Here is a 227,394-nt window from a genome sequence, read left to right as displayed (position 1 = left end):
AACTGTTTTGGACTTTGCAGAAGCAAAATCTTCAATATTGCTTTCCCTAAATGATTGAAAGGTCACAGCAATTTACATTAAACCACCTACTCACTAGTGTTATTGTGTTTTGTTGTGTAATTATTATAAATACTGTAATTACTACAAATGCAGGGGTGGTGGCCAAGTGGTTAATGCGCTTGGTTTCAGTTCAGAAGGTTCCGGGTTCAAATCCCACCCCTGCCACATTTCTCCATGTAATGTGGAGTTGCGTCAGGAAGGGCATCCGGCGTAAAACTTGTGCCAATTCAACAAGCAAATCCACCTTGGATTTGTGGCAACCCCAAGTGCAAACAAGGGAGCAGCCAAAGGGACTTACTTACTGTAATTACTACAAATACTGTAATTATTTATATACAGTATAATTAATATTAAATACCGGATACCCAATATTAAATAATTATTAAATGTATTTAACACCTAATATTAAATATTAAATAATATTAATAAATACCAGTATTTATTAATATTATTAATAAATTGGCCAAAAAATTGTTTTATATATTGACCATTATAGCAACGTGGCATATTTACCATGCACTAGTTCTGTATTCAGACTTTAAAAGGTACGCAAGAATGTGTCGTCAATATGGGTATAATTCGACCTACGACCAGTAGAGGTTTTTCCTAAGCATATTTACAGCTTATAATGTCAGGCACTGTGGGATGAGATCAGCCAGAACAATTAGCTCCATAATGTTAGTTATGAGTTTTTAAAATGCAATTAATTGTACAGTGAACCGTGTAGTAAGTCCCTTTGGCTGCTCCCTCGTTTTCACTCGGGGTCACCACAGCAGATCCAAGGTAGATCTGTATCTGTAAATGGGAAAACTGTGCAAAGAAACCATGTGCGCTAACCACTTGGACATCCCTCCTGCTGAACATTCCTAGGTATACTTTGCGATAAACCCTTAATAAACTGATAATAAATAACGCTGCCCCAATCTATTCCAATGCACTATTATTGTAGGCCCTATAATGAATAATGCCTCTAATGATGATACGTAATTGTGGTGGACTTTGTGGCTTGGCTACCAAACTTCATGCTGATTGAGCTACCAGTTAATGTCTTCATTTTTGTTCATATTTTACAAGAATTGTTTCTATATACAGTACCAGTACCATTCATGGGAAAGTGTGTCCAAACCATTGACTGGTACTGTATATAGAAATCTAATTAAGTGGAAAGTCATATTTAATATCCTTAAGCTCCATTCTCTTGACAATTATTGTCACGCACATTACTTTAGAAAATGTAATATATTTTTTATCAATGTCGCTCTTTATGCTAACATGACCCACCAGCTTAGGGAAAAAATAAATAAATAAATAGAGAGCAAGGGTTAGTTAGCTTGCCGTACCAATTGTTTTTAATTATTGTATGCACCCCTGAGCATTTTAATGTCATTAAAAGGGTTTTTAAATTTAAATACATTTTTTAAACATGAAAAAAACAGTTTCACTATTTGTTGTTTTTATAGTTTAAAATTATGGTTCATAACTTTTTCTGAAACCATAAAAGCTTTAAATGTAATCCCTCTAAGCTTTCACTTAAAAGATTAAATTATTTCTTCCCACATTAAAAATACAATTCTTGCACTCGTGTAAGTAGTTGTGAGGGTACGTACCAGTTGTAGTTGTGGCAGTTTGGATAATACTCAGGACAACTGTGAGGATAGATGATTTCATGGTGCCAGATACGTCCCTGCCATCAAACAGAGATCAGCAGCTCATATTTAAGCCACTTCAGTTGACAATTTTAATTAAAATAAAATAGTGGAGCTTACCAGGTTTATATGAAAGATCGTCTTCCTCAGGCAGATCCCAAAACGCTATTTTTTTCCATTCCTACATCACAAGCTGACAACATTCAGATCTTATATGCATATTACATCCATGTGATAACTTATCAGCATGCTTGCGTTCACACATCTATTTTATCAGTGTTTATCTCTGTTGCTTCCAGACACTGATGGGAATGAATTGGATTCACGACTTACTGTCCTCTCGTTTGAATGTCAAAAGCCTTCATGAAATATTAACAAGGTCTAGATGGAAAAACAAAATCAGTTTGTCCTGTATTCTTAAATATCTGTGTCAATCTCGTGTCAACAAGACAGTCAACTCACTAATGCTGCTGGTCAAATCAACTCTGAAACAATGACGGCAAACAAATGCTTAAATCAAAGATGATTTTTTTGGAAAGAAGTTGGATAGTAATGCATCATTTTAAAGGTGAGGCAACGTTAGTCATGACCTGCAATTCCAAATGTTGTAAAGGTCTTAAATGAATCAGGTTTGGTGCTCCTAAAGGTGAACTAAATTGTATTCATTTACTAGCTGGATGTTTTGGATGAAATCATCACCATACGAGTCTTCACAGGCAGTTAATTTCCACTCAGACTGAATCTGAATTGTACTCATAAATTAAATAAGAATATATGAATATCAAAACAACTTTGAAACATTAACCAATATGGGTATTAAAAATGTATACTGAACAAAAATATAAACAATACTTTGCTTTTAAGGGTCACAGAAAGAAAAATGCAGACTATTTTTTGAACAGCCTAATATCCCATTGTCTTCTCTTTCTGTAAAGTAATAAATTTGATACATTTTCCTTCATGTGTTCCCACTACATTTGCACACATGGAAATAAAAGCTATTATAAGGATTTTGAGCTTTACTCACTTTTTAATTACAGGGTGGGCTAATAAAATGTTACCACTTTTTGATCATATACAAGTTTTTGAAATGAGAACTTATTCGAAAATTTTATTTACAGACTTGTAACAGAGGAATCAAATTAACATTTGATACCAAAGGTTTCCCACTTTGTCTCGTTTTTCCACACAGTTCAATAAATGATATGTTCAATCCACGCTCCTCTTTGGATAACAGCTGCAACACACACATTGACGTTTGTGATGACATTGCCACACATCTCAAGAGGGATTCTCCGAATTTCATTTTCAGGAATTGATATTCCTGAAAATGAAAAATCTTTGATATTTTGGAAATTGTACAAATTTAAAAAGTGGTAACATTTTACTGGCCCACCCTGTATACTGATACTGTTTTGAACACAACTGCATTTGTACTGTACTTTGTATGTATTTTGTTGCTGTATATTATTTTGTTATAAATTTTTTGTGCAAAGGGCAGGTTTCTATTTTTTTTTCGTTCCAGATCCAAAATCAATTCAAATTCAAAAGTATAAACACCACTACAAACAAAAATGATTCCTGAAGCCGCTCATTTTAGACTTCCTTGATGTAGGTTACAGAAGTCCATATTTGGACTTGTGACTTGAGCCAGACTGTAGTGATTATGACTACAAAAATAAGTCACCAACATTACATACTTAACATGTTTATTCTTCACATGTTCAGTTATCAAAGAAAAACAAAGCATCAAAACAACCACCACAAATCATAAGATAAATTCCACTCATTATTATTCTTTGAATTCAGTATAACACATTTCCAGGTTTACAACCTTTTCATGACACCACATACAATAAGTTGCTCATAAACTTTCATTACTTATGAAAATAAATATTTTCAACTTAACAGTTTTCTGTCAAATTGCATATTTCATGATTTAATTGTTGCAAGTGGTTAAGCTTTGTAAACCACTGCAAACAGTAAGTAAAGAAAATCCCAGAGCTTTCTCCCTAAGCCCTGACAAAACCCAATCTACAACATTTCTGTGTCACATTTTAAACTTCAATTATATCGCTACCTTTACAGAAACAAAAGCAGTGACTGACAGAGTAGCTGATTTCTCTGATTGTGACGCACCACTTGGAAGCAGAGGTTGTTACTTCAGACACCAAACATGTACTGACTCTGATTCCAGTGCAAAAACAAAGAGGTGGAAGGTAAGGCATGGTTTACTAGAATTTACAATTCTTTAAAGTAAAACAACCTGGTGACAATCAGTCTCTACTCTTCCTTACACACTTTGAAGAAACCACCTAAGATCTAACCCAAGAACATTTTTCATGTTGAACCATTAAAGCCTTTATCTTATTCATGCGATTCTGGTAATTTCACCCAGTTTTTACCACTAGAAGTAACTGCTCTTCTCATTATCGCTAAGCTGCTTTGAAGACCTGACATGATTAGGGGCTTAACACGAATAAGCTTGAAGGTGTTTTTTTTTTTTTTTTTTTCTTTTTCATACAGAAGTAGTACAAGATGACACAGGGCAGGATTAGCATCAAAACAATAAATGAGTCATTTCTATAATAATAAATCTTGAAAAATATAACTTAAGATTTTTATGAGCAATAAAATAAATTAATCTGATCCATGTGAAAGCTGAATCACTGTGTGAACATGCAGAATCTAAAATAAATATCTATCTACTTTTATGACTCAATACTGTACTTTTTGAAAATATAGTTTGGCCCAATGTGGAAAAATAGTTTTGGCAACACAAAATAATCTTTTTTAAATACAAGATATTATTTAGGTTTCTGAGAACATAGTTTTAATCACTGTGTTATGTGCAATAAATACAGAATAGCCCTCTTCTTTATCTGGATAGATAACACTGAACCCAGCTTACTGTGATTGGTCTAATTCTACAATGTGAGAGCAATGTGCTTAAAAAATAAAATAAAATAAATTGGCAGTCGACGTACATTCTTGTCATCAGAGAAAACTCAAATGAAAATGTGCAGTAAAAATAAGCTGCAATAATTTGAAACAGAAAGTTCACTGCAGATCCTATCTGACATTAATTAAAAATAATATTCTGTCATTCATTAAATTCCTATGTGATGCAAAACTGTGCAGTTGCTTGATATCTTAGTGACTAAAGATCCATTTTCTTTTTCACAAAAAAATGCTTTAACTCATCCTGCACAAATTCTGATTAAAACAGCCTTTTATATGTGAAATGCATTAACAGCTGAAACAATGAAGCCCAAGAAGAGTAACACTATTTCTCAACTTTACTTTTCTATAATTGTTACCATGTACTGAAAAGAAACAAAAAATTAGAAAAATAAAACAGTCACCATTCACTCTAACAAGCTTCATGTTGATTCTGTGAATAAAGCTGAAGAAATATCAAAAACAGGTGCAACGTAGTTTGTTTAATAAAAACAAACACTTAAACAAAATATCTGTATAAATAATGTCCCTGTAAAACGTTTTTTCCTCTACGTTGTAACTAAAATATTATTAAATAAAATCTTATGCAGAAAGGTGAACACTGAAAACAGAGGATGACCTGTCAACATTCTAAAATTATTGTTCATAATCAGATGTGGTGACCAACAACAAGCTGTGGATGGAAGTTTCAGTACACCACAAAAAAATAAAACATCCATTCCAACATTAACCTTTTAAGCAAACACAACATGCGGTTTGTGTATTCATTTATATCAGCACTCCTCAGCTGTAGCTACATTGTTCCACAAATGTTGGTTAAAAACAGAAAAAGACAGTGAGTTTTATATCTCACTAGTTCCAGTTCCCTAACTGTAGTAAAGTTGTTTATCTCAGCTCTTCACTCATGCACATCTAATTTCCGTGGACTATCTGTCATGATTATTTCAAGCTGGTCTCTTATACACATGATAAAACCTATTTCAGACGTGCAATGTTTCAAAACAACGTACATGTCTGTTACTTTTGCACCATTAGCCTGGTAACATTAAGCAAAGTGCCACAATGTTCGGAAGCCTTCACCATAAATCTTTTGCTGTGCTTCTATTACAACCACTGCTGCTTTGATATTAAACACTTTTATTGTGAAGCACATTCATGATGTTGCATTATCTGTAGTTAGCTTTATACATTTCACTTTTTGCTGGCTGCAGCAGATTTCTCCGCATCGGTTCTGTTTGCACCCATTCTCATAAGCTTGGGGTGCTTCTGTGCAACGGCTCAGTTGAAGTTTCAAACGCATGCTGGTTATGCAAAATGCCCAATGGATGGCAGATTTGAATAAAGCTCAAGGACAAACAGAAATTCCAACCTGATCCTCTGGACGTGTGTGGAATGACTGACTGGACAGTTAAGTTCAGGATGGGTTTTTTTTTCACCTGGTGACAAATGTAACACGTGTGTGTGTACAAACCGCCAGTTTTTGAGAGCCTCAGCAAAAACAAAACACTTTAGCTGACTGCCTCAACACTTCCAGTTTGTCACAGAACAAACAAACCTGGCTGAGGTGCAGCAGTGCAGATGGGCTCTTTGAAGGCTTCCCTTTCATCTCCTGTGTCCCTTTTGCTTCTTGTTCCTAGCAGGTGTCCGGATTGGTTGACTGGCAGTTCCGTTTTCTAGTGGTTTGGGAGCCGGTGCTGTGAATGGCGAAATAGGAGAGCAAAGCCTCGGCTCTCCCTCAATGCCGGACTTGAAAGGTCCAGCTGGGGAAAACGTAAGAGGACTGAGGGGATAAAAGCCATAAACAGAAGGGAAAGAAACAGAGGAGGGAAAAATAAAAGAGTGTCAGAAAGTGGCATAACAACAACGACAACAAAATGTGTAGGCAGTGTATCTGTAGTACAAGACAATATATTTAATAGGGGTGGGAATCTGAAGGCACCTCACAATTTGATTATTAATGTGTCTTTTTTTTTCCCTCTGTACAGAATTTCTTTTTTCCTCACTCTGTGTCGACTTGTGAGCTTTCAAAGCAAAGCATTTGAAATGATCCATAATGAATTTATTTCCAATACATTCTTTACCCTGCTCGCCCATATCTGCACCCCCGTGGCTCCTGTTCACTGATTCTAAATTCTATAACCCAGGGGGGCGTTTGCCCCTCAGCCACTTTACTAAAACCACGTGGTATCATGTAAATGACGGACTCAGGTGTTTGGATTATTACCACTCCAGAAAAGTAAAAGATCAGACTCGCACCTGCAGCTTCTTCCTGTATTCATGTGGACCTTATCACGATGCACGGGCATGCCGGCTGTGCTGCATTAACGCACTTTGTGTTGGTGTCAGAATAATTAAAACAGGAATGCACGTTGTGATAATGGTGAAACTTTGCTGCACTGCTGATTTGCTCACAGTCATTAGAACTGCAGAAAACATGGCACACACAACTATGATCTTGTACAAGCGTATTTTCCTTTTAAGTGCAACAAAGCAGTCAGCTGATCCTCCAACATGCTTACATGCATTTTTAAGTGGAGATTTTCTTTGGAGGTGCAACAAGCATTTTATATTTTGTTTGTTATTTTTAGATTTTGAAGTAAAAACTGCGTTTGCTTGGAGCCACAGAACTTGTCGCCAGGTAGTTCTGGTTTTGGATTTATCAAAGTCCAGCAACAAGAGGTTTTTCTGCTCATCTTGCAGTGAAACTTTTGGCAGCTGCAGCCATGCCGCCGCCACACACACTCTGTCTTTTCCAGATTTTTGAGCAGCCTGCTGTAAAGAAGCTGTATGGCAAATGTACTAAAAAGCACATTACTGACTAAAAAATGACAAGTAGAAACAGGTTTACCGAAAGAAGGTGAAAAGTGCTCGTTAACGGTGGCCAGCACCCGTGTTCCATTTCACCACATCCATGACACCACGGACCACCTTGGATCCTGGATGGCAACCACCCAGACAGATAACAGATCCATCCCCACAGCTTTAAAATAACCATCTACCTGGTGTAACACATCCTGTGTGTCTCTCTCGCTGGGAGTGCGCGAGTGTGTGTGTTTCCTTTCAATTCTGATGTGATGTGAATTTATTCTTGAGGCAGCTTTGTTGTGATTTGGCACTGTATAAATAAAATGCATTAAAATTGAAATGTGGAAGTTGTAATTGCACATGGATCAAAATGACAGGTACACAAAAAAAGCAGTTTTTACTCATGAAACATTTTATTTATTCTTACATTTGTTCCCAGAATGTTAATTTAAATACAGTTGTGTGGTTGTGTGTGCATGCTACCTGATGGGTGTGCGTGGGCTGCTGTTGTGTCGACGAACAGGCCGCGTTCGGGGTTCAAATGAGAAACCTTCTTTGAGGCTCTCCAAGACGGACGGCGCCACATAGGTGAAGCCCTGGCGGGAACTGAACATTAGTCATTCCAGTTGATTATTTGTGGGGGGGAAAAAAAAAAAAACTATCCTCCTCTTCACTGACCACAGTATTTTATTTAGATACTGGAGGAACAGTACAAGATGTACTGGATGACTACTTGCAAAAGCGCCACATTTTACTGAAAACAAATGTACAGTATAACTTTGACAACACGTCACAAACATAATCAAGATTTAAAGATCATCACAACATTGCTGGTGTGTGTACACACATATACATATATATATATATATACATACACACACACAAGATACTTTAACCAACTGTGGTTGTAGGGACTGATTATAATTTTAAAAAGACAAGAGCATCTCACAGCGAAGGCGAGCTCGGCACTGTGGCCAAGTGATGTATCGTCTGGACTGTCCACAGGTGTTTGTCTGGTGAATCTGGTGTCAAACTGGCTCACATCATCATCCGACTGCTGTGGAGGGACAAAAAGAGGAGAAATACGTATGAAGACAGAGGAGAATACAAGTCAAAAAGACTGACAGGTACACGTAGGACAACTATTTCAATGTAAAGCCTGACAGGAAATCACAGACTGAAGGGGGAGAAAATAACCAGTAGTGGGGATACGACGCATGAGAGCGACTGTTGATGATTTTGAAAGCGCAACACCTGTGATTTTAATTAACACATTATTCACCATCAGTGGCTTCCAACCTTTTTTATATTCCTATTCATATGTAAGTCATGTTGTGCACCTCCAGCCTGTGAAAATGCCTGCACGTGCACACATGCACTGCAAAAGAATGAATTATCGTACTGTTTACTTGTATGCATACATGTTATACTTGAACAACATGTATATATTTTCATTACAGTTTTACCCTCTTTCTCTTCAGTTCATCTAATAATAATAATAATCATCATCTTTCTTTTACTGTTGGTTATCCAGTAACTGAGTTCTTATGACTTTATGTAACATGTTGTGCACTTCTAATTTTGACAACTTTAGAGCAGACAAAATCTCATGACCCCTTGAAAAGGAGGTGTTTTCTCAGACCCCAGCTTGGGAATCGGGGTTGTCAGAGGTAACGGTGCTCCTACTCAGCCAAAAACCGTTTGTACTGCTGCTGGTCTGACATTAAAATCCTTTTATTCTGAAGCATATTCAGGAAAATATGAGTGACAGTATTGTATCAGCACTAGCTGATAGATGTCAGCAGCCCTGCCAAGCTTATAGGATTTGGACTGACACACAGAAGAACTTGTATGAAAGGAGAACATTATAATATGTCCTTTTTGCCTACTGTGTGGCAGTGGATAAAAAGTGAAAATGACCATGTCAAACTACATAATAACAAGAACTGTAGTGTCATTAGTGTAACAAGAGCTAAACAACAACCTGTAACTTACCAGCTGAGGTTTGTATGGAGGTTCGACTCTCTTGTTCAACAAGTCGTCCCAGTTGATATGCTTGAAGAAATGGTGTTTCTGCAAAAGGAACAAATGCGTTTTTAATTTACAGACAGCTGTGCACATAACTGGTGCTCATGGTGCTAAAAATAAATGATCCACAGCAGGAAACAAACAGAACAATTTTCCTGCAATCTTCTATCATTGAGCCCTCTGACTTTTCTGCTGCACATAATTTCTATTTAGTGAGCATGAGCAGTTACGTGGACGCCTGTTTATAGACTATCTAAAGCAAATCCTGTGGTGGCTCTTCTGGTTGAAATAGCATTCAGATAATATTCAGAGCTGTGTAATTTATTACTGCAGCAGGTCACAAGTTCATACTGTGGTGGAACATTTGAGGTCACAGCTTTTATGTGCATCGCTATATAATATATTTATACTTTGTATTGTCAATCTGATTGCTCTGCATGATCAGCTTTTCAAACGTTTCCTGGTATCCTCGCAAAATCTCATCCCACAATAATATATTCAAATCAGGGTGCTATGAAACCACCACATCAGCTGACAGGCCTCGATCTGTTCAATATGCTGAACACCGTATGAAAGTATGTGTGTGATTCACCTGAATATCAGCACAGTCTGATTTACCGGAGCCAATCCTCTGAACTGGATTTTTTTTCAACAGCTGTAATTAAAAAGATAAATACAAATTCTAAATCAAAATTACAGAGCATAAACCACTGGGCAACACTTAAAAGATGCAACTTTTCAGATGTACAATTAGGCAAATTTAATTCAGTAGTTAAGATAAACCGTGTCTTACTGCTGGTGTCTGCAGTAAATATGATTGGACTTCACCAAGGGCCATGTGATTTTTCATTTTTTTAAAAAGCACTTCCCAATAAAATGTGTTAATAATAATATCTTTAATGTGTTTGTTTCCACTGGATTAAAAATGTACAAAACTACATTACACTCCTAATTTTTTTTTTTTGACAGACAGGTCACTTTAGAACACAAGTCACAGGACCTTCTAAACTGTAAAAAAATAAATAAATAATAAAATAGAATTATAGTGTGGAAAATACGGCAAATGCAAATGGGTCATTCTCTTTCATAGGTTTGTATGCAGTAGATAAATATTGTTTTCATTTCATTTCCCACCTAAAATATTCCACTGGTGTTCCTCAGAAAGACAAAAAAAAAAAAAATTACAGCCCCAGATCTGATGCAAAATAAAATATTTAAAAATTTCTAAATAAATAAATTTGGCCTAAATTATACATTAAAACTGACACTCAACCACGGTAAAAGAAATTAATTTTTTTGTCATAAACACTGAACAAATAAACATGAAAAAATAAATAGTGTTGGACTTAATGTTGCTGTTAGTTTTTCTGGGGTATCTACCCATAAATTCAAATATCTGCAGTCAAAAATATTGGTTCTGTATGTAACTACTGGTGCTCTTATAGATGGAACTGAAGAATTTTTTATGGGTGGGTGGGTGGGGGGGGCATTAATTTCACAGCACCATCCTTAGAACGGCTATGACACAAGTATATCAGGAGACATTTAAATCAGAAATACTGATTTTGTAGTATTTTCGTGCCTCAAATTCACTTGGTTACGTAAGGAATTGAAGCTTAGACATGTTCCTATCAGTTTCCAGATGGGCACCAGATACAAATCTGGAAGCAAACAGCATCCAAAGCTGCAAAAAAGGCAGAGCTGAAACTCCCAGTGACCTTGCCACTGATGGCACCTATTCATGGGACGGTATATTTGCCACCTGCTTGCTGAACTTCCACAGTGAGCTTTAGGGTAACAGATCAGGTACAGAGCTGCATCAGTGTTTGGTACAATTCTAATACCCCCGTCACACATAGCCGGAATCATGCAGAGTGGCGTCAGAATTATGAATTGGCGCACTTCCTAAAAGTGTCGGATTTCAGTTCCAAAACGTTCTGACAGCCATCTGCGGAAGTTGACATAGTTGGTCAAAATCGGCCAGTGGCCCCGAGTGTGATGTACATGTTGTGCCATCGAGATGGAACACCTATCCAACAGCAACCCATGTGTAATCTGACGACATCTGACCACAGTTTACATATTCTGACGGCATCAAAACAGCATCTGAAACAATCAAATTGTGGCTGATTAAGCTCTGAGATTGATCAGTCACAGCAAAGCCTGCCGACACGCTATACCACATTTATCTGCCTCCACTGGATCCCGACCAGGGAGGTCGAAGTAAATAATGTTATGTAATAACATGTATGTGCCACTGTGCGCGAGGAAAGGCTCGGTGCAGCGCCCAGCAACGCAGCTGAACCGGGATGTCACCGCTGTAACGCAGGTATTACACATTCACCTCCTAAAGTCAGAAGCAGGTATGATGTGGAAATGTTTGCCCAGCACATGATGACATAAATAAACATGTAACTCACCTCCGGTACCTCACGTTCAAAGCGCAGTATAGACAGCTGGTCAAGTCCCATTCACCCAGCTGCGCTGGGTGCTGGCAACGTCGATGAGCTGACAAAAGCATAATCCACCTCTGGCATAAATAAATCCCATGTGAAGTGCTGTCCCACAACAATAATCCAACTACAGTTGTGTTAAGATGCGTATCAGCTAAAATGACAACAAAAAAGAGTTTAAAAAAAAGAGAAAAAGAGTCCACTGCCTGCATCTGAAAGTTGCGCACATGCGGGAAGTTGGCGCACTGCCAGCACAGTTCAACAGCAGTTATGGAGTCCAGCCAGACAAATAAAATCTAGCAATGCAAGTACATACTGATCAAACACCTAAAGGGATTTTTCACCGGACTAACAGCAGGCGATCACTGACAACTGTCAACCTATTTGTGCGCTCTCTGGGTGGACAGCTCCTGTGCTCATGTGGGGTGCACGTGTGCATGCGGAGTAGCTGGTACAGAGTTTACGAACACATAAACTGAGCAGCTGAGCGAACATTTCAGCCACATACTCACACACTGCTTTGATCACCTGTTCTACGCACGCAGGCACACACGCCTCGTTCAGCCACTGTGAACAGACTCGCACAGCTGAGTGGACACACACTCATCACTCGGATCACCTGTTCTACGCACGTACACGCGCGCACTCCATCATGTGAGACACACACTGATGAGAGGTCAGTTTAGCACTGGGAATGTGAAGAATTTGATTCTGTGGGTGAGTGACAACTCCAATGTCGGTGCCGTGTGACAGCAGTCTGTGTCATCTGACTGTTGTCTGAAATATGTTTGGGCTGCATGCTGCAGGTGTGCACGAGGCAGTCCGGATGCGTTCAGACCACGGCTGGCCACGCCTCTTTTCCTCCCAACTGCGTCGGATTATGGCAATATTTGCCGTGTCGGAATGGTTCCTCCACATTCTTGCTATGTGTGACGGGGGCTTAATGCCGTCAGCCTGCAGCAGGATTCCCGAGATGTTGCAGATGGCCGGTTAAACTGCCGCAAGCTTGCCGGTAACCCAGTTGAGTTACCGATGATTTCTAGCTACGTCAAAATTTTGAAAATCCAAAATTTTGTTCCCAATTATCCTGACACTACAGATGGTGGGTGACGCGCTCAGGATGACCATGTATGCTTGCAGTTGGATGGCGGCAGGGTTGGTGATTATCCCGTGAGTGTGCCATTTTGCTTTTTTTTTTTTTTTTAAATTGGGAAACCAACCTAATGAAATGCATGTGGACAGGGGGTTTTAGTTTCATTTTTGCACTGTCAATATTTTTATAATATATTATAACACAGAGATCAATGTGGTTTACAACTTTTCACTAGGTTACATAGCAAGACAAACACCCGCCATCTTGATTCATCGACTTGATTGTGGTTCTAGTAGTCTATGCAGTATCTGCTTTGGTACTCCCAGAACTATCGTGCTGGGTTGTTTTCAGCTATTTCTCACTTTGGCCCAATCCCGGTCCTCTGCCTTTTCCCTACCTCTTCTCACTTTGTCTTCATTTTGCACATGTGCAAATGTTGAAGGAATAGGATGGGGCTTGGACCTAAATGTGCCCACTTTGAGAGAATAACCCACTTTTATTATTATACGGGGTCTCTCAGCTGCTGACTTAAAAATAGGACATGATGCACAGACTTAAATTTGTAATATTGTCTAGAATAAACAATCAAGTGTTTAAAATTCACTATTCTTTCTTCACTCATCAATGTAAACAAACTGAAGCTTCTGGGGATATGACATTTTGTGCATTTTACATGGCGGACTGAAAACAATTTACAGATGAAAAATGCAGCAAAGATAACACAGATATCATGTCCTCGCAGCACTTCATGTTCTCAGCCCTTCTGTAATCTCTTGGACTTGTGTGTCTTTTTCTTTCTCCACAGACCATAGTGTACTGCTCCAAGATGTTACAAGATGATGCAGTGATTATGCAAGAAGCTTTATGATATTGTTTGAAATGATGTCATCTTTTTCCCTTGATGGGATATTGCCATATAATTGCTCTGTGAACATTCCATGACGCAAAAACAACAAAAATAGCACCTGGTTTAACCAAATGCTGAAACATTTGAAAAGCACATGTTGATTTTCGTACAAGACTTTGAGATAAAGCCACTGGAGAGATAGAAAGACAGATGATGCACAGCAACAACAACAACAACATTTCTAAGGCTCAATCATGCCAAAGGATACACAGCCGAGGAAGAACTAAAGTAATAATAACAACAGCAATCAGAGATTTCTGATGTCCGCCAATCTGGATCACCTCCATAATTTAATGGAGTCTTCCATGCCCTAATGTCTATCTGTGGTGCAAATTTGGTGAGAATCTGTGAAGCAGTTCTGAAGAAATCCCTCAAAGCCTATATAAAGTGAAATCTTGATCCAGAATCGATGCACAGCCGGATCACCTCCAAAATTCAGTGGAGGCTTCCATGCCCTAATATCTATCTGTGGTGCAAATTTGGTGAGAATCTGTGAAGTAGTTTTGACGTAATCCTTCAAAGCGTATATATAAAGGGAAATCTTGACCAAGAATCCAGATTCGGATCTGCATCATCTCCAAAATTTAATGGAGTCTTTCATGGCCTAATATGTATCTGTGGTGATAATTTGGTGGGAATCCATGAAGTAGTTTTGATGTAATCCTTCAAAGAATATGTAAAGTGAAACTTGATCCAGAATCTGGATCCAGATCACCTCCAAAATGTTATGGAGTCTTCCACAGCTTAATATGTATCTTTGTTAAAAATTTTGTCAAAATCTGTGAAGTAGTTTTGACATAATCCTGCTAACAGACAGACAGACAGACGTAGAGACAGACAGGCAAATAAACGCAGCTCATTTTATTAGATGCTTAGCGGACATAATAATAAAAAATAAACTAAGAAAAGAAAAAGATGGTGGGCTGCATCTAGCCCACTGTGAAACATTCTAGTATTTACTGTGAGCAGCTCCACTAAACCACCTTCAGTCAGCAAATCCTCAAATGCCAACATAACTCTGTACCTTCTTGACGAGGTCTTTGGCATCCATGGTCAGGTAAGGAGGCAGATTAAGTTTGCACTTCAAGATCTTGTCAATGGTCTTCTTTCGGTTCTCAGCTGTGAATGGAGGCTGTGGAGAAATAACATGAAAATTCAGTAAGGTATATCTTATATATTATATTCCAATTCTAAGGTAGAACTATGCTAGTATACTAAGGTATATCTAAATATCTAAAAAGGAAGAGTAAATTAGAAGAGTAGAAAAGAGTACAGTAGAGCCACTTAGGTGCCTGGTCTTGAGAACCAGGGATGATAGGTTGAAAACCTTTTTTATCCCATGGGAACTCTCCCTACCCACCCAAGCGGCTCAAGAAAAGAGTATATATAATAATAAATAATAAGACATAAGAAAGATAAGACATCATATATATAACTATATTTAAATATTAAGGGTAATAAACAACATATACAATAAATATGGTACTATATAATATACAGGAGTAAGTACTAAAACCTAAATATTAATACAGGAGAAGATTTGGTCATGGTATTTTATTATAGAAACAGAAGCTATGATGTGATGTGTATTGTTATCTATCTAAAGTAACTCTGCTAGCATACTATAGGAAAATAAAAAGCATAAGCTATATGCTATCAAATGGAAACCTAAGAACTAAGGTACTATATGTTGATATCTTTAAAAAGAACACAAACTGATGAATCATTAAAAATCTACACCATGTAAAATAAAACTGTAAATAACGAAAATAAGCTAGTTCTAGTTAGAAGAGCTAAATGAGCTGTTAACAAGCTAACCGTACCTAGCAAGCTAACAAGATAAACAAAAACAGTAATTAGTGTATAAAGTATAATAGCGTAGTAATGACGGTATTAACAAATACATATAAAAATAAATGTGGACAAAAGTATGAATTAATGTGGGTTATCAAACAGAAAAGATCCAATTATTTTGTAGCCTACAGCAGAAGGCACATTTATTCACATCGAAATTCAATTCAGACAACTGAAAGTCGATCCAAAGTGCTTCACATGGGTAAGGTCTAACCTTATAAACCCCCATTAGCAAGCACATGGGTGACAAAGGGAGTTTTTTTGGTGTTATTTTGAGGATGAAACCTCAAAATCAAAGCACTTCACAAATAAATAAAACACTGCATTATAAGCCATTAAAAACAAAGCAGAAAACTAAAAAGAGCAAGTGAATGTCAGAACCCAGTGATTCCCAAAGTGTGGGCCATGAAGGTACAACAGGTGGTCCATTAGAAGTCATTAAAATGAATCATCCATTCATGGAATTTATTTCAAACATGTTCAAACATTTACATTTCTGTCTCCTGACAAGTTGAAAATGCAGTAGCCAGAAGTATAAACTTATATATTCCTACCCAGTTACATAACTCAATTTAACAACCACTTTACCATTTTTTCAACTATTTACACACTATGTACAGTTTCAAAACAACAGTTTTCTTCTCAAAAACAAAAGAACAAAACAATATTTGTATTTACAGTGCCATTTCTGTCCTGGCTTAAACCACTGCACTTCATCTTTGTATTTATTTAAAATATGGATTTTGTATATTCTTTAAACTGATGTATGTTTTGACATTGCTTAAGTTCATCTGTTGCTTGTCCTTTGGCTGTTGTCTGCAGTAACCGCGAACGGACTAAAGCTGCCTGCACATGATACGGTGACACCGTAAGAACGCCTGTTTGGTCAGCATCCTCCAAAAAATGCACGCTGTATTGCAGTGTGTACACTGTAACACCATCCTGTGTGATGTAAGAAGAGGATGCATCGCATGAGTCTGAACATGCTTGTAACTTTGTTCTATGACGAGTAGAGCCCGACCGATATATCGGCCAGTCGATATTATCGGCCAATATAAGCCCTTTTCAAAGTACTCATTATCAGCCGAAATTTTGCTGATAGAACGCCGATCATTTCTCATAAACAAAACAGTTACTGAAATAATGTTTGTGTCAGCAATGTAAAATGTCCTTGCGCGGTTTGTCCAGTAGATGGAGCTCTGACTCCATTCAACTGAGCGCTGCTTACACCCCTGCTTAAATGTGTTCATCACCAGCCCCCGTAGTTCGCCATCACACTGCACTAATAGGCTGACAAAAGCATACAAGTAAGTTTATAAGGATCTATATCCTTATCCTGAACCTATATCTAAGTTGCAGCAACAAGAGGTACAAGATCAGATGTATTTCACAACTCTTTTTAAGGATATGTTTTTGCTAATTTCACAAAGGTTTAATTCTTGATTGCATTTTTTGAACTTGAAAATTCTTCTCTGTTATAAAGTTAATCAATATGAGAACAAAGCTTGAGCTTTTACCTCATACCTTTTTTGTTAAGGGTCCAAAAAAGAACATTTTATTCATTAAAAAAAAATAAATAATAATAACATCGGCTGATTTATCGGCTATCGGCAAATCAGCCGATTTATCCATTATCGGCATTTTTTTCATCCAAATATCATTATCGGCATCAGCCTCAAAAAATCCATATTGGTCGGGCTCTAATGACGAGTCATAAGACAAAGTGTCATGTATATACAGACATACACAGGGGTGCACCCAGATGTGCAACTACGCACTACAAATGTGAACTTTGTACCACAGACCTGCATGCACGGTATATTCACCCACAGCCAAGATACTACAGTTTATAAGGTCACCCTTTGCCAGAAACTTTTAAAAAAATAATAAAAATAAAACTTGTTACACCTCTAGAAGGTTCATTTGAAGCTCATACACAAATGAGAAACCTAACAAATTTCATATTTCATTTACTCTGTGGTCGAGGAAAACAAAAACACAGAACTAATACAGGGAAAAATCTAATTGTGTGACATTACAGAGCAGAATAAAGTAGGTTAAGATGTGTGTGTTGAGGATCACAAGGAAAATAAGACCACCAAACATTCGGAGATGTCTGGAGGGTTTCAAAGTAGTACCGTAGTACCATAAGCTGGTTTATTTCATTTGGAGTGAAAATGGATGCTGCCTTACAAAGGTTAGAAGCGTTGTATCCCATCATTACAACATGAATTTCAAACTTAGTTCTATCTTACCGAGCCGGTCATCATATCGTACATCAGTGCTCCCAGACTCCACCAGTCCACTGCTCTGTTGTGACCTGACCTGGTGAGGATCTCTGGAGCCCTAAGAAAATATATAAAAACAACATGTGTGTTTTTCTAATTTCTTGTGATAATGAAGTGTGTTCCACTCATTCTGACACAGAAACACAATAATTGTAGACAATGAAATCCAAAGACAGCCATGATATATGGAAACACACACAGTATTTGACTCACATGTATTCTACAGTGCCACAGAAGGTGTGGGTGACAGCTCCATCATGAATTGATTCTTTACAGAGGCCAAAGTCAGTAAGCTTGATGTGGCCTGTGAAGACAGAAATATTTAAGAGCAAAGCTAAACCCAACTGAACACTTTGGCATGCACGCGTCCTTCAGTCACATTTTTCTTTCAGCACTGTAACCTCCGAACACTTTATCAAACTCGTTCCAAAATTTATGTGCATAATACCATACTGTTTCATGTATGAACGTTTGGGCCATTTATCAGTCAGGATTTTTTTACAAAAGAACCACTTCAAATAGTGGACTCTGTTGGTGAACAATGTCTATAACCTCAGTGTTATTTATGTGCATAATCATGTGCTAGGTTTCAATTACAAGCTATTACCATACTGTCCGGAGTCACTGTTTTTTTTTTTTTTTTTTACTAGTTTGGGAAGTCTTGTGACTTATATAATTAAAAAAACGTGTTTGTTACAATCCCAATTCCAATGAAGCTGGGACGCTTACTGAGTGTTCAGTCTGTGACACCGGCAGCAGCAGACTCATTTCCACAGCAGTCCTCAGAAAAATAATTAAATAAAGCGAAAACTACAATAAATCCAGTTCATGCAACTCCTCTGTGGCCAAAGAGGATGTGTCCAGTGTGCGTGCACAGCCGGACTGTCCGTGCACAGCCTGTCCACGCATTAAAACTTAATTCCAGTAGATGGTGCAGCTCCTCCATTGCCAGACAGGATGTACGGGCACCACGAGCATAATACAGGACATCAGTTAAAGCTCACAAATGCAGGACTTAACATCACTCTTGAAGTCACTCGAGTCTTGAAATTTTTGAACGGCATGCCAAGTAGTCGTCGGAAAAAATGAAAAAAGTGCCCGGGGCAAGTTTTTTCACTGAGTCAGCAATGTTTTAGAGCAGTCAACGGATCTGTAAACCAGTAAATCTAATAATTATGGCCTAAGGGTTTTTCCTCTTCAAGAGGCATTTTTAAACAACTTATACTCCAAAAAATATGATACCTGTATTTGAAAAGCAGCTGATCACTTTTGGGAAATTTCAAATTTTCAGGACTTGGCACAAGATTTATGATGGCATTCAGAAGTATCACTCACATTTAAGAATTACAGTTGTACTTGTTGATAACACTTGTTGAACAGTTAATGTTTTTGCCAGTGTTTTTACCAATTCCCAATTTCAAGAGGGCATTTGAAAAAGTATTTGGAGGGTAGGTTTGAAACGTTTTGTTGTTGTTTTTTATAGTATATAATAGTGCAAAGGAAATAAAACACAAGTTTGATGCAAAAATCATACAGGTTATTATTACATACGTACTACAGTTATCACACATACATGCACCCGCTTGTAGCAAACATACTGTGTTACCTTGGTGATTGAGCATGACGTTTTCAGGTTTGAGGTCTCGGTAAATAATGCCATTTGAGTGAAGATGACCGAGGGCCAATGTGATCTCCCCAAGATAAAAACTACATAAGCAATTCAAATAAAAATGATTACCAATGAAACAATACATTACTGCCATTATAACAGACTATAAAACTAGAAATGCAATTCTGAAGAATAATAAATATTTTGTGGCCCTGCAAAACTGTGCAAAGGAGTTGCTTTCGTACCTTGCAGCATCTTCCAAAAAGATGCCTTCTTTCTCCAGCTGCATAAACAGCTCCCCTCCTGGTAACAAACAATAGGACATGATCTATGATTCCTTCTTCAACATAGTATACATTTTAGGTCCCTTCTTCTCTCGCCAAGATTCATGCTCACCTCACACTGACATTTTGTTTTAACAGTGACAACAGCACTGTAGATGAACACCAAAATTTAAAAGAAATCCGATTATACTACTTCAATATTTGTCATCTCACTTTACTGCTTCCTATACATGAGACCAGACCTCCAAAATTTTGCCGTCCACATCAAAATATTTCTTCACATCTCGTAATAAAATAACAGATCTGTAGTATTGTGCTTTGACGAAGTCTCACAGTCAGTCAACTATTGCATGCATGTATTTCACACTTTGTCTGTTCAGTTTGCAACTTACCACTCAAACACTCCAGTATCAGGTAGAGTTTGCCCCCCGTCTGAAAGGAGTAGAGCAGATCCACAATGAACGGATGTCTCACCGTCTCCAGGATCTCTCGCTCAGCTCGCGTGTGGGCTGTATCTTTAGCACTGCACACTATTTTAGCCTTTTGTCAGACACATAAGGGGAGAAAGCAGTGGGATGTGATGAGCATAGTGTGAAGAGAGAAAAAACAGAAGAAAGGAAAAAGAGAAACAAAATTCAAACCACAGTTTTTTTTTTTAAGGAAACAAAAATTTACAATTTCTGTTTTGTGGATAGCTGCAGGTATTTTTTTTTAAAAAGTACCTTTTTCAGGACTTTCATGGCGAATATTTTTCCTGTCTGGGCACCTTGAACCTTTCTCACCTGGAAAACCTAAATGAAGACAATTTCTTTGAAAGTGAACAAGGACATTCAGCAAATTTACACTATAATTATACTGGGTTAATAAAAAAAGAAGTTAGTAACAGGTCCTTTGTGTGAAAGGTTCAGCACAAGAGGCAAGACTGTAATAACTGACTGTCTGCTGTGAGGCTTGTCTTTGTCAGGTGGGACAAATGAGCTTTTCTGTTACATGTTGATACAGCCCCACACAATACCGGTGCACACTCCCAAAAACGGCTGAGCTGTATACCTCCCACATAATCAACATTGCCTTACCCAGAAATCAGTAGTAATATGAGCATAATCTCACTGCTTTATGGGATTATTTCACATGTTCTCAGACAGAACCATGTTCAAAACCTACAGGTTCAGCATGGGAGCTGAAACATGATGGCTTCATGAACTTGTAATTCAACTTCTTTACAATAGATGCAATACGATATTATTTGTGTGCACAAACAACAAAATGCCAATATTTGAAACAATAGGGTTTTCAGGCATTTTGGAGCAATGGTTATTGTTTCAAGTCTTTTAAAACTGTTTCAAGTGCAGTCTCTCTACAGTACTTTTAGGCTTTTGTATTAAAAACCAACACAAACAAAAAAAACAGAAACTAAAGAGTCAAAGGTCAAACAGGGAGTGTACATGTGCACAAAATGTGTGTACCTTGCCATAGGCTCCTTTTCCCAGAACCGTAAGGAGCTCAAAACAGTCAGGTCCAACTCTCTCACTGTCCCTGTTGACACTTTCACTGGTCAACTCCACCTCTTCCGTTTGAACACTGGGATAAGGATGACACCAAAATATGCAACAGTGGCACAGTTGAATTTTGAACAACAATCTGTTTTGTTTTTTTTACAGTTAATGTGACTTACTTCTCTGTCTGAGTCACAGTGAAGTCACAGACATCATCCTTCAGATAGGAAACAACACATCAAACAGGTTGAGCAAAATTTAATTTGTAGTTTTCACAAATATGCCAAAGACGTGTGCTACATTTTAAAGAAGTTCTTGTGAATGTGGATGTAAATGTACACCAGAGACGCAGACATAAGCTTTCATGTTTAGAAAGATATTCCTTATTCCAACTGGAGCTACAAATATGATGAACCTGAATTATCTGATCTTACAGACTGAAAATGAAACCTGCAATGATGCCAACAAATATTTTCTCATCTCGGAAGCTGAACAGTTGTGTTATAGGGCGTTATGAGACACACACCTCTGCATCGCTGATGTCATCAGTCTCCAAGTCTATGTCAAACACTCCTGCCATTCTGAAACAGAGATGATATAATCAGTCAGCAGTGAGTCATTTAACATTAGTCAGCAGTGAGTCATTTAAAGCCACATGAATATTTTCACAGCACCGGAGCAACAGATCATTTAGCGATACATAAATATTAGGACCCTGCCAAGGTTTGGGTATTTATCTGTCTGCAGCATAATAGTGGGTCTGAAAGCAAACAAACATGAGTGTGACATGGTGACTTCCAATTTATTTGCAGAGTGGTTGTGTCCAAAGTAGGTGACTGATGCAGCAATTACAGGTATGTCTTCTTTAAGGGGCCAAATATTAAGAATAAAATGTACAGCTGCAACAATTAAGAGCCAGTTTTTTAAGGATCAGGTGGGCTGTGATTCAAGGCAACTTGGATTTTAATGAAACATGGCTCAGAGATGGAACCTACCAAGAAACTAACTTTCCCAAAATTTTTCGACCGAAAACCAAACGGTGACCTTGCCAGGGGTCATCAAAGTTCAAGCCAAAAATACGCAAAACTGATATTTCATTAAATTCCCATCTCTCAAGTGGTGTAACATTCAGCGCCATCAAGTCCCCAAGCCAGTTTAACTATCAAATGACTTATGGAGGCAAACTCTTATACCTTACATACATATTAGGTTGGGGGATCAATGGCGTCTAATACAGGGGGGGAAATCAAAGTCTGGTCATTTTGCAAAATTGGCTGCATTTAAAGGCCCATAACACTCTGCGCCATCCAAACCCCAACCATATTTCAATGTTATCAACAAATATAGGCCCTACTCTATCAAATGCAAGTGAAAAAACACAGCTGACCACCCGGGGGCGCCAAAGTACTCGATTTGCCCAATTTTGAGGAAGTTGAGCACCACCTGGTAGCCCATGCCATCAGCCTTTTTTAACGAAATTTGCAGGAGTGGATAAACTAACATGTATATAAGATGAAAGAGTTTGCCTCCCTATGTCATTTGATAGTTGAACTAGCTTGGGGACTTGATGGCGCTGAATGTTACACCACTTGAACGATGGGAATTTAATGAAATATCAGTTTTTGCATATTTTTGCCTTGAACTTTGATGACCCCTGGCAAGGTCACCATTTGGTTTTTGGTTGAGAAATTTTGGGAAAGTTTGTTTCTTGGTAGGTTCCATCTCTGAGCCAAGTTTCGTTGAAATCCAAGTCAGCTTGAATCACACCCTAATCCCAAAACCTGCCTGAACTTTAAAAATATTGGCTCTTAATCGATTATTGAGTTAACCGCCAAATACTCTGGTTACTGATTAATCATTTTGAGAGTTTGCATATTCTCCCTGTATTTGCTCCAGCTTCTTCCCACTTCCAAACACATGCAGATTAGGTGAAATGGTGATTCTAAATAGGCCGTAGGTATGAATGGGAGCGTGACTGTGCTTGTCTGTCTATATGTGTCGGCGCTGGGACCGACTGGAAGCCTGGCCGTAGTGTAACATGCCTCTTGTTCAGTCACCCCATGACCCTTAATTAGAATAAGCAGGAACATAAAATGAATGAATAATTAATCATTTTGTCTTTTTTCAATGACCAAATTACTTAAAACTTAATATACATTTGAAGACGTCATCTTAGGTTTTGCGAAACACTGATCGATATTTTTCACCACTTTCTGATGCTTTATGTGCCAAAAAGATAATGGATTAATCCAAAAAATAACAGATTAACTGATAATCAAAATAACTTAGTTGCAGCTCGGTAAAGTATGTTTGGATTTTATTTCTGTCGTTTTTGCTTCAGGAAGCGGCAAGCCTGCCTGCAAGATTGTATTTCATTTTTGTTCCACAACTGCCTTTAACATTTTTGGCACTTTATCTATTGGGAGTTTTTTAAATTTTGTAAAATAACTACTGTCGTGACAAAATATTTAAATACATTGTTGAAAATAATTGGAAGAATTTATAATTATGATTTGGCCAAGTGGTTAATGTGCTTGGTTTCAGTTCAAAAGGCTCCGGGTTCAAATCCCACCCCCGCCACATTTCTCCATGTAATGTGGAGTTGCGTCAGGAAGGGCATCCGGCGTAAAACCTGTGCCAATTCAACATGCAGATCCACCTTGGATTTGCTGTGGCGACCCCGAGTGCAAACAAGGGAGCAGCCGAAGGGACTTACTTTTTATTTACATTAAATAAAAAAGAACCAAAATCGGAAAGTAACCAAGAGAGTAATACAAAAAAAAATGATTACAGTGATCGGGAAAAAACGACAAAAGAACCGATTACAAAATAATCTTTAGTTTTGAGAGCGAGAGAGAGTATGCGTGTGAGAGATAAGACTTTATAAAAATAAAAGCCAAAAATAGTTACTCAGCTGACGCGGCAGAAAAAAAAGCTTTAGTTTCACTCAACACGTCAAACAGACTTGAAATCCTGTTTGACATGATATGCAGCTATGATATGACTGAAATCATAGCTACATATTAATTTCCACATTAAATTAACCTTAGCCTTTAACTGTTAGCTTTCTCCAGCTGGTTTAACAGGTAAAACAGTTAGCAAACACGTTAATTATGCTAACCAGCATTTGACCTGTTAACACTTCTACATACAACGTCTCGTCATTATTCCAAACCGTAGTGTAATAATAAAAAATAAAACAATTTACGTTTGAATGAATTATATGATATTTGGTAAATACTCGTGAGACTTACTTATTTAGCGTCGCTTCATAATGTTCTTTTTCGTGTTTTATTGTAGATAGCAAATAACGTAATAGTGTGTTACCGCCCTCTGCCGACAAGGAGTGGTGTCTGCGATTAAACATAAATAGATCATTTTGCCGAAGATTTCTATTAATGCTCCCCTTTTGGAAGGCTGCAACATGTTCTTGCCTTTCTTTTTCTTTGGGTTTTGCATTTTTTACAGTACTATAACTTCCTGCTGTGGCTGATCATCTTAATGCTTCTGTAGTTACTGCAGCTCTGCACATCTAGTTCTTAAAAATAAGAACCAGCGCATTTTGTTTCCATTCCTTAGGCATCCTCCCACTTTGAAAGATTTTATTAAAGAATCTGGTTAGAAACTCCACTGCCATCTCTCCTTGAAATTTCCATGCCGCCATGGGAGTGTCATCTGGACCAACTGCCTTTCCACTCTTCATCCTTGCTCTCACTTCATCCACTAATCTCTTGCACTTGCTGATTTACTCTCTCCACATCATCCAGCCTTGTCACTTGAGCAGTTGAGCATCTTGCATGGCAACACACTGACAGTGTATAAGTGTATGTGTGAATGGGTGAAAGTGAGGCATCACTGTGAAGTGGTTTGAGCGTCTGCATCAGATGGAAAAGTGCTACAGAAATACAATCTGTTTTTTTTTCTGGCACGTCACAATAACTTTACAATCGAAATATTGACAGACAACATTTTATTTATATATTCTTGGTGCATTTTCACGTCTTTATAGCAGAGAAAAAAATTGCATGGGCCAAACCCAGCAAAATAGCAACAGTTTGGTAGCTGTTTTGTCAACTAGCTTTGAAATCTGTTGAAACAACACAACTATCTTGCATGTTTTTAATCGTTGTAATAAAAGTTGCATTGTGTAATGACATTAGAAAATACTTGCTTTGTCATGAAAGCATTAAGGCTCTGGTGAGATTTGAACTTACGACCCCTGGTTTACGAGACCAGTGCTCTATCCACTGAGCTAGAGCCTCTTAGATATTTATCTGTGGTATTTGTCATTTAAAGACAGGGAACTGTAGACTTCTTATCTAATGTGTACTTTCGAGGGCGTTGCAATAGGATATGCAAATTAAGCAATTGTCTAGGGCCTAGAAGAAGTTCTCTCCAGATCGGTTGATTACATTACATTTAATTAGAACGCAATTAATTTCTATGATTGGGTTTGTACAGCCTACTTTTGACATTATTATGGGAACTGGGGCGCCTGGGAATCGTGTGTGGTTCAACTAAGCGGCCACAAGGGGGCGCAAGAGACAGGATTTTAGTTTTTGGTTTTTTTTTTTTTATGAATTTTATTTACAATTTAATTTAGCATAGTTAGTCAAATGTAAAAATCCATCACATCTATTTTGCCTACTTCTTAATGTTTCAAAGTGCAAGAATTCCAAAGCAGTCACCAGTAATTAGAGACTTTCATTGTTTCATTTTGTGTTCACGTCTGAGTGCAGCAACATGCAGACTGAACATCAAGAGAAACTCCAATCAAAGTGAACAATGAGTCCTTATGGAAAATTCAACTATTTTAACTTTTTATCATGACATGGATTCAAATCTGCAAAATAAAAATACGCACAATGGTCCAGACTGAGGATTTTATAACACAGAAAACTCACAAAAGGGGCCCTGAACATTGTCCTTAATCCCTGTGTGCAGTTGAGCATCTTTCATGCCAACACCCTGACATCAGGGTGTGAGCGTATGTGTGAACGGGTGAATGTGAGACATCACTGTGAAATGCTTGGAGCAGAAATGCGCTCCATTTATTCTGGCATTTTACCACAACTTCACAATCTAAATATTGACAGACAAAATTAATATATATATATATATATATATATATATATATATATATATATATATATATATATATATATATATATATATATATGTATATATATATGTGTGTGTGTGTGTGTGTGTGCATTTTTCATGACTTCATAGCACATAGCAAAAATTGAACGGGTCAAAGCCGTATAAACTAGCCATAGCTTGGTGTAGTTATTTTATTAACTTCCTTTGAACTCTAATGTAAAACAGGCCTATTTTGCATGTCTTTTATGATTTTTAGAAAAGATGCATTAACGACTACACTACTGTCAACAGCAAACGCATTCAGAAAACATAACAAGGCCCTAGTGAGATTTGAACTCACAACCCCTAGTTTACAAACCCAGTGCTCTAACCACTGAGCTACAGAGCCTATTAAATATAAATCCTTGAAATGCATTATATAAACATTGCAACAGATTATGAACAGTTGATTCCATTACAGTAATTACTAGACCAGTTGTCTGCCTGGGTGGTTGCCATCCATGACCCACAGCAGTTTTGTGGTGCTGTGGATGTGGCAACATGTCGCAGCAGTGCATGCTCCCAGACTTTTCTTGCCTTAAATGACTATTTCATTAGAATGCAATTAAATTCTATGATCGGGTATGTACCACCTCTGGGACTCCAAACCCCCATTAGAGTAGCTTCCTGTCAAATCCTTTGCAATTTTAGAGCAGCAACTAACAAAGAACCATGAAGCAGACTTATCCTTCAGGCTGTCCAAAAAGAAAGTGCAAGATAGAGGAGGAAGGGGAATAGACCAAGACCAAGTGGGAAAATAGAACCTGCTTCATTGAATAATTCAGATATGCCAAAGGTTTATTTGTTCCAGCAGTAGAAAAATGGGCTCGTGGGCAACTCAAAGTTTGCAAAATCTTGGCATAAGCGCTGGCAAGAACAGGCATCGGACTTAGTGGTTTGACATCTGTAACAACTCCAAAAGTCCAACAACTTTCATTGAGTTTATATTTATTTTGTTCAAGTGTTGCAGTGTTTGTTCAAGCACTACAGGAAAGTAAGGGTGGTTTATATATATATATATATATATATATATATATATATATATATATATATATATATATATATATATATATATATATATATATATATATATATATCCAGTGAGATTTGAACTCATGATGCTTGGTTTATAAGACCAGCCTGCTATCCTGTGAGCTATGGAGCCAAAAGCTTGCAGTCCTTTGAGATAAATGGATCATACGAGGGGCTGCATAAACCATTATTTACTCTCAGACCTTCATACAGTGATGGTCTCGTGGTTAAGCCTTGGGCTTGACATCAGACTGACTGGAAAATCACTAAGGGCCCTTGGGCAAGGTCCTTAATCCCCAAGTTGCCTGGCATCATTGTGTGAGTGTGTCTGCGTGAATGGGTGAATGTAAGGCATCATTGTAAAGTGCTTTGAGCTTCTGATTCAGATGAAAAAGCACTATATAAATGCAGTCCATTTACCATAAGCCATGTGCCTATATGCCCATTCAGCCCTGTGTTTATCCTTGGACAGCATCCATTCAACAAATGAGCACCACTCCCCATGGAAATGAATGAAGGTCCGTTGAAGGTTACATCCCCAACCAAGACTGGTATTCATTATAACTGGTTGGACTGGGAGAATGCAGATGAAGTCCTTGTTTGAGGACACACAGGTAGCACTCTGAGGCCCCAGGCAAAAGGGACCTGGTGGGCCCTCCATCCCCCACCAAGACCACATCATCACCCACCCTTGAGGCAGCCAATGCACATCATTAAAGTCTTCAATCAAAGAACAATATTTGTCTAGTTAACATACCCCGTTGGAATGCCCAGAGAAACACACAGCAGTAATCAAACCCAAGTCTACATATTGGTTGGCCAATCTGCAGTCCAATGGCAATCTCACATACAGTATATGTCTCATACCAAAGTCAACTTTGATATGCAATTATGAACAAAATGTATATGAGACCAATCCCGATCATTTCCTAGACATGCAAAATGGATGTGTGGAGATTTGTGTTGTTACAGAAATAGAAAAACCTATATAGGCTAAAGGCTATAAGGCCTATTGGTGCAGGTGCTTATGCCAGGATTCTGCAACGTCAACAAGACGAGTGTCAACCTCTCCGCACAGAAGGAATACCAGTCCATTACAGATTACATCCCTAATCTTACTCATTTACAGCTGGATGGACTGGGAGAACGCAAATGAAATACTTGTCCGTGGACACACAAATAGCTCTGTGGCCCCAGGAAAAGGAACCTGGGAGGCACTTCATCCCCTGCAGCAGCCAATGCATATCAGTCAAGTCTTCAACCATAAAACAATGCTTGCCTAGTTGGTATATTCTGTTGGAATGCCCCGGGAAGTGTTGTATGGCTGGGGGGGCCTGGCTGCCGGTTTGTTTGCCTTTTGTGTTTCCTCCCAGGTGGCATGCATTTGGGACTGAGTGGCTGTGTTGCTGAGGCTGTTAGGACTTCACCCTGATCACCTGCGACTCGTCAGGACTCACAGCTGAGGTGCATCTGGAGGGATTGGAGTATGTTGGCATTTAAGACTGAAGTGCACAGTGTGCATTTGCCAGAGACTCGACCTTGTGACCAGACGGGTGAGATCGTCGTCTTGGGAGCCATCTCATCAGCAGCGGACGCTGAGAATGTCCAGGTTTGATGCACGGTCTGTGAAAGAGGAGAGGGTGAGGTCTCACGCTCGTCAGCACACTTCCTGAGGTACGTTGGATTTTGTGACTAACAGTTATACAGTCAGTAAATGTGGTGTCCCTCACACCTTATTGTATTGAGCTGTATGTTAGTCATGTATCAGCTTCCACTGCGGTGGTGATTTGTGAACGGGATGTTCCATGCCTGCAGGTTGGAAGCTGATCAGTAATCAAGCCAGGAAGTGTTTGCTGTTTGTACACCTTTAAGTGTTCTGTGTGTAGAGTGTGGACTCACATAATGGTTCCTTCTTTCACAGACTCGGTTGTTGCGGCCACCTGGGGGGTGTCGGCGGGGTCCTTGGGTCCGAAACAGCTTCTGGCTCTGGACCATTAGCGCTGCTGGGAGCGCACCACGCCAGACCGCACCTTTTATTATTATTATGATCACTGTTATGTATTAAATTCAGTTAGCCTTTGTACCGTGCTCTGCTTATTTCATACTGGGTCCTTCAAACGCTGGTCGGTTCTCCGAGCTGCGTCCGACACATAACAGGAAGTAGCAGTAAACAAACCCAAGGCTACGTATTGGTTGTCCAATAGCTATACTGAATGCTAACTAGTTACGCTAGGAAGGTAAAAACCTGTGTGTTTAGTGACCAAATGAAAAATTTAAATAAATAAATAGGGATTGTATTATAGTATCCAGTAATGCACTTGACCTCAGATCACACTGATCATCATTTGGCATAGATCCTTGGTGCTATTATTCTGAGCAAGACTATGTTCTGTTCCCAACACAAAAAAACACATTTTCCAAATTCTACTGAGGATACATTTTTCATTTTAAAAATACATTTTTTTTTTATCACTAGAACAGTTGGATTTTTACAAATGGATATTGTAAACACATTATTAAGAAAAGCATTTAAATTTGCCAACATTAAACTCACTGCATTACAAAATAAATTCTAATAATCAACTTTAAAATCCGTCAGTCAAATAATATAAACTTTAACTGTTTTGCTCTCACTATAACTGTCAAATGTAGGCAGAAGAACATTTCCAAAAGCTAAATGGAACAATCCACAAGGTTGTTTTTTTTAACGATGGGGTGTTATGTATGGGTCCAGTCTTTATTGAGGTTTTCAGTCCCTGCTCTCTCTCGGGGTCTCTGGGCGTGGAGTGAAGTGGAGCGTTTGCTGGTGGATCATTTCGAGTTTCACCACGTTATGTGAATATGGACGACGAAAGATCGGATAATCATGGACAAATTTTATGTCCTTTGCTTGAATTTTCTCTTTAAATAAAGTGGCGAACAAGAAGATTTTGAAAATCGGGGAAAGAAAACTCGAAAGGGCCATGTTGGAGCCCAAAGGACGAATAGGGGGATTTTATTCGATTTTGTTGTGATTTTTTTTTTATTTTTTTTTTTTTTTTTTTGTGAAGAGCCCCTGCAGAGGAACCCTAACCCACAGGTACACGTTTAACAAGTCTGTGCTTTGTGTGCAGATGTAAACATGAATGAAAAGAAAGCTGGCATTTCAATTAATTTCTGCTTGTGTGCAGTGTTGTTTCCAAACTAGTTGAACCTGTTCCTTTTATTACCGTGGCAGCGCCGCGACTTTTTTTTTTTTTCAGTGTTCTAACGTTCCGCCCAGAACACGTAAGGATTAAAAAAAAAAAAAAAAAAAAAAAAAAAAAAAAAAAACCTTCCGACGTTGGCTTTGGGAGATATTATTATTAAATGATATTTCAGTCCCACGGAGTCGTTTTTGTCACCACGTGAAGTCAAGGCCGTTGTTGGAATTTCACGACTCGTCGGAGAAGCAGCGAACAAACGAACTACCACCAAATCCAGGCCGCTTTTATTTGTCTTCTTTATTCGTTTGTTTTAACTGGTGGTGGACATGTTATAACAGCTAACGGTCGAGCGGTTACGGGGTAGCCGTTGGAGGAATGTGTCGCCTTTTCCTGACGTTAGCTCAGCCGAGGCTACATGTAAGAAAACCACTTTTAGCGTGTCTTTGTTTAGCTTTTCGGTTTATTTCTCTAAAAAAAAAGAGAGCGAGCGAGTCATTCGCACTTTTAGCAACATTAAAACATGTTTAGCGAAATAAAGTGGTGTGTAAATTCCACCTTGTTTTTAAGTGTCTGGCTCGCCTTCGCTGCTAGCGATGTTTCGGCAGATAGGAGACTCTTGACGTTATTTGGAGCTAACAAGTGGATGTTTTTCCGGGCGATTCATGATCAGTTTTGTCTCCAGGGCCCACAGTAATAACATGCTCCTGGCGTCCGCTGTGGTGGTGTGGGAATGGCTGAACGAACACGGACGGTGGCGGCCCTACAGCCCCGCCGTCTCCCACCAGATCGAGGCGGCCATCCGGAGCAGCGACCCGCGCGGAGGGAGCGTGGTACTCGGCCAGGTGGACAGCCGGCTCTCGCCCTACGTCATAGATCTCCAGACCATGCACCAGTTCAGACAAAACACAGGTAAGAAATGGAGATCAGTGGGTAGAGGGTGTATATTGAGGTATTTAATGGGATCCATAGTGAAGTCACCCCAGTCCAGGTGAAGTCACCCCACTCTAGTAACACAATATTTAACTTCTGATGTGTTCATGTAATAAATTATTTATACACACCAGTGGCATAATACACTGTTTTTACTCAAGATTTGCAAGTAAGATGTTTTAAGGTAGGGGGATGTAACTGTCAGGTAAAAAGCCCATTGATGGGAGAAGCAGGACGCGTTGCTCAGTTCTGTCCATCACACTGGCAGGTCCCTAACTTTTTAAACCAGTCATTTTTAATTATTTAAGAAAGGCCGACCCTATTCGCACAGCAGCATGTCCATAACTCTCATTTCACCATTTGCACCGCAAAACCTGGAACTACTTGTATAAGCAAACATACTGCATTCAAGATGTCATAACTCTTTTAATATTTGTCTGATTTTGCTGATTTTTTTTATTTTTATTTTTTTTAACCTGAAGATGTCTTCTGTACAGTACACTAATCGATTTCATCATACATACAACGAAAAGAGCATGGCGAAGCATCAAAGCGAAAATGTTTCACACTTCTTGCCGGGCGAATAGTGGAATGAGAGTTATTCGAATGGCTTCCGAAAAATAGCACAAATTTGCTGTGTCAGCACCTTCATAGTTCACGACTTCGCCACCAGGGTCTTGCCAGGCAATTAGTGGAATGAGAGTTATTTGCACGTCTGCCATGCAAATGGCCATTTGCTTTAAGAAAATAAGCATGGATAGCTGGACTGGGGTGACGTCACCTGGTGCGAGTTCGCAGTGGGGTGACGTCACCTGGTGCGAGTTCGCAGTGGGGTGATGTCACCTGGTGCGAGTTCGCAGTGGGGTGACGTCACCTGGTGCGAGTTCGCAGTGGGGTGACGTCACCTGGTGCGAGTTCGCAGTGGGGTGACGTCACCTGGTGCGAGTTCGCAGTGGGGTGACGTCACCTGGTGCGAGTTTGCAGTGGGGTGACTTCGCCTGGGGCGAGTTTGCGGTGGGGTGACCACTCGCTACCATTTGATGGTATCTGTGTATGTTTTCACTGCTAACTGATGTGGAAACAGTCATGCTTTTAATGACATTTAAATCCAAAACACTTCAATCTGTTACCCTGGTTACACTACGGGACTGTAATCTATGTACAGGGTAATGAGACTGTCACTGAGAAAGCTCAGCTTGTCACCAAAATCTGGTCTTGCACTTTGACAGGAGGTAGGCATCTCAAAATTTTGCAGTGTCACTGAATTCAACCAGAGCACTTTGCATGTGTAAATGTGATCCACTTTACCCCGACATAACTGGAGAAATATATTTGCGCATTCTACAAATATAGTAAGGTATTTGGCGATATCAGTACCATTGCAGAAAAACAAAGGTCCAAGACTTTTGGGCTCTGCTACTTCCTGATGAGGTCTCTCTGAGAGATCCTTGGGTGATGTCAGATACACTTTGGGTTGCTGAGGGAGACACAGATGATGCATAACACTTGCATTGTGACAGTTTTTGGTCATGTGGTGTGCTTCTCTGGACACAACAGTGCACAGGTGCCTCATTGCTGAGAATCGGAGCAACTCTTAAAGGTTAAGGCAGCGCCCCTGGGTCACCTGGCTGTGACAGATACATGGCTACTTTTGGGAGGTGTGGATGTAGAGTATCTTCTTTAAAAAAAAAAAAAAAATCAGCCACAGTGGCGCTCATCGGAAATAAAACTCAAATTGAGAGGTACACGGCACGTAAAAATGTGAGGTGCTCAGAAACACAAGCTGAAGTCGAGTGATAGGCTCATTGTGTATGCAGTCCGATCATAGTCTTGCAAATCTTTTTAATTGGTAAATTGAATTATTGATTTCCACTGACAGATATTTAGGGTTTTTTGTTTCATTTCCCCCCACCCTTTTGTCAATATTATTTTCTGTTCTTGTTATTAAAATAAATATTTCTCACAATATGCTAAACTGTTATGAAAGTGTAACACAAAGGTCAATTTTTCAAGTTACATGTTTTTATTGCAAACTAGTTTGAAATTGTAGTACACATATATTTCTTTCATAAACCACAAAGCTCAAGATAACTCATTAACTATTAACTTTAAAAATTTCACTTTTCCATTATGGAAAAGTGAAATTAATAAGAGTATGGACCCTTGCGGATGTTATTTTTGATGGACAATTCTCAGGTTGTTTTCAACTTGTTATAATTTCTTAATACGCGTATCTTTTATACAAATTGACGATGTATATCAGAGACTTTGGGTGAAGAAGAAGTCAGCAGGTCAAAGAGCCTTTTCATATCGTGCACCCACCCTGTGGAACAGTCTTCCTGCGACCGTGAGGCAGTCTGAGTCTGTGGACATTTTTAAGTCAAGACTCAAAACCTATTTTTATTCTCTTTCTTATGGATAGTTTTTATTTTTATTTGTTTTATTCTTTTACTTCTGTTTATATTTATGTATTTGAATTTTGTATTCATTTTTAATTATTTATTCAATTTTATGTTGACTTGTTTTATGTAAGGTGCCTTGAGACAGCTGTTGCTGTGATTTGGTGCATTATAAGCTAATTAAATTAAATACGTATTTCAATGTAGAATGCCCATTTAAGTGTAAATGTTAGCTATAGTTTATGCAACTTTTAACCATCTATATCTTCCACTTGGTTTTGACAGATGGTGTAACATCCGCAAGGGTCATTTTTAATTTAAATTTTTTGTACTTAAAATTGACTCAAGGGCCTTTTATTTACTTTTAATTTTTCATTTCATGGGTTTTCTATTGACTAACGCACAATGCAATTGCCTTGAGGTTGGTTTGAAAAAATATGACCTGGTTGAAAAAGTGAGGTCCAATCGTGTTATAATATGTGATGAAAAAAGTGGATTTTCCAAACTTTTCAATTTTTCTTTATTTTATGAGCAACGAAATACACTCAAGTTATGCATACTATATATACATTAGTTACATTAGTGTTAACAATAACAAACATTTCTATTCAACAATCCATATTTAATAAACACATTCATGAAGTACCTCAGGTGTAATATAACGGTTTAGCATATTGTGAGCCATATATAAAAATTCTGTCTTGCTGGGGGTTCTCATAAGTCTGATGGCTTGCCAGGCCTGTACTATTATAGAGTAAACATCGGGGTGGACTGGGTGTTTGTTGCCTACCAAAAAATGGCTCTCTACAGAGTAAAAAAAAAAAAATCCAGCTTTCTTTCTTCTCTTTATTTAAAATTTCATTTTTGGAAAAGTGTTGGTGTTACCAGTCCTACTTTTTTAAAGTATATGTAATGTGGGACTTTTTAGTTCTCAAAAAACTGACTGATTGGATTGGATTTTTATCTAATAAATATAACTAGTCCCAACTAAATTAAATTAAATTCTGTTGGATGCATGTGCTTTATTTGAGTTGGGGCTACATGTATTTATTAGATGGAAATCCTGCACATAACTGAATTGAGTTCATCCATTGAGTCTCTTTTTTTAGTGTATTTTGTGGTGTGTGCTTCAACCCCCTTGGCGCTGGTCCACAGAAAGTACTACTTTTGGCGAAGGGTTGAAAATAGTCCTGGTTAAATTGGAATTTCTGTGCTGATCCCTGTGATTGGAAACTTGTACCTCACTAGGTTTGGTACAAATCCGTGCAGTGGAAAAAGCATATATGCATGTGTGTGGTGGCCAAAGGTTGCGTCCCACAGTGTAATGGTCAGGAGCAGCTGTGTAGGACTGAACTGAATTCTTTAGCACCGACTTATTAACAACACACTGTATTCTTTTGTCACATTGGGGTCATTGACTTGATTTTCTGCAGACCTACTCAACACTTGGATCTGAATGTTGATTTGGCACACGTTTTACACCAGATGCCCCTCTTGATGCAGATATACATGGAGAACAGTGGTTAAGAACCTTCTGTTTCTAACCATTTGCGTCCCCCTGCAGCTCATCCTAGTCTTGACCCTACACATGAAATGTTACCTTGTGTGGAAGCACTTTTTGCTCCCTTTGTAACAGTTCAGTCCCACAAGTGACTGATGAAAAGAGAGCACACTCCCCTTCCCGTCTCGCTGACTTGTCTGAGTATTTAGTTTCATCAGTAGGCCAAAAAGTCCCAGGGGCGCTTTGGCTTTGGCTTCGAGATCGGAGGGTGACGAAGGAGTGGGAGTGGCTCCTGGAGCAGAAATGACATAATTAAGGAGTCTGTATTGTGTCCCTGTCTGTTTTTCCCAACTCATGCTATTGTTGAGTTTAGTTGAGCAGATGTTAGTTACCTCATTGCGGCTCTGACATGCAAAGCGGGAGAGAGGCTTTGAGAAGCCAAATGGACCTCAGCGGTTGAGAAGACAGTTGCTGGTTGAAACTGGACAAGGAGCAACCACACTGGTGACAAAGATGTCAAGGTGGTGACTAGAAGAATGTTTGAAGGCATTTGCCCCAGAACAGCGAGGGTACCACGAAGATTCACCGATTTTCCACGGGATACGTTGAACAAAGTGAACATCCGCTGAAAGTTTTCAAACCTTTTCTGGTCTTGAGTCCACCTGCATGCATTTATCAAAAAGCACTCAAATTTTTGGGGCAAAACATGGCAAAATGCGCTGCTTGTGTGACCCAGGGAGATAACATTAGTAGCTAGTGTTTACCATCTTCTCATGGGAGTATGCGCTGGTGATGCATGACTTTGCATCCATCACAGTATGTAATCGCTTTGGGTCTTGGATGGCAAGCACCTAGGCAGATGACTTCTTGAGTAACTTTTTGTCTGAGCTGTGAGTGTCCTAAATAAATACCTTTTCCAGTTGTTGGGGTCCTCAGTGCTGGTGCACCAGCAATGTTGGATCATGCTCAAAGAAATGCACTACATGGTCAACATGTCATAGCTGAAGCTCCCTCACAAGTGTGGAGGTTATGTGAATGCTCCTCTGTGTCAGGTTGTGTATAAGTTATCTCAAAGTCAGATGGATTTCAGGTTCAGCAGATGGTGATTAGATTTACGTGATGATCGAACTCTTCTTCAAAAGGTTACCTTTACCTCCTTCATTAGCATTGTCATCTCGATATGAGGTAAACGCAAAGAGAGCTTTGGTCAGTTTATGACATCGTAAAGCTTTATCATCATTGCCCTTCGTTGGATTTTCTACATGGGAGGTGGGTGTCAGAATTCTGACTGCGTTCCTCCGTCTTTTGGTGGAGGTTATTACTCCATTCTACATGGACTTGTGTTGGATGTTTTGTACAATTGGGGGGTGCTACAGATTTTTTTTTTTTTTTTTTTTTTATGCAGATCTGGCATTAAACAGAATGATATCTGACTTTGCATCTACACACAAACACACACATCTCTGCAGTCTTTTATTACATAAAGGGAGTGAATGTTTGGAGCACCTGCACTCTGCTTCTTCTCCTCATGTTGTAGCTTAGGTTTTTGCATCATGCTGGTTGTTTTGGGGTGGTCACTTGTGGTTTGAAGAGAGTAGGTGCTGCTTGCATTTTCAGTACTCTTTGCACCGTCACCACAGACCGCATTTGGCTGACAGCACAGAGGTTTTAGGAAATACCTGTTGGGAAAGTGTCGGTACACGGACCCACAACAGGGGGCACAAAGGAACGGACAATGGAGTAGGTCAAATAACAACACTTTACTGTTGTGAATGTGCACAACAAATACAACAGATTACAACAATAGATCAGAATCAATTCACAAAGGTGTCGTGTGGGCAGGCTCGAAGATAGGAGACACCTGTCCAAAGCAGAACCGGAACCACACGATTTCCTCTGCCACCAGACCCCGGGAATACTGGAGCCACCAAGTCCCGAATTCCCAGGTGGCCACTGCCTCCGCGTGTCGGACCTGGTACTGCTGGCGAGGAACAAAAACACAATTAAAGGTGGGCGCGTTTGCACCCAGTAATCCGCACGGCAGGAAAGCTACCTCCACCTCTCGTTGGAAAAAGGTCTGTTATCACTCACAAAATCACAAAAGGTTACTGTCAAGCAGTCAGCTGAGAATATTACCTTCCAGGTAGAACGATATCTCGGCAAAGAGGTGGAGATGACGTCTTGCTGATATACCGATGCAGATCAGATGAGTGGTGACAGCTGTCACAGGTGATGAGTGTCAGCTGTCACCCCGGCTGCTCCTGTGAGGCGGCAGCGCCCTCTGGTGCCTGGAGCCCGCACTCCAGGCAGGGTGCCCTCTGGTGGTGGTGGGCCAGCAGTACCTCCTCTTCAGCAGCCCACACAACAATACCTCTGCTTCTCAGTGGAGCCAAGAGAGGTCTCGTGTTACAGTCGTAACACGAGACCTCAGGTCTGTGCCCAATAACTGATTAGAGCCCTCGTCTCACCAAATAATGAACGATGAGCCATATAGCATGTTTTTTTTTTCGTACGAGTCCAGTTATTCGACAAACATGGGAGAATAGTGGCTCTTGGGGGCAGAATATTCAGCTATCGAGGCTCATCTCTCTGAGCGTGTCGCTAATTTCAAGTTCAAGTTAATCCACACAAAAGTGGCTCACGATTGACATATTTTAATGGCTTTGAGAGGGGTTAAAAAGCAGAGTTGCTGCTTCTGAAGAGGAGCGAATTAATGAACCAGCGAAGCAGCAGATCGAAGTACTGCTTCATTGGTTCAAAGCAAACCCTAGCTGCAGAAATGGTTGATTACAGACCCGCTGCAGGGTCTGTAATCAATGTAGAGAAATGATCATTTTCCCGACAAACACTCTCAAAACAACGGCCACTCTGAAGGACCGATAAGGGAATCGTTACGCAAAAAGGCTATTGATGTCGGTGGATCGAATCATTTCTTAACGATACCTGAAAAGAACGGGTTCCTGACACCCAACCCTACGCCTAATTGGCAGTAAGCTGAATATCTTTGTGCTGTGGCCAAAGCAAGACATTTGAAGGAGTCTTCTTTGGCTTTGGACAATGTTGGTCAACACTTCTCACTTTTATTATTATTATTTATTTATTTTTCTAACATTTTTATGGACCTACCAGCCAAACGACTGCTCCCCTTATTTTCATTTGGTCACCACTGCAGATCCAAGGTAGATTTGCATGTTGATTTAGCACAAGTTTTGCTCAGGATGCCTTTCCTGACACAACTCCGTGTTACATGGAGACTGAGTGGGGTGGGATTTAAACCGGTGTCGCAGACTGAACCAGACTGATAGGCAGACTAGAAAAATATCCTGTCCATTGCCATCTGTAGTCGTTCATGGATCAGTTGTGAAATGGTGTGGTGTTTCTGTGCGGTTCCGTCTACTCTTGTGTAGTTTGATGTGTCGATGGAATTTGTTTGACATTTCGGTCAATAGGGTTTTCAATTGCAAATATTAATGTCAGTGTTTGTTTAGTAAGTCATGTACTATTATATCTGCCTGCAACCTGCTGGCCATGTCTGGGCTTCTTACAAGGAATAATCTTATCACTGACGTCTTTAATAGGGTGTGATTTTTCTAACCACAACATAGTAAACTCACCAGTGTAAAACTGTTAGTTTTACACTGGTGAGTTTACTATGAACATAAACTCTTTTGAGACCGTTTATAGGTGTGTTTTTCGGAGTTTGAGGTCAGTGTTTCCCTGCTGGTTTGGAGCTGTTCACTGGAGTACGGTTCCTCTTCTGCAGCTGGTCCTGATGAAGGAGACTCATTCCCACACCCTCACAATGCCCCGGGGCATTGGGGTCAGGGGTAGGCAGGCGTTTGGCTTTGCATGTGTGAAAGCAAGAGGTGCACGATGGGGAGCAGGGCGTGAAAGCAAGCATTAACTCAAGGTGGCAGCACACTTTGATTTCTATGTCATGAAATTGACCCTATGTGTCTTTTTGCAAGGAATGTTTTCACAGTTTTTGCTGTATGGCAAGATGCATTATCTTCTTGAAAAATGATTTCATCATCCTTAAACATCAGAAAAGTCCAAAATATCAACGTAAACTTGTGCATTTATTGATGATGTAATGACAGCCATCTCCCCAGTGCCTTTACCTGACATGCAGCCCCATATCATCAATGACTGTGGAAATTTACATGTTCTCTTCAGGCAGTCATCTTTATAAATCTCATTGGAACGGCACCAAACAAAAGTTCCAGCATCATCACCTTGCCCAATGCAGATTCGAGATTCATCACTGAATATGACTTTCATCCAGTCATCCACAGTCCACGATTGCTTTTCTTTAGCCCATTGTAACCTTGTTTTTTCTGTTTAGGTGTTAATGATGGCTTTTGTTTAGCTTTTCTGTATGTAAATCACATTTCCTTTAGGCGGTTTCTTACAGTTCGGTCACAGACGTTGACTCCAGTTTCCTCCTATTCGTTCCTCATTTGTTTTGTTGTGCATTTTTGATTTTTGAGACATATTGCTTTAAGTTTTCTGTCTTGACGCGTTGATGTCTTCCTTGGTCTACCAGTATGTTTGCCTTTAACAACCTTCCCATGTTGTTTGTATTTGGTCCAGAGTTTAGACACAGCTGACTGTGAACAACCAACATCTTTTGCAACATTGCATGATGATTTACCCTCTTTTAAGAGTTTGATAATCCTCTCCTTTGTTTCAATTGACATCTCTCGTGTTTGAGCCATGATTCATGTCAGTCCACTTGGTGCAACTGCTCTCCAAGGTGTCATCACTCCTTTTTAGATGCAGACTAACAAGCAGATCTGATTTGATGCAGGTGTTAGTTTTGGGGATGAAAATTTACAGGGTGATTCCATAATTTATTCCTCAGAATTGAGTGAGTCCATATTTTTTTCCTCTGCTTGGTCTAAAAAAGCAACTGTTACTGACTGCCACAATCTTTTTTTCTTGATTTCTTATAGTGTTTCTTAAAGCCAGAAAGTTGCCATTTGAAATTACTTTACTTTTGTGTCATGTCTGTGATCTGCTTTTTTTCTACAAAATTAAACAACTGAATGAACATCCTCCGAGGCCGGTGATTCCATAATTATTGCCAGGGGTTGTAATGACCAAGTGATATATACATTTTCTTTAACATTACAGGCTTTGATTTTAATCATGTAAAATCAATAATTAATTATATTATAAAAGCTTTTGTCTATAAAGGAAGCAGTGCAGGTATGATGAACACAAGTAGAGACATTTAAAAAGTATCTAATTTAATGCAGAGTCAGTTTAAGTGAAATAGCTTGGTTGTTTAAGGGTTCAGATTAACACATTTATGGACAACTGAAAATCCAGATTGAGTTCTTGCTAACAGAACAACTTTCATCTGGATTAATATTACACAGCTGATTTAACATCTGGTTTTGTTGCAAAACTGTAATTAAAAATCACAAACTTATAAAAAAAAAAAAACATGTTCCTATTCAGCATAAAGCAGTTTTAAAATATCTAACTAAAAAGAGAAATGTTTAAATTGCAAAATCTTTGTTGTTGTGTTTGTTTGATAAGGTTGATTTCCTTTATTCTGGCTTTATACCTTCTGTTTAAGATCTTTTTTTTTTTTTTTTTTTTGTCCTCAGCTGTCTTTGTCTGTCTTCCCTCGGTTGTCCTCTTCCTCTGGTTTCCTCTCATTTTCTGTGAATCTGAAAATTGATTCTGAACCAAAAACTCGGGGGACGGTTCACTTTCAAAGTGAAACAAAGTTGAGACAAAGACCAAGAGAGTTAAAGGGTGTTGGGTCTCATGATGAGGGGGTGGAAAAACTGGAATGGGAAAAAAATGAGAAAGAAATTAAACTTTAATGTATGGGGGGGATGAAAAGTGATGGTACAAAAAATGTGTGGAAAGACTTGACAGATGAAGTGGGTGAAATAAAGGAAAATCACACCTTGAAGACGCGTCGTTATTCCACTGGGAACTCTTCAGATGGGGGGGACAGGAATTTTCACTTGACTTGGCTGTAAATGCCTGAGGCGTAGTCACGGGCGGTATTCCGACCGAAATGTTGTTGTACTGGTTCGAAAATGTAATTTCCAGACTCGTGTGCGACGCGCACCGCAAAGATGCATTTGAATAGTTGTGAAATGTGTTTGAATGCAGCCTGGTGTGTAGCAAAGGGTTTTTTATTATTATTATTATTATTATTACATGTGTTGAGCAGAAGAACTTGTTTCATATTACGTCCAGGTTTTTGTAATAAATTTGAGGAAGACCCTGAGTGAAAGCAAGAAGAAAGAGGTCAGAGCTTCTTCTCTGCTCTGTTGTTGTGAGTCTGTGTCAGGTTACTGTAACTGTGTGATGTCTGTGGGCCACATCACTCACTTCCTGCACCACAGCAGACGTGTGTTTCTCGTGTGAGCTGTCACTCAGTGGTCCTCTATACTTCTTTTTATGTTGTGCCCCACTTTGGAAGCCAAATGCAAACTATTATTTCCTGAAACTGACAAGTGACAGTCTTTCTCCTCGTAGTTACGGCAGAGCACAGAGCGCTGAAGGCACATAAACCGTCTGTGGCGGATGACGTTCATGTGATTGGGTTTACAGAAGCTCAAAAAGGCATCGAGGGAAAATGGAATGAGGAATGTGGAAAGAACTGTTTTGGTGATGAAAAGATAGATGGATAATTGAGATGTCCCAGTCTGATCACTAAGATCAGGGCAGATAATGGGATTTTATTTATTTTACAGATCTGTATTGTATTTATTAAACACACGTGTCACCCTCAGTATGTCTGTTTCAAAAGCAGCAGCCCAGATACCACCACTGTAGTCAGTACTGGCAGCATGTTTCAGTAGCATATTTATGCTCTCCTTCACTTCATATACACCAAATCTATTTCTCAGGCATGCTGTGTCTGCTACACTTCTGATCAGTCAATCAGGTGAATACATGTTAATAACATTAAACATGATATAAACAGAGAAAGGAGAGAAGTATTTAATTATATAGAAGACTTACTCATTGTAGTTATCATTTGTGGACTGCTGCAGTAATCTTGGCCATGATACTGACACTGTTCACTTCATATCATCTATATTATAATAGCCAAGTGGCCTGTGTGTGTGCAGTTTCGATCACACAGAAACCAGGGAGAGCTGACATTTTCCATTTGGTATGATAGTTGAAATATATTTTGAGACATTAGAGATTTTAACTAACCAGGAAACAGTGGACATTATGCTGCAATGGGAGTTAAGGGTTTTGAGGTTTGAAATGTTATTGTGGTTCATGCTAGTTTAACAGTGTTGTTAGTTATGTTTTTGTAGTTCAGTTGGTTTAGTCAGTTTAGCTGTGTAATGTTGCTGTTACAATGAGTGTCTTAAGTGTCATGTTGGCACTGTAAGTGAAATGTCTATTGCTTTTAATGTCTTCCGCCACTATCTGTGTGTCAAATTAAAAGCACCTGCTTAAGCAGATTGCAGAAAAGACAAGAAGGTGTGCGTGTGTGCAGTTTTCATCACGCACAAACCGGAGAGCTGACATTTTTGCTGTTTGGTATACAGCCCAAAAGCTCTTAAAAAATGAACACAATGCAGACAAAACTATTGAACTCTTTAAAAAAAATTGATAATTAGTTAAATAATATGAGGATGGAGCCACCAGGCAGGAGGAGAAGAGGGAGGCCAAAGGGGAGGTTTATGGATGTGCTGAGGGAAATTATGCAGGTGGTTGGTGTGATAGAGGACAGGGTGAGATGGAAACAATTGATCTCCCTAACAGGAGCAGTCAAAAGAAGAAAAGTAGTACATTTTAACTACATATCAAAAAAAAACTTTAACTGTCCCTGTGCTTAGTGTAACATAAAAAGCAATGCATGCAAAGCATACATGAATATCCTATTGCAACAAACTGAATTAATCTTGCCTCACACCCCCCATCCTTCAGCAATATCTCCTGAAGAGGGGTGTGTCCCCTACTTTGGTACCCACTAATATAACCTTTGTGCTGTGAGCACTGACTGACAGAAAACCTCATTTAAGAGGTGCGCATCATTGTAAGATTCAAAACGGATCTGTGACTCTCTCGAAAATTCTGTGGAAATACACATTGTAAGAATCCAAAGGCAAACTGAAAAGGAATTTAAAAAAAAAAAAAAGGTGTTCACGGGGTGTTTGTGACAGACGGAGGAGACAAGAGGAAGATGAGGGTGTGAGGGAAGCCGAGGCTGCAGAGAGCCGGAAGGTGAGAAAGAGGATAAACCGCAGCGAAGATGGAGAGAAAGAAAGACACGGAAGAAAACAAGAATACGTGATAAATGGAAAGAAGAACCGAAAGGTGGATTCTCCAGGTCAGCCTGACTTTTTGAATGATGCCTGTCACCCCCGGTTATTTTCTTCCCTGGCTTTTTGACACACTCTCTTTCCTCTCTCCTCTCTGTTATCTTACTTCCCTTTTGAGGAAAAACTGTTCCACGGCCGTTCAGAGGGAATATTTGATTCATCTTCCGCTGAGTTTCTTTTTGTGTGATCTTATGTTCTGCCGCGTCACTCTTTTTAAACACTTCTGTGAAAGGTTTGCTCGTCTGAAGTATATTTATCGCTGTGACCTTATGGTGGCTATAATTGTCATTTTAGATTCATAATGTCGGCAGTGTCTTGTCTGTAACTCCCGCTTCAGTTCGTCATCTGGCTTCTGCTTTAAGGAACTACTTTGTGTGTTGAAGTGATACACTGTGACAAAATCAATGCATAAACACGCACAAAGCACTTGTATCCGTGTGTTATCAGGTATAAACAGATTGGTCTTAACCTGTAGTCAAATTTGTTCAGTAAAAATGTAGATGTGTGGGTCGATGGCTTGTGTATGAACAATGAGTGACATCATCTTTTGACACAATCAAGGGACAAGAAATGAGGCAAGAAGGAAGAAAAGGAAAGGTGGCTCATGTGGATGGCAGTTCATATGTTTCAATTTTGTATCGCTTTCAACCAAAATAAGACACTTGTTCTAAATGCGGCACTGGAAAAGCAACATTATGTTGCAGTGTTACTTTCTGTGTCGTTGCACTGTTACAGCGTCGAATGATACTGAAAACATCCAATGTTTTCCTGCTTAAGTCAAATGAAAAAGATACAGACCCAGATTAAAAAAAAAACAAACAAGGATCAGATTGTAAGACATTTATAGTTGATCAAATGGGATGTGTTGGCAGATCCAAAGTTGTACTAAGTATGTAGGTAATGGACAAATTCAAGCACGATTTGAGGATCATGGGACTTGGATTTTGGAAATAAAACAAACCGTTGAGTTTTCGAACATGATCACGTGATCAAATAATCATAAAATAACTGTTTGTTTCTCTGACTGTGTCAGTCGCTCACCCTGTTCGCTCTGTATCTTGTTCGACTATGTTCCCCTCTTTTTACCGTAAATTTATTTCATGGCTAAATTCAAGCCAAAATCCTTTCTGCGGGGTTGTGTAGAGGAGTGATGGTGCTGTGAAACAAACCTAAAATAATGGGTTCATTGTCTGATTTAGCGCTTTTCTAAACGCGTTGCCAACCATGACACTTGTAACCCTAGGCATTTTCTGCCAACATCTAGCAGGCGGCAGACGCATGTATGGAATATTGAATGAGCAAAATGAGGTTACTTTTTGAATTGGCCTGGTGCATTAAAGTTTGACAGATTTTGTCCTTGTTGTTATGCCCTTTTAATTTAGTGGGTTCCAAGATGATGGCATTGATTGTTATGGTGTTGAAAATCTGGAGGGGACGAATTTGGTGATCGAGAAGTTTTGAACATGATGCAAAAAATATCAGGCGTGGTTCTCGATTATTGCATTCTGAGAAACCAACATTTCTCAAAATTGCACCCAATGAGTCAAAACATCACGCTTTTTCGGAAATGTTAGTTTCTTAGATGCAAAACATTGAGAACCACACTTCCATACTTTTATGTGTCAGGTTGAAAGCTTCTCAGTCACCCCTCTTATGTGCCTGTTCACTCACTGCATTGTATCGGGTGCGTGCCTAGGCTTTGCCAAAGGCTAGAAACAAAGTAGACACATAGCACATAGCCTGTTAGCATGTACTGATTTTATTTCTTTTTTTTTTTTTTTTTTTTTTGTCATGTAAGCAGATTCAATCAGTTGAAGGTGTTTAGCCATTTTTGGCACACAGTATTTCAAGAGAAAGTTGTCAAGCTGTGTGCTTGGATATGTGCGCATGCAACACCTGCATGAATCGAACAGCCTTTTGCACTGAGTGAGAGCTAAAAACGTGCGGATATTTCCACATTGTGAAATATTAGGAAGCGATGGCTCATCTTGACCATAATTGTATTTCTCAGTGAAAGCCATGGAATTTTCCAGTGGAAATGATAATGTTCCACATGCCACAAGAGCCAAGAGATGCATAAACACAAGCGCGTGATTTGTGCTTTCTCACTTCTAGTCATGCATGAAGTATGATCCAGCAACAGTGTGTTTGCGTGTGCACATTCACGGGCAGGCTGGGGTCAGCAGTGGAAGAACAATGAAGACCAGATGGCTGTTCTCTTTCTCCATCTGCCCCAGGCCTCTTTGTCCTCAAGTCCTTCGCTCTTTACATGTTGTCTGTCTTCACTTTTCATTTGTAGCTCTGCACCAACATGTTTTGAACTTTTTTTTTTTTTACTTTCTATATTCTTTGCTTTTCTTTCTTTGTTCATTGGATTAAAGATCAGTTTGGATTATGTTTTTGAGAGTGTGCAGAGTTTTACACATAAACACAGACAAGTGCACACTGGGCCTCCAGATTGGCCACACCCAGATGTTTTTCACTTCATTCCCAAACGTAAGTGTTATGAGAAATCAGCCCAGAGTCATGTGTTGTTGTGACTCTGACCCAAGAAACATTTAAGTGTATTGTCTCACTTTACAGCTACATCTGGATTCAGCATTTTGCCTTGTTGCTGTTGCAATGCTGTGAGACTGTTGCAGGAGTCTCGATAGGACCACAAACACACTTGCAGACTCTAAGGACAATTGTTTAATTTGTGCACGTGGGACACACCTGTGTATATACACACACACTAGTACTCTGTACTTTTTGCTAAAGGCTTTTCTGATATGCAAGTTGTAACATAGACTGTTTTAAAAAAAATTGTTTAATCTGCTCTAATCTCTAGAGCCCTGAGCAAATGTTAAGATTACTGTTGACAAGTGACTTTTTTTTTTTTTTTTTTTTGCTAAAGGTGTAACAGAGTGCATTTCAGTGATATATAAACTTTTAGACCCCAAAATCAATAAGATCCTTGGACACTGTGCCATAGATGCATACCAAGTTTGGAGAAAATCAGGCAATTAGCAAAGACAGTATAATGCTGTCATTATACTGTGAGAACAGCGAGAAAGTCACGGGATCGATTCCCACCTGTGGAGTTTGCATGTTCTCCCGTGTTTGCGTGGGTTATCTCTGGGTGCTCCGGCTTCCTCCCACATCCGAAGCCATGCAGGTTAGGTGGATTGGAAACTATAAACTGTCCGTAGGTGTGCGTGCGGGTATGAATGTATATGTGGCCCTGCAACAGACGGGCATCCTGTCCAGGGTGTACACCACCTCACACCCTGTGACTGCTGGGATAGGCTCCAGTCCCCCGCCACCTGATCTTGGATCAGCGGTTGAAGATGAGTAAGATGAGTTTGTGTTTGTGAGTATAATGCTCCCAAGATTTTCCAATGACTTTGACCTTTGAACCTTTTACCCTGAAGCCAATAGGCTGCTGGGGGTTAGTATACTTTGTCACATATCAAGTTCAATGACAGTGAAACAATTAGGAAAGATGCCATTATGCTCCCAAGATTTTTTACAGACTATTTTTCCAGTGACTTTGACCTTTTGACCCCAAAGCCAATAGGCTTCTTGGGTCAATATACTTTGTCACATACCAAGTTTGGTGACATTTGAGCACTTAAAAATGAAAAAAAGTAATTGCACTCTTTGGATTTTAACAAAATATCTTCACGTGACATTGGCCTTTCACCTTTTGATCGTAAAATCAGTGAATATACCAAGTTTGTTTACAATCGGACCGTTACAACTGAAGTAAGCCACCTCACTGACTAACCCTCTGGCTGCGCCACGGGAAACTGACAAAGCTGCCACCTGTCAAAACCAGAAAGTTCCTGTTACCGTTGGTAACTAATTCATCAAGTAAACAAAAAGAATGTTGTGTTATTACCCATGGCCTAATATTGTAGTTCCCAACCCTGGTCCTCAGTAACCGGCACAATCTCTCTCTCTCTCTCTCGCTTATCAAGAGATAATGGACACCAGATTGGGTTGCATATTTTCAAATAAAAAGAATTTTATTGTCGTTGGTTCACTTGTACTTCTTGAAATTTGTCTTTCTGTACTTTGTGTGAAGCTCTGATGGATATTTGTTGGCATGTTCAGATTTTTATGTGGTTCTTTAACAACAGTTGAATTGTTGTAATAATTACAGACATAACGGTTGAACTGGTTGAGATCTCTGTTTAATTATTCTCTCCCTGTACTTTGCAATCAGTGCTTCTCTTGTCCTTGGATCCTTTTGTTTTGGCGTCTGGGGCCCACGTCGCTCTGCCAGTGTTACCATTTTGTCTGGTTCTCTCTCACTCTCCACCAGCGTGTGTACGTACGCACGCACGTGCCCCTTTCCTCTTCTTTTCGTGGCACTAATTGATTAACTCGTTACCCCTGGAGACAGACATAGACTCTGGTTGGTCAGCTTAGGGGCCTGCCTTCTGTCCCACTGTGAGACAGAGACATTGTTGGCTGTTTATTTAAAGTTTTTAGTTGAGTTCATCATATTTAGATTAGATGGCAAATTATTGGCATGAAAATAAAAACAGATTATATCAATAAATAACATGTCTTTTATTGTCACTATGCTCGAGATAAAGTGAGATTGCATAATACAACCCCTGGCAAAAATTATGGAATCACCGGCCTCGGAGGATGTTCATTCAGTTGTTTAATTTTGTAGAAAAAAAGCAGATCAAAGACATGACACAAAACTAAAGTCATTTCAAATGGCAACTTTCTGGCTTTAAGAAACACTATAAGAAATCAAGAAAAAAAGATTGTGGCAGTCAGTAACAGTTACTTTTTTAGACCAAGCAGAGGAAAAAAATATGGACTCACTCAATTCTGAGGAATAAATTATGGAATCACCCTGTAAATTTTCATCCCCAAAACTAACACCTGAATCAAATCACATCTGCTTGTTAGTCTGCATCTAAAAAGGAGTGATCACACCTTGGAGAGCTGTTGCAACAAGTGGACTGACATGAATCATGGCTCCAACATGAGAGATGTCAGTTGAAACAAAGGAGAGGATTATCAAACTCTTAAAAGAGGGTAAATCATCACGCAATGTTGCATAAGATGTTGGTTGTTCACAATCAGCTGTGTCTAAACTCTGGACCAAATACAAACAACATGGGAAGGTTGTTAAAGGCAAACATACTGGTAGACCAAGGAAGACATCAAAGCGTCAAGACAGAAAACTTAAAGCAATATGACTCAAAAATCGAAAATGCACAACAAAACAAATGAGGAACGAATGGGAGGAAACTGGAGTCAACGTCTGTGACCGAACTGTAAGAAACCGCCTAAAGGAAATGGGATTTACATACAGAAAAGCTAAACGAAAGCCATCAACACCTAAACAAAAAAAAAAAACAAGGTTACAATGGGCTAAAGAAAAGCAATCGTGGACTGTGGATGACTGGATGAAAGTCATATTCAGTGATGAATCTCGAATCTGCATTGGGCAAGGTGATGATGCTGGAACTTTTGTTTTGGTGCCGTTGATATACGTTGATATTTTGGACACTTTTCTGATGTTTGTGGATGATGAAATCATTTTTCAAGAACATAATGCATCTTGCCATAGAGGAAAAACTGTGAAAACATGCCTTGCAAAAAGACACATAGGGTCAATTTCATGACATAGGGTCAATGTCAACGAGCAGATGTGATTTGATGCAGGTGTTAGTTTTGGGGATGGAAATTTACTGGGTGATTCCATAATTTATTCCTCAGAATTGAGTGAGTCCATATTTTTTTCCTCTGCTTGGTCTAAAAAAGTAACCGTTACTGACTGCCACAATCTTTTTTCTTTATTTCTTATAGTGTTTCTTAAAGCCAGAAAGTTGCCATTTGAAATGACTTTAGTTTTGTGTCATGTCTGTGATCTGCTTTTTTTCTACAAAATTAAACAACAGAATGAACATCCTCCGAGGCCGGTGATTCCATAATTTTTGCCAGGGGTTGTAGATGATAAATGATACATGCGTTTTGTTTTTGGCATCTGGTGGACGCACGAAGCAGAAACGTCTAGAGGAGTTCTGGTTGTCTGGTCTGTATGTGTGACCAAAAACACATAAGTTGTTTGTTTTTGTTTTTTGTTTTAGTGCACAGTTATTCATATAAATGTTTCCCAGCATCCCCTTAGTCGCTGTTTTCTATTTTACAATGCCGGGACTTGGATTTGACATTTACTGTTACCAATAAATAACTATACCTTTGCAAATAATTTAGTAACTTATTATTATCAGAACATAAGGTGCAAATGTGTTTTTTTTTTTTTTGTTGGGTTTTTTTTTTTTTTTTTTTTTTGAAGAAATACTTTCTTTTTCAGGGACCATCCGGCCGGTGCGGAGAAGTTTTTATGACCCGGCCTTGGCCCCGGGTCAGGGCTGGCAGTGGGAGTGGGAAAACGACACGGGAACATGGACGCCGTACGACATGGAGGTGGCCATTGCCATTGAGAGCGCCCACAGTCGCCAGCAGCTCGGCCTCGACCTGACACCGCTTGGTTTCTGCTACCTCATTGATTTTCAAAACATGACACAGGTTTGTGCAGCGACACCTTGAGAATGCTGATGAGTTGCCAACATCATCCAGTGACACAGCTAACTATGTATTCTGTTACTCGTGAATATGAATGTTGAGTGGGGGTGTGCGTCTCTCCCTTATTTAACAATGTGATGCACAAACACAGGCTACAGCACGATTCAGTAACACTCTTAATGATGGAACACTTTGATTTGGTGCGATACGATGCAATCATTAGCCATTCATTTTCCATGATAAATTGGAATAAGCCAAAAGTTGCATTGTTTACCTTCAAATACATATTTTATGAAAAACCAAGAACCTTCTTCAGTTCTTTACTACTGTGCTGTGGCATGTAGGCACTGCCCCTGTGTGCTTTTTGTCCCCTACTGGGGACAGCGCCACATACAGTAGCAGAAGAAGCTAGCTCTTGTTAGCATAGCGTAAATATCACAGCAAAACTCTCCCTTTCCAAACTGTACAACAGTTTTAGCAAATTGTAAACAGTTATGTGTGCCTAAAGCTGTCAGACATGTCGATTCTGTTGACATACTTGCAAAGATAAACGTTCGTGTGACCAGACTCCAAACAGTCTTTGAACCTTTACGAGGGATTGAAGACGCGGAACTACCACTTCATAGTACATTTAGAGAATTTCGGTGGGGAGCATGTATCGGTGTAGTTGTATCTATTACTGTATTTTTGGAAGTATAAGTTGCGTTTTGTTACAGATTTGGGAGGTCTTGTGACTTATACTCCATTGTGACTAATACACTGAAAAAATGACACTATTTACATAGAATTTTCCAAGGAAACAAAGCACTAAACAAAATACTAGTGAACTATAATGTTAACAGTAAAAAAATAAAATTAAATAAAATAAAAAAAATACACCTCAGCAATGCACAAAAATCCCAAATTAATGAGCTGACAATACAGAGAAAGAGTTAGGGTTTTACTCTGGAAAATGTGGTACTTAAAAATTGAGTTAGTAGTTAATTCTTATACCCTTAATGTTTAGTCTCTAAATTTTAGAAATGTAGCAAAAAAATGACTTTCATTTCCTACAAATTGAGATAACATATCCATATTAGATGTGAATAACCCTCTGTATAATGGGACCTTGTCCTGGAGTCTAACAGTACTTTCCCCATCTATAGCAAATTACATGACAAATGAAACGGGTGATTTAATGATCCCATGGAGTAGTGGTTAAGACTCTGGACTCATTCATGTAATATGAGTTTGATTTTTGTTTGTTTTCAAGCAAAGGGCCACCTCACACTTTGCCCATACTTTGCAAATCCATAAAACCACCTTATTTTAGTTAAGACATTTAAGGTTAGGCTCTGTACACCTTTTCAGGAATTATTGTTCTAGCATATGTAGGAATTACTGTTTTGTCGCAGCCAAGCCCTGCTTAGCTGCAAAATTTCAACCATTACATGTTTTGTCAATGTTGTTTGTTTTTGGGTTTTTTTAGTCTGGTCTGCTTGAGGTTTCTCCTTACAACCAGTAAATGCAGCGAGAGTTTTTCCTTAACACTCTGGCCATTGTGCTAGGTCGGGGGGTGGATAAGGTTAAGACCTTGCAGGTGTTGAATAATGCCACATGGGTGGTTTCGTTCACAGGTTCAAGGTTTATGTGAATCTCTTATCATCCTTCTATAGCACACTGACTAACGTTCCACTGTCCTTTTCAAGGTGAACAGACAGAGCCAAAGGTGTCGGCGGATCCAGAGGCGTGCTGATATGGCTTATCCTCTTGTGTCCGGTCCACTTCCCTTACCCAAAGGCGGCGGAGGTGGAGGCCTAACAGGTGGCCTTCTCGGTGTTGGAGTGTCTGGGTCCAGCATGGGTATCGGAAAATCTGTCTACCCCAACGGAGGCTTGCCGGCTAGCGGACTGGGCCAGCCTTGTTCTTGTCAGCAGTGCATGCTGGTCCATAGTGTGAAAACCAATACACGAGGAGGGGGAGGGGTAGTAGGAGGGATACAGACTCTAGGTAGACGCTCACTCACAATGCAGCAGCCCAAGAACTCAGCACCCAGTGCCTCCAAACCCCTTAGTCCATCTAAATCAGCCACTCTGGGGCAAGGACAACACCAGAACTCAAACTACAACTACCAGACGCTGCCGCACGGCCTCGCCATTTCTAAAAACACAGCCTCTCCGAGAAGGAACGCCCAGCTCTTTGCTCAGTCACTCGCAGCGCTCACCGCAGGCACCTCCTCTCTGGGTATCTCCTCGTCTTCCAGTCGGCCACCTCCGCCATCGCTCCCACCCCCTCAGCCTCCATCATCCAACCCAAATCTGAACCCTCTCTCCATTTCAACAAAGCGCTCCCCATCTCCAACGAATGACTCGGTGCCAACCGCCACGCTGATCACCCCCGCCAGCAGTGTGACAAGCCCTCCTTCTCCCGTGCCATCCCCGTCGCCAGCAGTAATGAAGCCACACCACACGCCGTCCACCACAGCAACAGTGTGTCATGCTCCGTTGCCGCAGAGATCAAGTTTAGTCGGGCTGAGCAGACCAGTGCTCCAAAGGATTGCCATGGCCCAGTCCAGAGCGCTCATCGCGTCAGGGTGAGTACTTGGAAGTGAAAGGGTGGATGTGGATGCACGCAAAGTCAAGTAGACCTTGTTAAGTACTTTCATAGCGCTTCACACGGTCCCATTCAGGAGGAGTAATAGTTGCGCGACATGTTTTCATGTTGTTGACGTCGGTCCAGCTACAAACTCACGTGTTGGTGACAGCCTCCTCAGGCGTGACCCGACAGTTTCTTGTGATATTTGAACATCAGCACGTTGACAGTTGCCAACACACACAGACGTGTACAAACCTACAGGCGCGACAATGAAAGAAAACGTGCCCAGGCTTGGTGTGGCAATGACTCATCACTTTCTTACTTTCTATTGACTGTGAGTGATGTGGTTTCAAGAAAGGGGGAGGCAGATTCACTTTCATTATATTTGGTTATTATTGAATGAATTTATTTTTGTTTAGTGTGTGTGTGTGTGTGTGTGTGTGTGTTTGAACATCAACAATATCATTTGAAGCAAACTTGGTGGAGTGATTTAAGGATCAGCCAAAGACAAAGAGATTTGATTTTGAGAAGTGTCACTTCAAAGGCAAGGTTGCAGGTCAGGACTAGGAGTTTGCACAGGTGCAGAGAGTTATGGCACCATGGGACCTTGGGTCCCAGATGGCAACCACCCAGATGGGAACTGGTCCATCAGCCGTAGCTGCGTGAAACCCTAAGTGACTGTTCATTTGACACAAAATCATTCCAGTGGTACCCAAGGATCCTCTGAAGAGACCTTCTACAGTCCCAGTCCACAGGCTAAGGTCCATATTTTTACCCGTTGGTCATTTGCGATGACTATTTTGAGGAATTGGCTAAATGTACACTTATGGTTACTATTAAGCAGTAATATGAAGTCATATATCACCTTTCTAGTGGGCACATGACATTTGTCCTTAGGTGACATTGAAAGGTCAAACTCAGTGTCAGTACTGTTTAACTCACTGTTTGGAGCCAATATGGACAGAATTGATCAAAAGTACAGAAACCTGTATTATTAATGAATCTTAAAGAATTCATTTGAATGAATCAGTGTAAAACATGTAAAGTGCAGATGTTTCACATTTTGACTGCTGCTTGCTTGTTTATTGTCATGGTGGTATATTTGCTTTTCCAGATCAGGGATACAGATGCGTGTAGATCCACATCTGGTCAAAAGAGGACAAAGTGGGCACGGTGGTTCTTAAACGACCGTGCAGAAAGTCTTTTTCAGTTATTTTATTTTATTTATTTATTTATTTATTTTGGAGACAAGCAGAAAAGCAAATATGAGAAGTGCCAGAGTTTCTTGTATTTCTTCCATTTCTAACTAATTTTCAGATGTTTATGGCTCCAACAATAGGCCATGAGCCGTGGAATGCCAGGCAGGCAAACGGACTGCCACAGAACCAGCCACACCCACATGTATGTGAAATAAAAAACAGGTGTTTTGGTGAGCAGTACCAGCAGGCGGTTCAATGTTCTCGTCAAATACCTCATCTTACCGTATTAGCTTTATGAAATTGGAACCTGTGGGTGTGTGTATGTGAGAGATAAATGTGAAAAGTCATTGGGATCTGCAGAGCAGAGAGGGAGATGGCATTGTGGGAGAGAAGGCAGGACTCCATTGTTCTCTAAAGCTGCAGTGATACGTGCAGCACAGCGCTCTTTGTCGATGGCTCACATTCAGCCTCCATTTGGGCTGCAACCAGTGATTATTTTCATAACTGATAAATTGATTGATTAGTTGATTGATTGATTTGGTCTATCACATATAGTCATCTCCTAGCCACTGCTGGGAGCGCACTATTCTTACTGCCTTATTTTTCTGAGCTTTGCAGTCAGCTGTTCAGCTGTTTTTTTTTTTTTTTCTTGCCGACTAAAGTTAAGCAAATGTCCCACCAAATAATAAAGCCATGAATAATGAGCCACGTATGGATTTGTCAGTGACTATTCGAATAATGAGCCACGTATAAATCTTATCACGTATCCTCTACTAAGGCGCCTCTATGTGTCTCTCTGTACCTCACATCTGCCAGGTATCAGCCTCTAGTGAGCCACAACCAACCTGTCATTTGAGCCCCGTCCAGCCTCGAATGGCTCTTGTCGCCACATATGATCAGTGTCAAGTCACATATGATCCATGTAGTGCCATGTAACGCAATGTTGGTGCACGTTTAGGCATGGGTTTGGTCCAACCCTCCACCCCTCCTACACTTGGTCCCTTTAAACTGGGGGTTTTCACTTCACAGCATCCATTGGAGATGTCACATTTTTTAAGCACAGTCCAAAAAAGACACTTCTGCACAATCCGCCGGTGTGCACATCCATGCATCAGGTTGCAGTTCACCTGTGTTGCAGTCATTAAATGTAGCAGTTTTGTGTGTGCACCCAGCTCTCTGTGATCAAAAAAGACACCACAATGAAAATTTTTCTTTTGGATGCTTGCGTTCTACTTAAATGCTCGTCTTGAGTGCAAGTCACTGCCCCAGTGCACACATAACGGAGCTCATCTGATCCATTATAACAAGATGTTAAATCTATCAACATACTTTTACAGCTGCTTATAAAGAAGGAATAAACATGCAACTGTTTTACCAAGCTATTACAACATAAACATTACAAGTAATTACCTTTTAAGCTGTTCCAAATACCTTCTCCACCTCATGCAGCACACGAAAAGGGGGGGGTCCAGATTAAACAGTCCTCTGTGATTCCAGAAGTGATTATAGGTGTTTTTGTGATTCCAGAAGCGATTATAGGTGTTTTCAACGGCCAAACTCTGACAGAAAATGATTAATCCGCTACAAAATAATCATTTTACATGCAGGGTCCAGCCCACAAAGCAGGTGGGATTGTCAAGACAAAGTGCATGAGAGGGCTGAGCCAAAATAGCCTGTTTTGTCCTCATTGCCGCCAGGCGCTCGGATAATGGGCTTTTAACAGGCTCGTCCTCACCACAAACATGCCTCTAAAATCCTTGTAGTACTGCCCCATGCTGTTGTTGCTAAATTTTGAACTTCTTGAAATTAGCACCCCCCCCTCAGAGATGAGCCTCGTTGGCCGAATATTTTTCCTCTAATGCCGCGTTCACACCAGACGCCACGCAAGCGACGGTGGCGACAGGTTGCCATGTAATCCCTATGGAAGGACGCGTTGTGGCACCACAAAAGTTCAAGCCACGCGATGTAAGCGAATAAAGCGATTTTGAGCGACTGGTGTGATATTGCGTTGCATCGTGTCGCGTCGCCCTCTTCCCCAAGTTGAAAAACCTGAAATTTTTCATCTTGTCGCGACTCGATGACCAATCAGGGACTGGATATGTAGTGACGTGGAGCTGTCTGGAGTTTATACTTGATGTGGACATGTCCTATCTCTGGCAATCAGCCTGTGAGCAGGACTTATGTCCCTTTTGTCCTTTATTTATTCAACACAATTTTGACAGTTGGAGAGGAGAGCGATGAACTGCAGCAGCAGCCAGTTTTTTCTTTTTTTTGTTTTTTTCCCACATGTGCGCGCGCGAACGGAACAGGAGGTCCTCAAACTGGGTCCTATAGAGGCAGAAGTACCGCTGAAAGCGGCCATCAGCCAGACGCAACTCCTGCAGCAAATGATGAATTTGTGACTTTGCGTGGCGTCCAGTGTGAACGTGGCTCAAGCAGAGCAACACACCGGGCGGTGGTGGCGCGTCCATCACCAAGCGAGGGATGCGAATTTGTGGCATTGCGTGGCGTCCGGTGTGAACGCGGCATAAGACCAACTATTCTACCATGTTTGTTGAATAACTGGACTCCTACCAAAAGAAAACATGTTACGTAACGCTTTATTCATCGTTCATTATTTGGTTGGACCAGCGCTTTAGAGTCTGATCAGAATTAATAACTTCAAAGCGAGTTGCCAAATAACACCTCTTTCCAAACGTTTTAATACAGACAACAAACTACAACCAACCAAAGCGTTTTTTTTTCTCCCAAAAAGAGACATCCTCAATTCTTTATGAATTACATTGATGTCGACGTGCAGCGCAGCCGGCTGCAAGAGCTCAGCTCAGGGCTATAGAGTTACATTTGTCTCATTTATATCTGAAAGGAAATTCTTTTGACAAAAACTACACATTTTGTAAATTTTTATTTATGTCCAGAGAGCTAGGATCCACCATGTACAGATTTAATTTACATCCAGAGATCAAGGATCCGGTGACTAATTTCATATTTATTTACTTTAAGACTCAATAAAATGAAAACCTGTAATGGTATTGATAAGGGAATCAGATCGATAGGCGGAATCGATAATGGCATCGATATCGATAAAATCTTATCAACACCCATTCCTAGTCTGCATACGCGGGCTAAATCGTCATGGTGTGACAGGGCCATTACTAAAAATACAGGAGTGAAGACTTCACATTAACTCATATTTCAATGAAAATGCTCAGAAAGGAGCTCCTAGGCTGTCGTCTCCACCATGCTTCTAAATATGCACAACTTTATGGTTTAAACAGCCTAAACTTGCAAGTTATAGAAATGTTCACCCCTGTACCGTTATGAATGGTGAAACTAGCTTTCACTACCAAAATAGTTTGTTTTTGTTTTGTTTGCTTTTTTGTACCGGAGTGTACAATGTTTATTTCTGCTGTAAAGTTGGACATTTTAACATGGGGTTCTATGGAGATTGACTCTCTTTGGGAGCCAGCCTCAAATGGCCATTTGAGGAACTGCAATGTTTGGCACTTATGCTTTTGGCTTCACTTTTTGGTGCTGGAGGTTTCCACTTATGTAATCCACAATAATTATCACATTAGGTTCGGAGAGGAAATGACTCCAGAAAAGCAGACGAGTTAACAGTAAAATTCACTGCAAAAACCACAGATGCCACTGAAACCACAATAGTGCTGTCAATTACATTCACTTCCTTTCTCACATCCTCCTTCTCTTGCTGTTTTTCACACTGCTTTGAGCAAGAAGGCAGAATTCTGCAAATTAAATGCAATTACTGACATCACATTGGCTGGGATACATATTGCTGAAATCATCACTTGAAGTCCAGTGTGATACGAGGTTATTTTACTTCAGCATGCATTTGCCCTTAATAATCTAATTGCAGTAATGATACTTAGCACAGTAGAGGGGATATCCAGTATTTTATGTTAGTCATGTTATTGTTGATGCACAATTATATTTGCATGGGATATTTAAGTAATGTTCTAATATTATTAGAAAACTAATAATTAGTGGGGAAAATTGACTGTTTTGATTATAACAAATGTCTGCAATGTAGCTATTGCAAAACTGTTCAAGGAATTAACTTCTGATATAATAATAATTATTACAATAATTGCATTACAATAAATAAATTCCTAACATTTCTTACAATTTAGTTGCGCTTATTTGTGTAACTTGAAAAATCAAAATCCCTTAGTGGGCTCGCTGAGTCTCGATTTCATTTTTCCCCACAAAATAACTTTTCTATATTCAGCTTTTTATGAATCTTTATGCATTTTTTGTTTGAAGTCTCTGTGTGTGTTAGAGACAGAGAATAAGAGAGTTCCACTGCAAGCGATGCATCTTCACTTTCACTTGAAAATCATGCACCAAAAACAGGATTCTCACAGACGATTGTTTATTTTCAAATTGAAAAAGAGGGCCGATGTTTTCAGATGTAGATTTTTTGTTGTTGTTTTTTATTCTCCCCACAGTGGGGCCCCTCTTTCGACTCCGTTCCTCGATCCCTGCCCCCTTCTCTCGTCGCGACTCAGCGGTCTGGGCCCCCGGTATCCACAGTAACCTTTGTTAGACGGCCCGAGCCTGCCTTGCATTAGCAGCACAATGTGCAGCCTTCACTGATTTTATGTTTTTCACACTCCCTCCTTCTCTCTACCGTCTATTCTGAGCTTCTTGTTCTTGTTTTGAGTTACCCCCCCCCCCACCGTTTCCTTTTAACAGTTGATAGAGTTTTGGCTGCTTGTGATTTACAGTGTATCCGGAAAGTATTCACAGCTCTTCACTTTTCCCACGTTTTATGTTACAGCCTTATTGCAAAATGGATGAAATTCTTTTTTCGCTCAAAATTCTGCACACAGTACTCCATAATAACAATGTGAAAAAGCTTTTTAGATTTTCGCAATTTTGTTAAAAATAAAAACACCAAGAAATCACATGTACATAAGTATTGGCACCCATTGCCATGGAGCTCAAAATTGATCTCAGGCGCATCCTGTTTCCACAGATCATCCTTGAGATGTTTCTACAGCTTAATTGGAGTCCACTTGGGGTAAATTCAGTTGATTGGACATGATTTAGAAAGACACACACCTGTCTACATATAAGGTCCCACAGTTGACAGTGCATGTCAGAGCACAGACCAAGCATGAAGTCAAAGGAATTGTCTGTAGACCTCTAAGACAAGGCACAAATCTGGGGAAGGGTACAGAAACATTTCTTCTGCTTTGAAGGTTCCATTGAGCACAGTGGCCTCCATCATCTGTAAATGGAAGAAATTTGGATCCTCCAGAACTCTTCCTAGAGCTTGCTGCCTGTCCAAACTGAGTGATTGGGAGGAGAAGGACCTTAGTCAGGGAGGTGACCAAGAACCCGATGGTCACTCTGTCAGAGCTCAAGCATTCCTCTGTGGATAGAGGTGAACCTTCCAGAAGGGCAACCATCTCTGCAGCAATACACCAGTCAGGCCTGTATGGTAGAGTGGCCAGACAGAAGTCACTCCTTAGTAAATGGCACATGACAGCCCACCTGGAGTTTGACAAAAGGCATCTGAAGGACTGTCAGACCATGAGAAGCAAAATTCTCTGGTGTGACGAGACAAAGATTGAACTCTTTGGTGTGAATGTCAGGTGTCATGTTTGGAGGAAACCAGGCACCATCCCTACAGTGAAGCATGATGGTGGCAGCATCATGCTGTGGAGATGTTTTTCAGGAACTGGGAGATCGAGGGAAAGATGAATGCAGTAATGTACAAAAGACATCCTGGATGAAAACCTGCTCCAGAGCGCTCTTGACCTCAGACTGGGGTGACAGTTCATCTTTCAGCAGGACAATGACCCTAAACACATAGTCAAGATATCAAAGGAGTGGCTTCAGGACAACTCTGTGAATGCCCTTGAGTGGCCAAGCCAGAGCCCAGACCTGAATCCGATTGAGCATCTCTGGATATATATATATATATATATATATATATATATATATATATATATATATATATATATATATATATATATATATATAGATAGATAGATAGATAGATAGATAGATAGATAGATAGATAGATAGATAGATATATATATATATATATATATATATATATATATATATATATATATATATATATATATATATATATATATAGATAGATGGATATATGGATAGATGGATATATGGATAGATGGATATATGGATAGATGGATATATGGATATATGGATATGGATATATATATGGATATGGATATATATATATATATATGGATATGGATATAGATATAGATATATGGATATATAAAACCCCTGGCAAAAATTATGGAATCACCGGCCTCGGAGGATGTTCATTCTGTTGTTTAATTTTGTAGAAAAAAAGCAGATCACAGACATGACACAAAACTAAAGTCATTTCAAATGGCAACTTTCTGGCTTTAAGAAACACTATAAGAAATCAAGAAAAAAAGATTGTGGCAGTCAGTAACGGTTACTTTTTTAGACCAAGCAGAGGAAAAAAATATGGACTCACTCAATTCTGAGGAATAAATTATGGAATCACCCTGTAAATTTCCATCCCCAAAACTAACACCTGCATCAAATCACATCTGCTCGTTGATATTAACCCTATGTCATGAAATTGACCCTATGTGTCTTTTTGCAAGGAATGTTTTCACAGTTTTTGCTCTATGGCAAGATGCATTATCTTCTTGAAAAATGATTTCATCATCCTCAAACATCAGAAAAGTGTCCAAAATATCAACGTAAACTTGTGCATTTATTGATGATGTAATGACAGCCATCTCCCCAGCGCTTTTCTTTAGCCCATTGTAACCTTGTTTTTTTCTGTTTAGGTGTTAATGATGGCTTTCGTTTAGCTTTTCTATATGTAAATCCCATTTCCTTTAGGCGGTTTCTTACAGTTCGGTCAGACGTTGACTCCAGTTTCCTCCCATTCGTTCCTCATTTGTTTTGTTGTGCATTTTCGATTTTTGAGACATATTGCTTTAAGTTTTCTGTCTTGACGCTTTGATGTCTTCCTTGGTCTACCAGTATGTTTGCCTTTAACAACCTTCCCATGTTGTTTGTATTTGGTCCAGAGTTTAGACACAGCTGACTGTGAACAACCAACATGTTTTGCAACATTGCGTGATGATTTACTCTCTTTTAAGAGTTGGATAATCCTCTCCTTTGTTTCAACTGACATCTCTCGTGTTGGAGCCATGATTCATGTCAGTCCACTTGGTGCAACAGCTCTCCAAGGTGTGATCGCTCCTTTTCAGATGCAGACTAACAAGCAGATGTGATTTGATGCAGGTGTTAGTTTTGGGGATGAAAATTTACAGGGTGATTCCATAATTTATTCCTCAGAATTGAGTGATTCCATTTTTTTTTTTCCTCTGCTTGGTCTAAAAAGTAACCGTTACTGACTGCCACAATCTTTTTTTCTTGATTTCTTATAGTGTTTCTTAAAGCCAGAAAGTTGCCATTTGAAATGACGTTAGTTTTGTGTCATGTCTGTGATCTGCTTTTTTTCTACAAAATTAAACAACTGAATGAACATCCTCCGAGGCCGGTGATTCCATAATTTTTGCCAGGGGTTGTATATATAGACACACATACAGTGAGGCAAGTAAGTACAGTAGTGTTCAGAATAAGATAGATAGATAGATAGATAGATTGATTTTACTGTCATTACGAGATTTCCGCACTCACATTCCACATACAAACAGCAATCGATCTACAATTATTACTTGTTTACCGTAATAGTGGCACACATCAGAATTAAGACAACACAAGCATGCTTCAGTCCATGTGTAAATCTGTCAGTTTATTGTCCTTGTGGGTTGAGATAAGAATGGAGCCGAATAATCTCACCAGAGCCTGAATAAATTCCTCTGGAGGTAAACAGTGGGCAATTGACCTTGAGGCTAGATAGCCTGTAGTGTTGCAGCCGAGCAGTGAAAAACACTTTTAACAGTTTCACTTGAACAGCCAATTCCCAATTATGAATTAAGAATATTCCCAATTATGAATTAAGAATATTCACCGGCCTCTGAAACCTTCAGCTTCAACTGCAAGGCACGCATCAGCTCCAAGGTGTCATCCAATTTGCGTCTGAGTTCAAGAGTCAACGCAGTCTGAGAATGCACTGCCTTGCCAACTTGGTTAATCATGACGGATAAGCGAGGGCCCGTGGTTCTTGATGCCACAGTCTTGCCAATTTTCCGGTACATCAGGGCAGCACATAAGCCAAAAAGTACCAGCCCTGCTACCATAAGACCAAAAATGAATAAATCCTCGACATCCCCAACAGAGAAAGGCACCAAGCATGCCACACGCCAGGAACTCCAGGAGTCGAGGACATAGCCCGCAGGATACGTTCCATCTGGGCAGGCAGGATCCCCCGGTCCTGACCTTCTTGTAGAAAAAATACCGTTCAGAGACCAGCTGATCAATTCCATGGTTAATCCAATAGTAGTCCAATAGATCCAGAATCCAGTATAGGAATTCACAGTCTGGTGAAGTAGTGACTTGAAGGTTAAAAGCAGAGAGATAAGGGAGAGTGGAGGAGATGCAACCGCCCTCGTCAGAGTCCCAAGCTCTATCGAGCAAAATCTTGGTTCCAAACCAACAAAATTAATGCCTCGCAGATGTGAAGAAATCATGAAACACTGTGGTTATACAACTAAATACTAGTTTAGTGATTCACAGGATTGCTAAAAAAGCAGTTTGAACATAACAGTTTTGAGTTTGTAGCGTCAACAGCAGATGCTACTATTATTGTGAACACCCCCTTTTCTACCTTTTTTTTTTTACTAATAGACCAATTTCATAGCCTTAAGAGTGTTCATATCATGAATGCTTGGTCTTGTTGGATTTGTGAGAATCTACTGAATCTACTGGTACCTTGTTTCCCATGTAACAATAAGAAATATACTCAAAACCTGGTTTAATCTTTTTAGACACATAGCACTACTATTATTCTGAACACTACTGTATTTGTTCCGCTGTCGATTTTACAAATTTTCCCACCTACAAAGAATGTTGTGGTCTGTAATTTTTATTGTAGGTGCACTTTAACACTTCAAAAAAATTCAGAAAATCATATTTTATGATTTTTAAATTATTAATTTGCATTTTATTGCATGAAATTTGCATTGGATCACCTACCAACCAGTCAGAATTCTGGCTCTCGCAGACCTGTTTGTTTTTCTGGAGTATCTATGGAGAGATCTGAAAATGGCTGTGCACTGATGTTCCCCATCCAACCAGATGCAGCTTGAGAGGTGCTGCAAAGAGGAATGGGCAAAATTGCCCAAAGATAGGTGCACCAAGCTTGTGGCACTATATTCAATAAGACTTGAGGCTGTAATTGCTGTCAAAGGTGCATCAACAAAGTACTGAGCAAAGGGTGTAAATACTTATGTACATGTGATTTCTTAGTTTTGTTCTTTTTTGTTTTGTTTTGTTTTTTTTATTATTAAAAAAACTTTTTTCATGTTGTCATTATGAGGTATTGTGAGTACAATTATTGGGGGGGGGGGGGGGGTTGAATTTAATCCATTTTTGGAATAATGCTGTAACATAAGAAAATGTGGAACAGTAAAGCGCTGTGAATACTGACTGCATTTATGGAGATGGATTGTGGACCCCCTGATGTAGCTGGCAGCCCTGATCTGAGTATATTCATGGGAATGGGAAAATTTTGTGCGGGTGTGAAGGGTTTAGACAATGGCACTGGCCCAGTCAGCATAATGGAGACGGTCAGATGCAGACAGTTCCTGAGAGACGGGGACTGGTGGTGATTCGGGGGGTGTCCCTAAAGACAAAAAAAAAAAAAGTCAGCAAACTGTCAAAGATTTATCACACAGTTGTATAAGAAATGGGTGAGACACCAGAGGCTGTGGCTGCCCGTGAAGGCACGCAACAAATGCACACACACACACACACACACACACACACACACACACACACACACACACACACACACACACACACACACACACACACACACACACACACACAGAGAAAGAGAAAGACCATCCTCTCTCACATGAAAAGTAAATATTGACGATTGTAACAGGCAAAGCCGTGTGAAGAATGTGTGGTCTGTCTTCAGTGGGGGATTATGGGAACCTGGTAAAGGGGAGAATGAAATTATAGGCCTGGAGAGGGAAAATAAAACTTTGGGGTGGGTAGATGAGGGTGATGTGCACAGATGTCAAATTAACACTGCAGCAAAGTGAGACAACTTTGTCACAGAGCCAAAAAATGAAATCAAATTGAGAATTAAAGCTACAATATATAGGCTGTAGTGTCATCTAGTGGTGAGATCGCAGATTGCATCTGTTTCCATTCATGTTTTTGCTTCTTTGGCAATGGGGAGTCCTGCTCCCTGCCTTCTCTGGTCTTCAACAAGCTGTAGGAGCCTCCATTTCACACAAAACAAGGGTTGCAGACAAACTTGCTGGCAACCAGTAGATGGTGTCTTGTTTCGTCTTCTTTCTTCAGTGCTTCGGCCGCTATGCGAAGGGCGGAGTATGTACATGTGTTCTGTATCAACATTGTAGTGCAGCATGGCAGCCTCCATGAGGGGGTGCACTCCCATGTAGATATGAAAGACTTAAACTGAGCTGATGATACACGAATAAACAGGTGGTCATGAATGCTATGTTATATTTTTTCTACTCAACACCCCTAAATCCTGCATACTGTAGCTTTAAAGTTTTTGTGCAGTCTAAAGGTTATGCTGTGCTTTTATTTGGTAAATTATAAAGAACATTGAACTAGTTTGTTATAAAAAAAAAATCCCAGCTGGTGTGTAATAAAGAAACTGTTTGACACACGTTCTTCACACTTGTGGTTGCTGTGCATCACATTACAGGGTTCAACACAAAAGCAGATCTTGAAGATGTGTTCAGATCTTGTAATCAATCATCTGAGATGCACCGTGTGCGCGCGTGTGTGTGTGTGTGTGTGTGTGTGTGTGTGTGTGTGTGTGTGTGTGTGTGTGTGTGTGTGTGTGTGTGTGTGTGTGGGGCATTGCGTGGGACTTTGTCTGGTGTCTAAATCAGTCCAGCTGATGTCCATCTGGGCCCAGAGGAATGGGAGGAGCAGAAGGAAGAAGGTCAGCGCAGAGAAGACAAGACAAAGCTGGGGTGAAAGGGTGAGGGTCAAGAGGGGTTAAAAGACTTGTTTTCCCCCTCCGGTTCAATAATTGAATTGCCGTGTTTCTCTTGTGGATGACTTCAAGAATAAAAAATTTAGAGAAAGAGATGAACTCCATGAGTTTGTTTTTGTGTTTTCTCCAACATTTGTTTGTTGGATTGATCACAGATTTTTCAAAAATGTAATGAAACTCTTTTTCGTGAAGGCGTTGGTTTGTAGGAAGGCCACAAGAAGGGGTAACCGCCCCCTTGGTGTGGTTCTAAGACCTTATTTAGCAGCAATATAAAAGGAAAAGTAATAGATTCTATCAGAAACGAAATCGAGACTTAAAGCCGGTTGGTTTTAGAGAAGTCACCTGATTCCCTAAATAGAGCTCAGCTTTATTCTTTTGTGGTTCTCAGTTAATTACAATATAAACATAACTGTTTCTGCATGGCCAAGGCCGTGTTGTGGCAAAGCCTTTGTCCCAAAGACAAAACGCCACTACAGACAACATGGTGAAAAAGTGACTGAAAGTCACAATTCAACAGACAGAAGAAAATTTTCAAGTTAGTTCAGAGTTCTTGGAGTTTAGTTAAAGTAGTCACTTAGAAATTTGGGGAAACCACCAGAACACCCACTACTACTTGGACGAATTCCAGAATTAGTTGCTGTGATGGTGCCGGTTGTTGTTCCATGAGTCAGTTTCACTGTAGAATCACAGAGAAACCTGTTTTTTAAAGTCAGACACGATTGTGGCACCCCCCCCCCCCCCCCAATCACATCTTTGTGATGTCATAAGTCATCGTATCAGAATCAGATTTATAGCCAAGTACTTTAACACATACAAGGAATTTGATCTGGTTTTATTGGTGCATAAATAAGAACAACACTAATATAAGAAATAAAAGGCAAATCGACAAAAGTATATTCACTGTTATACGAGTATAAATAGAATGGAATGGGACTGCAAAAGCAGGTGATTAGAGTACAGATGTACAGTACCGTTTCATTGTAGGAATGACCAATCTGTGCTTTGTCGTAGTGGGGGAGGCAGAGTAAGCGGGGGTCTCTGGCATTATTTATTAGTCTCGCAGCGGATGGAAAGAAGCTGTTTTTGCGTCTTGAGGTTTTGGGTCACAAAAGGTTTGCAGCCTGGGTGGGAGGGATCGGCCACTATCCTCCTTGCTCACCCCAGAGTCTTCGAGGCAGTGTATTGCAGGATTAGTGCTCCTGACTGACTTGTGCCATGCGGTAACTAGCCATGCAGCTCTGTTATGTCTGGCTTTTACTTTCTGTTGCGGCAGCACGCGGTTTATCACAGGATTTCTGCTAAAATTCAAAGTAACTACACGTTGCACAAAAAGATCAACAATTTTACATTTAGTTTAGTTTTTTATGAAGCCTCTCATGAAGTAGTAGTACTGCAGTATGTTTTTAATCACTGCGTGGCGCCACTGGGTTCTTTCGTAGCTACTGCGCGTAAATGTTTTGTAGCCCCGTCCTTTGAGAGATCATGTACACAAACGGATAAAGTGCAAGTCCCTCCTGTCTGAGCTGGAAGTAATAAATCAAGAAAAGAGTAGATTTCGAGAGAACTACACGGACGGTTTCATTCATCGGGTTTAAAACGTTTTGTTAGCGCATCAGTAGGGCAGCTGGAAAGTGTGTTAATGAGCTACACACAAGTTTATCCAGGATGAGGTGCGATTCAACACTCACTTCCACGCGTCATCCCGTAAGGCCTGCCATGCTAACACAGCAGTCTATTAAATATTAATATCCCAACTGATTGACAATAAGGTATTAGGGTGTGTGTGTGTGTGTGTGTGGTCATCATCGTCATTCACGGACTGGATGGAGAGCAGGGCTAATACTGGTGCTTCCCGTTTGTCATAAGCCTGACAGCCTATTTATAATACAGGAGGGTTTTCTGTCCTGTGCCGCTATAAATAAACCATTATGACACGTTTAAGAGCTTTAACTGCTTTGATCGCGTACGACAGCAGAGTGATGACTTTACAGTACAAGCCTCGAGCTAATCTTATCAGCCATTATGGAAATTACATGTTGTACGTGACAGAATACACACACTTCTCGCTGTAGCCAAAGACCTATTGACTAGTCTTTATAAAAATAAAAAAAAAATAATAAAAAAAACATCCGTGTACTTATAATGGTTGAAGAGGACTATGGGTAGGTCAGGATCTCTACTGAATTTTGATACTTTTGTGACACAATCTGAAATACTCAGATCGTGTCAAATATCAAAAAAAGTTTTTGTTATTCAGTACTAGATTTCAGTACTCAAGTCGTTAAGGGTGTTTGCATCTCTCCCTTATAAAACTATAACCATATGTATCTGGAGGAATGGGCTACGATACAATTCAGGAATGTTACTTTTTTTAATTATGGAAAGATTCCATTTGATGCAATCTGGTACAGTTCTTTGTTCATTCTAGACAATTTTCCATGATAACTTTGTTTTTCCAGAACAGTGTTCATGAAGTTGTCAACGACAGTCACAGTACATAATATAAGCAAAGCTTTTGTGTTCATACTTGTCAACCAGACTCCATCAGGGATTTCTGTTACATTTGTTCCTCGGTTGGATATTTACTAACTTTCTTTTCATTCTTTTGGTTTTGTTATTTCCGTCTAAAATGTAAACCAACAAAACCTTTATTTCACACACCAGCTCATTCCCCTAGCGTACGCCGGTATTGAGTTAGTGCACAAACAAACAACCCGGTGAGTCAGTCACTCGTGCTCAGAGTGGCATAAGTCCAAAGCAGCTTAGAGCGCAAACTCTGTTAAAGCTTAAACCAGCAACAGGAAATGACAGATCACCGCCGCACTCGACTTTTCTATCTGTTGCACCAGCGGCAGTAAAGAAGAGCGCAATCAGTTAGGAGGGTCTTGATTGTCGCACTTTTGATAAATCAGTTGGCAAACTGGAGGCCTGTCGACAGTTTAAAGGAATTACGTGGCCACCGGCTCAAAAGGAGCTAATGCTATTCAGGGGGGTTTTCTAAACCAGGAAATGGGGCACTGTGCCCCCTTGTTTTGGCTGCATACCCCCTTGCTAAAATGCGTGATTTTTTATTTATTTATTTATTTATTTATTTTGAAAGCATTATTCCTACAGGGATTAAATGTCTCTGTCGCTACAATGGATTTACGTCAATTGGTTTGCTAAAATGCAGGTATCGCGCTGACACAGTCCTGACTGAATATATACTGGACAGAGCCTGCGTGATGTCACCCATTGGTCTTCTATTGAAGACATTTTTCATACTACTACTACATTATTATAATAATAACTGTTATTGTTTTAACAGATAAAATGTTTAAATCAGTATTAATTTGGATTTAATTTTTACTATAGTTCTGGACTAAGTTTAATTGATGAGCCATATAGAAATAAGTTTACTTGATCCAACCTATCTGTATAGCTACATAACTAATATGTAAGCTCAGGCATTACTGGGTCTATTTGAGGTTCTAGCTTTAAAATCAGGTCATTTACAGTTCAGGAAGCCATAAATATGAAAATGATTATGGCTGTTGGGGTTAGTATGTGTTTGAGGGTTGATCAACAGATTAACTCTGATCAACGTAAGTCTTCTGGCTAAAGTAAAGCCCTTTTTCAGTAGATGTGATCTTCAGATGGCCATTCATGCTTTCTTCAGTTCCAGACTTGATTACTGTAATGCACTTTATGCGGGTGTTAACCAGCTTTCGCTTGCATGCCTCCGACATGTACAAAATGCTGCTGCTTGTCTTTTAACGAACACTTCCAGGAGTGAGCATATTACACTTGTACTTTACTCACTCCACTGGCTTCCAGTTCATTTTACAATTGATTTTAATGTTTATTTTTAAAGCTATTAATGACCTTCCACCTTCTTACTTGTCTGAAATTTTAAGTCTCTGCATTTACAGTGGAACATTTCAGGTGTCTGGTCAACTTTACTTAGATGTTCCGAGGTCAAAATATAAATTCTGGGGCAGTCGTGCTTTTGCGGTATCTGAACCCAGACTGTGGAATAAGTTACCTCCTGATTTACGCAGTATTTCTGGCTCAGTAATTTTTAAATCAAAGCTCATGGCTTATTTATTTAAAATGGCTTTTAACACCTGGTGGTGATGTGACATCTTTTGTTTTTATGTGTCTTTTTAATTTTAATGGGCATGTGATTGGCTGATTACACATTTGTGCTAACAAGTAATTGAACAGGTTTACCTAATAAAGTGGCCAGTGAATGTATATTATAGTATAATATGGCCAGGCAGCAGTATAAAATACACAAATACTGCAGTTTTCCACAATAAAAGTTGAAACTGACTGAATTTAAAGTCCAAACTTACAGTAAGTACATAAAAATAACATTGTCAGAAATGGTCAGAAAACATTCAGGACGCAGCCGGTTGTCTAAGGATGTATATTTCTGCACGGACGCATGGCTGTGTAGAGGTGACAGCATGTTCACACGTCGTACTGCACGGCAGCATATTTACAACGTTGTTGTCAGAGCTAGCCAAGGTCATGGCGGTCTTAGTGGGCGGGGCAGGTCTTCTTACAAAAGGCCAAAGGCTGTCGTGAACTGGAGTTTGTGGAAATTCAGCTTATAGAACTTGACAGATTGTGAAAGTGGAAAAGTGCAAGTGCTATTAACTGCGGATTAAAGTATTTTTTATGTAATTATTGTTCATTTCCTCCCAAATGGTCACTGCATTCGTAACGTGAAAGGTTTGGATCTGTGCAGCTTTTATGTCTGAGTTTTTGTTGTGAGCGCAACCTCAGTTCAGTGCACGTTACGTGTGTTTGTTCAGTTTACAACTGGGAGACAAAGACAACTCCCCAGCATTAATTCCACACGCAAGACAAACACGCACACACTTTGACGCTCACCCTCCTGGTGTATGAGTGTGTTTTGTGCCGAAGCCTGTAACTATATTCTCAGAGTAACCTACAACTGACCCTCGCTGAACAGCTGCACGGGCACATCCAGCTGCCAGCCCAAAACTATTTTACAACCTCGGAATTTATGTGGGAAAAGCACACAGTCGTGTTCTCCTGTCTGACTCCAGATTGTTCACATTTATTTGTTAGACCAGACACAAATGTGTCCTCACAGATCTTTGACCTACAACCATTGAGTTTTGTTTTTTAATGAAGTCAACATGTCATAAAACTAATTACATTGCACTTACATTGCAGTATTTTTTATTATTTTGTTTGGGTAAAAGAACCAGTTGAACCAGTTTAAGTGTTGTTATGGGTTTGTGACGTCGCACTTCAGTTGTCTGTAATTTTTGAAGATTTAAACCATGACATTGAATTTGCTGCCTTAATTCCTCCAGGTGTTTGTAATAATAATAATTCTTATTATTCAGTAAAATTGAAAGAGAACAGACACACAAGTTGAGCACTGAAAGTGTCCATGAGCCAGTAGTCAATTTTGACCTAATTGATATCACTTACTGTGGCAAAAGGACACTTAACAATCCAGCCTCAATATACCACAGCCTATACAATTAATACATGGAATAGTTTTGACAGTGTTGAATGGTTGGTTTCCAATGTAAAACACTATTTACTCAAAACTCGGCCAATAATTTTTGCCAAATTTGGAGCAACTTATACTTTTGACCCCTGTACAAACTGAAATTGACCTTTGTCACCATTTTGCTGTTTTTAATCTCATAACTCCAAAACATCTTCTCACAGGTGGCTCAAACTGTACCTTCTTGGAATTGTTATGATCAGACAAATAATGTGGTGTGCTTTTCAATATGACTGGTGTATTTTTAAATTTTGACTGCTGTATAATTCTTCATTGACCCCTACCTGACTACAGCTGACACCCTAGGATGGCCGTTGAACTTTTTTGTAGAGGTCATAGTATACGGAGGCTGGGTTGTAAGTGTTGTTTTGCCATCATAAGTTGTACCAAAAACTTGCTTGGCACATGGACTGAAGTGGGCATAAGCGTCCTGGTCAAATACATAAATGGAGACCATCAACTTACTATAAATACCAGAAAGAGGAATTGCTTTAAAGTTTTCTGGTGGATATCGACAGGCCGATTGTTTTCCACAAAGTCGCCACATGATTAGCAAAGGCTCAACAGCATGCTGACTTCTTCCCACTCCCACTTCAGAGAGACGCATCATGATCAGGACATGTCTGGTTATGTTAATATAATTAATGATAAATTACTTCATAATAATTCCACGTCTTGAAGCGGTGATCACAACAGACTTGCTATCACTTACTATATAGTACATGTGAAGCAACTATCATGGTGGGGGTGCAGGGTATATGGTCATGATGATAGGTTGTTTGCATATCTGTAATTTTTGCTTTTTATTCCTCAGCATTCTATGTCCAATCCAGTTTTATTCTCTGTACTATCGTTTAGAAGTATTCGTGTCTTATATTATTATATGCAGATGGTGTGTGTGTGTGTGTGTGTGTGTGTGTGTGTGTGTGTGTGTGTGTGTGTGTGTGTGTGTGGTGTGTGTGTGTGTGTGTGTGTGTGTGTGTGTGTGTGTGTGTGTGTGTGTGTGTGTGTGTGTGTGTGTGTGTGTGTGTGTGTGTGTGTGTGTGTGTGTGTGGTGATTCTGTAAGCCTAGCTGCTCTTATAAAGCCAGCTGTATGATAATTGGTTGCTGTGTGGCCAACAATTTTCCAACAGGTGAATAAATCCCGATCTGATATTTAAATTTTCAAATATTCCTGCTGACATTATTAGCAGTGGTCAGCTTTAGGGCACAAGTTGAGAGATCTCATTATACACGCTGAGCTCTGTAAAATGTTATGTGAGGCAATTTTCTGTGTGGTTAGATGTACGGTCTGCGTGTATGAGCAGTGTTTGTATCTGTCGGTTTATGAGGTGATGTCAAGGTTTGTGAGGAAGCAGGTAATCCGCAGCTGTGTGACGTGCATATCTGTGAGCTCACTAAGCAGATGGAAACAGCGAATTAGCTTCCATAAATGTACCTTGACATGAGTAGTAATTCATATGCTCGCCAACCAGCGGACCGCATCCTGACACGACAGACGATTTGAGAGCAGGACGAGAAGAGAGCACATTTGAATTTGTTTGTTTTTCATTTTTGGACGTTTCTGAAAAAGAAAGAAGCAAACTGTGGACCGTTTACTTATTTCATTAAATTATTGTCAGTTTGGCTCCTGAACTCTGATAAAATGGCTGTGGTCAGTTTTTCTCAGTAAGTAACGGTTGTAGTCGCTTACTGCTCTTGGACAATAAATATTTGCGGATCTGACATTGTTTTAAATTTGATAGAAAAATTCACAGCTCTCTATTTGAAACATTTACCCAAAATAACAGTCAGTCTGCTCTGTGTAAGCTTGGTCCCGTAAGATGTCTGAAGCTAAGCAGGTGCTTGTTAGTACTTGGATGGGAGACCTCCTCAGAAGACCAGGGGCTGTGTATGTGTGTTTCTCCAGGTAAACCTGCAGTTAGGTCTGGAAGGGTGTCCAGCATTCAACTTGTGACCAATTCCAAATCAGATCTGAGCTTGATCTGCTGTATTGACCCGGACCATATAGGAGCAGCCGCAAGGCAAATAACAACCCAAAATAACAAACTGCATAATTGATAACGAAGAGAAGTGGAGTCTGAATATTTATACTAGTGATTTGTAATCAACGTGGTTAGTTTTCAAACTGTAGTTGGACAGTTTGTAACTTACTTTCAACAACACCTTTAGATGTAACACATACTGAGAAGGTTTATTGAAGTACTGACCAAAACGGGTTGTTTTTTTCTGTTGTAGCGTGCCCACTGTCCCAGTGAAGAACCTCAGTGGATCCAGTCCTGTTCACCCTGCGCTGGCTGGTAAGAATACGCACACACACACACACACACACACACACACACAGAATAACCTGTGGCCGTTTCTCATTTCTGTTCCATTTACCGGGTTTATCTCTGCTGTTTCAGGGATCACCGGGATCTTGATGAGTGCCGCCGCGCTGCCTGTGTGTTTGACTCGGCCGCCTAAACTTGTGCTGCACCCTCCGCCTGTCAGCAAGAGTGACATCAAACCCGTGCCGGGCTTTGGCCACTGCTGCAGGAAGACCACCAAGAAGCAGGTTCGCAAAGGTAAGCACCAAGGGCGAAGTTACGCTCCGATCTTTCCATCCACTCAAGGAAATACTTCACTTAGTTTAACAGGCTGTTTTATTTAATTTGTTCTGTTGCCTTTCAGCATCTTCATCCTCTTGTTTCTGCTCCTCTGTGTCTGCAGGAAAAACTCCAGAGGAGGTGGTGAAGAAGTACCTGCAGAAAGTAAAAAGCCCACCAGAGGAGGTGTGACCAGTTCTCATTTTTTTATCTTTCAGACTTTTGGCAGGTAATGTTGATGACATGTCAGGAAATTCTGTTCTAGGACTGCACCATCTGCATGGAGCCACTGGGGGGTCCATCTGGATACAAAGGTCCAGGGGTGGGACCTGTTTCCAGGGCCGAGTCAGTGGGACGCCTCGCACAGTGTGGACACCAGTACCATCTCCAGTGTCTGGTGGCCATGTACAATAATGGCAACAAAGATGGCAGGTCGGTCAGAAACACAACATTCAGGAGAACTTTTAACAAATCAGATTGTTAATCTGAGGCATTTTGTCCTCACGTGTCCTCAGCCTTCAGTGTCCGACTTGTAAAACCATCTACGGTGTGAAGACGGGCAACCAGCCAGCAGGGAAGATGGAGTACCACGTCATCCCCCATTCGCTCCCAGGGCACCCGGACTGCAAAACCATACGCATCATCTACAACATCCCACCAGGCATTCAGGTGCACGACTGCAAAGAAATGCACAACGTGGCGCAACATGTGCACAATGTGATGTTTGACTAACCCGTGTTCCTCCCTTCTGTCAGGGACCAGAGCACCCAAACCCAGGGAAGCCTTTCACCGCCAGAGGCTTTCCGCGACACTGCTACCTCCCAGACAGCGAGAAAGGATGCAAGGTAAACGGCATTGAGCCGAACTCTGCGTACACTCTGTAACGCAGTGATTTTTCTGTTTTTTAATATAAGTGCATCAGATGGAACATTTATTCCAACCTGTTTCTAGGTGCTGAGACTTCTCCTGGTGGCGTGGGACCGCAGGTTGATCTTCTCAGTTGGCACTTCAAGCACTACTGGAGAGTCTGATACGGTCATCTGGAACGAGGTACATCTTAGAGAACGTTAGATATCTGAAATACATGCACGCTCACACTCCAGGGTCGGCACTCAACTACAGACCAGGAACAACTTGGAGATTAAGGTCCGTGCACAGTGGACGTCAGTGATTTTTCCTGTCTGACCAGGATTCAAACTGGTTTCATTGCCCTCCAGTCATGAAAAGAAACTTTTAACAAACTTTTAATAAATAAATGCAATTGATAAGCAACAACTGCAGCGAAACAATTCTATTTTTATCAGTATACTGCATATCATTAATATTTTTCTATTTGATTTTTAAAAAATGGGGAGGGGTAAATAATGTATGTCATGACATATATTTTTATAATGACTTGTTTTTTGAACTTTTCGTATGATCCCATTAACACAAAACAAAGCCAAAGCAGAAAGAAACTCCATCATCTCCAGACAGGTTCATACGTTTTTTTTTCAGTGAAACAATATTTGCCGTTTTGCAGCTGTGCAGTGGAGTTGACATGAAACGGTCAAGATGTACTTGTGTTGTAGACGTTCAGCTTTAAATCAAGGGGTTAAACAAAAATATTGTGTTAACCGTTTACAATTACAGCCATTTTTATACACAGTCCTATTTCCAGAGTCCATAGGTAATTGGAGAAATGACCGCAAGTCCAAATACAGAGATTAAACCAGTATTTTAATAGACAGTTTTCTTTAGAGGGGACGTGATGGGTAGTTCTCAAAAATAGTGTGACCATTCAAGAGTGAGACCAGCGAGGGAAGCCGCCAAGTTACAGGCTTCTTGGGGCTGTGATTGGAGAAACTGTGCACAGTGCAACTTTTACTTGGTTTTGCAGCTTCGTGACACAGAGAAGGATTTCAGCAAAAAGAAACATCTAGGCTTGGGTCTCACATGTGCCTTCTGGCACATGTTCCGCTCCACCGTGACGCTGTAAAACTGGTGCTAAAGAGGATGTTATTAAAAAGATCGAAACTTTTGTCTCGGTTAAAACGTTGGTTTTGGTGTGGAACCAATTCCAAACTTCCAAAATTCCAAAATTTTTATTCATTTTCTTTATCTTCAAGGTCCACCATAAAACAGAGTTTGGTTCCAACCTGACAGGTCACGGCTTCCCCGACCCCGGTCACCTCGACAACGTGCTGGATGAGCTCCGAGCTCAGGGCATCACGGAGGACGACGGCTTGATGGAAAAGTGAAGCAGAAACGAGGGAGCGGCTGCCAAGACATCAGTGAGGAACGAAGTAGCAGTCTGAAGGAGGAGCGGGGAGGGGAGGTCCTGGAACCAGACCCGGCTCTCCCTGCCAGCACTTAGAATGGGTACAGGGGGAACATTCAGGGGTTGTAGAAGACATTTCATTTTGATTTTTGGCACTGTGAGCCACTTCAGAGTTCATTCATCACCACGACACAGCCCAAAAGCACATCGGCAGGAATGGGAGGGAGTTTGAAGAAGCAGCGAGGCAGAAAGTCAAATGAAAAAGTGATGGCGCTCAGTTTCTCTTTAGGTACTAAAGTTTTAATGTGTGAAAATGAGCCGGTACTAATCCAAAAAAAAAAAGTTTACTAAGAGGAGCAGCATGCAGGGAGAGAAGGAGAAGTCAGAGCAGTTCAATATGAACTGGGAGAGAAAGGACAAAGGGAGAGCAGGAAGAGGAGGAGGAATGGAGAAGAAGAAAGAAGGCGTACGGATGTAGCGTAAGATAGGAGTAGAGTAAAATTAACCTTTATGGTACGTTGCTGGTACTTATCGCCAAAACCACACGTAAAGAAAGAAAGAATTAAAATGAACTTTGCTGCTTTCTTCAAAACCAGCCACTTCTTCTTTGGAGGAATTTTAGTGCTGCTGCGCCCCCTTGTGGCGATTCTGCTCTAAACTACACCTCAGGTCGTAAGCTCACGGGAACAAATGAAAATGCAAGTTATTTTTGACCTTTGCCACTATAATCCTCATTTAACACTATTCCATATTTTACCTCTTTAGTCTTGACTTGATTTTTATTTTTATTTTTTAATGCATCTTATGCTGTGTACGTTTATGACTGTACGAAAAAATATAATACGGCTTGGTCCGCTATGGTACCAGTTAATAACAGAACTGCAGGTGCTGATATTCACATTTTTATTGTTAGTTTTATGTGCGTTTCACAAAACACAATGTCCTTTTTTATTTTTTTTTTATTTTTTTACTTTATAAAAGTGGTGCTTTTATAAAGTTGAGCACGTTGGGTTTGATGTTTGAAACCTAGTCAGTGAGCCTTGTCCATCCTGGGCTGTGCTCTGCTTGGGTGTGGAGGGTTGTGGAGGATGGAGAAGATAAAAAGAGAGGCAGGACAACAGGTCGTGACCCAAACTGCACAAGAACACTGTCCTTCTGAAATCAAATATAAATTTAAATACAGTATTAAAGGTCGTAGCACCTGTTTGGGCAGATATTGTCCAAACCAGAATCATTTGAACAAAGAATTTGTGATAGCTGTTGTGCAAATTATGCACAACCAAGCAAACCTAAAATCAGTTCTTCTTTAGCCCTGTGATAGACTGGCGTCATGTCCATGGCGTACTCCACCTCACGCCCTATGACGCCCTATGGATAGGTTCCACCCCCGTGACCCTTGATTTGAGTAAGCAGGTATAGAAAATTAATGAATGTTATAGCAGATAATGTTCACCAGCACTACTCAGAAACCTGTAAAAGTAAGAAATTTATTTCAAGAGGCCAGAAGGTGTATTGAGGAGCAACAAAAGAATGTGCACAAATTACTAATTAGTATGTTTTGAATTATTTATTTTTTGCTAAGCTACAACTTTCCAGAATTACAAATGATGGAACATGAAGGTTTTCTGCCTTGATCAGTGTTAAATGCACACAAATTATTCTTTTAAGAGGCAAAAAAAGTAGTGTCAACATGTTAATCAAAAATAGCACCATTAAGTAATTTGTGCACATTTTCACCCTTTGTTTCTCACCGCTGCTCTCTATTATTCAAAAATATTTACTCAAAAACTTGTTTTCCTCATGTGATATGTGAGGAGTTAAGTTTGCAGGATGGATTGTTGACACTATCGGTATAACCACAGAATGGTAAAAAAAAAAAAAAAAAAATGCTGAATTTATGCACTCGAATTAATAAGCCTTCATTTTGGATTATTTTGTTTTATTTTCGGTACAGTAACCCGTTTTGAAGAAGGTTTGGTGGAAAAATATTGATCTGTACACTGAAAAAGATTTCTCAAAACAGTTAATTTCCAAAACTGATGTTGATTAATTTAATAATTGATTATTAGTTAGTAGTTGTAGCTCTGCTGAGGAGTGAAGTGGAATCTGGCTGATCAGTTGAGTTTCCAGGGTTTGAACTGGAAAGTCCTTCATTCAGTGTTAATCTCTAATGACATGTCTTTTTTTTTTTGAAAAACTGTCACTAAAAGTTTGAAACTATCAGTAGCAGCAACCGCGATAGCTCTCTTCTTCTTCTCTCTACCTCCATCGACTGATCACACAACCGCCCACTTTGTCTGTAAAATAATTTCTTTGTCCTATTAAAACGCCTGTTTGTGGACCAGCGAGAACTCTGTACTGTGTATACGACACCAGCATGCTCCCCGTTTAGGCTTTATCGTCACGGCACTCCATGGAAGTCTCATCACCCTTTGATGACAGCAGCTACTATTTTTTTTTAAATAATGGGACACTTTTTCGTTTTTACAATAAAACCACTTTTGTTGATACTGTCATAGCATAATTTTGTACGTGTATCTTTTGTAAACGATACCCTTATTTATCGTTTGTTTACAAAAACCATGTGGTTAAATACGGTGTTTGTTTTTATTTTCTGTTGTGAACAAACGTTAAGGTGAAATGCATCACTTTTTCTTTGGAAAAGAAATTTTGATGGTGACTTTTTATCTGAGTGTGAAATGTAATGAATTTTGACAGCAAGTCAAACCCATGTATGTACTCTCCTCGTTTGTGGATTGGAAAATACGCGTATACCCTTATTGTCTCCACGTTGGTTGTCCTTCTGACTGTACTTGTGCCAGTTTTGTTGAGGGTCCTGTTTCCAGAAAGTATCTCTTCAGTAATTGTAATAAATTTGATTTATGTAGCACTTTTCTTACGAATAATGAAATCCAACAGAGTAAAACAATAAATGATGTATTAAAGGAGAGATCTGGTATTTTCTCAGCCTGAGCTCTAGTTGTAGATGTTGTATGGTTGATCTTTTCACGTGGGACAAAAACAATCAACACAGTATAGATTTAGAATGCAAACACTAAAGTCACCTTCATAAAACAAAATACAGTTAGCCGCTTACTTTACGTAAACTTGGTGTTGTTGGGTTGTACCGGCTACATAATTTCAAGTTGATTGCTGATTGTTTGGTCTTACAAGACGAGCCCCTGATTGAGAATCGTGCCGCCAGGCAAGGCTAAGGTAAGCGGCTAACTATAATAAGTTATCTTTAAAACTGTTTCTTTACATTTAGTGAGATAAATACAGGCATACATGCTACAAAACACTTCTAATTTCTGCCTCTTTCGTGGTGGCAAGAAGTAACTTGACAGTTTTTTGGGGGGGGACTTTGCCTGTACAATTACATTATGTAGACACTTAACCCGTGATGGTATTTGTGTTCTATGTCTAGAGTTTAAAGACAAACCCAACAAGAAGTAAAAGAGCACAGGCTGAAAAATACTAGGGTTTTCCTTTAAAAGTGATGCAAAAGAATATTAAAAAGGGGCTTATAAAAAAAATTTTGAGGCTGTGAAACAGGTGCAGAGGAATCGGCATCAACATAACCTTCAATGCTGTGAAGTTACACAGTTAAAATCGGATTAAGGTCATTTTAGTTAAAAGATTCTTTGGGGAAATGGGGCTCGTACCTACAGTGACTGCCAAAGTTGTTCTGTTGCTGGTTCTTTTGCTGTTGGACTCCTTTACATTCACATTAGCACAAGTGCTGTTATAATGTGCACGGTGTGATGGAAAAACAACTGCAACGTAATAAATGCAAATCATTGTTAAATTCCTCAACCAGCAGACAGCGGACAGTAGACTTAGGTTTGTAGGGTTTGTGCTGTCCTTCATGATGTCATAAAGCCTGTTCCTGAATGTAAAAAAACAAGTCCCCCCCCCCCCCCCCCCCCCCAAAAAAAAATCACACATTCCAAATCGGAGGACCACCACTCTGAAATTCTGTCAATTTGTGCCTTTACATTTTGCTTTATCATGTGCACAGACAACTGATTCCTTAAACTCAGCCCTGTAAATAGGACTACAGCTATTTCTATTGATCAGTATTTTATCAAATGCAAGAAAATTCATTAATTGCCTTTTCCATGAAAAAGCAAAATGCAACATTTGAGAAAATGCAAAGAGGAAGTTATTCATCAAACAGAAAAACAGTGCATCCAGAAAATATTCACAGCACTCCACTTTTTCCACATTTTTTATGTTACAGTCTTATTCCAAATGGATAAAAAAAAAAAAAAAAATCCTCAAATTTCTACACACAATACCCCATAATGACAATGTGAAAGTTTTTTTTTTTTTTCCACAGCCTTTGCAGTGAAGCTCAACATTGAGCTCAGGTGCATCCTGTTTCCACTGATCATCCTTGAGATGCTTGTACAGCTTAATTGGAGTCCACCTGATTGGACATGATCTGGAAAGGCACACACCTGTCTGCATATAAGGTCCCACAAGTGACAATGCATGTCAGAGCACAAACCAAACATAAAGTCAAAGGAATTATCTATACACCCCCGAGACAGGATTGTCTTGAGGCACAAATCTGGGTAAGGGTACAGAAACATTTCTTCTGAAGCTCCCTGAATCTGATTGAACATCTCTGGAGAGATCTGAAAATGGCTGTGCACTGACGCTCCCCATCCAACCTGATGGAGCTTGGAGGTGCTGCAAAGAGGAATGGAAAAACCGACCAAAGATTGGTGCCCCAAGCTTGTGGGGACTTAAGGCTCCAATTGCTGCCAAAGATGCATCAACAAAGTATTGAGCAAAGATTGTGTACACTTATGTACATGTGATTTCTGTTATTAATTTTTTTAATGTTATTATGGGGTGTTGTGAGTAGAATTTTAAGGAAAAAAATTATTTTACTCCATTTTGGAATAAGGCTGTGACAAAATGTGGGAAAGGTGAAGTGCTGAGAATACTTTCTGGATACACTGTATCAATACTGATGATTTTATTCATAGCTAGTGTTCAATAATGGTTTCAACTCTAGTTCTAAATGTTACTATTTATATTTGGAAAATTCTAATGGATTAACCCAAATTATAAGACGATACAGTGGCTGTGCTTGATTACTCAAAAAGTGGTGGAATTTATTTTTTGCTCCAACACTACTGGAAGAATGTGTTTGGTCTGGATTGACGATTATCACAATAATTGGAAAATAGTGTTTTTGAAGGGGAATTGCCTCATGCTTTGAAGGTGGTCATCCATCCATTTCTCCACAGTGGTTTAAAACCACATGCAAAGATGCAGCGAACCCCTGCGAGCATGAATGTGTTATCTCAAATCTGTCAGTTAAAACATGAATTCTTTCCCATTTTAATGCAGTATTGCCCGTTTGTGGTTTCCCTTAACGTGTGTGGGTGTAGGGCCGTGGGTCATAAGGTCAATTTATGTCTGATGGGAAGATGAGATAAAAATAGAGAGCATGAGGAAAAAAATGTAAATATAAATAATTTCAAAAGAAATGCTGGAGTGTGAATGATTAATACATGAAAAATAAAGAATGAATGAATGAATCTTAAGTGGTTTTGTTCTCATTGATTTTCACTGAAAAAATACACATCTACAAAAACATATGCCTACACATTTTATGTGATACTTGTTAAAAGTATCTGTGAGCATGAAGACACTGAGTGGCTACAACAATATGACATTTGACCCTCATGACCTCCAGCTGACTTCACAAGGCATTTCTGGAATCCATTTAAGTATGTGTTACATTTGGCCAAATTTGAGTTGAAAAATAAATTCTTCACTTTTCCAAAATAAATTTTTCAAAGGCAATGTTGAGGTCAACCTTCAATGAAGTTTGGTAGAAATCAAAAGTACCAGGAAAGAGGAAGCCAAGAAACAGACAAGCAGATATTACATTGATCTTGATCCCAGAGGTTGACAATTTGGGAAATTTGGCCTTGCTGGGCAATTTTGGAACCCACACCCATATATGCAACAACTTGTTGTAAAACTGACTGAAAATATTACTTTTGACTTTTGATCAAATGACCTCAACCCAAATGATTGACCTTTGTCATATTTGTCAATATTTGGGCAATTCCAGAGCCCTTTTCCATATGTATTTCAATATTGGTGCAACTTGAACTTTAAAAAAATGGCAGCAAACAAGCACCAAAAATCTTCAGTTTTGACCTTTCTCTCCAAATAATTGACATTTGGGTAATTTAATGTTAGCCACTTCCAGAAGCCACCTAAACGTGTCAGATTTGGTGAACATCAGCATAAAAAAAAAATAATATACTCAACAAAAATATAAACGCAACACTTTTGGTTTTGCTCCCATTTTGTATGAGATGAACTCAAAGATCTAAAACTTTTTCCATATACACAATATCACCATTTCCCTCAAATATTGTTCACAAACCAGTCTAAATCTGTGATAGTGAGCACTTCTCCTTTGCTGAGATAATCCATCCCACCTCACAGGTGTGCCATATCAAGATGCTGATTAGACACCATGATTAGTGCACAGGTGTGCCTTAGACTGCCCACAATAAAAGGGCACTCTGAAAGGTGCAGTTTTGTTTTATTGGGGGGGGGGATACCAGTCAGTATCTGGTGTGACCACCATTTGCCTCATGCAGTGCAACACATCTCCTTCACATCATCCGTGAAGAGAACACCTCTCCAACGTGCCAAACGCCAGCGAATGTGAGCATTTGCCCACTCAAGTCGGTTACGATGACAAACTGGAGTCAGGTCGAGACCCCGATGAGGACGACGAGCATGCAGATGAGCTTCCCTGAGACGGTTTCTGACAGTTTGTGCAGAAATTCTTTGGTTATGCAAACCGATTGTTTCAGCAGCTGTCCGAGTGGCTGGTCTCAGTCGATCTTGGAGGTGAACATGCTGGATGTGGAGGTCCTGGGCTGGTGTGGTTACACATGGTCTGCGGTTGTGAGGCTGGTTGGATGTACTGCCAAATTCTCTGAAACGACTTTGGAGACGGCTTATGGTAGAGACATGAACATTCAATACACGAGCAACAGCTCTGGTTGACATTCCTGCTGTCAGCATGCCAATTGCACGCTCCCTCAAATCTTGCGACATCTGTGGCATTGTGCTGTGTAACAAAACTGCACCTTTCAGAGTGGCCTTTTATTGTGGGCAGTCTAAGGCACACCTGTGCACTAATCATGGTGTCTAATCAGCATCTTGGTATGGCACACCTGTGAGGTGGGATGGATTATCTCAGCAAAGGAGAAGTGCTCACTATCACAGATTTCGACTGGTTTGTGAACAATATTTGAGAGAAATGGTGATATTGTGTATGTGGAAAAAGTTTTAGATCTCTGAGTTCATCTCATACAAAATGGGAGCAAAACCAAAAGCGTTGCGTTTATATTTTTGTTGAGTGACCTTGATCCTTGCAAAAAAAAAAAAAAAAACAAACCCCAGAGGTGTGACAAAGTCACTGTCAAGTCATCCTCAAGTGATCAATCTGCAAGTCCCAAGTCAAATTAGCTTGCAAACAATTGGTGGTCATTATGACAAGCCCCCCCCCCCCCCCAAAAAGAAACCCTAATCTGAGTCTGACAGTCATCCAGAGTTTGGTGAATTAGCCAAAGGACGTGGGATGAGTAGGAAATAGATAAAGCAAAATAAATTTGGAGCTTTAAAAACAACAATTAAGGAAAATTTTGAGGTCCAACATCAATCTAACTTGGTCCAAAAACAATCAAAATATTGCAACCTAGTTTACTTTCACATTCGTTGCCCCAAAAATGTGATTACGCCCTTCGATAGCTCAGTTGGTAGAGCGGAGGACTGTAGATGTATATATCAGTAATCCTTAGGTCGCTGGTTCGAATCCGGCTCGAAGGAAGCTTTTTTTCCATATATATATTTTGTGCGAGAACTATCTATTAAATATACTGTGCGTCTCTCATATTCGCTGACTTAGATTGGAATCGGAAGAAAGTGTTGTATCCTGTGACATTTTCGAATCCGAGCCTCGAGAAGTCTGGTCTGCTCCAGGCTCCGAGCCTCCGTGTGATCACTGATGATGACCACACGAGGGCGCTCCGGGTTAAATACATTAAATTAAAAAAAAAAATGTTTGCCCAAAGTTACTGTGAAGTTGTTTCAGTGCTGAAAATCGAGTTTTAAGTTTTTATTCGAAACCGTCACCTCTTAAAATGGTGAGTAATCCTCGTCGTGTATTCTATATCTTGACGAAACGGTGATTCGTGATTTTTTTGTGCATAGTTAGACCACCGGGGATTGCTGATTTTTTTGCGTATAATTGCTATTTTATTTATTTATTTATTTTACAATGGAAATGATCTATATAATTCAGAAAAATAACAATAGTCTATAATTTGTGCATATTTGTGTATTTTCGTTTCGACAAAGTTAGTATTATAAAGCATAATAGAAAAAACACATTCCCTGACCGGGAATCGAACCCGGGCCGCGGCGGTGAGAGCGCCGAATCCTAACCACTAGACCACCAGGGACTACTATGACGAAACCTTGGACCAAACCTTTTTTATGCTTTTCAATACCAATGTTGTACCCATAAAAAGCTGATTTAATTTTATTCGGCAATAAAATTACATCAAAATACATAAAAATACTGCCGAGGATAACACAAGAAAGCTTCTGATATGGATGCTTATTTACATTGTGGTCCTCCGAAAAAAAAAAAAAAGACATGCACAAAAATGAAATACAGTAATGGAAAAGCTCAACAAAATATGTTGCGGAAATACATGAACCAGACAATAATACTAGTAAAATAACAAATAAAAGCAATAAAAGGGTATTCTTGAGCAATAGCCCTAAGCAATTCACACAGACCAAGCAGCTAGTCAAGAAAAACAAGAGAAAGACTTAAGAAATGGACGTTAATAATATACTTTGTTATATATAAATAAATATATATATTATAATATTGTAATATGGTTTGTAATAACGTTTGTATTCCTATAGAAAACAGGGAGCTAAAAAGGTAAATTAAAACGACCATAATAATCCCAAATACCAACACCAGCCCAGACTAAATAACGTGTTCTGAAATGCCACCATCAGAATTCAGCGCTTTCAAATGCCACCAGTTGTAATAATAAAATCAGTATTTAGTACAGCGCTTTAATTTTCCCTCAAAATATTTTATTTTACAAAGTAAATCTCGTCATTTTTGAATGGTTTATCTATCAAAGAGTAAAAACTTAAGGAATAATGCCACAGAATCTCGTTTGTGCGGAGGTTTTGCAGGATAAGAGACGCCACATACTCTCACGCTTGCCACTAGCTTAACTTATGGCGAGCTAAAAGTGGACACTCGTTTTGGCCGAACAACTCTCCAGTTTTTGGGTATTCTGTATTAGAACGCGCCTGCGGTCGACGTGCTTAATGAATTCCTGCGCAAAAAGTGATATATTGCTGTGAGATAAGTACATCTCATCTAAATTAATTCTAAAATGTACCAGTAATAAAATTATAAAGATAACTGAAGTTTTAAGAGTGGCCGTAATAAATATTTAAGCAATTTAAAGTTTATGAGCAACATTGACACGTGGATTTTGATGCGGAAGAGTTCAGAAATATACGATTGGAATGTTTTGATTACCATTTACAGTTGGCGATGAAATACTTGGGTGTTAACTTCGTGTTAAAGTCAGAACAAGAAGCTGCACTGAAAGAGATCTATCTGGGAAGAGACACATTCTGCGTGTTGTCGCTCCAACGAGAGCGGCACTCTGAGCAGCGTGGAGACGCCACAGCGGGCTCCATCTTGAAAGTAGTAATGTTGCCCGAGTAGGCAACGTCCTACGAGGACCCTATTGTAATTGCGCTGTTTATTATTATTATTATTATTATCACCCTTGAAATTGAAATTTCGGCCTCTTCCCCATGCTCAAAAACTCACCAAACTTTCCAAAGTCGTCCGGCCGGATCCGAAATTCGATATTTTGGGGGCGTCGCACATGGTTGCACAAAAATCGCGAAATAGCGCCCCCTAGAAAGTTTCAAAAACCCCTCCGCATTGGGCTTTTTTCGTCATAGCCTCACGAAATTCGGTACACATATTTACCATGCCAGGACGCACAAAAAAGTCTCTTACTGTCATGGTGAAATATCGACAGGAAGTCGGCCATTTTGATTTTAAGTTTCGATTTTGAGCAAATTTTTGCCATTTTTGGCCTTTTCCACTACTTACATTTGAATGAACTCCTAGGGATTTCATCCGATCGTCTTCAAATTTGGTCAAAATCATCACAACACAATGGTGATCAAAAGTTATCAAAAGATTCTAATTAACTCAAAAGGCGTGGCTGCTAGGGGTCATCAAACTTTGGCAAGCTTTTCGGAGCACACCATTTCACTTCAAATGGCTGTCACGCCCACATACTTCATCATAGATCCTTCAAACTTGCTGGACATGATGAGGGCTCCGCCCTGAACGTCTACATATCTTAAGTTCCCACCTGCGCCATAGCACCCCCCGGTGGTGGCGGGAAAGGTCCAATTTTTACTTTAAGAGGTCCTGATGTCACATACTTAACCCAATCAACTTCATTCCACTTCTAAAACACGCAGAACAAATTGGTGAACGCCGTGAAGTTATGAGTAACAGTGTCCGTGTGGCGGCGTGCCGGATACTGACCATTCGCCATGAAATTACGTTCTTCCTTTTGACGGCTTTAATTTTGTCACATCATCATGAAAATTGATACACAGGTCAAGCACGACAACCTCTCACAATTCTTAGGGGCGTCGCCCATGGGCGGGGCAAAATGCCTCAATAGCGTCCCCTTGAAACTTTCAAAAAACCCTCCACATAGGGGTTTTTTGGAGTAGGGAGATGAAAATTGGTACACGTGTGACTTGCATAGACATACAAAAAAGTCTCTTGCACCATGGGTCTACTCCAAACAGGAAGTCGGCCATTTTGAATTTTCTTCTCATTTTGGCGTGATTTCCATGTTGCATTAAAACGAACTCCTAGGGATTTTGTCCAATGCACTTCAAATTTCTTCCACATCACCCACAGACGATACTGACCAAAAGTTATCGAAAGCTTTTCTTTATGTCAAAGGGTGTGGCCGCTATGGCGCCACCATTTGGACCCTTTGCCATGGAACATCAAGTCATGATAACTCCTTCATGCTTTGCCTGATTGACTTGAAACTTCACATGTATGATGACGGTTGGCCCCTGAACACACCCAGCCCCTCTGTTTGTACACTGAGTGCCCCTAGTGGATGAACAATCAACATGTCATAACTCCTTGATGCATTGTGTGATTTGTTTAAAATTTTTACTGTGTGATGAGTGGTTGCCCCTGCATGCACATGCCCACATGTGGTCACAATGGCACCCACTGGCCTGGGTAGGCGGTCACGCAGAACGAGGGCCCGTTTACGAGGGCTGTCAATAAAGTATAGGTCCTTTTTTATTTTTTCAAAAACTATATGGATTTCATTCATATGTTTTTACGTCAGACATGCTTGAACCCTCATGCGCATGCATAAGTTTTTCCACGCCTGTCGGTGACGTCATTCGCCTGTGAGCACTCCTTGTGGGAGGAGTCATCCAGCCCCTCGTCGGAATTCCTTTGTCTGAGAAGTTGCTGAGAGACTGGCGCTTTGTTTGATCAAAAATTTTTCTAAACCTGTGAGACACATCGAAAAATTAAGCTGGTTTCCGGTGAAAATTTTGACAACTGATGAGAGATTTTGAGGTGATACTGTCGCTTTAAGGACTTCCCACGGAGCGAGACGTCGTGCAGCGCTCTCAGGCGCCGTCGTCAGCCTGTTTCAAGCTGAAAACCTCCACATTTCAGGCTCTATTGATCCAGGACATCGTGAGAGAACAGAGAAGTTTCAGAAGAAGTCGGTTTCAGCATTTTATCCGGATATTCCACTGTTAAAGGGGATTTTTTTTTAATGGGACGCAGCCGGCGTGGTGCGGCGGCACAGGAAAAACACCTCCGTGTTGATAACCATTTGTAAAATCCAGGCGGCTTTTGATGGCTTTCAGTGGAGTGAGTATATGAGAAATTGTTTAACAGCTGGACATGTTCCAACTTGTCCTTAAGGCTTCCAACAGAGGTGTTTTTCCTGTGGCGGAGCGTCGCGGCGGCTGCGAGCCGACGCTGCAATCCATCCGCTCGTCTTTTATTAAAAAAAATCTCCTTTAACAGTGGAATATCCGGATAAAATGCTGAAACCGACTTCTTCTGAAACTTCTCTGTTCTCTCACGACGTCCTGGATCAATAGAGCCTGAAATGTGGAGGTTTTCAGCTTGAAACAGGCTGACGATGGCGCCTGGGACCGCTGCACGACGTCCCGCTGTGTCGGAAGTCCTTAAAGCGACAGTATCACCTCAAAATCTCTCATCAGCCATTAAAATTTTCACTGAAAACCAGCTTAATTTTTCGAACCGTGTCCACTTCGATGTGTCTCACAGGTTTAGAAAAAATTTTGATCAAAGCGCCAGTCTCTCAGCAACTTCGCAGTCAAAGGAATTCCGATGAGGGGCTGGACGACTCCTCCCACAAGGAGTGCTTACAGGCGACGTCACCGACAGGCGTGGAAAAACTCACATGCGCACGAGGGTTCAAGCATGTCTGACGTAAAAACATATGAATGAAATCCATTTAGTTTTTGAAAAAAAATAAAAAGGACCTATACTTTATTGACAGACCTCGTATGACTGCTTGCAGTCCTAGTTGTATTTTGTATTTTTATCAGCATAAAAAGAGTTTGTTCACAGGTACCGTGACCGTTAACCAGCACCGTGAATTTATTTATTTCCGTGCTGAAAAGTGAGTTTTATTCAAGATGGTCACCTGATAAGATACTATAAAAATAATAACTATCTTTAATCAGAATGGTGCACATAGCCATATTTGCTCGTCAGAGCACCCTGGGCGTAATTGGTGGCGGCGGCGATATGTTCATTTGCACAGCTTGGTCAGATGTTTGTCAGACTGCCCATTTCAATAAAATGTCTTCACAAATAAAGAAAAAAAAAAAGGCTGTTTTTTCATATCCCTTTGTCAGTTATTGAATGTGTTCCTTGCCAACTGTCTGGCACAGCAAAAAAAAAAAAAAAGGTTATGTGACGTGTATTGACAGTTTTCACTATTAACCACAATGACAATAATTTACTTCACTGAAACATTTTGTGCAGCATTTATAACGCAGAAAACTCATGGAATCTTCAAAAAGTTGTGACCTGTTTGACTGCAGTTAAATGTTTATTGCAATTAGCCTCATTGAAAACAGTGGAACATCCAGTCTGTCACTGACCATCAACACCAAAGTCAGTTTTGCAGAAGAGTCAGATGCAGAAGGGATGGGAAAAACATTGTGAAAACTTTTTTTTTCCTTTTTCTTTTTACAATATGATGGTGGTGGTGTCACAGAATTTATTTTAGGTGGACATTTGATACTTTTCTTCAAAAAAAAAAAAAAAAAAAAAAAGGGGGGCCTCAGATGCACAAATACAGTATTTTGCAACCAACCTGAATAGTTTTTGCAAGGAGGATCTTTGCTGCTTAGTTTAGGGCTTGCAATGGAGGACTATATGCTCTCCTTTTCATGTGTTGCATGACCAGCGCATGCCCAAGCTGTCTCAGATTGAGCCGGTGAAGTCTGCCACACTCCCCATCTCGAAAATTCCCCATCCGATGATGACGACAGCGATGGTCATGACATTCATCATGTTCATTAAATGCGCCATTGGCCATAGTTTTTTTCTTCTTCTTCTGGTTGTTAACATCTTGACTAGATGACCTAGTTTATTCACACCACTTTTAGTTCCATTAGAGCTTAGTATAATGCAAAATACAGAAAGAGAAGCGCTTGTAAATACTTTCCAGATGCACCCTATGTGGCCAGGTGTACCCTACTTTCTGGATGCACTGTAACAGACAAAAAATTCAAACTCTATAACGTAACGAACTTATTCATTCTCGATGCTCATTCCAGCTCAGGGTCATGGGGGAGCTGAAGCCCATCCCAGCAGTCATTGGGTGAGAAGCGAGGTATGCCCCAGACAGGCTGTCAATCCTTCACAGGGCTGACACATAGACCAACACGTTCACGGGCCCACTCAGCCCTACGGCCAATTTCAAAATCACCAATTCACTGAGCCTGCATGTCTTTGGAAGGGCAAGGAAGCTGGAACCCACACAAACAAGGAGAACATGCAAACGCTACACAGAAAGAACCAGGTGGGATGCGACCCTGGGACCCTATTCCCCCTTGATAATGTGTGATTCTTTAAATTAAGACACGTGACAAACAACTGAATAAATAGTTCCATTTATTAAATAAAAACATCAGCAGCAGAATTACTGGTCGGAATGCTGTGAACATTATTACTTTTGGTCACTATCACAATAATGCTTCAAGTTTTCAAAAAGTGTTGAATCAGGACATATAGAAACTAATAATCTAGGCCCTTATGCACAAAGCATCTCAAAGTTTTCTGAAAGAGCTCCTAACTTAGCCTAAAATTTCCTGGCAAGGAATGTCTGACAGTGAGTCTGAGCAAGAAGACACGGCAGGATAATTAGGCCGATATCGGACCCGATCTTCCCCTTCTGGCAATCTTAAGGACGCCCCGACAATCGTGATGACGTCAAAGATAATCTTATCAGATATTCCTCCCGTGTGTGGTGTGTTAATAGCGCTCTGATCTGCTCGGAAGGGCGTCAGGAGCGCTCCGATCGCAAATCGGGGATATTCAACATGTTGGGGTTTTTTGGCCCGATATCGCAGCATGTGTTGTGTCCTCCGACCACAAACAAGCACGCAGCCTGCTGAATGTGACGTGCAGCCAATCAGAAAGCGAGGTGACGGACGTACGGAGCGGAAAATAAAATCAAAACAGCTGTTCTGACTTACCAGAAAGTCCGGTGGTCGCGCTGTCTCTACTTCTTTAAAGAACGCCTTTTCTTTTTCTTTTTGTATCATTTTTCCCTTTGTTTTAAATAGTCCACAAAGTACCTCCATTTGTTTACTCTGAAGTCACGTTTAATCTCGAGAGATTTTGCGAGATTTCCTGTCTGAACTGTAAATGTTCGTGTGTTAAATCTGTTCGTGTGTGGTGTCGTTGTTATTACCGTGTGGCTGAACACCACACACTGTACGACCAAACCTGTTAGATCCATGATTTTTTATCTTCACGTGTGTGGTCTCTTCAGGTTTTGGAAACCTAAAGATAATTTTAAAATCCTGTCGTGTGAACCAGGCTTTAGTCAGGAGGCGGGGTTGACCCCGTTGCTAGGTATGACATGGTCCTGTAAGAGCTGTGATTGGTTGTCATGGAAAGGGAAGGGGAAATAAATAAATGCACTCTGCACTCCTGCATATGAATGAACAGTAACATCAACCGATCCTACGACTGCATTAAGAAATGCGTACTCATGAAAACAACATAATGCCATGATGATGATGATGATACTCAGCAAAATTAAATTGGAGCGATTGCTGGGCCGGTCGCTAAACCTGTAAATTTTTGTGCTGCAATGTATTATGGGAATTTCGGGTTTTGGCGTTTTAAATGTTGCTATTATGGTTCATGTTAGTTTAAAAATGTTGTTAGCGTGTGTTGATTTATTATGTTTTTGTAGTTAATTTGGTTTATTGAGTTAAATGTCACCATGTCACCATAAGTGAAACGTGTATCGATTCTGATGCCATCCCTGTGTTGTTTCTCGTTTGAACTGAAGAATAAGAATGCCTCCTTGTGGCAGAGTGCCAAAAACACAAAAGCTCTCTCCTGTCTCATTCCATGCAGTTCAGAACAAAATGAATTGTTATACAGCTTGAAGATGTTTGAACATCTCTCATTCACATGCCAATTACCTACATATGAAAAGTGTGTGTGGGTGCATAAATAAGTTCAATGTACAGTAAGTACATAATTTATGGCCTTGCACCTCCCTACTTGTCTGAAATCTTAACTTTACGCACCTACAGTAGGACACTAAGGGAGTCTGGCCAGCTTTACTTAGATGTTCCAAAGTCAAGATATAAATGCTGGGATGATCATGCTTTCGCGGTAGCCGGCCCCAGACTGTGGAATGAGCTACCTCTTGAATTACCTACTATTCCTGACCTAGCACTTTTTAAAACTAAGTTAAAGACTTATTTATTTAAACTGGCTTTTAACACTTAGTGGGGAGGTGACATGTTCTGTTATTTTTATGTTCTTTATGTTAAGCACTTTGGACACCAGTCGGCGCTGTAAGGGGCTTTATAAATAAATGTTGATTGATTGATAATTGTAAATATATTAAAACTGCATGCATGACACAAGAAAGTGAAAACTTATTCCCATTGTTGTCCATTTAAAAATCAAATGACAATAGAAGTAATAATAAAATATAAATGATACTGATAATGATAACAAAAATAATGACAATGTGGGTATATGATAAGATTCTAAACAATTTATATATACATTAAGACAGTAAGCTAACATAAAATAATTACATAGCTCAAGCTGGTAGCATGTTACTGACTGTCATCCTACATACAGAGAATATCGCTACTTCTTCTCTGTCTTTTCCACCAGCTTATCTGCTTAAGACACTCTTAGGCTTCTTAAAAGTCCTCCTCACTACTCTTACCAGTTTGGCACCTTAGGAGTCCCCTTAAGGCCTAAGGTGTTTTGTGGACAACTTTCATCTTACCAAGGGAAGATTCTAAGAAATGTCTAAGAATTTGATAAATTCTAAGATTTTTCTTAGAATAATGTCACTAGGAGGTATTTTTAGCCTTAGGTTGCTTCGTGCATATGGTCCCTGACCGCCAAAGTTAGACCGTATGACCTGTGGTTGCAAACCCATCCTGTTACATGCTACAACAATTCAATTGGTAGTTATCCAAAGCTACTTAAAAAAAAAAATACCATACAACGTTTGTACAAACGTACAATACTATACAATCCAACAAGTGCAAAAATATGAGCAACGAAAAGAAAAGTGCACGGTCAGTCTGAGTTAGTCTCATTTTCTGGTTGTTAAAAAGCTGGGTTTCTAAGAGCTTTTCAAAGGTAGAGAGATACAAACCTGCTCTGATAGAAATTAAAGCAAACTGATTTTTTTTTTTATGGCCAAATCATAAGCTGTTCATATCTACTCTTTATAGAAACCTCTTTGTGATCGCGTCTTAGCATTTAAAGTAAAACAAGGTGGAAACAGTTAAGAAAACAGAAAATTGTTCTCCTGCTGAACAACCTTATATCTCACTCACCAACCATCTTTTCTAAAGCAGCATCATATTATAGAAAGACTTTAACCTACACATTATTTAAATACTTCATTCAATGACATTTAAAATCTTAGCCTTCTGAGATTCTGTTTCTGAAATTGTTTAAAAAAATGTAACATACATTCTGAAGAATACTGTCATCTTACATCTGGATGAACAAATGGCCACTGAGGAGAAGTGAAAAAGGTGGCAGTGGAGAAAGAATAGATGGTTGTTCTGAATGAAGTAAAAGTGCTGGTGGTGAGATGTCAGGGGCACAGACTGCTTTTGGCCCATTACAGCTTATAGTTCATATTAATGCACATGTGGTATTTAATCTGCTCCTCCTAAAATCACGTGTACACCTTAAGAGTCCAGTGTTGATGATCACAGCTGAAGCACATCTGGTTACTGGACACTCTCACTGTCACACTGGGTCGTCACGGTAGACCACAGATGGATCTGCAGATGAATTAGCATCTCCGAAAACAAGGGCACCGTTGGCCATAATCTGCTGTGAAGAAGAGAAGAAACATTTCAGCACACTAAAAGTAGATACAAACAAAAAAAAAAATCATTAATTACACATTCTAAAATGTTGACTAAAGAGCAATATGGGAATGTTTTTATTAATTATATGAAGATGGAGTGCATTTATATAAAACTTCTCCATCTAAATCAGAACCTCAAAGCCCTGTCACACAGCTGTCAGGGTGCTGTCATGCAATGTACTCTAAAAAGCACACCAGATGCAAGTGGAGGATTAAAGCCTCTGTGCAAAGGCTGTTCATTTTCCAGTCTGACAGGGATTTGAACCAAGGACCCTCTCATCTCAAGCCAGACGCTTAACCACTAGACCATCACTTCCTACCTAGTCATGAAGATCCCATTTACTGAATACATGACCAAACTACTCACCCAATCTCTAAGGGAGACACCAGCAACCCTCCTAAGGGAGCCCATATCGGCCGCTTGTACCTGCGATCTAGTTCTTTCAGTCATGACTCAACCCTCACGACCATAGGTGAGAGTAGGAACGAAGATTGACCAGTATAGGTCTAAGAGATGTAATGGACGTTGTATTCATTTTAATGTTTAACTGTAATCTTATTTCAGAAATAAATAATGAAATTTGGGTAAGATATGCTTGTTTGATTTGTTTTTGAAGAACATCTTTAACACCTTCTTTAATTTTGTGTACGACCCCACAGAAGTCGTCGTCTTCAATTGCCTATACAGAGAAAACCGAGAATTGTTGCGCAAATCCCAGTTAGTGCAAGATGCTAGAGTCATCTAACACTGATTATAGCATGTAAGTTGGCAAAAAGGAGCAAAATAATTTTTGGCCAATAATGAGACACAAAAGGACCCCTTGATCTTGGAATAGGTGTCTGGGTTGCCTAAAACCTTTGGATATGGGACTGTGATAAACTCACTACTAAAACTCTCCATTTTAGAAGGTCCTTGTTGTCTTTAAACACTGGCATGATAGAGTTTGGCCTTCTGGACCACAGTGTCTCACAAATGCCTGAGCTACTTTTGGTGTTCAGAAACTTTGTGAATTAGTCTCAGAGGACACACAGTGAATCCAACCACAGAAGTGTTAATATTGACTCAAAGCTTTACCGCAAATCCTTCGACGAATGACCAGTATGGAGATAAGAGCAGCAACAACAACTACTCCAACGGTGCCAAACAAACCCACACGGCCATGAGACTGTTGATCATCACCAGATACCTCTGCAGGATGTTCCTCTGTGAAACAGAACCACAGGAAAAGCATTTCTGTATTTATATGCACTGTACAAACAGTATTTATTTTAACATGTACTATGTTCAGATACTCACTGACTGTGAGATTGAAGCACTGGTTTACAGAATGTCCGTTGAAAATCTGCACTCTGTAAAGTCCAGCATCACTGCTGTTAAGGTTGTCAATTGTGATGTTTACAGTGTCCATGTGGAGGTGCAACCCAAACCGCTCAGGTGGTGATTTGAGCATCCCATTACAACTAAACAATGTTTCTTCTTCCGAATTTCTGATTCGAGACAAAGTCACCAGGTTGTCTGGTTGGATCTTTGTGACTCCAGATCGCAGCGTGATGGTCTGTCCAACAGATCCCGTCACATTCTGCATCTCTTTCATGTTGCACGGCATCTGTCCTACTGTTCATGAAAGAAAGAAAAACAAAACCGACTCTTATTTCTGTAAGTGGTGAGCACTAACCACTGAACGGTAATTAGTGACGCTAACATTTTTATGAACAGATTATCTTTTTGGCTAACTCTGAATCCCATTAGCAGACCTTCTGCACACACATTTATAAAAGGTGGGTGAACTTCGAGCCAGTACAACAGAAAACTACACGGCTACCAATACACACACACACACACACAAAAAAAAAAAAAATCAGGACAGAGGTGGGCCTAAATGTTCTACTGGAGTGTGTCTCGATGAGTCCTAGTTCGTCTTTGGAGTATTCAGATGATGGTGGGGGAGAAAGGATCCCGGTCCATGACTTTTGAAGTTAAGATGCCTGGAAAGAGGTTATGGAATCGTGAGGTCTTTAGGCTGCTTCCAGTCTTACTGTGTGGTCCCTAACCAGAGACCAAAGGCAGCGACTTTGATGCTAGGTCTCTTCAGAAAAATCTTTGGGTTACATTTGCGTGACTTTGTGTCAAACTACAGCGTTCGCTTTGGGAGGACTCTGCTGAGGCAACTGAACATGAGCTATGACATTTCAGCCATGCAGCGCATTCTTTCTGCATGATCCAACACTCACTTGCATCAGTACTGAAGACCTTAAATGGCTACTTTCCAGAGGTGGGGATAAACTGGTTGTCTGCCTGGGTGGTTGCCATCCAGGACCACAATTTATATATCCTCTTTCTGAATGATGTACTGGTGTGGAGGGTTTAAACGTGCAGAGCAAACATGCTGGATGGCCACTTGTGGTTGTCCTTCCAGCGTGCTGGAGTTCCAATATTTTGAGAAACTGGGGCTGGATGGCTGCAAACTCACCGTTGAATGGAGTGTCAGCTTGTTGACCCGAGTCTCTCCGGTGTTTCTTGTGCATCACAGCCCTCCCCATGACTGGCAAAGTGAGTCCCACTATGACTGAAGGAGAGAGAGAAATATAGACGTCAGTTTGCAGTCGTTTCTGAAATTTAAAAAAGCTACAAAAAGTGGACACAAACTGAAGTTGTCTCATCAATTAGTTACTTCCTCCAAACCATCAACATGTCTATTAGACCCCATTCCTACCAGGCTGCTCAAGGAAGCCCTACCATTAATTAATGCTTCGATCTTAAATATGATTAATCTATCTTTATTAGTTGGCTATGTACCACAGGCTTTTAAGGTGGCAGTAATTAAACCATTACTTAAAAAGCCATCACTTGACCCAGCTATCTTAGCTAATTATAGGCCAATCTCCAACCTTCCTTCTCTCTCAAAAATTCTTGAACGGGTAGTTGTAAAACAGCTAACTGATCATCTGCAGAGGAATGGTCTATTTGAAGAGTTTCAGTCAGGTTTTAGAATTCATCATAGTACAGAAACAGCATTAGTGAAGGTTACAAATGATCTTATGGCCTCAGACAGTGGACTCATCTCTGTGCTTGTTCTGTTAGACCTCAGTGCTGCTTTTGATACTGTTGACCATAAAATTTTATTACAGAGATTAGAGCATGCCATAGGTATTAAAGGCACTGCGCTGCGGCGGTTTGAATCATATTTATCTAACAGATTACAATTTGTTCATGTAAATGGGGACTCTTCCTCAGACTAAGGTTAATTATGGAGTTCCACAAGGTTCTGTGCTAGGACCAATTTTATTCACTTTATACATGTTTCCCTTAGGCAGTATTATTAGACAGCATTGCTTAAATTTTCATTGTTACGCAGATGATACCCAGCTTTATCTATCCATGAAGCCAGAGGACACACACCAATTAGCTAAACTGCAGGATTGTCTTACAGACAAAGACATGGATGACCTCTAATTTCCTGCTTTTAAACTCAGATAAAACTGAAGTTATTGTACTTGGCCCCACAAATCTTAGAAACATGTGTTTCTTCTGAAATGATGTACCTTTAAATAACACACACGTCCCTGCAGTCGCGATCAGAAGGTACAGATAGACTGATGATGAAATTCATGAGATTTGGTTATCTGTAGGTTAGTTGATGTTTTTCCATTTGTGGCTATTTGTTACTTTGTTGATGTTCTTTTAATCTTCATATTGTGTTGCACTATTTGTTTATTTTACGTTCAGTGTTTTTCACTTATTTGTTTGAGGCGCCATATAACGTAACCTATATAAACGCCATCTAACTGCGATTGCATCCATAAAGACAGCTTCTGCTCACATTGATTCATATTTCTACATATTTCTTCATGCCCAAAGGATCCAGAGGAGGTGGTGTGTCCAAGTCAAGCCTCTGCTGTATAAAACATCGGAGGCTTGCTGCAGTTTTAGCATGAAAGTGGAAAATTTTCCAGCATGCTGATTGCCCGACTGGTGTCCACTTAGCGCCTGCCGACTCTGGCAGACCTCAGGGCCACGTTTCATAATCAGCAATATTTAATTTATGCAATAAAAGTACATCATTTTGTATGTTTGTTTTGTGAATTGTTTTGTAATTTGTGTCTGTAGCATGGCCCAAGCAGAGGGTCACCCCTTTGAGTCTGGTCTGCTTGAGGTTTCTTCCTCACAGGAGTTTTTCTTTACCACAGTTGCTCTGGGGGTTGGTAAGGTTCGACCCTACTTGTGTGAAGCGCCTTGAGGCAACTTTGTTGTGATTTGGCGCTATATAAATGAAAACAAATTGAAATGGAATTTTAGGTGGTCTGTTGCAATTTACTCAAAAAAAAAAAAAAAAAAAACCTCAAGGATTGCTGTCAGAACGTTTTAAAACTGAAACCCAACACTTTTCGGATGTGCGCCGATTCGCCATTCTGCGTGATTTTGGCTATGTTTGATGGGGTGTAAATGCAACAAAACACTAATGGGATGAATAATCCATGTCACGTGACATACAACACACCAATCAAAACGACAAGGATCCACTCTTATCGGTTTTGATCAGAGCTTTTAACTGTTCACAAAGGTACTGATGTATCAGTGTAGCTTTTGATGAAAAACTGCACTCCACAGTCACCCAGGAGGCTTTTTTTCCCCACAGGCTGTGGTCACAACGTGCACATGCTGTTGGGAAAGCTCAGAAAGTCATGATGACATGAAAAAAAAATTGGAAGAAAAATTGTACTTTTGGAGCTGGGCAAGGCTATAAAGGATCTGTGCTGCCCGACTGCATTTCATCCTGGACAATCAGACAAGTGCGAATGTCGAGGTCTGTATTGCCTTTTTTTTTTTTCTTTGAGGGCTTTTTTCCAGTGTGACACGTTCCTGGTTAAAACCCCACCCCTGCCACATTCCTCCATGTAACGTGATGTAATGTGGAGTTGAGTCAAGAAGGACATCAGGTGTAAAACGTGTGCCAATGCAACAAGCAGATCCACCATTTGTTGTGGTGACCCTGAATGCAAACAAGGGAACATCTGAAGGGACTTACTTTTTATCAATAAGAACCCCATTAAAAAAAAAGTTTATCATCCTTGACATCAGAAAAAAAGTGATGAGGGAGGGAGTATTTTATTTTTCTAGTTTTCTCTGATACAACAAGACAGAAGGATTTTCTTTAAAGAAGTTGTGAAAGTTCCACTATAGTTTTCCAGAAGGCACACAGAGTGGATTGGTTCAGCACAGAACTACAACTGAGGAAAAACTCACCTTGTAACCTGTACTTCACGTCCAAGATACTACCATTGTCAATTATAGTTTATAATGACCTGTGATCTATGGCTGTAATACTGTTTTACTTATTTAAATTTATCCCCCCCCCCCCACAAAAAAAAGAAAAAAAAAACATTAAAAAGTTTGTAGCCCCGCCCCTGGGGGATTATGGATTAAAAAAAAAAAAAAAAACGCTGAATTGACACGTTTTGATTTTATTTCTGGGGATGATACACGAATCAAAAACAGTTTAAAAGATGTGACATTTTGTAGCTCCATCACAATGCGCGCACAGCCTGTGCCGCGTGCACGCGCAGCACATTCCAGAAACTCACAGATCCAACTTCTAAAACAACTAAAACATGCAAGACACGTGAAACAGCAGCTATCAAGGTGTTCACGATAACACACGGCATCGCGCACAGACAGTAAAGAGCTCCAGGGGTTTTGGAAAACAGCTGAAAAACGGTGTGCGCATTTACTGAAGAAGCACGGCGCGCTGATGAAACTCCACATCATCACAAATCAAAGCTTCTCATCGAGGATCCCCATTAAAAACAAGATGAACCGACAACAAATGAAACATTCAAAATGACTCACGTGAAACGGCGAACACAACGATCCATTTCATCACGTTAACGGTCATGATCGCGCGTAACGGCTGCGAGCTCTCCACGGTCTTTGGTAACCCGCTACGGAGTGACTGTCACCGTTTCACGGGGAACCGGGTGTGGCACCAAACCTGAACACACCGCCTTTAACTGGTCAGACGATACACGCACGACCGCAGCGAAAGATGTGCGCAGGTTGAAACGAGGAGCGCGAGCGTGTCCTTTAATGCGCGCTTCATTCATTCCGGAATGAGGCTCCGCCCACAGTCTGGCATCACCGCGCTGAACATCGAATATCATTGCATCAGCAAAATTTCATAGGAGGAGCTTCTTAAAACATGACAACTACAACGTGACTCCTCTAAGCCTCCACAATAAAAAATATCAACCTTTATATTTTAAAAAAATATATGTTTGCACCATCCTCTTGAGAAAGAGGAAGGAAGCACATGAACCTGGGGGATGTCCGAGTCCTGTTTCTAAAGTTCTGAATTTGTGAGAGAGGTGTGCCAACATAATATTTTGTGTACTGTGCACACACAATGGGGAAAAAAACTTCAAACTGCACAGAGAACAAGTGGAACTGCTGCAGACTTTACTTAATAGACAGATGAATAAAATCATTAAGAAACATATTGGATTGAAAGTGTTAAAGATTTTTTCCCTCTCATGTCGTCAAGACCATCTTCAACATTATTAATGTCCTGCTCATTGGCCACCTGGCAGCTTTTAACCCAGCAGCTCTGTTTCCAGGCACTTCTTCAACCCAATAATTGCAGCAGACTGGAATAATCACCATCACTGTTCACTGCTGCCAATCCTAAACTGAACATTGATCAAAGTCAACACTGGTTGAAGAAGTGACCTGCTCCCATCACTGTCTCTCCTCCGGGGACATTCTGCTGCAGCGCCTGGCAACAATATTCAAATGTGTGTTCATGCCCACATAATTCCAGAGGGGAAGTCTTGGTTAAGACTGTTTTAAGTTATTATTTTATAGTTATTTAAAGCAAATCCCCGTGTTGCGTGTGCACTTGATTTCTGTGAGCTGAGCAGCAGGGCACGCTCCTCCAGAGTCCTGACACAAGTTTGTGGATTCAGACAATAGAAGTGGAAAAAGTTTCTGGTCCAAGGACTCAGATAAGTAGCGTGATCAAGAATCAAACCCTCATCTATTTGTTGGTCGCCCAACTCTCAACCCCACGCTTTCTGTGTTTTTGTGTCTGACACTTGCACGACTTTGATCCACGCGCTTGCACGCTGCTGTGCACGAGTAAAGTCATCTCAAATCTGTTATAAACTGTGCACAGCTTTGTGCAAGTGTGCAAAGAAAATTTTGAAAAGTTCAAAATCTCCATCATGCATTAATTACATGAACATTATGTAAACTATTAAAAAAACACTGATTGCACCAGCGCACTGCATCACAGCGCAGTTCATCTGAACAATTATAACGGGATGTTAAATCTATCATAAACATACTTTTACAGCTGCACATGCAACTGTTTTACCAAGCTATTACAATATGAACATGAAAAATAATTACCTTTTTAGACGGCTCCAAATGCCTTCTCCACCTCGTTCACGCATGAGAAAAGCTCCAGCTGGAACAGTCTGCTGTGATTCCGGAAGCAATTAGAGGCGCTTTCAACAGCCAACTCAAAGAGAAAATGATTAATCCTCTACGAAATAAATACTTTATATACGCAGCATCCAGTGCACAATTTGTGGCGTCCAGCTGGGAACACAGCAGGTGGGATTGTCATGACGAAGTGAGTGCAAGTGCGCGGATTAAAATCGTGCAAGTGTCAGGGCACCTTTATTTAGGCTCACTGATGAATGACTGGTGGAGAGGAGGTGGAGACGCAACATCACGTGTAAAGGCGATAACTTTCTCAGTCTGCAGACATACGAGGTCTATTAGAAAAGTATCCGACCTTATTACATATGGATTTGAATCACGTGTGATTACATCAGACATGCTTGAACCCTCGTGGGCATGCGAGAGTTTTTTCACGCCTGTCGGTTACGTCATTCGCCTGTGGGCAGTCTTTGAGTGAGGAGTGGCCCACCCTCTCGTCGTTTTTTTCATTGTTTAGGAATGGCTCAGAGACTGCTGCTTTGTTTGATCAAAATTTTTTCAAAACTGTAAGGCATAAATGAGTGGACACCATTCAATAAATTCAGCTGGTTTTCGGTAAAAATTTTAACGGCTGATGAGAGATTTTGGTCTGGTAGTGTCGCCGTAAGGACGGCCCACGGCGCCTGACGGCGATCTGCGCTTCGAGGCGGCAGCGTCTCGCCGTTTCAAGTTGAAAACTTCCACATTTCAGGCTCTGTTGACCCAGTAAGTCGTCAGAGAACAGAGAACTTTCAGAAGAGGCCGGCATAAGGAGTTTATTCGGACATTCCATTGTTAACGGACATTTTGTAATGAAAGAACCTGCGGGCAGAGTCGCATGTCGGGCCGGACCCGACCACGGGGGGTCGCGACAGGAAAAACACCTCCGTTGGAAACCCTAACGGGCAAGTTGGAACATGCCCAAGCTGTTAAACAATTTCTCAGTTACTCACTTGTTGAAAGCCATCAAAAGCCGCCTGAATTTTACAAATGGTTTTCAACACGGAGGTGTTTTTCCTGTCGCAGCGCACACAGATTCGTCGAGTCGTCACGGAAACGACTCGGCGAATTTGCGCGCACGTCTTTCATTAAAAAATGTCCTTAAACAGTGGAATGTCCGCATAAAGTCCTTATGCCGGCCTCTTCTGAATCTTCTCTGTTCTCTCACGACATCCTGGGTGAATTAAGCCTTAAATTAGGATGTTTTCAGCTCGAAACAGGCCGACGACGGCGCCTGGAAGCGCTGCGCGACATCCTGCTCCGTGGGAAGTCCTTACACCGACAGAAACACCCCATAATCTCTCATCAGCCGTTAAACTTTTCACCAAAAACCAGCTTAATTTCTCGAATAGTGTCCACTCGGATATTCCTCACAGGTCCAGAAAAAATTTTGATAAAGCAACACGCGCCGTCTGCAGCAGCGTGTGAAACAAAGGAATTCAGCTGAGAGGGCGGGACCACATCTCACTCAAGGCCTGCCCACAGGGAAATGACGTCACCGACACGCGTGAAAAAACTCACGCATGCGCACGAGGGTTCAAGCATGATTGGTGGAATCGCATGTCATTCAAATCCATATAGTTAAAAAAAATAATAAAAGTGTCGGTTTCTTATCTAATAGACCTCGTACAGCATGAGAGTCACGGACATGCCATGCAGCGCCCACAGTATTGTCGAGCTGCAGTGTCGTGGCCTTTGGATTTACATGTCAATACTACGCAGCACTCATGGATTTTGATCGCCACTGCCGCGGCTGAGATGACCACACGGTTGCACACACACTGCTCAGGATGGATGTGCACGATTACATAGTTATTATGTGAAACCCATTGAAAATCTGCCTGCTGCTTAATGTAGGTGTCATATCGATGAACGTTTGAAGTTTACAAGCTTCCAACTACTTTAAAGAACAACAGTTAGCAGCAAAGAAAAGCCAGTTCATGTTCTTGAAATGCATAGTTGCCCCGTTTAACACACAACTGTTCACAACTCGCAGCAAAGCACTGACTTGAGTCTGCACACACGGGGCTGGCCCTCCAAGTAAAGCTCACAGACGCGCGCACACACACAAAAACAAACAAACACAATAACCTATAATAAGAATCAGGAGAATTGCTTTGTTTTGTACCTTTGTTTTTCTTTGGGGTGAAATCTCACTTTCACAGGAACTCTGGATAAATCACTCTCGCAACCTCACATGACTAACAGCCCAGTTTGTGGAGTCATTTCCTGTGCTAACCTGACATCATGCACAGCACATGCACGAGTGAAGAGTCCCTCACGTGTGTGCTGCTGTTGCACCTGAAGGTTCGAGCAAGGGCCTATCTTTCCATCAAGTCAAATGTACCAGAAGTGGGACACGAATGAATCTCCTGACAGGTGCACCCCTGAGTGCACAAACAGCCAGATGAGAAGACTGCGGCACATTTTAAGTCACATGTTTGTGTGTTTCACCATTTCCTGCAGTCTGACCAACTTGGTAGAAACTACATAACACACTGCTCACAGGTTTTATAAAAAGTTACAATTACAAAAAGATTATTGTATGTCCCAATGTTTTTCAAATGAAAGATTATACTTTTACATACTGCAGCTTAAGTTTAATAAAAAAAATAAATCTGAACCTTCTCAAGTAGGTTAGGGGCTGGCAGGGTGGATTAGTGGTTAGCACTGCTGTCTCACATGAAGAAGGTTCTGGGATCGCTTCCAACTGGTGCTTTTTGGTGCAGAGTTTGCATGGTTTCCCTCTGAACACTCTGGTTTCCTCCCTCTTTCAAAGAAATGCAGGTGAAGTGGCAACTCCAAACTGACGTAGGGGTGTGTGTGTGTGTGTGTGGCCCAGGGTGTGCTCTGCCTCACGCCTTTTCAATGTGTTGTAGACAGGAAATTTAATTTAGGGTGGGCATTTAAGCAACATTCATTCAACTTTCAAAAAGGGGGTGGGCTCGGATGCATTACACCAAATTGTATGAACCGCTGGTCAACCTCATGTCCTGGAAAATGAACCAAATGTGGAAGTGCCAAAACATGCAGTTCCTTAAAGGGCCACTTGAGGCTGCCTCCAAAAGTACATCACTCCATGTTGAACCCATGTTAAAATGGACAAATTTACAGCAGAAATATATACATTTATAGCGTGGGGAAAAAACCCCTGATCTCTGTACCTAGTTTACTCTTCATGTCAACTGATCTAGTTTTTTTTTTAATTATTCATCAGTTTGAGTAATTTTGAGCGACAAAGGTGTGACTAATTGGGCGTGGTTGCTTTGAATAACAGCTGCTTGCCACTAAGACAATTCAACGCCTTGCTAGCGGTCGATGCTAGCTGCTGCAGACTTGACTGTTTGTCCTGTTATAAATACCTTAGATCATACAGACTGATGTGTGATTAAACAGATGAACAATCCATCTACATCAGATGCTCCAGAATATCCATTGTGTGAAGTTTAGCGTTTAATTGATGTTAGTACGAATTAGCAGGTAGCTTGGTGACATTAGTTTCACTGATGGTGTAACGGTTACGAAGACAATATGCTGGCCACACATTTTAACGCACGCATGCCACTGGTTATGAAAACCACTTCCCAGTTCACAGAAAATGTGCAATAATCTGACAACCAAATCAAATTTGTTTGCTAGCCACAGCTTAGCATGTTTCGCTAAATGCAAGATAGGGCACATAATAGAGGGTTTTCACATGACGCCATTTTTGGGTCAACACCAGATATGGTGACATCAACCTCAAAACAAAGTGCATGCAATGTTTTACGTGTGTTAAAGAAGCACACCTCTATAATTAATCAGTGTTAACTACTGTAACGTTCTACAGATGTCTGACCAGGTCCAATTAAAAACTGTGGTTGCTCATTTTTACCCGAGGACATCAAATATGGCCATCGGGTATTGCAAGTACTTGGCGTCCATCCATCTGTGCTCACCATAAGTCCAGTCCTACTACTGCCAGAGTCTTCAAATTCACAGGGAACATTCTTGGGACATAGACCTTGGACAAGTTCAAAGATGGCTAACCTTGACCTCGTTGGGGATGGCAGAGGGATCACCTTGGCCTCCGGCTCAGGTGATCCCTCCGCCATCTGGCTCAGGTGATCCCTCCATTATCCCCAACTCACTAGATCCACTCAAATTGCTCCCCAGACTCAGAGTGTTTTGTCATTTTATAAGGAGTTTATTACTTGAGGCCGTCAAATATGGCCATCTGCACTTTGCGTCCGTCCATGCTCAGCATAAATCCAGTCCTATTACTGCCAGAATTATCAAATTCACAGGGAACATTCTTGGGACACAGACCTTGGACAAGTTCAAAGATGGCTAACCTTGACCTATTTTAAGAGGTTAAAAAGTCACATTCTGTTTCATTCTATTCCTTTTTTTTTTTTATTGAGTGGTGGGGGTGACAGCCAGTCAGAGTAGAGCAGCACTGTGACGTCAGTGGCAGATCTCTGTAAAACTGCTTCATTTATGTGTTTATACAATATGCTTCTCATATATTCTGCAAAAGCTAGTGAGAAATAAATACTTCTAAAACTGAAAATGCTGTTTTTTGAACCCAATAATACCTCTAAAGTGATTTACAAGACATTTCACGGACATCAGCATGCACGCTAACTTCCGGTAACTCAAAGCTAACATGCGCTCATGTCAAAAGCTAATAAACATAAATATTGTTTATGATTGATTGAGGGGCTTTATTGAACATGTACAAATTTTAAGTAAGACAACAGCACCTTAATAATTAATGTAAATAATAATAAATGGATAACTATGTATATACATATGCACATTTATATAACGACTGAGTGGATCCTTGTCATTTGATTGGTGCTTTGTATGTCACATGACATGGATTCATTTGTCCCATTTGTGTTGCATTGCATTTAGAGTGCAAATTTGGTTTCATACGTTTGGTACTATTGCACTCTGCACACACACATACACACATGCGCGCATGTGCTCGCGTATGCTCGTGCAAGCCCACACATGCGTGTGCACATACACACACACACACGACGCGCGCAGGCACACACAAAACAAATCCACAGTGCTGTCTGGATGCTGTTAGCAGGAAGAAAGAATGAAAAGCTGGACTAATTTCTGACGTGATTTTTTTGTTTTTGTTGCACTGAGGATGTACACAGTCTTTTTTTGTAGTATATGCATGCATAAGCACTGACCCAGTTTCGCGTGTGTGCGCGCGCGGGACAATGGTATGATGATTTGATTGAGCTAGCTGACGATGCTAATTCTTGTAATGCCCCATGTACGCGCACACACACACACACACACAAAAATCCACTCCGCTGTAAGCCTGGATGCATGAAGAGCTGTTCAGATGAAAAGCTGACATGATTTTTGGATGGACTGAGGAACTACACAAAGTCTTTTTTTTTTTTTTAAATGGAACTCCGAAGTCAGTGCACAGCATCACTGGACTACACATCACAATTTGGACTTCAGCAGCAGTGGAACACCAAAACGTAAGTCCCTTTTCTGTTGTTTATAAATGAATAAAATATCAAATGACAAGGATCTATTTTTGCCGTTAAATAAAACAAATAATGAATGTTCTTACATTCTTTCAATGGAACAAATGTTTAATTTGGTGAAAGCTGGAACAAATTTGTTCATTCATTATTTGTATAACACACACACACTTTGCATTGGGATACCAATTAAACAATTGTAAATTATAAAGAAGACAATGCTCATACAGCTGAGGGTATTTTAGCATTATGCCATATTTTATTTATCCAAGAGAAAGAGGGAGAGCTTTAGAGTGCGGTTTGGTCCTCAAAGTTCTGTCCAAACCCAAGACTGTTACTCTGTTTCCATCCTAAACCCAGCAAACAGGAAGAAAACAAACGTTTGGATCATGTGATGCTGTGTGCTGAAGTGACTGAACATGAACATGAACCAGAACGTCACTGTTAAATAATTGTCTGAACCCACAGCCCTGGTTGCCCGGGGCCGTTTTCACATCTTAGCACACACACACCTTTTCCCTCGCACGCACACACACCTTTTCCCTCGCACGAAGAGCAGTTTCCTCCCACGAGCAGTTAATATTGATGCATGTGAAATAACATAATATGCCCAAACACATTTTTTTTTTTTTTTTTTTTTTTTTTAACGTGAGTGTGCTTTTGGCACTGATTTGATGCAGTCTGTCCCCGTCAGTCTGTCCCTGTCTGTGTTCTGACGGACACCTGTTTCGGATGCAATGTTCGGACTCCACCCACTGCTGATTTGCGAAACTGACACGAAACTGTTCCTCTCTGTAACAGACAAACTTGTCATGAACCCATCTACAAAACAACTGTTTGCCTCCAAAGTTGATCCATTGTTTATGGACATGGAGAGAATATCAATCAATCAATTTTTTTATATAGCGCCAAATCACAACAAACAGTTGCCCCAAGGCGCTTTATATTGTAAGGCAAGGCCATACAATAATTATGTAAAACCCCAACGGTCAAAACGACCCCCTGTGAGCAAGCACTTGGCTACAGTGGGAAGGAAAAACTCCCTTTTAACAGGAAGAAACCTCCAGCAGAACCAGGCTCAGGGAGGGGCAGTCTTCTGCTGGGACTGGTTGGGGCTGAGGGAGAGAACCAGGAAAAAGACATGCTGTGGAGGGGAGCAGAGATCGATCACTAATGATTAAATGCAGAGTGGTGCATACAGAGCAAAAAGAGAAAGAAACAGTGCATCATGGGAACCCCCCAGCAGTCTACGTCTATAGCAGCATAACTAAGGGATGGTTCAGGGTCACCTGATCCAGCCCTAACTATAAGCTTTAGCAAAAAGGAAAGTTTTAAGCCTAATCTTAAAAGTAGAGAGGGTGTCTGTCTCCCTGATCCGAATTGGGAGCTGGTTCCACAGGAGAGGAGCCTGAAAGCTGAAGGCTCTGCCTCCCATTCTACTCTTACAAACCCTAGGAACTACAAGTAAGCCTGCAGTCTGAGAGCGAAGCGCTCTATTGGGGTGATATGGTACTACGAGGTCCCTAAGATAAGATGGGACCTGATTATTCAAAACCTTATAAGTAAGAAGAAGAATTTTAAATTCTATTCTAGAATTAACAGGAAGCCAATGAAGAGAGGCCAATATGGGTGAGATATGCTCTCTCCTTCTAGTCCCCGTCAGTACTCTAGCTGCAGCATTTTGAATTAACTGAAGGCTTTTTAGGGAACTTTTAGGACAACCTGATAATAATGAATTACAATAGTCCAGCCTAGAGGAAATAAATGCATGAATTAGTTTGTCAGCATCACTCTGAGACAAGACCTTTCTGATTTTAGAGATATTGCGTAAATGCAAAAAAGCAGTCCTACATATTTGTTTAATATGCGCTTTGAATGACATATCCTGATCAAAAATGACTCCAAGATTTCTCACAGTATTACTAGAGGTCAGGGTAATGCCATCCAGAGTAAGGATCTGGTTAGACACCATGTTTCTAAGATTTGTGGGGCCAAGTACAATAACTTCAGTTTTATCTGAGTTTAAAAGCAGGAAATTAGAGGTCATCCATGTCTTTATGTCTGTAAGACAATCTTGCAGTTTAGCTAATTGGTGTGTGTCCTCTGGCTTCATGGATAGATAAAGCTGGGTATCATCTGCGTAACAATGAAAATTTAAGCAATACCGTCTAATAATACTGCCTAAGGGAAGCATGTATAAAGTGAATAAAATTGGTCCTAGCACAGAACCTTGTGGAACTCCATAATTAACTTTAGTCTGTGAAGAAGATTCCCCATTTACATGAACAAATTGTAATCTATTAGACAAATATGATTCAAACCACCGCAGCGCAGTGCCTTTAATACCTATGGCATGCTCTAATCTCTGTAATAAAAATTTATGTTCAACAGTATCAAAAGCAGCACTGAGGTCTAACAGAACAAGCACAGAGATGAGTCCACTGTCCGAGGCCATAAGAAGATCATTTGTAACCTTCACTAATGCTGTTTCTGTACTATGATGAATTCTAAAACCTGACTGAAACTCTTCAAATAGACCATTCCTCTGCAGATGATCAGTTAGATGTTTTACAACTACCCTTTCAAGAATTTTGGAGAGAAAAGGAAGGTTGGAGATTGGCCTATAATTAGCTAAGATAGCTGGGTCAAGTGATGGCTTTTTAAGTAATGGTTTAATTACTGCCACCTTAAAAGCCTGTGGTACATAGCCAACTAACAAAAATAGATTGATCATATTTAAGATCGAAGCATTAAATAATGGTAGGGCTTCCTTGAGCAGCCTGGTAGGAATGGGGTCTAATAAACACGTTGATGGTTTGGATGAAGTAACTAATGAAAATAACTCAGACAGAACAATCGGAGAGAAAGAGTCTAACCAAATACCGGCATCACTAAAAGCAGCCAAAGATAACGATACGTCTTTGGGATGGTTATGAGTAATTTTTTCTCTAATAGTTAAAATTTTGTTAGCAAAGAAAGTCATGAAGTCATTACTAGTTAAAGTTAATGGAATACTCAGCTCAATAGAGCTCTGACTCTTTGTCAGCCTGGCTACAGTGCTGAAAAGAAACCTGGGGTTGTTCTTATTTTCTTCAATTAGTGATGATTGATTACGGAGGGCTTTTTTATAGAGCAACAGACTCTTTTTCCAGGCTAAGTGAAGATCTTCTAAATTAGTGAGACGCCATTTCCTCTCCAACTTACGGGTTATCTGCTTTAAGCTACGAGTTTGTGAGTTATACCACGGAGTCAGACACTTCTGATTTAAAGCTCTTTTTCAGAGGAGCTACAGCATCCAAAGTTGTCTTCAACGAGGATGTAAAACTATTGACGAGATACTCTATCTCCCTTACAGAGTTTAGGTAGCTACTCTGCACTGTGTTGGTATATGGCATTAGAGAACATAAAGAAGGAATCATATCCTTAAACCTAGTTACAGCGCTTTCTGAAAGACTTCTAGTGTAATGAAACTTATTCCCCACTGCTGGGTAGTCCATCAAAGTAAATGTAAATGTTATTAAGAAATGATCAGACAGAAGGGAGTTTTCAGGGAATACTGTTAAGTCTTCTATTTCCATACCATAAGTCAGAACAAGATCTAAGATATGATTAAAGTGGTGGGTGGACTCATTTACTTTTTGAGCAAAGCCAATAGAGTCTAATAATAGATTAAATGCAGTGTTGAGGCTGTCATTCTCAGCATCTGTGTGGATGTTAAAATCGCCCACTATAATTATCTTATCTGAGCTAAGCACTAAGTCAGACAAAAGGTCTGAAAATTCACAGAGAAACTCACAGTAACGACCAGGTGGACGATAGATAATAACAAATAAAACTGGTTTTTGGGACTTCCAATTTGGATGGACAAGACTAAGAGACAAGCTTTCAAATGAATTAAAGCTCTGTCTGGGTTTTTGATTAATTAATAAGCTGGAATGGAAGATTGCTGCTAATCCTCCGCCCCGGCCCGTGCTACGAGCATTCTGACAGTTAGTGTGACTCGGGGGTGTTGACTCATTTAAACTAACAAATTCATCCTGCTGTAACCAGGTTTCTGTTAGGCAGAATAAATCAATATGTTGATCAATTATTATATCATTTACCAACAGGGACTTAGAAGAGAGAGACCTAATGTTTAATAGACCACATTTAACTGTTTTAGTCTGTGGTGCAGTTGAAGGTGCTATATTATTTTTTCTTTTTGAATTTTTATGCTTAAATAGATTTTTGCTGGTTATTGGTAGTCTGGGAGCAGGCACCGTCTCTACGGGGATGGGGTAATGAGGGGATGGCAGGGGGAGAGAAGCTGCAGAGAGGTGTGTAAGACTACAACTCTGCTTCCTGGTCCCAACCCTGGATAGTCACGGTTTGGAGGATTTAAGAAAATTGGCCAGATTTCTAGAAATGAGAGCTGCTCCATCCAAAGTGGGATGGATGCCGTCTCTCCTAACAAGACCAGGTTTTCCCCAGAAGCTTTGCCAATTATCTATGAAGCCGACCTCATTTTTTGGACACCACTCAGACAGCCAGCAATTCAAGGAGAACATGCGGCTAAACATGTCACTCCCGGTCCGATTGGGGAGGGGCCCAGAGAAAACTACAGAGTCCGACATTGTTTTTGCAAAGTTACACACCGATTTAATGTTAATTTTAGTGACCTTCGATTGGCGTAACCGGGCGTCATTACTGCCGACGTGAATTACAATCTTACCAAATTTACGCTTAGCCTTAGCCGGCAGTTTCAAATTTCCTTCAATGTCGCCTGCTCTGGCCCCCGGAAGACAATTGACTATGGTTGCTGGTGTCGCTAACTTCACATTTCTCAAAACAGAGTTGCCAATAACCAGAGTTTGATCCTCGGCGGGTGTGTCGTCGAGTGGGGAAAAACGGTTAGAGATGTGAACGGGTTGGCAGTGTACACGGGGCTTCTGTTTAGAACTACGCTTCCTCCTCACAGTCACCCAGTCAGCCTGCTTTCCCGGCTGCTCGGGATCTGCCAGGGGGGAACTAACGGCGGCTAAGCTACCTTGGTCCGCACCGACTACAGGGGCCTGGCTAGCTGTAGAATTTTCCACGGTGCGGAGCCGAGTCTCCAATTCGCCCAGCCTGGCCTCCAAAGCTACGAATAAGCTACACTTATTACAAGTACCGTTACTGCTAAAGGAGGCCGAGGAATAACTAAACATTTCACACCCAGAGCAGAAAAGTGCGGGAGAGACAGGAGAAGCCGCCATGCTAAATCGGCTAAGAGCTAGTAGCTACGCTAAGCTAGCGGATTCCTAAAAACACGCAAAGTGAATAATGTGTAAATAATTTAGAGGTGATTCAGCAGAAGGAGTGCTTTAGTTACGGCACGTAAAGATTACACTGGGAAACAAATCGTAATCTAGATAACTAGATCAATCTAACTGCGCAGATTAAACAGCTAACAGATACAGAAAAACACCGCTGTGCTCCGGAACAGGAAGTGATACAATACCGCAGTGAGAGCCAACCACCAGTAGAGGCCTATCAAATCAAATCAATATCAAATCATTAATCATGTCTAGGTAAGAAAATGAAGGCAGCAAGTTTTGGCCTCCAGGGGAAAAAAGAAAAAAAAAAATCTGAGAACAAGTGCAACTCTTGCATCAGACTTTACTTCCATTCAGAAAGAAGGTCCTAAAAATTAAGGAACTGTGACTATCAATGGTAGAGTTTTTGCCATCAGTCTAATAACGCATTTCATCATTTCATCCATCAGACAGAGTTCACACTGAAGTCTTTTAAATGTTACCATATTCTCAAACAAGCAGACTGAAAACACCATTGAAGAACTTACATATGAGGGCTGTGACCAACGTGCAGCAAAACATTTCCCTGGAAGCTCTTTCACCTTTATGCTGACAGACCAAAAAGAGCAGAGGAAAGAAAACCTGAGAGTTTTATATATACTGGAATGAGGCGGTACTATGACATCAGGTCAGCGCCAAAACTCCACCTACACATACAAGTCACTGCAACAGGAAAATCCCACACGCCAAAGGAGCTTCATGGCACAAGAGATCACAGCTGCAAGACTCTCCTTTATAATACATTCAACAACAATAAAAAAAAGTTAAAACTCCACATTTAAAAAAAAAAAATGCATCTTCCTCTTTCTTTGTGGTTGAATCTATAAGAACAAGATTTGCTCTGGACTGCTTGAATTGCTTTTGATTCCAATTATCAGAAGCTATAATTAATGTTCAATATTAACTTTTCTTGTGCTCTGTTGACAGTGTTGTGTGATCCAGTGATAGTGTTCATATTTACAATATGAATAACTCAGAAGTAAAAACTGATTTACTGCTGCAGGCTGAGTTAATTCCTTTTTCTTTTCTTTTTATAATCTTCCAGGGAAAATAATCATTTTTTTCTTGGTATCCGCTGCTGATTTTTCTTTGGGATTTTTTTGTTTGTTTTAACTGAAGTCTAGAAACGGGTCTAAGGGCCCCTTCACACATAGTACTAATGTGGTCGAATTGCACATTAAGTGCGCATGAAGCGGGAAATGTATGCAATACATGTAAAATTGTAGCTGCCTCTAACGCCTCGTACACCTGTTGCTACAACTATTTGTGCACACCAGCGGTTGAAAGACAGAGTCTTGTTGAAAGAAAGACCCTGTGAGAGTCCATCGAACCCTCTCGCGGAAGGTGTTGACCAAATTCCAGGTGACACGCACACACATCTAACACCGCCCGTTTGGCACTTAGAAAATGTGTGGCCATTCGCACTATCAACACAAAAACAGTCAGCAGATGATCACTGTGGAGCTGGATGTGAACTTTGTTCAAGTGCCCTCATGAGTGTGACTTTGCAAACAGCAACACGCATGTGGTGCATGTGTATGTGTGTCGCGCCCTCTCCCTCCTCAGAGAGAAGTCCCTATCCCAGCATGCATTGCGCGCGCCAACTGTAATTTGTGGATTTACGTCAGTTTGCATCTCTTACAAAAGCACCTCTTTATTGTCTTATAGAGGGTTTTCATGTGACATATCGGTCACGTCATTTTGTGTCCAGTGGCCATTCTGGATTACAACGCGGTGGCCGCTGTGATTACACTCTGTGCATTTGGTGAACAATTGCAGAAGTTTCAATGTCAGCGTGAAGAAGCCTCGCCCCGCTAACAGAAATCCACTGCTCCCAGAATTTTATTTTATTCGGCAATAAAATTATATAACAGTACATAAAAATACCGCAGAGGATAACAAGAACGCTTCCAATATGGATGCTTATTTACATTGTGGTCCTCGAGCACCGAGCTGCTGATCTGCAAGCTGCCCTTCCAGCGCCTGGTGAGAGAAATCGCTCAGGACTTCAAGACCGACCTCCGCTGTCTTGTGGTACGTTTGGTGAGTAAACATTTCTTTTATTGTTGCTTGAAAATGATTTTTGGGGACTTTTTCATACGCCCATTTGATTGAGTGGTGTTGCATTGAAAATGTACTGTCTTTAGCCTCCGGTGTTACCGTCGCGGGGTATGGATGCAGGACCCGCAAAGAATTCAAGTCATTAAAAAGATATAAACCTCTCTCAGTGGCCACGGAGCTCTGCGGCTCTGATTACCGAGACCATGCAGCGCTGCGGATTTTGCCGCAAGAAGTCTGTCCTTGCGGGAAACAGGTGTTACTGGCCGCTCCACATCAAAACAGAGAAGAACGTTGCCCGCTGTCGATGTTGCCGCTGATCTGAGCATGCAGAGCTGTATCTCGCATTCAATGCAGCTTACATTTGGATGTTGAAGCCAGGATGTGTGTAACAGTAACATTACTAACAGATAAAATAAATTTCAATGTGGGATCGGACTGAAGGCTTTTTTTTTTTTTTTTGATCGGACTGAAGCCACAAGCGCATCATCTTCTCCCTGACGTCATGGAAATGACCCGGATGTACAAACTGTTTTCACGGAGGGCTAAATTTTAGCTGCAAGTTTGTCATTTTTAAACGAAGATTTCTCCGCTGAATTACAAATTTGGGCTTACAGATTTACTTTACTGCATTCATAAGGGTCTTATAAATACATATCAGCTATTTCTTTCTGAGATCTGACCACATTTATTTCAATGCAGGTCTACTTTAAGGAAACCCAAAAAGAACCGGTTCTCGATACCCAACCCTAACCACTGGTGGTACACGAGCTCAGTCTGGTGGTTAATATTTTATCATCACTTTCTAGTATCCATTCTTTGTCCATCTGCTCCTTTATATAAATCTTATTTTTAAATATTTAGATATTATCATTAATTTCTTTAATTATTATTGTTTCTTATTTAGATTTCCTAGGTGATCTTTTACGTACCACCTATCTATCCGCTTTTCCGAGATTCAATTACCCTCCAGAGAACTCCACAAAAAAACAAACGAACAAAAAAAATCCACCAGAAACTGAACAATAGTAAACTACCAAAGACTATGTGTCCTCTTGTGGACTGGTTAGTTATCAATTGTAAGTTCTCAATTATTACCTCTATTTTATTTTAAAGTCTATGTGCAGCAGTGTTTTAAGCTTCTACAGTACCTCTCTGTTAACTATGTGTGTACGTGTAATTTATGGCTTCCGCGTGTGTGTGCGTGTATGTTCAGCTATATTGCCCACCTCCCAAAGCTTATGCGGGGAGGGGGGGGTAAACTTTCTCCTCTGTGCCTTTCCCTCTCCCTTTTTTCCTTTTGCTTTTTTCCTATCTGGAGTGGTTTGAAATATGAATACTGACATCCTGGATCTCAACTCCCCCACTTTACCTGGGCACAGGACTTTAGATTTGGGATTAGACATGTCAGTTATATCATTTCAATTTATTTGATTTGTTTAGTGCCAAATCACAACAAAGCTGCCTCAAGGTACTCCACACGAGCAAGGTCCAACCCCACAAAAAGCCACAAAACAACTTCCCTTCTCACACAACCTGATCTGACGATTTGAACCCACGATTTATTACTTAACACTGCAAGTCATCCTGAATCACCTTCAAATATCACCATTCACCAGCATTTTTCAGCCTTCATAACAACTGTGTTTTCACACACGTATTGATGTTTATAACATCAATATGTTTTATTACCTGTGTGCAGTGGTGGGCACACTTCCTTTAATCCACTAACCGCTAATTAGTGAAGCTAACTTTTTCCTTAGTGGATTAGCTTTTCAGATAACTTTGAAAACACTCAGCAGAACAATTAGCTTCTGCTAACTTTCAGTCCACGAACATTTTTTTTTTTTTTTGCTGGCATAGTCAGTCAAGCTTAACGGTCAAAAAAAATCTGTAAAACCTAAAATCCTACATGTTAGTTCCTGTCGTGTGTTTTGCAATAATCAGACCGCTGTGAAAAGCTCAGTCCTCCCCCAACAGAAGAGGGAAGACTGGCTGCCAGCTGCTATTGCAAAGAAGAAAAAAAGTCTTACTTTCAACATGGATCCACTCAGCCAGTGGGCAGAAGACATGAAACGCAAAGCACCTTTCACTCATGGTTTCATTTAGAACCAACAAATTCCAGACAGTTTATCAACATGAACGGCAAGTCTGTCATTTTTACAAAATGAAATATCGCACATATCTTTTAAAATAATGTGCTAATTCTGAAGGTTTGAGCATGAACAGACACACATGCCAAAAGGCATTATGGGAAATTCAAATGATTGCCAGTAATAGGACTGGACTTATGCTGAGCACAGATTGACACAAAGCCTTTGCAATACCTAATGGCCATATTTGATGTCCTCGGGTAAAAATGAGCAATCGCTGTTTTTAGTTGGACCTGGTCAAACGTCTGTAAAACGTTACAGTAGTTGATGTTAATTAATTATAGAGACATGCTTATTTCTCACACATAAAACGTTGCATGCACTTTGTTTTGGGGTTGATGTCGCCATATCTGGTGCTGACCCCTGAGAATTTCAACACTCTGCCAGTAATAGGACTGGACCATCTGTAGTAGCCATCAATAGCTTGAGGCCATTAGGTCAAGTTCATCCAGTATTTCAGAGGAAGTAAACACGTCATAATTTTTAATGCCCACACCACTGCTCAGCCCCCAAAAATATAATTTAATGAAACACCAGAACAAAGGTTTGCCTGTTAGGTAAGCTTGTCAGTGTTCTGGCTTCATTTGTCCTGGCCGTGTCATACATGGCATTAACCATGCTCCACCTCTTTACCAATATATGCGCTGCAGAGACACACACACACTTTATACTGTGTATACGGAAAGCATTCACAGTGCTTCATTTTTTTCATGTTATGTTACAGCCTTATTCCAAAAAGGAATAAATTCTTTTTTTCCCCCTTCAAAATTCCACCCACAATACCCTATAATGACAATGTGATCAAAGGTTTTTTTTGTTGTTCTTGTTTAGATTTCTGCAAATTTGATGGAAAAAATAAATCACATGTACATAAGTATTCACAACCTTTGCCATGAAGCTTAAACTTGAGTTCAGGTGCATCCAGTTTCCACTGATCATCCGTGAGATTTTTTTTGACAGCTTCATTGAAGCCCACCTCAGGTGAACTCAGATGATTGGAAATGATTTGGAAAGACACACACCTGTCTACATATAAGGTCCCACAGTTGACAGTGTATGTCAGAGCACAAACCAAGCATGAAGTAAATGGAATTGTCTGTAGACCTCCGACACAGGGTTGTCTCTAGGCACCAAACTGGGGAAAGGTATAGAAACATTTCTGCTGCTTTGAAGGTCCCAATGAGCACAGTGGCCTCCATCATCCATAAGTGGAAGATGTTTGGATCCACCAGGACTCTTCCGAGAGCTGGCTGCACGTCTAAACTGAGCTATTGGGGGAGAAGGGCCTTAGTAGGGAAGCTACCCTAGTAGGTAGCTGCAGCCCCCCGTGACCCTTAACTGGAGTAGGAAGGTATAGAAAATGGATGGATGGATGGGTGGATGATTGATACAAATGGAAGAAATACAGTTTATTTTTCTTTTTTGTACTTGCATTGCAGAAGCAAACTCCCATCAATGGCACACCTCTTAGAAACTGTTTGTCAGAAAATATGACTAAGCAGAAGACACATTGGAATGTCAGATCACTTAGATTTTTGTTGAAATGCCGACCCGTGCACCCGGCACCCTGCCTCTCCAGTTTTCCAAAATTCAACCTGCAGTAACCCTCAAACAAAACAAATGGGCGTGAATGACAAATGAATCAATGTTCCATAGTGTAGTGACTAAACATAATTTAAGTACAAATTACTAGACTGTGCTCCCCCCCCCCCCCCACCAACTCCCCACAGTGCAGCCAGTGGGTGAAACGTCACTATGTGCTGGGAGTCACTCAGTCAGTTATGAGATTTGCAATTGTGAGAGAGATTACTTCAGTTGTACAGCCTTGACTGTCACCAAATTTGATATGTTTGTTAGGTATGTTGACCCCAATAGGCCAACTGGTTTTGGGTTCAAAAGGTCAACGGTCAATATCACTAGAGCATAGTTCGGCAAAATGTCATATTTGCTACATGGTAATGGCACGACACATGCAATGGCTTAAAGACGCATCTATTCTCTTTCTCTGATGACTAAAATACCAGTGTGGTATGGAATTATGCTTCTTCTCCTTTTTATTCATATTATTAACAATGGAACATGTCTCATTCTCATTACATCTAAATTCTGGGTCCATTGGTGAAACACAGAGCTCACTGCCGGTGATCACTTTACTAATGTCTCTGCTTCTCTGTTGATTTACTGCTGGTGAATTAATGACTTAGGTGCAGTTATTTCCAGACAACTGATTCTGCTCTTTTTCTCTCTGCCAAGGCACCAACGAGACCTTCAACGGATGCTTCTCCTGTACCCCAGGACGTCAGACTGATCCCGGGAGAACATACATTACCAAGGCTTACCTACTCAACCAGTGTCTGTGACCGAACGATTCCCCCTAAAAACTGGTCCCCTTTTCCTTCACTGCGTATGCGTCATTTAGGAGCATCAGCAGCAATTCACAGATAATCACATTGTTTCTGCTTAAAACTGCACTCAGTTATCATCTATCTCAGCAACAGATGTCTGAAGCTTTTGTACGACAATCATTTCCACAAAAATTCAGCTTTATTTCATAATAAAAGATGGGGAAGCAATCAGAGCACGACAGCAGCATGTCTGAGTCTCTACACCCAAAACAATCAAAGGGAATAACGTGATGATTAACCATCAGATGACAAAGTAAAACCTCGTAAATCATTCTAAAGGCAGTTTTAAGCACAAACTAGGTGATCATTGGTGCTGCTAATGCTCCAAAATGACACATGCGCAGTGAAGGCAGGGGGAAACCGATTTTTAGCGGGGTACCATTCGGTCTACGACACTGGACTGCTTTTTAATTTAAATTAAAGACTCTGTTTTTGTTGCTCTTCCGTTTTTGTATTCTGTTTCTTCTGTTTGTAAAGAAACTCTTGTACAATCTGTAAAAACCTTGTAACTGTTAGAATGGCCTTAGCAGTGGGTCACCCCTCTGAGTCTGGTCTGCTCAAGGTTTCTTCCTCAACATCATCAGAGGGAGTTTTTCTAACTACTATCACCTGTGCACTTGCTCAGGGTGGTTGGGATAAGGTTATACCTTACTCGTGTGAAGCACAGCCATGTTATGATTTGGCTCTGTATAAATAAAATAAAACGAACTGCACAGTGACACCTGTGCAGTGCCGAGGACTCTCTAGATGCTAATAAAGTTAGCACTAGCAAGAACATGCAAGACAAAGACTTCTAAATTAAAGACTGATGTATTATGGACATGTAGTTCTTAAAATTACGTTTCATCTTTTGTGTCCACTGTCTCATAAAACACTGGAACAAAACTACATGAGATTCCCTTTGATGAAATATTTGCTACAAGTAACACCACTGTTGTCGAGTTCTAATTTATCATAGAAAAGGAACGTCTCCCTAAAGTGAACTGTATCATGCCAAATGAAAGCACACCGAATTGTTCTTTAATAAAACATTAATAATTAACAACTATGAGCATTGAGAGGTGGTTGTCACTTGTATGACCCCAGCCCAAAAAAGAAACCCACTCTTCTGCAGAAATTGTAACTTTTATCTTATGTTTGATATCTAATATCTGAAAGTTTAGATGTTTAGTGTTTGCTATTTCAGCTGGACTGAAAACTTTCCTCCTTTGTATAAAGGCTGCATCAGACAGAGCAAAGGGATTAGTTACATATTTAAATAAATATTTTTTATGGTGGCAAAAATCACATAATCTGTTGGTCTCCTGCGGATTATGGGGTTCTGATGGACAGATGACGTCACATTTCCACTGGAAACACAGATCTACCTTCAGCAGTGCAATTCCATGAAAAATGGGACATGACCAGGCAAAAATTATTTTCAGTTATAGATTCTGAAAAAGGGTGCAACTTATTTATAAAACCCCCAACTTTACAAGTTGAATTCAAGAGAAAATATCCCTTTGTAATACATTTGACTCTTTTACGACAACAAACGCTGAGCCATTCATTATTATAAAGAAAACAAATGCACAAGCATGCTGAAATGCCAGCAGCTTAATGCTAACTTTAACATCGAAAAGCCATAAACATGCTAACGTGTTAGCATTGGCGTTAGCAAAAAATACATCTATCAACTGTTTCAGAAGACCATAACAGTTCAGTTTAACATAAAAAAGGTAAATATTCCTCACAGACATATGCTCTTTAGGGTTTTAGTGGGGAAAAATTAAAATAAAGCGAAATAAAACAAATGAAACCAACGAAGCAGCAGCTCGAAGCACTCCTTCATTGGTTCAAGATTCAAAGCAAAGCTTGGTTGATTATATGGAAAAAACGAAACATTTGTGGTAAAACAAAGTTATTTATAAACTATCAATGACTAAATTAGTTGACAACTATTTTAATCGATTAACTCGAATAGTTGTTTCAGCTCTACACAAATTGATTCAAGATTTTTGGTTTTGTCTTTTTCATGGACCAAAATGACTACATCTCTCTTTGTTAGATGCAGCATTGATCTGCAGAGAGCGTGAGCATGCAGGTCTATGTGGAAAATGAGCATATTTGGCATTTTCCTGGATGAATTTAGCAATATCTCTGAGTTTAGAATCTTTTTTTGAGAGAGTAATCGACGAGCCGCGTAAACAGTCCCTCCTCATCCATATCCCTGTGATTGTGCGCACGCAGAGTAAGTCCACTAACCATAAGAAACTGAATGACTTCACCCAAGCTTTTAATGTAGTATCTGTTCTTTTCTACTTGGGTATGACCCAGCAGATGGACAATATTTTCTCCCGTCTCTGACCAGCACTGGTACTGCTGCCACACGACCATGGCCCTGGAGTGTGAGATGCTTGCTGCAGGTTTGTAAAAGCCACTGTTTTTATAGAGTGCTTTTTCCAATTAGTGTAGCCACACTGATTAAATATGCCCTTACGTCAATATGGGTATGTATGGGTGTATGCACATGTGTATGCACATATATATATATATATATATATATATGGTATTTTTATGCTAACTTATTTTCTATGTGTTTTTCTGTATTGGGTGGTTATGGTGTTTTTTGTGCCAGTACGCAACCTGCTGAAACTAATTGCCCCTGGTGGGATGAATAAAGTTGTCTAAGTCTAAGTTTGTGTTTTACAATCACATCACAGTTTAACAGGAAAAGACGATAAACCCACAGCGGTTTTGGCGGCAAAATAACTAAACAAGCAGCCGCAGCTCTGCTCATCTGCCCCCTCAGGTCTCACAAACTACGTGGGAGGGAGAGAGAGAGGGAGGGGGACACAGGGCAGTGCTTGACTGCTGCTGTGATGACACACAGGACAGGAATGCAAGGAAATCTTATGTCTTGACCCAATCTCCCCTGACTTTCCACTGGTTGTTAGCGCATTTATGGAAAATTAATTACCCAAATTCTAACAATAACTGCGTGCATTTAGCGCTGTCCCTTTCATTATATATGCACAGATTTGGAAAAGTCTGTTTAGCGCAGACTTCTATTTATATACACCTACTGGCTCCCTTGTAAATGCATGTACGAGGGTAGGCTGAAAAGTTCTAAGGCTCCCCATGAAGGAGTAATGCATTAACTGCATTATAGTGAGCCTTAGAACTTTTCAGCCTACCCTTGTATATATTCTTATTTGTCTTTTTATATTTATATTTTTTATATTTACTTTTACACCTTTGCACTACGGGAGTTGTCTTAATTTTGTTGTACCTTGTGTATAATGACAATAAAAAGCATTCTATTCTATTTTATTACAATGACAGAAAAAACATGCATTAGCCTGCCTATCTTCTGTGGGATATAATATGACCACAGTCCAGTTGCACACACACCTGCCTACAAAAATACATGCACACACAAATTGGTTAAACTTTTTACAACAACAAAATGTATTATCAGAATGTAATATTAACATTATGAACACCATGGCCTTTAGTTTCAGACAAAGCAGGAGGTGCTGGTCCAGGTTCTGGTTCCTCATCTTGTCAAATCAAATCAAATTTATTAATTTATATAGTGCCAATTCGCAATGAGATTGCCTCAAGGTGTTTCACACAGCATAATGAATGAATGAATGGATTTATTCGGCACACACACACACAAATCCGAAAGAACAGACACATACAAATAACATGAATGTTATATAAAAGCCTGTGAGTCCGAAAGGGTGTGGGCAGAAGCAAAGCTTATCAACGCCCACCCCTGCTAGTACAAGTCCAACAATTATAACAGTCATAATAAACACAAATTCACAACACACTACATATCAACACACAGACATACACTTCAATATATATATATATATATATATATATATATATATATAAAGCGCCAAATCACAACAAACTTGGCCCAAGTCACTCCACTCAAATAAGGACCAACCTTGCCGACCCCCAGAGCAAGCACTAGGCAACTGTGGTGAGGAAAAACTCCCTCTTAGGAAGAAACCTCAAGCAGACCAGGCTCTAGGGGGTGACCCTCTGCTTGGGCCGTGCTATATATATATATATATATATATATATATATATATATATATATATATACACACACATACGAGGTCTATCCATAAAGTATAGGTCCTTTTTATTTTTTTCAAAAACTGTATGGATTTCATTCATATGTTTTTACGTCAGACATGCTTGAACCCTCGTGCGCATGCGTGAGTTTTTCCACGCCTGTCGGTGACGTCATTCGTCTGTGAGCACTCCTTGTGGGAGGAGTCGTCCAGCCCCTCGTCGGAATTCCTTTGTCTGAGAACTTGCTGAGAGACTGGCGCTTTGTTTGATCAAAAGTTTTTCTAAACCTGTGAGACACATTGAAGTGGACACGGTTCGAAAAATTAAGCTGGTTTTCGGTAAAAATTTTAACAGCTGATGAGAGATTTTGAGGTGATACTGTCGCTTTAAGGACTTCTCACGGTGCGAGACGTCGCGCAACGCTCTCAGGCGCCGTCGTCAGCCTGTTTCAAGCTTAAAACCTCCACATTTCAGGCTCTATTGATCCAGGACGTCGTGAGAGAACAGAAGTTTCAGAAGAAGTCGGTTTCAGCATTTTATCCGGATATTCCACTGTTAAAGAAGATTTTTTTAATGAAAGACGTGCGGACGGGTCCGCGCGTCGGGACGCAGCCAACGCGGTGCGGCGGCACAGGAAAAACACCTCCGTGTTGATAACCATTTGTAAAATCCAGGCGGCTTTTGATGGCTTTCAGTGGAGTGAGTATATGAGAAATTGTTTAACAGCTGGACATGTTCCAACTTGTCCTTAAGGCTTCCAACAGAGGTGTTTTTCCTGTGGCAGAGCGTCGCGGCGGCTGCGAGCCGACGCTGCAATCCGCCCGCACGTCTTTCATTAAAAAAATCTCCTTTAACAGTGGAATATCCGAATAAAATGCTGAAACCAACTTCTTCTGAAACTTCTCTGTTCTCTCACGACGTCCTGGATCAACAGAGCCTGAAATGTGGAGGTTTTAAGCTTGAAACAGGCTGACGACGGCGCCTGAGAGCGTTGCGCGACGTCTCGCACCGTGAGAAGTCCTTAAAGCGACAGTATCACCTCAAAATCTCTCATCAGCTGTTAAAATTTTTACCGAAAACCAGCTTAATTTTTCGAACCGTGTCCACTTCAATGTGTCTCACAGGTTTAGAAAAACTTTTGATCAAACAAAGCGCCAGTCTCTCAGCAAGTTCTCAGACAAAGGAATTCCGACGAGGGGCTGGACGACTCCTCCCACAAGGAGTGCTCACAGGTGAATGACGTCACCGACAGGCGTGGAAAAACTCACGCATGCGCACGAGGGTTCAAGCATGTCTGACGTAAAAACATATGAATGAAATCCATATAGTTTTTGAAAAAAATAAAAAGGACCTATACTTTATGGACAGACCTCGTATACACACGCACACGCATATACACACACACACACACACACGAGGTCTATTAGAAAATTATCCTACCTTTTTATTTTTTAAAAAAGCTATATGGATTTGAATGATGTGCGATTACACCAATCATGCTTGAACCCTCGTGCGCATGCGTGAGTTTTTTCACGCGTGTCGGTGACGTCATTTCCCTGTGGGCAGGCCTTGAGTGAGATGTGGTCCCGCCCTCTCGGCTGAATTCCTTTGTTTCACACGCTGCTGCAGACGGCGCGCGTTGCTTTTTCAAAATTTTTTCTGGACCTGTGAGGAATATTCAAGAAATTCAGCTGGTTTTAAGTGAAAAGTTTAACGGCTGATGAGAGGTTGTGGAGTTTCTTTCAGTTTAAGGACAGCTCACAAAGCGGATCGGCGCGACGCGGTCGGAGGTGGCGTCTGTCTGGCTGTTTCGAGCTGAAAACATCCTAATTTAAGGCTTTGTTCACCCAGGACGTCATGAGAGAACAGAGAAGTTTCAGAAGAAGTCGGCATGAGGAGTTTATGTGGACATTCCACTGTTTAAGGACATTTTTTAATGAAAGACGTGCGCGCAAATTCGCCGAGTTGTTTCCGTGACGACTCGGCAAATCTGTGTGCGCCGCGACAGGAAAAACACCTCCGTGTTGAAAACCATTTGTAAAATTCAGGCGGCTTTTGATGGCTTTCAACAAGTGAGTAACTGAGAAATTGTTTAACAGCTTGGGCATGTTCCAACTTGTCCGTTAAAGTTTCCAACGGAGGTGTTTTTCCTGTCGCGACCCCCCACGGTCGGGTCCAGCCTGACATGCGACTCTACCCGCACGTTCTTTCATTACAAAATGTCCGTTAACAATGGAATGTCAGAATAAACTCCTCATGCCGACTTCTTCTGAAAGTTCTCTGTTCTCTCATGACGTCCTGGGTCAACAGAGCCTGAAATGTGGAAGTTTTCAACTTGAAACGGCGAGACGCTGCCGCCTCGAAGCGCAGATCGCCGTCAGGCACCGTGGGCCGTCCTTACGGCGACACTACCAGACCAAAATCTCTCATCATCCGTTAAAATTTTTACCGAAAACCAGCTGAATTTATCGAATGGTGTCCACTCAGTTGTGCCTTACAGTTTTGAAAAAATTTTGATCAAACAAAGCAGCAGTCTGAGCCATTCCTAAACAATGAAAAAAAAAAAAAGAAAAAAAAAAAAAAAAAAAAAAAAAAAATCGACAAGAGGGTGGGCGACTCCTCGCTCAAAGACTGCCCACAGGTGAATGACGTAACCGACAGGTGTGAAAAAACTCTCGCATGCCCACGAGGGTTCAAGCATGTCTGATGTAATCACACGTGATTCAAAGCCATATGGTTTTTGAAAAAAATAATAAGGTCGGATACTTTTCTAATAGACCTCTATATATATATATATATATATATATATATATATATACACACATACATATATATATATACACACACATACATACATACATACATATATACACATACATTGATTGATTGATTATTTATTTCGAGCTTTACAAAATAAGCATTTCTTTCACATTTACATTTACCCACATTAGGTTGAAAGGAACAGGAAATACATACGTACAAACATACATACTAATAAAAACAGAAAATCGAATTCAAATTTTAAAAACAATAAAAAGACAAAACCATAAAAGAACACAAGCAATGAGGATGTTAGTGAAGGTGAGCTTATGGAGCCACTAAAATGCAATTAAATTTTAGTAACCTTTACAACATTTTTTTTCCTGTTTTGTCTATTTGCTTTTTAGGATTACCTAATAAATGGTGTGTCTTTGTAGTCCCAGGAACCAAGGGACAGATAGAAGATGACTATACAAACTATATAATATTACAGAGAATTACAAAGTATACAGAAAAGGAATGGGGCTATTATGGTATGAATGTAGAGAGTATATAATATGAATTAACCTTTTTCCGTATTTTTTTTTTAACAAACATAAACATACAACTCCGGATTTCGGCGGATCGCAAAGTCCAACATGCAAACGGTTACCCACCGTGACGTGTTCTAGACTGACTTTATGTGCCAATGAACGATAAAAAAAAAAAACGGCACGTGACCAAAGCACCGACAACAATATTAGCGTGTGACGCGCACACAAAGCCTGCCGAGTTTTCATCCATGAGCAACATTAAATAAAGATGTAGAATTAAAGCATTCAGAAAAACTCACGTGAAAACGCCAACAAGATCATCACCGTGACCGTGGACAGGCGCTCCTCGAGTAATGTGAAGTTGTGTCAGGAAGCAGAGTGAACACAGACCGCCTACCGGTGTCGGGAGCTGTGCAAACACACCCCCTTCTCAGAACTCCTCCTGCCTTTTAAAACGTCTTGACGTATGTGTATTCTCAGCCAATCAGAAAGTCAGTATACTCCGTTATTTATAAGATTGGCAGAGGACCAACATCCCAGTTATGGGCCTTTCCGCTCTCGCTGGTGCGGCAACACACAGAATGTGTCTCTTCCCAGATGTTCGCAGTGTTCAGAATAATAGTTGTGCTATGTGACTAAAAAGATTAATCCAGGTTTTGAGTATATTTCTTATTGCTACATGGGAAACAAGGTACCAGTAGATTCAGTAGATTCCCACAAATCCAACAAGACCAAGCATTCATGATATGCACACTCTTAATGCTATGAAATTAGGCTATTAGTAAAAAAAAAAAAAAAAGTAGAAAAGGGGGTGTTCACAATAATAGTAGTGTGGCATTCAGTCAGTGAGTTCGTCAACAGGTGTGAATCAGGTGTCCCCTATTTAAGGATGAAGCCAGCACCTGTTGAACACGCTTTTCTCTTTGAAAGCCTGAGGAAAATGGGACGTTCAAGACATTGTTCAGAAGAACAGCGTAGTTTGATTAAAAAGTTCATTGGAGAGGGGAAAACTTATACGCAGGTGCAAAAAATTATAGGCTGTTCATCTACAATGATCTCCAATGCTTTAAAATGGACAAAAAAAAACAAAAAAAAAACAGACGCATGGAAGAAAACGGAAAACAACCAACAAAATGGATAGAAGAATAACTAGAATGGCAAAGGCTCACCCATTGATCAGCTCCACACACGCTGACTGCCATCTGCCCTGGACAGTGTGAACCGGGATTCATCAGTGAAGAGAACACCTCTCCAACGTGCCAAACGCCAGCGAATGTGAGCATTTGCCCACTCAAGTCGGTTACGATGACGAACTGGAGTCAGGTCGAGACCCCGATGAGGACGACGAGCATGCAGATGAGCTTCCCTGAGACGGTTTCTGATAGTTTGTGCAGAAATTCTTTGGTTATGCAAACCGATTGTTTCAGCAGCTGTCCGAGTGGCTGGTCTCAGACGATCTTGGAGGTGAACATGCTGGATGTGGAGGTCCTGGGCTGGTGTGGTTACACGTGGTCTGCGGTTGTGAGGCTGGTTGGATGTACTGCCAAATTCTCTGAAACACCTTTGGAGACGGCTTATGGTAGAGACATGAACATTCAATACACGAGCAACAGCTCTTGTTGACATTCCTGCTGTCAGCATGCCAATTGCACACTCCCTAAAATCTTGCGACATCTGTGGCATTGTGCTGTGTGATTAAACTGCACCTTTCAGAGTGGCCTTTTATTGTGGGCAGTCTAAGGCACACCTGTGCACTAATCATGGTGTCTAATCAGCATCTTGATATGGCACACCTGTGAGGTGGGACGGATTATCTCAGCAAAGGAGAAGTGCTCACTATCACAGATTTAGACTGGTTTGTGAACAATATTTGAGGGAAATGGTGATATTGTGTATGTGGAAAAAGTTTTAGATCTTTGAGTTCATCTCATACAAAATGGGAGCAAAACCAAAAGTGTTGCGTTTATATTTTTGTTGAGTGTAGAAAGCACAAACGAACTGGCAGGGAGTGGAGAAAGTGAGGGGTTTAAATAACAGGTGCAGTAATTAGAAAAACAAGACACAGGTGTCAGGGAAAGTGCTGGAAGGGGCGTGGCCAGACAAGACAGAGGTGTGGCAGGAGTAGAGTGACAGGTGGGCGTGACTAAAAGAAACAGACTGACTGAAAATCAAACCTCAACCAACTGTGATAAAAACTGAAAAACCTAACGCAGAGAAGAAGAAAACAAAAGAGTGCCAACATAAGACAGTGATCAACAAGAAAATAAAGGCAGAGACCACAATAGAATGGGACCAACGAGTAGCAACAGTAAACAGAAAATAGAACTAATGACTACCCAGAAAATAAAGGATAAACAGAGCATAAAACCAATGACAAAAGTAATATGCACAGAAAAGAGATACTCAGAACAAAACCAAAACAAGACTTAACAAGTGACTAAAATACAATGGCCAAATACATATAACCAGGGACTGAAATCATGATAAACAATCGAAGACTGATACACACATGAGTCCAGATAATAACAAGAGCCCAGAATGGGCTGAATCATGACAGGAGCTAATTTATTTGCAAGAATCCCCCGCAAAGTCCCTCTGTTAAATAAAAGACATGTGCAGAAGAAGTTACAATTTGCCAAAGAACATATCAACTGGCCTAAAGAGAAATAGAGGAATATTTTGTGGACTGATGAGAGTAAAATTGTTCTTTTTGGGTCCAAGGGCCGCAGACAGTTTGTGAGATGACCCCCAAACTCTGAATTCAAGCCAGAGTTCACAGTGAAGATAGTGAAGCATGGTGGTGCAAGCATCATGATATGGGCATGTTTCTCCTACTATGGTGTTGGACCTATATATTCCATACCAGGTATCATGGATCAGTTTGGATATGTCAAAATACTTGAAGAGTTCATGTTGCCTTATGCTGAAGAGGACATGCCCATGAAATGGGTGTTTCAACAAGACAATGACCCCAAGCACACTAGTAAACAAGCAAAATCTTGGTTCCAAACCAACAAAATTAATGCCTCGCAGATGTGAAGAAATCATGAAAAACTATGGTTATACAACTAAATACTAGTTTAGTGATTCACAGGATTGCTAAAAAAGCAGTTTGAACATAATAGTTTTGAGTTTGTAGCATCAACAGCAGATGCTACTATTATTGTGAACACCCCTTTTTCTACTTTTTTTATTAATAGCCCAATTTCATAGCCTTAAGAGTGTGCATATCATGAATGCTTGGTCTTGTTGGATTTGTGAGAATCTACTTAATCTACTGGTACCTTGTTTCCAATAAGAAATATACTCAAAACCTGGATTAATCTTTTTAGTCACATAGCACTATTATTATTCTGAACTCTATGTAGATCTCTTTCAGTGCAGCTTCTTGTTCTGACTCGGTCTCGGTCCCACTGAATAATGAAGGCTGAAGAAGGAGCCACGCATGGGTGTGGAGTGATTATTCAAAGAATGACCCACGTTTTCATCAACACGTATCCACTACTAAGGTGCCTCTCTGTACCCCGCACGTTCCACGTAGAAGCCACGACCGACAGGTCATTAGAGTCTCGAATGGCTCGTATCAGCCATGCTAAGCCACGCATGAGCCACGTATGAGCCACGCAGTGCTGTGTAGCGTGATGTTATCAAGCTATAAAAACATTAAAAATAGTTACCTTAAGCTGTTCAAAATATACAACCCCTGGCAATAATTATGGAATCACCGGCTTCGGAGGATGTTCATTCAGTTGTTTAATTTTGTAGAAAAAAAGCAGATCACAGACCTGACACAAAACTAAAGTCATTTCAAATGGCAACTTTCTGGCTTTAAGAAACACTAAGAAATCAGGAAAAATAATTGTGGCAGTTAGTAACGGTTACTTTTTTAGACCAAGTAGAGGGAAAAAAATATGGACTCACTCAATTCTGAGGAATAAATTATGGAATCACCCTGTAAATTTTCATCCCCAAAACTAACACCTGCAAATCAGATCTGCTTGTTAGTCTGCATCTAAAAAGGAGTGATCACACCTTAGAGAGCTGTTGCACCAAGTGGACTGACATGAATCATGGCTCCAACATGAGAGATGTCAATTGAAACAAAGGAGAGGATTATCAAACTCTTAAAAGAGGGTAAATCATCACGCAATGTTGCAAAAGATGTTGGTTGTTCACAGTCAGCTGTGTGCAAACTCTGGACCAAATACAAACAACATGGGAAGGTTGTTAAAGGCAAACATACTAGTAGACCAAGGAAGACATCAAAGCGTCAAGACAGAAAACTTAAAGCAATATGTCTCAAAAATCGAAAATGCACAACAAAACAAATGAGGAACGAATGGGAGGAAACTAGAGTCAACGTCTGTGACCGAACTGTAAGAAACCGCCTAAAGGAAATGGGATTTACATACAGAAAAGCTAAATGAAAGCCATCATTAACACCTAAACAGAAAAAAACAAGGTTACAATGGGCTAAGGAAAAGCAATCGTGGACTGTGGATGACTGGATGAAAGTCATATTCAGTGATGAATCTCGAATCTGCATTGGGCAAGGTGATGATGCTAGAACTTTTGTTTGGTGCCGTTCCAATGAGATTTATAAAGATGACTGCCTGAAGAGAACATGTACATTTCCACAGTCATTGATTATATGGGGCTGCATGTCAGGTAAAGGCACTGGGGAGATGGCTGTCATTACATCATCAATAAATGCACAAGTTTACGTTGGATGTTTGGATGTTTGGGGATGATGAAATCATTTTTCAAGATTATAATGTATCTTGCCATATAGAGCAAAAACTGTGAAAACATTCCTTGCAAAAAGACACATAGGGTCAATGTCATGGCCTGCAAATCTTTGGTGGAAGTTGAAGAAAATGGTCCATGACAAGGCTCCAACCTGCAAAGCTGATCTGGCAACAGCAATCAGAGAAAGTTGGAGCCAGATTGATGAAGAGTACTGTTTGTCACTCATTAAGTCCATGCCTCAGAGACTGCAAGCTGTTATAAAAGCCAGAGGTGGTGCAACAAAATACTAGTGATGTGTTGGAACGTTCTTTTGTTTTTCATGATTCCATAATTTTTTCCTCAGAATTGAGTGATTCCATATTTTTTTTCCCTCTGCTTGGTCTAAAAAAGTAACCGTTACTGACTGCCACAATTTTTTTTCCTGATTTCTTATAGTGTTTCTTAAAGCCAGAAAGTTGCCATTTGAAATGACTTTAGTTTTGTGTCATGTCTGTGATCTTCTTTTTTCTACAAAATTAAACAACTGAATGAACATCCTCCGAGGCCGGTGATTCCATAATTTTTTGCCAGGGGTTGTATTCCACATGGAGCAGGAAAGAGAGGGAAAAAAAAGCATCCAGATGAAACAGTCCTCTGTGATTCCAGAAGTGATTAGAGGTGTTTTCAGCATCCAAGGTTTGGCAGAAAATGATTACATTATTTATATAGAGCTTAGCGCACAGAGCAGGTGGAATTGTGTGCGCAAGAGGAGAGCCGTTCCAAAAATAGCCTGTCAGGTCCTGCGTAACTGCCAGGCGCACGGATAATGGGCTTTTTGCCGACTCATAATCACCACGCAAATGCCTCTAAGCCGTCGCAGTAACTCAAACACAAACTGCGCCACGCTGTTGTTGCTAAATTTTGAACATCTTGAAATTAGCGCCACGCTCAGAGAGGAGCCTCGTTAACTGAAGATAATGCCTCTAAGAGCCACTCTGAGCCACTATACTGCCACGATAGCTCACGAAACAAAAAAAAAACAGGGTGCGTGGCTCCTTCTTCACTCCTTCACTCGGTAGGACCGACACTCAAGTCTTTCATCGCCAACTGTAAATGGTAATCAAACCATTCCAATCGTATCTTTCTGAACTCTTCCGCATTAACTCCATCATGTTAATGTTTACAGTGTGCTTGAGCAATAACAAGTAAAGTTACTCATGAATTTTAAGTTTCTTAAATATTTCTTACGGCCACTCTTAAAACTTAAGTTATCTTTATAATTTCATTACTGGTAAATTTTAGAATTAATGTAGATGAGATATATCCATCCATCCATCCATTTTCTTCCGCTTTATCCGGAGTCGGGTCGCGGGGGCAGCAGCTCAAGCAAAGCCGCCCAGACCTCCCGATCCACACACACCTCCCCCAGCTCTTCCGGGGGAACCCCAAGGCGTTCCCAAGCCAGCCGAGAGATGTAGTCCCTCCAGCATGTCCTGGGTCTTTCCCGGGGCCTCCTCCCAATGGGACGTGCCCGGAACACCTCTCCAGCGAGGCGTCCAGGGGGCATCCGGAAAAGATGCCCAAGCCACCTCAACTGACTCCTTTCGATGTGGAGGAGCAGTGGCTCGATTATCAATTATCTGGGAACTACTTTTTGCACAGGAATTCATCAAGCACGGTGGCCGCGGGCGCGTACTAACACAGAATACCCAGAAACTGGACAGTTCAGCCATAACGAGAGCATCCACTTTTAGCTTGTCATAAGCTAGTGGCGCTCATGAGAGTGTGACCAATTCACGCAAGCGCTCTGAAAGGCGAACTGGCCGCGAGTATTTTATTTGTAGGATATCTCTCCTGGTATGTAAATTCTCAGCCAATCACAAAGTCAGTAGTAACTAGGTCATCAATCAATCAATCAATTTTATTTATATAGCGCCAAATCACAACAAACAGTTGCCCCAAGGCACCTTATATTGTAAGGCAAGGCCATACAATAATTACGGAAAAACCCCAATGGTCAAAACGACCCCCTGTGAGCAAGCACTTGGCAACAGTGAGAAGGAAAAACTCCCTTTTAACCGGAAGAAACCTCCAGCAGAACCAGGCTCAGGGAGGGGCAGTCTTCTGCTGGGACTGGTTGGGGCTGAGGGAGAGAACCAGGAAAAAGACATGCTGTGGAGGGGAGCAGAGATCAATCACTAATGATTAAATGCAGAGTGGTGCATACAGAGCAAAAAGAGAAAGAAACACTCAGTGCATCATGGGAACCCCCCAGCAGTCTAAGTCTATAGCGGCATAACTAAGGGATGGTTCAGGGTCACCTGATCCAGCCCTAACTATAAGCTTTAGCAAAAAGGAAAGTTTTAAGCCTAATCTTAAAAGTAGAGAGGGTGTCTGTCTCCCTGATCTGAATTGGGAGCTGGTTCCACAGGAGAGGAGCCTGAAAGCTGAAGGCTCTGCCTCCCATTCTACTCTTACAAACCCTAGGAACTACAAGTAAGCCTGCAGTCTGAGAGCGAAGCGCTCTATTGGGGTGATATGGTACTATGAGGTCCCTAAGATAAGATGGGACCTGATTATTCAAAACCTTATAAGTAAGAAGAAGAATTTTAAATTCTATTCTAGAATTAACAGGAAGCCAATGAAGAGAGGCCAATATGGGTGAGATATGCTCTCCCCTTCTAGTCCCTGTTAGCACTCTAGCTGCAGCATTTTGAATTAACTGAAGGCTTTTCAGGGAACTTTTAGGACAACCTGATAATAATGAATTACAATAGTCCAGCCTAGAGGAAATAAATGCATGAATTAGTTTTTCAGCATCACTCCGACACAAGACCTTTCTAATTTTAGAGATATTGCACAAATGCAAAAAAGCAGTCCTACATATTTGTTTAATATGCGCATTGAATGACATATCCTGATCAAAAATGACTCCATGATTTCTCACAGTATTACTAGAGCTCAGGGTAATGCCATCCAGAGTAAGAATCTGGTTAGACACCATGTTTCTAAGATTTGTGGGGCCAAGTATAATAACTTCAGTTTTATCTGAGTTTAAAAGCAAGAAATTAGAGGTCATCCATGTCTTTATGTCTGTAAGACAATCCTGCAGTTTAGCTAATTGGTGTGTGTCCTCTGGCTTCATGGATAGATAAAGCTGGGTATCATCTGCGTAACAATGAAAATTTAAGCAATGCCGTCTAATAATACTGCCTAAGGGAAACGTGTATAAAGTGAATAAAATAAAATTCCTCTCCAACTTACGGGTTATCTGCTTTAAGCTGCGAGTTTGTGAGTTATACCACGGAGTCAGACACTTCTGATTTAAAGCTCTCTTTTTCAGAGGAGCCACAGCATCCAAAGTTGTCTTCAATGAGGATGTAAAACTATTGACGAGATACTCTATCTCACTTACAGAGTTTAGGTAGCTACTCTGCACTGTGTTGGTATATGGCATTAGAGAACATAAAGAAGGAATCATATCCTTAAACCTAGTTACAGCGCTTTCTGAAAGACTTCTAGTGTAATGAAACTTATTCCCCACTGCTGGGTAGTCCATCAGAGTAAATGTAAATGTTATTAAGAAATGATCAGACAGAAGGGAGTTTTCAGGGAATACTGTTAAGTCTTCGATTTCCATACCATAAGTCAGAACAAGATCTAAGATATGATTAAAGTGGTGGGTGGACTCATTTACATTTTGAGCAAAGCCAATTGAGTCTAATAATAGATTAAATGCAGTGTTGAGGCTGTCATTCTCAGCATCTGTGTGGATGTTAAAATCGCCCACTATAATTATCTTATCTGAGCTAAGCACTAAGTCAGACAAAAGGTCTGAAAATTCACAGAGAAACTCACAGTAATGACCAGGTGGACGATAGATAATAAATAAAACTGGTTTTTGGGACTTCCAATTTGGATGGACAAGACTAAGAGTCAAGCTTTCAAATGAATTAAAGCTCTGTCTGGGTTTTTGATTAATTAATAAGCTGGAATGGAAGATTGCTGCTAATCCTCCACCTCAGCCCGTGCTACGAGCATTCTGGCAGTTAGTGTGACTCGGGGGAGTTGACTCATTTAAACTAACATATTCATCCTGCTGTAACCAGGTTTCTGTAAGGCAGAATAAATCAATATGTTGATCAATTATTATATCATTTACTAACAGGGACTTAGAAGAGAGAGACCTAATGTTTAATAGACCACATTTAACTGTTTTAGTCTGTGGTGCAGTTGAAGGTGCTATATTATTTTTTCTTTTGAATTTTTATGCTTAAATAGATTTTTGCTGGTTATTGGTGGTCTGGGAGCAGGCACCGTCTCTACGGGGATGGGGTAATGAGGGGATGGCAGAGGGAGAGAAGCTGCAGAGAGGTGTGCAAGACTACAACTCTGCTTCCTGGTCCCAACCCTGGATAGTCACGGTTTGGAGGATTTAAGAAAACTGGCCAGATTTCTAGAAATGAGAGCTGCTCCATCCAAAGTGGGATGGATGCCGTTATTCACGCGATTAGTTATACGATGGATAATAAGTGCCGTCGCAGTCCACACCAAACGCCAACTCTGCAGACAAGGAATCCGTCCCAGGAAAACGGCTGCAAAAGAGATCAGACTAATGCTCGAATAAGGTTCAGCAGAGAAATTACCTGTACGGTAGATGATTTCTCGGCGAGGAGGTGGAGTTGCAGTCCGGCCTTTATGGAGATGGTGATGAGTTGACTGAGTGACAGCTGGTGCTGATGAAGAGTGACAGCTGTCACTCCCAGTGGCTCCGGCGCCCTCTCGTGCTTGAAGCCCGCACTCCAAGCAGGGCGGCATCTGGTGGTGGTGGGCCAGCAGTACCTCCTCTTCAGCCGCCCACACAACAGTCAAAGCTCCCACCAATAAAATTTTTTTAAATAAATAAAGCAGATGAATAACCTGAAGCCATATTATAGAACAAAACTGTCCATTCTGTCACAGAGGTGAGAAAAAAGTAACAATCTGTGAGTTATGGCTGTGCCTCTGGGCTGTTAATTGAGTAGCCACTCCCATTACTGTCATTTATACCATGGTCAGTGAGAATTCCATGTCTAACTGGCGTGCATTATTTTCGTGTATATGCACATGAAGTTCAGTGAGTTACGTCACTGTAATATCACTCCTCTCTGGTCGTCACCATAGCAACGCGCAAATCAGTTGTCTCAGATCAGCTGTGTTTTGACAGGTAAATGACAGAAACGCGATAAAACATGGATTTCCAATTTTAATATTTTTGGCCAAAATAAAACATTTGAGGAATGTGAAGAGGAGAGCAAACGAGAAGAACAGCAAAAGCAACGGCATAAGACGGGAAAGAAGAAGAGAACATGAAAAAAGTAACAAAGTGGGCAGTCGCAATTTTAAGAGATTTTCTGAAGGAGAAGGGAAGAAGTGCCGAATTAGATTTATCAGCAGCTGAACTCAATAGCATTTTGAGAGAATTTTACGCTTCTGTGCAGTCTCATGAAGGAAAACATTACAGTGTAGCCAGTTTAATGTCTTTAATGGCATAAAATAGTCCCAAATACTTATGCATTTTTATCAAGTTCTGTTAACTTAAATAAATATTTGTGTGCTAGCTCACTGTGTGGGACCATTGTATAAGCGGATTAAGCAACTCGAAGCCAAGCATTATACGGTTTGAATGCGCTTTGCTTCGCGTTGTGGTGTTTTAGACTCTGCGTCGTGCATTCAAACCGTATAATGCACGGCTTCTCGTTGTTTAATCCTTACTTATATCAAGCTTTTTCATCCCATGCTATTCCATCATAATAAATATTACTCCACCTGCTCATCCATTTTCTATACCCACTAATTCAATCCAAGGTCACGGGGGTGGTGGGAGGTGGTGCTGGAGCCTATCCCAGCTGTCACAGGGTGAGAGGTGGAGAACACTGTGGACAGGACGCCAGTCTACCGCATGGCCACATATAGACAGGCAAACTCATTTACACACACCTTAGGTCAATTTCTTTGGAGGTGGGAGGAAGCCAGAATACCTAAAGAGAACCCACAAAAACATGCAAACGCCATACAGAAAGGAGATGGGGGGAGGGCAAGAGACATGGCACCCACACCGAGTGCAAGTACACACAGCCACAGCTGACTACGCTGTAAAACAGTGATCACATGAGGAAAACCCCACTCAAGATGTTGTAAGATTGCCTTGCCCCCCCCCACACACACACACACACACGTTTCAGCTTCTAGCTACACTTCAGCCAAACATTTGGTTGCGTCCTGTTTGCAGTGTGTACAGAAACCTTCTTTTCTGAGAAACTCATGTAAACGGTCATATTAACAAATTATCATTAAATTTGTCTAAAACTAAATTGATGTTATTTGGAAATTATAAAAAAGACATACAAATTCAGTTAAATATACATGGGGCAAAAATAGCACGTGTCAAAGAGAATAAGTTTATAGGTGTCATTATTGATGAAAAAATTAATTGGAAAGCTCATATTCAGCACATTCAAATGAAGGTATCAAAACGTATTGCAGTATTAAATAAAGTAAAGCACGTTCTTGATTGCAGAGCACTGCATACTCTCTATTGTTCTTTGGTTGCACCCTACTTGACTTATTGCGCTGAAGTTTGGGCCAACAATGACAAAACTACATTGCAACCATTATTCATTCTTCAAAAAAGAGCATTAAGGACAATTTATAATGAAGGTTATCGAGACCACACCAGCCCACTGTTCATTAAATCTCAAATATTAAAACTTAATGATATGATTTCATTCAAGACTGTTCAATTAATGCACAAAGTGAAAAATAAAGAAGTGCCATTTAGAATTCAAGAATATTTTACTGAGAGAGAAGGAAAATATAATTTACGGGGCTTGTATCATTTTAAAACTGCCGGCGCTCGGACAACCAGGAAAGGTTTCTGTGTCTCCATGTGTGGCCCCAGATTATGGAATAACTTGACGGATGAACTCAAACGATGTCCAAATATCAATCAGTTTAAAAATCAATATTAAAAAATGATGTTATCAAGATATGTATCTAATGAAGTATGATGTGTTTTGTGTTGTCAGTTGTAATTGTGAACTTGTTCAATAACATTCATTTGTGTATGTGCATGTATGTATATGTACATATATGTATGTATGTACGTGTGTATATATGTGTGTGTGTGTGTGTGTGTGTGTGTGTAATTATGTATGTATGTGTAGGTGTATGTTTGTGTGTGTATACATGTATACCGTATATGTATGTAAATATGTATGTAGACAAAGACACGGTGTTCATTTGATATGTTTATGATAATGGGATTTGAGTTTGTGTTGTTAAATGTGTTTGTAGCATGGCCCAAGCAGAGGGTCACCTCTTAGAGTCTGGTCTGCTTGAGGTTTCTTCCTCAATACATCAGAGGGAGTTTTTCCTTACCACTGTCACTTGTGTGCTTGCTCTGGGGGTTGGTAATGTGTATACATATGTATGTATGTATATATGGGGTGGGCGTTTATAAGCTTTGCTTCTGCTCACCCCCTTTTTGGTCACACGTCACTGTGGAATCGTCTTGTATATCAGTTTTGTTATTGACGAGTTGTGTGGCAAAATAAAAAAGTTCAAGTGTCATGTGACAGCTGCTGCACACATGGAGGGGAAGAGAGGAAAGAGGAGGAGGGAAGGTGCATGAAGAGAAAGAGGAGCAGGGAGTAACACACGGGCAGTTATGAAAGAATGAGCCTTGTTTTTAATTTATACCCACTTTCTAAAATCTCCATCTCTCTCACACACACACACACACACACACACACACACACACACACACACACACACACACACACACACACACACACACACACACACACACACACACACACACACACACCCTTTGAACAACCTAAAGCTCTGAGGCTCTGAGATGAACTTGTGTCCTATTAAGTGCTATTAGAGGTCAAACATCTGCCAACACGTTTGAACCACAAGTTCCATTAATAGAAATGTGAGGGAGAAAAAACGTGCAGGAATCTCCTCATGCTGCACTTCTGTTGTTGTAACAATAACGCAAATCAAAAAGCCGACTTCCTGTTCACTGAAAAGTGCGCAGTCACCATACCAAGTTTGGTGACTGGGGGCACCAAGGGGAGGGGGGGTGTCACTGGGCCCTTAGGTTGAAAGCGCACGTGCGCAAACACACACACACACACACACACACACACACACACACACACAGTCAGCCTTATAACATCAAAACTACTTCACAGATTCTCACCAAATTTTCCAACACAGATTCATATTACACCAGGGAAGACTCCAATAAATTCTGGAGGTGATCTGGATCTGAATCCTGGATCAAGATTCACTTTATATAGGCTCTGAAGGATTACTTCAACATGACTTCACAGATTCTCAACAAATTTTCACCACAGATAGATATTAGGCCATGAAGACTTCAATAAATTTTGGAGGTGATCTGGATCTGCATCCAGATCCAGATTCTCGATCAAGATTTCACTTTATATACGTTTTGAAGGATTACGTCAAAACTACTTCACAGATTCTCACCAAATTTGCACAAGAGGTACATATTAGGACATGGAAGACTCCCCAGAATTTTGGAGGTGATCCAGATCTGAAGCCAGATTCTGGATCTAGATTTCACTTTATATACGTTTTGAAGAATTCCGTCAAAACTACTTCACGGATTGTCACCAAATTTGCACAACAGATACATATTAGGGCATGGAAGACTCCACTGAAACGTTTGAGGTGATCCAGATCCGAATCCAGATTCTGGATCTAGATTTCACTTTATATACGCTTTGAAGAATTACGTCAAAACTACTTCACGGATTGTCACCAAATTTGCACAACAGATACATATTAGGGCATGGAAGACTCCACTGAAACGTTTGAGGTGATCCAGATCCGAATCCAGATTCTGGATCTAGATTTCACTTTATATACGCTTTGAAGAATTACGTCAAAACTACTTCACGGATTGTCACCAAATTTGCACAACAGATACATATTAGGGCATGGAAGACTCCACTGAAACATTTGAGGTGATGCAGATCCGGAGCCCAGATCAAGATTTCACTTTGTATAGAATTTGAATGATTACTTCAAAACTACTGCATAGAATCTCACCAAATTTGCACCACAGATAGAATGAATGAATGAATTGAATAAATTTATCCGGCACACAGACTCAACAACAACAAAAAAAACTGCTAAATAAGAGAATTCAACAGATAGATATTAGGGCGTGAAAATTCCACTGAATTTTGGATCCAGATGGGCAGATCCAGGTAACTCAGCTACTAATATATATATGTATATGTGTGTAAATAAAAGGCAATCTACTCGTATGTGGCACGGTTTGTGTTCATGGTGACCTGCCACAATAATTAAGCAATCAGCACCAAACTTGGTATGGTGACTTTGCACCAAGGGGGAGGTCGCTGGGGCCCTTAGGTTGAAAGCGCATATGTGCAAACACACAGTCAGCCTTATATATTAGATCATGACGCACTCACTGGAGCCCTTATTTTCACAGTTCACAAGGTACTCAGGTCAGGTAGCAAGCATCACACTTTACTTACTACGTAGTAGCAGCTGGTGAGGGCAGACTTTAATTAGAATCCGAACAGACCAGTGCGCACTGCATGCGAGTTAAGGTATGCGTTTTTTGACTTAAAATGTACCTGCTGCGTAAAGCATGCAGACTGTCATTATGCCTCCCAAGAAGCAAGGGGCATTAGGACGTAAAACCCCAAGTGCTAAATGGATGAAATGTAATAGACCTGGGGAAACATCTGCAGAGACACAAAGAACATTATATATATCCCAGAGCATTGCTATGATATGACATTGTATCACCTTTTTATCATCATTCACTTGAGTCTCATGAATGTCACAAACTGCTCTATGAACATTAATGATGCAACATACACACAATGCAATGCAACATAGTATACATTAACCAAAGTGACATGAAATATACAATGACATGGCTAAAATTGGTCTCTATTACGGGTAGCTCAGTTAACATATTTTGTATATATATATATATATATATATATATACACACTGTCATTGCAAATACAGCACTGTTTGGGAACTACTTTTTGCGCAGGAATTCATCAAGCACGTTGGCCGTGGGTGTGTACTAACAGATTATACAGAAATAATAATAATAAGAATTTAATTTATTGTCATTGTCAAGGTAACAACAAAATTACATTTAGAGCAATTCATACAATCAATAACTTGTGCAAAAAATAGCAGTGTGATGTAAACAGTACAGTATGTAGGCACATGTGGTGTAAACACTGACATGGCAGGGAGGGAAAATAGATTAAGACTGTTATTTTAGACTATTGCTTATGGAGCATTTACTGCATCAATGCAAAACTAGTTCACAGTTATAGCCGGTGTGAGGTACTGGAGGGTGAAGAGAGTTAAGAAGTGCAGTGTTCATTTAGGAGTCTGATGGCCTGGGGGTAGACGCTGTTTGCCATCCTGCCGTTCCTGGCAGGGTGCTGGGTGGAAGCAGTCTCTGATGATATTTTGAGTCCAGCGCATGCGAGAGATGTGCACAGTGGAGATCGCTGGGAGGTCAGACCCACTGATTTTTCCTGCTGTCTTCACCACCCTCTGAATTGCCTGATTGTCTGCCTTAGTGCAGCTGGAGAACCACACAAGCAAGCCATATGTCGCTGCTGAGCTTTTCCCACAGCAGAGGTGATGTTGCTACCCCAGGACAGATCCGCCGACACTGTCAGGCCCAGGAATTTAAAAGAGGGCACTCTATCCCCTGGCTCCCCATTTATGAACAGCGGTGTGTGGTCTATTGATGATTTTCGGAAGTCCACGATTATTTCCTTGTTTTTGTTTTTTTTTTATGTTTAAGGCCAGATTGTGTGTCTTGCACAATCTGTCAAAAGCTCAACCTCCTTCCTATATGCAGTCTCATTGTTGTTTGATATTAGTCCGAGCACAGTTGTGTCATCTGCAAATTTTATGATGTAATCAGTAAGAAGTGAGGGAGAGCAGTCATGTGTGTCAAGGAGAAGTGGACTTAGTACACAGCCCTGGGGAGCACCGGTATTGATGGAGATGGTAGGTGAAATGTGCCCCCCTACCTTCACAAACTGAGAGCGGTTAGTTAAAAAGTCCAGTATCCAACTGGATAGTGTGTTGTTTAATCCAAGGTTTGTCAGTTTCAACAGGAGTGTGCTAGGCAGAATGGTGTTGAAAGCTGAGCTAAAATCAATAAAAAGCACTTCGCGTAAGTGTTTTTGTGTTCCAGATGTTCCAATAGAGTGTGAAGCACAGTAGCGACAGCGTCCTCTGTTGATCTGTTTTCCCTGTATGCAAATTGGTGCTTGTCCAAAGCTGGTGGAATGACCCTCTTGATGCGTTTCAGTATCAGTCACGCAAGGCACTTGGCGTGGATGGAAGTAAGAGCCACAGGCCGGTAATCATTCAGGCAGGTGACGTTGGCCTTTTTAGGTACAGGAATAATTGTGACTGCCTTAAAACTTGCCTGGACCCAGGCAGTGGAGAGGGACAGATTGAAAATGTCCGTGAGAACCTCTGTCAGATCATCCGCGCCTGTATAGTTGTTTGGCCAAAACAAGAGCGTCCATTGTTGGCTTGCCATAAGCTAGCGGCGCACGTGAGAGTATGACAACAACCAGCACTGTTCCCAGTAAACTACTCAGATCACTCAAATCATTAATATCATTAAAGTAACTATTTTTCTGTCTCTACTATATATTCTTGTGCAATAATACTTGAACACTCATGTGCAGTATTACAAAACATTATTTTTTCTTGCTTGTAAATAGTGTATTATACAGTATATATTGTTATTCTGCACAGAACCTGATTTCCTTGTGTTTTTTCAGGACTTGTTTTACTTTCACCTTATTTTTCTATACTTTGTACATTTGTTCTGTCACTGTCCCTTTGTTGCTGTAGCATCATGAATTTCCCCGTTGTGGGACTAATAAAGGATTGTTTTATCTTATCTTAAAGCACAGAGAGGAGCAGCTCCCTCTGTTCTCATGATGATGATTTTCCATGAACACTATGAACATGAATGAATATATATTTTTCAATTCAATTTTTTCAATTTATATAGCACCAAATCACAACAGAGTTGCCTCAAAGCGCTTCACACAGGTAAGGTCTAACCTTACCAACCCCCAGAGCAACAGTGGTAAGGAAAAACTCCCTCTGAGGAAGAAACCTCAAGCAGACCAGACTCAAAGGGGTGACCCTCTGCTTAAACAGAGAAAAAACAGAATCAGGCATCAGAAAGACAAAAAATACTGTATAATTTGCCAGCATTAAACAACAACAACAAAAAAAAAAACAGAGAAATACTAAGGTGATCGCCGGCCACTTGTTATGTGTCGGACGCGGGCGGAGAACCGACCCAGCGTTTGACAGGACCCAGCATAAAAGAAGCAGAGCACGGTTCAAAGGAAAACCAATTTTAATTAACATAGTGTATTTAGTGAAAATAACCCAAAGTCCACCGTCTGGCGAGGTGACAAAACGGCGCGCTCCCAGCAGCGCAAAAGGTCCGGAGCCACAGCCATTCTGGACGCAAGGACCCCGCCGACACCCCCCCAGGTGGCCGTGACAAACCGAGTCTGTGAAAGAAGAAACCGTAAGGTGAGTCCAACACTCTCCACACTGAGAGACAACTCAAAGGTGCACACAATCAGCAAAACACTTCCTGGCCTAAATATAAAATCAGCTTCTCTCCCTGCAGACACGGAACACTCAGTTCAAAACTCCACTGCAGTAGAAGCTGATTTAGACAATTAGCATAGCATAACAGCTCCATATAACAAGGTGTGAGGGACACCAAATTTACTGACTTTACTTCATGAAAGTCATAAAAACCAAAATACCTCAAGAAGTGTGCTGAAGAGCGTGAGACCTCACCCAATCCTCTTTCACAGACCGTGGCGTCAAACCTGGAGCGGTCTCTGCGTCCGTAGTGGTGAGATTGTTCTCCCAACGTCGATCTCACCCGTCTGGTCACAAAGTCGAGTCTCTGGCAAATACACACTGTGTATTCCAGGTTTAAATGCAACCATGCCCTCATCAAGACAGATGCACCACAGCTGTGAGTCCTGATGAACTGCACGTGATAACAAGCCTCAGGTGTTCAGGGTGAGGTCCTCAACTCAGCCACTCAGTCCTGAACGCATACCACCTGGAAGGAGAAACAGAAAACAAAAACAAAGCCAACCAAACACCCCAGCCCACAACACCACTAGCCCTGAACTTCACTAAAAGACCCAGAATTTAGGTAAAGTTGAGGCCGCAGCCTGCTCCAATTACTAATAAATGAATTAAAAGAGTAAACACACAAATGTTGAACTTCAACTGTCAAACATACATTTAGCGGCAACAAAAAGTTACGGTTTCACAGCCATGCTGATATTTATCACGTGGCCATTGTTCCTTCTGGCTAACATCCAGGCATTTAAACACCGAGCGGCTCCGATTTAGCCACCAACGGGGTTATTTCAGCTGTCCCAGGTTTCTGTAAAAAACCAGTGGGTGATGTCACACAGATCAACACAACGTAACCAAAACGACACAACTGTCAAAAAAAAAAAAGTGTCACCCCACCAGTCACTAAATCATGCAACGGGGGTCACTAACCCATCACACTGTGATGAAAGGGGCACTGACCAAGTGTAAAAATGTGACGAGCTGACTCAGAGGGTGAGTTAACACTGAGGGCTTCAGCACCCTGACATTTGATCCCAATGACCTTAACCTGCCCTCAAATAACTGACCTCTGGCCCACCTTTCCAGGGTCTTTCTGGAATTCACGTGTGTGTGACCAGTTTGATCCAAACCAGGTTGATCTTTTACATAACTTTTTTAAGGTCAATCTTGGGGGCAACCTTCATTCACTTATCAAATTTGGTGGAATACAGAACCTGGGTGGAGTGGGCCAACAGACAGGCAGACCTGACCTTTGACAACAAAGTTGACCTTGTTTGGTGCAAATCAGAGTGAAAAGCATAAATTTTGACCTTTGACCACAATGACCTTAACCCTTGAAGGGCACCTGCACTGACCATCATACAGATATCAAGTTTGGTGGAAACTGGTCAAAGCACCAGGAGGAGTCGAGGAACAAACAAACACTCACATTGTCGTGTGAAATTCTGACACCTGCTGGACGGCAAAGCTCCTCCACCTCTTTGTACTTTTAACGAGTCGGAAAAAGCTGCAGAGCAACAAGATGTGACCCTGGTTTGTGTTGTCAGTAATTTACCAGCTGAAATGACATAATGGCGCCATCTAGTGTTAATGTTGAATTATTGAAGCTGATGTTTTTTGGGGAGTGGGGGGGGTGATTGTGTGTGTGTAAATCTCTTTTTGGTTAATTCTGACTGTTTTCTGAAACTTTACAATACCACATTAATGACAATGATTTTAATACAAACGTACAGTATCTTAAAGCAATTAAAGTACGCGTAATTTGCCTTTTTTGTTGTACAGCTAAAAATCAGACAAAGGTCAAACGTTTTGCAGATAAGGTGTGCATGAGTGGAACTTTGTAAATCAAGGTCAATAACTTTTTTTTTAAAGGTCACCGTACAAAGATCAGAGGTATGAACGTGAGAACAGAATGAAACAATGTCTCTCACTTTAACTTTTAAGGAACAAGAAAACAGAAAAAAAAAAAGAGGATATGACTTCTTGTGCAACTTTCCAAAGCGTTTCAATTAAAAAAAAAAAAAAAAAAAGCTCATTTATTAGAGCACATTGAGGCTCAAATCAGCCCTTTTTGCACTTTTAAAGATATGTGGCTCCACCCACCCATTATTTTTTAGCAAGTTTTGTTAATATTTGGTTGTTAACATACTCATTTATCCACATTTGTCACCAAACATCATGGCAGCTATTCTCAGTCAGACCCAAGTCAAACTTTGAGTTTGTGGTCATGATGGTCAAGAAGAAAAAGCTGCTCATCAACTGCCTGCAGCAACATATTTGCTCTTTGATGTTGTTTTTACAAGGAACAAATTAATAAGTTACAACAGCTGGTTGCAGTGGATGATCAAAATGCAAAATGTCTCACATTAATGCATTTCTTTTCTAGTCTTAGCTCAATTATTGTAGATATCTTTGCAAAAACAGTAAGGCAACTTCACTATTGTATAAAAAGAATGCAAACAAAACATAAATACAAGTTGTGCAAAGTATTGTGATTAAATTAACGACATTTGTAATGTTAGTGTCTTGACAATCTGACAGAGGACACAATGACTGCAGTTATGATATGACAGACTGAATTTCTGGTTCGCCTTCCAAGCAACAACAAACAAACGAGGGTTCGATTCAGTTTCCCTTTTTCCGAGGTGTCCAAACGCAGCATGATGTTTACCAAATTGAGCGCTACGTGTCATTTATATAACACGGTATTTCATTGTCATTGCTGAAATATTCTTCAGCCTAAAAGCGAAACTGTGCAAAAACGACTGACATTCTTAAACCAGCAAAGGTTTGCAGCTGGTTTAAATACTCGTACACAGATCTTTGCACGGCAAGAAAATGACAAACAGCAAAACAACACGTCGACGGTGTTTTACACATAAACAAACACACAACAGCTCAGAGTCTCTGTACGTGCAACACGATCAGCAGATATTAAACATTTAATAATGTCATACAGTTTTGTTTTGTTTTTTCTTACCGGGACTGAGATCTGGGATCGAACACTGCTGACTTTTGACAGTTCTGCGATCCGATGGTGGGCGTTGTTGTGAAATTCACGAAAGTGAAAAAACGAAAGTAAACTTGTGTTGGTTGACTTTAGGAGAAAGCAGAGTGACTTTACTACCGAATGTAGGTCAAGTCATCTGACTGCTTGAATTTCTCTTTTGAGTTTTCTTTTTTCCAGACAGCACAGATTTTGATCATAGTGGCAACATCATGTTGTGTAAATATTGTTAAAATAGGAGCTGCATAAAAATTAAAGATGGGCAGATCGATCCTGATATCGATAATACCGATACCAACACTGGTATTGATACTGAATGATCCTCATGTAAAAAGATCGATACCCAAGCTTTTTTTCTCTCCCGCACACAGATTCATCAAAGTCTACTCTGTCTGTGAGAGCAGTGCTGCGCTGTGCCACATAACACGGAGCAGCGCACCCTTGTATTGTGATTTGTCAGCCCTCTATTTCAGGCGATTTTGTTTTAAATTGTGTTGAGTGGTATTTTTGAGCGATTTCTTTTAAACAAAAATGTTTATTGTAATAATAAAGTATTTTGTTGAAAAAGTATCAGTATCGGTATCAATATCTATATCAACGATACTGGGCCTGTAATTACTTGGTATCGCATCAATACCAAAATTCTCGGTATCACCCACCTCTAATAAAAATTTTAAAACTCTGCATCTGGTTCTGCTGCAAAACCAACACACACGTTTTTGTTTTTCTGGCCCATACCGAGATTACCCCCATACCAGATTTGTATATTTGCTATCTGCACATGCACAAAAAACGGGTCGTTTGTTCTGTCTGAAAGTTTATCTTTTTGGTGCGCGAACCAAAATCAGGTTTACAGGCGGGTTATTTTATTCTCTCCATAAATTGAAACCAGCTCTCAGTCCTTTCCATACACAGAAAGTGTAAACTCAGCACAGAACAAACTTCCCGTTTTTTGTGCACGCGCAGGTAGCTCGTGCACCCAAACCCAAAAAGATACATTCAGAAACGTAGAAAACTGATTTTTCTTTTTTCTTGTTTTTCAACTTTCCAAACAGCATAAATGAAGATATTCCTGCCTTTTCTCTTATTTCTTGAAGGTAAAATTGTCTTTTTTTCTGAATTATTTGATAAAGAGAGTTCTAGCTGGAGTTTTTTTATTTCACTTTCAATTTTGAGGAAAAAAAAACATTAATTTGTGATAAACCAACAAAAGATGACCTGAATATTTTTCTGTTTATTCTAAATTCGGGTATAACACACTATAATATTTGACATGGTGCACTCAACTTGTTGTTAAATATCACAAACACTGGTGTTAAATATCCCACAAATCAGTAATACAATTTAATTTTATCTCAAATACACAAAAACCAAGCAGAGATTCTAATAAATGAACAGCAGCGACGTCATATTGACTTTGGGGTGGTGAAAGGAATTTTGATTTGTGATTCCTGTGATTTTTGTACATCATCACAAACATGCTAGTATTGGTATTGTTGGACATGCTGTATTTGTTCAGATTTGTATTTGAGTAATCCATGAATATTAATTTTCCACTTATGCCTTTAAATACTGACCTATTTTGACCTTATTTTAAGGGAAATGCACTTCCTTAAAATAGCACATAATCACAACGGGTAACAAATGTCAGTATGCAAATAATGCCAACACAAGATTAAATGATTTTATTACCAGATTTTATTTACTTATATCCCCGTCACACAAGAGCACGAATGAGCCCGAATGCCATATGAATGGACATTTGAACTACAGTCGAGCAAATTTGAGCTGCAGTCGAAATCCTCATACGGCTTTCTTGAGTGCATGCTACACAGTCGGGCAGCCAGCATGAATGTAGTGCACATGTACACCACTGTCGAGCTTGGGAAAGGCTTCTGGCGATCTCATGGACTCCTACGCCCCTCCTGAGCCTTTCATTCCATCCGTGCACCAGGCTGGATCATCCACACACCCCACTGTGTGAGTGTGTGTGTGTGGTGCATGCGTGCGCTCATAACAGTTGATCAAAGCCCTGCACATGTCAGGCTCCACCGCGACGCGCGGAATTCCTCCGCACATCTGTTTCAATGTGCCGAAAAAGTGCTGATGTCCACGTCTTCCGCAATTCCTGTGCTAGTCAGACGACGTCCCGGATCAACACAGCGTCCAGTTTGGAAATGAACGGCACATTCCACTGTTACAGGAGTTTTTGTCATGGAAAGAGGAGCGGAGGAATTCCGCGGGTCGCGGCAGAGCCGCATGGCGCAAAGCAACGCCGTGATGAAACCTCACAGGACATGTTCCGCCATGTCCAGCTCATGCACAATTTCTCAGATAGTCACACAACTGAAAAGCCACCGAAAGCCGTCTGAAAGCCGTCCTGTGAGACCAACACGGAGGTGGTTTTGTGCCGCGCCATGAGCGGCACGGTGGTGCATTCCTCCGCTCCTCTTTCCATGAAAAAAACTCCTGTAACAGTGGAATGTGCCAAAAAAGTCTTGATGTCCACGTCTTCTGCCTTTTTTGTGGAAGTCAGACGACGTACCGGATCAACAAAGCTTTCACGTTGGAAATGATCTGGTTGTTTCAGCGGGGTGTCAGCCTGTCGATCGGCGCTCAGAGCGCGGCGCGCTCTCAGCAGCTGTGGGTGGTCTTTAAACAGGCTGGAGCACTCCTTAATCTGTGTAATCCCCATAAAATCGTCCCTGAAAGCCATCTGAATTTTCCGAATGGTGTCCACCTGGAGGTCTCTCACAGTTTCTGGAAAAAATTGATGCAGCAAAGCTCCAAATCGTTCAGACATTTTATTCGCAAAAAAAATCCGACGAGAGGGGTGGACCACTGCTCACACAAAGCCTGCTCACAGGAGAATGAAGCAACCGACAGGCGTGAAAAACTCACGCATGCGCACGAAGGTTCAAGCTTGGCTGACGCAATCACACGTGATTCAAATCCATATGGTTTTTGAAAAAAATAAAAAGGTGGATACTTTCTAACAGACCTCGTAGGTGTTTCTAATAGCAGTCGCATTTTAACAAATGTATGAGGGTATTATGGATGTGGACAAGACTATTTACAAAGAATAGCGTTGTTTTCTTCGTCACACACACACACACACACACACCACACACACACACACACACACACACACACACACACACACACACACACACACACACACACAACCACACACACACACGTCTCAGAGTGCTGCCATGCACAGCGGGAACAACTTGGGATTCACCATCAGGGGTCCAAAAACATAATAATAATAACATAATAACACATTGAATTGGACTCACCAAAAGTCCACGGACCCTCAAGTGATTTGCTGGTCTGACTTGGACTGAGGGCCTTCTGGTTACGAGATCACAGGTTTAAACTCTTGTCCATCACCTCCCATTAAATAAGCAGCCCTGTAAATAATAAATAAAATAACAGGAACATCTGAACTCAGGAGCATCACAGTTAATACTCAGTGATTTTGCTTTAATGTTTGTGTTCACTCCGTCAGACATGTCATTGGTAATTTTTATTTATTTTTCATTTTAGGTCTCTTATCTGAAAAAACATTCATAACCAAACAGGATGGAGAGACTGTGACTTTACTCCTGAACCAGGAAGGACTGGATCTTAGGCACTTTATATGGACTTATGGGCCGCTTGTGCCCATTTCAGTACTTGTCATGGTCGCCAACAGTGATGTTGTTCGTGTCAATGGTACCAGATTTGAAGACAGACTGCGCATACATGTGGAAACTGGATCAATTACAATCAACAACCTCACCATCCATGACACTGGAAATTTTTTGATTCAGGTTTTTACAGAAAGTGGAACGTGGAATCAAACATATAACCTTACAGTCTGTGGTAGGTGACGTTCAAGGACATGTTGCAGCGAAATCATAACAATTAAGGCTTAGGCTGTTAGTGACCATCCGATGATCCACCAGGATTACTTTGTGCACTTCTGCAAGCAGTTTAAAAATATACGGCATTCGCAACAAACAGCTACAGAGACTTCCGAAAACAAAGTACTCGTGAGTACTCGTGTTTCCGACAGCGGTGATGTACTCGTAGCTATTAGAAGCGTCCCAGCATGCTTCAATGGAATGTGGCTGCTAACGTTTAGAACTGAAGCACAGATTTATTCCAAAGTTTACATAAGTGTGATGTCGTGTCATGACGACTAATTTTTAAGTGATATCTGTTCATTTTGATGCAGTCATAGTAAAAGCAGCAGCACTGAGAAGATTTAAAGCACCAGTGCCGCCCACCGAACTGAACGGTCCCCCCTAAAAATCGGATAGACCGGTCCGATTTTTACGGCCTTGCATACGTCATTAGCCGGGGTTCACATAGTTTGCCTAGTTTCTGCTTCAAACTGCACTGCAGTCATCATCTGTCTCAGCGACAGATATCTGAAACTTTTGTACAATAATTTCAACATGAATTCAGCATTATTTCATCATAAAAGACGGAGGAAGCGATCAGAGCGCCTTAATTGAACAAGCTGCTCGCTGATGCATTTACTGAGCATCTGTCATTTCAAAGCATCATGCAATTTTGCAGTTTCTGCTTAAAACGGCCTCGTTTCTGCTTAAAACGGCCTCGTTTCTGCTTAAAACTGACTTCAGAATAATTGAAGAGGTTTTACTTTTATCATCTGATGGTTAATAGTCCCATTAATCCATTTGATTGCTTTGGGTGAAGAAAGTCCATCTCAGATGTGCTGCTGTGGTCCAAAATGATGCATGTGCAGTGAAGCAAGGCGGACTGATTTTTAGGGGCAGACCGTTCGGTCTGCGACACCTGCACAGCCATGAGTCATAAACACAGCCTGTTAAAATCAAAACAAATGCTTATAAGTATATATATATATATATATATATATATATGAGGGCTGTCCGTAAAGTATAGGTCCTTTTTATTTTTTTCCAAAACTATATGGATTTCATTCATATGTTTTTACGTCAGACATGCTTGAACCCTCGTGCGCATGCGTGAGTTTTTCCACGCCTGTCGGTGACGTCATTCGCCTGTGAGCACTCCTTGTGGGAGGAGTCGTCCAGCCCCTCGTCGGAATTCCTTTGTCTGAGAAGTTGCTGAGAGACTGACACTTTGTTTGATCAAACTTTTTTCTAAACCTGTGAGACACATCGAAGTGGACATGGTTCGAAAAATTAAGCTTGTTTTCAGTGAAAAATTTTAACAGCTGATGAGAGATTTTGAGGTGATTCTGTCGCTTTAAGGACTTTTCACGGTGCGAGACGTCGCTCAGCGCTCTCAGCCACCGTCGTCAGCCTGTTTCAAGCTTAAAACCTCCACATTTCAGGCTCTATTGATCCAGGACATCGTGAGAGAACAGAGACGTTTCAGAAGAAGTCAGTTTCAGCATTTTATCCGGATATTCCACTGTTAAAGGAGATTTTTTTAATGAAAGACATGCGGACGGGTCCGCGCGTCGGGACGCAGCCGACGCAGCGCGGCGGCACAGGAAAAACACCTCCATGTTGATAACCATTTGTTAAAATCCAGTTGGCTTTTGATGGCTTTCAGTGGAGTGAGTATATGAGAAATTGTTTATCAGCTGGACATGTTCCAACTTGTCCTCAAGGCTTCCAACAGAGGTGTTTTTCCTGTGGCGGAGCGTCGCGGCGGCTGCGAGCCGACGCTGCAATCCGCCCGCACGTCTTTCATTAAAAAAATCTCCTTTAACAGTGGAATATCCGGATAAAATGCTGAAACCGACTTCTTCTGAAACTTCTCTGTTCTCTCACGACGTCCTGGATCAATAGAGCCTGAAATGTGGAGGTTTTAAGCTTGAAACAGGCTGATGACGCTGCCTGAGAGCGCTGCGCGACGTCTCGCACTGTGAAAAGTCCTTAAAGCGACAGAATCACCTCAAAATCTCTCATCAGCCGTTAAAATTTTCACTGAAAACCAGCTTAATTTTTCGAACCGTGTCCACTTCGATGTGTCTCACAGGTTTAGAAAAAATTTTGATCAAACAAAGCGCCAGTCTCTCAGCAACTTCTCAGACAAAGGAATTCCGACGAGGGGCTGGACGACTCCTCCCACAAGGAGTGCTCACAGGCGACTGACGTCATCGACAGGCGTGGAAAAACTCACGCATGCGCACGAGGGTTCAAGCATGTCTGACGTAAAAACATATGAATGAAATCCATATAGTTTTTGAAAAAAATAAAAAGGACCTATACTTTATTGACAGACCTCGTATATATATATATATATATATATATATATATATATATATATATATATATATATATATATATATATATATATATATATATATATATATATATATACACACACACACGACACCATCTTTATTTATAAAGCAGTTTTCTACAACCAAAGCTGACCCAAAGTGGTGTACACTAAAACATACATTTTAAACATTAAGACATATATTTAAACAAGTTGATAGATAAGTATAAAATCTAATAAACTTTAAAATCTAAAAAACTAAGTCTCACTGCAGTCGAAAGCCAAGGACAAAAAGTAGAATTTTAGAGAATTTTAAAATGAACCCTAAAATATACAGGTAACCAATGAAGAGAGGCCAAGACAGGGATAATTTGCTCGCTCCTTTGATTTCCTGTCAAAAGTCGTGCAGCAGCATTCTGAACCAGCTGCAAATGTAAAAGCAAGCGAGATGAAGTAAAAGTATGGATCACTGTCTCAAAATGATGTCTAGAATATATATATATATATATATATATATATATATATGTGTGTGTGTGTGTGTGTGTGTGTGTGTGTGTGTGTGTGTGTGTGTGTGTCATAATGTTGCCTGTGAAAAACAATGTCACGGAGACATTCCACGTCCATGTAGAAAGCCACAATAAAACAGCTGACGTGGATTAAAAGGCTGCTGTGCTGTTTTAACCCACATGTCAGCTGTTTTATTGTGGCTTTGTACATGATGTGAAATGTCACAGATCAGATTTGCTGTCAGATGATTTATCAGATCAGATCTGACACTTTCTGATCACATCTATGACTGCACAGTTACAGATATGATCACATCTGTGACATTTCATGTCATGTACAAAGCAGCAATTAACAGCTGAGCTGCACGTTAAGACAACCCGATGTACACACATTCAGATCTAAATTCACACTCTCTCAAAGTAAAATAAAAATGTTACTTTTATTTAAAGCGCCCTTGAAAGGAACACAAAGCAACAGACGTCCACAACATCAACGCGTCGCCCCCACACATGCATCATGAGTGCACCAGGCAGTCGATTAAAGGTCCACTAGTTTTCACACAGATGGACATCCAGAGAACATTTTCAAGTTCCACTAGTCCTCAGGTACAGATGGCCGGCCAGAGAATAATGTCCACGTCCACTTGTCCTCAGGCTCTGATCATGTAATGCCGGATTGCAACGCTACCTTCAGCTCAACTTCTGTCACGATTGTGGCACGTTAGAGAGTCCTTTATCTCCTGAAAATAGCGTCTTCTGAGTTTTTCCAATATGAGACATACATCTGGGTGTCCAAGAAGTCCATAAAAACAGCATGGTGGAGACAGTCCACATCCATGATCATAGCAGCAGTAACCCGGCATCCTGTGACACAAACAGCGCGTCACCACAATTAGGTTCCAAAATCTAACAGACTCTGAAAAGTTAAGAGTTTTGGGGTGAAGCGTGTCATCTCTGTAAATCTGAGCCATCACTTTCAAATAAAAGCCCCAAAGCATCATTATCACTCTTTGTCGTTTTGCTCTGTCTGTCAACCATCAGACGTTTCTATACTCAACAAAAATATAAACGCAACACTTTTGGTTTTGCTCCCATTTTGTATGAGATGAACTCAAAGATCTAAAACTTTTTCCACATACACAATATCACCATTTCCCTCAAATATTGTTCACAAACCAGTCTAAATCTGTGATAGTGAGCACTTCTCCTTTGCTGAGATAATCCATCCCACCTCACAGGTGTGCCATACCAAGATACTGATTAGACACCATGATTAGTGCACAGGTGTGCCTTAGACTGCCCACAATAAAAGGCCACTCTGAAAGGTGCAGTTTTATCACACAGCACAATGCCACAAATGTCGCAAGATTTGAGGGAGCGTGCAATTGGCATGCTGACAGCAGGAATGTCAACCAGAGCTGTTGCTCGTGTATTGAATGTTCATTTCTCTACCATAAGCCGTCTCCAAAGGCGTTTCAGAAAATTTGGCAGTACATCCAACCAGCCTCATAACCGCAGACCACGTGTAACCACACCAGCCCAGGACCTCCACATCCAGCATGTTCACCTCCAAGATCGTCTGAGACCAGCCACTCGGACAGCTGCTGAAACAATCGGTTTGCATAACCAAAGAATTTCTGCACAAACTGTCAGAAACCATCTCAGGGAAGCTCATCTGCATGCTCGTCGTCCTCATCGGGGTCTTGACCTGACTCCAGTTTGTCGTCGTAACCGACTTGAGTGGGCAAATGCTCACATTCGCTGGCATTTGGCACTTTGGAGAGGTGTTCTCTTCAACTCTATGCGAAGGAGATGTGTTGCACTGCATGAGGCAAATGATGGTCACACCAGATACTAACTGGTATCCCCCCCCAATAAAACAAAACTGCACCTTTCAGAGTGGCCTTTTATTGTGGGCAGTCTAAGGCACACCTGTGCACTAATCATGGTGTCTAATCAGCATCTTGATATGGCACACCTGTGAGGTGGGATGGATTATCTCAGCAAAGGAGAAGTGCTCACTATCACAGATTTAGACTGGTTTGTGAACAATATTTGAGGGAAATGGTGATATTGTGTATGTGGAAAAAGTTTTAGATCTTTGAGTTCATCTCATACAAAATGGAAGCAAAACCAAAAGTGTTGCGTTTATATTTTTGTTGAGTGTATTTTGCTAATATGTACGTCACACGCCAAGAATGGACAATTTTCAAGTTGTGTTGCCGAGACTTCCGGTTAGTGAGCCTCTCGCTCGCGTGTTTGGCATCTTTAAACAACAGCTTGTTTTGATGCCTCGCAGCAACTGACCGGTTGTTATGACCCAGTTACCGTGTTTATAAAGCAAAACACTCTGTGAGTCAGAAGAAGAGAAAACAGAAGAGTTCTGAGTTGGACTTCTGCTGAGGAGCTTCTTTCAGAGACCGTTCATCAGTGTGGTCCCGGTGTGAGGGGAGTGCTGAACCCCTCACACAGGCCAGAGAGAGACAGCAGCCGGGCGAATAGCAAACTTCAATTGTGCCGGGACAATTGTCACTCCCGGTTGTTATGACGCCTCACAGCGTGGCTAACGATCCGTTGTTATGACGCCTCACGGAGTGGTTGACCGTTACGTTGTTATGACGCCTCACAGAGCGGTTGACCGTTCCGTTGTTATGACACCTCACAGAGCGGTTGACCGATCCGTTGTTATGACGCCTCACGGAGCGGTTGACCGTTACGTTGTTAGAACGCCTCACAGAGCGGTTGACCGTTCCGTTGTTATGACACCTCACAGAGCGGTTGACCGATCCGTTGTTATGACGCCTCACGGAGCGGTTAACCGTTCCGTTGTTATGACACCTCATGGAGTGGTTGACCGATCGAAGCTGGATGCCGGTTAAACGATGTCTCCGAAAGTCAACATAAGTTCAGATTTCTTGTTTTGGTTTGGTTTTTGTGTCCTTCGTTAGTGCCGCGTGACCAGGGCTTTACATTCTTTGCAAGGAAAGTTCAACGACCAAAATACCAACATTCTGGGCACAATGAACATATTTTGACTATTATTTGACTTTTTTGTGCGACTGACATCGTTATTCAAGCATTCAAAAGGCTGTTCCTACCTCAATACAACTCCTATACACTCCTAAACACTCCAATACAACTATTGAACGAAACCGCACCTCCCTAATCGGATAGAGTTGTGACGTCATTGCGCATGAGCGTAGGCGCTGCTCTATTGCAACTTGAAAATCCCCCTTTGCCAAGTGAGACATTTTCTGGAAATGAACCTGTTAACTCACTTAGGGAGAGCAATAAAAACACATCAGAGACCAGTAATTATGAGCACATGTGCACAGAGAGACTTATAATCATGAATACTTTGATGTTGTGTTGCTAACTGGGACATTAAAAAAATGTGTGACATGTCCTTTAAATTCAGGTGTCCAAATGTTCTCAGCCATGCTGACTCATTTTAAAGTACGCCATTCATGGTGGCTGGTGTTTATTGTATTTATCTGATGTAGGAGTCTTACTGCTAAAAATATATATGCAACTATTTTATTTTAAATATTACAGCTTGATTTGAAATGTAATTTTAATTGTATTTTTCTATTTTCCAGCTAATCGAATAATTGAGGTTAATGGTCTGGTTGGGGACAATGTCGTGCTGGACACTGGAGTAAAGGAACTCCAGAAAGACCATAAGGTCATATGGACAAAGGGTCGGGATTTTGTCGGCATATCAGTAGCTGAGTGGGAGAAAAACATCACAACTATTATCCCAAGCTTCCAGGGTATTCTGTATTTGGACTGGCACACTGGATCGCTCACTTTTATCAACATAAAATCAAATGTGTCTGGGTATTACTGTGTCAAGATGCTGCTGTGGGGTGACCCACACATACTAAGACAATATGCCCTGAACGTGTACGGTAGGTGGTCACTTTTTCTACAAATCCAAGAACTAAATTGCTTATATAGCACACAGCAGCATTATATTCAGAAAGGGTTATGCACTTTTTTGGTCCCAGGGTTTGACAATTGGGAGAGAGATTAAAGAAAGAAATTAATTAAAGATGTATTTAGGAAACATATTTTGACAGATGGTTTGACTGATCATATGGCACATGGCTGATAAGCGGTATGGAAAGCACGCTTACTGTATTTCATGCCTGGTTTTACTTCCTAATTGAGGTGCGAATTTCCTGTTCTGACACAGTGGTTCTGTTGTGTTATACATCGAGTCAGGTCTGGGCGCAATGCGTTGTCATGTTCACCACACTTGGGTCCTGGATAGCAAGCACCAAGCAAACAACCAGTCCATCCAAACATCTCAAAAGTAACAGTATATCTCCTGTAGTTATGTAGGTGACACATGGGTGTCTCCTTGGCCTGGTCCAGTTGCTGTCATCCTCAACACTGATGCACCTGCATGCTGAATCATGCCCAGAAAAAGCCAGCACATGGGCACAGTGTCATAGCTGAGGCTCCCCCTACAGTGCAAGTCCTCATCTGAGTCTCTGTAAGAAACTGTTTGTCTGACACAAAGTCATTCCACCAGACCAGTACCCATGATCCTCAGAAGAGGTCACAGGTTGGCATTCAACTGTCACAACAGTACAGGAAGCACCAGGATCTTTGTTCCCTCAACAAAGATATTAACATCGTCCAGCGTCTTCATTACTCATGGAGCTCTTCCCAGGCATCTCCCAATCTCCAAGACTGAGGAACCACAGTCATGAATGTCTCTGTCAAGAATGTCTCTACAATTCAAGACTTTCGCTGCATGGAGACACACTTCTGATGGCTAAACCCCGGAGGTCACTGAAACCCTCTGTGTTATGGTTAGTGTTGTGAACTTTATGTTTAACGACCAAACTTCAAATCCAAGAGGAACTCTAGTTTGTTATTTTGCAGCATTTGATTTGGAAGTATGCACTGGTGCTGCAAATGCACCTCCATGGAATCACCTTGGGTCCTGAATGGCAACCACCCACGCAGACAACTGCTCCATCCCCACCCCTTGAAGATAACCTTCTATCTGTGGGAACCAGGTGAAACATGGGCATCATATTGTCCTTCTTCAGCTGCTGGCGTCCTCAACATTAAGGCGCCTAAATGCTGAATCACGCTTAGAGGAGTGTTCCACATGGCTGAAATATGCACCAAAAAGGCCAGAAGTAATGGGTAATGTGCATTGTTCTGAAAAAAACATCAGAGCTACATCTGCAAAAAGCAGAAATTCAGTTCTGAGGCTACTGTAATCTCCAAAAGCCCAAAGAGAATCTACGAGAACACAGATAACGTTTTGATGAGTTTCTGAATGTGTTTTCTTGTACATTCACACGCTTTCTGTTCTCAGAAATGTCCATGTTTGCTTCTAGATCCAGTTCCCAAACCACATATCTCTGGGACTCAAGTTGATGATGGTACCTGCTCAGTTACCTGTTCATCACAGAATGCACCAAGTGATACCCTGTCCTGGTACAGAGGAGAGAAAAAAATAAACCAGACCTGCGATCCGGACATGTCTAGAAACCTCTCCCTGCTTCTGAAAATAAAGAGAGACATTCAAGAGAAAGACATCTACAAATGTGAGGCGAGCAATCCTGTTGATAGAAAAACAGTCACATTGAACTCCACAGCGTGGTGTCCACTTCCCAATCCAGGTACGGGTCATTCTCTTTTTAATTTTTTGTATTTGCTTACACCATTCTCCATTCTTTTGAGAGCAAGAGGATATTTGAACATCAAACCTAATACTTAGCAATGCCAAGGAAAGAAGGTTTATGGTTGAAATTTGACATCCTAATGTAATATGTCAGCTATTGTATCTTGCATATTCTAACATACGGTACCAATAGTACGTGTTCATGATCCCAGCAAGGAAAAATTCTACCAGCATCAATGAGACAGTAGAAATATTTAGTCACTGTCTTATTCACCTTGCATGTGAACATGGTGATGTTTCCATTATGCTTAGAGCATTACTTGGCTGACACGTTACAGCTTTGGAGGTTAAGCGTAGGTTTAATAGTGTCTCATACTGCTGGCAGTTTTGTTTTGTGTGTAACAATAAGATAATAAACACTAAGATTCTGGACATTTGTGTCGTGACCCAGACAGATTTATTTATCAAGTGTGAAAGGTCACATGATAGAACTTGCAGGCAAACTACGGGCTGCTGATGTTTCACCGATGGCCCAGTTGTGTTGTCGAGACAACTCCATATGAAAGTGGAATTTATAACCTATTATTAAAATTAAATAAAATGTTTAAAATCAATAAATCAAATAAAACCATAAAAATGTAGTGAAGAATCTAAGTGAAAACCGAAGCATTTTGAAATATTAAAACATCCATGGACTTGTATGCTTCATCTACAAGGTTAAAACCATAGTTTTGAAGAAATTAAGATAAGATAAGAAAGCCTTTATTCATCCCTCAATGGGGAAATTTCAGTGTCACATCGCAGCATAGAACAGTAGGAATAGACAGAAGGGCATGCAATAAAACAAACAAGTATCTCTTAAAAAACAAGAACTAAAAAAGCACTGAGTGCTGGGTAAAGCTAAGGCTACCATTGTTCAGTTCAATGCTGCACTGCCGGGATGATACAACCCCTGGCAAAAATTATGGAATCACCGGCCTTGGAGGATGTTCATTCAGTTGTTTAATTTTGTAGAAAAAAAGCACATCACAGACATGACACAAAACTAAAGTCATTTCAATTGGCAACTCTCTGGCTTTAAGAAACACTATAAGAAATCAAGAAACAATTGTGGCAGTCAGTAACGGTTACTTTTTTAGACCAAGCAGAGGGAAAAAAATATGGACTCACTCAATTCTGAGGAATAAATTATGGAATCACCCTGTAAATTTTCATCCCCAAAACTAACACCTGCATCAAATCAGATCTGCTCGTTAGTCTGCATCTAAAAAGAAGTGATTGCACCTTGGAGAGCTGTTGCACCAAGTGGACTGACATGAATCATGGCTCCAACACGAGAAATGTCAATTGAAACAAAGGAGAGGATTATCAAATTCTTAAAAGAGGGTAAATCATCACGCAATGTTGCAAAAGATGCTGGTTGTTCACAGTCAGCTGTGTCTAAACTCTGGACCAAATACAAACAACATGGGAAGGTTGTTAAAGGCAAACATGCTGGTAGACCAAGGACGACATCAAAGCATCAAGACAGAAAACTTAAAGCAATATGTCTCAAAAATCGAAAATGCACAACAAAACAAATGAGGAACGAATGGGAGGAAACTGGAGTCAACGTCTGTGACCGAACTGTAAGAAACCGCCTAAAGGAAATGGGATTTACATACAGAAAAGCTAAACGAAAGCCATCATTAACACCTAAACAGAAAAAAACAAGGTTACAATGGGCTAAGGAAAAGCAATCGTGGACTGTGGATGACTGGATGAAAGTCATATTCAGTGATGAATCTCGAATCTGCATTGGGCAAGGTGATGATGCTGGAACTTTTGTTTGGTGCCGTTCCAATGAGATTCATAAAGATGACTGCCTGAAGAGAACATGTAAATTTCCACAGTCATTGATGATATGGGGCTGCATGTCAGGTAAAGGCACTGGGGAGATGGCTGTCATTACATCATCAATAAATGCACAAGTTTACGTTGATATTTTGGACACTTTTCTTATCCCATCAATTCAAAGGATGTTTGGGGATGATGAAATCATTTTTCAAGATGATAATGCATCTTGCCATAGAGCAAAAACTGTGAAAACATTCCTTGCAAAAAGACACATAGGGTCAATGTCATGGCCTGCAAACAGTCTGGATCTTAATCCAATTGAAAATCTTTGGTGGAAGTTGAAGCAAATGGTCCATGACAAGGCTCCAACCTGCAAAGCTGATCTGGCAACAGCAATCAGAGAAACTTGGAGCCAGATTGATGAAGAGTACTGTTTGTCACTCATTGGGCCTCATGTATCAATGTTGCGCACTTGTGGCGTAAATTTACGACGTAAACTTGAAATACACCAAAGTCGCCGTGACATGTATCAAGTAGTGTGCACCTGCCCATTTCTGGCGTACGCCTGACGTGATCTTGATAAATGTGGCGGGTGGAAATGATCGTAATTATAATAAACACGCCCATAAATATTCAGACTCTGCTTCAGACACACCCTCATTTTACGACATGGAAGCCGGAAAGACGGCAATGAAAAAGAACTCCACCAATCACGACACGTGCCAATAGAGCGTCAAAAGCGGCTGTTGTATCAATTGTTTTGTAGTATATAATCAATAAAGTGTTACAGTGGTCCCTCATTAATCGCTGGAGTTACGTTCTAAAAAATAGCCCGTAATACGTGAAACCGCGATGTAGTCAGCGTTATTTTTTACAATTATTATAGATGTTTCAAAGCTGTAAAACCCCTCACTACACAGTTTATACACGTTCTCAATCAGGCATGAACATTTCCTCACTTTTCTCTCGTGTGTAAACACTCTCAAAGTTCAAACCTTAGTAGGAAAATAATACCAAACTGTTTTCAGGCCCAAACATTTGTTTGAGAAATAAAAATAGAACGTTTTCGTATAAATAATTATGATGGCATTTAGAACTAACAAAGTAATTTTAACGATCAGCAGGTGTTTGTTTCCGTGTGACAAACACAGTTATGAGTAGTTGTTGGTGCTCTTTTCTCTTCTGGGCAACAAGATTCTTATAAACAGATACACAGAACACAGAACACTGTAAAAAAAAGGCATGCAAAATTGGACTAAATACTGGGCAAGACTCCGAGGCCACGACAGGTGAACGGCGTTATAGCGAGGGACCACTGTATTCTCTTTTCACATGTCAATAATTCTTGACATGTGGATATTTGCTCGCTCAATTAATAAGACAGATTTCTTTATTTTTTTAATGTATTTCTGTATTTATTTTATTGTGACAACCGAATGGAGAGGACAAAACCTGGTTGCAGCATGGGCAAATTAAGGGAATGACGGAACTACAGTTGTTATTATCAATTTCATAGTCTAAAACAATCACACCACATGAAGTTAAGCTCAGCGCTGCTCTGGCTCCAGGCTCGAAGTCTGGAGAAAAAGGCGAGCAGCGCTTTCTTTGCAGTCAGCACTGTGACCACGGATCGTGCTCCATAACAATCCCGCAAAGGCGGGATTTGTATTGATTATTATGTAGTATAATCAGGAAAGTGTTATTTATGTAACATATGCATTGATTTGTATAATGGCACTGTTTATCATGTTGATCATCTTCATTTTTATGTGGATTCCAGCGCTGGTTCATTTTGGTGTATAATTTACGCCACCTCTCGACCTGGTGTATATTTTCAGCGCAGCGTACGCCAACGACCACATTGATAAATGCCAAGTAGCGCAACCGTTTTGGCGTACACCCCATATACGCTCAAATATCGCCGTACGCAACGTTGATACATGAGGCACATTAAGTCCATGCCTCAGAGACTGCAAGCTGTTATAAAAACCAGAGGTGGTGCAACAAAATACTAGTGATGTGTTGGAGCGTTCTTTTGTTTTTCATGATTCCATAATTTTTTCCTCAGAATTGAGTGAGTCCATATTTTTTTCCCTCTGCTTGGTCTAAAAAGTAACCGTTACTGACTGCCACAATTTTTTTTTTCCTGATTTCTTATAGTGTTTCTTAAAGCCAGAAAGTTGCCATTTGAAATGACTTTAGTTTTGTGTCATGTCTGTGATCTGCTTTTTTCTACAAAATTAAACAACTGAATGAACATCCTCCAAGGCCGGTGATTCCATAATTTTTGCCGGGGGTTGTATACACTGTCGGGATGTGAAAGTGATCAGATAAAGTGACTTCAGCGTGAAATGTACGATAAGTTACTCTGATATTTACAATATGGACAGGTTAAAATATAGTAGGTAAAGTGACTTGAGTTTGCTCCATAAGTTAAATTATTGCACCTAATAAATACAGCTGGTTGTCCTGGTTGCTATGGTTCCCACAGTACTAGCATTGTTCATTGTACAGTCTGACAGCAGCCGGGAGAAATGATCTGCGGAATCTCTCCGTCACACAGCGAGGGTGGATGAGTCTGTCACTGAAACTGCAATCCAGAGCAGACAGAACGTCCTGCAGGGGGTGACACTCGTGGTCCAGCATAGATGTAAATTTAGCCAGGACCCTCCTGTCCCCCACCTCCTGCACAGAGTCCAGAGGACAGCCCAGGATTTCCTGATGATCTTATCCAGTCTTTTCCTGTCCCTTTCTGTGATGCTGCTGCTCCAGCAGACCACACCGTACAGGATGGCTGAATTAAGTATTGTTTCTAGGATCAGAACTTAATCTGTCAAAACAGAATCCACTTTATTCATAAATTAGGTGGCTCTAGGATTGAACTCTGGGGAGCTCCAGAAGTTCAGTCCTGATGTACATGTGATTTCTCAGTTTGTTGTTTTTTGTTGTTGTTGTGAATAAATTTGCAAAAATCTTAAAAAATAAAAAATAAAAATAAAAATAAAAAATAAAAAAAACAATAGCAAAAACTTTTCCACATTGTCATTATGGGGTATACCGTGTGTGGAATTTTGAGGGGAAAAAAATTAATTTAATCCATTTTGGAGTATGGCTGTTTCATAAAAAATGGGGAAAAAGTGAAGCACTGTGAAACGTTGCTGTACAGTTCCGGAACTCACATACATATATGTGCCAAGTGTGCTGCAGCTGTGCGTGAAAACAAATAATGTGACCTATGACCCCAATGATGTTGACCTTTGTCAAAACAAAGAGAACCTACCTGCAGTTAGACATCGTCCACATTTCATGTTTACTGTAAATTGGCCAAAATATCTCGGAGTAGCAAGTGAAGAAACAGACAAATGTTCATTTTGAGTTGTCCAGCAGGGGGCGTTATAGTCATGCCATTATCAAATAAAAAGCATTATTTATTTTAATAAAGGTGTAAAGATGAGTATTCTCTGAGGCAGGACAACAGTTTTATCAGCAAAATCTGCAAATATTGGAATTTAAATGTTTAATTAATGGCTTTCAAGGAAGTGATAAAGCAACAAATGAAGAGCCAACTACTAAAAATATGGATTTAGTTGAGGCAGAAGAAGAGAGAAATGAGGTAAACCTGTGAATCTAACAATAGAGGTAAATGCAAATTTGACAAGATACATTTGTTCATCATTTATTTATTATAGACACTTCGTCCTATTTTTGTTGGTGCAAATTTACTGTTGAAAGTCACTGTCACATTTGGCTGGATGAGGTGATTTGCTGTTGATTTTATTTGTCTTCTGACTGATTTTCAGGTCCTAATCTAATATACATCATTGTTGGTGTTTTATTTGGTGTCATGGTTGTGGTTGCTTTTTTGATTGCCATATATGTGTGTACGTGCAAAAATCAACAAAGATCAGAGTGTAAGTCACTGCATTTTATGTGTATTTGTTAACTTTTCAAAAACTTTTATGATTTCCATAGTTTGACGATAGTTTGGTGATATTTTCCCTTTTTAGCAACTGCTGCAGATTGTTGCCATTTGAGTAATTTGCACCAACAGGCTTCATCTGAAAACTGACGCATCCCAAGGGTAAACGTGCTCAGTGGCTTTAAAAATGACACACACCGCAATATGAAATAAATAAACCACTGAACCATGTGATATATTTTTCTTGCAGGATGACAGTGATGCTGTGGAAAATGACGGCCTAAATACAGATAATGACAACCAGGCTGACGAGCAACTTCCTAGTTAGCAGTTTAACAAACTGACCTATTGACTCCTCTCACAGTGAGGGTTGGAAAACACTGAGGATCACCCATAACTTAAAAACTGTTGGTGTGACTGACTGTAAAAGTTGCACACTTTGTGTGAAGCTGTCCTCCATCAAGATCAGGAGGATCCACGATTAGATAGGATTAAAAAAAAAAGTTGTAAATTTAATATTTTTTTTTAACTACCATATTGATCATCTTTGTCACAGCAGATCTGGGGCCTCATGTACAAAGTGTGCGTATGCACAAAAACCTGGCATACACCCGTCTCCACGTCCACGTGCAGATGTATCAAAAGTGACTTGAGCATGGAAATGTGCAGTGCGTCATGCAAAAATCCTGGCTGGCTTACGTACGTTTCTACAGCTAGTGTTCCATCTCCGACATGTACAAGTGACGTTAATAGTGTGAAAACAAGAAGTCATTGGAGTGATGTGCACATCAGAGACACACTGATGAACATTTAACACACCCACGTGTTTGCAGTTATATGGTTGGATATAACAGCACGTGCAAAGTGATGCGTAAAATGGCACTAACAGCGGCGTTGTCCGAGGACCTTGCAAATGGTGCAATCCAACGTGAGTGTGTATTCGGAGAATGCGAGGATTTACTTCCAAATGATGATAAATGGCTCATAAACTGATTCCGATTACCAAGGCCACTGTGACTGAAGTTGTGCACAAAACTGTGTTCGGCCCAGAGCGCAGTACGGTGAGGAGCCATGGGTTGTCTGTGCACACACGGGTGCTGACCACACTGGGCATCCTGGCATCAGGGGCATTCTAGAGTGAGCTGGCTGATCAGTCAGGCGTGTGCCAGTCAAGCTTGCGCTGAGCTGCAATCATCCAAATATCATCAGGTACATTCCAACATTACAGCGCATTTTGCAGCGAGAGCCGGTTTCCCGAATGTAATCAGGCCTACTGACTGCAGACATTTTGCTATAATGTCGCCATCACATCATGTTTGTTTCTGTTTACAGGAAACATTTTCATTCCATCGATGTTCAAATCATATGTGTAGTGCAAATGCGCATTACGCTGGAGGCTGCACAGTGCACAATAGAGGGGGAGGGGCTGCTGCTTGTGTTTAGTTTATTCATGTAATTGTTCTGTGTGAAGCGTTTTGAGGCAACTCTGTTGTGATTTGGCGCTATATAAATGACACCACAGCTGGCGAGATAGACAGCAAGTGCATTAAGAGCTTCACCACCGTCTGCCTTGACTGCAGGCCAACTTAAAGACTTGTTAATGTAAGCCACAGAGAGCCTATATTCATTTCTGAAATGTTCCTTTAAGAGTTTCTTTGCCTCCTTGTAACCCTGATCTGGTTCTGCAAACAACTCTGAATTAAGTCTCATGGCTGGCCGCTGGTGTACTGTTCCATAAAGTACAGACAATCCTTGCTGCTCTCTGTTTTACTCTCCACACCATGCTGGAATTCCCTAATAAAGAGTCTATAGTCTAATGGATCACCTTCAAAGACAGGGATATTTCGAGGTGGTAGAGTAGAAAGCTTTGGATGCTTCACCAGAAACTCTGTGATATTATTTTGTCGCTGCATCACAGTGGCCAAAGGCTTTGCTGTGTCTTCAGAGTGGCTACTTAACATGTCGGAGTGATGGACTTCACCTGCAGCTTGAGGTCTTAACGGAGCAGAATTACTGAAAACTGGCCTTGGGTTACGTACATGGCCTGTATTCCTTGAATGCTCTGAATCGTCACTTCCTTCATCATCTGATCCCTCAAACTCCTGTAAAACTTTGAGTTTAGCATCTGCAGCAGGCAAAGCAGTCTGGATCTCATGCTCTTCTTTCTCAGCCTTCAGCTTAGCTTCTTGCTATTCCAAAGCATGTTTTTGTTTGAGTCCTGCTGCTTCTACTACAAGTGCAGCCTTTTCAAGTCCAGCCTTCAAACGTGCAGAAGAGGCAGAGGATGTTCACGAATGGGCAGAACATGACTTAGATCTTTTGGACTTTCCAGATGGTGCTACTGATATGCTGTCTGTGGGGCGCACATCTTCATTTATTTTCCTAACTTCCTCCATGCGCTCATAAACATCCTTTATCCATTTATCCACCTCATCACAAAAGTCTCTAAATACAGCTGCCTTTGGTTCAAACCAGTTCTGCTGATCATTGTTCATTGCTTGAGTCAATCTGCTGAAGTAGTGCTTTAATAGAGATATTGAACTCACAAAACTCTCCAAAGACTTGATTAAATTCCACAAGCAACTTCATCTTTATCACCTCCAAACTGCCATCATCATCCATTAAGTGAAGAATCTCCTTCTTTTTTGCAGTGAGTTGACCCAGTTTAGCTTTCCTTTGGCTTCTTTCTACCATACCTTTGGCTGTTTGCTTCAGTTCCTGTTTTTCCACTTTGGCTGGGTTATTATCCATCTCCATGATGCCCTGTTAGCTTAACAAAGCAGTGCTGTCTCTGAAACTAGGGAACAAAAGCTGTATTTCACACGTAGTTAGCAGCTACATACCTGAAAATTCAGTAAGGTATATCTTATATATTATATTCCAATTCTAAGGTGGAACTGCACTAGTAGTATACTAAGGTATATTTAATTATCTAATAAAGGAAGAGTAAAATAGAAGAGTAGAAAAGAGTAGAGTAGAGCCACTTAGGTGCCTGGTCTTGAGAACCAGGGATGGTAGGTTAAAAAGCTTTTTTATCCCATGGGAACTCTCCCTACCCACCCAAGCGGCTCAAGAAAAAAGGTATATATAATAATAAATAATAAGACATAAGAAAGATAAGACATCATATATATAACTTATATTGAAATATTAAGGGCAATAAACAACATACACAATAAATATGGTACTTGTACTATAATATACAGGAGTAGGTATTAAAATCTAAATATTAATACAGGAGAAGGTTGTAGTATAGGTAATTTAGTAGGTAACTAGTAGTAAAATTAAATTATAGTTAGTAGGCTAAGCTATACATCTGGTCTTTTATTATAGAAACAGAAGCTATGATGTAATGTGTATTGGTATCTATGTAAAGTACTCTGCTGCATACTATAGGAAAATAAAAAGAATATATGCTAACAAATGGAAACCTAAGAACTTAGGTACTATATGTTGATATGTTTAAAAGAACAAATAAACTGATGAATCATTAAAAATCTACACCATGTAAAATAAAATATTAAATAACGAAAATAAGCTAGTTATAGTTAGAAGAGCAAATAACCTATACGGATTGTCCGTAAATTATACGGATTTTTCCGAGTTTCAGAGTCATGCGGACGTACAAATAAAGTCTTACGGATATTCAGGGTTTGGTCTGTAGCGGCTCTGTAATCAACCATTTCTGCAGCGCAACTCCACTGTGATGTGTGAGCCAATGAGGCAATGGTTCGATCCACTAGTTCGTTGGTTCTTTGATTCACTGCTCTTCAGAAACGGCAAGTCCGCTTCTTAACCCCTCTCAAAGTCATTAAAATATTGTGAGTCACTTTTGTGTGGATTAAAGTTACTAACTAGGACGCTTGTCTTGTTGCAGTCAAGAAATGAGAATCGTCCTCTGTTCCGTTGGCACAGTTCCAAACGCTGCGTGGCTCTCTGCTAAGACAGAGTCTTGTCGGAATTAACAACTTCAAAACGAATTGACACTTTAAATAAAATGACACCTCTTTAAAACATTGTAATACAGACAATAAACTACAATCGACTAAAACGTTTTTTTCCTCCCAAAATGAGATGTGCTGTATTCTTTATGAATTACATCCTGACGTGCAGCACAGTTGCAAGAGCTCAGCTCAGATGTATGGAAAGACATTCATGCCAATAATGTCTGAACAAAAAAGCTTTTGACAAAAACTACAGATTTTGTTTATTCCTATTTATGTCCAGAGATCAAGGATCCACTGTGTAGAGTTTATTATGTCCAAAGTTTAAGGATCCATGACCAGTTTCATATTTATTTACTTTACTCAATTTTTTTCATGATTTTATTAATGTATTTCCATTAGTGACATACAGTTCTTGTTTCTGTAAAAAAAAAAAAAAAACATTTGACACATTCAGTTCTATAAAATTCAGCTTGACGCATGAATACTAGATCTCTATTGTCTGAAATTCAACTGTGGAGAAAAAAAACTAATGATCCTGACTTTAATGTCATTGTGGCAACTCATAATATGTGGACAAAAACCCAGTTATGTGATACCGCTATGCGGTTGTGTGTACTGTAATAAAACTGATTTTAGTGCAATTTGGAGGTTATAAGGATTTTGTGTTGATTTAATGGATTTTCTCACTTGGTTATACAGGTGGACCCTCAAAGGGGTTGACATGTATGCAGCTAATTTGCATAAACGTCCGCGAATAGCTCCGTTGTCATTCCACAGGCACTTCCCACATTCACCAGAAATGGGTTCCAGTATTCATTCCAGAGGCTGTGATTTCTTTTCCACTCCAAAACTCTGACAACAAGGAGTTACGTTTTCGTACTAATGTAAGAGTCAAACTCGTTTTTGGCTAGCTGGTAGTCCTGGTGTACACGTGTCTCCTCGTGTCTATGTAGCATTCATCCAATCCAGTTGAACATACAAAAACATTTATTCCAAAACCCGAAAAGGCTGTCACAGCAATCTTTAGATGAACCATATAACCTCAGGTTCATGCAAAGTATGTGCAGGACATAGACACAGGCACGGTACGAAAACCATGTGACTCCACAGATGGTAAGCTTCCAACTGAAGTGCATAACTGCCAAAAAAAGAGCTACCATCTCAAACGTGCTGCTGTGGTACGAAATTATGCATGTGTAGATGCAAAATGCAGACCGATTTTTAGGGGTGGACCGTTCGGTCTGCAATTAAACCAGATACTGGTCTCTCTTTCCTAGCCTGTGATTGGTTGGTGGCAGAGACGCTGATGTCAGCCCATGCGTTATCCTCACGTTGATGTGGTGCGAGCACTGCTGTCCTATTGGTTCTTTAGGAGAGGGAATTCCAGTTCTGCTGTCCTATTGGTCATTTAGGAGTGGGAAATCTCACTCCAAGATGAAGGCCAGTGCCCGGCCCAATTCATAGCCGGGCCGATTGTCAAGCTACTGTAAGCCATAAAAAAGTAAAAAAATTTTAGACCCGTGAAACAGAAATGTAACGGACGTGAAGGGACGTCTGCGCCCTGGACATCTGTCTGAGGAGATGACAGGAAGTGACGTTGGAGATGGGAGCATGGTGGAGATGGGTGATGGAGACGCGGAAGAAACAAACAGTGCAGATTGGTACACGGTAACTTGAAAACACAAAAAGCAAAAATGCTACAGTAGTCTGTCTGCTGGTGATTCTGATTCGGGCAATAACAGCAGTGTAAAGCGAGACAAAGAGGAGCTGAAGGTAAAACTGTAGTTTGTTTCTCCCGGGTAACATCAACCCTTTGAAGCTAACTAAAGCTTTACATGGAAAAAGTAGGAATCATGAACGTCAAACTGCTTCGGGACAGGAGCTTAGTGATTACATGTAGTGACTCCAAAGGAGGAAGTTTGATTAAGATGATGGTTTTGGCAGGAAAAAAGGTGTAGTGTTCTGAGTGAGAACGAAAAGCTAGTGGGAGGAGTGATCACAGGGGTTACAACAGACATAACGAGTGAGGAGATTCTGAATCATGTAACAGTAGCCAAAGACTGATGTACACCAGAGACGGAGTAAAGAAAGAGAGTCTGTCCATCTTGTTACTTTTTGAGGAGAAGATATTACCAACTCATGGTCGGGTTCATGTGTTTTCCAGTTCGACCGTATGTTCCACCGCCCCTCAGGTGCTTTAAGTGTCAGAGGTTTGGTCATGTGGCAGCTGTGTGTTGTGGTAAGGCAAGGTGTGGTAAATGTAGGGGTAAGGACCATGAGTATGGACAGGGTCCTGAAGGGACAAAGGTGAGATGCCGCAATTGTGGAGGAGAGCACACTGCTGCTTCTAAAGGGTGTGAGGCACACAAACAGGCAGCTGAGGTACAGAAAGTTCGGGTGGAAGAGAAGCTCTCCCACGCCAAGGCTCTCAAGAAAGCTGGTAAATAAAGGGACAATGTGGTGGCATCACAAATGACTTCTCAGAAATCAAGACAAGACAGTGGAGACCTGCATAAGACAAGTGTTTCAGTGGATAATGTGAAATTCCTGGCGTTCCTGGCAGAAGTGATCAACTGTTCAGCCCGGACATCCATCACAACAGAGAGGATTAAGATCATTATAAGGCAGCACAAAAATACCTTGATTCGAGGGAAATAACTGTAGAGGAAATAAATGAGATTCTTACAGCAGGAATACAAGACACACAGGCATCATATGGAGGATCATAATGGTTTTTACTATTTTACAGTGGAACGCCCAAAGCCTTTGTTCTAATGGGCAGGAATTTAAGACATTTATTGAAGACAGGAACGAGAAACCAAATGTAATCTGTGTACAAGAAACTTGGCTTAGGCCACATTTAGATTTTGTTTTTTGTGGTTATGTAGCTGTGCGTAGGGATCGGGAAACTGGTCCTGATGGGGGAGTAGCTACCTTTGTTCAACAGGGGGTTATTAAAGGCAGCAGGGAAGCCGAGGCAGTTTTAGTTGAAAATTTAACTGGTGATGAAATTCATGAGACAGTTTGGTGTGGGGATTTTAATGCGCGTAGCACCCTCTGGGATAGTGCTGACATGGACCGTAATGGAGGGGTAATTGAAGAAATGTTGGAGGAAAAAAGATTAATATGTCTGAATGATGGAAGGGGAACTAGGGTAGATGTGTCCAGAGGGTTTGAGTCATCTGACCTTACACTGGTCTCTGCGGAACAAGCCTAGATTTCCAACTGGGACATCATTCAGGATACTACTATAGGTAACGATCATTACCCCATTGTTTGTGAAATAAGATTGGGCATGGTCCAGCTTGAGGAGGCAAGTTTTCGCAGATGGAAATTAAGGAAAGCAAATTGGGCAGTATTCAATAAGGTATGTAGTGTGAGGTTGGAGCATTTAGACCAAGGTCATTTTGACAGTGTAGATGATTTTAATAGCAAAGTCACAACAATAATGCATTCTACTGCAGTGGAAATAATTGGTAAGGGGAAATGTGCAGGACAATGCAAAATGGTTCCCTGGTGGTCAGCTGAGTGCAAAAAAAGCAATGCAGGGACGAAACAAAGCTTTTAAAAAAGTTAAATCCTCTTTTTCATTTACAGATCTCATACAATACCGAAGAGCACAAGCAGTTGTAAGATGGGTGATAAAGGAGGCCAAACGAGACCAGTGGCAGCAATTTTGCAATAGTCTTGGAAGAGAGACAAAGATTAATGATGTGTGGGGTATGATTAGGAAGATGGGTGGTATAAGAAGGGAGTATGCTTTACCAGCTGTCAGATATAGTCATAAAATTATGAGACGTAATGAAGACAAGGCAGAAGCTCTGGCAAAAGCATTTGTCAGAATTCATAGTTCAGATAACCTGACTCCGGATGCACAAGATTGGAGGGATGAAATGCTGAGGGTGCATCCCAATATTTAAGAGATGAAGACTGACTTTGATGCATCATCGGATGTTTCTTTCTCTATGTTTGATTCGAAGTGACCGTTAAATGGAGTCAGAACTACATCAGGAAAGATGAGATTTGTTACAAGATGGTGGAGAACGTGTCTCCTCAAGCACAGATGGTGCTCTTACAGTTATATAATAGAGTTTGGGAATCTGGAACGCTTCCACTAGTTTGGAAACACTCTGTTGTTGTCCCAATTGTAAAACCTGGGAAAGATAAGGGTGAAGCCACCATTTATAGACCAATTGCACTGACTTCAAACTGATGCAAAACACTGGAGCGCATGGTCACTGACAGGCTAAACTACATAGTTGAAAGTAGAGTGTTACTAAGCCTCCATCACAGTGGCTTTTGTAAAGGGAGTATGATCATGGATCCAGTGCTGTGCTTGGAGGATGTTATTAGGGAAGCTCAAGCCAATAAGGGCCTGGAAGTAGCAGTCTTTTTTGACATAGAAAAGGTGTATTATATGTTGTGGCGAGTTGGTCTCCTAATTAAGCTGGAAGCCAAGGGAATAGGTGGGAGACTGGGTTATGGATTTTTTGAGTAGCAGAACCATGGACGTGAGAGTCGGGGTAGCCCACTCGAGGATTTATCTAAGAGACAACTGAGTTCCACAAGGAAGTGTGTGCAGTCCCTTATTGTTTAATATCATGATTAATGATATTTTCTCAGAGGTAGATGTCAGTCAAGGAAGGCCTTTGTATGCAGATGATGGCGCATTGTGGGTTCAGTGTAGAAATGCTGCATTACTTGGGAAGAAGCTTCAGGCAGCTGTCAACACAGTGGAGAGATGGGGCAATACATGGGGTTTACGGTTTTCTGTGGACAAAACGCAGGCAATGCGTTTTCCCAAAAAGCATAATAATCCATCAATTTGAGTTAATCTGTATGGGCAGACAGCAGGTTCAAACTGTGCTGTTTTGGGGTGTATGAATGGATTGTTAGCTGACATTTGGTAAGCATATCTAGATGGTTGTTACGTGATGTAAAAAGGCGGTAAATATAAAGAGGTGTCTAGCAGGAAGTACCTGGGGAGCTAGCATGGAGTCTTTGAAACAAATCTATACTGCCATAATAAGATCTGCAACAGATTATGCTTGTGTTGTGTACAGCTCAGCTGCAAAAGCTCATCTACAAAAGGCCATCTGGGTATGTTGTGAACATCCTCAATTCCAGCTCTTCAGGGTATTGGATGAATTTACAGGGTCACAGTCAGACACATCCAATCAAATCAGTTTTGGACACCTGCTGGGAGCATGGTAAAATTACATCTAATAGTTTTGGTTGGGTAGGAAACTCTCGGGCTGAGAAACTAAGCTTGTCTAGTTTAATGTGCAGCTGCAGTGTACCATTGCCTATTATTCCCCCTTGGCTTTTTCCTCAGATAGATTTTGAGATGAAGAACCTGTCAAAGGACAGTAACAAGTATAATGGCATGGATGATCGAGTTCAGCAGTACCTTGATAGCAAATATACGGACATGATTCAGGTGTTTCCTGAGGGATCAAAGATCCACAGGAAAGACAGGGGCAGCAGTTTATATTCCCAAGTTTCGTAAGTCTGTTGTAAAAAGAGTTTCAGTCATTTAGCTGTCTTTTCGGTGGAACTGCTAGCGATCCTGCTTGCACTGTGGTGGGTGGAGGAGGTTAAGTTCAGTCGTCATGTCATCTGTTCAGATTCAATGGCAGCATTAATCAGCATCAAATGGCAAATCTGTTTACAGGCCAGAGCTGATCAATGAGATTCTTCAAAGCCTATTTAAACTACAGCAACAGAATATTTCCATATAGTTCAAATGGGTTCCATCTCATTCTAGAATTGAGGGTAATGAAGCAGTAGATCAGCTGGCCAAAGCAGCTCTGAAATCGAAAAATATGAATCAATGTTCCATTTAGCAAATCTGAAGTCAAAACAATCGTGAAGACAGAAATTAACAGAGCATAACAAACTGGGAATCTGGAACTGGGAATCTAGGGGTCAGTTTTTATATAAAATTCGACTACGTATAGATCACATAGGTTTAAATCACACTGTCAACATCACTGGAGAACATGAAAGCGGTCAGTGTTTGAGGTGCAGCAGGAGGGAGAGGCTGGAGCATGTGTTGCTGGAGTGTCAAACAGACAACAGACAGAGAAGAATTCTATTATCTATTGTCTTTCAGGCAGGAACACACAGTGCCAGCTGAGGCACATCTCACCGCTTATATAGAGGAAATATAAAAAACAAAAACAGCCGGTACCTATGGGACCACATTGCACCGCTTATGTGGAAAAAAAAACATTCGACCCCGCTGGACGCGAACCCGTACCATTCACAAGCTTTGATTGCTAGTCAGAGACTTTACCACTGAGCTACAGAGCTGATCTTTAAAAGTTGCGGGAATCTGCCTCATATCAGTAAGGACATGGATGCAGTCTGTTGTCATGCCAAGAGTGCGACTGGACACACATTTTCCAAGTGGCATGCGATCGGTGTTAGATGTTTGTGCGTGTCACCTGGAATTTGGCAGGCGCCTGCCGTGAGAGGGTGCAGTGGGTTCACACAGTGCACACTCTGTCTTTCAGGCGCAAATAGTTGTAGCAACAGATGTACGAGGCGTTTGAGGCAGGACATTACACGGTTTGCACACGATTCCTGCATCATGTGCACTAAGTGTGCACTTCGTCCAAACTTTGCACTATGTGTGAAGGAACCCTAAACAAATCAGAATCAGAATCAGAAGAAGTTTATTGCCATTGCCAATGAACAGGATTCACAGACTAGGGATTTGCTTCGGTATAATGGTGCAACATTAAGAAGAGAGCATTATAAAATGCTAAGATAAAATGTAACATATGTGCCAAAATAAGATAAAATATAAGATAAAAAAAGAATATGAAATATGAAAGGCTGTGTGCAACAGAAAAACAGAAAAACAGTGCAGTGGGAGGAGTGCAATTAAAAACCAAAGTACATTGTTTAAAGTGACCCGTGATAAAATAATAAAGTGACAGAGTTAAGGTTAAGGTGAGTTATGAGGTGTTCATCAATCAATCAATCAATTTTATTTATATAGCGCCAAATCACAACAAACAGTTGCCCCAAGGCGCTTTATATTGTACGGCAAGGCCATACAATAATTACGTAAAAACCCCAACGGTCAAAACGACCCCCTGTGAGCAAGCACTTGGCGACAGTGGGAAGGAAAAACTCCCTTTTAACAGGAAGAAACCTCCAGCAGAACCAGGCTCAGGGAGGGGCAGTCTTCTGCTGGGACTTGTTGGGGCTGAGGGAGAGAACCAGGAAAAAGACATGCTGTGGAGGGGAGCAGAGATCAATCACTAATGATTAAATGCAGAGTGGTGCATACAGAGCAAAAAGAGAAAGAAACACTCAGTGCATCATGGGAACCCCACAGCAGTCTAAGTCTATAGCAGCATAACTAAGGGATGGTTCAGGGTCACCTGATCCAGCCCTAACTATAAGCTTTAGCAAAAAGGAAAGTTTTAAGCCTAATCTTAAAAGTAGAGAGGGTGTCTGTCTCCCTGATCCGAATTGGGAGCTGGTTCCACAGGAGAGGAGCCTGAAAGCTGAAGGCTCTGCCTCCCATTCTACTCTTACAAACCCTAGGAACTATAAGTAAGCCTGCAGTCTGAGAGCGAAGCACTCTATTGGGGTGATATGGTACTATGAGGTCCCTAAGATAAGATGGGACCTGATTATTCAAAACCTTATAAGTAAGAAGAAGAATTTTAAATTCTATTCTAGAATTAACAGGAAGCCAATGAAGAGAGGCCAATATGGGTGAGATATGCTCTCTCCTTCTAGTCCCGGTTAGTACTCTAGCTGCAGCATTTTGAATTAACTGAAGGCTTTTCAGGGAACTTTTAGGACAACCTGATAATAATGAATTACAATAGTCCAGTCTAGAGGAAATAAATGCATGAATTAGTTTTTCAGCATCACTCTGAGACAAGACCTTTCTAATTTTAGAGATATTGCGTAAATGCAAAAAAGCAGTCCTACATATTTGTTTAATATGCGCTTTGAATGACATATCCTGATCAAAAATGACTCCAACATTTCTCACAGTATTACTAGAGGTCAGGGTAATGCCATCCAGAGTAAGGATCTGGTTAGACATCATGTTTCTAAGATTTGTGAGGCCAAGTACAATAACTTCAGTTTTATCTGAGTTTAAAAGCAGGAAATTAGAGGTCATCCATGTCTTTATGTCTGTAAGACAATCCTGCAGTTTAGCTAATTGGTGTGTGTCCTCTGGCTTCATGGATAGATAAAGCTGGGTATCATCTGCGTAACAATGAAAATTTAAGCAGTGCCATCTAATAATACTGCCTAAGGGAAACATGTATAAAGTGAATAAAATTGGTCCTAGCACAGAACCTTGTGGAACTCCATAATTAACTTTAGTCTGTGAAGAAGATTCCCCATTTACATGAACAAATTGTAATCTATTAGATAAATATGATTCAAACCACCGCAGCGCAGTATCTTTAATACCTATGGCATGCTCTAATCTCTGTAATAAAATTTTATGGTCAACAGTATCAAAAGCAGCACTGAGGTCTAACAGAACAAGCACAGAGATGAGTCCACTGTCTGAGGCCATAAGAAGATCATTTGTAACCTTCACTAATGCTGTTTCTGTACTATGATGAATTCTAAAACCTGACTGAAGCTCTTCAAATAGACCATTCCTCTGCAGATGATCAGTTAGCTGTTTTACAACTACCCTTTCAAGAATTTTTGAGAGAAAAGGAAGGTTGGAGATTGGCCTATAATTAGCTAAGATAGCTGGGTCAAGTGATGGCTTTTTAAGTAATGGTTTAATTACCGCCACCTTAAAAGCCTGTGGTACATAGCCAACTAATAAAGATAGATTGATCATATTTAAGATCGAAGCATTAAATAATGGTAGGGCTTCCTTGAGCAGCCTGGTAGGAATGGGGTCTAATAGACATGTTGATGGTTTGGATGAAGTAACTAATGAAAATAACTCAGACAGAACAATCTGAGAGAAAGAGTCTAACCAAATACCGGCATCACTGAAAGCAGCCAAAGATAACGATACGTCTTTGGGATGGTTATGAGTAATTTTTTCTCTAATAGTTAAAATTTTATTAGCAAAGAAAGCCATGAAGTCATTACTAGTTAAAGTTAAAGGAATACTCAGCTCAACAGAGCTCTGACTCTTTGTCAGCCTGGCTACAGTGTTGAAAAGAAACCTGGGGTTGTTCTTATTTTCTTCAATTAGTGATGAGTAGTAAGATGTCCTAGCTTTACGGAGGGCTTTTTTATAGAGCAACAGACTCTTTTTCCAGGCTAAGTGAAGATCTTCTAAATTAGTGAGACGCCATTTCCTCTCCAACTTACGGGTTATCTGCTTTAAGCTGCGAGTTTGTGAGTTATACCACAGAGTCAGGCACTTCTGATTTAAAGCTCTCTTTTTCAGAGGAACTACAGCATCCAAAGTTGTCTTCAATGAGGATGTAAAACTATTGACGAGATACTCTATCTCACTTACAGAGTTTAGGTAGCTACTCTGCACTGTGTTGGTATATGACATTAGAGTCTAGAGTTCATGAGTCTAACGGCAGAGGGGAAGAAACTGTTCTTATGGTGGGAGGTTCTGGTCCGGATGGACAGTAGCCTCCTGCCCGAGGGGAGTGGTTTGAATAGACCGTGTGCAGGGTGAGAAGGGTCGGCTGTGATCCGACCTGCTCGGCCCAGAGTTCTGGAGACGTGCAGGTCGTGGAGAGATGGAAGGCTACAGCCGATCACTTTCTCAGCAGAGGCCACAATGCGCTGCAGTCTATGTCTGTCCCTGGCTGTGGCCCTGGCGTACCACACCGTAATGGAGGAGCAGAGGATGGACTCGATGATGGCCGTGTAGAACTGCACCATCAGCTGGACAGGCAGCTTGACCTTCTTCAGCTGCCGCAGGAAGTACATCCTCTGCTGGGCCTTCTTGATGAGGGAGCTGATGGTTGACTCCCACTTGAGGTCCTGGGTGATGGTGGTGCCGAGGAAGCGGTGACAGTCCACAGTGGTGATGGGGCTGTTGGTGAGGGCGAGGGAGGGCGGGGGGGCTGTGGCTTTTCTGAAGTCCACAATCATCTCCACAGTTTTCTGGGTGTTGAGCTCCAAGTTGTTGCTGCTGCACCAGGTCACCAGCCGGTCGACCTCCCTCCTGTAGGCAGACTCATCCCGATCCGAAATGAGTCCGATGAGGGTGGTGTCGTCCGCAAACTTGATTAACAAAACAGGGTTATTCAAGAGAATTTAGTACCAGAGGGGTTTTTTTTCCCCCTCCATCTCCACAATTCGTCATTAGTATAATGTACATCAGAATCCAGTAATGCTCCACTCCTAACCAATTGGTGGCGGTAATGCACTGTATTGGTTTGCAAACCGGCAGTAAAATCCAACGACGAAGAAGAAGAAGAAGAAGTCTGTGCCCTGAGTTTTGTCTTAAGGTTCTGCTTGTTTTCTTCCGCTCACGTCAGAATAAATCGGACGTGTCCTCGAAGAAGTAGTTTCTGAAAGATTTGAATCAGAAAATCACTGATCTGTATTATATAGAGATCAGCGTAGAAAACGAGAAGCTGTCACGGAGTACATATCACACAAACGCGCGCTTCTTCTGCTCGGACTGCGTTCTCTTAAATCTGCTATTTGAAGAAGTGAGTACATCGTCTGATCAACACCTACAACAGATGCTGTTAACGTTGTGACTGGAATCTAAACACTTTGTCTTAAAGCATGGCAAGCAGAGACAAAAGTCTTAAAGAAGAAGAGGACGAGGTCGAGGAAATGTTAAAGACATTACCTTCACTCCTGCGTAACATTGGTGATTGTTGGTAAGACCACATGTGAATAACACTGAAAACAGTTTGTAAGAGATTTATAAATGTCATGAGCACAAACATCTTGTGGTTTTAAAGTTGTTAATGTACATCCAGAATTCTTACAGTGAGAGCCATTTTTACCTCAGGCTGCAATAAATTTTATGAAAACTGATGTAAAGTTTTATTTTATGATGTGATTTGTCATATTTTTGAGGTGTCAGGCAACTTAAAAGAAACCCAACAGCAAAATTCCAATTAAAGCTGTACGGCCATTAAGATTTCACAAAGCTGATAAAATTTAGTGTCTGTTGACGTTCATACTTTACAATGTCTGTCTGTTTATTTTCAAAATGTGTTAAAAAATTACAGCTCATTTTAAAGCTGTACAACCTTTGGGTTTGTAAGGTTTAAGAAGTCATAAAATAATTTTCTTTGGCACCACTATAATTTTATGCCTTTACATTTAAATAATGGATTCATAATATGATATTGCCAATATGATCAAAATTTGCGCTATCTGGGAACAATTTAGAATTTCAACCCCTGATGGGTTGAAATTCAAGTGATCAGACACCATGACACATATTTGGTAGCGATGTCATAGATCAAGGGGGGCTTCCCTCGATCTTTGTGCAAGAGATACTAGGAAGGACATGACAACTGCCAATCAGTGTAAAGAAAGGCAGTGTGATGTCAGCTGGCTGCTTACTCAGACAAAAATAAATCAAGATGGTGGGAAAAGCTCTTAGAAACAACTTGTTTTTGTATAACTCTAATATGTTTCTCATATATTTTGTAAAAGTTAGCGAGAAATAAACACTTCCTTATCTGAAAATTCTGTTTTTGTAACCAGATAAAACCTCTGAAATGATTTAAATGGTAAATAAATGGACTGCATTTATATAGCACTTTTCCATCTGCATCAGACACTCAAAGTGCTTTACAATTATGCCTCACATTCACCCCGATGTCAGGGTGCTGCAGTTCAAGGCGCTCACTACACACCCGGAGCAATAGGGGAGGCCTTGCCCAAGGGCCTTTAGTGATTTTTCCAGTCAGGCGGGAATTTGAACCCATCATCTTCTGGACTCAAGCCCAACACCAAGACATCTTATGGATGTTAGCGTGCACATCAAGATTGACCAGTTTTCTTAAATATCATTGCCGGAACAATAACTGTTTTTTGTATTTTGGCTGTCCCTGTTTGTTCAGGGTTGCCACAGCGGATCGTGCGGATGTGAATCGCTTTTGGCTGCTGATCCTCGAGTTGAACTAAACAATGAGAGTTTATTATCGAAGCTGGCTCTGAAGTAGTCACTGATTCATGACTTTACTTTGCCAGACAATCTTGTTAAAACGCACCAGAATGCATGAAAAAGCATCTACTGCATTAAACAACCATGTGGGCATTTTGCTTCTGTCCACTCCTCATAACACAGCATGCCAGATCCTTGACACTCTCCTCTGTGGGTTGTGAGCCCACATGGGGGTGACACACTGTTAGTTTTTTCGGCCTGGGCCTGACCAAGTCCCACGGTTTTAGACTCATCCACCAGGTGCTCCTTCTCGAGCTCCCCCACCCAGGCCTGGCTCCAGGAGGAGGCCCCAGTTTTCCTAATCTGGGAGAGGTGACTCTGTCCTTTTTGGTATTCATCATAAATAGTCTACGATGGACATGAAAAAAGGACGGTCTGTTGCCTCATCTGGGACCAATTTTCCAAGGGCAACCCTACCAGGAGGTGATGCTCCAGACAACACAACTCCCAGGATCAGTAGAACGTACAAACACTTCCACCACCATAAGGTGGTGATCCAGGGACGGAGCACCTTGGGATCTCCCAGGAAGTATTACAGGATTTGGCTGAGGAAAGGGAAGTGTGGGATGAGCTGGTTTGTCTGCTGCCACCATAATCTGAACCTGGATAAGTGGTAAAAATGAATGAATGAATGAGATCATTAAAATTGTTTTCAGGCAAGGACATTCAGGTCACACGTCACCCTTGGAGAATCCTGTGTCGACTAAAATATTTTCAGGTAGGACAACAGAAATCCAGATTCCGCACTTGGTAATGAAATAGTATTAATACAATTGTTTTCTTTTCCAGGTTATGAAGTAACAGAGAGAATTCAAATGAAGCTTAAACACCATCTCAAAATAATTTCATTCTACAAACATCACACATCAACAAGCCAATCTGAGTTGAAGAACATATCTACAAGTCTTTACATCACTCAGCAGACTTAAGACGGCTGTGGTTCACATGAGATCCAGAGAAACAGATTGACTGTTGTGATATCTTCAAACCAGGAGTCACCCGACAGCTCCGTGGAAAAAAGGCGCCAATCAGATGTGTAATGACAAAAGGAATTGCGGGTATTGGAAAGACATTTGCTGTCCAGAACTTTTCCCTAGACTGGGCAGAGGAAAAGTCCAACCAGCACATAGATTTAGTTTTTGTGCTGTACTTTAGAGAGCTGAACATGCTTCAAGAGGACCACTACAGCCTTCTGTATCTTCTACTTCTTTTTTACCCTGATCTAGAACTAGAAAAACACACAGAGGTACTTCTTAAGGAAAATGTGTTGTTCATCCTTGATGGTTTGGATGAAAGTCGATTTCCATTGGAATTTGAAGGGAGCAAGACAGTAAGTGACGTTGAGCAGATATCCACGGTGGACGTGCTGCTGATAAACATCATCAACAGAAACCTGCTGCCAAACTCTCTGATCTGGATAACTTCTCGACCAGCAGCAGCCAGTCAGATACCTTTGGAATATGTTGATCAGATGACAGAAGTGCGAGGGTTCACTCAGGAGCAGAAGGAGGAATACTTCAGAAGGGCATTCAGAGGAGATGACAAAGCTGAAGAAGTCATAGCGTGTCTCCGAGGGATGATTAGCTTCCATTTCTTGGGTCATATACCCATCTTCTGTTGGATCGCTGCTGAAGTGTTTAAGAATAGATGGAGCATCCTGAAGAGTCGAACTGCAACTATGACGGAGTTGTACATTTATTATCTACGAGATCAAATAGAAAAGGCAACAAACAAGTACGAGAAATGCATTTTTCAGGAAAACATTAAGTCACAGATTGATGCCATGCCTTTGAATCTATCCAAACTGGCATTCGACCAGCTGGTGAAATGCAATGTGCTGTTTTATGAAGAGGACCTCAGAAAACGTTTCATCCATGTTGACAAAGATTCAGGGTTTTGTGGTTTTTGCTCAGAAATCCTGAAGGAAGAATTCAGGCTGGACAAGAAGAAGATTTTCAGTTTTGTGCACCAAAGCTTCCAGGAGTTTCTTGCTGCTTTTTACTTGTTTCGCTGCTGCGTGACAAAGAATGCCAGTGTGTTGAAGTCCTTCCTGGCTGAAGACCCCGTGGGGCTGAGCTTCATGGACTTGCTGGAGAGTGTTGTGAACAAAGCCTTGCAGACTGAGAACGGCCAGCTGGACCTCTTTCTATGTTTCTTCCTTGGCTTCTCCTTGGAGTCAAACCAGAAAATGCTAGCAGGTTTACTACCACAGATCGAGAATAGCTCAAAGACTGTTGAGCAAATGAGGAGGTACCTTCACAAATTTAATTCAGGAAATGTCCCACTGGAACGATGCATGAATCTTTTACTCTGCAAGTATGAGTTGAAACGAGAAGTTTCAGGATGATGTCAGCGTGATTCTCCAATCAGGGATGAGGCTCTCACACATTGCCTGCTCAGTGATGTCCACCATGCTGCAGATTACAGGGGAACTGATTGAAGAACTTGATCTGACCAAATGCAGAATACCAATTAATGAGTCTCTGAAGCTTTTCCCACTACTGAAGAACTCCAAGCGGGCAGTGTGAGTACCAAAGAAAATATAGAACTCTCACCCTCCATGTGTGTGAATGTCATGGTAATTTTGGGCTTTTAATGATGTCTGAACTGTTCTTTTTGCTTGCTGGAATGATTGTACGGCATACATCATTGATGGCTTTACAAAACAAGAATTAAATGTACAAGTTTGAATTTACATTACTTATAGTGGCTATATTGTAATAACCAAGTGGCCTCTGTGTGCAGAGAGCTGACATTTGGCATTTGGTATGATAATATATTTTGGGTCAAGGATGAATGCTGCAAAAATGGAAATTTGATGGAACTAATATTTTTGGAGAAATTGGGGATATTAGCTAACCAGTCCCCAATGGATATTGTGCTGCAATGCACCTTTGGGATTTGGGGGGTTTAAATGTGGTTATTGTGGTTGATATTATTTTAACAGTGTTGTTGATTTATTGTGTTTTTGTAGTTCAGTTAGTTTAGGTAGTTTATTTGTCATGTTGCCGTTACCACGAGTGGGTTAAGTGTCATGTGGTCATTACCATGAGTGAGAAGGATTGTGCATTTGATGTCTTCCGCCACCGTCTCTGTACATGCGTGCGATTTGAAACACGGACAAACTGGGGAGAGCTGACACTGTTTGGTATGCTTATGTATTTTGGGTCAAGGATCGTCACCACCAAAACAGGAAGTTAATAGTTTTAATATTTTTGGAGAAACTACAGATATTAGCTTTCAGCAGTGAACAATGTGATAAATACATTCGGGAGTCATACTCCGTTCCAGTAGGGGGCGATAAATCACCTTTATATCAAAAGCACGATTGCGTGTGCGCATGATTTTATTGAGTAAGTTCAATGTAAGTACATAATTGTAAATATGTTAAAAATATATGGATGATTGACACACTCGAGGGCACCAAGAGATTGGACACAAATGCAGGATTCAGGAGTCACCTTAACAGAGTTTAATGTAAAACCAAGCAGGGTTTGGTGCACAAAAAGGCAGTCCAAAAATAGCAACAGTAGCCAAAGCATTAGGCAGCGACAGAATCCAAAAAAAGCAGACAGACAGGTCGATACATGGTAAAGCAAAAACAGGACTAGGATACCCTGAGGACAAATGCTTGAAAGAGGCACAAGGCACCACAATCTCACCACAGGAAGAGGGAAAAGGAATGACTAATGGAAGAGTGCTAATGAGGGAATACCAGACAGGTGTATGAGGAAGGTTCAGGAACCGGACATGGAAAACGGGAAGGGTGGAAACGAGAGACAAGCCCAACACCAAACACCCAACACTAGACAAGAGAAATCCCTCCACCAAAACCCAAGCACAAAAAGTGACAAAAAGAAAAGACACAACAAAGACAATAAATCCCACAGACCCAAACATGACAGATGACACAAAAAAGTGAAAACACTTATTTCAATTGTGGTCCATTTAAAAATCAAATGACAAAATAGAAGGGATGATGATGATAAGTGTGTCTGTGATTGTTATGTGTCGACGCGGGTTGAGGAGCGGACCTGCGTCAGACGGAACCCAGCGCTAAAAATAACCAGAAAGCGGTTCCAATAACAAAACAATGTATTTATTACACCCACTGGTGCATAATAAAGTGCAAGAACTGAAAAAGCGTCCCTCTGGTGGAGTGAAGGCTGGCACGCTGTCCAGCGCCCAAAAGGATCGAAGCCCGGCGCTCCTGGACCCACTACCACCGCCAAACACCCCCCAGGTGGAGACGACAAACCGACCCCCTGCGAAGCACAGAAGAGGTGAGGTAAGTCAGCAGTTACAACTAATATCCTTCAAAAGACACACACTATCAGCAACACATGCAGGTCTGAATTTTAAGCTTTATGCAAATGAGCAGCTTCTCACAACAGGTGGAGGACCGCTTGTCCGCATGCCACAGCAGTGAGAAGCAAGCTGCACAATCCTCATCACAATTCAGGTATACTGCGTAACAAAATACCAAGTTACTATCAACAATTAGTCAAACACTTAATCACCTTTGATGTGTGCTGACAGCATGTGTCCCTCACCCTTCCTTGCTTCACGGGCTCGATATGTCAAACCCAGGCGCGGTCTCACAAACGAACATCACAAGGTCGAGTTCCCGGCAGTTCTGCTTGAATCACACATGACTTAAATGCAGAACGCCATCCAATTATCTGCTTCAGCTGAAAGTCTTTAAGGTTGCATGTGAGCACCATTCACAGGTGCTGCACATGATGTTGATGAGGGTGAAGGATTCTTCAGCCAGCACCTTCTCCACAGACAAATCAGTTAGCATGCCACCTGGAGAGCAAAGAAAAGAAAAGAACACCAAAATATCCAGCCACACCCCCCAACACACAACAATACCCCCCCTTTAACGGGAAGCCTCCCGGCGACCGAACAGACCAGGCCCGAGAACAGCACCTCCCTCCGGGATCCCCGTCAGGAAGCAGACAGCACCACGCTCCCAAGGTCCACCACAGACAGCAGGACAGGGCACCGCAGCTGGAAGGCCGGCTGGCAACAACAAAAACCCCAAAACATTCCCCAGTACAATCCAACACACAGGAAAAAACACAAAACCCACCCAAAACCTCCCCAGGGGACCGTCCCATCAAACCCCGGGAAGAAAAGAAAAACTCCCAAACGCAAAAACCCAACACAGCCCCACAAACACAATACAAACATAAATACACAAAAGAAAAACAACAAACAACCCCCCCAGAACGACCTGCAGAGCCCAACCCCCCCAGAAGGCCTTTACCGCCAGTTCCAGGAGGAACAGCCAGAACCAGAATCCCACAAAGGTCCCCAGGTGTACATGGAGCAAACGGCGCCCCCCAGAGGACCGTACCATCAACCCCAGGAGGTACCCTCCCCACAACCCCGGAACCCCAGACCCGGCCACACTTGGCTAGTCAGCCCCAAGCCAATTCCCCCCCAGAGGACCGTCCCATCAACCCTGGAGGTGGAACCCGGAAGGAAACAGAACAAAATCAAAACTCAACCCCCGGAGGACTACCAAAAACAACCCCGGGGGGATATAAAACGACCGTAAACCCTGTTACCCTCCCCGGCACCCCGAAAGACCCCAGGTCCCTCCCAGAGCCCCTCGGCGGCTCAATTTTGGCGAACGGCTCAAAATATTAAGCCGGGGAAGGGAACGGGAAAAACTAAGCCAGCCCCAACCCCAAGGCGCAGCGGAGAACCGGAAATACGGCCGGTGCCCCAACTTGACCATACCCCAGCCTCTCGGGAGGGGTGGAACTACCGAAATGGTGAACGGCAACAGATCGGCCCACCCCTCCGACTGAGGTATGTCTCCGCTGCACCACACCCCGGCAACACCAATGACGAACGATACAAAGGCTCACCGAGGCTGGAGTGGAACCAGGCCCTAACCAAGCCAAGAAAAAGGCCCCAACACCCCCCCCCCCCCCCCCCCCCCCTAGGTGCAGAGGTCTTCTGAGAACGCTCAGCGTGGCCAACCTGCACCACCCCACAACCCACAAGACAAACGGTCTTGGGGCAAGTGAGGTTGGGGTTAGGGATGTAGGGAAATAAAAAAACAACAAAATAAAACGACCCAACAACCCAAACAGAAAATACCTAAAAACACATAAAAAATTAACGATTAAGTGAGCCCAGACGGGCTTCTATCCGCCTAACAATTCACTCCACCAGACACGCCTCTAACTCCTCAAACAACTTATAACCCCTATTTAAAGAAAACAAAACATTAACCCGTACTAGATTTTTTTTTTATATATATATGTGTTATTTTGCCTGTCCCAGAACACCTGGAGATACGTCACCATTATTTTTCTTGATGGTTATATGTCGGGGCAATACAGTAATCTCTGCTCGTCCAAGCTGCATGGGCTCATCAACAGGAGGAGCCAGAGGTCCCGTCGGAGGAGCCTCAGTGGGGCGAAGAAGAGGCGGCCCAGATCTGTGTCGGGGAAAGCCCCGAGACGAAAAAACCCGCTCTGATGGGCGTCCTCTCTCGCGTCCACGCTCCTTCATCCGATCATCTAGACGAATCACCAGCGATATTAGCTCATCTAAATCGTTTGGCTCGTCACGGACTGCCAGCTCGTCTTTTAATGACTCATTTAACCCATCTACAAACACGCCTCGTAAAGCTGCGGCATTCCAACCTGACTGAGCAGAAAAAATCCGAAAGTCCACGGAATACTCCGCCGCACTCCGCCTCCCCTGCCTGAGATTCAGCAACCGTTGAGCAACGGTATTCGTTTTCACCGGATGGTCAAAAACCAGTCGGAACCCCCGGGAGAAATCCTTAAAGGATCCTAACAATGGCGAATTGTTACTCCACAACGCTGTGACCCAAGCTAAGGCGTCACCTCGGAGCAAATTTGTCACATATGACACAAGACTCCCATCAGAAGAGAAGGAAGCCGGTCGCTGAGCAAAAACCAGAGAACACTGCATCAAAAACGAAGCACAGGCTTCGACGTCTCCCGCATAAGGCTCCGGATGACAAATAATCGGTTCGGACGCCGAATCTCTGGGTGACGGAGTTGTCTGCACCGGTATCGATGATGCCGCAGCTGGAGCAGCCGGAAGCGGAACGGCTTGCGCTGCAAGCTCCGTAACACGGGCGTCTGTTTGTTTAATTTGGTTTGCGAGATGCTGTAATTGCTCCCAAATTTTCTCCAAGTGTTCTTGAACTTTTTCGGCAAAAGGAACCGCCTCTGCCGCTGGGTCCATTATGGAATGGCCGGGAACTACTGTTATGTGTCGACGCGGGTTGAGGAGCGGACCTGCGTCAGACGGAACCCAGCGCTAAAAATAACCAGAAAGCGGTTCCAATAACAAAACAATGTATTTATTACACCCACTGGTGCATAATAAAGTGCAAGAACTGAAAAAGCGTCCCTCTGGTGGAGTGAAGGCTGGCACGCTCTCCAGCGCCCAAAAGGATCGAAGCCCGGCGCTCCTGGACCCACTACCACCGCCAAACACCCCCCAGGTGGAGACGACAAACCGACCCCCTGCGAAGCACAGAAGAGGTGAGGTAAGTCAGCAGTTACAACTAATATCCTTCAAAAGACACACACTATCAGCAACACATGCAGGTCTGAATTTTAAGCTTTATGCAAATGAGCAGCTTCTCACAACAGGTGGAGGACCGCTTGTCCGCATGCCACAGCAGTGAGAAGCAAGCTGCACAATCCTCATCACAATTCAGGTATACTGCGTAACAAAATACCAAGTTACTATCAACAATTAGTCAAACACTTAATCACCTTTGATGTGTGCTGACAGCATGTGTCCCTCACCCTTCCTTGCTTCACGGGCTTGATATGTCAAACCCAGGCGCGGTCCTCAGCGTCTCACAAACGAACATCACAAGGTCGAGTTCACGGCAGTTCTGCTTGAATCACACATGACTTAAATGCAGAACGCCATCCAATTATCTGCTTCAGCTGAAAGTCTTTAAGGTTGCATGTGAGCACCATTCACAGGTGCTGCACATGATGTTGATGAGGGTGAAGGATTCTTCAGCCAGCACCTTCTCCACAGACAAATCAGTTAGCATGCCACCTGGAGAGCAAAGAAAAGAAAAGAACACCAAAATATCCAGCCACACCCCCCAACACACAACAGTGATAACAAAAACACAAACAATTTATAAATACTAGGGCTGTCGAAAAAAATCGATTCACGTCCGAATCGCGATTCTTATTTATTATGATTCTGAATCGATCCAAAATGTCCAAGAATCGATTTTTAAAAAGCATTTTTTAAACATAATCTTGCTTACTCGCTGCGTGTACTGTTTGTCAGGCAACGGCTTCCGTACTATAGCGTCCCCGCGAGGGGAGGGTCCGGCGTGCTTCAAACATTTGTGAGCTGCAGCTTAGCATGGCGGACGAAGAGCTAATTCAGCCAGCGCCGTCTTTACTGAAGGCAAATGTTTGGGCGCATTTTGGATTTTATTATTTGCTGCGTAAGAAAGAGCTTGACATGACTTATGCAGTGTGCAGAATCTGCAAAATGAAAGTCAAGTACTTCGGAAACATTTCAGATCCGCAAGCCCACATGCTACGGTATCACCTGGAGCTAAAAGAGGGGAGCAGCATTATCTGCCGACTACTGACCAGCGCTTCGCTAAACTGCCAGCCAACTCCGAACGAGCAAAGCAGATAAGTAAATTTACATCTAGAATCACTTGATTAACCTTGTAAAGCTGCATTTTCTTAAACATAAACATTTTTAAGTAATATAACTATTTCTCAGAGCTCTTTGAATCGAAAATCGATTCTGAATCGAATCGTCACCCCAAGATTCGAATCGAATTGAATCGTGAGTTGTTGAACGATTCACATCCCTAATAAATACATTAAGACAGTAAATTAAAATAAAAAAATTACAGAATTAACCGGAAATAAAAGGGTTTTTGTTCTAAAAACTATTTAGGTCTAAGGTTCTCAAAAGATTCTGGACTCACACGCCATTCCAACTCATTATAGAAACTTTGCACATTTCATTACCACCCTTGAAAAATGCCAGCTACCTATTTTATAAACACTACCCAATCTAGAACCTGTGGATTCCCACGGGCAAAGCACTACAATTATATATTGTTTGAAAGTAATAACTGCTTTTATTTCAATGCATTCCCATTAAAATCACATCGTGAGAAGAGGGGCTGCAGGTCCTTGGCCTCCTGCTCCACTTTGCTAACGTCCCTGACGCTGTTGAGTGCAGATTTTCTGCATTGTTTTCCTCAGAAGCCACATTGATAAATCTGCTGTGCCCCCTGTTGACAAATAGTTCAAAACTGATTGAATCTGATAAAAATTGGACTGATAAAGCGGTAAAAGATTCAGCAGGTTTACCAGCTCCAGGTTCTTGTCAATGAGTTACTGGTGTAGCGCCGTCTGTCCTGGGCCATAGGACTTGACGTTGAATTCGCAGTTTGTCATGTTCTGCAGCAATGAGTGCACCTCCTTGGAGTTGCCTTTCGTCACCACTTCTTGGAAAATCCTCTGCAGCGTGGAACATTTCAACATATCCGCCTGGCTCATGCTTGCAGCTTGGCTGGAAGGTGTTGGAGTAATCCTGCCTGCACCCTAAAGTTGATAATAATCATCTTCCTTTGTCCAGCGTCTCTGCTCAATGCCACAGGTGGGTTAAGAGCAGTTTTTAATATCTTTATATGATGTGAGCGCGACACCCTGCAGTGTGACATGGCAATTCTTCAAGAGAGTGGACCACAGCACTCGCCCTGCCATAGAGCCTTGATTAGTGAGAATGGTGACATGATGAGTCAAAAAAAAATTGGTCACGTGACTCATGGTGCCATCTTGGGTTCAAAAGAACGTTCACTGTTAATCTATCCGTATATAAAATCAGCTATTTTATTTATTTATTTGCTGAAAATGATGGGTTGTTGTGCATTTGGATGCACAAATAGACACAGCAAGGGCTTCAAGATGTACAGATTCCCTTCAGATCCAAACAGAAGAAAAATTTGGGAAAATAAAATCAGCTGTGTGGGATGGAAGCGACTTCATCATCAGATCTTTGAGAGGTAAATTTATTGTTCAGTCCCATGTACAGTAAAACTCACCTAAACTGTTGTTGTATAAACCAAATATTCGCAGTCATCGGACAAAAAAAAGTCCCAAAGTTTTTGTAGTTTTCCATGTAATAAACAAATACAACAGATTTTGTACATCGGATTTTTCACTCACATCGGATAAAATGTCCCATCCAATCAGTGTCTCCCATTTTAATCGTTATTACAGTGCACATGCAGATTACATTTTGATAATAGATCAAATACATTTGGCAGGAAAAAAATTTCAGAGGAAGTTTTGACCCGGCCATTAAATGGAGGCGCAGGATTTCCCGTAGATGTTCGGCACCTCCTGACTGTAACTAATCCTTTACATACAGCTGTTTTATCTATCCATGAAGCCAGAGGACACATACCAATTAGTTAAACTGCAGGATTGTCTTTCAGACATAAAGACATGGATGACCTCTAATTTCCTGCTTTTAAATTCAGATAAAACTGAAGTTATTGTACTTGGCCCCACAAATCTTAGAAACGTGTCTAACCAGATCCTTACTCTGGATGGCATTACCCTGACCTCTAGTAATACTGTGAGAAATCTTGGAGTCATTTTTGATCAGGATATGTCATTCAATGCGCATATTAAGCAAATATGTAGGACTGCTTTTTTGCATTTGCGCAATATCTCTAAAATTAGAAAGGTCTTGTCTCGGAGTGATGCTGAAAAACTAGTTCATGCATTTATTTCCTCTAGGCTGGACTATTATAATTCATTATTATCAGGTTGTCCTAAAAGTTCCCTGAAAGCCTTCAGTTAATTCAAAATGCTGCAGCTAGAGTGCTGACGGGGACTAGAAGGAGAGAGCATATCTCACCCATATTGGCCTCTCTTCATTGGCTTACTGTTAATTCTTGAATAGAATTTAAAATTCTTCTTCTTACTTATAAGGTTTTGAATAATCAGGTCCCATCTTATCTTAGGGACCTCATAGTACCATATCACCCCAATAGAGCGCTTTCGCTCTCAGACTGCAGGCTTACTTGTAGTTCCTAGGTTTTGTAGGAGTAGAATGGGAGGCAGAGCCTTCAGCTTTCAAGCTCCTCTCCTGTGGAACCAGCTCCCAATTCGGATCAGGGAGACCGACATCCTCTCTACTTTTAAGATTAGGCTTAAAACTTTCCTTTTTGCTAAAGCTTATAGTTAGGCCTGGATCAGGTGACCCTGAACCATCCCTTAGTTATGCTGCTATAGACTTAGACTGCTGGGGGGTTCCCATGATGCACTGAGTGTTTCTTTCTCTTTTTGCTCTGTATGCACCACTCTGCATTTAATCATTAGTGATTGATCTCTGCTGTCTTCCACAGCATGTCTTTTTCCTGATTCTCTCGCTCAGCCCCAACCAGTCCCGGCAGAAGACTGCCCCTCCCTGAGCCTGCTTCTGCTGGAGGTTTCTTCCTGTTAAAAGGGAGTTTTTTTTCTTACCACTGTCACCAAGTGCTTGCACACAGGGGGTCGTTTTGACCGTTGGGGTTTTTCTGTAATTAATGTATGGCTTTTGCCTTACAATATAAAGCGCCTTGGGGCAACTTTTTGTTGTGATTTGGCGCTTTATAAATAAAATTGATTTGATACATATAACTAATTTTGTCTGTTTTATACATATACCGGATTTTGTACAGCAGATTTTTCACTCACATCGGAAATGTCCCGTCCAATCGCAGTGTACAAGTATGTCTATTAAACCCCTTGCATGTGGGACCAGAGTTATTTCTGTGATTAAAAGCCCGACCGTTTATTTTTTTCTCACCGGGTTCAGACTCGGAGCCACAGCCTGACGCACACCTGTTAAATCAGACACAGCAAAAGGCTATGATTTCACACTTTGCTGCTTTCAATCCTTCATCTCCCATCATATTTTAATAGTCTTTACAGTGCGCACACAGATTACATTTTGATAATAGATCAAATACATTTGGCAGGGAAAAAAATTTCAGAGGAAATTTTGACCCGGCCATTAAATAGAGGCGCAGGTCCCAATGCAGGATTCCCCATAGATGTTCGGCACCTCCTAACTGTAACTAATCCTTTACATACATATAACAGATTTTGTCTGTTTTATACATATACCAGATTTTGTACAGTGGATTTTTTGTTCACATCAGATAAAATGTCCCATCCGATCGCAGTGTATTTCGATTAAAAAACCCTGAGCAGTCTGGACGTGCAGAGTTACAAATCAAAGTTCAGCTCTGACACTCTCCGATTTCCTTGACAATTTCATTTTATTGTGTTTTTATTTTTTATTTTTTTGTCGGGGAAGGTTTATGTCAACATTTGACCTGGACTCTGGGTAGTCGACCTGAATTCAGGTACTGCTGCACTCTGAATTGAGCAAATCATTCAAGCCGGCTTTGTACCACTTTCTGGGTATTCGTATATAGCCATACGAATGTCTGTCCCGCATGAATGCAGCTCGAATACTGTTTGTTTTTCCACTTCGTGTGATTCGTACAGCATTTGTGCTCTTGTGTGACAGGGCCCTTAGATTTGACCAGTATCCAATTTTTGATACCTTTAAATCTTCCCAAATTCTATTTTGGTATATGGTCTTACTGTCTCCCTACCTACAATGGGTTTGGTAATGGTCCAGTTTTGAAAAGATATTTCAAAGACATGCTGGCATATAATGATTATGTTGATGATAATTATAATAATAATGAGGCTGAATATATGAGTATATTTAATGATTAAAACACAGCCACCTGTCTTTCATAAATGCTGTCAATCCAGGAGTATTTGAGTTTTGCTATGACAATGCTGCACTAATTGGAATTGATGAGTCATAATGCATTTATTTATGTTATTTAAAAAATAAATAAATACTGAGCAGCTTGGATTGAAGGTAGTTTTTATTTTAATGCATTGCAAAGTTGTTCAGTTGTCATCAGTACACATCAGCTTGACTATAGCATAATTGGACTGTTCTCCGTGCAATGAAATATAAATACTTGATCAGAAATCAGTATTGGCATATGTTAACCTCCAAAACATGAATCAACTACAAATCACAAATTATCTGCAAACCGTTAATTGCTTAACGTGAATACTGAAAAAATGTCTCCCGAAATGTGAACGCAGGTCTCGCAAAACTTGAATATCACTCACGGTATATACATTGGTGTATGTACGAGGTCTGTTAGAAAAGAATCTGACCTTTTTATTTTTTTCAAAAACTATATGGATTAGAATCACGTGTGATTGCATCAGACAAGCTTGAACCTTCATGCGCATGCGTGAGTTTTTTCACGCCTGTCGGTTACATCATTCACCTGTGGGCAGGCTTTGAGTGAGGAGTGGTCCAGCCCTCTCGTCTTTTCTTTCATTGTTTAGGAATGGCTCAGAGACTGCCGTTTTGCTTGATCAAAATTTTTTCAGAAACTGTGAGGCACATCCAAGTGGACACCAATCGAGAAATTCATATGGTTTTCGGTGAAAATTTTATGGGCTTAAGAGAAATTAAGGAGTGTTACTATTGCTTTAAGGACGGCCCACAGCGACGGAGGGCGCGCCGTGCTCCGAGCGCCGATCGACAGCCTGGAACAAGCTGAAAACTTCCAAATTTAAGGCTCTGTTGATGCAGGACATCGTGAAAGAGCAGAGAAGTTTCAGAAGAGGTCGGGATCAGCAGTTTATCCGGACATTCCACTGTTAAAGGAGATTTTGTAATGAAAGACGTGCGGACAGAGTCGCGCGTCGGCACGCAGCCGCTCATGATGGGGCACAGAAAAACACCTCTGTGTTGAAAGTCTCACAGGACAAGTTGGAACATGCCCAGCTGTTAAACAATTTCTCAGATACTCACTTGACTGAAAAGCGATCGAAAGCCGCCTGAATCTTACGAATGGTTTCCAACATGGAGGTGTTTTTTTTTTTTTGTCCCGCCGCGCGATGAGCGGCTGCGTGCCGACGCGCGAATCCGATTTGCAGCTGATTCATGTTTTGTGGGTTAACAGCATATCTTCAATATTTAATGACTTGGATCAGGATTGGAGGCTAAAAACATCATCAGGACATCCCCAGTTGTAATATTAATTTCCATTATTGTAAAATTGACCATATCTTTGGTTCCATGTCTACCAGAAATTGAAACACTCTCTCCTTGTGCTTTTGCTCTATTGTTCAGACTCAGGAGTGAACATTTACACTACGAGGGCCTTGGCGTGCTCCTCTCCATTCTTCAGTCAGCAGACTCATCTCTGATGGAGCTGAGTCTGGTGTGTTTCTCATATGACATTCAACCTCCTCATATGTTCTTTTCTGTCCTGGGTGCTTCTGACTGTAAGCTTGAGATACTGAGGTCAGTAAAGATTCCACTCTCTTCACCTGATCTTAAAGCTTTTTCATCATACCTGCCTGTATGACCCTTTAAAATATTTGTACTCCGCCTTATTTATAAATCTCTTGCTCTCCTTTTTTACAGGATGTCTGGATTTTCTCTCGATTTTATTCACTGTGGCAGCCTGGCCAGAATCCTTCATTTAAAACATTCATCCCTGCATGTACTGGACGTAACTTGCTGTATATCCAGTTATGCACAAGGTTACAGTCAATATTATGATGACTTCTGTGATGAGTTATATGATGACTTGGGTGAGGATGTCCGTGAGGACTTCTGTGATGACTTTGATAATGGCCTGAGCCAGCTGACTCTTATTCCGTCGGCTTTGCTTTTTCCAACCTGCAAACTGAAAGAATTAAGGTAACTTGCACAAATTTGATTCCTGCATTGCCACGCAATCTTAGTGTTGCCAACTTGGCGACTTTCTGACTATAGCTGGTGACTTTCCAAACCCTCTTAATGACTACTTTTCCTGGCGTCAATGGAGACTTTTCTTGTGCTTGGCGACTCAAAGGTGAAAGCACTTACTCATCTACAATCTCTGTTTTCATCGTGCGTCAGTGGGTGTGTGTTCCACCCGCCGGAGCTGCAAAGCACAAAGTGGACAGAGATTTACGCTCCTCTGCAAAGTGCAAATGAATCGCGCATGCGCGATGCCGCCACGGCTGATCCCGCTTTGTTTTAGAGGGAGCTCTTAAACAAAAAATTCTTTTCTCACCTAAATTATTGCTGCTGCAATGATCTGATCATTGACTCCCAGCAGTATAAGCGTAGGAAACATTTAACAGACGAACAAATGTGTGATGGGAGAGCGTCATGTGATAAATTCAGAGGGTGCCAGTCCAGATGTAGGCTTAAAGGAAAAGAAAACCCGCTGATAATTTCCAATTGGGTTGGTAGATTATGATATTGAGAGCCAATATGAAACGTTGTAGGAATGTGCGATCATTTATGTTGAAGTTAAGAGCGTTTTTGTATGGCTGGTCTAAAGCCATCAGCAGGCGGCCATGTTGGCTGCTATAACAGCAATGTGTGACGTCACATGGGCACAGAGGTTCACAACTCGCCAGTGTTGCCCTTCAGTATAGAAGGGGCAAAGCATGTAAGCGGCAGCCAACATCCCGGATCCCGGATCTGTGCTGGGTTCCAATACTGAAGTAATTTGTGGATCAGAATTTCCCGATCCAACCTGTGGGATTTTCCGAAACTGGAGAGAAACCTGTGAAACCTTCGACGTGCTGCCCGCTATCTGCTGTGTTTACTGCTGAGTGGCAGGAGAGGAGGAGGAGGAGGAGTGTTGGGGGAGGTTCTGCGCTCAAGGCGAGCTGTTTCTTCAGCGCACCGCACGAGAGAATCCACCAGTAACTGCAAATTTCCACCCAGCTCTCACGTGCAAATGGTCTGTTCCTCAGAGCATGGATTTTCTGAAAAATGAAGTGAATTGTTCCTGAAAATCAGCAGCTTTGGCTCAGAACAGTCGCCGCTCGCTTCGAGCAAGTTCAGTTTATTTTTCGGAAAATCCATGCTCTGCAGGGCTCTGCGAGATGTTATATCTGTAATAAACATCATTTTACTTTACATACATGATCTAACTCATGAGAAGGAATGAAAATGCAACTGTTTTACCAATCCATTACTACACACACACACACACACACACATATATATATATATATATATATATATATATATATATATATATATATATATACAGTGAGGAAAATAAGTATTTGAACACCCTGGGATTTTGCAAATTCTCCCACTTAGAAATCATGGAGGGGTCTGAAATTTTCATCTTAGGTGCATGTCCACTGTGAGAGACATAATCTAAAAACAAAAAATCCAGAAATCACAATGTATGATTTTTTTTTTATAATTTATTTGTATGTTACTGCTGCAAATAAGTATTTGAACACCTTTGAAAATCAATGTTAATATTTGCTACAGTAGAATTTGTTTGCAATTACAGAGGTCAAACATTTCCTGTAGTTGTTCACCAGGTTTACACACTGCAGCAGGGGTTTTTGTCCACTCCTCCATACAGATTTTCTCTAGATCTTTCAGGTTTGGAGTTTCAGCTCCCTCCAAAGATTTTCTATTGAGTTCAGGTCTGGAGACTGGCCAGGCCACTCCAGGACCTTGAAATGCTTCTTACGGAGCCCCTCCTTAGTTGCCCTGGCTGTGTGTTTGGGGTCATTGTCATGCTGGAAGACCCAGCCATGACCCATCTTCAGTGCTCTTACTGAGGGAAGGAGGTTGCTTGCCAAAATCTCGCAATACATGACCCCATCCATCCTCCCTTCAATACGGTGCAGTCATCGTGTCCCCTTTGCAGACGAGCACCCCCAGAGTATGATGTTTCCACCCTTATGTTTCATGGTTGGGATGGTTTTCTTGGGGTTGTTCTCATCCTCTAAACATGGTAAGTGGAGTTGATTCTAAAAAGCTCTATTTTTGTCTCATCTGACCACATGACCTTCTCCCATGCTTCCTCCAGATCATCCAGATGGTCACTGCTGAACTTCAAATGGGCCTGGACATGTGCTGGCTTGAGCAGGGGGATGTTGCTGCCCTGCAGGATTTTAAACCATGACAGCATCATGTGTTACTAATGTAATCTTTGTGACTGTGGTCCCAGCTCTCTTCAGGTCATTGACCAGGTCCTCCTGTGTAGTTCTGAGCTTTCTCAGTCACTTCCTTTCCCCACAAAGTGAGATCTTGCATGGAATCCCAGACCGAGGGAGATTGACAGTCATCTTATGTTTCTTCCACTTTCTAATAAATAATCATAACAGTTGTTGTCTTCTACCAAGCTGCTTGCCTGTTGTCCTGTAGTCCATCCCAGTCTTGTGCATGTCTACAGTTTTGTCCCTGGTGTCCTTAGACAGCTCTTTGGTCTTGGCTATGGTGGACAGGTTGGAGTGTGATTGATTGAGTGTGTGAACAGGTGTCTTTTATACAGATAACTTCAAACAGGTGCAATTAATACAGGTAAAGAGTACAGAATAAGAGGGCTTTTTTTTTTACTTGTTTTTTATTGGTTTTCACAAATTATGACAAACAATACAAATCACACAGAACAATTGGTCAGTTGTCATCAATATACATTGTCCAATTTTCCCAAAAGTCTTTGTATTTAGCTTCTTGTAACCTTAAAATAAAAGTCTCTCCATAGTGTGAATTTCTTCAACAATGTCCATCCAGTTTTTAACTGTGGGGGGGTTCTTGTTTGTACCATTTGCGTGTGATGGCTTTTTTTGCTGCTGCCAACAAAATTTTAAATAAGTATACATCTTTTTTCTGAATCCCTGCACCCATTACATACCCAAAGTATAATGTCAGCATTGTTCTTGGTATATTGTACCGAAATACCTTTTCAATTTCACTACCAACATCTTCCCAAAATTGGGACAAGTTTTGACACTGCCAGAAGATGTGTGCATGTCCCACATCCTGTTCTCCACACTGTCTCCAGCAGGGTTGGTGCAAGGATAGTGATGCCTTTTTTTTTTTATCTTTGGTGTAATATTTTTCCAACAGTAAATTTTCCAGTTTCTTGAGCTAGTTGTAGTTACCTGAGATTTGCAAATATTATTCCACGTCATTACTTATGTCCTCCTGCAACTCCTTTACCCATTTATCTCTGATATACAGTGTTGATGTTTTCCTATTAACTATCAGTCCTTTATACAACTTTGATATGACTTTACTATTTTTGTTTTTATATGCATCATTTAATATTTGTGTAATTGCATTCATTTCACATGAGAGGTTTGGCTTTACTTCTTTTAAATAATGGTCCCGTACCTGAAGGTACATATAGAAATCTCGAGATTCTAAATCAAATTCTTTCTGTAGTGTTTGAAAGGTTTCAATTTGGCCTTTTTTGAGAAATTTATTTAGAATGTTTAATGCTTTAATTGCTCATTCCTTGAATTTAGAATTCATACTGCCTGGTTTAAAGTTTAAGTCAAAAGCTACCCAGCCAAATACTTTAATTTCTTCCTCTATTTTACATCTCTTTACTAATTTAAACCAAACCTCCAAGGTGAATCTAGTAATAGAGTCCAACTTATTTTCTCTTTCCTTAAACATCATCTTATTTGCAATCATAGCTTGTACATGATCTACATTGCCCATTTCTATTTGTTTCCACTTTGTCATGTAGTTTGAATCGCAGCAGACAATATGTTTGAGCTGTGCTGCATAGAAATATTCTTCTAAATTGGGCAGTGCCAATCCACCCTCATCTTTAGGAATTTGAAGTGTTGAGAATTTAATTCTAGGTTTGGCCCCGTTCCAGATGAATCTAGAAATTTTTTCTGTCCCACTCTACGAATTGATTGCTTGGTATTGGCACTGGCAACGATTGAAATAAGTATAAAATTCTAGGCAGCACATTCATCTTGATCGTTTCAATTCTGGATTGTAAATCTAGCAAAAGAATATTACATCTCACCATGTCTTGGTATATTTGTGTACTTAAAGATCTATAGTTGGTTTCATACAACTTGGTAAGATTATTGGTGATTTGAATTCCCAAGTATTTGATTGACTTTTTATTCCACTTGAATTTATATTGCTGTTTCATATATGGAGAGGGGCTATAATTAATGGGGAGCACTTGAGTTTTATCAATATTCAATTTATAACCTGAAAGGTGACCATAATAGCTTAATAAGTTCATTAGCTTAGGTAAACATTTGTCTGGTTGTTTTAAATATATTAACACATTATCTGCAAACAACCCAATTTTGTTTTCTGTATCTCTAATTTTTATTCCTTCTATTTCTTGCTCTTGTCTAATTGCCTGAGCCAGAGGCTCAATATAAATGGCAAACAGAGTTGGAGACAGGCAACAACCCTGCCTTGCTGATCTTTCTAATGTAATCCAATTTGTGAGGCTACCATTTATCTTAATTCTTGCTTTTGGGTTTTGATATAATGTTTTAACACAGTTGATTGCTTATAAGTTAAGCCCAAACCTTTCTAAACAGAGATAGAGGAATCGCCAACTAACAGAATCGAAGGCCTTTTCCGCATCCAAACTTAAAAGAACAGCACTTTCATTTGTTTTTTGTATTTCTTCTATTATATGTAGAGTCCTTCTGACATTGTCTTGAGTTTGGCGCCCTCTAATGAAGCCTGATTGATCTTCATCTATAATTTCTGAAATGAATGACTGGAATCTGTTTGAAATGATTGATGTGTATATCTTATAATCACAGTTCAAAATTGATATTGGTCTAAAACTTTTACAATGCTCCCTGTCTTTACCCTCCTTATGAATGACAGTAATTACAGCCTCTCTCCATGATGGCGGTAGTGTACCATTCTTCAGAGTTTGATTAAAGGATGCAAGTAACATTGGAAATAGCTCTTTCTTAAAAATTCTATACCATTCAATAGGATATCCATCTGTTCCTGGAGTTTTGTTTGACTTCATTCTTTTTATTTAGTGTTCTAATTCTTTCCCTGTAATCTGTGCACATAATATTGAGTTTTGTTCTTCTCCTATATTTGGGAGGTCTAATGTATTTAAAAATGTTTTAATTGTTTCATCATCTGCTGATTCAGGTTGAGAGTACAGGTTTGAATAATAGTCTTCAAATGCCTTTTCAATGTCCTCTGGTTTATACATTAGTGTTTTGTGTACAGGGTCTCTGATTTTATTTATAGTATTTAGTTGTTGTTTGTTTCTTAATCTCCTGGCGAGAGATTTAGTTAATTTAGAGCCTCCTTCATAGTATGTTTGCTTTAAAAACCTAATTTTCTATTCTACTTCTTATAATATTTTATCTGTTTTCATCCTTGCTTCTTTAACCTTTTTCAGGGACTCCAGATCATTGTTTTTCTTATGTAATTGTTCTGATATTTCCAATTCCTCTGTAGCCATCTGGAATTCCTGAATTCTTTTTTTCTTGTTGTATAGGAGTAAGAAATTAGTTTGCCTCTTATTACTGCTTTCATAGCATCCCACACCATTGTGGGATCTGTCTCTCCATTATCATTTTCTTTCTGATAGGCATTTATTTGATTTTTTTTTTTTATATCCTGCACTAATTGCTGGTTGTTTAGCAAACCAATATTTAACCTCCAGTTTGTGACCTTAGGTTTCCTATTGAGATTCAATGTTAATTTCAAGGAACAATGATCTGATAGATCAGCTGTCCCTATCTGACATTCTACAACTTGAAACCGGTCTTCTATGTTCATAAAAAAGTAATCTATTCTTGTGTGAGATGAGTATGGAGCAGAATAAAATGTATAATCCCTCTCTAAAGGGTGACATTCTCTCCAAACATCCATCACTCCCAATTCAGTTAGGGTTACATTGATGTATCTAGACAAATGTGTTTCACTTTTCTTTTTGGTAGTATTAGAGTCAAGAAAAGTATTTAGGACTACGTTCCAGTCTCCTGCACAGATTAGAATTCCTTCCGTTTCTTGTGTAATATTATCAAAGACAGATTTATAAAAAGATTTATCAGATTCTGGTGGGGCATAAATATTTAGTAAGTTGACCATTTGATCTTCCAATTTTCCCCTGATCAGAATGTATCTTCCATCTTTATCCTTAATTTCCTTTAAACACTCAAATTTTACATGATTAGAAATTAGGATCGCTACCCCTCTTTTACTTCCTCCTTTAAATGAACTATAGAATGTATTTTTAAAACCCATATTTTGTAATTTTTGGTGCTCCTTATCTGACAAGTGGGTTTCCTGTAAGTAAATTATCTCCGCTTTTTCTTTTTTAAACTTTGTAAGAACCTTGCCGCTTTTTATTGGATTATTTAAGCCATTCACATTTAGTGACGTGAACCTTGCAGTATCAGGATGCATTATAACAAAAATAATAATTCTGAAGACAATCTGACCATAACAACACAATGAACTCTAGAACTGTAGAACACAAAAGGGAAAAAAGTCTATCCGGTATCCTGAGGAACCACTAATTGGTCCCAAAGTCCCGTTGGTAGGAGAGGGGTAAAGCCTCCTGAAAAAGAAGGGCCCCTCAGTAGACATAGGTGTTGACTCGAAGAGTCCTCCTTCCAATCTACCCAAGTCCAACATAATTTGTATTTTGCTTCTTGCCAGTTCTTTATCTCCCCCCCCCCCCTTTTTTTTCCCTCCCCAGGAGGCAGATTATTGGATTTTCACTCACTAGTTTCTTTTTTCAGAAAAGTTAAATAAGAGGGGTGTTAATATGAAGAAACGTAAAATAATTCAAATTGAAATATATAATTATGTAAATGTCTCTATGCAACTTTGTTTTTCACCCCTTTGCTTACTCAGTGATAAAATAAGATTAAAAAAAATAAAAAATTAAGAATAAATGATCTGTTATTTATAATCTGTTACCTCCCTTTAATTACTTTTCCGCCTCATTTCCGAAACTCCTGTAGTCTCTCCTTCGCTCTTTGGCCCACACTGCTCGGTGTATCAGACGCTGGAGCAGTGCGCGTCCAGGGAAAAGCCTGTTGAATGCGTCTCTCCATCGCGTCTTCCTTCTGCTCCTTGCTTCTGGTCGTCACCTCGAGCCCTCTTCTCCGCATCTCCTCCGCTGCCTCTCCCGGACTGCCGTATGTCTTGGAACCGTCGTGCCAGTGGATTTTGATATTGGTCAATGGTGTCTGGAACTTAACTCCATTTTCCTTTAGTACCTTCTTTATCCTTCCATAAGCTTTGCACTTTTGCACCACATCATAGGCATAGTCGTGGTCAAAACATATTGCATTTCCATTTATTTTAACACATTTCTGCCAAGCTTTCTTGAGGACCAGTTCTTTTGTGTCAAAATGAAGGAAGTTTACGATAATGGACCTGGGCGTTGCTCCGTGGTCGGGTCTCCCAGTCCGGTACGCACGTTGTATCATTAGTCTTGTCTCTGCGGGGAGATCCAGCTCTCTCTGCAACAGGTCCTCCACGAAGCGTATAACCAAGTCCCCTTCGGAAAGTTCCGGAACTCCGAAAATGCACACGTTATTTCTGCGGCACCTTCCTTCTAAATTTGTCAGCTTAGCTTTCAATATTTTCTGCTCTTTAAGAACCATAAGCAGAGCATCTTTCGCTTCCATGTTCCAATCTTCCACTTCACTTATGCGCGTTTGTGCTTCGTTTAATGTCTCCCATTGGTCTTGCAGCTCTGCGTTAGTGTCGTCAATTCTCTTATTTATGTCCATCTTGAATGTTTCAAACTCCCTCTTGAAGTCAGCCTTAACTTCATCTTTGAGTCAAAAATCCGTCTTTTATTTATTTTCGTAGTTCTACAATTTGCATGGTCAGTCCAGGTATCCCCTCTCGTGGCTCCGAGGTGTTAGCTGTTAGCATGCTAGCTTCGGTAGCGATTGGATTTTCTTCCATTACGGCGTTTTCTTGAGTTTTGTTTCGGGTGTTTCGAGTCTTTCGCCCCTCACGTTTGTCACCCCCACTCATCACACTCTTCGATGTATGAATTCAGGCTTCTTAGTTGTTTTGTGGGGTATAATAACTGCCATTTAAGCTGCCATTTCCCTCGCTGTCCGACCGGAAGTCCAAGAGGGCTTCTTAAAGAAAAATTAACAGGTCTGTGTGAGCCAGAATTCTTGCTGGATGGTAGGGGGTCAAATACTTATTTGCAGCAGTAACATACAAATAAATGATTAAAAAAATCATACATTGTTTAATAGGTTGTACTGACAGGGATAAGACAAGACCACAGACAGTGACTGGGTGAACTTATCATTGAAGATATGGTTTGAAATTGTTTGACGCTATCAGCTCCAGAGGAAGGTAAAACTACTCAGTTGGCCTGCTTATGACCCTGACTATAAGCCATAATTGTATGATTTCAGGTACAAACAATGGGTTTATCGTGGTATCACATCTCTATGTACAATAGTTAAACATAGTTTTGAACATTTATGTAAGGTCTATGGGTTGAGGAGACAGGATTTTTACAGATACTTACAAATCTCTGATTATTTCTGTAAAGAGGTTAGGGACTCTGACCAGAAAGAATGGTCTTGATGCATATAACTGCAGGAGCAGTAAAGGACTGATAAGTAAACTGTACCATTAAGAAGGACTCCACAGAAAATGTGAAGCAACACTGGGAAAAAGAACTGGACATTGTAATAACAAAGGACATATGGGTGACCGCTTGGAAAACACAGTCAACTACTACTAACTCATTGGGGTGGAGAGACTTTTGCTGGAAGAATCTGATTCGCTTCTTTATAACTCCTAAGCAAAAAGGCAAACAGACACTCAGCTGGGATGCTGGAGAGAATGTGGAGAAAACATGGTGGACCATGCCCACATATTTTAGTTGTGACCCCCATCCAGACTTACTGGAGGGAGGTGACGGAAGTCATTGTTAAGGTTTTGGGTTTTAGTGTGGATGGGACATTCCTTTATCTGTATTTAGGTAATTTTCCTGAGGAATTGGACAAAGATGATGAGTATCTCCTAAAACTTCTGATGGCTTTAGGGAAGAAGGCAATCACTAAATATTGGCATCAGAAAGACACCCCTACTGTGGGCACATTTGTTGGCATTGTAAAACATTTACACCTACTTGAGCAGATGACCTATTCCTTATGGCTACAAAAAGAAATTGGAGAGAGAAGGTGGGGAAAATGGTCCGTTTACATGAATGACAGAACCAACAACATAGGTTAATCAGTTATGTACTGATCATGATGTGCATTTACTTATTTTTTCCTTATTTTTTCCCTTTCTGTTTTTCTCAGTGTTCTTATTGTGACAAAAATACCATAAATAAAAAGTTACAAATAAAAAAAAAAAAATCATACATTGTGATTTCTGGATTTTTTTGTTTGTTTGTTTTAGATTGTCTCTCACAGTAGACATGCACCTAAGATGAAAATTTCAGACCCCTCCATGATTTCTAAGGGGGAGAACTTGCAAAACCGCAGGGTGTTCAAATACTTATTTTCCTCACTATATATATATATATATATATATATATATATATATATATATATATATATATATATATATATATATATATATATATATATATATATATATAATCACTTTGAGCAGATGGAATCAGTTAAACAGTGAAATCACCTGGTAGAATCAGTGGCTGCAACGAAAACCTGCACCCTCTTGGCCCTTTCTGGTACAAGTTGCCCATCCCTAATGTAGCACATGTGCACAGTAGTATGTAAAAAAAAAAAATAGCGATGTATGTGTACATGCGTTTGAAAAAATATGTGCTTTCATTGAATTCCTCACGGTGGAGGGTTGTGCATTGATGAATAAGTGTTTACTATTGTGATGCCTGTGTGAATGTCGGTACAGTCAGGAGGTTAAATAGTTGGGATTTCGAAAGACTGTGTCCATCACTTTGTCTATGATTTACTTGGCTATAGATAAGTGCATATGATGGATCCTGGATGCTGACTCTTGAAATTAAATAGAACTGGAAGGAGGTTTGTTAGGAACTTCTGACTCAACACGCAGAGGACAGTGATGCTTTCTTCTGCTGGATTCTGCTGGATTCTCACATGACTGCTGGCTTTTTCCTTTTTCCCAAGCTGAAAGAACACCTGATGGGACTACGTTACTCACTTTGAGAACTGTTTACTCCACACAGATTTACCATAGAGTTCCACACTGTTTGTATTTCTTCATAATTGATGTAAATAAAGTCCAAGACATATTCAATGACTTGCAAATGTTCATGTATCCATCCCCTGACTTGTCTGAAGAATTCTGACAATAGGTCCTTTCAGCTGCTCCCTTGTTTTCACTCTGGGTCGCCACCAGTGTTGCCACAGTTACTTTGAAAAAGTAACTTAGTTACTTTACTGATTACTCAATTGTAAAAGTAACTAAGTTAGATTACTGATTACTCAATTGTAAAAGTAACTAAGTTAGATTACTAGTTACTTTTTTAGTTACTTTTCCCAGCTGCCGACAACAACCCTCTGCCACCTCAACATGACAATGATACCTGTTTTGCCAAAACTCACTTTATAGTCACCCTTTCTTGACTTCAATGAAAATAAATACTGTTTTATAAAAAGTAATATAAAGACGTCTTTCTTGACCTCATATTTAACTGTTGACAGCACTGTAACAGTAAAACTTGCAATTTCGAGCCTACATTGTTTATAAAGGTAACTATTAAATTCTAACATTTTTCTAACATTTAAATTCTCTCTAAACATTTTACTTGTCGAAATTATTATTTTAAGCAATATTAGTTGTAGTAAAAAACGGCTTCAAAATTGCACCTTTAATCTAGGGGTGTTGTGGGGGAGGGGGGCACATCCTTGCCCCACGCCCCCATTCCATCTGGATTCGCCCCTGCTTTGGCGTTTGAGCACAAAGAATGGATAACATTTATTTATGCAGAAAACAGGACCAGATTTACAGGTAAGAAAGTTTTATTGTGTTTTCACATCATGTGGTCCTCAGAAAGAGAGTTTAGGTGCATTTGAGTGGAAAATAGTGTTAGTTGTTGACGCGTCGCGGAGGATCAGCTGTTTTTAACGACCAGATACAGAGCGGCTCAGCTCAGCTCTAAATAAAGGAGGAAAAGTATAAAAATGTCTTTGTAAAGCTCAGTGCAGGTGTGCTGATCACCGTGCTTTAAGAGGTGAGGACGAGTCGAGCAGCTGCAAAAAAACGCGGATGAAAAGCTCACAGCTCGCTTAAAGTGGGCAGTTCAGTCGAACCCGGACCTCCTGCCCACGGACCAAGTTTAATGCTGTTATCGACCCACAATGCAAAAATAATAGTAACGCACAGTGACATGGAGAAGTAACTTTAATCTGATTACTGATTTGGAAAGATTAACGCGTTAGATTACTCGTTACTAAAAAAAGTGGTCAGATTAGAGTAACGCGTATCACTGGTCGCCACAGCAGTTCCAAGGTGGATCTCCATGTTGATTTGGCACAAGTTTTACACCGGATGCCCTTCCTGACGCAACTTCACATTACTTGGAGAAATGTGGCAGGGGTGGGGTTTGAACCTGAAACCAAACGCACTAACCACTGATTACTTACAGGAAAAGGGTCCATCATCTTGGCTTTTACATTTTTAATTAATTTTTATCAAGTTGTAGAGATTTGCTTTGAGTTTGAATTTAGGGAAGATAATTTTAGAATTTATTATATTGGGAAGCCTGATTTACTTTTTGTATTTTAAATGGCCATAAACAAATTAAAATGTGTGAAATACCAAGGGGCTGAATACTTTTAGAGGGCGCAGTAATCAAGTAGGAGTCAAAACTTTTCAGCTGACCCTCGTGTAATGTTTTTGCATAAATTTTTTGTCTTGATTATAGGATGACTGGTTGTCTCCTGAAAAGTAAATGCTCCCAAGTGTTTGCCAGCATTCTCAGCTCAGATTCCCAGCTGAGAGAGCTTGACCTGAGTAACAATGACCTGCAGGATTTAGGAATCCGGCTGCTCTCTGCTGGACTGGAAAGTTCTAAATGTAGGCTGGAGATACTGAGGTAGGAAAACACACCTTCACCTGATCAAATATATATAAATGGACTACATTCATGTTGTACTTTCATGCTCAATGTGCTTTACAGCAATCAGTCACATTCACTCACCAATGTCAGGGTACTGTCATACAAGGTGCTCAACTTCACACCAAGAGCAGCTTGGGGAAACACCTCCGTTGGAAGCCTTACAGGACAAGTTGGAACATGCCCAGCTGTTAAACAATTTCTTGGATACTCATTCGACTGAAAGCCATCGAAAGCCGTCGGAATCTTACGAATGGTTTCCAACACGGAGGTGTTTTCCTGCGTGGCGACGTGCGAATCCGTCCGCACGTCTTTCATTACAAAATCTCCTTTAACAGTGGAATGTCCGGATAAACTGATGATCCTGACCTCTTCTGAAACTTCTCTGCTCTCTCACGATGTCCTGGGTCAACAGAGCCTTAAATTTGGAAGTTTTCAGCTTGAAACAGGCTGACGACGGCGGCTCAGGGCGCGGCGCGCCGTCCGGCACCGTGGGCAGTCCTTAAAGCGACAGTAACACTCCTTAATCTCTCATCAGCCCTTAAAATTTTCACCGAAAACCAGCTGAATTTCTCGAATGGTGTCCACTCGGATGTGTCTCACAGTTTCTGAAAAAATTTTGACCAAGCAAAGCGGCAGTCTCTGAGCCATTCCTAAACAATGAAAAATCAGACGAGAGGGGTGGACCACTCCTCACTCAAAGCCTGCCCACAGGCAAATGACGCAACCAACAGGCGTGGAAAAAACTCACGCATGCGCATGAAGGTTCAAGCTTGTCTGATGTAATCACACGTGATTCAAATCCATATAGTTTTTGAAAAAATAAAAAGGTCGGATAGTTTTCTCCCAGACCTCGTATTTCACTGCTAAAATGTCAGGCCCTGTCACAGACACATTTATATGGTAATGAATGTCCTTATACATTTTCTTATTTGTCACGTCTCTGATTGTATTTAAAGTGTAGGTGACACCAAAAAAATGTGCACAAATAATCAGTAAAATGATGAAATGTTGATATATAAAAAATCCTGAACAATAAAAGTTGATAAGTGAAGGATAAACTACAGCTGTCTGAGGCCTGGGCCTGCGGGTCTAGCTGTCGGGGGCCCTTGTGCGCTTCCTGGCCCCGGGGTTGGGCCAGGAAGCGCACATTACCGGAATGAACATTACCACGGGAACAGGCCCACTGAAGGCATGAGTAATGCTGGATGACCCTGCCTGTGACATAACCATCTGTGTGGACTTCTCATCAAATACACATTCTTTTGTTATGTCATGTTTGGATTTCCCGTTTTCTGTTTCTTCACCTTTGTAAAGCTTTTTAAAAACCTTGTAACAGTTATAATGGCCTAAGCAGTGGGGCACCCCTTTGAGTCTGGTCTGCTTGAGGTTTCCTCCTCAGTATCATCAGAGGGAGTTTTTCCTTACCCCTGTCACCTGTGTGCTTGCTCTAGGGGTTGGTAAGGTTAGACCTTACTTGTGTGAAGCGCCTTGAGGCAGCTCTGTTGTGATTTGGTACTATATAAAATTAAATAAATTGAAATTGAATTGACACACACACTCACCCACAGACCTACTCCCATAAACAAACCCGCCCCCGTCCCCGGACGACAACAACCATCCCAGTCTACCTCCACACCCACCCATCCAGGTGTTCACAATCACTGCCCTAAATGTGTAAAGCTACATTTTAAACTGTACTTTATTCACATGTTTACACACACACACACACATTGTGGTGTATAAGATGTGTTGGGGCAACTGTTTGTTGTGATTTGGCGCTATATAAATAAAATTGATTTGATTTGGTTTCTGGTGTACAGTAGCTCTGTAGGAGTACCATCAATTACCTTCTAACCCCCCGTACAATGACAATAATATTCTATAACATAACTAATTTACTTTATTAGAATAGGACTGACAAGTGATATTGACCAAACACATTTTTCATTAAATGTGCTTAAAATAAATTGCAGGTAAAAAAAATAATTTAATGGTCCATTTAACAACTCATGTATTTGCAAAATATCATTTCCACTAAACATTAACATGGACACAGTCAAAAACAACCAACAACAATAGTACAGCCAATGGAAGCAAAGAACCCTAGTTGTATGTGCACATGGAACATGTACCCGTGTTTGTTGATGAGCATAAGTAGCCTGACATTGTAATAGCTATTTATCACAGTTATTTTCAATGTGACCTGCATTAGTTACATTTTTATGCAGTAAAGACAGACAACAAGAAACCATTCACAGAGGCTCTGTGACAGGGCCTGATGGTCAGCCATTTTAACTTACATTTCTCTGTCCGCTAACATGTTAGCATCAAAAGTGTTTGCATGTTGACATGTATTGTAGTAAACGTTTAATTTAAAATCATTCCATTCTTGTTTAGGACAAACTAGTGTGGTCGGACCTGACGCTTTAGCTTGTCTTGATTAAATTATGGATGAAAAACAGTTTAAAGTTAAAGAATTCAGTGAAAGGACTTATCCTTGATCAGTGTTGCCATCACCTTGGTCAAATATCACTTCCTGAGAATAGTATCCTTAAAGGCTTACTGGAGATTTTTTATGTTGTGTTTAATGTAAATGTGACAGGGCATACAAAAATGTGGGAATGATTATAAAACACTATTTATTTTCAAAAATCATGTGTATTTTCATGTTTAATATACTTTTATGAATGAGAACATGTAGAAGTTTAATCTGTTTTTAATCCCTTTTCATTTTGACAGACCTGCGAAAGATGAACTCTGCTTTGTTTGGAGACAGCCCATTTTCCAGTGGTTTAAATTTTGAAAAATGCTTTAACAAAGAAAAAACATCTCAGCACTTAATAACCGGCATATTCCTTTACAAAACAACTCGAATACGGTGGTTATCTAACCAGTTTTAGACATTTGTGGATTGGACCCATTTTATTCACCAAAGCAATCCCAGGACAGGTTATATACATTTGTGGTAGAAAGTGTCTGCAAATGCATTTTGGGGCTGTCCAACTCCACTTGGCAGATAAACTGACTGAACAGTAAAATCGGGTGCAGGCCACAAAGAGGTTGTACTTAGTCGCTTAATTAGACTTGGACATCTTGTGGTCATAATGTATTCAGTCATTCCCTTAAAGGCGACCTGCATTGAAATAAATGCAGTCAGATCTTTGGACCAAAAAATGACTTATATTTACACATAAGATCCTTCTGAATGTAGTAAAGTAAATCTGCAAGCCCAGATCTGTCATTCAACGGAGAAATCTTCATTTGAAAATGACAAATTACAGCTAACATTTAGCCCTCCGCAAAACTGTCCCTCTCATCATGGACGCTGCCAAGACGTCAGTGAGAAGACCCTCTCCCAGCATGCATTGCGCGCGCCAACTGTAATTTGTGGATTTACGTCAGGTTTCATCTGCACCTTTTTCTTGTCTTGTGTCTTTTTCTTGGAAGGATCTACTTTTTTAAACTTCATATTGTCTTGCGGTATGCTTGGTGAGTACACATTTATTTGCGCTTGAAAATCATTTTGGAGGACTTTTTCATACGCCCGTTTGATTGAGTGGTGTTGCATTGAAAGTCTACTGTCTTTCGCCTCCGGTGTACCGTCGCGGGCTACGGAGGCGAGACCCGCAAATAATTCAAGTCATTAAAAAGATATAAACCTCTCTCAGCGGCCACGGAGCTCTGCGGCTCTGATTACGAGACGTGCCGCGCTGCGCATTTTGCCACAAGTCTGTCCTTGCGAGCAACAGGTGTCACAGGCTGCTTCGCATTAAAACGCGAGCGCATGCACTCGTTAAGCGGAGCGGAGGCAGAGAGAGGCGTGGGGGAAGAACGCCGCCCGCTGTCGATGTTGCCGCTGATCTGAGCATGAAGAGCTGTATCTCACATTCATTGCAGCTTACTTTTGGATGTTGAAACCAGGATGTGTATAACAGTAACATTACTAACAGATAAAATCAATTTCAATGCGGGATCGGACTGAATGCGGGAGCGCGTCGTCTTCTCACCGACGTTATGGAAATGATCCGGATGTACAAACTGTTTTCACAGAGGGCTAAATGTTAGCTGCAAATTTGTCATTTTTAAACGAAGATTTCTCCGCTGAATTACAAATTTGGGCTTACAGATTTACTTTACTGCATTCACAAGGGTCTTATGTAATACATATCAGCTATTTCTTTCTGAAATCTGACCACATTTATTTCAATGCACTTCTGACCTCTGATCGAAATGCATTCCAGTGAATCTGCTCTAGAAAACATGGGATGCGTCCAGCAAACTCATGGCTCAGTATTTTTGTCTGCCATGTTGGGAGAGGAATTCTCACGAATTAGCTTCAGACTGCCATATTGACAGCAACACCAAGATCATCAACACAGCTCAGTCCCCATCAGATAAATTTATAGCATAAAACAATGGGCTCAGATGCCCGAAGTGGAGTGGTTTTTTAATCCTAGTAATTTTTTTGTGTGTGTGTGTTTTGCAGACTGTTGGGTTGTGGAATTACTGAAGAAGGCTGTGTCTTTCTGGAATCAGCTCTGAGATTCAACCCCACCCATCTGAGAGAGCTACACCTTAGCTACAATCACCCAGGAGAGTTGGCAGTAAAACTACTTACTGACAGACTGAAGGATCCAAAATGTCGCCTGGAAAAACTGAAGTTAGCATTACTTTGTAAAAGTTCTTGGATTGTTCATTAGGTAGCTTTAGATAAGTGGTGCAATTTTTCCACACAGTCAAGTATGTTCTTTTCACTGTGTTGAGGACTGGAGAGACTATACTTAGGCCACTTAGTGGGATAAGTAGTTGGGCTACCAATATGTAGACCATTGTTCAATTCCTGGTCTGTGTCCATTTACTAGACACTTCATCTGCATTATACTAATCCACATAGCTCTAAATGAGTACTGGTCTTGGCTCGGGAAGTAAGCTGCAATAGGACTGGCGTGTCAGTCAGGGGGAATTACAGACTCTCTTTCACTTCATGCTACAGAGTATGTGGATAAGGCCTGCCACAAATGGGCCTCAGGATGTATATAGAGTGTCCTACTACTACTATTACTACAACTACTCCAAATCAGAAAATGTTGGGATGGTATGGAAAATGAAAAAAAAAAAATCCTCAGTGATTATTACATTTCCTTTGACCTTCATTTCAGTGCAGACAGTATGAACCAAGGTTATGTCATGTTGTATGTCATTTTTTTTGGTGGTCAACTTTGTTTAATTTAACATCCATCCGTTCCTGCAGTTCAGGTTTGCAACACATTTCCAAAAAAGTTGGGATAAGGTGATTTGGGGCTAGTAATGAGGTAAAAATATTAAATGATGATCTTATTTCATACAAGCAATGTCAACAGGTGATTATAATCATGATTCAGTACAAATGTATTCCATGTTAAAAAAGAAAAAAAAAAGGCTGAGTCTTCTAGGAACAAAGATTGACAGAGGATCTGAGATTGTCAACAAATCCATGAGAAACTTACTGAAATGTTTAAAAACAGGTTTCCTCAATGAAAGATTTGAAGTGATTTGCATATTACTCCCTTTACAGTGCATACTATCATTAAACAATTAAAGGAATTTGGGGGGCTTTCAGTGCACAAAGGACACAAGCCAAGGCTGAACACCTGTGATCTTTGATCCCTCAGACGACACGACATCAACAACCATCATTCATCAATAGCTGATATATGTTGTGTGGGCCGCTGAAGAGGAGGTACTGCTGGCCCAACACCACCAGAGGGCGCCCTGCTTGGAGTGCGGGCTCCAAGCACGAGAGGGCGCCAGACCCAGAAGAAGTGACAGCTGTCACTCATCCTCTGCACCAGCTGTCACTCGTTTATCACCACCATAAAAGCCGGACTGCAACTCCACCTCCCCGCCGAGAAATCGACTACCAGTACCAAGGTAATTTCTCTGCTGACTAATACGTTGTCTAACCTTGTTCTGTGTGCAGTCGCATTCCTGTGAAGACCCAGAAGAGGGACAAACAGGAGCTGCACGAGTGTGTATGATTTGGAGGTGGAGGTGCTCCCTCCTAACGGTGTCTGGACTATAAATTACTGAGTGTGCGGACTCACACTCACACATCATATTTCTGCTTTCTGCCAGCAGTACCAGGGTCGACAGTCGAAGACAGAGGCCACCTGGGGACTCGGGACTTGGCGGCTCCGGTGTTCTTCAGGCCGTTGGTGGTGGAAGCCGTGTGGGACGCGGCTTCTCTCTCGTCGGGCGTCTTCTATCTTCGAGCCTGCCCACACATCACCTGGTGTTTATTGACTGTGAAAATTACGACACGTTTCGTTGTGTATTATCACAACATTAAATTGTTACCTTTTGGCTTACTCATTGTCCGCTCATTTGCGCCCCCTGTTGTGGGTCCGTGCTACGACACCTTCCCAACAATATAACCACATGGGCAAGGGATGACTTTAGAAAACTTATGTCAAGTGCCACAGTACAGAGTTAGATTCACAAATCCCACTTAAGACATTACTGTACAAATAAAAAAAAAAAAATTAAGCCTAATTTTAACGTAGTCCAGAAGCAGCATCAACTTCTCTGTGCTTAGAGGCATCTGGGTTGGACCATCACACAGTTTAAATGTGTATTATGGTCAGTATTACTAGTCTTCTTTTTTTTTTTTGAAAGAAATGGACGGAGTGTGCTCCAGACCAGAGATAAAAAGTATCATTCAGATTATTGTCAGAAACAAGTTTAGAAGACAGGGCCTGTCATGGTATGGGGTTTTGTCAGCACCTTTGGCCAAGATAATTAAGACTTCTGTGATGTCAACATTAATGTAGAAAGGTACACGCAGATGTTAGAGCAAAGTATTCTGCCCTCAAAACAACATATTTTCCACGGATATCAATGCATTTTTCAACATAGCAATGCAAAACCAAATTCTACACATATGACAAAGGCATGGTTGCAACAGAAGAGCGCATTGATTTGGCCTGCCTGCTGTCCTGATCTGACCCCGTTAAACAATGTGTGGAGAATTTTGAAACAAATACATGATGATTCTGTACTGTTACACACCTCAAGACAGGTTTGCAGGAAGAATGGACCAAATAACACCTGAAAAGCTTCATCACTTGGTATCATCAAGGCCAAAACATGTTTTTAAATGTGAGAAACATTACAAGGTTGTAAGTGGTTTAGTATTTCAACATTTTTTTAAACGTGTTGCCGGCCTGAAATCGAGGAATTGATTTATATTAACAAATGAAAAGAAGTTGACCAGGAAAAACAAGAAGTATTTTGGGTTCATACAAGTAATGTCTGCTTTAAAATGAAAGTCAAAATAAAAGTAAGAATCACCGCAGGGCTTTTTATTTTCACTTTCCACACCATCTCAAGTGTTTACAACTTTTTCATTGAATTTAAGCTGGAAGTCTAGACTCCAGTCACTTTTGATTGTGTCATTTCAAATTTATTGTGGTGCACAAAGGCAAAATGACAAAAAATCGTGCCACCATCGAAATACTACTTCTGAGAGAATCTTTACAGTTTGCAGTAAAATACATGCTTCAGAAGAGGAAATGTTCTCGCTCTGGTTTGATGGTATGTTCCTTTCTCTCAGTGTGGACCATGATGAAGATCACTGGGTGAACCCACAGCTTCTGAACAAGTGTAAGCTTCTCAGCTGGTACTGTTAAACACTATGTGGACATAACAGAAAAGATATTGTTGCTCTGTTTGACAGACACGTGAGCTCACATTGGACCCCAACACAGTGAATGAAAATCTACTGCTGAGGGACGATAACAGAAAAGTACAAGTGACAGAACAAAAACAGCCATATCCAGATCACCCTGAGAGATTTGATCATAAGAAGCAGGTGTTGTGTCAGGAGGGTCTGACAGGGCGAGCCTACTGGGAGGTGGAATTTGATGGAATGGTGAATATCGGTGTGGCATACAAGAGCATTCCAAGGAAAGAAGGTGTAGACTCTGGATTCACCGACAAGATATGCTCTGTTACTATTCACACATCCAAAGGCTGCTCCATCTTTCATGGGCAAAGAGAGACTTTTATACCAATCCCAGTCTTTCAAGTCAAAGGATTCCAGGTGAGCCCAGAGAGATTTGGCGTGTATGTGGACTTCCCAGGTGGAATTCTGGCTTTCTATTGGCTGTCAGCTGAAGCAAAAACTCTCATTCACACCATTCACACCACTTTCACTGAGCCCCTCCACCCGGCATTCACCATTCTTAGTGGATCACTAACCCTGTGCACTGTAGCCAAGCTGGAAATGAATAATGTGAGTATGTTTATGGCTTCTTCTTGATGCATCACCTCAAGTTAGGAACACAAGAAAACCTAACATTTGGTCTTTCTCAATTCCAGGTTCAGACGTGCTTCACACCTGAACTGATAACTGAAAAAAATGGCATTTCATACAGGTAAGCCTTCATTATTTGTCTTGTGTCCTTATTTGGAAAGGCATGGTGATTAAATTGTAATTAATCACGATTAACACAAAAACAAGCAGTGATGGCGAAGGCGAAGCTAACGTTTATTTCGATCTACGTGCAACTTCAATCACCTGCTCCTAATTTCTGTTATGTATGTGATGATATTATTCCCTGCCACAAGTCCAGACATGCCCAGTAGGTAGCAGATAAGATACATACAAGTTAATCCACACCTGCTCCTAATTTTTATCATCCGTCTGGCACCCTTCAACCATCCAGCAGGTGTCAGTGTTTATCAGGTGGCTTGCATATGTATGAGATATTACATAAGAAAAGCAAACTCTTTGGATTAATAATGCACATCAAAATTCAACAAATCACTTTGTTCCTCGGTATATGTTCTATTAAAATGGAGACATATAACATTATAGCATTTATTATTTTTGAGTTAAGATGTTAATAAACTGGAAGCGATGGACTCATTCATTTAGCTGTCTGTTCATTCACTCATTGTATTTTACATGGTACAATGCCAAAACTTTTCCAAAGCCTAGAAATCCTGTTGTGTATCGTATTTAAAGTAAAAAAGTTGTTGTGTGGGCCGCTGAAGATGAGGTACTGCTGGCCCACCACCATCAGAGGGCGCCCTGCCTGGAGTGCGGGCTCCAGGCACCAGAGGGCGCTGCCGCCTTATGGGAGCAGCCTGGGTGACAGCTGTCACCCATCACCGGACACAGCTGTTCCACTCAGCACAGAGGTATATCAGGAGGACGGCGTCTCCACCTCAGTGCCGAGATATCGCCTTTAGACGAAGGTAACGTTCTCTGCATTTATATTCTGACTACATAGCTAACAGATTTGTTAAACCTTTTCAGGACAGCTGAATTGCTTAGATAAGTACTCACCTGCCTGTCATACTGTAACTGGAGGTGGAGGCGGCTTCTCCCCTCTCCGTTGCTGGGTGCGGTCGCATCCACGCCTGTGTTGTTGCTCTCTCCCGCCAGCAGTACCGGATCCGACGAGCGGAGGCAGTGGCCACCTGGGAATTCGGGACTTGGCGGTTCCAGTATTTCCAGGGTTCGGTGGCAGAGGAGATCTGGGTGGTTTCGGTTCGACTGAGACGGACGTCTCCTACCTTCGAGCCTGCCCACACGACACCAGCGGATTCGACCCCAAATTGTGATTGTTGTATTCCTTGTGCTCGTTTCACAATAGTAAACCTTGTTATTCACCTTCCTCCATTGTCCGTTCATTGCGCCCCCTGTTGTGGGTCCGTGTTCCTACACTTTCACAACAAAAGTATTAAAAATATGAAAACGCTTTAAAGTTTAATGTGTGCATGCAAAATTTTGTAAATCTGTTTGTTAGTCTTGCATATTTGGAGTAAAAACTATTCAGATTAAAATCTGGCTTTATGGCAAAATTTCACTATTAAACTTGGAAAAAAAATCAAGTATTTATACTGCATTTCTTTCCTTAGTATTCCCCCTGTTTGTAGTCTTTAACACTAGTATCAAAAACAAACTAAAATACTTGAAACATTCACTCGTGGACATTTTTTGCACCAGCTATAGTTCCATTAAAATGAAAAGAAAACACAGTATAACGTCAAACGAACCAGCTGAGTCTGTTTCATCATTCGGGCGACTTTCTGGGAAATTTTTTTTATGTTGAATCAAGTTTGACACCCCTTGTAAATCATGCCACTCATGTCAAATAATTCATGGCAGTAATGCACACAAGGTTGCTGTCAACCAGCAATAATCACAGAAAAAGAAGAACTTGTTGGTGATTCATGGCCATAATGCATGAGACAAAAGCAACACTGAAACATTAGTAGATGAAAAGAAGAAAGAGTGAGAGACGTTGATGAAGGATGCCGGATGAAATGGAGTGTGGTCCGTGAAGATGAGAGCTTTCTTCAGAGGGAAGAGATGCACTAGCAGGACCAAAATCCATACATATGTCATGTCTGCTGAAACAGTAGTCTCAATAAGAAACAGAACAACTTTGCAGAGTTTTTAAAATACAGGACGCCTCTTTACTTTGGATGAATCTGGCAGTTCATTGTTGGTGGGTGTAACAGGTCCATCAAGCAGAATCCAGATACTGTTCTGTGTCCTGCAGGTTCAAGTTCCCGGGGTCAGGTGTGTTCCGGTGCTCTTTGAGGGGTCTCGTGTTTAATGTGGTTCAGAAGAGTGAGGTCAGGTATCAGACTATCATATGGGACGAGGCACTTCTCCACACAGCTCAAAAGACAGCTGCAGGACCACTCTTCAGCATCCAGTGTACTGATGATGCTCTCCGTGAACTCCACCTGCCGCACTGTGAACCTGCTCCCGGTATCACAGTTATTCTCTGTATTCTTGTGTAAAATACCATGAAAGCATTCTGCTCCCAGTAATGTTTGATGGCTCCCTGTGTTCACAGATCAGCTGTCTGCCTCTCTGTTGTCCACATCGCTGACGGTGGCATGAACATCATCACACCGCAGGAGGTCACAGACACCCATGTGATTGTGGCCGTCTCTTACCTCTCTGCTTTTGGCCTCGTATTGGATCTTGCACGGAGGTTTGTGACTTTCTTGATAACACCAAAACTTGGCCAAGTTCTGCTCTTTCTGAAACCAACGGAGGGGGAGGAGCAATTTCTGCACGTGCATCTGCTCCCGGCCAACGTCCCAGTGCAGGAGGTAAATCATATCAAAAGTTTTGTATTAGGTCACATGTTTAATTTGTTTATCTTAATAGGGCAGTGCAGTCACGTTTGAACCTCTGCGTGATATCGCGGGATTGGACCACATCCAGGGACAGCCAGCACAAACATGGGAGAGATTAATCCCCGGACGAAGTTTTGGAGTTTCAGCACAAACCATTCAGGCCGGCTCGGTAAACATAGAAGAATACGCGCGTCTAGCAGCACGTCAAACGGACGTGCTGGTTTAAAATGGTTTCTGTCGGAACCCCCATCCTCCAAATGGTTTGTCCTGACACTCCTGCTGTCCGCCCTGGATTAGCCTCGCCCCACAAATAGCATCACTTCTAACGGAAAAATGGTGAACTGTTTTTGTTTTCGGCTGCAGTCACCAAAGCAGTCGCAAAAACTGCAGTTTTTTTTCAGTTCCTAGTGGAGCAGGGAAGACAAGGCAAATGAGAGAGGTCGTGTCGGTAAGTGTTAGCCTACACAGCTAATCAGAGTAACTGTGTTCTCTCACGTGCACAACCGCCTCGACATGTTTGAGCTCCGGGTCATAAATAACCCACAACACGTCCACTTTCCACCGCATTGTCACTTTTTCTTCGCATTTTCATTTTGTTTGCTGTCTAATTTGCCCAAAACCTCAGAGAAAGTGCCATGTTTCTGATGTGGACAGTCCCCGGATGTAGAAAAAATGCCATATGTGTCATATTTTAACCATTTAGTGCCTGCACTCAAATGAGACTTTCAGTCAGGAGGTTGCTGTTCTACACAATATGTCATTAAAGGATTGTGTACTGAAAGATTTTGCGTTAAGGGTGCATCTTGATATGCCAATTTGTGGTTTCAAAGCCAACTCATTTATTCATGAGATTTTTAATTGATTAAAAGCATTTAATATTCACATTAGCTCACTTTATAATATTAAGACAACATGAACATGTATGTATATGGACTTGTATCCGGCTACAACTTTGACATTCCACCTTGACCTCAGTGCTAATAGTAACGTAAGCCATGACAGGTAAATAGGGTGCGATAATGGGGTCGTGGCTAGCATGGCTGGGAGGCACACTGTGAAGGATTTAGGGGTATTGATTAGCATAAATGTAATATAGCATTCATAACAATCTGTTAATTAGTGTATGTTATCTTCTGTAGTTTTTTTTTTTCAGCATAATGCAATCTGCAAAACCAAAATCCTAAATCCTACAGGTTTGCTTTGAAAATATTTTCCAATATATTACTGATTACTTAATTTCAAATTATTCCATTTATACAGTGCCAAATCACAACAAATCTGCCTCAAGGTGCTTCACACAAGTAAGGTCTAACTTTACCATATTCTGTAACCCCATCAAAGTATCACAATATTAAAGTAATGCAACCTGATTACTTTGCATTGGTTTTTGATTACCTACAGTACAGTTGTGTTCAAAGTAAAGGTCGCTCGCGGTACACTTTGTCCCAAACAGGAAGTGCCAAATTGTGAGTCCACAGTGAAGCAGGAAATGTCAAATGTTGACCACTTCCTGGATTGACAGTATATGAGATCTTGTGGGAATTCAGTGGCAAGTTGAAACTGAAACAGGAAGTGCCAAATTTTGAGTCCACAGTGAACCAGGAAATGTCAAATGTTGTAGCAGTTGTAAGGGTGCTCTTTTGTACACCAGCTAGGGTGGGGCACAGCAAGCAGACACATACACATAAATACAATTTGCCATTAAATTAAACTGTTCAAGTTTTTCATTAAAGGGTGATTCTTAGACTATGGGCACTTATGTCCTTTGATCATATTGTATGAAAAACAGAAAAAGGGAAATTTCACACTTTTATAGTTATCTTTACAATGAAAGTGTGTTAAGAAATTTGTTCTAGTAGTCTATGATGACTTTTTCACCTTTTTTCAGCATCATTATATGCAAATATTGCTGTTTTGTGCTTGTCCCACACCCAGACTTTTGATCTTCAATGATAAAAATGAATGGTAAAGAAACATTTTTTCTAATGTTTTAAAATATCTCTGAATAAAATATCAGTAAAATAATCAAAACATAATTGGGGTATTCAGTGTCATACAACTGTTGTGATTTTTTTAAAACAAAATGTAGTTGTCCCACACTATTGCTGTAATTTCCACCACAACACTGTAATGTCCCTTTAAACAGTTTGTATGAGAGATTGTTTGGGTAGTTTCTATGGAGATAAACAGTGACATCAGAGCACATGTATATAGCGCCAAATCACAATAAACAGTTGCCCCAAGGCGCGTTATATTGTAAGGCAATGGTGTGGTGGAAATTACATTTACAAGGCCAATAGTGCCCGTAGTTAAAGAATCACCCTAAAACTCTTGCTGAACAATGAACGTTATCACAATTTCAGCTAAGGAAAAAAAGGGAAGACACCAGGCAGAGACTGTGTGTTTTTCCAGCTGCAAGGTTACATGGAGGCATTCTTAATACAGGGTTAAAGAGTTTTGAAGCAAAGGTTTTAGGCGGGCTATTGGTAAAGCAAAAATAAATCAATTTACATGACAGGGCATAGTTGTGAAGTTTTCTTTTAGCCATACATATGCTCTCCAGAAGCATATACAGAAAGCAAAAGTTTGAAGGACCTAAATTACATGGTGAGGACTATTTTTCCAGGTATGTGAGATGCAAATAAAGAAAATGCTTACATGGGGGGAGAGGTCTTGGGCTCCTCCTCACTTTAAGCCCCCCAGAAGCTGAAGATTTTTAGCCACGCTAATGCTCTCCAGAAACATTTACTGAAAAAAAGTCTGAAGGACCTAAATGACATGGTGAGATGCTGAAGAGCTTCGCTTGTTCGTGTCCATGGCATATACACATTAGCAGTGTGTGTAAAAAAAAAAAAAAAAAAGTGAGCAACGCTCAAAATCCTTCTATTATTTCCATATACACAAATGCATTCAGAACACTGCACACTGTATTCCAAAATCAAAACATGAAGAAACATTTATTAAATGTGTTAATGCTTTACAGAAAGTGAAGAAAAAAAAGAATATTAAGCTGTTCAACAAAATAGCAGTGTTTGCATGTTTTTGTTACAAGCTCAAATATTTACTGTATGAACTGAAAAATGCTTGAAGATTTATCTTTCCTGTGAATCACTGAACTGATATTAGTTGTATAACTCCTGTTTCTGAGAACTGCTTCACATGTGTTGAATAGAGTCAACCAACTTCTGGTACCTGTGAAGAGATATTCCAGTCCAGGACAATTGGACGACAATCCATAATTTTTTTGCATTTCTTGGTTTTCCCTCAAACAGCATTTTTTGTATGTCACCCCACACGTTTTCTATTGGATTAAGGTCCCAGGATTGGGCTGGCCACTCCATAACATTAATCTTGTTGGTCTGGAACCAAGATGCTGCTCGCTTGCTGGTGTGTTTGGGGTTGTGAGCTTGTTGAAACACTAATTTCAAGGGCTTTTCCTCTTCGGCATAAGGCAACACGACCTCTTCAAGTATTATGATGACTTCAAAGTGATTCGTGATCCCTGGTATGCAATAAATAGGCCCGACATCATAGTATGAGAAATATCTTTATATCATGATGTGTGATGCATATTGAAATGTTTCCTTTGTCTCTTACACTTTGTGCACACAGTCAGTGGTTGTGCAGCAGTGACTGAGAGCAATAAAGCAAATTAACTGATTATCTCAGAATAACGCAGCACACAATGTGCAAAACTATCATAATATGAAGACACTTTCATGTGGTGAAGCAGAAAAAGTTAAATATTTGTACTTGTGTTGGAGAGATGCTGGTGAACCCAGTACTGTCTAACAACATACTACTGTCTCATTAAAGGTCAAAGTGCAGCAAGAACATGCCAGGTTCATTCAGGCTCCATACTTCTGTTCTCTCAACATCGACCACAGTTACCGTCTCACCAGTAGCCCTGAAGAATTTGAAATACAACCACAAGTGAGTATGATAGAGTCTGATGTTTGAGGAACACCTAACCTTTGAAGATCATCTCATGTTCTTGGTTATATAATGAGTATCTTGCAGATTTAGCTGTGACTGGTCAAATCTGGATGTTGCAACACGTTTTCAGAGTGCACAGTTTTTTCCAAATTTTGGACCAAATTACCACCCAACCTTTGAGGTAATCCTGAGTAGAAGCACAAAAAAAGTGTGTTTGATGATCAAAGATCAGAAGGAAACAGTGTGGGAGCACAGAGTTGGTAACTGACTGGTAAGCGTAAATCCTGCAACAGTGTGGAATTTGACTGGGAAAAGTTAAGGAGTTTTCAGATGTGGAACTGTTCCAATGGGTTCTTCTCCATCAAAATCCAAATCTTTTTCCAGTTTTGTCTTCAGGCACTGTTGCAGAGGACACTGTGACCACAAACATTTCAGCAGATGAGAAGCTGCTGTGTGCTCGCAAACACTTCGTCGTACAGGTGTCCAATCCGGTTCTAGACAAGCTGCTGGACGGACTTCTGGATCGCAGGGTGATAACCGATGAAGAGAACAAGACAACCCGATTCAAACCCAGAGTGGACAAAGCCCGAGATATAATTGACATGGTGTGAGGGAAAGGCAAGATAGCAAGTTCGTACGTGATTGAACTTTTGTTCCAGTTGGATCCGTATCTTTGCAAAGATCTCAACTTAAGCTGATGCAGAAAATCTGTAATACATTAAAGTATCTGTCAGTGTGGTAAGAAACTTTTTCACCAGCCTTTTGTTGGTTATTTAATAAATGAAAAAAAAAATGTACTAAAGATGTTGGAACTTGCACAGTCCCAACCTAAAATTAAGTAAAGCTGAATTTACTAACATGGTATGTTGTTTTCTCAGGAAGTAGGCTTACTTTGTGTTCCTAGTGTTAAAAAGAAGTCAGCAGGATAGAGAACCTTTTCGTATCTTGCTCCAATCCTGTGGGACAATCTGTGATTCCCTACCCTTGGCCAAGTCTTGTAACTTCCTGTCCATCCTGAGGCATTCCCAAGCCAGCTGGGAAATATATTAATAATAAAGACGTCTTCCTCAGCAATGACATACAGTAGTGTTCAGAATAATAGTAGTGCTATGTGACTAAAAAGATTAATCCAGGTTTTGAGTATATTTCTTATTGTTACACGGGAAACAAGGTACCAGTAGATTCAGTAGATTCTCACAAATCCAACAAGACCAAGCATTCATGATATGAACACTCTTAAGGCTATGAAATTGGGCTATTAGGAAAAAAAAAGTAGAAAAGGGGGTGTTTACAATAATAGTAGCATTTGCTGTTGACGCTACAAACTCAAAACTATAATGTTCAAACTGCTTTTTTTTAGCAATCCTGTGAATCACTAAACAAGTATTTAGTTGTATAACCACAGTTTTTCATGATTTCTTCACATCTGCGAGGCATGGAGTCAACCAACTTGTGGCACCTTTCAGTTGTTATTCCGCTCCAAAATTCTTTAACAACATTCCACAGTTCATTCACATTTCTTGGTTTTGCTTCAGAAACAGCTTTTTTGATGTCACCCCACAAGTTCTCAATTGGATTTAAGTCCGGGGATTGGACAGGTCACTCCAAAACATTAATTTAGTTGGTTTATGACCAAGATTTTGCTCGTTTACTAGTGTGCTTGGGGTCATTGTCTTGTTGAAACACCCATTTCAAGGGCATGTCCTCTTCAGCATAAGGCAACATGACCTCTTCAAGTATTTTGACATATCCAAACTGATCCATGATACCTGGTATGCGATATATAGGCCCAACACCATAGTAGGAGAAACATGCCCATATCATGATGCTTGCACCACCATGCTTCACTGTGAACTGTGGCTTGAATTCAGAGTTTGGGGGTCGTCTCACAAACTGTCTACAGCCCTTGGGCCCAAAAAGAACAGTTTTACTCTCATCAGTCCTCAAAATATTCCTCCATTTCTCTTTAGGCCAGTTGATGTGTTCTTTGGCAAATTGTAACCTCTTCTGCACGTCTTTTATTTAACAGAGGGACTTTGCGGAGGATTCTTGCAAATAAATTAGCTTCACACAGGTATCTTCTGACTGTCACAGCACTTACAGGTTACTCCAGACTGTCTTTGATCATCCTGGAGCTGATCAATGTTCAGATCAAACTTGATCTGGACTTTGAATAATTCCATGTTCATTAAAATGTGGGGGAGTTAATTGGTACTACACAATCTGTACAAATAATGCAGTAAAACACGTTAACATAATATAAAACACTGTTTTACACCAAATTAATGCCTTCCTGCAAGCTACAGTGTTGTGCAAAAGTTTAATCACATTAACGATTAAACTAATCTTTATAAATATGTAAAATATGGTATTTTCAAGACACCCAACTGATGGACTTCGGTTAAAAATGCATGAACTCATGAAATCACTGAGCAGGGATTGAAAAGTGTCTGATTTTTATTAGTATTATCATATGCAGTGGCTTGCAAAAGTATCCATACCCCTTGCTATTTCACACATTTTAATTTGTTTATGGCATTTCAAATACAAAAAGTAAATCAGGCTTCTCAATATAAAATTTCTAAATTATCTATCTTAGACTCAAACTGAAAGTAAATCTCTACAACTTGTAAAGTAAGTCCCTTCGACTGCTCCCTTGTTTGCACTCTTGGTCGCAACACAACTTGAAATAAATTAATTAAAAATATAAAAACCAAAATGATGGGTTGCATAAGTAATCAGCCCCTTTGGTATACCACCTGTAAATAATCAGTTTGCCATTTTTCTTCAGACAAGTCAGGGGATGGATACATGAACGTTTCCAAGTCACTGAATATATCTTGAACTTTATTTACATCAATTATGAAGAAGTACAAACAATATGGGACTCTATGGTAAATCTGTGTGCAGTAGACAGTTCTCAAAAACTGAGTGACTGTGCAAGGAGAAGAGTGAGGAAAGACACCCAAACAACGCAGAAGAAGTTACAGGCTTCTGTGGCTGTGATTGGAGAAATTGTGCATAGTGCATATTTTGCATTTTGTATCTCCAGTTATACAGATTCATGATGAAATGGTATAGAGGAGGGTTTTCTTTCAGCAAAACAAATCTAGGCTTGCATCTCAGATGTACCTTCTGGCAAATTGTAGCTGAACTTTGTCATCTCTTTAATAAAACCCTCCTCTGTACCACTTCGTCATGAAGTTGAACATGCACTATGCTTAATTTCTCCAGTCACAACCACAGAAGCCTAGAACTTCTTCCTGGTTTTCTGGGTGTCTTGGTGGCTTTCCTCACTCTTCTTGCACAGTCACTCAGTTTTGAGAACTGTCTACTCCACATAGATTTACTAGAGTGCCACTGTTTGTATTTCTTCATAACTGATGTAGATAAAGTTTTTTGACGCATTCAGTAACTTGGAAAAGTTCATGTATCCATCCCTTGACTTGTCTGAAGAAAATGCAATTAAACTGATTATTTACAGGTATTATATACCAAAAGGGCTGATTACTTATGCAACCCATCTTGGCTTTTAGATTTTTAATTAATTTATGTCAAGTTGTAGAGATTTACTTTTAGTTTGAGTCTAAGGTAGAAAATTTATATTGAGGAGCCTGATTTATTTTTTTGTATTTGAAATGCCATAAACAAATTAAAATGTGTGAAATACTAAGGGGTATGAATACTTTTGCAAGCCACTGTGTCTGTGCGTGTGTGTGTATGTATATATATAATATATATATATATATCATGCCCATATATAGAGGGGGTTCTGATTTTTTTTTTCTGCTAATTTTTTTCTGATCTGGATATCAACGTTATGTATTTTCATTGATAAGCAACAAGCACTAACTGTTACACAGCTATTATCACACACCCTCAAGTTTCAATTTCCTCTGCCAGAGTAATCCCTTAAGTGACGAAAGGGGAAGCTGCTAGATAAACTTTTCCCATGGGGGGTTGAGAATTTTTGCTCCCTGGTCCCTGTCCTCCTCTGATATCAAACAGATTAGTAGGCTTGTAAATACCCATGTAGACACACAATTACACTTGTCTGGTTTGTAAAAACATATTTGTATGTATAAGCTGAGAAATAAAGGGAGCTTCTCCTTCCTGTTGCAAATACTGTAAAGGTGCAAATATTCGTGTGGGATTTATTATGCGAATTCCGCGAGTTAAACAAGGTCGCCAAATTAAATACAGCTATTTTAATACATAACGTACATATACGTACGAGGTCTGTTAGACAACTATCCGACCTTTTTATTTTTTGCAAAAACTATGTGGATTTGAATTGTGCGTTTGCATCAGCCAAGCTTGAACCTTCGTGCGCATGTGTGAGTTTTTTCATGACGCAACCGACAGGCAGGTATAAAGTTTGCATTAATGTTATCTTGGTTCTTCCTGGGTAGTTCTTATGGCAACTGATCCAATCCCAAGCAAGGACTATCTGTATATAAAAATGTATTTCCTAAAATGATACATTTTGGGTTTCACATGAAATTTATGTAGCTTTTTACCCCTCGAAATCCTCAAAAGGCTTCAAAGAGCCCCCCTGCGGCCCACTGGACCCCCAACTCAAGGATTTGAACCCCCCCCTTTCACATTCCTATATACGGCCCTGTATATATATATATATATATATATATATATATATATATATATATATATATATATATAT

The 227,394-nt window shown here is 40.7% G+C and overlaps 6 protein-coding genes and 4 non-coding genes across 16 annotated transcripts; 5 read left to right on the top strand and 5 right to left on the bottom strand.

Moving 5' to 3' along the window:
* Positions 1 to 3,403: 3,403 nt before the first annotated feature.
* On the bottom strand, positions 3,404 to 24,871 carry LOC117525473 (ribosomal protein S6 kinase beta-2-like). The gene is made up of 16 exons (XM_034187316.1): positions 24,739 to 24,871; positions 22,011 to 22,065; positions 21,664 to 21,701; positions 21,455 to 21,569; positions 20,711 to 20,779; positions 20,381 to 20,528; positions 19,950 to 20,007; positions 19,702 to 19,802; positions 18,309 to 18,399; positions 18,063 to 18,153; positions 14,978 to 15,085; positions 10,093 to 10,155; positions 9,468 to 9,545; positions 8,422 to 8,529; positions 7,956 to 8,068; positions 3,404 to 6,447 (listed from the first exon to the last, which is right to left on the bottom strand). Exons 1-16 carry the CDS (start codon positions 24,849 to 24,851, stop codon positions 6,270 to 6,272), a joined length of 1,527 nt encoding a protein of 508 aa, XP_034043207.1. The 5' UTR covers positions 24,852 to 24,871; the 3' UTR covers positions 3,404 to 6,269.
* Positions 24,872 to 25,673: 802 nt separating this feature from the next.
* On the bottom strand, positions 25,674 to 25,744 carry trnat-cgu. Its single transcript has one exon. It is a non-coding gene; the product is annotated as a tRNA-Thr (tRNA).
* Positions 25,745 to 26,902: 1,158 nt separating this feature from the next.
* On the bottom strand, positions 26,903 to 26,975 carry trnat-ugu. The gene has a single exon. It is a non-coding gene; the product is annotated as a tRNA-Thr (tRNA).
* Positions 26,976 to 30,480: 3,505 nt separating this feature from the next.
* On the top strand, positions 30,481 to 79,640 carry LOC117525472 (E3 ubiquitin-protein ligase DTX1-like). Of its 2 annotated transcripts, none has more exons than XM_034187315.1 (12): positions 30,481 to 30,737; positions 31,526 to 31,752; positions 50,320 to 50,534; positions 52,220 to 53,103; positions 73,244 to 73,305; positions 73,411 to 73,572; positions 73,718 to 73,779; positions 73,859 to 74,025; positions 74,109 to 74,262; positions 74,349 to 74,438; positions 74,545 to 74,643; positions 75,702 to 79,640. In XM_034187315.1, the coding sequence occupies exons 2-12, from the start codon at positions 31,542 to 31,544 to the stop codon at positions 75,831 to 75,833; spliced, it is 2,238 nt and encodes a 745-aa protein (XP_034043206.1). In that variant the 5' UTR covers positions 30,481 to 30,737; positions 31,526 to 31,541; the 3' UTR covers positions 75,834 to 79,640. The 2 variants fall into 2 exon arrangements, with proteins under 2 accessions (XP_034043206.1, XP_034043205.1); XM_034187314.1 differs by lacking the exon at positions 30,481 to 30,737 and adding an exon at positions 30,972 to 31,260.
* A 4,006-nt stretch (positions 79,641 to 83,646) lies between these two features.
* trnay-gua lies at positions 83,647 to 83,734 on the top strand. The gene is given in 2 exon segments: positions 83,647 to 83,683; positions 83,699 to 83,734. It is a non-coding gene; the product is annotated as a tRNA-Tyr (tRNA).
* A 563-nt stretch (positions 83,735 to 84,297) lies between these two features.
* trnae-cuc lies at positions 84,298 to 84,369 on the bottom strand. Its single transcript has one exon. It is a non-coding gene; the product is annotated as a tRNA-Glu (tRNA).
* An 8,169-nt stretch (positions 84,370 to 92,538) lies between these two features.
* Positions 92,539 to 126,390, bottom strand: LOC117526842. Of its 5 annotated transcripts, none has more exons than XM_034188920.1 (5): positions 126,278 to 126,390; positions 96,150 to 96,245; positions 94,976 to 95,293; positions 94,754 to 94,882; positions 92,539 to 93,641 (listed from the first exon to the last, which is right to left on the bottom strand). In XM_034188920.1, exons 1-5 carry the CDS (start codon positions 126,297 to 126,299, stop codon positions 93,601 to 93,603), a joined length of 606 nt encoding a protein of 201 aa, XP_034044811.1. In that variant the 5' UTR covers positions 126,300 to 126,390; the 3' UTR covers positions 92,539 to 93,600. The 5 variants fall into 5 exon arrangements, with proteins under 5 accessions (XP_034044811.1, XP_034044810.1, XP_034044809.1 ...); XM_034188919.1 differs by lacking the exon at positions 126,278 to 126,390 and adding an exon at positions 99,527 to 99,645; XM_034188918.1 differs by lacking the exon at positions 126,278 to 126,390 and having other exon boundaries at positions 94,976 to 95,290; positions 96,150 to 96,381.
* Positions 126,391 to 147,466: 21,076 nt separating this feature from the next.
* On the top strand, positions 147,467 to 174,058 carry LOC117526647. The gene is made up of 6 exons (XM_034188701.1): positions 147,467 to 147,554; positions 150,010 to 150,327; positions 156,797 to 157,108; positions 158,561 to 158,845; positions 173,613 to 173,788; positions 173,885 to 174,058. The coding sequence occupies exons 1-6, from the start codon at positions 147,518 to 147,520 to the stop codon at positions 174,056 to 174,058; spliced, it is 1,302 nt and encodes a 433-aa protein (XP_034044592.1). The 5' UTR covers positions 147,467 to 147,517.
* A 7,558-nt stretch (positions 174,059 to 181,616) lies between these two features.
* On the top strand, positions 181,617 to 183,049 carry LOC117526646 (NLR family CARD domain-containing protein 3-like; the record flags this gene model as incomplete). Its single annotated transcript, XM_034188700.1, has 1 exon — positions 181,617 to 183,049. A coding segment is annotated over one exon (1,398 nt), but the record flags the coding sequence as incomplete, so codon positions are not given.
* Positions 183,050 to 215,314: 32,265 nt separating this feature from the next.
* On the top strand, positions 215,315 to 223,678 carry LOC117525575 (FSD1-like protein). Of its 2 annotated transcripts, XM_034187453.1 has the most exons (5): positions 215,315 to 215,904; positions 215,991 to 216,046; positions 222,594 to 222,710; positions 222,798 to 222,984; positions 223,098 to 223,678. In XM_034187453.1, the coding sequence occupies exons 1-4, from the start codon at positions 215,539 to 215,541 to the stop codon at positions 222,979 to 222,981; spliced, it is 723 nt and encodes a 240-aa protein (XP_034043344.1). In that variant the 5' UTR covers positions 215,315 to 215,538; the 3' UTR covers positions 222,982 to 222,984; positions 223,098 to 223,678. The 2 variants fall into 2 exon arrangements, with proteins under 2 accessions (XP_034043344.1, XP_034043345.1); XM_034187454.1 differs by having other exon boundaries at positions 215,324 to 215,904; positions 222,844 to 223,678.
* Positions 223,679 to 227,394: the final 3,716 nt, after the last annotated feature.

This window comes from Thalassophryne amazonica, chromosome 15 (assembly GCF_902500255.1).
Source record: "Thalassophryne amazonica chromosome 15, fThaAma1.1, whole genome shotgun sequence".
Classification (NCBI taxonomy): Eukaryota; Metazoa; Chordata; class Actinopteri; order Batrachoidiformes; family Batrachoididae; genus Thalassophryne; species Thalassophryne amazonica.
Note: the sequence above shows the minus strand (reverse complement) of the source record. Positions and strands in the feature narration are given on the sequence as shown.

What these genes read in the sequence shown, in the direction of transcription:
- LOC117525473 (XM_034187316.1), bottom strand. Translation starts at nt 24,851, where the DNA reads ATGTTTAATCGCAGACACCACTCCTTGTCGGCAGAGGGCGGTAACACA. An exon ending in CGTCATGCTCAATCACCAAG is followed by an intron (nt 18,400 to 19,701) that starts GTAACACAGTAT and finishes CTGTCTTCACAG; the next exon opens with GCCACATCAAGCTTACTGAC. An exon ending in AGCCCACGCACACCCATCAG is followed by an intron (nt 6,448 to 7,955) that starts GTAGCATGCACA and finishes TTATCCCCTCAG; the next exon opens with TCCTCTTACGTTTTCCCCAG.
- LOC117525472 (XM_034187314.1), top strand. An exon ending in CCAGTTCAGACAAAACACAG is followed by an intron (nt 31,753 to 50,319) that starts GTAAGAAATGGA and finishes TTTCTTTTTCAG; the next exon opens with GGACCATCCGGCCGGTGCGG. An exon ending in ATTTTCAAAACATGACACAG is followed by an intron (nt 50,535 to 52,219) that starts GTTTGTGCAGCG and finishes GTCCTTTTCAAG; the next exon opens with GTGAACAGACAGAGCCAAAG.
- LOC117526842 (XM_034188916.1), bottom strand. Translation starts at nt 96,339, where the DNA reads ATGAGACAACTTCAGTTTGTGTCCACTTTTTGTAGCTTTTTTAAATTT. An exon ending in GTGCTTCAATCTCACAGTCA is followed by an intron (nt 94,883 to 94,975) that starts GTGAGTATCTGA and finishes TCTGTTTCACAG; the next exon opens with AGGAACATCCTGCAGAGGTA. An exon ending in CATTCGTCGAAGGATTTGCG is followed by an intron (nt 93,642 to 94,753) that starts GTAAAGCTTTGA and finishes TCTTCTTCACAG; the next exon opens with CAGATTATGGCCAACGGTGC.
- LOC117526647 (XM_034188701.1), top strand. Translation starts at nt 147,518, where the DNA reads ATGAAGATATTCCTGCCTTTTCTCTTATTTCTTGAAG. An exon ending in ATATGCCCTGAACGTGTACG is followed by an intron (nt 157,109 to 158,560) that starts GTAGGTGGTCAC and finishes GTTTGCTTCTAG; the next exon opens with ATCCAGTTCCCAAACCACAT. An exon ending in CATCTAATAGTTTTGGTTGG is followed by an intron (nt 173,789 to 173,884) that starts GTAGGAAACTCT and finishes CTTTTTCCTCAG; the next exon opens with ATAGATTTTGAGATGAAGAA.
- LOC117525575 (XM_034187453.1), top strand. Translation starts at nt 215,539, where the DNA reads ATGGTGAATATCGGTGTGGCATACAAGAGCATTCCAAGGAAAGAAGGT. An exon ending in CCAAGCTGGAAATGAATAAT is followed by an intron (nt 215,905 to 215,990) that starts GTGAGTATGTTT and finishes TCTCAATTCCAG; the next exon opens with GTTCAGACGTGCTTCACACC. An exon ending in AATTTGAAATACAACCACAA is followed by an intron (nt 222,711 to 222,797) that starts GTGAGTATGATA and finishes AGTATCTTGCAG; the next exon opens with ATTTAGCTGTGACTGGTCAA.